Consider the following 288,358-nt stretch of genomic DNA (forward strand, 5'->3'; position numbering starts at 1 on the left):
AGGCACCGCCTCTTGAAGATGTCCTCGATGGTGGGGAGGGTTGTGCCCATGATGGAGCTAGCTGAGTCTACAACCCTCTGTAGCCTCTGACGGCAGGCACGGTGGTGAAGCGGTTAGCGTAACGCCATTACAGCGCCAGCGACCCGGGTTCAATTCCCGCCGCTGTCTGTAAGGAGTTTGTACGTTCTCCCCATGTCTGCATGGGTTTCCTCCGGGTCCTCCGGTTTCCTCCCCTATGCCAAAGACGTACTGGTTAGGAAGTTGTGGGCATGATATGTTGGCGCCGGAAGCCTGGTGACACTTGCGGGCTGCCTCAGAACAGTCTACGCAAAAGATGGATTTTACTGTGTGTTTCGATGTACATATGACTAATAAAGATATCTTATCTCTCGCAATCCTGTGCATTGGAACCTCCATACCAGGCTGTGATGCAACCAGTCAGAATGCTCTCCGCCGTACATTTATAGAAATTTGTAAGAGTCCCATTAGCCACATCCCCCCTTTCCTATTTCCCTGTACCCCTACAACTTAATCTCGCTCACTGATGTCCATTGGTTCCCTTTTGATTCTTCACGCCATTAACCTGGACCACAGGCTAATTTACACAGAGCACAGGAGACATACAGCATGGGAAATGTACCCTATGGCTCCCTCATGTCCATACTGGCCATCCATTCCATTTTCATTAATGAATTCCATTTTCCAGCACTTGGTACGTGGCCTTCTATACTTTGGTGTTTCAAATGTTCATCTAAATACTTCTTAAATGTTGTGGGAGCTCCTACATCCAGGTCCCCCTCAGGCACTTCACTCCAGAATTCAACCACCCTCTGGGTGAAAAAATTCTTCCTCAAATTCCCTTTAAATGTCCTACCCCTTAACTTAAACCCCTGCCCTCTGGTGTGGACACCTCTCCTAAGTCGAGGTTAATCACTATCTATCCTATCTATCTCGCTCAGTCAGGTCCTCCTCAGCCTCCTCTGCTCCAAGGGAAACAAATCCAACCCATTCAGTCATTACTGGGACGCTCCCTCCCAGGAAACATCCTTCTGAATCTCCTTTGCACTCTCTCCAGTTCATTCCCGTCCTTCCTATAGTGTGGTGACTAGAACTGCACATAGTGCTCCATCTGTGGCCTGACTAATGTCTTACGTAGTTGTTCCATAACCTCCCTGCTCTTAGAGTCACAGAGTCATACAGCACAGACACGGCCCAACTTGTCCATGCCAACCAAGATTCCCATCTAAGCAGGTCCCATTTGCCCGTGTTTAATCCATATCCGTCTCTACCATTCCTACCAATGTACCTGTACAAATGTCTTGTAAATGTTGTTACTGTACCTGCCTCAACCATTTCCTCTGGCACCTCATTCTATATACGTACCTCCTGGGGGATGTACTATAGACCTCCCAATGGCCACCAGGACATTGAGGAATGAATATGCAAACGGATTAGGGAAATGTGTAAAAATTACAGGGTTGTGGTCATGGGAGACTTCAACTTCCCAAATATAGACTGGGACCTTTTTACTGCAAGGGGGTTAGATGGGGCAGAATTCATTAGCTGTATCCAGGAGGGGTTCTTAAATCAATATGTTGACAGTCCAACAAGGGGAGAGGCTATTCTGGACCTGATATTGGGTAATGAGCCTGGCCAGGTGACTCACTTGTCAGTGGGTGAGCAACTGGGGAACAGTGACCACAGCTCATTAACTTTCAGGATAGCTATAGATAAGAACAGGTATGGGGCTAGCAGGAGAGTTTTAAATTGGAGCAGGGCTAATTATGAAGGCATACGGCAGGAACTAGGTAGAGTAAACTGGGAAAACCTTTTTGTTGGCAAGTCCACGTCGAACATGTGGAAAGTGTTTAAGGATCAAATACATAGGATACAGGATAAGTATGTTCCAATTAGAAGGAGGGACATGAATAGCAAACTAAGGGAACCTTAGCTGTCCAGAGAAGTGATGAACTTGGTCAGGAAGAAAAAGGAAAAGTATGTAGAGCTTCAGAAATTAGGATCAGACAGAGCACGTGACGACTATAAAGAAGCTAGAAATGTACTCAAGAAAGGAATTAGGAAAGCCAGGAGGGGCCATGAAAAGTCCATAGCAAGTAGGATTAAGGAGAATGCAAAGACATTCTATATCTACATAAGGAATAACGAGGGAGAGGGTAGGACCACTTAAGGATAAAGAAGGGAATCTATGTTTGGATGCTGAGGATGTGGGTGATGTTCTGAATGACTATTTCTCTTCAGTACATACCCAGGAAAGGGACATGCAGGACGCAGAAATTGGAACTGAGGGTGTAAACATGTTGGGGCATTTAGAGGTCAAGGAGGAGGTAGCGTTAGGTCTCCTAAACAGTATTAACCATAGAACCATAGAACAATACAGCACAATACAGGCCTTTCGGCCCATCATGTTGTGCCGCCCTTCAAACCACGCCTAAAACTATCTAACCCCTTCCTCCCACATATCCCTCTATCTTAAATTCCTCCATATGCTTATCTAACAACCTCTTGAACTTGTCCAATGTATCAGCCTCCACCACCACCCCAGGCAGCGCATTCCATGCACCAACCACTCTCTGTGTGAAAAACCTCCCCCTGACATCTCCCCTGAACTTCCCACCCATTACCTTAAAGCCATGTCCTCTTGTTTTGAGCATTGGTGCCCTGGGAAAGAGGTGCTGGCTGTCCGCTCTATTTATTCCTCTCAATATCTTGTACACCTTAAGGTGGATAAGTCCCCAGGATCCGATGGGATATACCCCAGGTTACTGAGGGAGGCGAGAGAGGAAATTGCTGGGGCCTTGACCTGTATCTTTGTATCCTCTTTGATCACAGGTGAGGTCCCGGAGGACTGGCGAGTGGCTAATGTTGTCCCTCTATTTAAGAAAGGAACAAGGGAAAATCTGGGGAACTATAGACCGGTGAGTTTCACGTCAGTTGTAGGGAAATTTCTGGAGAAAATTCTTAGAGATAGGATATATGAGCATCTGGAATCCAATGGCTTGATTAGGGAAAGCCAGCATGGCTTTGTGCGGGGCAAGTCGTGTCTTACTAACCTGGCTGAGTTTTTTGACAAGGTGACGAAAGAGACTGATAAAGGTAGAGCTGTGGATGTCATCTATCTGGACTTCAGTAAGGCAGTTGACAAGGTACCACATCATCGGTTAATCAAGAAAGTTCGAATGCATGCGGTCAGTGGAGAGTTGGCTGTGTGGATCCAGAACTGGCTTGCCCATAGAAGACAGAGGGTGGTGGTTGAAGGAACTTATTCGGGCTCGAGGCCTGTGAGTGGTGGGATCTGTGCTGGGACTTCTGCTGTTTGTGATGTACACAAAATGACCTGGATGAGTATGTTGATGGATGGGTTACTAAGTTTGCAGACGATACCAAGATTGGTGGAGTTGTGAATAGTGTAGAAGACTGACGATGGATACAGCATGATATAGATCAGTTGCAGATGTGGGCAGAGAAATGGCAGATGGAGTTTAACCCGGAAAAATATGAGGTGTTACACCTTGGTGAGACGAATGTCAAGAGGCAGTACACTCTAAAGGGTAAGTCCCTTAACTGTGTTAAAGAGCAGAGGGACCTTGGGGTGCAAATCCATGCTCACTGAAAGTGGCTACACAGGTAGATAGGGTGGTAAAGAAGGCTTATGGAATGCTTGCTTTCATTAATCGAGGTATTGAGTACAGGAGTCAAGAAGGTATGATGCATCTCTATGGAACTCTGGTTAGGCCACCTTTAGATTATTGTGTACAATTCTGGTCACCTCACTACAGGAAGGATGTTGAGGCTTTAGAGAGGGTGCAGAGGAGGTTTACTAGGATGCTGCCTGGATTAGAGGGCATGTGCTATCAGGAGAAACTGGACAAACTTGGGCTCTTTTCTCTGGAGCGGCAGAGGCTGAGGGGTGATCTGTTGGAAGTGTATAAAATTATGAGGGGCATAGATAGGGTGGACAAGCAATATCTTTTTCCCATTATTGAGTGATCCAATACCCAAGGGCGTGCACTAAAGGTGAGAGGGGGTAGGATCAGAATGGACATCAGGGGTGCGTTTTTCACTCAGAGAGTGGTGGATACCTGGAATGCATTGCCTGATGGGGTGGTGGAGGCAAATTCATTGGGGGCTTTTAATAGGGGCTTGGATGAACACATGAATGAGAGGAAAATGGAGGGAGATGGGCATTCTGTAGGTAGGAGGGATTAGCTATGTCAGTACAACATTGTGGGCTGAAGGACCTGTTCTGTGCTGTACTGTTCTATGTTCTATGTTCTCCTGTGTGAAAAAGTTGCCCTCAGGTTCCTATTAAATCTCTCCCCTCTCATCTTAAACCTATGCCCTCTAGTTCTTGATTCCCCAACCCCAGGGAAAAGACTATGTGTATTCACCCTATCTATGCCCCTCATGATATTATATACCTCTATCAGGCCACCCCTCAGTCTCTTACGCTCCAATGAATAGAATCCTGGCCTTCTCAACCTCTCCCTATAATCCAGTCCCTCAAGTCCTGGCAATATCCTCATAAATCTTTTTTGCACTCTTTCCAGCTTAATAGCATCTTTCCTATAGCAGGTTGACCAAAACTGAACACAATACTCCAAGTGTGGCCATACCAACGTCTTACATAACTGCAACATAACATCCCAACTTCTATACTCAATGCCCTGACTGCTCTTAAATTCTATGCCCCAGATAATGAAGGATGGTATCTCATATGCCTTCTTAACCACTTCACCTACCTGTGCTGCAGCTTGCTGGGATCCTTGGACAATGTACATCAAGGTTCTTCCATTCCTTAGTGCTTCCAAGGGGCCTACCATTTCATTCTGTCGCCCATCAGCATGTCTTTGGGGTGTGGGAGGAAACCAGGGCATTCGGAGGAAACTCACGTGGTCGCAGAAAGAACATGCAAACTCTATGCAGACGGCACCAGAGATCAGGGTCAAACCTAAGTGGCTGACGCTGTGGACGACAGCACTGACTGCTGCACCACTTGTCCATTACTTATGGAGACGGAGAACCTGAGAATGGAGAGGGCAGTGGTTTCAAATTAAAATTGGAACAGGTTTGAGTAAAACGGTGAAGAATTCTTGCATTGCTTTGGCTCCTCCACAACCTCAGCATGTCCCAAGTTGCTTTACCGCCAATGAAGTGTAATATGGGTGCCGTGCCCGTTGTTTCTGTTACTGCTGCTACAAGCTCTTATCATTTGAGTTAGACGAAGCTATCAGCGCACCATCCTGTATTGAAGGCGGTCATTCACAAACTGAAGGGTGAGTCTGGTATAATGATCTGTCAAGTTTATACCACATGATTCAGTCGTACAAAGCACACTTGCATTCAGATATACTTCAGTTGGAACTAATTAAAATGGTGACTTAACCTGAAGGTGCTGGAATCTGAAACAAAATGCAGAACGCTGGAAGAACTCAGCAGGTCAATCAGCATCTGTGGAGGCAAAAGGTGTAAGTTAGCACTTCGGGTCGAGACCCTGCATGCGGACTGAGAGGGAAGAGGAAAGGTTGCCAGTGTATAGCAGTATGAGGGGAGGGGGTTGGGATAGAGGCTGGTAGGTGATAGGTGGAACCAGATGGGGAGGGGATGTGGACAGAGAGAACCGTGGGGTTGAGGGAGTTGGAGATGTTAGGTAGCTTACAACCCAGTGGTATGAACATTGAATTTTCCAGCTTCAGCAAAACAAAAGAGCTGGTCATTGACTTCAGGAAGGGGGCAGTTCACATGCCCCTGCCTACGTCCATGGTGCTGAGGTCAAGAGGTACAAGTTCCCAGAAGTGAACATCACCAATAGCCTGTCCTGGTCCAACCACATAAACACAACGGCCAAGGAAGCTCACCAGCGCTTCTACTTCCTCAGAAGGCTAGAGAAATTCTGTATGTCCCCTTTAACTCCCACCAATTTTTATCGATGCACCATAGAAAGCATGCTATCTGGCAACTGTGACAACTATGACAACTGGTCTGCCCGTGACAGCAAGAAACTGCAGAGAGTTGTGGACACAGCCCAGCACATCACGGAAACCAGCCTCCCCTCCATGGACTGTCTACACTTATCACTGCCTCGGTAAACCAACCAACATAATCAAAGACGCCTCCCACCCTGGACATTCTCTCTTCTCCCCCCTCTCCCATCAGGCAGAAGATACAAAATCCTGACAGCACATACCACCAGGCTCAAGGACAGCTTCTATCCCGCTGTTATAAGACTATTGAACAGTTCCCTAGCACGATAAGATGGACTCCTGATTTCACAATCTACCTCATTATGACCTTGCACCTTATTGTCTGCCTACACTGCACTTTCTCTGTAGCTGTTGCACTTTATTCTGTTTTACCTTGTACTAACTCGTAGCACTGTTGTAATGGATTGACCTGTACGATTGGTATGCAAGACAAGTTTTTCACTGTACCTCGGTACATGTGACAATAATAAACCAATTGCAATTCAGGTAACCCACACCCCCCAACCCCCTGCACCCCCCCTCCCCGTTCTCCTCCCACACTCAACTCACCTGTCCACCTGGTTCCACCTATCACCTATCACCCTCCATCCAACTCATCTCATTCTCCCCCAGCCAGAACTGCTATATATACTAGCAATATAATGGCATGTATCAACTCCAGCCTCCCAAACAATCTCGACCCACTGCAATTCGCCTATCGTCAAAACAGGTCTACAGCGGATGCCTTCTCCCTGGCCCTACACTCAGCTCTGGAGCATCTGGACAGTAAAGACATCTACATTAGGCTATTGTTTATTGACTACAGCTCTGCCTTCAATAGAATAATTCCAAGCAAACTTGTCAGCAAACTCCGAGACCTGGGACTCAACACCTCTCTCTAACTGGATCCTTGATTTTCTAACAAACAGACTGCAATCAGTGAGGATAGGCAGCAATACCTCCGGTACAATCATTCCCAAACCTGGTGCCCCACAAGACTGCGTCCTCAGCCCTCTACTCCCTATACACTCATGACTGTGTGGCCAGATTCTGCTCTAACTCCATCTACACGTTTGCAGATGATACCACCGTTGTAGGCCATATCTCAAACAGCGATGAGTCGGAGTACAGGAAGGAGATAGAGAGCTTAGTGGAATGGTGTCATGACAACAACCTTTCCCTCAATGTCAACAAAACAAAAGAGCTGGTCACTGACTTCAGGAAAGGGGGCAGTGTACATGCACCTGTCTACATCAATGGTGCTGAGGTCGAGAGAGTTGAGAGCTTCAAGTTCCTAGGAGTGAACATCACCAACAGCCTGTGCTGGTCAAATCACGTAGATGCCATGGCCAAGAAAGCTCACCAGTGCCTCTACTTCCTCAGGAGGCTAAAGAAATTCTGTTTAACCCCTTTGACACTCACCAGCTTTTATCGATGCACGATAGAAAGCATCCTATCTGGATGCATCACGGCTTGGTATGGCAACTGCTCTGCCCAGGACTGCAAGAAACTGCAGAGAGTTGTGGACACAGCCCAGTGCGTCACAGAAACTAGCCTCCCCTCCTTGGACTCTGTCTTTACCTCTCGTTTCCTTGGTGAAGCAGCCAGCATAATCAAAGACCCCACCCACCCGGGTCATTCTCTCTTCTCTCCTCTTCCATCAGGTAGAAGATACAGGAGCCTGAGGGCACGTACCACCAGGCTTAAGGACAGCTTCTACCCCGCTGTGATAAGACTATTGAACAGTTCCCTTATACAATGAGATGGACTCTGACTTTATGATCTACCTTTTGTGACCTTGCACCTTATTGCACTGCACTTCCTCTGTAGCTGTGACACTTTACTCTGTACTGTTATTGTATTTACCTGTACTACCTCAATGCACTCTGTACTAACCCAATGTAACTTCACTGTGTAATGAATTGACCTGTACGATCAGTATGCAAGACAAGTTTTTCACTGTACCTTGGTACAAGTGACAATAATAAACCAATTCCAATACCAATATATTTTTCAAGTGCTGTGTTTTTTTGTGGTGACTTTCTACTCATTACTCGGCAGCTTCACTGACTTCAGGAACTACTGTCTACGGTGATGCATCTATTAGGGATGGTGGAGAAGGGATTTGGAGCTCTGGAGACAACTATTTGTCAGGCCACTGGGTGAGAAAAAGAGCCTGTGCCCTTTATGTGGAGATGTGTTTTTTCCTCTTCCAGCCTTTTAACTTTGCTTTGCTTTGCTACCTTTTGCTTATTCAGCTTAAATATAATTTAGCACTTCCTGCCTCAACAATTTACATGATGATTGGTGCAACACTCTGTGTTCGCCTTTGTGTGGTGCCACAGGAGATAGGCAGGTCTTAAATGAATACTTCTTGTCTTTGTTTATCTAAATACTTCTTAAATGTTGTGGGAGTACCTATAGCGATTTCAGGGTGCAGAAGTGTCATGTCCAAAGTATATTGACATAACAAAAGAGGTGTTAGTGGTCTTGAAGCACATAAGGTAGATAAGTACCCAGGGCCTGACCAAGTGTATGCTAGGACATTGTGGGAAGCCAGGGAAGAAATAGCTGGAGCCCTGGCAGAGATGTTTGTATCTTCAGAGACACAGAAATTCTGCAGATGCTTGAATCTGGAGCAATACACAAAAAGTGCTGGAGGAACTCAGCGGGTCAGGCAGCATCCATGGAGGGAAATAAACAGTTGACGTTTTGGGCTGAGACCCTTCATCGGGACTGGAAAGGAAGAGGGCAGAAGCCAGAATAAGAAGGTGGGGGGAGGGGGAGGAGCGCACGCAGGCAGGGGACAGGTGAGATCAGGTGATAGGTGAGTCCAGGTGAGAGGAGAAAGGTGGGTGAGTGGGGGAGGGAGGGGGGAAGATATAATAAGCTGAGAGGTGATGGGTAGAAGAGGCAAAGAGCTGAAGAAGAAAGAATCCGGTAGGAGAGGGCGGCGGACCATGGAATAAAGGATGGAGGAGGGGAGGGGAGGAGATGGGCAGGTCATCAAGGAGGGGGAAGGGAGCCACAGGAATAAGGGAAGACAAAGGAGTTGGGGGGGGGGGGGGGGGGAAGAAAAAAAAAGGGGAGGGGTTACCGGAAGTTGGAGAAATCGATGTTGAGGCCATCAGGTTGGAGACTCCCAAAGTAGAATATGAGGTGTCGTTCCCCCAACCTGCGTCTTTGGGTGAGGTACTGTGGCAAATGTGCCTTTGATGGGCTACAAGGACAAGCCAAGGAACTACAGGCTGGTGAGCCTAACGTCAGTGGTGGGAAAGTTACCGAAGGTGATTCTCGGAACAGGATCTATCTGCATTTGGAATGGCAAGAATGGATTAGGGATAGTCAGCTTGGCTTCGTGCACGGGAAATCATGTCTCATGAATTTGATTAAGTTTTTTCGAAACGTTGACCAGGAGGATTGATGAGGGCAGGGCACTAGATGTTGTCACCGTGGACTTTAGCAAAGCCTTTGACAAGGTCCTGCATGGTAGGCTGATCCGTAAGGTTAGATCACATGGCATCCAGGGTCAGCTAGCCAAATGGATACAAAATTGGCTTGGTGGTAGGAGGTGGAAGGTGGCAGTGGAGGGTTTCTTTTCAGATTGGAGGCTTGAGACCAGTGGTGTGTCTCAGGGATTGGTGCTGTTTCCTCTGTTATTTGTCATCTATGTTAATGATTTGGATGAGAATATATTGGTATTGGTATTGGTTTATTATTGTCACTTGTACCGAGGTACAGTGAAAAATTTGTCTTGCATATGGATCGTACAGGTCAATTCATTACGCAATGCAGTTATGTTGAGATATAACAGAGTCCATTGATGTAGTACAGGTAAAAATAATAACAGTACAGAGTAAAGTGTCACAGCTACAGAGAAAGTGCAGTGCAATAAGGTGCAAGGTCACAACAAGGTAGATCATGAGGTCATAGACCATCTCATTGTATAAGGGAACCGTACAATAGTCTTATCACAGTGGGGTAGAAGCTGTCCTTAAGTCTGGTGGTACGTGCCCTCAGGCTCCTGTATCTTCTACCTGATGGAAGAGGAGAGAAGAGAGAATGTCCCGGGTGGGTGGGGCCTTTGATTATGCTGGCTGCTTCACCAAGACAACGAGAGGTAAAGACAGAGTCCAAGGAGGGGAGGCTGGTTTCCGTGACGTGCTGGGCTGTGTCCACAACTCTCTGCAGTTTCTTGCGGTCCTGGGCAGAGCAGTTGCCGTACCAAGCCGTGATGCATCCAGATAGGATGCTTTCTATGGTGCATCGGTAAAAGTTGGTTAGAATCAAAAGGGACAAACCCCTTTGTAGATGGTATGATTAGTAAGTTTGCAGATGACACCAAAATTGTTGGTATAGTGGACAGTGAAGAAGGTTGTCTAAGGTTACAACAGGATTGGGATCAACTGGGGAAGTAGGCAAAGGAATACAGATGGAATTTAACTCAGATAAGTGCAAAGTGATGCATGTTGCAAATTTAAGCCAGACCAGGACTTACACAGTAAGTGGCAGGGCCCTGGGGAGTGCTGTAGAACAGAGGGACCTAGGGGTACAGGTACATAGTTCCCTGAAACACAGATAGGCAGGGTGGTCAAGAAAGCATATGGCACTCTTGCCTTCATCGGTCAAGGCACTGAGTACAAGAGTTGGGACGTCAAGTTACAGCTGTACAAGACATTGGTGAGACCGCACCTGGAGTATTGTGTGCTGTTCTGGTCACCCTGCGATGGGAAGGATATGATTAAGCTAGAAAGGGTGCAGCAAAGGTTCACAAGGATGTTGCCAGGACTGGAGGGCTTGAAGAGACTGGAACTGTTTTCCCTGGACTTAATATTGAATTCTACATCTTCAGGTAACTTGATTTCTCTGTCCGCCTCAAGTCATGCATTGGTGATATTTTCTCAACTTATTTATTTTTCCGGGAAAAATGAAGGAAAAAAAATCAAGCTGGGCTGATATCAACCAATTTCCTTTTATAACTGATTACTTATACCTTTCTGATGATGCAGGAAAACTCTGCAGTAAAATTGGACCCAGAGCTGGGAGATGTTTCTGGGTGTCTCTTTCTCAACTGACATGAACACAGTGAGTCAAAGGGTTTCCATCTGTGATCTAAATGTCTTTACAGAGATTGTGATTCATGTTGACACAGAAACAACAATTGGAAACAACCCTGCAGATGCTGGAAAACCTGAAATAATAAAGAAAAAGAGAAAACACTGGAGACACTCAGCAGGTCAGCCAGCATCTGTGGAAAAACAAGAGTTAAATTTTCAGGTTGAAGACTTCAAGGGCAGAGAAAGACAGTAACAATTTCACGTCACATGCCTCTGCAAAAATAAAATCACTTGTTTTTCACTTTGCATCCAATCACCTCCATTACTTTTGATGCAAATTCCTTTCTTCCCAAGGTATGCAGCTCACCCTGAGTTTCATTGATTGACGAGATCTACCGGCACCGTATCATTGGCTAATCACATCAGCAGGCTATCTGTTTAAGTGTGAGCAGCGTCTGCCTTGTAACGAGTTCAAATGATTCCCCGAAGCAGTATTTGTTTTACTTTGCTGTCATGGGTCAGGTGTGGCCAGCCTTACGAAGAGTTTCAAAGCATAGATCCAAGCGCATCAATTTGGAAAAGTTAATGTGCCAGTTTCGGGTTATTTTGGTGGGTGAATCGCGTGTTGGCAAAACATCCATTGTGCTCCGTTTAACAGAGGGAAAGTTCAGTGATGGTCTTCAGAAAACCATTGGTGTGGATTACTTTGTTCACATGCTAGAAACGCCTTCAATACTGAGAGTGAAACTTCAAGTGTGGGATACAGCTGGACAAAAGGAACTCAGGTTTGTATATTGGTTTAATTAAAGGAGGTAAAATCAGTCTTTAATGTTTTGACTGGTGCTGTGGATTAACACCACCCGCTGTTCAAACTTCAAGTCGGTCTGCATTGGCCTGTGTGAGTAACTCTGTCGGTGATCTGTCTGTTTCTCACCAAGGTACGAAGGATTTCATGTATATCCAGTAAATTGATGAGGGGGTGGGTTGGGGGCAGGGAATTGGATTCTAGGGGTGGGGCAGGTGTGTGGAGGCGAGGTGGGAGGGCTGGGAGGGGGGCTTGGGTAGGGAGGGGGGGGTGTTGGTGTCATCATTTACCACTGACTGTCCATGGTGGGTGGTGGATCTCTGGGTTAGAGGGTGCCTTGGGGGCAGGAGTGTTGGGGGAGAGGGGTCCCTGCTGCAGAGAAGGAAAGGGGTCAAACAGTAGTATGGTGCAATGGTCAGAGGAGGTTAAAGAGGAGCTAGGGTCGTTGAATGAGAGGAGGTTCAAGGATGGGGGTGGGGATTGAGTGGATTGAGGAGACAGAGGTGTGTGGGAAGTAAGGAGATGGCTGAGGGCATCTGTGTGTTAATGTCCACACAGAGCCCGCCCTGCAATGGTCTTGGATCCCCTTGCAATGGAACAAGAACTCACTATGAAGTCTTCACGTAGCTGGTGTTTGGCAGCCTCCTCACTGGTATCTCCCACTCCTCAGTATCTGGAATTCTAATCACCACAGTTTAACAACACTATGACCACGTTGTATTAAAATGGATTTTTTTTTCTATAGAACACTACAGCACAGTACTGGCCCTTCGGCCCACAGTGTTGTGCCAACATTTTATCCTGCTCTAATATCTATCTAACCCTCCCCCCCCCTCCCCCCACACATAGACTCCCATTTCTCTATCATTCATCTGTCTATCTAAGAGTCTCTTAAATGTCTCTAATGTGTCTGCCCCCACAACCTCTGCCGGCAGTGTGTTCCACACACCCACCATTCTCTGTGTCAATAAAAAAAAATTACACCCTTATACCTTTCTCCAATCACCTTAAAATTATGTCCCCTCGTGTTAGCCATTGTCGCCCTAGGGAAAATGTCTCTGACTGTCCACTCGATCTATGCCTCTTATCTCGTACACCTCTATCGAGTCACCTCTCCTTCTCTCCAAAGAGAAAAGCCCTAGCTCACTCAACCTATCCTCATTAGACATGCTCTCCAATCCAGGCAGCATCCTGGTAAATCTCCTCTGCATCCTCTCTAAAGCTTCCACATCCTTCCTATAATGAGATGACCAGAACTGAACACAATACTCCATGTGGTCTAACCAGAGTTCTATAGAGCTGCAACATCACCTTGTGGCTCTTGAACTCAGTACCCCGACTAATGAAGGCCAACACTCCATACGCCTTCTTAACAACCCTATCGACCTGCACAGCAACCTTGAGGGATCTATGGATGTGGACCCCAAGATCCCTCTGTTCCTCCACACTGCTAAGAGTCCTGCCATTAACCTTGTATTCTGCCTTCAAATTCGATCTCCTGAAGTGTATTACTTCACATTTATCTGGGTTGAACTCCATCTGCCACTTCTCAGCCCAGGTCTGCATCCTATCAATGTCCTATTGTAACCTACAGCAACCTTCTACACTATCCACAACACCACCAACCATCATATCATCTGCAAACTTACTAACCCACCCTTCCACATCCTCATCCAAGTCATTTATAAAAATCACAAAGAGCAGGGGTCTCAGAACAGATCCCTGCCGAACACCACTGGTCACCGACCTCCAGGCAGAATACGCTCCATCTACCACCACCCTCTTCTATGGGCGAGCCAATTCTAAATCCACACAGCCAAGTTTCCCTGGATCCCATGCCTCCTGACTTTCTGAATAAGCCTTCCATGAGGAACCTTATCAAACGCCTCACTAAAATCCGTGTACACCACATCCACTGCTCTACCTTCATCAATGTGTTTTGTCACATCCTCAAAGAATTGAATCAGGCTCATGAGGCACGACCTGCCCCTCACAAAGCCATGCTGACTGTCCCTAATCAGCCTATGCTTCTCTAAATGCCCATAAATCCTGTCTCTAAGAATCTTCTCCAGTAATTTGCCCACCAGTGAAGTAAGAGTCACTGGTCTGTAATTCCCAGGGTTATCCCTACTCCCTTTCTTAAACAAAGGAACAAGATTTGCCACCCTCCAATCATCTGGCATTACTCCTGTGGACAGTGAGGATGCAAAGATCATCGCCAAAGGCGCAGCAATCTCTTCCCTTGCTTCCCGTAATAACCTTGGATATATCCCATCCAGCCCCAGTGACTTATCTATCCTAATGCTTTTCAAAAGTTCCAGCACATCCGCTTTCCTTACTTCGACATGCCCTAGCATATCAGCCTGCCGTACACTATCCTCACAAACATCAACGTCTCTGTCCCTCTGGTGAATACTGAAGCAAATTATTCATTAAGGACCTCCCCTATCTCTTCCGACTCCAGGCACATGTACCTCTTTTATCCCTGATTGGTCCTACCCTCACTCTAGTCATCCACTTATTCTTCACGTATGTGTGGAACGCCTTGGGGTTTTCCTTGATCCTACTCGCTAAGGACTTCTCATGCCCCCTTCTACTCCTAAGTCCATTCTTAAGCTACCTCCTGGCTACCTTGTAACTCTCCAGAGCCCTGTCTGATCCATGCTTTCTAAACTTCAGGTAAGCTTCTTCCTTCCTCTTAACAAGACATTCTACATCTCGTGTCAACCACGGTTCCTTCACTCTACCATCCTTACCCTGCCTCAATGGGACAAACCTATCCAGAGCCCCATGCAAGTATTCCTTAACCTCCACATTTCTACTGTGCACTTCTCCAAGAACATCTGTTCCCAGTTTATGCTCCCAAGTTCCTGCCTAATGGCATCATAATTCCTCCTCCCCCAGTTAAATACTTTCCCATATCGTCTGCTCCTATCCCTCTCCAAGGCTATGGTAAAGGTCAAGGAGTTATGGTCACTATCTCCAAAATGCTCTCCCACCGAGAGATCTGAAAACTGATCAGGCTCATTGCCTAGTACCAGGTACAGTACGGCCTCTCCTCTAGTTGGCCTGTCCACATACTGTGTCAGGAATCCTTCCCGTACACAGCTAACAAACTTTGCCCCATCTATCCCCTTTACAGTAAGGAAGTGCCAATCAATATTAGGGAAGTTGAAATCACCCATGACAACAACCCTGTTATTTTTGCACCTCTCTAAAATCTGTCTCCCGATCTGCTCCTCAGTGTCTCTGCTGCTACTGGGTGGTCTGTAGAATACTCCCAATAGAGTGATCGCTCCCTTCCTGTTTCTGACTTCCACCCACACTGACTCAGTGGACGATCCCTCCAGGACATCCTCCCTTTCTACAGCTGTGATACTGTCTCTGATCAGCAAAGCCACTCCCCCACGTCTTTTACCTCTGCCCCTGTCCATTTTGAAACATCTAAACCCTGGAATATCCAGCAGCCATTCCTGCCCTTGCGACAGCCAAGTCTCTGTAATGGCCACCACGTCGTAGTTCCACGTAGTTACCCACGCTCTGTTCATCAGCCTTGTTCCTGATACTTTTCACATTAAAGTAGACGCAGTTCTAACCATGATTTTCCTTGTAAAAATTGTGTATAATTTATGTTTTTCTTGTGAATGCTGCTTATATGCCATGTGCCTGTAATGCTGCTGCAAGTAAGTTTTTCACTGCACCTGTGCACACACGTACTTGTGCATATGATAATGAACTCGACTTTGACCTTGTGAACAGCCCCAGTGGCAACAGACCTGAATGTTGCCCCAATGACCTTCTCACCGTGAGTGAGACATGACCAGCTCAACAAACGAGATGGTGGATGCACCATCTTCTGTTGAGGCAAACAGCAAAAATGATGCTGGAGGGAACTAATCTGTCATCTCACAACTTCCCCTGCGGGATAACCGAACCCTGGAAGTTACAGATGGAGTCGAGGAGGATTTCTACTCCTACCTTGGACAGTTGCTGGCCCATATGCCAGAGGGAGTTCCTTTTAGACAACTTCAATGTCAAGTTTGGAAAATATGCTATCCTCTGGTAAGGCATGATGCCCAGATCATGAGGGATACCAGTGACTACTCGACTAATCTTGGCACTATAATCACGATAAGAAATCTGACTATGATTACTACAGATGGGTCTCCCTGCCATCTGCCACCAGGAAATTCATCATCAGGGTCTTCCTCAACTGTCTTCTCCCATTGGCTGAAGAGTTGCTCTCTGAATTCCAGAGTGGTTTCTGTTCTTCTAAAAGCACAGTGGGCATGAGGGACAGCTCCAAGAGAAACGTCTTTTGTTTTCTAAAGACCCCACAAAGGCCTTGTGATCAACGTTAAGAGACCGTTGAGCATCCATCTCAAATTAATGATGAAATTTGCAGTTGCTCTCTGAGGAAGTGTTTGAAGGAACACCTGCATTCCCCACAAGCATATCCTTCCTCACCTGTACAGTCCACAGGTCCTGCAGTGAGCCATCTTGATCCACAAAACTGGAGTAGATGCAAGTCAGCCTCATTCCCAAGGGACTGCCGAAAAAAAAGATCTGTTATGAAGTTCCTTGTTGCCCTTTCCTTGTTGCCGATTCACCCCCTCCCCTGCAGATTGAAAAATGTCCAATTCCTGACCACTTTTAGTTTGAAGATTGTACAAGACTTTGTGTATCTGTGAAGCAAAATTATTATGTAAAGTATTATGTAAAGCAAAGTTGCATACATTTAATATTGGATTGTTTAAGTTATCATTTGGAAGGACCTCTTCAGCCACAAGGCAAAGTTAGGAACATTATTATTAAAATTTAATATCACAAGTTCCCTTGGGGGCAGGTGGGGGATCAGAAAGGTAGGTTTGATAGTGCCAGTTACTAAAGGAAAATGGTTTTCATTGTAGGACACTTAACTAAAGTGCACTACTGGGTCAAAACAAACAAGATCTGATTAAGCCCTAGATAAATCAGGAACTTAACAACCTCCTTGCCTTGGAATGGATTCTCAACCCAATTTAAAATGGCTTCCTTTATACTTTGTTTTGCTTCCTCTCAGGTATGCATGAAATGTAGAATGTTTTTTTTAGAATGGAATTTGTAGTCAAAAGAAAGAAACTGAATGTACTTAAATGTACAAAGCCTTTTTTTAAACCCAAACTGTTCTGTTTTTCCTTGCAAGTGCTGTCCTAATTCATCTCTCTATAATTGACCTTCCTCCTGTTACCTTTATTATTTCCTTTTTTTACATTAAAATCTTCCTTTTTTTTAATCAAGCTTTTGCCATCTGTCCAAAATCTCTTTGTTTGATAATGCTCCTTAATGTTTCATTAAGTTAAAAGTGCTATATCAATGCAAGTTGTTGTTGCTGGATTCCTTTCTGCTGATGGGCTTTCTCTGACCATAGAACTGTATTCAGTTGCGGAGTACGGTTAGTTGTTGTTTTTACCTATCTCTACTTATTGCTGGGTAGGAGGAAATTGTGGCTTAATCATTTTTATATGGGTCCTCCCCAGGTTACGAATGCCTGACTTGTGTACATCCCGTACAGTTGGGGAACCGGTGGGATGGATTTGCCAGTTGTTGTGGGGCTGCAGGCATCTTCTGCTGGGTGGGAACTCTGAGTCCACATTTCCAAGCTGTGAACTGCTGGGGTTACGGACGGTTCACAGGGACGGAGCCCTGCTGTAACCTGGGGAGGACCTGTATAAAGCTGATGACAGCGAGTTGTGAAGAGGATTAGGAAGCTTCAAGTTAATATAGATGGGTTAAGTGAATGGCTGAGGATGTGACAGAATAAAAGGTGGAAAGATGTGAAATCTGGCATTTTGCCAGAAAGGTTTTAAATGGTGAAAGTCAAGTTTATTGTCATGTGCATAAGTACGGTGAGGTACAGGTACAATGAAAAACTTGCTTGCAGCAGCATAACAGGCACATGGGTGCAGACAACACACAGAACATAAGTTAAATTATGTAAGGCTGTGAAGGAATAAAAATTTTTCTTTGCACTGATGTCTTGTTTTGGACAATCAGAGACAAATCCATGGTAATTTAAGAGGTGGTCTGTAATGTCCTGTTGCCGAGGTAGGATTAGGGTTGTGCAGTTCGGTTCAAGAGCCTGATGGTTGTAGGAAAGTAGCTGTTCCTGAACCTGGTGGTGTGGGACTTCAGGCTTCTGTACCTCCTGCCCGACAGTGGTAACGAGAAGAGGCCTTGACTGAGATGGTGGGGATCCTTAATGATGGATGCTGCCGCCTTGAGGCAGTGCCTCTTGTAGATGCTTTCAACAGTGGGGAGGGCTGTGCCTGTGATGGACCGGGCTGCGTCCATCGCTCTCTGCAGCCTCTTGCATTCCTGTGCATTGGAATTGCTGTACCAGGCCGTGATGCAACCAGTCAGGATAATTTCAACAGTCCATCTGTAAGTTTGTTAGAGAGTTTGGTGACATGTCGAATCTCCCTAAGTTTCTTAGAAAGGTGCTAATGTGCCTGCTTGGTGATTGCATCTATGGGCTGGGCCCAGGACAGGTCATCCAAGATGTTAACACCAATGAAAACTGGCACATGGTCTCCTGATTTTTTTTTTCCCCTTTTCTCAAGTCAACGATTAGTTCCTTGGTTTTGTTGATGTTGATTGAGGAGATGTTATTGAGGCACCACTCAACCAGGTGTTCTATCTTACTCCTGTACACTGAGTCATCATCACCCTTGATTTAGCCAACAACAGTGGTGTCGTCGGTGACTTTACAGATGGTGGTAGAGCTGTGATTCGCCACATAATGTAAAGAGAGTAGAGCAGGGGATTAAGAGAACTCTTTGGAAAAATATATTAACAAAAAACTTTGCAGATGCTACAAATCTGCAAACCTAATTGGTAATACTCATAAGGTCAGGCAGCATCTGTGGAGGGAAGGAGTCCATGTTTCAGCCCTATGACTGGGAGAGAGTGCTGGTGTTTGGAGGTACCTGGATGTTCTTGTGCCCAAATAAGCTGGGATGGAGACATTTTTGTTTGGATATCGAGGTATATGAGATTAGGGCAGGAAAGTGGAGCTGACATAGACACCTTATTAAACAGTGAGCAAGTACAAGGGCCTGAATAGCTTTCTCCCATGTCACTTTCTTTGGTCTTGCACTTTTGATTTTCTAAACCCCATCTGGTTCATGAATGTACTTCAGTGACAGAAATTTGACATTGTTGGGTTGTTTCTATGTCATTAATTAGGAAGATAATGAGATGTTTACCTGTAAGATCACTGTTAATTCTTGCAATGGGTTATATTGTGTTTATTGAATTATTGAGGGTAGCTGGAAAAGATGAGGGAGACTGTTTTGTACTGAGAGAGGTTGGGGCTTTTCTCTTTGGAGAGAAGGAGGATGAGAGGTGACTTGATAGAGGTGTACAAGATGATAAGAGGCATAGATCGAGTGGACAGTCAGAGACATTTTCCCAGGGTGACAATGGCTAACATGAGGGGACATAATTTTAAGGTGATTGGAGGAAGGTATAAGGGGGATGTAAGGGGTAAGTTTTTTTCACAGAGTGGTGGGAGCGTGGAACGCACTGCCGGCAGAGGTTGTGGGGGCAGATACATTAGGGACATTTAAGAGATGGACACATGAATGATAGAGAAATGGAGGGCTATGTGGGAGGGAAGGGTTAGATAGATCTTAGAGCAGGATAAAATGTCAGCACAACATCGTGGGCCGAAGGGCCTGTACTGTGCTTTAATGTTCTATGAGAGTAATCTTCCATGCTCTCTGCAGAATTAGGAATACAGGTTACAAATCTCCAACTTTGGTACAGTCTGTACGTATGTTTGGGAGTTGGGTGGAATGGATTTGCCGGGTGCTGCAGAGCTGCAGTCATCTTCTGCCGTGTGGGAACTCTGTTCATGGCAATATCTGAATGGTTGAGTTAAATTCCCTGGTTTAGCTACACATTGCCCTTGGTTAGCTTGTGTTTTTAAATATATTGCTGGGCGCCCGCATTTCTGACTTGAAAACTGTTCGGGTTTCAAATAGTTCTTGGGAACAGAACCCTGTTGTAACCTGGGGAGGATCCGTACTTCTTTCACAGCCACTTGGTCATATTATTAGAACACTTGATTTGATCCTATTATTTGTTACTTATTTTTAGGGCAATGACACAATCTTGTCTCCAAATCATGCTTGGTGGTCTGCTAGTATTTGACATAACAAATCGGCCTTCTCTTGACTATATTAGAAACTGGTTGGACGAAACTGGTGACATGTTTGACCAGTGCAAGTGCACCTTCATTCTTGTGGGCCACAAGAGTGACCTGTCAGCTGAAAGGAAAGTCTCGAAAGAGGAAGCTGAGCAAGTTGCGGAAAATTTGGGCATGAGATATATTGAGACTTCTGCCAAAGACAACATTAACATACAAGAAGTGTTTCATATGCTGGCATCGTCAATTGCTGAGTTAGTGAAATTGAAAGTAGATGGAGGAATTGCTGAAACCCGTCTTGTCATCTTCGACTGATGACGTTCGGCTTTGTGCTAACCAGTTTTTGATGTTGGTTGAATGCATTGACTGATAATTCAACCGTACTATTTTATACAGGGGTGGAAGTTGATAAACTCGATCTACCACAATCTTTTTGCGACCAGCAGATGATAATGTGACCTTGACAGAGATTGAGGTGAAGCTCTTATGACCACCAAATAATGGAGATGACAGCCTATACTGTTCATGTGTGTGTTTTACTGGTACATTTTGTAACCAGGACTTCTGCATATTACTGGTAAATGAAAATCAAAAGATTGCAGACGTTGGAAATCTGAAATAAAAACAGAAGACGCTGAAGAGATTTGGGTAAGGCAGCAACTGTGGAAAGACAAATGGTTATTTCACCCTGAAATGTTAACTGATTCTCTTTCCACAAATGCTGGGTGATCTGAGTTTTTTCTCAGCATTTTGGTTTTTATTCTGGATATCACCATTTAAATACCTGCAAAGGTTTATAATGAAAAAGTAGAACTGTGGTGGGAGAGTATTAAATATGTGTTGGTGCACCCTTGGCCCAGTTCTTGAACAGAAAAATGGGAGAAAATTCTGTTTAATTAAAAAAATTCAGAATTTCAGGTATATACAGTTCTGATTCTTTTAGATATTGAAAAATCAAGCTTTATAAAACCCTTTTATTTAACTTTTAAATGTTTGTAAACTGTATAGTGGTATTTAAGTGGAACAGAAATCCTTATTTGCTCATTATTATGCAAGTTAATTCATTAATTTTAATAATTATTTGTACATTGTTAATTGTTAGTTTGGAAATAAAATGGATCTGAACAGGTCTCAGCATGTCGATTTCCCTATGTTAAATATTAGGACTCAGTGATCAATTTAAGTTTCAATTCTACCCCACCTCAATCTTGTAGTGCAATAGGAAGTCATTTAAACAATTTATGGGAACTCTGATTAGTTCTAATCCCCCACTTTCCACATTGTGCTGAAATTTTATTCTTTATCCAATTGCCTTTGTGAAAGTGACTTGCACTGCTGCCAATCTACTATTTCAAACATTGTGTTCTAATACCTAACTTGCAAGGAATATTTCTTCTACCTTTCTTACAATTATCTTGAATGCTTGTCCTGATCAAATACCCATTGGGTAACTCTTGATGTAAAACTCGTGTGGTAGGAAAGGGTAATGGGTGATATAAGAGGAAAAGTGGTAAACAAGTCTGCACAGCGGAGAGTTTTGTTATCATTCTGATCTTCTGCATGTTTGTGGGGGCCCTGGCAATTGTTCTGGACCACAGCAGCCCAGAATTTACCACAATATGCCACAGTCCAATCACTGATTAACAAAGTTTGGGGAATTGTCTTTATTTTTGTAGATTATATCTCTACTCGCACAAGTTTAAATTTAATTTTAAACAGCTTACCACCTTCAGATTCTGAATGAAAGCCCTTTCACTGAATAGGATCTTCTCAAGGTGAGAACTTAAAAACATTCAGATTAGAAGCATTCGTGAGTTTTGTAATTTCTGACATTCCTAGTGCCTATACATTACTGCTGAAGTGCCTCAAAAGCCTCTTACATTTAATGTCTTTATACTATTGTGAAAATAACTGATTAAATATTTTATAAGAAATAGTATGTTAAAGTTGATAGTCTATTTCTTGCTTTTGGAAAGTTTTATAACAAATCATTTATCGTGACTTTTTATGACTATTTCTCAAAGTACACAGTAAGTTGTTCTGCATGTAAAGTGACTCGCTTAAATGTTGTAAAGTCATATTCGTGGCTGGAATAATTCAAGAAGCCCCAGCCTGCTGTGTCTTCAGTGAAGACTTTCCTCTTTATTTATCTCAGCTTCAATTAAACTCTGGGGTAGAGAATTCTAAAGCTTTACACCCTTGAGTGAAGAACTCCTTATCCTGAGCCTGGGAAGCCTTGGTTTTAGGTAGTGTCTTTCTCCAAGCCTGTTCAGGGACCATGTTTTCAGTGAGATTATCTTGCTCTTCTAAAACCCAAGAACACCGACCAGCCTAATCACTTTAATTTTTACCTTCTCTGCTAGTAGTTGTGATGTCTATACACTTAATCTAGATTCAGTGATGATGAGCATGAAGAGAAAACTTGACTTTGCCCAATCTAGTGCTTCTACTGTTGGAGAAATTGATAACGAACCATTTTATAAATGAGGCAAAATAATTATTTTCAATACAAAATGGTGTAGGGCTGAGAGAGAGCAATTGCAGCAAACTATCAAAGACACCATGGGTTGGATGACCTCATTCTGTGCAGTGAAATAGAGTACATGAAGGAAAATGTATAAATTGAATAATCAGTCATAAGTGTAGACTGTACAGGTGAACTTACGGTGGAAAAGTCAACAGTATCTTTGTCAAACAATGTTATATGGCAAAGGGATTTGTTTTACGCAGATGATTCCCAGTTCTTATTCCCCCAGCACAAATCTCCACAAAGTGCATGTTATTCAAAACTTGGGATTTAAAAGTGCAAGTTTTTCATCAGTCATACAATTCCTTATCACAACATCAGTCACCAGCACTCACGCGTTGTCAGTTAGTGAAAAACAAGTTTATAATAAGACCGTGTGCCTTTTGTGTGCGTGGGGGAACCCACCCTGTGTTTGTGGCAGCTGTTCTCTGCATCAACCTTGAAATCCTAAATGATACTTATCTTGCCAATGTTTGGTATTGTTCAATAATATAAAAAAATTGAGTAATCACCTGTTCAAAAATGATGCAAATGTAGTAGTATTCTGCACAATTTCATCATCACAGGCTAAAGTAGATAAAAACAATTTGTATTAAGCAACAGTGGTGCAGCAGGGACTGTGTAGTTTTCAGTGTAGGTGGGTATAATGGATGTAGTGGGCCAAAGGGCCTGTTTCTGTGCTATCCAACTCTATTACTGGTGCCTCCCAACTCCAGGGAGCCAGGTTCAATCCCGACCTCAGCTGCTGCACATGTGGAGTTTGCACATTCTCCATGACCTTGTGGGCTTCCTCCAGTGGTTCCAGTCTCCTCCCATTGTGTAACTTGTATGGTATCTATGTGCCTGTGATGCTGCTCCAAGATTTCACTGTATTTGTGCACATGGCAATAAACTATTTGACTTCCATTTCCCAAAGACCTACTGTTCAGTAAGTTAGCTGGTTATAATAAATTACCCCTGCAGTAGGAGAAGCTGGGTGGTTTATGGGCATTTGAGAAAGAACAAGGAAATTGGGAGGAGGGGAGGAAGTTGCTGTGAGAGTCAGCATTGACTTGACAGGTCAAATGGCTGTCTCCTATGATGTGCAAAGTAGCTAATCGGTAATTAATTTTAAAAAGGTGATGTTGTGCTTTACAAGTGGTAGTTCTACTCCTGCACTACTGTTATTTTGGGTACTGTTATTTTGGGTAGTTCTACTCCTGCACTACTGTTATTTTGAAGCAGAAATCTGTAGGGCCAGGAGAAAAAGAGCAATTCAAGCAAACTGTCAAAGACCCTTAAATACACCATGGGTTGAACAACATCGTTCTGTGCAGTACAATAGAGTATGTGAAGAAAAATATATAAATAGCTCAATCACAGTAATAAGTGTAGCTTCAGCACTGCACAGGGGAACTTACGGTGGGAAAGTCAACATAGCCTTTGCAAAACAATGTTATATGGTGAAAGGATTCTGTTGTATAATTCTAAGGTTCTTGGGATGGTTTTGAGCAGTTTGGTGTGTGCTGTGGTCATTAACCTTCCCGCCCCTAAGCCAAACTGTGGGAAAAGATTCTGGAGAAAGCCAGTAGCTGTCTATGATCTAGCCCATGAAAAAAAGCTGGAGGGGAAATCAGTTAAGAACATGTGGCCTAAATGACAACCAGTTAGCCTTAGATCAATGACACTGAGCACAGCAATTCAGGGAAGTGTAATCATTGCAGGTGGTGATATCAGGACTGAAAATTATATGCATAGGGTACATCCAAGATTAGAAAATCCAGCTGGACTAGGAATCATACCATGTACCTCATCAAGGACAACCTATTTAGCAATTAGAGAGACAGATTTTTAAAACTACAAAGAAAAAATGTCATGCCTAGTCCTCCAAGCAATATTGGAGAGTTTTACACAATTACTCTGGCAGTACTATCATTTTAACAGCATGGGTTATAAATATACTAAATTGCACTCAAGTTGAGTAATATTTTATTGGCAAAAATGGTCAACATTACCTCTATACAAAGATATGAAAACCAACTACTTAACACTCCACCAAGTCCCAATAGATCACACTACCATTAATCAACAAAGAAACGGCACAGTTTCACACACACGCACACATACCATTCACTTTGTACAAGTCCTTAAAGTTTGTATTCGGGAAGGAGAATCAAGCACCAAACATGTAGCTACAGTGTGTTGGTACGAGTACAAAGTTATGTCATTAGTCCATTTTCACAAAAAACACACATCAGCCATTACAGGTTCCTCTGCAGAACTGGAGGTTAAGCCTGAGAATGTGTTGTGATGTTCAGAACTTTGTTGTAGAAATGATCTCTTCTTCAAAGCTTTATTTTTTGGTTGTTTTGCGTATTAGTGCCATTCTCTGCAAGAAAGAAAGTTCATGGTCATGCAAAGATATGATCTAATTTACATTTTTTTTACAGGAAACCACTAGAATCTAAAACATGCTATCTAGAAGTATAAACTCAGCTACCAAAATGGAATGCAGTTAGATGTAGGTATTAAGAATATGGTCATTCTCAAAAAAGAAACAAAGTATTGTGTCATATTTCCTGTCAATTAAAAGTTTATATGAAATTATTGTTTGAAATAAGTCACCCAAGGTCTAAGTATTGTGAGGAATCAGCAAGAATTGCTGCCAACAATACACTTTCAGTCACTTAGCAAATTTAATTGATCATGGGTATATGGAACAAGCTGTCAGGAAGTGATAGAGGCGGGTACAATTACAATGCTTTGTAGAGGTACATGAAGAGGAAAGGTTTAGAGGCATATGGGCCAAATGCAAGCAAATGGAACTAGCTCAGGAAGACACCTTGGTCAGCATGGACGAGCTGGGCTGAAGGGCCTGTTTCCATGCTGTATATTCTATGACTAAATTTATCCCCATCTTTCCTCCCTGTCCAAGAAAGGATTAAGTGAACTACTCTACCAAAGGGACATAACTGTCAGCCACACATCACTCACTATTACCTCAATTGCAAAACTAGAGTGAGGAAGTATACTCACACCAGTTGGTCTCTTCTAATAACAAAATATCTCTGGAGTTATGCTCTGATTGAAATTCTACTGCTGAATAGTTTCTGTATATTTTTTTTGGATGTGGCAAGGCCAGCATTCATTGCCCATTCCTAACTGCCCTTGAGAAGGTGGAAAGCAGTCGTCAAGTCAGGTAGTCCCTCTGTTGAAGGTGCTTCCACAATGGCATTGTGTCGGGGGCTCCTGGAATTAGATCCAGTGACAGTGAAGAAATGGCGACATATTTCCAAGTCAGAGAGGTGTGTAATTTGGAGGGAAAACTGCTGGTGGTGGTGGTGGTGGTTCCATGCATCTGCTGCCCTGTCCTTATTGGTGCCTCAGATCATGGATTTGGCAGCTGCCCGAGTAGCTTTGGTGCCACTTTGTAGGTGATACACACTACAGCCACTGTGTTCCAGTGGCAGAGGGAATGAATGTTTGGGGTGGCTGATGGGGTACAAATCAAGCATGCTGCCTTGTCCTGGTTGAACTTCAAGTGCTGTTGGAGTTACATCCGCCTGAGGCAAGTATTCCTTTACACTCTTGACATGCATTGTAAGTGGTAGAATGGTACTGGCATGTCAAGGGACGAGCTACTTCCCAGAGGATATCCAGCTTCCGACCTTCACTGTAGCTGAAGTATTTATGCCACTGATCCACTTCTTCAAAGGGGTTGGGCCAGGGCCTGCTGAGTATTTTCTGGTTTTGTTTTGCTTTTGCATTTTTTCCTCTTCTCCCTCACTCGCGACAACATACTTAGAAGTAGGTGATCAGCCATACTGAATGGTCCAGCAGGTTCAAAGGCTGAATGGCCTAGTCCTGCTCCTATTTTCTATGTTTCCATTTAAAAAAAAAATTCTATGTATGAACCATTTCAATGCTTAGTGGTCCGAAATTAGCATAAGATTAATAAAATTAAGTCCTAGGCTTACAGAACAGAGATAGTCAGAGACTTTTTCCCAGTGCGACAATGGCTAACATGAGGGGACATAATTTTAAGGTGATTGGAGGAAGGTATAGGGGGGCTGCCAGAGGTAAGTATTTTTTTACACAGAGAGCGGTGGGTGTGTGGAACGCACTGCCGGCAGAGGTTGTGGGGGCAGATACATTAGGGATATTTAAGAGACTCTTAGATAGACACATGAATGATAGAGAAATAGGGGGCTATGTGGGAGGGAAGGGTTAGATAGATCTTAGAGCAGGATAAGATGTCGGCACAACATTGTGGGCTGAAGGGCCTGTACTGTGCTGTAATGTTCTTATAATTGTTGGCACTAACTCAATAGTTAGAATTAACGGAACGCAAATTTTCAAAGAAACTATATTAACAGTGCCTATAATTTCCAAACAAATTCAAAAACTAAAAGGATCTTACAACAGCTTTAACGGTTATTAAAACTGATTAGTTTATTTGACTGTTACATTGATTATGGAGCAGGGCATACATGCTCTATAAAATGGCAAGATCTGTTCTATCTTCACGTATATTGAATATAATAATCACTGGAATGAAGAAATTCAGCAAAAGATCGTAAGATATAGGAACAGAATTAGGCCACTTGGACCATTGTCTTCTCTGCCATTCAGTCATGGCTGATACTTTTTTATCCCCATTCTCCTGCCTACTCCTTGTAACCCTTAACCCTCTTACCAATCAAGAACCTATCAATCTCTGCCTTAATGCCTTGGCCTCCACAGCCCTCTGTGGCAACGAATTCCACAGGTTCAGCACCCTCTGGCTGAAGAAATTCCTCATCTCAGTTTTCAAGGGATGTCCCTTTATTCCGAGGCTGTGCCCTTGGATCCTAGATTCTCCTACTGATGAAAATGTCCTCTCCATGTCCAGTCTATTCAGGCCTTTCAGTATTCGCATGACATGCGGCTTATGAGAAAGTTCAAGTGCTTATATATTTCAATTTTTATTAGATTTTTAATATTTTTATTACATTTTTTAACTCCTTAGTTTTAAAATATAATTTTAAAGAAACTAAATATCTGACCTGTTTATGAGCTTCTGTTGTGCAGGCCTTCTTATAGGGCCTAATTTCATCTGAACCAAATCCTGGTATCCACATATTCCACTGGCGTTCTGTACAAAGGAGAGTGCACGTACATTCAAATATCAACAATGATACCGGCATGCAAACTGAGTGCCATTAAAAAAAAATTCTGGACGAAAAGTAAAATCGTATCTTTCATTAATCAATACCTCCTGAAAATAGCATTGGCTAACAACTCCTGAGAGATCAGTATAACAATAACTAAATGGTCACTTAACAAAGGTACAGTTTAATTATTTTATCCATAACAACATTACGGTTTTGCATTGATTTAGCATCACCAAATGTACTGTTTAAACATCAATGACTGCAAGAAGTCTACACGACATTAATGCATCACCCCAAATACCAAACTATTAATGATTCTAAAGGGTCACAACTGAGAACTCATCAGGGGTCTTGACATAAGTGCTTAGGTGGTCTGGATTGTAGAGTCACCACAACAGATGTGGAATTTAAATTAAAGTAATTAAATGAACTTGTAATTAAATAAAAACAATCGTAAATGGTGGTTTTGAAATAATTGCTCATCTGGTTGCTTTGTGGAATGAAGTTTGCACTCTTTTTCCCTCTTTGGCCCCTGACTCCAGACACAAAGGAATGCATTTTAGACTTAACCACTCCTGAAATGGTCAGCAGTCGTTAAGGATGGACCAAAAATGTGGCCTTGCCAGCAAAATTCACATCATGTCCCCAATAAAAATAGAATTCTCCACTTAATGCTGACCAACCTAGTGCCAATTTTCAGCATTCTATCTTTATTCCTTCCAGAGATTCATGAATAAAATTCCAATTTTACTTAAATGCTCAGTGTTTGTGATTTTTCAATAAAAATGATAGATATTATTCTCAAATGGAATTGCTGAGACTAAACACTAAACTTACATCCAAACATTACCATCCCAATGGTTACTATGTTTGATGAAGAGATAACTATTCACATTGGAAGTTATGATTCAGGTAACTATAAATAAGAATTTACTTCTCAATTAAAATGTGCCAAAGTAAATTATCTGGTCATTATTGCATTAATATTCTTGCAAATAAATGGCTCACTATATTTCCTACATTGCAGCAGTGACAATTGCAGAATTGGGATGTCTCAAGTCAAAGATTTTATTAAGGCTTTTCCTTCATGTGCAACTATCTGCATGTGATGGTGTGCTTAGGACAGTGCTTTATAAAATAAAAATACATTTTGAAAACATACCAAGATGCAACTGAACATCCTTTACTTCCAGTGTGTTTGACTTCCGGTGACGTGCTAGTTGACAAGCTGCACTCACTACGCTTTCAATAAAATCATCAGCAATCTGCAAAAGCATCTGCATGCAAGAGAGAAAAAAGTATTGATTAAAGGCCCTTCAATTAGAGGTATAATACAAGCATAATCATTTTGGGCTTTATTTAGATAGCTCATGTTCAGAATTAAGTATCTTTTGCAATGAACCATTTTGCTTAAAAGTTTCCTGACACTCTGGAGGATCAAAACTTACATGTCAGGATCAAAAACCATTCTTATTTTATACTTGATTTACAGAATGTAAAGCGTTACTCTTCCTTTCTTGAGAGAAAATTAAACAGGCATGCAATAGTATTACAGCACCCCTCCACTGCAGTGCTCAAACTAAAACAGTGAAAAGTTAGTATAGCAACAAACAATCTGCTGGAAGAACTCAGCGGGTTGAGCAGCATTTGTGGGAGGAAGGGAACTGTCAACATTTCACATCAAAACCCTGCATCAGATTCAACCCATTGAGTTCTTCCAGCAGATTGTTTCTTGCTCCATATGCCAGCATCTGCAGTCTCTCATGTCTCCAAGAGTTAGTGTAGCTTTTACTTAAAAGATCAACAAGAATTGGATTCACTCTAACATGCTCTGTGTGGGTGGAAGATGCTCTGCATGGGTGGAAGATGCTCTGCACAATGCTTTGGGATAGGGATGACTGACAGCTCTTTGCATAACATGTTGTCCATGTTTTATCAGTACATTTCCTTTGCCATGGCAACGAATGATGCTTACTCTTGATAAAACTTTGCTTGTCCATTTAATGGGATATATGACTCTTCTGGTCCAAGATGCTCCCTACTGCCTTCCTCACTTTCCAACTATAAATGAACACATCCAAAGCTCTGCTGCCAATGTCCTAATTATCACCGTTCCGTTCACCCATCCCCTCCATGCTTGCTGAAACACATTGATCCCCAGGCAGACAATGCCCCGACTTTAAAGCTCTCACCTTTGTTTTCAGTTCAATCCGCAACTTGCCTTATCACATTCATCTCATCCAGCCCTAAGTCTAAATCATAAGGGCAAAAACAAAAGGAAAAAGTAGGGCCCTTTAGGAACAACAGGGCTAATCTGTGTGTGGAGCTAAAAGGTCCTAAATGAATATTTTTCATCAGTATTCTCGAAGGAAACAGATTTTGTAGTTAGAAAGCTATGGGCCAAGTGCTGGGTGATGGGGTTAATACGAAAGAGTGACATTGGGCCGAATGATCTGTCTCCATGCTGCACAATCCCATGAATCCAAATCCTACCCCCACCCCAATATATGTGCTCTCTTCCAATTTGATTCTGCCTCATCCTGAACTGCTCAGTCATTGCCAACTTTGCCTTTAGCTATCAAGAGCTCAAGTCCTGGAATTCCCTTCCCAAAAATCTCTCCTTCTCCCCTTGAACTTGGGTAAAATGCGGCAACCCCTACAAGGCACGTGAATAGGACAAGCAACAGCACCACTCCTTAACCAGTCACAGTAAAGCAATAGGAGAAAATGTAAATGCAAGGTGTGAATCCAATGTCACACCAGAAAGAGAAATAAAAAGATGGAAAGCCTGGATTAAATAGAACAGGGGAAGGAAAGATTGGATGAAGTAAGAGAGCTAGTGGGAGGAAAGGGAGAAGGACAAATAGTAGGTTAATTGGTGACTGTAAATTACATTCAGTGTAGGTCAATGACAAATAAAAACAATCAAGAGGGAGTCGATGGGCATGTGAGAGAAGGGGCGAGACGTAGGAGAACAGGGAACTAAGGAGAGGGACGAACGGGACTGCTCTCCTGAGAGTCTGCACGGACCCGATTGGCTGAACTCTGTGTTACGGGGATAAGACTTTGCAAAATGCCAAAAGTTAAACATCTAAAACTTGAAGGAATGCTTTTGCAATCATTCACTTTCAGGGTTAGAAGGCTTGACTGGCAGTAATTGACACTTAGAATTGAAATGTCTCTACAGAATGTTGTGGCACATCTACTTAGTATCCACCATGCAGTTCAAGCACTTGAAAGGGGTTTTCATGTAACTAACAGCAGAGGATGGATCTCTGACAGTGACTTTGAGTTGCTGACTTAATTACGTTTTCAGCCTTGCTATTACTTTGATGATGCACTTCCAGCTAATGTGTATTAGAGCATTGCCATCCTGCCTCTCCCTGGCAAACAACGTGGTTTGTGAATTAATACAGGGTTTTGCTGTCTGCGATCAGGTTTAGGCCAACAATTCAATATCAACATCCTGCTGTCATTTCCAAATAAAATAAATCTGATTTTGTCCACGCTCTCAATGAAAGTGTATTCTTCAAGTAGATTAAGAAGAATCTCAGTGAACTCCCTTTCTTCAAGGTATGGAAGAGTAATTGCACAGCAACAAACTGCAGAGGCAGGAAATCTAAAAGAAAGACAGAAAATGCTTGAGATTGTCATCAGGTCAGGCAGCATCTGTGGAGGGAGAAATAGAATTAATGATTCAGATTGATCATCAGAACATTCTGATGAAAATTCACCGACTTGAAAAGTGAACTGTTCCCTTTCTCTCTCGAGACGGGCAGAAGGGCCTGTTTCCGTGCTGTACTACTCTATGACTCTAAATACAAAACACATTAATATGGGATAATAAAAAAGAGAAAAAAAACGTTTAAGGCTCCAACTGATTATAACAAAGGTGACTGACTTCTGTCTTCTGAAATCGGGGAACAAGAGTTCTTAAGAATAAAAAAAATAACAGATTTCTCCTGAGCATTTGGTAACAAGGCCTCAATGGTATGATCAGTTGGAGCCCAGTTGTCAGCAACCCTTCTGTACTGTGTTCTGTAACCCACAAGGCTATGGACTGAGAGGAAAAGATCTAAGTAGCTCTATTTTTGACTGTAGCTCTTCCTCATGTTTGTCTGAGGTACTAAGACCAATTAAAGTTACACATCACCATCCCAAGTAAGAGCAGAGAACTTGGTGGAGATTGGTGGTCTGAAAGGGAAATTGTGTTTGATAAATTACTGGAGTTCATTGAAGATATAACACACTGGATGGATAAAGGGGAACCAATGTCCATTATTGGATTTCAAAAGGAAAGACATTTGACAAGGATGTCACATAATAGGTTACTGCACAGGAAAAGAACGCAAGGGGATGGGGGCATGGACATAGGTTTGGCTAACTAACGAAAACCAGAGAGCAGGGATAAGAGGGTCATTTTCAGTTTGGCAATCTACAGCAGGGTCAGTGCCTCAACTACCTATATTCATGACATGGATGAAGGGACTAAATGCACCGCTGCCAAATTTGGTGATGCAAAAACTGGTGGGTTAACAAGCAGTGGAGAAGGACACAAACAGCCTGCAAATGCATATCGACAGTCGAGTAAGTGGGCAAGAAGTTTGAAGATGGAATACAATGTTGGAAAGTGTAAAGTTATCAACTTTGGAAGGAAGGATGAGGCAGCAAATTAACATTTAAATGGAATGAGACTACCAAATGTTGTGGCGGCAAGGGATCCGGGGTCCTCCTGCATGAAACACAAACCTTTGGCGTCTTGGCAGAACAAGTAATTAGGAAGGGTAATAGAAGAGGCACGGAGAATAAGAGAAGTCTGATGAAGCTTTGGGGGGGATGATCTGCTTGCACTGGAGGGAGTACAAAGAAGGTTCACTAGTTTGATTTCTGGGATGGAGAACTTGACTTATGAAGAATGGCTGAACAAGTTAGATTTATACTCATTGGAATTTAGGAGAATGAAAGGTGATCTTATTCAAAGAATCATGATTCTGAGGTGCCTTGACAGTGTGGATGATGACAGGATGTTTCCCCTAGTGGGGTTATCTGGAACCAAGGGGCATAGCTTCAGAATATGGGGCCACCCATTTAAGATGTTGATAAGGAATTTGTCCTCTCAGAGGATCGAGTCTTTGGAATTCTCTACACAAGGAGTCACTTAGAGTAGAGCCTGACAAACATTTAAAATTCAAGGGGCCTGGGGAGAGTGTGGAAAGGTGGTGTTTAGGCCAAGATTAGATCAACCATGTACTTAGTGAATGGTGCAGCAGGCTGGAGGGGCTGATGGTCCACTCCTGTTCCTGTTCCTTATATTCTTAGATTGGGAATTGAACCTTTTGATCTGCAGGGTTGGTTACATGCCAATTTTACCAATAAACCTGAACGAGAAAAACCTTTATATAACAGCAATTCACTCAATTATTACCAAATGTTTTCAGCAAGATTACATAGTTAATCCATTCAAATAACAGCAAGGACAAATAAAAATCACTTCTTAATCCTACAATACACATTGGCATCACTCTGCTATAATACAAACATACCTACTGTTGTACTGTAGGTATCAGCTCCCTCTAGTGTGGAAGTTTTTAAAAAGAGAAACATTTTTCAATCTAACACTGTCAGACCACATCACACCAGAACAGTTTTGTGGATATTGTAGGGTTCTTATGTCTAACTGTCTTTTATCAACTGATAATGACAGATAATACAGCTGAACTTGATTAGGTTCTCAACATTCATACTTTGGTTCCCAGCAAGGGTTTCCGGATTGTTCAGGAACAGCAACCATAGTATTTCCTTCAGTACTGTTCCATTAGCTAAGTACACAAGCGGGGGACTGAACCTTCATGATTTGTACGGCTTAACACTGTAAAGTGCATTCAAGCACTGTTCTACTAAAATAACCAAATGGTAGTTTTCTGACCCCAAATATCTTCTCATTGTGTATATATTCTCCACCTCCCTCTTTAATACACCGGTGGAAAATCTGCTGCTCAATTTGACATAAGTAGGGATTATACAACAGTCAAAAAAATGGAGAAATGACAGTTCTTTATAAATTACTGATCAGAAAACCTAGGTGAAGAGTTAAAGGGTGACAATGCAAGATTATCAGTAAGGGAAAGGACAAAGTGGGTGAAGACGTAGGGATCAAGTAACGTTCCATTTTTAACGCTTTTTAAGTAATGGATAGAAGGGAGAAGAGTTCTGCAACATTCCTGCTAGGCAAAGATACGATGGGAAAAACAGCTCTTGTGACAGAGTGATTGAGTAGGAAAGAATATTTCTCCCAGAATTGGCCATCCAAGGAACAAAAGGTTTCAATTTTTGTAAAAAAAAGCAATCTGTACAATGAATCAGTGCTTTGTATTTTTGAAATTAAGAGCTTGTATAAAGCTTACTTCCTCAACATCTTCATCAAGTTGTTCATTCGGATCAATTTCCCGTACCAGATCCTGGAGTTTCTTCTTGCTCAGGACCTGAAGAAGGAATTAAAACAAACAACATGCAGATATATGATGCCAAAATGATGGACAGTAAACTGTATCTGGTGTACCTTCTAGAAGTAATGTCTACAAGAGAGGCCTCTCCCTTGTTTACAAAGTACGCAATATCTACAAAGGAGATAACTTGTTCCAATATCTTCCTGAATCTGCAACTCACAACTGATCTACAATAATAAATGTACAAATCCATCTATTACAAGCCAGTAGAATTTATCAGTGAACCCACTGGCATGTTGCTAATAACCCCAAATTCACAAATCTGTTTGTGACTTAAGTTTTCATTAACAGGATCTGTGACTAAAGACATCTCCTCCTCCCCATCCCCAAACACTCCTTCCCCCTGGGGATTCAAAACAATCCAAATGATCAGATATCTAAGCATTGAGCACTTCACGGTGTAAATGCTGTGTCAAGAATTCTAGATTTTTGCTCGAAGTTTTTGTTTTTTAATTAGCATGGCACTTGTGCTGCTCACCACTGATATTTTTGCTGCAATAGTTCTGATTCTCTTTGAGTAACTGAACAGTTTTTTTGCCAGATAAGGGCAGTGGATCCTCAAGGGGATTCCTTATCTCAACTGGCAAAATTTAGTGGAATCAATTGTTAATCCACGGCTCTCACAGGTAGATGCAAGTTTTTTCTCATCTCTAGTTTGAATAAAGCAAGGATGCATCTCCTGGCATCCTAGCTGATGTTTTTCTCTCTCACTCAACATCATTAAAGCAGGTTATTTGTCAACATGACATTGCTTTTATGTGGGAGCTTCCTCTGCAAACAGGCTGCCCCATTTTCCCATATTACAAGAGCGACCACACTTTACAAGTACTTCATTCCCCCCACGGGACACACTGAAAGGGAAGTGAAAATCATTATATAAATACAAGCCATTTTTACAAGACAGGATGAATTTAACTAAGTAAATACAGCTCCATGGGATAAGATTTATCATTTCATCATTTCCCATTTTGTTTACTTTCACTCTTCAGCTTAATTCATTCCATTTGTTTCTTGCTAGTGCATATCACGCACATTTGACCAAGCATAAGTCAATAACTAACTTAAAGCAAGTGTTCCATGTAGATAATCAGGGTTTTGCATCTGTATCAATGTAATAGATGAGATGATAACCCCTCTGCTTAATTAGAGACAAATTTCTTTGGTTTAGCATATATTACAAATGAACAAGAGTGTCTCTGGTCTACTCCTTCATTCAAAGTATTTTTTCACAGAAAAGAATCATGGTGATTTCCAGTACAATAGATGAGGCTAGATTTGCTCAATTTATTGCTTTCATCTTTGGAGGTATACCTAGCAAAATCAAAATTACACAGTAAAATACTGGTCCAAGAGTTCTTGGCATGCAGTGTCACAGATTTAATAGACTGTTGCTTAATTGGGAGACCTTTCCCAAGTTCTTCGACAGACAAGTGAAAATGTGATATCTCCTGTTCTTGCACCTCTACCACCACCAGTATAAACATACCCTCCCAACATACCCTTGTAAATTCATTTTTACAAAATATTATTTGTTCACATGATGCAGGTACTTCTGGTGAAGTCGGCATTTATTGCCTATCTCCAATTATTCCCAAAACTAACTCCTTGCTAGGGTAAGGCGGAGGACATCGTGGAGTCTGGAGTTGTGTTTGGCAGACCGATTAAGACTGGCAGATTCAAATTAGCGTAGCCAATGTGTTTTCATGACAACTTTGTTCCCTCACCATTACTATATTTTAAAAACTTCTAGATTTATTAAAATCAAATTCAGATCTCCACATTGTTAACTTAGGCATGTAAATGCCAGTCTGCTAATTTATCCACTACATTACTATACAAGTTCATCCTTATATCAGAATTCAATTCTAAGACAAAATACTATAAAATTTAAACTAAAAGGGATGCCAAATAATAATCAAATGTTAAAATTACTGTACCTGGTTGCCTTCTGGGCTCATACGTCCTCCTGAGCCTGGTGTTCCAGGTATCTTCACCACAGCAGTACTATTAGCCATTGTATTTGGTGGCGGTGTACTGGATGGATCAGGCTTTATTGAGGGAAAGTTTGTCAAGTTTATTAGAGTTGCAGGTCCAAACTGGTTCATAATCTGTTGGGCTTTGGCCTTTAAATCATTAAGTTTCTCCAAATCCTGTTTCTGTTTTGGGGTGTGTGGGCCAGGACCAATTAGCTGTTCGAAACATAAAAAGTAAGATGTTATTTATGGGGTGTAGCATTTTGATAAGTGTTAAATGTAGCAAGCTCCAAATCTATGTTTTGAGATGTTAAGATAGTCAAGGTCCTCGACAATTAAAAAAAGTTATTTTTGGCATATACCTTCTGCTCAAAATCACATATCTCTAAATATAAATCAATATTATATCTATTTAATATTCTAAGAAGCTTTTGTTCTCAAAGGCCTGCTTTCAGATTGAATTTTATAGTAATTTTAAACCAGTAGCACATTGCTGTGTATTATCCTGTCACTTAGCAGATCTTGTATACAGGCCTTTACCTATGGTAACATAATTTATAATTTCTGCATGCATTATATTATGCAAAATATAAACACAGAGAGGGGTAGATGCCTGGAACTTGTAGCCGGGGCGGTGGTGGAAGTAGACACAACAGTGGCATTTACAAGGCATTTAGAACATGCAGGAAATGGAGGGATCTGGGTCACGTGCAAGCAGATAGGTTTAGTTCAATTTGGCATCATGGTCAGCACAGACATTGTGGGCCAAAGGGTCTGTTCCTGTACTGTACTGTTTTATGTTCTAAAACACATCACTTCACAGGAGGCATTCAGCCACACCGGCTCCCAGCAGAGCAATCTAATCAGTCCCATTCCCCCACCCCTTTCCCTGCATGCCTGCCACTATTCTCTCCCAAATGCCCATCAGCTCCTTTTTGCCACTTACATAAGGAGTAACTTATAGCAGCCATTTAACCAACGGGTACGTCGTTGCGTTGTGGGGAAAAACTGGAGCACCTGGGGGAACCTCACATGGTAACAGCGAGAACTTCACATAGACAGCAGTAAGGTCAAAACTGAATCCAGGTTGCCGGGACAGCGAGGCAGCACTACCTCCTGCACCACTCTGCCACTCACATATTAAACCCTTCTTTGCAGGTCGGCGAGGATAAAGGGAGAATTATTTGCAGGAGTGCTATTTCAGGATTGCTTAACAATTCATTACCAAAATAGTGTGTGAATGAATACACAAATTATGAGATTTTTATCTCATAATTGTATTCCTTGTGTGTTTCAGACCACGGAGGTGGTTAACTGACAACTTGCTGCAAGCACAGAAATCAATCAGATAACAGCAAAGGGCAATTCCATTGCAAAGCATTCCAGTACAAAGCAGCAAAGCTTCTGATAATCAATTCACTCTCTGGACAAACAAACCAAGTTCATCCAAGGCAACTTATCATTTCTTTAACCCAATTTTCACCATGTAATTGTGCATTAATTAACTTTCATCTACTGTCACCCAAGAATATTTTTGTTTAGTTTCCTGAATGGCTTGCTGACTTTAAGCAGAGGTGCAAAAGTGATGTGATATTAAAAATACATCTAGTACAACTATTAACCTGAGCATCTCGGTATTCGGAATGAGAGGAAAGGGGTGGGCCAGTGGGTGAAACCAAACCTTCAAAAGTCTGTTGCTCATTTGCAATTTGCAAACATGCTGGATTTATGTGGAGAGGGTACTCATGTCAAGGATAGAACTGTCTTTAGTTAATATATTGAAAACATTCTTCAGCATTGTTCACAGACAAAAGGATGAGGAAGTGAAGGACACTGGAATAAATGATATGCACAACAGAAAGGTCTCAGCACCTGTCAATCAAAGAATAATTAGCAAGCAATCAATGATGTCTATGTCCAACCATTATAGGCAAGACAATACATAAACAAAAGTTAAAAGTATGCTTGTCAGAACCCAAAGCCTTAATGGAATACCACTGCAACACATTCTGTTAGATGAAGGTTTGTTTAGCACGAGCAGATTAAACAAAAACTAATTAAAGAATGTACTGGGAGACAGCTGACAGATCCATGGTTTGGGCCATTTGTTAGTATCTATGTCATCAGCAGTGAAGCCTAATTGGAAAATACTTAAACAGAATAATTTGGAATTATCGAATTAACATAGGTTTTACAATTAGAACAGTGAGAAGTCAGCCAAACAGCTCAAGGCTGCTTTGCCATTCATTTAAGACCATATATAATTGAGCAAAGGTGCCATGTGCTTTATATTTCTGATAGCATGGCATCTTAACATATTGGGAGATCATAAGCTCCAGGTTAATTTTTTTTGCTTTGTCCTGTAGATACTGTAGATGGTTTTTGGATCTCTTCAGTAGAGCCTGCGCTCAGCTATAATATCAGCAGAGATACATTAGTAAAATACTTGAATTGCTGAGTTATGTCTAAATCATACATTATGCAAAACGCCAATTTATTGGCTTTTTCTTCCAAACCCAAGGAATCTTTAACTTCTAATTTCTCCCACATAAATTTAAATGAATTTTAATTAATTCTGAAGCTGATCAAATCCAATTATCCTGACAGACTGCAAGGAACTGTTCCTTTAAGTCAGGCTTTTGTACGTTCTTGCACAAGCACAAATCCAACTGGTAAAAATATATTTTCATGTTCAGAAATAAATAAATTAACTCCACCCTATTTTGTTCAGCAGCTATAATAAACCTTTTAATTTTGTTGAGAACAAGTGTTATGTAAGAGTTGCCAACACCAATGAATGGAACACTTTGCAACTTTTTGGACTTGGTATCAAACCACCCTTTGGTTAGAAAGATAAAAAAGTAAAACTTCCATGATTCTGATCCCTTCAATATACTTTCATTCAGAAGTGCCCAAGCTGTTGTTGTCATGGGTCACATCAGTGATTACATAGAATTCATGTATAAAGTTCAAATTCACATTCTCATCACTGTGTATACATCTCAAGTCTAAGTACACTACGATTTATTGATCAATAGAAGTCAATCAACAGGCCAACAGAATATATAAGGGGCAAACTAAACAGGAAGCAGAAGTATAACTGGAATAAAATTAATCGGCTCTATGGGCTGAAATGTCAGAGCTCAAGTTACCCATGATTCTGGGACATCAGGTTGGACAAGTCACTTTAATACATCTTAAGACTACTTCATAATGAAAATACATTTTTTCAACAAGAAAGATATTTGTTGACAACACTTCACTGACCAATAGGACGGAGATGGGGTGATGTCTTTAAGTCACAACAACTGGGTCTCTTGTGTAGCAAAAATAAGTTAATTTTCTCAGAAAACAGAGTATACTTAAAAGTACAGAGGATGCAGCTACTACTTCTGATAAAAGCAGAATAATTTATCCAGAAAAATAAAGTGAGTGGAGGATGATTACATACAAATTATGTGCATAACTTCAGACAGGGGAACTATCCAATCATCTCCACTTCTCTGGGCCCGTCACTTTACTGTCACTAATATTTTATAAAAATCCCAATTCTGCTCCTCTACTCTAGATGACATTTCAAAAAAAAACCCTAAATGGGGTAATTTTCTGTTGTGAATGTTGTCCAAAAAAGTGGATTTGAAACTGCTCAAACTCATTACAATTGCCAGATGGTAACATCATGTCACCAGTCCAGGCTGGATTCAAGCTAGGTGAAGAGAGTGCTAGTTAGTGATTGAATGATTCAGTGTTTTATTTAGGCTAGGTAGGTAAAATTTCACTTTAAGATCACTGATTAATGCACAATTGTCTATAAAGGTCACTATGTTTCTGATTAATATTGTGAACTCCACTATATGGATTTGCATTAAACTATTCGCAAGCCTCATGTTGAGGAAAATTGTCTCTAGTTTAAAAGATTTAATTAATGCTCCACTTTCTGTATTCTCAAAAAACATACACGTCCCTTACCCAACCAAAGAATATTTCAAGTCCAAATGACTCCTCATCAGTCAACATAATCCAGATTTTAAACTGAGGTTACCAGTAACAAACCCAGATGTTAGTTTACCTTCTTTATGTTCACTCATTTCACCGCATAAAAAAACAAAAATTAAAGAAAACAATTTAGGGAAAATTCAACACACTCGACAATATTTCATTTTAATTTTGTTTAAATATTACTCTTCCCACTTCAATAACGAACTTCAATAACCCACTTGTTGGTATTCTATTTCAAATACAGAAAAATACTCATCCGATATTAGTACATTAAAAATAGAACAATTTTCAAATGCAATAACTTAGCATTTAAAACAATCAATAAACTATTTTGGATTTCACTCCTTCAGCATTGTTACTTTATTTCAAGTTCTTGCAAATGTCAAGTTCTGTGCAGTTTTAAAATCACATCAGTTTTCCAAAAATGTACTCATTGGATGAAAATCTAATTATTTTTTGATGCTGGGATTCAGGGCTCATTTTCCAGTCGGAGAAAAGAAGCCAAGTAGTTTACCACACTGTAATGTTCTGCTGTGCCCAGGATATATCATTGGGTAAAAAAAACATGCCATTTAATATTTAATTCACTATTATTCTTCACAGCAAAGAACAAAAAAAAAGGTACAGTTCTTCAGCATAGCTCATGACTGCTGCTGTTATAAATGCTAGCACTTCAGGCAAATTCCACCACTGATCGTAAAGACAATGGTACAGTTTTCATTTTGAATGTAATTGGGAAATTGGGCATAAAGTGCACACAAATGGGGGCTGGTTTGGCAGCACTTCAGACAGATTCCACCAAAATAAGGAAAATACATGTGCAGCTGATTGTAAAGACTATGGTATAGTTTTCATTTTGAAAGTAATTGGGAAATTGGGCATAAAGTGCACATAAACATGGGCTGACTAGGTTGCAATTCAGGTTTTCCATTTAATTTTTCCGCAATCAAAAATGCAATATCAGTTTATGAATTTGCTAAATCAGGCAGCATACTAGGACACAACTGCCTTTCTATTTAAAAGGAACTCATTGATGTATTTAAGTGCGGTATCTAAGTCCACTTATATTAATACAAATGGAAATTGACTTTTACAAAAATAAGCATTTAAGAGTCTTCAGGCATCCACATGTGAGTAACCAGATTTAACAATTATTGGAAAGGACTTATTGAACACTTACTATTGTGGCTCTGTGACCAAGTACATCAGCACAATTTGAAGAGCTTTCTTTAACCAGCATAATTTAAATTGCTGTGGCTGAAATGATCTTGAACTTGCATAAAAGATGGAAAGCTAGCAAATTTAACTCCTTTATTCAAAATAGGAGGAAGACAGAAAGCTGAAAATTACTGGCCAGTCTTCCTCGTAGTTTGAATAATGCAGTTATATTTGCCAGCTTCTGATGTAATGGAACCTTCGCCAAATCTAGTGAATTTTGGAAACCAGAAATAACACATCAACTATCTATCTCATTCGACGCTTCTTTGAAAGCCCTAGGATGAAGTCTCTTATGCTAATTCAAGATCAGACAGACAGGCAATTTCAGTTGTGCTGATCAGAGAAAACTCCTCAATTTGTGCTGATCTAAGTAGGCATATAACCACAATTACGCATATTTATAAGATTTTATATCTCAAATAGTATTTACTTTACTATAAAATGGATGGGTGTGTAGCAAAGAAAATAGTAAATGTTCCTTATATTTGCTAGAGTTTAAAAGAATGAGAAGGGACCTCACTGAATTTCATAAAATCACAATGGATCCTGACAAACCAGATGTAGGAAAGATGTTCACAATGGTGGGGAAATCCAGAACTAGAGCTCACAGCCCAAGGACAGGGTTTAGGATTTTTTTTAGGATTAGGATTGAGCTGGAGAAATTTCTTTCACTTAAGGAGTGGTTAACTTGTAGAATTCTCTACCACAGAAGGCAGTGCAGGGAAAAGAAAAGCAGGAAACCAATACCAAATTAGGATGATCAGCCATGAGTTTACTGAACGGCAGAGCAAGTTCAAAGGGCCGAATGGCCGACTCCTAACTTTACATTTCTATGTATCCTCTTGTAGGAGAATCTAGAACTAAAGGTCATTCTATAAACATAAGGATTGTCCATTTAAGACAGAGATGAGGAGTAATTTTTATCTCTCATAGGGTTGGGAGTCTTTGGAACTCATTTCCTTAAAGGCAGTAGAAGCAAAGTTTTTGAATAGTTTTAATACGGAGGTAGATGAGACTTGATAAGCAAGAGGGAAAAGTTAATGCATGAATGCACAGTTTAGGTTACGACCAAATGATCAATGGTTTTATTAGGGGCAGATTGTTAACTTTATAATGTTGACACTGACATTATTTAATTTGGATGTATTTCAAGTAATAATAATTTTAATCACCAACGGCAGGTATAACATCATTTGCTGTTGGTCTTAGCTCTCTGTGCTGGCATCGAAAACAAAAACATTTAGTGTACTGATGTACAAATAATTTTTATTGCAATTGGACGGAGACGATTCATTTTTTTTGTTGAATCTAGATATTAGAGCAATGTGCAACATATTCACTGAACTTGCTTGCAACATGTGGCTGGTTAACCATACACTTCAACTTCTAAACTTCAGGATGCCCCAAGATCTTGAGATGGAATCAAAATGGAGTTGTCTTCAATATGTAAGTTAATATCAATTTGCAGCCATACCTAACCTGATAAAACATCTTTGGGAAAATGAACAGCACATTAGAGCATGCCAAATTAAACCTCCATTTAGGTTCTAAATGGGTCAGTTATTTTACTGAACTGTCCCATGATTTAAATGTGCTAGTGTCAGTCATTGCTTTAAAATCAATGTTTTTAAAATTGTGCTTGTGTTTTAATACTTCATCAAATAACTTAAACTTTGCAAAGAATGGATCAAGGTGATAGAGATATGGTATGTTAAGACCCCAAATTGCAACTATCTGTTGTTTAAACAGTGGTAACAACTGACAATCAATCCAAGAAAGTTGTACTGAACCACACATTAGAGCAAAAAGGTGGATGTGCATTGTTGCTTTTAAGGAAGCAGTTTACAACTGTCCCAAGTGTCATACTTAATTTGCTGAAACCATGGAAGTACCCACTGCCAAGAAAAAAAGTACAACTCTGTTCTGGATGGGTTATTGGTCAATACTTCTACTTTTTACTTTATACCATTATTAAGAAATAACTTTGCCTTAAAACAGCAGCAAATTCCATCACCATGTGTGGAGCCCAGGAGATGGGTGAGGTCTTAAATGAATATTTCTCATCTGTATTTACCGTGAAGAAAATCATGGAAACCAGGGAATTCAGGGAAGAGAACAGTGATGTCCTGATACATATCCACATTACAAAAGAGGTGCTGGCAGTCTCAAAACGTTTAAAATTGGATAAAAATCCAAGGGCTAAGTGTTTCCTAGAACACTGGGGGAAAGTAGGGAAGAAATTGCCAGGGTCCTGACAGAGGTACTTATATCTTAGTAAGGGTAAGGTACTGGAAGACTGGAGGGCGGCCAGTGTTGAGCCTTTATTTAAGGGCTGCAAGGACAAGCCAAGAAGCTACAGGCCAATGAGCTTAACATTAGTGGTGGGAAAGTTACTGGAGAGGATTCTGAGAGACAGGATCTACCTGCCTTTGGAAAGGCAAGGAATGATTAGGGATAGCCAGCATGGTTTTGTGCATGGGAAAGCATGCATCATGAATTTAATTATGGAGGCTAGTAACCAGCTGTGTGCTGCAGGGATCGGTGCTGGGTCCACTGTTGTTCGTCATCTATATTAACGACGTGAAGTTGGCATGGTTAGTAAGTTTGTGGATGTCACTAAAGTTGGGGGTATAGTGGACAGTGAAGGTAGTTATCTAAGATTACAACAGGATCTGAATCAACTGGGAAACTGGGCCAATTAATGGCAGATGGAATTTAACTTGGACAAGTGCAAAGTGTTGCACTTTGGCAAGTTAAACCAGGCCAGGACTTACATAGTAAGTGGCAGGGCCCTGGAGAATGTTGTAGAACAGAGTGACCTAGGGGTACAAGTACATCATTCTGTGAAAGTGGCAACACAGATAAACAGAGTGGTGGAGTAGGTGGTCGGCATGCTTGCCTTCATTGATCAGGGCATTGAGTACAAGAGTTGGAACATCATGTTACATCTGTATAAGAAGTTAATGAGACCATACTTGGAGTATAGTGTCCAGTTCTGGTCACCCAGCTATAGGAAGGATGTCACTAAACTGGAAAGGGTGCAGAAAAGTTTCACAAGCATGTTACCCGGACTGAGTTATAAGGAGAGACTGAATAGGCTGGGCCTTTTTTTTCCTGGAACACAGGAGGCTGAGGGTGACCTTATAAAGGTATGTAAGGTCTTAGACAAGGTCAATGGTCACTGTCTTTTTTCCAGGGTAGGGGAGTCTAAAACCAGAGGGTATAGACAAGGTAAGAGAGGTAGGATTTAAAGGGGACAAGAGGCAACATTTTCCACAAAGAGGGCGGTGGATATGTGGAACAAGCTGCCAGAGGAAGCTGTAGAGGCGGGTACAATTACAACATTTAAGCAGGTACATGGTAAGAAAAGTTTAGAGGGGAATGGCCTAAATATAGGCAAATGGGACGAGCTCAGGAAATCACCTTAGTCGGCATGGAGGACTTGGACCAAAGGGCTTGTTTCTGTGCTGTATAACTCTATGACTATTATTGGTCCTGTTTTCTGAAAGTAGGCAGTACAACGCTGTATAGCAGTGGTGCTGCAGTGTAAATGCAGTTTATTAATACTGGATTCTGGATTATGGGGCTGTTCAATATAACACAACTCATTATCAGTACTGCACAGATTTTACAGTATAGAAACATTATTCTTATTGATCAAAAAGATCTCCCTCTACTCCCACAGGTACTTCAAATCATTTTTATATTTGCCAATGTTGTGTATTTTAATGGTTAATTTGTAACATGCCCGTTTCTCTTGTTCAGTGTTTGAAGGAATGAGTGTCTGAACAATGTAGACCAGAAAGTCTAAACTTGAATTTCAGAGTTGGCTGAATTTATTAACCTCAATCCGAATGCTAGTGGTGTACTAGCAAGAGGAATGTGGTCAGCTTTTCTTCATTACCCATTAATCCAAATGATGATTCTCATGGGGGAATTTCAGAAGAACAAGGTCAGTTTCGGTATGCAACACTCCGTGGTGAAATAACCTGCTGACACTCACATTAACAGTGGTTACTACTTTTTCCATTTCTAAGGCAAGAAAAAAAATTGCAAAAATAGGAATGCTAGTTTATGACCAACTTAATTAAAACCTGAAAATCCCTCCTACAAATACCATATTGGGTTCACAAAACATTTGCAAGAAAATCATAATTCCAATTGTCTGAACCAGAAAGCAAACTCTAAAGCGAAAGCCCTGACCGTGTTTTAATGCTGCATTCTATCATGCCAGTCAAGGCCAACTCAGGCACTACTTACTGCTATCTGAGTGTCTAGATCTTTAATCACATCAGCTACTGCTGTAGGCCCAGATAATGAAGAGTTCATTGTGACATGCTGCCTAGAAACAAACAGCAAGGATTAGGCCACAGTAGGATTAAATAAACTTCTACACTGTGAAAACTTAAAAATGTCTATGTACAACAAATTAAATATCCTCCGTTATTGCTGCAGGTTAATATTGATAATGCAGGATTAGTTCATTAACAAATATACTTGATTACATTTTCTAGATTACAAAATTAATCAGTTTACAATGACTATGATGAAGAAGGAATTTATTTAAAAAATAGACTAAAGTGATTTTGGAGAGATGCAGCTATCCAAGCCCTTTTTCACATTTCTTATCTCTCCAGTAGAGGGAATGAATTACCTCTGCTGAAAGAGTTAAGTGTAAACTTTAAGAAACTGCAAATCAAGAGCAGAGAAGTTTAATAACCTAAGTCTAAGGTTTAATTCTTGTCTGTGTTGCATTAGCGATGTTAACAACATTATAACCCCCAAGCTTCAGGGGTGGGGAGAGGGGGGAGGAAAAAGGGGGCAGTGGTTTGGACCATAAGCCAACAACTTATGTTGGACCACAAGCTAACAACTGTTAAGACACTACTTGCCAGATCCCAATTCTCATGGACAAATAGCTTTTTAGCAATAAAGGGATGAACGCCAACCAGGTGAGATAACCATAGACTACTGGTGCCCAAGATACTAATGGGGTTGGGGGAAAATACAGATCCGAAGTACCTAAACTTAAAAACTAACCTCCAGTATTTAGCATACATAATATATTTAGTACTATTTTTGTGACACTCTCATATTATTCCCCCTATATCTAGTCACTTGGTTAGGGGGTGTGATTCATACACTGGTCTGTATAACTAGGCATTTGTCAGTTTCCAGCAAAGTACTAAAATAGGAAGTTTAATCTGTTTGATACAGCCCACTTTCCTCATGCTCATTTCCATTTCACTGACTGGGCATCTTGTGGTTCTGAGTCAACAATTAGTTTTTGAAGATAATTTGTAACGAGCTAATACTGTGGAGTCAGATTTTGTCAGTAAATTCCCACTCTTAACAGTATTTATCTACAATCCATTTTTAATAGAAAAGCAAAATGAAGTTATGCTTCCATCTGACCACAGACTTTTTTTCTCTCATCCTCTACTCCCTTCTCTGCATCTTAAAGCTTGTTTTATCTCCATTTCCAATTCTGGCTATTGACCTAAAATGTCAACTGTCTCTCCACTGGTGCTACCTCATCTGCCAAATATTGTCACCACGTTCTGTTTTTATTCTGATTATACTAACTGTTCATTAAATTTGTAATGAATAGATATGTACTCAAATACTAAGTCATTACTAATGTTTGATGGATTGTCACCATCCTTTTTTTGTTAGCATTTCTCCTTTTGAAATGAGCAGGTTATTATAAAACCATTTATAGTAATGAACAACACAAACCCAAAGTGACTAAAGTTTAGGGAAAGATTTTGCTCAAACAAGTTGATAACCTTAAGTGACTTGCTAACAAGAGGGATATATGTAGCTCTGTCTTGCACATTATACCAGAACTCATCCAAACTATAGCACTTTTAACAAAAAAAAAGCTGCTGGAGAAACTCAGCGGGACAGGCAGTATCTCGGAGGCAGAGGGATAGTTGACGTTTCAGGTTCAGACCCCGCATCCAATCCCAATTGTTAATAAAATTTACACTCAGAAAGGAGCATCAGTGCTTAGCAACTCGAGTTCAATGTTAAAACTGACCAGTGCAAAGCAAGATCTGTTTAAGAAAGAAAATCGTGTGACTTTGATGTGACAGTAATAGCAGTCTCAACTATCAAACCGATACTGTCTTGAGGAGCTGGCAAGCCTGATTTCAGATCTTACATTCATCAAATCTCTCAGAAAATAAAAATATCAAAATATGAAATTTCTTCTTTAAACCTTACTTTATTTCTAAATATTCCAAACTTATGCTTTTATTTCAGATTTCCAGCAACCACAGTGTTTTGCTTTTGCAAAGAAACTGATACCTTGGATCAGTATGACCCTTAAACTCAGACATGCTTAATTAGCAACTGCCTCCATAATTGCTCAGGATTTAGAAAACTGCAGGGTTTCCAAGTTTGATAGCACCTTATATTGCTGACACTGTCAATTCTAAAGAGGAAAATTACGTTAAAATTGCAGATTTTTGAAACAAATATGAATACTGTTTTCAATGAAATTCATATCACAAAATTCCTAATTTTACATTTTGAACCCCATTTTTTTTATCAGCACTTGCATGGATAATATTACTCAACTAAAGTCTTAAAGAATTTAAGAGAGATTTAAAATTATTCTAATGCCTAACTGACCCTTCAGTAGTTATAATAGGATAAAATGTTCGGCAATAAAGATTTTATAATTTACCAATACTGAGATAAGATGATGGCCCTCTTTCATTTATTTCATTGTCTGTCTGAATTAAAGCAACTTTGGCTTGGGTCTAAAATAAATACTATGTCCTATTACCAATGTTGTCTTACTAGAAGCTAAAACTATTCTATTCAGTTTAAAGTTTAGTTAGAAAGTGAACTGTGCATGGAACTAGTCTTATCTTTGATTCAGGTGTTATTAGCTGACCTGAACTAAAATCTCATGGTCACAATCTTTATTCCCAGGGTGGGACTGGAGAGAGAAACATTCAAAGTTCAATGACATTTACTACAGGGTGAATTTAAGTGTTGAGTATGGGCAGAAATGGACTTTTCTATGGTGAACACATTGGATGTGATAATAGGACAAGGATGTGATAACAGGACAGAGATTATAATAGATTATATAACAAATATCAATAGATTTATGAAAGACAAATTGTATTTGACAACTCCACTGTAGTTTTTTTTTTGAGGATGTAGTTGGTAGAATAAATAAGGGAGAACTAGTGGACATGCTGTATTTGGATTTTAAGGTGCATTTTGATAAAGTCCCACAAGAGATTAGTTTTCTAAATTAAAGCATGAGATTGAGGGCAATATACTGATACGAAATTTAAATTGGTTGATAGATTAAAAAAAAACAGCGATTAGGAATAAAAGGGACTTTTTTTTGGGAGGCAGAGGGTAACTAACAGGGTATTGTAGGAGTCGGTGCACTGGCCCCAGCTATTCACAACACACATCAATGTTTTTGATGAGGACCAGATGTAATATTTCTGAGTTTGCTCATGACAAAGTTGGGTGGGATTGTGAGGTGGGAGAAAAATGCAAAGTAGTTTAGGTAAATTGAACGAATAGGTAAATACACAGCAGATGCAGTATAACATGGATAAATGTTAAGCTTTCAACACTGGTAAAAGAAACAGGAAGGCAGAGTATTATTTGAATGGTGACAGATTGGAAAATGTTGGTGTACAAAAGGAACCTGGATGTCCTTGTACATCAGTCACTGAAAGCAAACATTTAGGTGAATCGTGGAGTTAAGACAACAAGTGTTAAGTCAGCCTTCACTGAAAGAGATGCTGACTACAGGAGCAAAGATGTCTTGATGCAATTATACAAGGCTTTGGTAAGACTATACCTGAAGTATTGTGTGCACTCTTGGTTTTCTTATCTAAGAAGGGGTATACTCACCATCGAGAGGTTCAAGACAGATTCCTGAATTGGCAGGATTTCTGTGAGTGACTGGGTTGACCAGGCCTGGCTTCACTAGAGTTTAGAAGAATGAGAGAATCTCATTGAAACTTAAAAATTCTTTGAGGGCTAGATGGATGGGATGTGAGAATGTTTCCCCTTGCTGGACAGTCTAGAGAAAGTTGTCACAATCTCAGGATTTCTGGAACTGAGATGAGGAGAAACTTCAGGGTGGTGAACCTACAGAATTCTCCACCACTGAAAGGAGTGGAGGTCGAGACACTGAATATATTTAAGGAAATGGTGGATCAACTTGTAGACACAAAGGCATCAAGGGTTACAAGGAGAGAGCAAGAAATAGAGATTAGAGCTGTGATTATATTACAAGGCAGAGCAGGCTTGAAGCCTTTTAGGATTAAAATTTAGAGAGTAACAGTGCAAATAACTTTAATCTTATAGATATTTTCTATGTCTGTATACATGGTAAAATTCTAATCTTCATAATATTAGTTCAGATTTGAATAATATGTCTGGGTTTCTTGAACCTATGAAAGAGAAAGAAAAGGAAAAAAATTACATCCTATTGGTCAGGGCTGGAAGAGAAAGAAAATATAAACAAAAAAACTCCCACAAATAACAAAGGTCACAGGGACTGAAACCGATAATTTTATTCAAACTACCATGGCACATTGTGTATATTGCATGTTCTTCTGATCGGTAAAACTACTGGAATGATTCTTAACTGTCCAAAACAAATATAGAGACAATTATATAAACCAGCAATCCATATTAATCCGAGTATTAGCTATAGCTAAATGAAAGACTGCACACAGATTTCATACAATTTTGTCCAAAAAATAAGGATTCTTTAACTCCTAATACAACTTCAATTAAGAAATAAGCTGCATCCATAATAAAGCAGTCACTCAGATAACTGCAAAATACTATTTTTGTATCAGTGGTGGGATACACAGGGTACCTTAGTTATCCGTTTGGGTGGCATGGTGGTGCAGCAGATAATGTTGCTGCCTAAGAGCTCCAGCAATCGGAGTTCAATCCTGACCTCCGGTGCTGTTTGTGTGGAGTTTGCATGCTCTCCCTGTGGCCTCGTGGGTTTTCCCTGGGTTCTTCCCACATCCCAAAGATTTGCAAGCTGGTAGGTTAATTGGCTACTGTAAATTATCCTTGGAGTAGGTGGGTAGGGAATTGATGGGCATGCAAAAGAGAATAGGTTACAGGAAAGTAAGGGAGCTGGGGGCGGGGCGGGGCGGGGTGGAAGGATCCTGGCTGTGACAGCTGGCAGAAACTCAATGGGCTGAATAGCCTCCTCTGGCATAGAGAAGTAAATATGAAATAAACCCTTTAGGATTAAAATTTATAGAGAAACAGGGCAAAGAAATTTGATGCTAAGGATACGTCAAGCGGTTTGCACTCCAGGGACTATGCTGCAAAAGTGAAAGAAAATGCAAAGAGCCCATCTATCAACAATATTACATGGGCTTAAAATAGGTCAGGAGAATAAGATAAATGAAATGGCATGTGTTCAAATGCATTAGACGCTACTCACAACAGTTATTAGAACTTTGAAGTCATTGCTTTGCTACTTGCCTACAATAAACATCCGGTTAAGTAGATCCAAAAAGTGATTCACACTAGAGGAAGGTTTTTTCAATTCTCTCATGGCATAGAGGAGTTCTAATTGTTCTTGGAAAAGTTTTACCAGTATTTCTATGTGGGTGCTTTATGGACCAGACTGCATGCAAAAGTTTGTATCTTTAGCTTCACTAATTCTGATTCCAGTAATCAAATATACTGAAAGATTTGGACTGCTGTATGCAGTTCTGGTCTCCATACTACATAAAGGAATTATTGAACCAATGAAAAATGTGCAGAAAAGATTTATAGTGTTATTACTGGAATTGAACAGTTACACCGCTCAATAAAGACTTAACAGGTTGGAACATTGTGCTTCAGAAAAGAGAAGGCCAAGCAGCATGAAGACACAAGAAAGAATGCAGATGCTGGGAGCAACACATAAAATGCTGAAAGAATTCAGCAGGTCAGGCAGCATCCATGGAGGGAAATGGATAGTCGATGTTTTGGGTCGAGACCCTTCATAAGCATGAAGAATTTGATTGGACAGATGTGAAGATATTATTTCCACTGTAGGTGAGGAAAACTAGGGTTTATCATAATAACCGGGGCAATCACAAGAAAACTAGGGGTCATCATAATAATCCAATAAGGAATTCAAGAGAAACTTCACCCAGAGTAATGAGAATGCAGAACTTGCCTACACATGGAGCAGTTCAGCCAAATAATATAGATGCATTCAATAGGAAGCTAGAGAGAAATACAAGGAGATACTGGTAGAATTAGCAGAGTGGGAGGAGGATCATGTGGAGTATAAACACCAGCATAGATATGTTAGGATAAAAAGGCTGATTCTGTGGTGGAGATACTATTGACAGCAACGAAAGGGATCCATGGTGACATATTTGGTGGGATGGACTGAATATAAAATTAAAATTCAATTACAATTTGAAACTCTAAGTGGCAAGATAAGTGGAATTATAAGGCCATCTTTAGAAAATAGTTCACATCATAGGGGTTATTTTTAGTGACCAAGGATCCACACCTGAAGTGTTAAATTCTCTTTTCTGTCCACAGATGTTCAATGGCCTCTGGGTACTAGCAACATGCTGCTTTTGTTTCAGATTTCTAGCATCTGCAGTCATTTTCTCTGAACATTCAATTACGGGATATGGGCATTGTTGGGAAGGTTACCATTTAATGGTCAAACCTAACTAGGCTCAATGAGCCACCTTCTTGCACCACTGTAATCTATGTTCTAGTGTCTTTTTGATATAATTGAGTGTGGGCCATTTTCGAAACCTGTTAAGAATGATTAGGATGTCATGGATCTGAAGTTACAAAGACCAGACCTGCAGGAGGGTATCTTTCTTTCTTGAAAGGACATTAGTGATAAGGTGTTTTTTAAAATGAAAATCCGTAAGTTTTCAAAGTCACCACAACTATATTCCAGTTATTTAACTAACTAAACCTCAATTCACCAGGTTGCCAGTGGATTTAAATTCCTGTCCAAAGAACAATTGTCTACACCTCTGTATTACTATTCCAGTAATACACAGCCTCTACTGCTGAACATCCTGATGTTTTAAAAAAATGAATTTTAAATTATGCAATGTTAAGACAGAGCAGATGCAGAGGCAAAAAGATTCCATGGAGAAAAATATATCATTTCACCCAATGTGATCGTATCCCTTCTACAGCCCAACAATACTTTGAGATATCTGCAGTCCACCAATCCAGGCCTTTTAATAATCCCCAAATTTACCTGCTCCATCACTGACAGCTGACAAGTCCCTATGCTTTGGAACACCCACCTTGAAAACTTTCTATCTGCTATGACGTTTCCCAATCTAATCACAGCGTACAGTGCCGTGCACAGTTGTGCAGCCCAGTGGAGCTGCTGCCTCACAGTGCCAGAGACCCGGGTTCAATCCTGATACTAGAACTCTAATACCAAAATTTATAATGTTGTTACTGGAAGTGAAAGGTTATAAGACTTTACAGGCTGGAGCACTGTTCTTCAGAAAGAGAAGCCAAGAGGTGATCTACTGTTTCTGCCGTGGGTGAGCCCGAAAACAGGGTTCATCATAAGAAGGCCATCACCCAGGGTTCATTATATTAACCAAGGATTCACAATCCAGAGAGTTAAAATTCCATTTCCTGTCCACAGATGTTCACTGGGCTCTGGGTACTTGCAACATGCTGCTTTTGTTTCAGATTTCGACTATCTGCAGTTTTTCCCCTGAACATTCATTTATGTGATATGGATGATGTTGGCAAGGTTATAATTTCATGGTCAAACCTCAGTGGTCTAATGAGCCATCCTTTTGCCCCACTGTAATCTAAATGGCTAGTATCTCTCTGTGACAAGATCAATTATAAGACTATTGAACGGTTCCCTAGTACGATAAGATGGATTCTTGACCTCACAATCTACCTTGCACCTTATTGTCTACCTGCACTGCACTCTCTCTGTAGCTGTTAAATTTTATTCTGTATTCTGTTATTGTTTTATCTCGTACTACCTCGATACACTGTGTAATGAATTTGATCTGTATGATGGCATGCAAGACAATTTTTCACTGTACTGAGGTGCGGTATGTATTACATAGTAAAGCCCAATTCCTATTCTTTTGTTTGATACACTCCTATTTGCTTATTTAAACAAAATCTGAATAAAAACAGAAAATAATGGATATACTTAGTAGGACAGGCAGCATCTGTGCAGATAGAAAGGTCAATGATCTTTTATCCCAAGTGGGATAAGGTTAAGAGGTACAAGTTTTGATCCTGAAAAACAGTAGCCTCTGCAGGACATTCACATCTCTCCTAAAGAGTAGCGACCAGAATAGGGCACAAAGGATGTGAAGATCCTGGGAACATAGAACAGTACAGCACAGGAACAGGCTGTTTGGCCCACAATGTCTATGCAGAGCACAATGCCAAATTAAACTAAATCTCTTCTGCCCGCACATGATCCATATCCCTCCATTCCCTGCATATTTGTGTGCCTATCAGAGCCTCATAAACATCTGTCATATCTGACCTCCACCAACCACCCCTGGCAGTGCATTCCAGGCACCCACCGCTCTGTGTGTAAAAAACACTTGCCCCGCACATCTCCTTTGACTATTCCCCGTCACCGTCAAAGTGCGCGCCCTTAGCATTGGACATTCGACCCTGCGGAAGAAGAAGCCGGCTGTCTACTCCATCTGTGCCTCTCATAATTTCATAAACTTCTATCAGGTCTCCCCTCAGCCTCCGACGCTCCAGAGAAAACAACCCAAGTTTGTCCAACCTCTCCTTATGGCTCATAACCCTCTAATCCAGGCAGCAGCCTGGGTGAAACCTCTTCTGAACCCTCTCCAAAGCCTCCACATCCTTCCTGTAGTTAACTGGGGCCTCCAAGGAGGAACAGTTCAGGTAGTTGAGGGAAACAGGGCAGGTGAAATTGTCTTCACTGGGACCTAGCAGGGACTGGATGGGCTGAATGGTCTCCTGCCGTCGCCACCACCACCATTTCATTAGATAGAGAACCTTTAGGAGAAGAAAACGCTGGAAATCCGAAATAAAAGCGCAAGGAGCTGTCGTGGGAGGTGAAGCCGGCCGGACTGCCGGTGCCCGGGGGGCGGCCGGGCTGCGGGGTCCCGGGGCCCAGGGCCAGGAGCCCGCGGGCTGCCCACCCCACACCCGGAGCCCGGCCTACACACATACACACGCCCAACCGACCGCACTCACCCAGCCCAGCCGCTACTCGCCCATGCCGGTCCAGCCGCTCAGCGGCGCAACCCGCAGCCCGCCGAAAGCCTGAGGCCTGCGCGCCGAAGCCCAGCATCGCCGGCCGGAAGCGGAAGCGGCCGCCGCGTTCACCGCGCTCCTCACCTCCCGCGCGCCGCCGCGTTCCCGCGCTCCCGCCTCCCGCGCGCGCCGCCGCGTTCCCGCGCTCAGAATCAAACGACGCCGCTGTCCCGGGCCGGTCCTGAGGGACACCCTGGGCCCTGGTGAGTGCGGATTAGTCCGGCGGCGGGAGGGTCTGTCTGAGGGGGAGGAGACCCCGCCGCCCGCTTTCCTCCCTGGGAGTGTCCACCTGAAGCGTCCACTGTTCCTGCCACCTCCCTCCTCCCCTCCCCCCTCATCCCCCCTCCTCCCCCCTCCCCCCTCCCCCTCCCCCTCCCCCCTCCCCCTCCCCCTCCCCCTCCCCCCTCCCCCCTCCCCCTCCCCCCTCCCCCTCCCCCTCCCCTCCTCCCTCCCCACTCCCCCTCCCCCTCCCCCTCCCCCCCTCCCTCCCCCCTCATCCCCCCCTCCTCCCCCCTCCCCCTCCCCCTCCCCCCTCCCCCCCCTCCCCCCTCCCCCTCCCCCTCCCCCTCCCCCCTCCCCCTCCCCCTCCCCCCTCCCCCTCCCCCTCCCCCCTCCCTCCCCCCTCCCCCCTCCCTCCCCCCTCCCCCCCTCCCCCTCCCTCCCCCCTCCCCCTCCCCCCTCCCCCTCCCCCCTCCCTCCCCCCTCCCCCTCCCCCCTCCCTCCCCCTCCCCCTCCCCCCTCCCTCCCCCCTCCCCCTCCCTCCCCCCTCCCCCTCCCCCTCCCTCCCCCCTCCCCTCCCCCCTCCTCCCTCCCCTCCTCCCCCCTCCTCCCTCCCCTCCTCCCCCCTCATCCCCCCTCCTCCCCCCTCATCCCCCCTCCTCCCCCTCCTCCCTCCCCCCTCATCCCCCCTCCCCCTCCCCCCTCCCCCTCCCCCTCCCCTCCCCCCTCCCCCCTCCCCCTCCCCTCCCTCCCCTCCTCCCTCCCCCCTCCCCTCCCCCTCCCCTCCTCCCTCCCCTCCTCCCTCCCCTCCTCCCCCCTCCCCCCCCTCTCCTCCCCCCTCCCCCCCCTCTCCTCCCCCCTCCCCCCCTCTCCTCCCCCTCCCCCCCTCTCCTCCCCCTCCCCCCCTCTCCTCCCCCCCCTCTCCTCCCCCCATCCTTTCCCCCTCCCCCCTCCTCCCCCTCCTCCCCCTCCCCCCCTCCTCCCCCTCCCCCCCTCCCCCCCCTCACCCCCTCCCCCCCCTCCCCCCCCTCCCCCCCTCCTCCCCTCCTCCCCCCTCCTCCCCTCCTCCCCCCCCCTCCCCCCTCCTCCCCTCCCCTCCTCCCCCCTCCTCCCTCCCCTCCTCCCCCCTCCTCCCCCCTCCTCCCTCCCCTCCTCCCCCCTCATCCCCCCTCATCCCCCCTCCTCCCCCTCCTCCTCCCCTCCTCCCCCCTCTCCTCCCCCCCCTCCTCCCCCCCACCTCCTCCCCCCCTCTCCTCCCCCCCCTCTCCTCCCCCCCTCCCCTCCCCCCCTCCCTCCCCCCCTCCCCTCCCCCTCCCCCTCCCCCTCCCCCCTCCCCTCCCCTCCCCCCTCCCCCTCCCCCCTCCCCCTCCCCCTCCCCCTCCCCCTCCCCACTCCCCCTCCCCCTCCCCCCTCCCCCTCCCCCCTCCCCCTCCCCCCTCCCCCCTCCCCCTCCCCCTCCCCCTCCCCCCTCCCCCCCCTCCCCCTCCCTCTCCTCCCTCTCCTCCCTCTCCTCCCCCCTCCCCCTCTCCTCCCTCTCCTCACCCCTCCCCTCCCCTCCCCCCTCTCCTCACCCCCTCCCCCCTCCCCCCTCTCCTCCCCCTCCCCCCTCTCCTCCCCCCTCCCCCCTCGCCTCCCCCCTCTCCTCCCCCCTCCCCCCTCTCCTCCTCCCTCCCCCCTCTCCTCCCCCCTCCCCCTCTCCTCCCCCTCCCCTCCCCCCTCCCCTCCCCTCCCCCCCCCTCTCCTCCCTCCCCCCTCCCCCTCCCCTCTCGTCCTCCCCCTCCCCTCTCTCCTCCCCCTCCCCCCTCTCCTCCCCCATCCCCCCTCTCCTCCCCCCTCCCCCCCTCTCCTCCCCCCTCCCCCCCTCTCCTCCCCCCTCCCCCCCTCTCCTCCCCCCTCCCCCCCCTCTCCTCCTCCCCTCCCCCCTCCCCCCCCTCCTCCCCCTCCACCCCCTCCTCCCCCTCCCCCCCCCTCCTCCCCCTCCCCCCCCTCCTCCCCTCCCCCATCTTCTCCCCCTCCCCCTCTCCTCCCCTCCCCACCCTCCCCTCCCCAATCCTCCTCCTCCCTTCCCCCCATCCTCCTCCTCCCTTTCCCACCAACCCTCTTCCTTCCACTCCTCCTTCCCCCAACCCTCCTCCCTTTTCCCCCTCCCCCCAACCCTCCCCCCCTCCCCCCCTCCCCCAACCCTCCTCCCTTCCCCCAAACCCTCCTCCCTTCCCCCCACCCTCCCCCCTTCCCCCCCACCCTTCTCCCTTCCCCCCACCTTCCTCCCTTCCCCCTCACCCTCCTCCCTTCCCCAGCCTCCCTCCTCACCACCAACGAACCCCTTCTCCCCCACCACCCTCACACCCTTCCCCTCGATCCTCAACCCCTCCCTCCCTACTCCCTCCTCCCTCCCTCCTTCTGTCCTCACTACCCCTCTCTCCTCACCACCATCAACCCCTTCTCCCCCCACCACCCTCACCCCTTCCCTTGATCCTCACCCCCTCCCTCCCTACCCCCTCCCTCCCCCCACTCCCTCCCTCCTCCCTCTGTCCTCACCACCCCTCTGTCCTCACCACCCCTCTCTCCTCACCACCACCCCGCCTTCTCCCCCACACCACCACCCCGCCTTCTCCCCCCACAGCCACCAACCCCGCCTTCTCCCCCCACACCACCACCCCCTTCTCCCCCACCATCACCACCCCCCTTCTCCCACACCAACCCACACCACCACCGTCCCACCCCTTCTCCCACCCACACCAGATGCTACTCGAGTTGTCCCAGCAGGCTGTTTGTTGCCAGATGATACAGAATGTAATGTTTACATCAAAGTAGAGTTTATTGCAATATGCACAAGTACGTGTGTGCACAGGTGCAATGAAAAGCTTACTTTCAGCACAGCATCACAGCAGCATAGCATCAGATACAGAACAGTCACAGTAAAACATAAATTATACAAGAAAGAAAATGATTAGAACAAAAAAAAACATCCATTGTAGTGCAATGTGGTCATAGTGTTGCTACACTGTAGTGATTAGAGTGGTGCAGATTGGTTCAAGAACCAAATGGTTGAAGGGAAGTAGCTGTTCCTGAACCTGGTGGTGTGGGACTTCACGCTTCTGTACCTCCTGCCCGATGGTAGCTGTGAGAAGATGGCAAGGCTTGGATGGTGGAGATCTTTGATGATGGATGTTGCCTTCTTGAGGCAGCACCTCCTGTAGATACTCCCTATGGTGGGGAGGGATGTGCCTGTGATGTATTGGGCTGAGTCCACTACTCTCTCTCTAGCTTCTTGCGTTCCTGTACCAGACCATGATGCAACCAGTCAGGATTCTTTCAACGGTACATCTGTAGAAGTTTGTCAGAGTGTTCGGTGACATGCTGAACCTCCTTAACCTTCTAAAACATTAAAGACGCTGGCAACACCTTCCTTATGATTGCATCTATGGTGCTGGGCCCAGGACAGGTCATACAGATATTTAAATTTTATTCATACAGCACGGTAACAGCCCTTCCGGCCCAGTGAGCCCGCGCCACCCAATTACAACCCATGTAACCTACTAACCCTTACATCTTTGGAATGTGGGAGGAAACCCATGCAGTCACGGGGAGAACTTACAAACTCTTTACAGACGGCGGTGGGAATTAAAACCCCGATTGCTGGCGCTGTAATAGCGTTACACTAACTGCTACGCTACTGTGCCACCCTGTTACGGCCAGGAATTTAAAGTGCTCACCCGCTCCACTGCTGATCCACCAATGTGGACGGGTGCATGTTAGCCAATGATCAGTTGAGCAAGAGGTTGTTGTTGCGGCAACCAGGTGGCCCATCTCACTCCTGTGTGCTGACGCATCAACCGCCTGTGATTTGTCCAACAACAGTGGCGACGCCTCCATCCAAAACATTGACAATTCCACTCCCCCCACAAGATGCTGCTCAACCCGCTGAGTTCCTCCAGCAGATTGTCTATTGCTCCAGATTCCAGAATCTGCAGTCTCTTGTGTCTCCCACCTACACTGTCCCCTTGATTCCTTTAATACAGGCTGTCCCTGGGTTATGAATGTACCTACATACAAACGAGCTCCCATAATGTGATTAAATTCAAAAGTCTGACACGTGCACATGTTGGTTCCTATGAAGGGCAAAAACAGTCCTGATACAGGATCTCAACACGAAATATTGACAGTTCCAGTCATATAGCATGGAAACATGCTTTAAGCCCAACTTGTCCATGATGACCAAGGTGCCACCTACACTAGTCCCATTTGCCTGCATTTGGCCCATATCCCTCTAAATCTTTGTACTTATCACATGCACGGTACAGCAGGCATGGTAGCATAGTGGTTAGCATAACGCTTTACAGCGCCAGCGACCCGGGTTCAAATCTGGCCACTGTAAGGAGTTTGTATGTTCTCTCCGTGTCCTGTGTGGGTTTCCTCGGGGTGCTCTGGTTTCCTCCCACGTTCCAAAGACGTACAGGTTAGGAAGTTATGGGCATGCTATGTTGGCGCTGGAAGCATGACGACACTTGAGGGCTGCCCCCCAAAATCACTATGCAAAAGATGTATTTCACTGTGTTTCGATGTACATGTGACTAATAAAGATAGTATCCAAATGTCTTTTAAATGTTGTTATTGTACCTGCCTCAACCACATCCTCTGGCAGCTCGTTCCATATACGCACCACCCTCTGGTTCTTTTCAAATTTTCACCGCTCATTTTAAACCTCTGTCCTCTAGTTTTGGGGTTTCCTTTCACACCACAGATGCTGCTTGACTCACCAAGTTCCTAAAGCAGATTGTTTGTTGCTCCAATTTCCTCCCCCTACTCTCTCTCTCTCTCTCTCTCTCTCTCTCTCTCTCTGCTTTTAGTAATTGTTCTTTCTTATCAGTCTTGTGTCCTTTTAATGCCATTCACTACAATACTGTAGAGGTGATTTTGTGTATTTTCTGACTTATGGACAAAGTCAATTGATGGTCGTCTGCATAAATGGAAGCTGCTTGTTACCCAGGGACGAACTGTGTTCTGAAATCTGTGGTTTTGAAAACTGGTTTTGAGTGAACTGGGGGAGTGAGGGGATAGAAAGTTCCACAGAGACACACAAGACCGAAGATGCTGGAATCTGGAGCACTGTTCCTATCCTCCCACCATCCCTCCTTTATCTAGTTTCACTCTTCACCTTCCTTTCCTGTCAGATTCCATCATCTGCAGCCTTTTGTTGTCTCCACCTATCACCTCCCAGCTACTGTCATTATTTCCACCCTTCCCTCCCCCACCCAACTCCTGCCCATCAACCCCTCCTCACCTGGATCCACCTACTGCTTGCCCCATCCTTCACCCTCATCTCTTTATACTGGCCATCTCCCCTCCACTCTTTCAGTCCAGATGAAGGGTCTCGACCCAAAACGTTGACTGTCCGTTTCCCTCCACAGATGCTGCCTGACCTGCTGAGTTCCTCTAGCAGTTTGTTTTTTTGCTCCAGATTCCAGAATCTGCAGTCTCTTGTGTCTCTTCATCTCTGCCCTGAACTACCTCCCTTTTATTCTGAGACTGTAACCCCTGGTTCTGGACTCCTAAGTGGGGGAAACAACCTCCCAGCACCCAGCCTGTCTAGTCCTGTGAGAACATTGTATGTTTCAAGAAGATCTCCTCTCATTCTTCTAAACTCTAGAGACTACGGGGCTGGTCTACTTGATCTCTCTTCATACAACAAACTTGCCATCCCAGGAACTAACGAACCTTTGCTGCACTTCCTCTCTAGCAAGTAAAGGCTGAAGGGTGACCTTATGGAGGTTTATAAAATTATGAAGGGCATAGATAGGATAGACAGTCACAGTATTTTTTGCAGGGTAGTGGAGTCTAAAACTAAAGTCTAAAACCAGGTTTAAGGTGACGGGAAAGATTTAAGTGGGATCTGAGGGGCAAATTTTTCACACTGATGGTGGTGGGTATATGGAATGCGCTGCCACAGGCAAGTACAGTATAATTACGGTGTTTAAAAAAAACATTTGGACAGGTACATGAAAAGTTTAGAGGGATGTGGGCCAAATGCAGGCAAGTGGGATTAGCTTAGATGGACATCTTGGTCGGCATGGACAAGTTGGGCCAAAGGGCGTGTTTTCTGCTGTAAATCTATGAATCAATTATATCCTTTTTTAAGAAAGACGTAAACTGTACATAATACTCCTCTGGTTTCATCAAGAGCCTGGATAACTGTAGCAAAATATCTTTACTCTTATAAGATATCTTTATTAGTCACATGTACATCGAAACACACAGTGAAATGCATCTTTTGTGTAGAGTGTTCTGGGGGCAGCCCGCAAGTCTCGCCGCGCTTCCGCCGCCAACATAGCATGCCCACAACTTCCTAACCTGTACATCTTTGGAATGTGGGAGGAAACCGGAGCACCCGGAGGAAACCCACGCAGACACAGGGAGAACGTACAAACTCCTTACAGACAGCGGCCGGATTTGAACCCAGGTCGCTGGCGCTGTAAAGCGTTATGTTAACCGCTACATTGGAATACTACCAACTGCGAAGCTGAGGGCACTCATAGAGCCTTTGCAGCTAGTGTAGAACGTGTTGTAATGAAGTGTGGCAAAGAAAGCAGCCATTTATTCACAGGATATTCTGACAGGCAGCACTGTGATGACGAGCAGATCCTCTGTTTATGAAGGTTGGCCTTGAAACATCTCCCCAGCTCATCCTAGAGACTGCAATCAAGTCCACCCAAGAAACCAGATAGGAGCCTTGGTGTAACGGCTTGGCTTCTAACAGTGCTCCCCTAGTGTTGTACCAAGAGCCCAGAGCAGCCTTTTGAAAAAGAGAGTTCATATTGGTGGCCATGGCTAGTGTCAGATGACTAACAAGTGAGTGTTTTGGCCTTGCTGAGTAGACAGTAGATGTCATGTATCATGCTTAACAGAAAAACTTTACATTAAAATATTAAAATACTTCAGGGACATTGGTTCAATGTAGGGTGTTTACCAGCCATATCCTTTGGGTGTTGAAAGACTGACTTCCTATATCACCTGTCACACTTAATGATCCCAAAAGTCTTTCACAGTTAAATGAGTACTGTATTGTGAGAAATAACCACAGTGTGCACAGTAAGATTCCACAGAGATCATGGCTGAAATTTACATCAGTCCCACTTTCCCGCACTAATCCCATATCCCTTCAAGGTCCAAAAAAAGGTATCAATCTCAACCTTGAACATATTCAGTGACTGAACCTCCACAGTTCTCTTTAGTCCAAAAGGTCCACCACCCTGAACATGACACGCCTTCTCATCTGTCCTAAATGGCCCAATGCCTAATTTGAGATTGCGACCCCCTGGTTCTAGACCGCTCCCCCCGCACCCCCCCCCCCCAATCCTGTGGAAATGTTATCCCTGCATCTACCCTGTTAATCCCTGTAAGAATGTTGTAGGTTTCAATGAAATCACCTCTCATTCTTCTGAACTACTTAATCTCACCTCAGGACAAATTCCCTATCCCAGGAATCAATCTGGTGAACTTCCATTGCTCTCTCTATAACAAGTATATCTGTACTTAAGTAGGGAAACTAGACCTGTACACAATATTCCAGGTGCAGTCAAGCCTGGGCTTCATAAGTGCAGAGCAGAAGCATCAGTGTTGGGACCACTGCCGTTGACAATTTAACAAGTTAGACTTTGCTATCAAAAACACAATTGAATGATACCAAATTTTGGGAAGGAATTTGGAGAAGATAGTCAACATTGAGAAGAACTGTAGTAATTACAGGAGAAAATTACTAACTGGAAGAACAGTCAAATAAGATGGCAGATAGTGTTGTAGTGTTGAATGGCAGGTAGCACATTTTATTAGGAAGAATAAGGAAAATACAGGTGGGGTAGTGTAACAAGGGGATCTTGGGAGTACAAATACGTGTTAGCCAGGCCATGAAAGAAAACAAACTAAGCACTCGGGTTTATTTCTAGACAAAGAAAGTTAGGAAAGTTAGGCTTAGCTTTTATTGAACTTTAAAATAATATCCATTTTTCAGGTTCTGGCATCACTGGCATTTATTGTCATCCCTACTTGATTTTGAGGTACCGTTCCAGAAGGCATGAGTCAATCACATGGGTGGGTCTAGAGTAACAAATAGGCTAGATGAGGTAAGATTGGCAGACTTGCATCCTTGAAGGACACTGATGAAGCAAGTGAGTTGTTATGACAAACTAGTAGTTTTGTGGTTATCACTAATTAAGACTAGTTGTTTTCCAATATAGGTCTTAACATTTAAAAGTGCATTTTGTATCATTTAATAGAGATGGAAAATAATAGTCTTGCCATACACTCCTTTCTATATGACCTCTATATGAGTCATTAAGAAAGAATGAGTAGTGATATTACATAGGATCAGAGGCCATTGAGCCCAACCAGTCAGTGACAACATTTTTGCTTGATTTGACCCTCTTCCTGTCTTCCCTCATCTAAATTTATTGGCACTATTCCCTTCTTCCTCTTATGCTCACCCAGACTCTTAAACAGCCTCCAACCTCTTATTCACCTCAACCACTCTCTGTGGATCAAGTTCCATATTCTCATCGCTCTAAGTACAACTTCTCTACTAGATTTCTTGGTTGTATCCCTTATATCAATAGTTGAGTTTTATTTCTCTTCCCTGCAGGTGGAAACATTCTCTTGTATTCACTCTACTATGATTTTAAAGACCTTGTTAGTGTTGTAGAGTAGAGGGACCAAGGAGTACAAGGAGTGGTGAAGAAGGCTTTTGGCATTCTGTCCTTCATCAGTCAGGGCATTGAGTAGAGAAGTCAGGATGTCATGTTGCAGTTTTACAAGACATTGGTGAGGCCGCATCTGGAATATTGTGTTCAGTTTTGGTCACCCTTCTATAGGAAAGATCCCATTAAGCTGGAAAGAGTGCAGAGAAGATTTACGAGCACGCTGCTGAGACGCTGTTATAGAGAGAGGTTGACCAGGTTGGGACTTTCTTCATTGGAGCGAAGGAGAATGAGGGGTGATCTTATAGGTGTATAAAATTATGAGGGGCATAGATAGCGTGAATGCACACAGTCTGTTTCCCAGGGTTGGGGAATCAAGAACTAGAGGGCATAGGTTTAAGGTGAGAGGGGAGAGATTTAATAGGGAACCTGAGGGGCAACTTTTTCGCCCAGAGGGTGGTCAGTATATGAAATGAGCTGCCAGAGGAAGTGGTTGAGGGCAGGTACATTAACACATTTAAAAGGTACATGGATAGGAAAGGTTAAGAGGGATATGGGCCAAATGCGGGCAAATGGGACTAGCTTAGTTGGGAATCTTTGGCATGGACTGTATGAGTTGTCAGCCACCTTTTTTCAAAGATAAAGGCCCCAGGCTGTTCATTCTTTCTTGCTATTCGTACTCTCTCATTTCTGATAGTATCCTCATAAATCTTCATTGCACACTCTCCATAGCTTTTGTATCTTTTCTTGTCATCACACTACTGAACAAAATGAACACAGGTAAGTGTGGTCAACTTGACTCTTAAATGCTGACACTGCTGCAAGTAAGTTTTTCATTGCACACGTGCATAGATGTACTTTCGCATATGACAATAAACTTGACTTTGAAAATGGACTATCAAACGACTCAGTGATACTACAATGACTGCATTTGGATAGCAGCAGTTCAAGAAGATGATTCACCATCATCTTCTTGGGAGCAATTAGCAATAGGCAACCAATGCTGTCCTTGTTAGCGATGCCCAGATCCCTAAAAAAAAATTGGCAGGCGGCTCTGGCATTTCACACTCAAGCAGAAAGTAACAAGGTTATGCTTAAATTCAGGGTGGAGTAGAAATGCAGAGACCCAAGTTTGAATTCCACAAGACCAGCTATGGAATTTAAATTTAATTAATGACCTGGAATTTCCAGTTATTAACGCAATGCTTTATCTGCCCTTGGAAGAAAGTCATTACATACAAATTACATGTTTGTATTGCGCTGAATCAAGACGTTTTCAATTCATATACTGAACCCACTGGACAAAAAGTAATATAAAAAAAGTTGGAAAATTTATTTAGTCTCTAATAATAAGCTGATTGTTATTATTTGAAAAGATCAATGGTCCTTGCCAATTGAGTTTTACTTTTACAGAGTGTCTACAAGCGGACCGAACCTCGCTCTATTGTGGCATATGACAATAAACTTGACGACTTGAAGTCAATGAGGACACCTTTGTACCAAAATAATGAATATGGCTAAGAAAAAAAGCATTTCCCTCTTGGTTTTCTTCTCTGCCGATATATTAAGCATAATATAGGACTACAATAATTATTACACAATTATATATTAGAATATCAAAGAAATCAGCATGGGAGGCTCCAACAATGGAGCTTATTTATTAGCGAAGGACAATGAAGGTCTCAATGGAACAAAAAACAATGTCCTGAGGCAAATAGCTCATTACCAATCCAACGGAACCAATATCTGGGTTAGGCCTTCCACACAATTGCACCTTATTGCACCTTATTATCTCCCTGCACTACATTTTCTTGGTAACTGTAACACTATATTCTGCATTCTGTTATTGTTTTTCCCTTGTACTACCTTAACGTACTTATATTTTGAAATGATCTGTATAGATGGGCATGGTTTTTTCACTGTATCTCGGTACATGTGATAATAATGAACCTGTTCCAATTCTGTTACCACATCGCGTGGTTTTGTGTATTTTTCGACTCGCAGACAAAATCGACTTATGAACGTCTTAAAAACGGAACCCGTTCTTCACCCTAGGACAACGTGTAGACACTTCCTGACCACATTTACAGCCTAACAGATGGGAGAATTAATGGATAATGACTGGGGATAGAAACCTTCCCTAATTTTCTCCTCATTACCCAGGTGTATCAAGACCACAGCATCTGAGGGCATTAACTTAGGAACTGAGCCCAGTTACACATTTCTCTGCAAATGCCAGTGTACAGTTAGTATGAAAACTTGCGGGCTGAATATTGGTCAATAAGTAGATATAATGCTTGAATTAAAAATAGTTAACATTAGAAGAGTAGCAAGTAATGCTTGATGACCTTCGGATGCTGCTCAACTAGAAATATGAAGTCGCTTCATTGCTACAAAAAAAAAGCAATAATAAAAAAATAGAAGTAGCTACCACGTACATTCTCATTGTTCTTTTCACCCCTCTCCTTCTCTATTACTTGCTTTCTCACTTACCTACTTCATTGACCTGAAACCTCAACTCATTTTCTCTACAGAATGCTGCTCGACCTACTACGTATTTCCAGCAATTTCAATTTTTATTCCAGATTTCCTACATCTGTATTTTTTGACTTTCAGTAAAAAAACAAACCTGAAATGTTGTTATTGGAAATACTGGCTAAATACAAAAGCTGTTTCTATAACCAGTGAAACATGTAATGACTAACTTGAAAGGTGGTGAGTAAACAGTTCATAATTTGCCTTCACATTGCTCCCAGCTTTGTTTTCAGTTTTGGAAACAGATTGCTGTAGGAGTAGAGTTCAGCTCACAGCTGCAGAACCTGGCTTCCTGGCTCTAGGACCATAACCTTTGGGTTTGGGTAAGATACAGAAAATGAGACCTATCAAATATGAGCTTGGCAGGCGGAGAGGACATTATACAAAGGAAAGAGGGAGGGATGAAGGATGATCGTGGGAGGAAGGCATGCAGAGATAGTTGGGTTGTGATATGGTTTACACACAACTCAAGAAAACATCAACACACAATCTGCTGGAGAAACTCAGCGAGTCGAGCAGCATCTGTGGGAGGAAAGGAATGGTCAACGTTTCAGGTCAAAACCCTGCATCAGGACTGAGAGTGGAGAAGCAAGATGGCCAGTACAAAGAGAAGGGGAGTGGTGAGAAAGGAGTTCAAAGTGATTGGTGGACTGAAGTGGGGTGTAAGATGACAGGCAGGTTGTGCCAGGTCGGGGAGGGGAGCAGGGGTCAGCTGGGAGACAGTGGCAGGCGAGTGACAGGTGGATGGAAACGGAGAGAGAAAAACATATATTGATAGGCAGATGGAGCAAGGGAGGGGGAGGGTTAGAGACGGCTGCTGGAGGGAGGTAAGCAGGAACACAAAGGGCTCCCAGTGCTGCACTCTGATAAGTAGAGGGGTGAGAATGGGAACCTTGGAGCCACAAGAGACAACAGATGCTGGAATCTGGAGCAACAAACTTTGGGTCGAGCAGCATCTGGGAATGCATCGAGCCAACTGACATACCAGGGTTATTTCAGAGTCAACCCCATAGCTCTGTGTCTGGAGTCAGAAGTTAGGCCAACTAGGTAAACACAGCAGATTTCAACCCAAACCTGATACCTACACTTAGATTCTGTCGGTCTCAAATCAGTTGACCAGGCTCTGCCAGTGAATGGATAAATAAAGAAAACACTCTCCCCAGTGCAGGTTGGCCAGCTTTTCTTATAGTGTACTTCTCATTAGTTTGGATAAATCTCAAGATAATTTTGACGCCTGGCATTCTGATTCAGGACTTACTCTCAGTATAGCAACGGTGCTATAAAGAGAGTGCTCCAGACCCCAAGGCCAATAACATGAAAAGATAACAAAGCAAAAAATAACATATGAGAGGTATTCAGACTCAATATCCAAAGATCAAGTTCCAGCAGACAAGTTGTAGAATTGAATTTAAAAAAAAGAGCAACTTGCAAGTTAGCGTAATGGAAGATGACAATGAAAGCTGACGTTGTTCTGTAAGTCTGACATATTGTCATCCAAGGAAGGGAATCTGTCACCACAAATGGTACATAAATCTAATTGTTTAGTGGTTGACCCATAATACTCTCTGATGGGGTTCTGACCCTTACTAGTAAAAGGGAATAAGACTATGAAGACATAAGACGCACGGATGCAATTTTATCACAATTTCTTCTTAAAATTTGGAAGGTGACTTAAAGTTTTATCTTTAAGAAGGCTTATTTAAAATCTCGATCATGTATTCTAGATTTAAGTTGCAGTGTAAAATCAATGAACAATGGTGAATGAGGTGATCACATTGGGACCTTCAAGATTCTGAGAGGGATTGGCAGGATTGCTGTCACTTCCACGCATTGGAGAATCTGGAACTCCGTCTCAGAATAAGGGCTTGGTCATTTAGGACAGGGAATTGGTTAGTCACTTGATGGAGAATAATTTGCAGGGGTACAAAGAAAGATCTACAAACTGCCTACATGGACTCAATGAGCCAAGTGGTATTCTCCTGTGCGATTAGGATTCCACAAGATGAGAAGTTTCTTAGAGTCAGAGTTCTACAGCATGGAAACGGGCTCTTCAGCCCAACTCATCCATGCCGACCAAGTTGCCTACCTCAGCCAGTTTCCTTTGCCTGCATGTAGACCTCTAAACCTTTAAGCCTTTCCTATCCATGTACCTGTCCAAATGTTGTAATTGTACCTGTGTCTACCACTTGCTCCAGCTCGTTCCACACACCTACCAACCTCTGTATTTAAAAATTGCCCCTCAGGTCCCTCTTAAACTACCCCTCTCACCTTATATCTATGCCCTCTAGTTTTAGATTTCCCTACCTTGGGAAAAAGATTGTGAACATTCACTTCATTTATACCCCTCATGACTTTATTTACTTCTGAAAGGTCACCCCTCAACTTCCCACAATCCATGGAAGTAAGGCCCCAGCCTCTCCTTAGAATGAGCCCTCCAGTCCTGGTAACATCCTCATGAATCCTTTCTGTACCCTTTCCAGATTAATAACATCCCTCCTATAGCATGTTGACCAGAATTACACAGTGTGGTCTTATCAATCTCTTGATTTAGAGGGCTGTAAATGTTTAGCATTCCTCACGCGAGGGCTGTGAATAATCAGTCAATCAGTATAATTCAAGGCTAATATCAATACATTATCAATGGATATGTGGATCAGGTAGAAAGGTAGACCTACTAAACAGAATCAATCACAGTTACACTGAATTGCAGAATGGGTCAGGAGGCCAAGTATACTACTTCTGCTTTTATTCCTTGTTTCTTATTCTGAGATTAAACATGGTATACTTTTCAGGCTTTAAGAGTTCCAAATACCATCACTTTGAGCAATAGAAAGAGTCTAAACAGAAACCTAGATATCACATTTTATTAATACAAATCTATTTAATTACCAATTAGATAATCCAGCAGTTTTTTTGTAGCAAAAAATATTCTGTAACAAAGATGGATAGCAATTAATGCAATGTAACTATCCAATCCTATTTTATGAAGTGCTTTTATATAATATTTTTATATTTAAAAAATACATTAAATAGAGGTTCTAAAAACTTTTCTTGTTGGAGACAGCATTGCATTTGTCGAGTTCAATGCTTTCACAGTGGTTCGAATGTAATCATGCAGTCTGCTTGCTCTGGGTCTACTCCGAGAGACAACTTTTTCCCCCAATTCATGTCTTTTAAACCTGATGACATAAATAGTGCTGTAGTGTCAACTTCCTTCATTACTCAGGAATGTGATGTAGGTTTTAAAACCTACACATGATTATTGTTCACAAGTCATAGTGCTTAATGGTACACCAGCATTACAGAATCACCAGGCATTGATGACATTCTTTCAGTGTAATTTGCTTTCCATTTCGTCCTTCCTGGTTACTGCTTTTGGCTGGGTTGCTTCATGTCCACATCATTGATGGTTCAGTACATGACAATAGATCAGTTTAATGGTCGAGTAGGTGTTGCAACACACTGAATATACTATGGCTTTTAAAGTGTTTCTTGCACAGATGGGATAACTTTTACTATACAGACATTTTTCTTGTGGATGCTTCTGACTCTGCACTTGGTTCAACAAATGGAGTAGCATATTCTGGTTCCTGGTTGGGAAATGGTTCAGCATATTCATGGTTCTTGCCCGAGAATGGAACGTCGTAGTGACTCACAACAAGTGGTATGGTGTAACCATCGTCAATTGGAGGTTTGAATGTTGATGAGGCTTTCTGGGCTGTAATGCCACCTTGAATAATGTCAGGTTCTGCATATTCTAATGGAAGAATGGTACAAAGACAGTCATATTTTAAACATAAACAAGAAATACATAGTGTTTATACATTAATCTACAACAGTAAATCACAGGAAGTAGCCATTTGACCCCTTGTGTCCAAACTGGCATTCAAGTAATCCTCAAAATGAAGCAGTATCTGCGGGCCAAAGGTAGAAGTGATATGAGCAATCTGAAGCATCAATCAGTAAGAATATGTTCTGTGCTTTTGATACAAACAAATGTCTCTTCCTGAATTACTTGTTAGCTGACTTATTTGCTCTCAGGATGTAGATGTTGCTGGCAGGGCCAGTACTTACTATCCATCCTGAATTGCTCCCAAAACGGGCAGGCAGTTATTAGTCCATCACACTACAAGGTCTGGAATCTCATTTAGACCAAATTGGGGAAGAACAGCAGATTTCCTTCCATGAAGCCGATTAGTGAACCAGTGAGTTATCCCAACAATCCTGTTGTTTTGTGCTCATCATTACTGAGACCAACAGATTTACTTCTTAATGTTCAGATTAATTTAATAACTTTAAATTAAATACCCCAGCTGCTATGGTGAGGTTCAAACTCATGTCTTTGGTTCAACGGTCCAGGCGCTGTATTCTAGACTTAACCATGATGTCACCCTGCTCTTCATGAAGGGTAAATGCTGACTGGCTGACCCGGGAATGCAGATTATGTGCTGCTAATCACATTGGGGTAGAATTTCTCTTCAGTCATGTGATATATGTAATATAGGAATTTGGTTGCATTGATTTTAATGAAACCAAATTTAATTAAATGGAGTTCAATGTGGGTTTAGTGCAGTTAACTGAAGATGAACTTCTGCCTTGTCATCTCTTAACACTGTCCACCTTTTTTCTACAGAAAGAAGCACATTTATGTTGCATTATAATGGACCATTGCATGTGTAAAAGTGTGCTATAACCAGTGAAGTTCTCTTGAAACGTGGTCATTAAAAAACAAAGAAACCCAGCAGCCAGTTTGTATAAAGTTAGTTCTCACAACCAGCCCACATAATAACTGAAGGGTAAAAGATGGCCATGATATACTGAGGGTAACTCCAATGCCCTTAAGTAATGAAAATATAAACTGTAGCTAGATTCTTCTAAATAATGCTGTGAGATCCTGCACCTCTACTTGAGAGTACAGATGGAACCTTGGTTTAATATGTGGTACCTCTGACACTGCAGCACTCCTTTGGTATTGCAGTAGTACGATGGGCTCAAGTCTCTGGAGTAGGAAATAGTTGTAACTCTACACTACATGTCCCACCAACTCAATCCCAGCTAACATAGATTTAAAGATTCATGGTGATTTTCTCTTCTTCACTCCTCACTTTGTTATCCAATACAAGCAAGGTAGTATGATGCATGTCCACAGTAACACTGTTTGAAATGGTGAGGGTTATTAGTGATTGGATAGTAGTCAATATCCCATCTCTAATTGTTCATGAAGTGAATCATTTACTGGGCCATTGTAGAAGGGATGTAGGGAGTCAACAATGGGTCTGGAGTCACAAAAAGTCCAGAAAGACAGACTCTGGACTTTTGTGACTCCTTGAAGACCATTAGAAGTCACATGACCACACTAGTTTTATCTAGATTTATTTAATTAATTGAATGTAAATTCTTCAGCTGCAATAGTGGATTTGAACTGGTCTCTCAGGAACATGAGACAGACCTTTGGTTTATTAGTCCAGCTATTTCACTGCTGTACAACACTACACGAGATCAGCCTATCAAATAGCACAAGAAAATAGTCTGTTGCACTCCTGGTGCAATATCATTAATTTAAATTTGCTGTGATAGTCTACATTTATTCTAAACATTTCCAATTAATTTCAATTATAAGGATGATTATTTTCAAAGAAGCATTTTTCAAAAGTGAAATTCCACGTTGCCATAAAAAGGATTGTCCAAGTTGCTGTTAAGGATTGTTCACAGAATCAGAGTGGGCAACATAGTAGACCTTCTGCTCATCATGTTTGTGAAGGAGATCTCCAATCATCTCCATTCTACTGCCGTTCTCTGGACCTTTGCAAGTTTTCCACCTTTTGAAAGTCATTTTTGACTCTGCTTCAGTTGGTTGTGCTGGCTGTCCACTCTATCTATGCCCCTCATAATCTTATACACCTCTATCAAGTTGCCTCTCATCCTGCGTCGCTCCAAAGAGAAAAGCTTTAGCTTGTTCAACCTTTCCTCATAAGACATGTTCTCTAATCCAGGCAGCATCCTGGTAAATCTCCTCTGCACCCTCTATAAAGCTTCCACATTCTTCCTGTAATGAGGTGACCAGAACTGAGCACAGTACTCTAAGTGTGGCCTAACCAGAGTTCTATTGAGCTGCAACATTACCTTACGGGTACATTTCTGGATATTAAAGGAATCAAAGAATATGGGGAAATGGCAGTTAAGGTATAAGATCAGCCATGAGGATCAAGGGGTTGAATGGTCTACTGCTCCTATATTCTAATTCAAAGGGCGAATTAAGACGTGCAGATTCTTGCGCTGCAATTACTTGCCTGAAATACCAGATGGCGCTGCTGTCCTTCCAGCAACATTAAGCATCCTGGAGCTCAGGAACAGGAGGCCTTTTGGCTCCTTGAGCCTCTTCTACCAATCAATGTCCTTCCTCCATTCAAACACTCTTACCCCTTAAATTTTTGGTTAATGAAAATCTATCACTCAGATTTAAACTATCAACTGGTGTTTATGGAAGTGAGTTCCAGAATTATGCCACAATCTACATGTAAAAGTGTTACCTAACATGTTCCTTTAAGGCCTGGCTCCAATCTTTAGACCATGCCCTCTGGTTCTAAATTCCTCAACAGTTTCTTATAAATATTGCTCAGAACACTAGGGATCTTCCTTAAGATGGCAGCCATTGGATCTTCTATGAACATCTGGGCACAGAAAGGACTTTGTTTTAACATCCATTCAAAGGACAGCATCTCAATTCATGCAGAAAGCTTTCCCTCAGTACTGCACTTGACAATCTGCCCACATGGCTGGAGTGGCATTTGAAGCCACAGCATCCTGACTTGGAGACATGTGCTTTCATTTGAGCCACAACTGACCTGTAAGCTACTTGAAAATATTTGAAAACCGATCTGAGTATAAAATGGCAAGATAAGGGAGACTTAAGTTTACGGTAGCCGCTCTCTGCATTTTTTGGACTCAGAAAATTCAACGCAAAGTGGTCAATTTTGCAATAATTCCCAATGATGGTGGAATTGGAACAGACTGCTTAGAAGCTTTTAAAAAAATGCGAGATAAAATGCTTCTAACTCCATTAGGGGCACAACACTGCAGATGGAATGTTTCACAGAAATCAGTGATGTGATTCAGGTGATAAATAAAAGTGAAAAAACACAATGTAAGCATGGCATTCAAAAAACTCTCAGCCAACTCAAAGCAGTGGTCAATAAAACCATCACAAGGATTATCTGCACAGTTAAATCAGGGGATACAAGTCAGAGGAAGAAATGACCAAACTGTATGGTGGTCAGGGTAATCATACCTTCCGGGCATATCAAACAACAGCAGGAGGATATTCAGCCCTTTGAACATTCTATGGGTTGATCCCTGGTCTCAACTCCACTTTTCCATTCAAGCTCTGTATTCACTAATTCCCCAAATGTCTAAAAATCCATTGATCTGAGCCTCCAATAGAGAATTCCAAAGGTTCACAACCCCCTGACTGATGAAATTTCTCCTCAAAAAGCTGTTTAAGCTTCAGAGTAGTGGACTCTGCCCATTACATCTTGGGCACATCCCTCCAAGCCATCGGTAGTACCTACAAGAGGTGCTGCCTCAAAAAGGCAACATCTATCATCAAAGATCCCCACCATTCAGGCCATGCCATTTTCTCACAGCTACCATCAGGCAGGATGGAGACTGAAGTCTAAAGACTGAAGTCCCACACCACCAGGTTCAGGAACAGCTACTTCCCTTCAACCATTCAGTTCTTGAATCAACCAGCACAACCCCAATCACTACAGTTTAGCAACACCATGGTCACTTTGCACTAAAATTGACCTTTTATTGTTCTGTGTTCTTTCTTGTAAAAATTGTGTATAATTTATGTTTAAATTATGTTTTTCTTGTGAATCCTGCTTATACGATGCTATGTGGCTGTGATGCTGCTGTAAGTTTTTCACTGCACCTGTGCACACATGGACTTGTGCATGTGACAATAAACTCGACTTTGACTTTCCTTATCTTGAGAGTGTCCCCCGATCCCTGATCTCTCCACAGCTGAGGAAACAACCTCTCTGCATCAACCTGGTCAATCCCTTAAACCCATCCTCCCCAATCTCCATGACAGGACCTCTGCCCCTTCCCTGCAATCAATCCAGCAAGTCTACACAGCACTGCTCCAAGGCAGGTATGTGTTTCCTTTGGTATGGAAGTGAGAACCATCGACACCACTTCAACTTTAGTCTGACAGGAGCCCTGTGAGCTTGCCTTTATTCTTTGAGAGGATGTGAGTGTCAGTTATTCCCTTACCCCTAATTTCCCCTGGACTAAATGACTTGTTTTTAAGAGGACAGTTAAGAGCCAATCACATTGTTCTGGGACTGGAGTCACATATGATCACCAAAGTGGGTGAAGATAGTGGGTAGTGAACTGTGAACGTTTACTCTTTACCTTTGGTTCTGCCATAATTTCAAAAATCAGATAACTCAAAAGGTAAGGATTAATTATAATTTATGTCCAAAAGGGATGCTGGAAAAAAAAATCCCCTTTGGGACATAAATGGCTTTTTTTCCCCCAGCATCCAGTAGTTTCACGGTTGCCCTTAATGACGATAACTTTTTATTTCATGTTTAGTTAAGTAACTGATCACTAAATGCAACTTTATCAATTAGAACTCTCCCCCAACATAGAACAGTACAGCACAAGAACAGGCCCTTTTGCTGACGATGTCTGTACTGAACATGATACCAAATTGAACTAAATCTCTTCTGCCTGCACATGATCCATATCCCTCCATATTCAACTGTCCTGTGACATTTCTCCACCACTTGCCTAAATGTGGGGATTAGTGCTGAAATCAAGTAAAGAGCTGCAATAATCATAACTACGCATCACCCCTTCCTGCAAAAAGGTGCCATGGTGGTCATGTTACTGGGTTTATAATGCAGAGCTCTGGTCAAGTATCTACAGGTAGTGCTCCACTGGCCCAAGTGGCTATCTCCTGTGTCGATATAAATACAAGGTAAGACAAGAGTTCAAATCATAGTGCAGCAGTGGGGATTTAAGTTCAGTTACTTAACGAAACACAAAATAAAAAGTTACAAACCAGCAAGATGGATCCATTACCTGACAAGGTGTTTCCAGTGATGCTCCTGCACGATCCCTCCTCACTGGTGTAAGTGATGATATCTGATTCAGTTGGCTGCAGCTGACTCCTCTGACAGTTCTGCCTTTTCACTGATTTATCACAAACTGAAGATAGAGCAAAGGAAATTGTAAACAATCTTGCTGGTTTGTCACCTTTATGCAGTTCGAACCGATGAGTGACACTTCAAAACTACTCCAGTGGCTGTGAAACACAAAGATGCCAAAAGCACTATACTGAGGTGTCAGTGAGGAACAGCATCTCATCGTTCATCTGGGCACCTTACAATCACTAGACACAGTTCAACTATGTCAAATAATGTCCGTGTTTCCATTGATTTGTACCATCATTGGAAATTTTAAAGGTTACCATTAATGCCATCTCGTTATGTTTCATTCCATTCCCATGTATGAACAGTGATAACAAACAGATTGGAGACAGGAGACCACAGATGCTGGTTATTTGTTTTATAATAGACTGTTACCCAAGGGTTTTGCAGGAAATCAGCCAGATGCAGTACCTGTTCCAAATCATTCCTGATTTCCATGTCTGTGTGTTGTAGTCTGGAATGAGCCAGAGGTCAGATGGTGGCACATCTAACCTCCTGCTCTGCCCCTTGACCTACGGATAATTCCCTGATCATATTACACTGAGGGTCACATACACTTTGCATCTGGCCCCTCAGCTTCATGCTGATGTACTCAGCATAGCTCCATTTGAACAGGATCCCCAGCCTTTGTTAAGAAGGCAAATGAAGATCATAGGTTTGCTTCCTTCCCATTTGTTAACATTAATATGTGCAAAGCCAAGCATTTGTAAATCATTTTTTTCTCCAAAATTACCTTTGATTTGTTAAATTACTCAAACATATTTGAACTATTTCTAAGTGTTTCCAAGCATCAGAGATGTTTGAAAATGGTGGAAGGGGCCTTGACAGCACAATCTCATCCCCATTATGCACAGAAACCCGACTGGAAAAATGGTCCAATCGTGGTTAACTTGAGAAGGTAGACAAAGAAAAGGAAAAGGTTTATCATGTTCCCAAGAAGAGCAGAAAACCTGAGGATAGGGAAAATTTTAGAATTCATCAATGGGGACCATGACAAAGGAGTGATCTGGTGAGAAGTGTAAACAGGCCGTAAAATCTTCCAGAGGCATGCAAAAAGGAAAAGAGTACCAAAAGTTAATGTGGGTGCTTTACAGACCAACAGAAATTATATCGGGAATAAGAAAACAACAGAGAAACCAATATTTTGTGACAGTTAGCAAATGAAGACACAAAAAGATCTCCCCAAAATAGTGGAGAACAACATGTACTGAGCGGGTAAGAAGCTGAGAGAAATAAGTATTAGTAAAGCAAAACAGAATGCAGATATTAATGGGACTGAAAGCCAATAAATCCTCAGAACCTGAATATATTTTGGGACAGATTGATAAAATTTGGGTGGGGGAGGGTGTACAGATTACTCAAAGTATGAAAAATTATCCAATGTTTTCATACTTGTTGAAGTTAAGAACACAATAACTTACCTTTTAGTGATGAACAGTGCATCCTTTTTCCAGACTTCCTACATAGAATAAAATGTCAATAATAAATATTTCTATATAACAAAAAACATCATATATTTTAGACAAATCAATATTTGGAATAATGGGAAGCAGTTTAAACAAAACAGTTCCAATACATCCTCACATTTCAGAGTTCATACACTTCAAATAAATACTGATTCAATTCAATTTCTTTTCATTCATTTACAGAATATCGGTATTTCTGGCAAGGCCAACATTTATTGCCTCCCTAATTACATTCGAGGTGGTGTTGAGCTGCCTTCTTGAACTACTCTTAGCCCGTATAGTGAAGCTACTCTCACTGTTAAGTGGGGAATTCCAGGATTGAGACCCAGTGATGATAAACAAGGAACAACACATTTCCAAATCCAGATGTGAAGACACTTAAGGGTCTGTTAGAATTTTTCACATATTACTGTGTCATTACCATACATTCATTCATTGACATGCACAAATTCAACTGCAATAAAAACAAATTTGCATAACGTGATTGCATACAAAGCAACGGATTAGAGGAGGATTATTGCACATTCCCTTTGAACTAACATTTTGTAACCTCAATTCAAGTGATTCATGATGAAGTTGCAATGAACTGCAAACATTAACTCTTTACATGTGGCTTCCACACGTAATTCCGAAAATCAGCTAAAGCAAAAGACAAGGATTCACTGTAATTTCCTGGACATAAGTCAATGCAATTTTTACTAGCTGCTTCCTCAGCCTAATACTTTCTCACCTAGCTTTGAATATCCTTACAATTCACTTTGCTCACCTTGCACTAAAATTGACTTTTTTTTGGTTCTAATTGTGTTCTTCCTTGTAAAAATTGTGTATAATTTATGTTTATGTTTTTCTTGTAAATGCTGCTTATCTGGTGCTATGTGCCTGTGATGCTGCTGCAAGTAATTTTTTCATTGCACCTGTGCATACATGTACTTGTGCATATGACAATAAGCTCGACTTTGACTTTGAAATCCTATTTGAATCCAAGTTTTGTCTTAAGACACTCCCAGACAAATCTCAATTCCAAAGTGTCAAGGTCAACAAGGAAAACACTTCTGAATGAGCTTGAACTTTGTTTCACTTATTGAATATTAGGTTTCAACTGTATGCCAGAGTGACCCACCTTCTTCTGCAGAACAGACACAGTAATAGGACAGCTGATGATATTATTACCAGGAAACTAACCACAGTAAGTACGATAATCAAATTAAAATCTGCAAAAGAAAAGAAAATGAATTAGTGTCCATTTTAGTTATAATGTAATGTGTAGTTCACAAAAGAAATATGATTTAGATAGTCACAGCCATGCAGCACAGAAACAGGCCCTTTGGCCCAACTGGTCCATGCCAACCAAGATGTCCACCCAAGCTAGTCCCATTTGCTTGCGTTTGGCGCATAACCTTCGAAACCTTTCCTATCTAAACCTGCCCAACTGTCTTTTAAAAGTTGTTTTTGTCACTGCCTCAACCACTTTTTCTGGCAGCTCATTCCACACACGTACCACCCTCTGTGTAAAAAAAGAGTTGCCCCTCAAGCTCCTATTAAATCTTGATGAAAAACACTATGATGCTGGAGGAACTCAGCAAGCCAGGCAGCATCTGTGGAGAAAAGCAGGCGGTCAACGTTTCGGGTCAGGACGGGTCAAAGGTAAGGAGGAAAAAAGGAGGGGGGGGTTAGAAAGAAGAGATAGGCTAGGAAAGGGAAGAAGAGGCATGGTTAGGGACAGGGGTTTGGGGTGGGGATTACTTAAAGTGGGAGAATTCAACGTTCACGCCATTAGGCTGCAAGGTTCCTATTAAATCTTTCCCCTCTCATATTAAACCTATGCCTTTTAGTTCTTGATTCCCCAACCCTAGGGAAAAGACAGTGCATTCACCCTTTCTATGCTCCAAATGATTTTATACACCTGTATAAGATCACCTCTCAGTCTCCTACGCTCCAAGGAAAAAAGTCCCAGCCTGTCCAACCTCTCCCTATAACTCAGGCCCCTGCGTCCTGGCAACATCCTTGGAAATCTTTTCTGCACTTTCCCAATTTGATAACATCTTTCCTACTGCAGGGTGACCAAAACTGAACACAATATTCCAAGTGCGGCCTCACCATCGTCTTGTGCAAATGCACCATGACCTCCCAACTTCTATATTCAATGGCCTGACTGATGAAGACCAGCGGGCCAAAAGCTTCTTCACCACCCTGTCTACCCGTGCCTCCACTTTCAGGGAACCATGTACCTGAACTCTAAGGTCCCTCTGTTCTACAACACCCCCCAGGGCCCTACAACAGGCTTTCACGTGAAAGTCCTACCTTGATTTGACTTTCCAGAATGCAACATCTCGTACTTATCTGAATTAAACTCCATTTGCCATTCCTCTTCTCAACTGATCAAGATCCCCCTTAATTTTTGTTAACCTTCTTCACTGTCCACTATACCACCTATTTTAGAGTCATCTGCAAACTTACTAACCATGTACATTCTCGTCCAAATCATTGATATACCTGACAAATAACAATGGGCCCAGCACCGACCCAAGGCACACCACTGGTCACAGGCCAACAGTCCGAGAATCAACCTTCCACCATCACCCTCTGCTTTCTACCATCGAGCCAATTGTATATCCAATTAGCCAGCTCTCCCTGGATTCCATGCGATCTAACCTTCCAGGGCAGCCTGCCATGTGGAACCTTATTAAAGGCCTTACTGAAGTCCATATAAACAACATCTGCAGACCTTCCAAACACTTACATGATGACAACTTTCATCCTTACTTCCCTTTTCATGTTGGCTGTTAGAATCCTGGATGCACAGATAATTGCAAACAGTTTTATCCCTTCATGGTGTGGGGTTGTTAGGCCATCATCAAGGATCCCCACCATCCGGGCCATGCCTTCTTTTCACAGCTACCATCGGGCAGGAGGTACAGAAGCCTGCAGTCCCACTTTCCCCTCACCTATCAGATTTTCTGGTCATTTACTTTGCTGTTTGTGGGAGCTTGCTGTGTGCATTTTGGCTACATTTCATTGGCAGTAAAGTGGGGATTTCCTGAGGATGTGAAAGCTGCTATAGAAGCAACCTACAACTAGTTTTTTTAAAGGTGCTAGATAAATCTGAATCTCAATCTCTTTTCCCCCCAAATGTTAGCAAATTGAATCAGTGTTCAGGCAAGAGAAACAACTGAATAGCAATCAGCAACAAAATTCCTTGTTAAATTTCTGCCAACATAAAGGCCACCAAGACTTGCTATAATATGGCACTGCCATGCCACTGATTAGTTAATTTACACAGAGCTGGGATTGAATTTAAGGTCACTTGGTCCATAAAGCTCATTATTATAGCATACCTATATTGCGCCGTTGAAAACAAAAGATGTATTGAACCTTTCACATTTTGTGCTTCTGTCATTTTCATTTGGTTGCTAAACTGAGTTTAGTTTTTCCGTCTCTTCAAAGCAAGCACTTTCAGTAGCAAACAAGACTGCGCCATAGAAAATAAATGACATAAAAACAGGATAGTGTATTCTTCCCAAGGGACCAGATGTTTATGCTGTAAAAGTTGTCAGAATACCTGCTCTAAGTGTCAATTATCAATTCAAATTTTAGTTATGGATGCAACTTGTTTGTTCCAGAATCATTCTCAAAATTGGAAGCTCAATGGGAGCATACAAGGGAAAGAACACAGAACATAGAACAGTACAGCACAGAACAGGCCCTTCGGCCCACAATGTTGTGCCAACATAGCTAATCCCTCCTACCTACAGAATGTCCATATCCCTCCATTTTCCTCTCATTCATGTGCCCATCCAAGCCCCTCTTAAAAGCCCCCAATGAATTTGCCTCCACCACTCTATCAGGTAACGCATTCCAGGCATCCACCACTCTCTCAGTAAAAAACGTACCCCTCATGTCTCTTCTGAACCTACCCCCTCAACTTAAATGCATGCCCCCTGGTATTTGATCGCTCAATAATGGGAAAGAAAAGGTTTCTCAGTATTTCACCTAGCCAATAGATGGTGCAATCTCATGCTTTGCCCTTTCTGGCTGGGAGTGCTCTCAGGAGAATGAAAACAGAGGAGATTCATGATTAATTTCAACAAGAACTCTGGAAAGTTGTCCTCCTGCAGAGTTAACTATTCTAAATCATCATTTTACACAGGGATGGGCCTCAGTCTTTACACAGATAACAAAATAACATGGATACGATTGAGGCCCTCTCCTTTGACCCCCAAATAAACATAAACCTGCCTCAAAGCATTAATGAGCATTAATAAACATATTAAAATGTTTAAATGTCCAAAAGGAAATGATATAACTAACAAACTACTGCCACTGAAACTTACCAACAATGATGGCTTTTGAAATCACAAGATGCAGCTGTGTAAATGAAGAACTGCACACAGCAGGGAGCCATTTGACACAAGTGGTCTGGAAACTGATCATCATATTTAGACAGACAATGATTGGTTTGTCAAAGTGTACAGTTATATAGATAGATTTATTCGAAAAAGTTCAAGATGGGCTTGGGGCCAACCTCACATGCACACGGATCCGTGGATAGCAAATCAGTGGATAACGAGAACTGAATATAGATCACAAGATCACAAGACAAGGGAGCAGAAGCAGGCCATTCGGCCCATCAAGTCTGCTCCAAGGAAAAGGGAAAAGAAATGGGGTGGGGAAAAAAAACTATTCTAATCCCATTTTCCAGCCTTATCCCCATATCCCTTGATACCCTGACTATTTAGATATCTGTCTATCTCCTCCTTGAACACCCCCACTGATCTGGCCTCCACTGCTGTGCGTGGCAAGGAGTTCCACAATTTCACCACCCTCTGGGTAAAGAAATTTCTCCTCATTTCTGTCTTGAAACTGTACCCTCTAATTCTAAGATTGTGCCCTCTGGTCCTGGACTCGCCCACCAAGGGAAACAGCCTAGCCACATCTACTCTATCCTTTCCTGTCAACATTTTAAATGTCGCTACGAGGTCCCCTCTCATCCTTCTGTACTCCAGTGAGTACAGTCCAAGAGCCGACAAACGCTCATCATACGTAAGCCCTTTCATTCCCGGAATCATTCTCGTAAATCTCCTCTGAACCCTCTCCAACGTCAGCACATCCTTCCTAAGATGTGGGGCCCAAAACTGCGCACAGTATTCCAAATGAGGCCTCACTAGTGCCCCGTAGAGCCTCATCAACACTTCCTTACTTTTATACACTATACCTCTCGAGATGAATGCCAACATAGCATTCGCTTTCTTAACCACCGATCCAACCTGGTGGTTAACTTTTAAGGTATCTTGTACGAGTACCCCCAAGTCCCTTTGTACTACCGTACTTTCAATCTTCTCTCCTTCTAGATAATAATCTACCCGCTTATTTCTGCTTCCAAAGTGTACAACTGCACATTTCTCAACATTGAATCTCATCTGCCATTTCCTTGCCCATTCTCCTAAACTGTCTAGGTCCCTCTGCATCCTTTCTATTTCCTCTATGCTCCCTACTCCTCCACTTATCTTGGTGTCATCCGCAAACTTAGCCACACAACCATTTATTCCATCATCCAAATCATTGATGTACAAGGTAAAAAGGAGCAGCCCCAACACCGACCCCTGCGGCACACCACTAGTAACCGGTAACCAACCAGAACGAGATCCTTTTATTTCCACCCTTTGCTTCCTGCCAACCAGCCAATGCTCCACCCATTCTGCTATCCTACCCATAATTCCATGACCTCTCAGCTTATTAATCAGTCTCTTGTGAGGCACCTTATCGAAGGCCTTTTGAAAGTCTAAATACACAACGTCTACCGCCTCTCCCTTATCCACCCTACCTGTGATTTCTTCAAAAAACTCCAATAGGTTGGTCAGACAGGACCTCCCCTTCACAAAACCATGTTGACTAGGTCCAATCTTGCCTTGTGCCTCTAGGTATTTGGTAACCTCCTCCTTGAGGATAGATTCCAATAATTTTCCCACCACTGATGTCAGACTAATAGGTCTGTAATTTCCTTTGTGCTGCCTCCCACCTTTCTTATACAACGGAACTACATTTGCTACCCTCCAGTCCTCCGGAACCATGCCAGAATCTATCGATTCCTGGAAAATAATCACCAATGCCTCCGCTATCTCTACAGCCACCTCCTTCAGAACCCGGGGATGCACCTCATCCGGTCCGGGAGACTTATCAGTCTTAAGCCCCTTTAGTTTTCCTAGCACCTTCTCCCTAGTAATCTCAACTGAACTCAGTTCCAATTCGTGAGACTCCTGACTAACCGGCACATTGCTTATGTCCTCCACGGTGAAGACTGATGCAAAATATTCATTCAATTCCCTTGCCATCTCACTATCGTCCATTATAATACCTCCTGCACCGTTATCAATTGGTCCTATGTCAACCCATGTCTCTCTTTTATTCCTTATGTATTTAAAAAAGCTCTTAGAATCCTTCCAAATGTTGTCCGCCAGCTTCCTTTCATAACTCATCTTTGCTTTCCTAATGACCTTCTTAGTTTCTCTCTGCAGATTTTTAAAAACTTTCCAATCTTCTGTTTTCCCACTAATTTTTGCTACTTTGTACACCGCCCCTTTTGCTTTTATTTTATCCTTCACCTCCCTCGTTATCCACATCTGTGCCTTTTTTCCATTCAAAACCTTCTTTTTTCTTGGAATATATCTATCCTGCATTTTCCTTATTTCCTGTAGAAATTTCTTCCATTTCTCCTCCGCCGTCCCTCCAACTAACTTACTCCTCCAATCAATTTGGGCCAACTCTTCTCTCATACCTTTGTAATTTCCCTTATTCCACTGAAATATCGATACACCAGTTATCAGCTTCTCCTTCTCAAACTTGAAACTAAACTCAATCATATTGTGATCACTTGTTCCCAGTGGTTCCTTTACCTTTAGTTCCCTAATCACCTCGGGTTCACTACACAGCACCCAATCCAAAACAGCCGATCCCCTGGTGCGCTCCTCAATAAGTTGCTCCAGAAAAACATCCCTTAGACATTCCATAAACTCACTCTCCTGAGTTCTACCGCCTTGCTGGATTTCCCAGTCCACCTTCATGTAACCCCACACTCCTGATTGGTACTAAAGTTTTCCTGAATGAGACATACCCATATTCCTTCTTAAGACCTGACAGTACAGCCACACTAATTAGGGTGTGCATTAAGCTGTTTGAGACGATAAAAAAATTCCACAACATCTTTCAAGATTTGCCCACGAATTTTACGTTTTTTAAGTGCTTGTCCTTACTGCTTTTTGCTTAGACCACTTTATCCATATCTAACATATAGAACCCTTAGGGACTCAAAATCCTCAATCATTCCCTCTGGCCTTAACCTCTCCAAAATGAATAACTCCTAGTCTATCTTCTTAAATATGGACTTTATTCCTTGGAATGTCCGAGATTGAGGGCTGACCTTATAGATGTGTATAAAATCATGAGGGGTATAGACAGGGTGAACACACACAATCCTTTTCCCAGGGAAGGGGAACCAAAAACTAGTGGGCATAGGTCGAAGGAGAGAAGGGAAAGATTTCAAAGGGACCTGAGGGGCAACTTCTTCACACAGAGGGTGGTGCGTATCTGGAATGAGCTGCCAGAGTAAGTGGTTGACGCAGGTACTATGACAGCATTTAGAAGATATTTGGATAAGTACGTTGAGAGGAAAGGTTTGGAGGAATATAGGCCAAACATGGGCAAATGGGACTAACTTGGTGGGCACCATGGTCAGCATAGACGAGCTGGGCTGAAGGGCCTGTTTCCGTGCTGAAGGGCCTGTTTCCGTGCTGTATGACTCAATGACTCTATGAAGATCTAAAGTGAGATATCATTGTTGTTGTGTTCCTTTGCACTCTCTGGAACCTCTCTATATAACTGTTACCAGATGCTGGGTCCTAATTAGGGCATAATTAAGCATGAGGTTTGTTAGTTAAGTGTAATTATTTGAATTTGTTGACCTTGCAATATTCTCTGGGACTTCCATCTTCCTGCATTTTTCCTCAATTTTTAGTAACCTGTCAGTGTTGGTTCCTTCTCTATTCTGTATGATTGATATCTATGCATGGCACACACATGGAGGATCAGAAGGATCTTGGGGTCTGAGTCCATAGGACGCTCAAAGCGTTTGCGCAGGTTGACACTGTGGTTAAGAAGGCATATGGTGTATTGTCCTTCATCAATCAGGGAATCGAATTTAGGAGCCGAGAGGTCTTGTTGCAGCTATATAGGTCCCTGGTCAGACCCCACTTGGAGTACTGTGCTCAGTTCTGGTCACCTCACTACAGGAAGGATGTAGAAGCCATAGAAAGGGTGCAGAGGAGATTTACTAGGATGCTGCCTGGAATGTGGAGCATGCCTTATGAAAGTAGGTTGAGGGAACTCGGCCTTTTCTCCTTGGAGCGACGGAGGATGAGGGGGGACCTGATAGAGGTATACAAGATGATGAGAGGTATTGATCGGGTAGATAGTCAGAGGCTTTTCCCCAGGGCTGAAATGGTGGCGACAAGAGGACATAGGTTTAAGGTGCTGGGGAGTAGGTATAGGGGAGATGTCAGGGGTAAGTTTTTTACTCAGAGAGTGGTGAGTGCGTGGAATGGGCTGCCGGCAACTGTGGTGGAGGCGGATACGATAGGGTCTTTTAAGAGATTGTTAGATAGGTACATGGAGCTGAGAAAAATAGAGGGCTATGGGTAAGCCTAGTAATTTCTAGGGTAGGGACATGTTTGGCACAGCTTTGTGGGCTGAAGGGCCTGAATTGTGCTGTAGTTTTTCTATGTTTCTATGTACCTTAAGGCCTTGGTGTATAACACAGGACGTCTGTGCATGAATTGACACCTACGTTTATGTTTTTTTCTAAAAGCCCGAAAAGTCTTGTATTTCCGTCAGAACTTTACCATCTCTTTCAGAACATCCCAACATACTTTGCATCTGATGAAGCAATTTTTGAAGTGTAGTCATTGCTGTAATACAGGAAATATGTCCCACAGACAGCAATTTGACAATGACCAAATAATGCGTCATTGACCAAGGATGAATATTGGCCAGGTAGCCAGGATGCTATGGAGAACACCACTGCTTCTCTTCAAAACAGTGGCATCTTTTATATCCACACGAGAGGGGGCTGTGAGGGGGAGGGTGGAAATCAGACCTTTAATCTACTGGTCTCCAACCCGCATAACAAAAATGTGCACATATTTTTGGTTTAATTGGTGATTTCACTACTTCCTCAAAATCATTACAGAATTAATGACCCGGCAGAGTCACTGAAAACAAGTTTGACCCCCTCCCACTGATTGCTTGCTGCAGAGTCTGTCACGTTCTGAAGTTTCTACACCAAGTTACTGAGATATCCTTGAAGACCAAGTTCTCATTTAGAGTGTTCTCTACAAACAGAGACACAATCAGTTCACCTAAATCCAGAGAGGTTAAGTTAAGTGCAGGTTGGCTTTATCAATGTTTAGGACCCTTGGGTTGTGCAGGACTTTTGGAATTTATTCCATATTTTCTTCACGAGTTCAGAGGAGGTAATTTCAGTTTTTGCTGGCTCACAGAGCAATCTCATTCCTGCACTAATTTCCCCTGTAACCCATTTCCCCTATATTCTACAACTCACCGGCATGCTATGGATAATTTACAGAGGCCAATTAACTTACCAACTCACACACTTTTGTATGTGGGAGAAAATTGGAACACCCAGAGGAAACCTGTCTGGTCAAGGAAAAGGTGTGCAAACTCCACACAGACAGCAGCAGAGGCCAGGATTGAACCTGGGTCTCAGGAGCTTTGAGGCAGCAGCAACCCAGGTTCGATCCTGATCCCTGAAGCTGTCTACTGATGTACCCCACCATCCCATCTGACTAATACTTTGAATTAGAACCCACCTGAGAAAGAGAGGTGTGGATCTCTCTCGTACCTTTCACCTCCCACTGCATTTTATAGTCAACAAAGTACTTTGGATGTGTATCCAAGGTCTTAATGTGACCTGCACTGGTAAAGATCCCACTGCGTATCCAGGAAGAACAAGTGTCAAGTAAGGACTTGGGGTTCTCTAGAGATGTGTGCAGACTATGCTGCTAGTTAATCAGCCTGTCAATGGTAACAGATTACCAAGCCCATCTGAGAGTATCGACCTGGTTCTCTGACTGTGTGTCATCTTAAAGCCACTGATTCCCAGAGAGATCCTGCTAAGCTCTCAACTAGTTGGCCAGTTGTTACCTGATAAATTTGACACAGAACCATTGATTTTTAAATATCAAAAGAACCATGAGTTCTACGGTAAGTGCAAGAAAGCAGCACTGAGGTAAAAGATCAGCCACCATTGTACTGAATGGTGGCACAGACACAAGGGGGCGGATAGACTCCTGTTTCCTGTGACTACTTTTGTTGCCTACGTATACCATTGATATGGGTGACCACACTATCCCCTTCCAACCACCTTCCAGTTGGGTGGTTGCTTGGTTGGTTCCTTTGTTATGTCGTAAGTTGCAACTGGAGGATCCCTTGCAATGATTTCTCCATCCCCCCTCCTGCACCCTTCCCTCTAGTCTCTCCTAAAGATAAGCTCCTGGCCACCTCTTGCACCTCCTCCACATGTTGTTGCTGAGCACCCGTGCATTTCCACGCACGCTGACGGCGCAATCCTTGCTCTACTCTCTACAAACTGTGTCGTAACTTGCACTGAGCCCTGTTCACTCACTACCCTGAGCTCACTGACTGACACTCACTTCCCTCTCAAATTCCACAATGTTAAAGTCCTCATCCTCACTTTTAAACACCTCCACAATTTCCTCTCTTCCCATCTCTGTAATCGCATCAACCCTATACTCTGAGCTCTCTGTGCCCACCCCCAATTCTGGCTTCTTCACCAGCCCTGAACTGAGTCCCTTCACCAACGGCAGTTGTGCCCTCATCTGTCAAGACCCTAAACTCTGGAATTCTCTCCCTAACCTTTCCACCTCAAAATCAACCTCAATGGTCAAACTATCCACATGCCTCCTTTAAAGTGCATTTGCTTTGTTAACGGCAATGTGGAAGTATAAGCTGCAGCTGTTCAGGAGCTGACATGGTAAACTGTGCATTTCCAGAATTTTTTCTGTTTCAGTTTCTGATATTAATAACATATAATTATTTCTGGCTTTTGCAACCCACACATTACCTGGCAGAGGCTCCTCTACAACTACCGGATCTGGCGGAGTGCTGCTTTCTGTGGGAACATAGGTTGGCTTTGGCAAAGGCCTTGGACTTCGCGGAACAGCTAGAAAGAAGCAGACACAGTCTGAGCATCAAACACTATTTGCAAATTAGCATTATAATGTCGCAGCATTCCCAAGGAAGCCATGTTGTATCAGAAGACAATTTCAAGACTTTGTTCAGTAGTTACTAAACCTCTTTTTTGGAATTAGCCTTCTCAATCTAACATTGTAGTAGGACAAACTTATGCCACTTCTTGTAATAATAATTTTTCTAACTTTCCTTTGAGATAAGACTTTATGAAAAACAAATCATAAAATCCTTTTCAACTTGTGCCTTCCTCCTGCCTCTACTTTTTGCTGGTTATTTTCAGCCCTGTGATTAGTCATGCAGCCTTTTCCCAAGCCTCTACAAAAACCTCAGCTCTTAATCTAGCCTCTAAGTAGCACTGTTGGCACTGATTTGCCCCTCCTACTGACAAAGTCCCATGCTGAAGTCATGTAGAGGAGACGAGCTAGATCCATGACCTTCCCTTTCAGATTAGGAACACTTACAAAACTCTTTGGCATTGAACTTCTTGTTTGTGAGTTCTGACAAACCTGAAACTTTAGCTCTGTTTCTCTTTCCACAAATGCCGAGTGTTTCCAACATTCCGTGTCCAAATTTCAGATTTCCAGAATCTGTAGTCTTTAAAAAAATTTTCATTTACATTTTAAGTTCCTCCAGGTTATGTACTATTTCAGAAGTTTGGTTAAAACCTAATTTTAAATCTCAGAGGATCTATCTTGGGACCAACACATTGATGCAATCACGAAGAAGGCATGCCAGCGGCTCTACTTTGTTAGGAGTTTGAGGAGATTTGGTGTGTCACCAAAGACTCTTGCAAGTTTCTACAGATGTTCGGTGGAGAGCATTCTGACTGGTTGCATCACTGCCTGGTATGGAGGCTCCAATGTGCAAGATTGAAAGAGGCAGCAGAGGGTTGTAGACTCAGCCAGCTCCATCACGGGCACAACCCTCCCTGCCATTAAGGACATCTTCTAGAGGTGGTGCCTCAAGAAGATGGCATCCATCATTAAGGACCGTCACCAGCTGGGACATGCTCTCTTCACGTTACTACCATCGGGGAGGAGGTACAGGAGCCTGAAGACCACACTCAATGATTCAGGAACAGCTTCTTCCCCTCCACCATCAGATTTCTGAATGGTCCATGAACCCATGAACACTACCTCGTTATTCCTCTTTTGCACTATTTGTTTATTTTTGTAACTTATAGCAATTTTTATGTCTTGCACTGTACTGCTGCTGCCAAACAACACATTTCACAACATAGATCAATGATAATAAACCTGATTCTGAATTGTTCAGTTAATGCTTCAACTGACTTATTTTAAGGGAAGGATGTGGTTTGGGAACAAAACACATTCCATATCATTTATTCATTTATTATTCATCCACAGGGTGCGGTTGTCATTGGCAGGGACAGTATTTATTGCTCATCCTTAATTGCCCTTTAGGAAGATGATGGTGTGCCACCTTTTTGAACCGCTGAAGCCTGTGTGGTGAAGATGCTCCCTCAGTGCTGTTGCGGAGGGAACTGCATGATTTGGACTCAGTGATAGAAGGGGGCCAGTGATCGATTTGCCGAGATGGGCTTTCGTTGTGCTTGCTGCACTTGTGGGTAGAGAGGAGGGAGTGCCTGTTATGGAGGCTCCAAAAAAGTGGCGCGAGGGAGGGAGTGGTGAAGAATTTCACACCTTTAGTAAAGCATTTAAACACTTGCTGATGTGGACTAAAGATCCTTCTGCAAAATGTTTCAGCCTTTACTTCAGGAAGTCATCACCCTTGTGTTAATACCACCCTACCCCCATCCATTTTTCTGTATCAATCATCAGTATTATCCAGATAATGCCAAGGGTGAGCAGCTTCATTCCTTCCACCGGGAACAGTATTCAGGAAGAACATGCTCATTTCACATCAGTCGCTAGGAGATGGATGGTTTCATAACCATCCATCTGAACCAGAGTTACATCGAGCTTTCCCAAGTTGGCAGCCAGGGACCATAAGATATATGAGCAGTATTAGGCCATTCGGCCCATCGAGACTGCTCTGCCATTCAACCATGACTGTTTTTTTTACAACCCCATTCTCGTGTCTTCTCCCTGTAACCATTACCCCTCTCACCAATCAAGAACCTAGCAATCTTAAGTACACTCAAAGACGTGGCCTCCACAGCCCTCTGTAGCAACAAATTCCACAGATTCATCACCCTCTGGCTGAAGAAATTCCTCCTCATCTCAGTTTTGAAGGGACATCCCTTTACTCTGAGGCTGTGCCCTCGGATTCTTGACTCTCCTACTTACTGAAACACCCTTTCTACATCTACTCTATCCAGGCCTTTCAGTATCCAGTGGGTTTCAATGAGATCCCCCCATCATCCTTCTGAACTCCATCGAGTACAGGCCCAGAGACATCAAACGCTCCTCATATGTTAAGCCTTTCATTCCCGGGATCATTCTTGTGAACCTCCTCTGGACCCTCTCCAGGGCCAGCACATCCTCCCTTAGATATGGGGCCCAAAATTGCTTACTATATTCCAAATGTGGTCTGACTAATGACTTATAAAGCCTCAGCAGTACATCCCTGCTTTTATGTTCTAGTCCTCGCAAAATGAATGCTAACATTGGATTTGCCTTCTTTACTACCAACTCAACCTGCACGTTAACCTTAAGGGAATCCTGAACTAGGACTCCCAAGTCCCTTTGCACATCCGATTTCTGAATTCTCTATCACACCACACAGACCCAGGGTTCATTCATAACTTCATCTAAACTTAAATAAAGTTTCCTTAAGAGGAAAGGAGACCTTCTTTTGTGATGAGTCCGTCCCCACAGGAAGGAAGTGGGATGGATTCTCAGAGACAATAACATCATCCCTGAAGCCACACCCTGTCCGTAACTGTTCATCAGTGGGTCAGTTGAGAACTTAAAGCCTTGCAGGATATCTGTTATATTATCTCACATTTGTATTTTGGAAACTAAAGACGTAATTCTCCCCCATGAACTAATGAGATGATTCTGAATTCGGGTTTCAATTGCTCAATGTGTTAGTGCAGTCTTTCCTCTGTACAGCTTTGGACCCTCCAGACCGCAACCACCCAGCTTCATGGACCCCACCCTCCCAACTTCTGACTGATTCTCCCAGCTCACTCAAAGGCTCACCTCTTGTCTGGTTCCCTCTGACTCCCTCCTTGCCACGTGATGCTAATTCCACACACCAGGCTCACCAGCGCCTCTAGCCTTTGAATGAGCTGGGAGAATCAGTCAGAAGTTCAATGACTCCTTTAGTTACCAACAAGTGTATTTTTTTTCAGAACTAGATCTTTCACCCATTAGGAATCTGGAAAACATTCAGGAAAGTAAATCCAAAACCGCTGCCTTTGATTTGCAGGATATGTATGAAATTCTTAGTCTGAAAGCTTTTAAACTGTTTATTGGCATGGGAACAAAAATAAGCAAATACATTCTTTCCAAGAATAATCAGCTTCTTCAGGTATGTCTAATTTCATTTGCTTCACTTCTTTATGGGATCTACATTACTACTGCACCCCTGCACTTTATTGTTGACCAAACTAGGCAGCTGTAGCATGGTTATATAGGATTGCAAAACAGGATTAAATCAACTGAAATCCAACCAGTTTATGTCCTTTGGAAGAGGGAATTATGGAGGTTTACAGCACAGAGCCAGGCCATTCAGTTGATTGAGTCCATGCACACATTAGATTAATCCCACTTCCCCGCTCCTGAATAGCAGCCCTGCAGGTTATGTCTGAAAGTGCTCACCCAGGAGCGTTTTTCAAGGTGGCGAGTCTTTCTGCCTTGAGTCTATTGGTGGAAGAAATGAATACAACAGCAGGTAGGTTCTGCGAGAATGTATAAAAAAACTGGTTAGGGCACAGTTAGTGTACTGTATACATTTCTGGTCAGCACAGAACATGTGTGCAGTTCTGGTCCCTAGAGGAAGGATGGATTAAGCCGGAAAGGGGGCATAAAAGATTCAGAAGGACGTTACCGGGACTGGAGGGCTTGAGTTATAAGGCGAGACTGGATTGGCTGGAGCTGTTTTCCCTGGAACGTAGGAGACTGAAGGGTGACCTTATAGAGATGTACAATATCATGAGGGGCATAGACAAGGTGAATGCACTACTATCTTTTGCACCTTTCTGTTGTTTTGCACTAATCATTGTATTTATTATTACCATGTATACTGTTCACTCATGAACTTCGTGTGAGCAAGGAATTTCAGTGTGCTCTGATGTATAAGACAATAAACTAACCTGATCTGAATGGTCAGTCTTTTCCCCAGGTAGGGGAGTCTAAAACTAGAGGGCATAGATTTAAGGTGAGAGGGGAAAAATTTAAAGGGGACATGAGGGGCAACTTTTTCCACACAGAAGGTGGTGGGTATATGGAACGAGCTGCCAGAGGTAGTGCTTGAGTGGGTATTATTACAATGTTTAAAAGACAGTTGGACAGATACATGGATAGGAAAGGTTTAGAGGGATATGGGCCAAACGCGGGCAAATGGGACTAGCTCAGGTAGGCAACTCAATGAGTATGGACGAGTTGGGTGGAAGGTCCTGTTTCCGTGCTGTATATGACTCTCTGAGGAAGTACTAGAGAAGATGCAGCCTTACAGGGACGCTGCCAAGGTTAGAGATGTACATTTATAAGGACAGGCTGTCTCAGCTGAGGTAGGTTTTTGTTTGGAGACCGAAGGGGAGAAATCAGCTGTGTAAAATAATGGGAAGGCGAGAGAAGGTGAATAATGACTTATGAAATTTCCTTAAACAAAGAGCACAATAACCAGGGAGCACAGAGTTGCGTCAATTGGTAGAAGAGAGAAAAGTTGAATGAAAATTATTCCACTCACTGAGCGGTGGGATCTGGAACTCACGGAAAGGGTAGTGGAGACAGAAACTCCTGCTACCTTTAAGCGGCACCTGGACGAGCAGTTGAAGAGCTGAAGCTTGCAGGACTCCGTTCCAAGAACAGGGAAGAGGCATTAACTTAACATTTGTTCTTGGCTGGCACAGACCCAATGACTGAATATCCTCATGGTGTAAACGTCCATGATTTCCTCTTCTGAAGGAAATAAAGGAACCGGTTGGGTTTTTCAACATTCTGGAGAGTTTTATCCTACTTTTCTTTCCTCTATCCCACCCCAAGACCCTTTGCCATTGCTGGCTCATAAACTGAAAGATTTAATTGAGACAGTGAGATTCGAACTTATGACTCATGTGTTACAGGCACAGGAGCAAAGCCTCTCCCCCTGCCAAACCCGGCTATCTGGAATAATAATCACCGGCATTCCCAGCCCTAAGCCCACAGAGTAGAAAAGGTTGAAACTTTACCAGCTTTGCGGCTCTTCTGCGACACTTTGCAGCCAATCACCTCTGCTTTCAGAGCTATTCTTTGGTGCCATCGCTGTGGAGTGATCCGAACATACCGTGCCACAAATGATGGGATAAAATTATTGCGGACGAGTTGATAGTTGTTCGCGTTTCCTTCAAAGATCTTGATATGAACAAAAGGAAAATAATAACAGGGAAGCAAGTTAGGTGTCCTAGCATTGGAAAGAGTATAAATATTTTTAATAGGTATTGAGACAGACACTTGAATAGGCAAGGCACAGAAGGATACGGTCCTACTGCAGTCAATGGGATTAGTGCAGAAGGGCAAAAAGGCTGGCATGGGCATGATGGGCCGAAGGGCCTATTTCTGTGCTGTACATCCCTATGAACATTCAGTTCCACGTCTCAGCACTCTATATTGACTCTCACCTGAGAGCAAAGGAACAGTCACCCTGTCCAGCCTAGGTTCCGCTGTTCAATGAACTGGCTGACTCATGCCCCCACTGCACATGCACACCCTTCCCCATTATCCCCACCTCTGACGAATAAAACTTCACCCGTCTCAGATTTGAAATTACCTGTTGAGCTACCAGAGGAAATGTTACATTTCTAGCAAACTTTATACACAGAATTCTTTTGTTAAAAGACATCTGTACAGCTACATGGATAGGAGAGGTTTAGAGGGATAAGGGCCAAATGCAGGCAAATGGGACTAGCTCAGGTAGACACATTGGTTGGCATGGATGAGTTGGGCCGAAGGGGCTGTTTCTGTGCTGGATAACTCTATGACTCTATGTTATTTCACACTGAATGGCTAGGCTCTAATGTTTGGACAATGGCCCCAATCTAGTTCTGAATTCTTTAACCTACAAGAATAGTGCAGGCACGGTAGTGTAGCGGTTAACGTGACGCTATTACAGCGCCGGTGACTCGGGTTCAATTCCGGCCGCTGTCTGTAAGGAGTTTGTACGTTCTCCCCGTGTCTGCGTGGGTTTCCTCCCACATTCCAAAGACGTACAGGTTAGGAAGTTGTGGGCATGCTATGTTGTCGCCGGAAGTGTGGCGACACTTGCGGGCTGCTCCCAGAGCACACTATGCAAAAGATGCATTTCACTGTGTGTTTTGATGTACATGTGACTAATAAAGAAATCTTATCTTATAAAGGAGCCCTAACCTCCCAAGTTACAGTGACACAATGCTGGTTCCCACAGCCTCACAATGCAGGCATCGTTCTGCACAACAAGGCACAGTGGTGCATCTGGTGGGGCTGCTGCCTCACAGTTCCAGTGACCCAGGTTGGATCCTGATCTTCGCTACTATCTGTGCGGAGTTTTCACGCTCTCCCTGTGACTGTGTGGGATTCCCCCAGGTGCTCCAGTTTCCTCGAAAATGTGTTTGTCGGCTAGTGAAGTGGCTGTTGTAAATTGCCCCTATTGTGTAGGTGGGGGGTAGAATTTAGGTGGGAGCATGGGAATGCGGGGAGAATAAATGGCATAAGATAGAATTAGTGTAAAATTTGGTAGTTGATGGTTGGCATAGACTCAGTGGGCCGAAGGGCCTGTTTTGATGCTGTATCTCTCTATGACTGTATCCATCTTAAATTACTACATTTTAAATTAAGCAAGATGCACCTGGTCTTCCCTGCTGTTCTTTCTCTTGTAGAATCTCCAGGATTTTCCATCCTTACTGTGGGAGATCTTGTATGTCTTCACATAAAAGTTATATCCATTGTGGGTGCTGCCTTTGGTCACAATTCCTGAAAGTAGAGATGTAAAGAACTGCTCAGTCACATGGATGACACAACAGGTGGAGAGAGCAAATCCATTGAAGAGGGTTTCACTGTAGAATGAGTTGGTGCGGGGTAGCAATATGCATTGAGCCAATGTGGAAATAGATTGTGTCAACTGGGGTCTAGGTCGAAAATGGCACTGAGGCCAGAAGGGTTGGCAGAAGGTATGGGTGAGGAAAGAATGAAGCTGGGTGGGTTCTGGGGTGGAATCCATGAGGAGGGAGAGCAGCTTTTGGGAAGTGGGATGAGGACAAATTCAGAGACACAGGAGACTGCGGACGCTGGAGGTACTCAGTTGGTCAGGCAGCATCTGTGGAGGGAAGTGGACAGTTGACACTTTGAGTCAAGACCCATCCCCTCCATGGACTCTGTCTACACTTCCCACTGCCTCGGTAAAGCAGCCAACGTAATCAAAGACCCCACCCACCCACCCCGGACATTCGCTCTTCTCCCCCCTCCCATCAGGCAGAAGATACAAAAGCCTGAAAGCACGTACCACCAGGCTCAAGGACAGCTTCTATCCTGTGTTATAAGACTATTGAATGGTCCCCTTGTATGATAAGATGGGCTCTTGACCTCACAATCTACCTCATCATGACCTTGCATCTTATTGTCTGCCTGCGCTACACATTCTCTGTAGCTGTTACACTTTATTTTGCACCTTGTACTACCTCAATGCACTGTGTAATGAATTGATCTGCATGAACGCTATGCAAGACAAGTTTTTCACTGTACCTCAGCACAAGTGACAATAATAATTTACCAATTTGGACTGAGAGATAGAAGGGAGATAGTCAGTATAAAAAGGTGGAGGGGAGGGATGGAGCAAGAGCCGGCAGGTGATAGGGTGATCCAGGTGGGGAGGGGTGAGAGGCAGGTGGAGGAGGGGAGAGTGGGGACAGTGACGGAAGCTGGGAGGTGGAAGCGACAATGGGCTGAAGATAATGGAATCTGATATGAGAGGAGGGCAGATTCATCCTTGGCTGTAAGCATTAAATGTACAATGCATAGTCTCGTCTCGGCAGCCTGCTTTGCCTCTGAAATTTGAAGGGCATAGATAGGGTCCATGGTCACAGTCTTTTTCGCAGAGTAGTGGAGTCATGGTAGCATAGCGGTAAGTGTAACATTTTACAGCGCCAGCGACCGGGGTTCAATTCCGGCCACTGTCTGTCAGGAGTTTGTATATTCTCCCCGTGTCCGCGTGGGTTTCCTCTGGGTGCTCCGGTTTCCTCCCACATTTCAAAAAAACGTGTGGGTTAGGAAAGTTGTGGGCATGCTACGTTGGCGCCAGAAGTGTGGCGACACTTGTGGGCTGACCCCAGAACACTCTACGCAAAAAGATGCATTTCACTGTGTGTTTCGACGTACATGTGACCAATAAAGATACCTTATCAAACTGAAGTCTAAAACTAGGTTTAAGGTGAGAGGGGAAAGGGGATCTGAGGGTGGTGGGTATGTGGAACGAGCTGCCAGAGGAGGTGGCAGAAGCAAGAATAACTAATAGACATTTGGACAGGTACATGAATAAGAAAGGTGTGGAAGGATGTGGGCTGAACACAGGCAAACGGGAGTAGGTTAGATGGGCATCTTGGTCAGCATGGATGAGTTGGGCCAAAGGGCCAAGCTTTTGCTTCACATGTCAGTGAGTTCCACATTCTCACCACCCTGTTGATTTCTCCAGAAGTCCACACCAGGTTTACTTGTGACCATATAACACGCGTTTCCCAGAAGCTGAATTACGTACATCCAGCCCGTCACAGAAAACTTCCTCAACTCCGACACTGTCAGTGGATCAAGTCAGCTCAGAACCCCAAGAGGAAGTTCAAGGCAGTCACTTTGTTGAAACTACTGTCAGCTGCAGCCACCTGGCAACACTCCAGTAAGTCTGGCTATCTTTTTGACCTTAGCCTGCATAATGCTGCAACATCTCACAGTAAACATTTATGAAAGCTTTGTCCCAGACAGCAGAATGCTGGGAAAGGGGAAACTGTGCAACAGCTGATCAGTTCTTTGCATCTGATGTAATGTGGAGACATCTGAGCGTCTGTCTTACTGCCCAGAAACTGCTGTGGCAGGAAGCATGAACCCTTGGCTAGGTCCAGCTAACATGTACTCGGCTCAGTGCATGTGTGCTCAGCTCTCATTGTGCTGAAAACACAGAACACAGAAGTGTAGCACAAGAACAAGCCCTTCAGCCCACAATGTTGGCACAGAACATGATGCTGAATTGAACTAAATCTCTTCTGCCTGCGAATGATCCATATCCCTCCATCCCCTGCGTATTCATGTGTCTAACAGCTGCTTAAATGCCACTGTTGTATTGGCTTCAACCACTCTCTCCGGCACCTACCGCCCTCTGTGTGAAAAAACTTGCCCCGCACATCTCCTTTAAACTTTCCCCCTCTCACCTTAAATACATGGCCTCTAGTATTAGACGTTCCTGCCCTGGGAAAAGGATTCTGACTGTCTACCCTATCTCTGCCTCTCATAATTTTATAAACCTCTATCAGGTCTCCCCTCTGCCTCCGATGCTCCAGAGAAAACAATCCAAGTTTGTCCAACCTTTCCTTGTAGCGCATACTCTCCAATCCAGGCAGAATCCTGGTAAACCTCTTCTGCCACCTCTCCAACGCCTTCACATCCTTCCTGTAGTGCGGTGACCAGAATTGCACTAAATACAGACAACGTGGATGCACTTGGAGCAGGGAAGACTGAGGGGTGATCTGACAGAGGAATACCAAATTAAGAAGGGCACAGATAAGGCGGAGAGTAGTAAATGCTTCCTCATAAGCAGAGGTGTCTAAAATCAGGGGATATAAGGAAGGACCTTCTCACCCAGAGGGTTGTTAGAATATGGGACACACTGGCCGAGGTGGTGGTGAAGGTAGGTACTCCTGCAACACTTAGGCAGTATCTACAGTAGATGAACACTTGAATCACCAAGGCATAGAAAGCTATGGACCAAGTTCTGGTAAATGGGATATGTAGGTGGGTACTTGATGACTTGTTTCTGTGCTGTGTGACTCTGAGTCAGCAGGCGAGGCAGCATTCTGTGGAAAAAGAAACAGAGTCAATGCTTCAAGTTTTCCCCAGACGTTAACTTGGATTCACTTTCCACGGATGCTGTCTGAGTGTTTCCTGCATTGTCTGTTTTTTGCTTCAGGTTGACCTTTCATCCAAACTACAAAGTGTAAGAAATAAAATGATAAAAGATATCTTTATTAGTCACATGTGCATCAGAACACGCAGTGAGATGCATCTTTTTGCGTAGAGTGTTCTGGGGGCAGCCCGCGAGTGTCGCCGCGCTTCCGGCGCCAACATAGCACGCCCACAACTTCCTAACCCGTACGTCTTAGGCATGTGGGAGGAAACCGGAGCACCCGGAGGAAACCCACGCAGACACGGGGAGAACGTACAAACTCCTTACAGGCAGCGGCGGGAATTGAACCCGGGTCGCTGGTGCTGTAAAGCGTTACGCTAACTGCTACACTACCGTGCCTGCCCTAGTTGTAGGGCGTGAAGAATAGGGGGAAGATAAAAGGGTGAAAAGGAAAGTCTGCGGCGGGAAAGACGAAGTGACTAAAGCAATGGTGCAAGATGATGGTAGAAGGTGTTGCAAATGGAACTATTCTCTGAAATCATTGAGCTCGTTGACTCCAGAAGACAGTAATGTGCCTAGTCAGAAAATGAGAGAGTCATCGAGAGATACAGCAAGGAAACAAGCCCTTCAGCCCACTGAGTCTGTGCTGACCAGCAACCACCCATTTAGACTAATCCTACATTTACCCCCCCCATTCTTATTCTCCCCCCGTTCTCATCAACTCTACCCCAGATTTTTCCACTCAGCTGCACACTAGGGGCAATTTACAGCGGCCAATTACCTTACCAACCCGCACGTCTTTGGGATGTGGGAGGGAACTGCAGCACTGGGAGGATACCCTACACGGTCACAGGGAGAACGGGCAGACTGCACAGGAGGTCAGAGTTGAACCCCGGCCGCTGGAGCTGTGAGAGAGCGGTCCTATTAACTGCACCACTGTGCAGACTCAAAGTGTTCCTCTGGCTTATGTTGCGGTTGGTTCGACCACCACAAGAGACCGAGAACAGAGGCCAGACTGAGAGAGGGGTGGAGAATTAAAGAACTTATCTTAAATTTATGGCCCTCATTTTAATTCTCTGATACACTTCCACTTCAACCTTTACCAGCTTCCTACATTGTCACACTGAAGCTTCGAGGAACACCTACTTCACCACCTCATGGATGTAACAATGAGTTAAGCAGAGTGGTGCAGCTAGCAGTGCATTTAATGTTAATTTACATTTTATGCTTGAGGAGACACAGGGGCGCAGTTCGTAGAGCTGCTGTCCCAAAGCATAAAGCAGTACAGCACAGGAACAGGCCCACAATGTTGTGTCGAACTAATTAAACGTCTAACTAAAGGTCACCTCATTATAGGACGGATGTGGAAGCTTTAGAGAGGGTGCAGAGGAAACTTACCAGGATGCTGCCTGGATTAGAGAACACGTCTTATGAGGAAAGGTTGAGAGAGCTAGGGCTTTTCTCTTTGGGGCAACGGAGGATGATACAGCTGTGTAAGATTATGAGGGGTGTAGATAGAGTGGACAGCCAGCACCTTTTCCCCAGGGCGGCAATGGCCAATACCAGAGGACATCTGTTTAAGGTGAGTGGAGGAAAGTTTAGGGGAGTCATCAGAGGTAGGTTTTTTTACACAGAGAATGGTGGGTGCCTGGAACGCACTGGCGGGGGTGGTGGTAGAGGCTGATACAATAGGGACAATTAAAAGATTCTTAGACAGGCACATAGGTGTAAGAAGAATGGCGGGTTATGGGCTGGGGGGGAAGGGTTGGATTGATAATGGAGTAGGTTTATGTAGGTTGGCACAACATTGTGGGCCGAAGGGCCTGTACTGTGCATTCTATTCTAAGTTCCAAGCTAATCCCTTCTGCCTACACAAAGTCCATATCCCTCCATTCCCTGCACAGCCGTGTGCCTATCCAAGAGCCTCTTAAACCCCTCTATCATATCTGCCTCCACCACCAACCCTGGCAGCGCATTCCAGGCACCCACCGCTCTCTGTGTAAAAAAACTTACCCCACACATCTCCTTTGAACTTTCCCCTCTCACCTTAAATGCATGTCCTCTAGCATTAGACATTTTGACCTTGGGAAAATGATACCGATTGTCCACTCTACCTATCCATCTCATAGTCTTATAATCTTCTCCCCGCTGTCTCTCCAGAATAAACAACCCAAATTTTTCCAACCTCTCCTGAAAGCACAATCCCTCTAATCTCGGCAGCATCCCGGTAAACCTCTTCTGCACCCTCTCCAAAGCCTCCACACCCTTCCAATAATGGGGCAACCAGAGTTGAACGCAATACTTCAGATATGGCCTAACCAGAGTTTTATAAAGCAGAGGTTCGATCCTGGCCTCGGGTGCTGTCTGTGTGGAATTTTCACGTACTCCCTGTGACCGCATGGGTTTCCCCCCAGGTGCTCCGCTTTTCTGTCACGTCCCAAAGACGTGCGGGTTGGCAGGTTAATTGGCTGCTGTAAATTGCTCCTACCAACCCCCCCTCCCCCCCGCCCTGTGTGTAGCTGAGTGGTAAAATCTGGGGGTGGCGTTGATGGGAACGTGGCAGGAATAAAATAGCTTTAGGGTAGAATTACTGTGGGTGGTTGCTTGATGGTGGCATGGACCTGGTGGGATGAAGGCCTGCTTCTGTGGTGTATGATCCATGGCTCTATCAGCACGGATAGAGAGGACACTGGGTCGTGCAGTGAATGGGCACACCTCTGAATCGAACTGAAATTTAGTTACGCGAAAACTCTTCTCAATGCTGATTGTAAATGTCCTTGGAGAATTTTGATCAGACTGTTCTGAATCAAGGAGTATGGGGCACACCACAGTATTTCCCATCTTTTAGGGCAAAATTTGTCCTATTAGGATCAGTGTCTTCCCCTCTACCATCAGATTCCCGAATGGTCCATGAACCCATGAACACTACCTTGTTATTCCTTTTGTTTCGTACTATTTACTTATTTTGTACTGCTGCTGCAAAACGACAAATTTCATGACACACAAGTCAGTGATAATAAACCTGATTCTGATCAAGGGGATTTCTGTTGTGAAAAGTGAGGTAAATCATTTTCCATAAAACAATTCTCCAGTGAAATTTACCCTGCATTGACTCGCGCCACGTGACCAGGGAGGCACGTGTTAATTTGAAATCCAAGGCACCTTTCACAAACTTGTACATCCTGGAAGGCTCAGCAGCCAAAGAAATATTTTTGAAGTTGTAATATAGAAAACGTGGCAAGAAAATTGCATACAGTAAGCTCCCACAGATGCCAATATCTGTATTTACACTGTTGATTGATGGATAAATATTGGCTAGTGATAACTCTCCTCTTGGGAAAAACTGCCTTGGGATCTTTTGCATATTTATTAAAACTCTCATCATCCACTATACAACCATTCAGAAATCCCGATGGCTCATGAGGTGATGTTTACAGTGCTCCCTATCCACTTGCTGGGGCCTCTGTCCCTGTGCTTCTTTTAAACTCACCTGGTTCTGTTGGCAGTGCTCTGTTGAAATTTACCAAGGCCTTGTTTCCTGTGCTCTGTTTAAGCTTACTAGGTTCTCTGGAAAATTATTGCATGACATCTTAAAAATGAAGTGAAGTAAAGGTGTGTTGGAGTACTAATAAAACAACATCCGACTGTCCGGAAAACTTGCTGCACCACCAATATCCCAAGGATTTACAGAGTTTAACTGTGTCTGGGAGGGCTGTGGTTTAACAATCTAGCATCATAAATAGGGCATTCAACAGTGTACCCCATTTTGTGCTCAAATATGGAAGAAGACAAGTTTCTGACTCAGGAAGTCGGAATGTTGCAGCTAAATCTAATGCGGGCAATAATTTGCTCTTAAAGAAACGACAGCTATCAATTGACTAACCTGTGACGTTCTTCCGTTCCCCCAGGTCTATCTGCAGCCATTCCTTGTCGCTGGGAAAACTGGCGGCCCAAGCCCACGGAGGTCCTTTACTGCTGGTCTGAGCTTTGTCAGGGGACCAGATGGTCAACTCTCCAATGTTGTTCTTCTCTGTCCAGGAGGACGAGGCAGTGAAGTGCCTGCCGTCCAGAACATTACTGCAGTCTAAGGAGAGGAAAAGAGATGACAAATTGGTAACACTGAGATGTTACGTTTGAGTGCTTCCCACCTGAGCAGCATCGCTCAGTGTTGGATCATTAGCAGGGCTGTTCTACTTTCAAGCTTGCTCCCAGTTAGTGTATATTTTTATTCTCAGCTGCCCCCAGATTCGACCACTCACCTACACTAGGGGCAACTTACAGCGGGCAATTATCCGACCAACTCACGTCTTTGGAATGTGGGAGGAAACTGGAGCATTTGGAGGAAACCCTCGTGGGCACATGAAGGACATCAAAGTCAAAAAAGTCAAAGTGGAGTTTATTGTCACATGCACAAGTATGTGTGTGCACAGGTGCAATGAAAAACTAGCAGCAGCATCACAGGCACATAGAATCATATAAGCAGCATTCACAAGAAAAACATAAATTAAACACAATTTTTACAAGTAAGAACACAATTAGAACAAATAAAAAAAACAAAGTCCATTTTAGTGCAAAGTGATCAATGTGCAAGCTCCACACAGACAGAACCAGAGGTCAGGATTGAACCCGGGTCTCTGGCGCTGTGAGGCAGTGGCTCTACCAGCTGCTCCACTGTGCTACCCATTTACTATCCATTGCATTGACCACTTTCTCAGCAGGTCACTCTACTGGCTTACTGTCACCTCTGGTTCAATATTATTGGTTAAATTTTATGAATTAATAATGGCTCAATGACAGATATCATTGTACTTCCAGAGCTACTTAGGACTACTTTTCCATAGGCACCAATGACTGATGTTCTGTACACATCAACATCATGCAAGAGACTATAATTTGCTCTTCCTGATTTGCATTGCTTGCTGCCTGGAAGCACTCCAAGCAACAAATGCCGATTATATTTGTATAGTAAGTGTAGGAGGTCACTGTGCATCTGAACAATGAGCAGCCAATAGCTGTAGATCGATGGGCACCCTGATCCCTCCTATAAAACCCAAGACCCAAATGATGCTGCTGTGTTATCGCTGCAAAGTGGTGCTTTATCCCTTAAAGTATCATTTGGGTTTTGTAAGATTGAGCGAGATGTTTGGGAGTAATCAAATGGAGATTTGAGTTCCAATCCCACCACAGCAGCTGGGTATCTTTAATTTTTAAGAAATAAATCTGGAACTGATTGCTATTATCAGTAATGGTGACCGTGAAACTACTAGATCGTCATAAAAACCCATATGGTTCACAAATGTTCTTTAGGAAAGGAATTCCTCTGTTCTTACCCAGTGTGTCATATTAACTGTAGACTGTAGACCCACAGCATTGACTGTAGACCCACAGCAGTGTGGGAGTCTCATTCATACCCAGCCACCAGTCAGTTCAAGGGCAACTTGAGGTGAACAATTGTCGAGGGATAATTGAGAATCCCCCCACCCCATCAACGTGACAGATGGGAAGAAAATCTGAATCAAAAACGCTGCAAAAAATTTAAGAGGTTTCTAAAATCCCTGACAGTAAATAACTCTACATCATTCCAAAATAAACTTATTTTATGTTGAAAACTGTTCTAAACTGAAGCTAGCTTGAATTTTGTATGTGAATATTGCTAAATCTTTTCACGTCTATCCTCAAACAATACACCAAGTTTGTGTTTAAAAAGAGAAACAAAATAACTCCACCCCGTCTTCTCCTGCCGCCGAATCTGGAATTAACAACAAGGTAATAGGAAGTAACTTCTAGTTACTTAGGTATATACTTGTCTCCTTAAAAAGGTACAAATCCCATCGAACTCAGTTGAACTAGAAGCAATGAAATAACACTCCATGTGTCATCAGTTCCTATTATTATCCAACACGCAGAAACGCAAGAGGCTGCAGAGAGCAGTGGACACAGTCCAGTACATCACGGGCACAGCCCTCTCCACCACTGAAAGCATCTCCAGCAGGCGCTGCCTCAAGAAGTTGGCATCTATCATCATCCGGGCCGTGCCATCTTCTCGCAGCTCCCATCGGGCAGGAGGTACAGAAGCCTGAAGTCCCACACCACCAGGTTCAGGAACGGCTGCTTTTCTACAACCCTAACTCTATCTTAGCAATGGAACACTATGGACTGCCTCTTGCACTACCACAGACCTGTTTCTGATTGTGTTATTTTTCACTAATGTCTCGTTTTTGCAGTCTTCACTTTCTTCACTGTCAGGTATAATTTATATTCTGTGTGTTGTCTGAACCCACGTGCCTGTGATGCTGCAGCAAGCAAGTTTTTCATTGTACCTGTACCTCACCGTACTTGTGCACATGACAATACGCTTGACTTGACTTGATGCAGGGTGAGATCTGACTCACTGTGAGTATCAGCAGGAGAGGCCATGATCAGAAGCCATCTGGGATGTGGGGATCAGATGGGAAATTGGACTTGTGATGCAGGGTCTGCCATGATGTCACTGATGGTGGAATAGGCTCAAGTATCCTAATGCTCTGCTCCAGCTTCTACATTTATATCTCAAGATATCACAGACTTTTCACTGAAGAATAAACAGCATTTCTTCATTCTAGAGGACAAAAGTGCATTGCTGTTTCAAGACACAAATAGAGAAATGGCATAGTCTGAGGTTTGGTAGGACATTACACTCCCACAACGTCTTGAACAAGCATTTTGTCTTCTTTAGTTTTGATATGCGTCTTATTACAGAGATCGTAAGTGATGTGACTCCCTTTAGTCAGGAGGATTCAAAGTTTATCAACAGGATCCAGCTGCTAATATATTTGCCTATTTCTATTAATAAGCCCTGTAGACAGTATTTGGTAATGACATCTAATCCAAGAGCCCAAAGATAACCATGAATATACAATGCTACAGAGGAGAATTTTAATGTGGTTTAATATCCTTGTGTCATAGCAACCTGATCTATCATAGTAATCTCCTACAATTACTTTACAAATATAATCAGCATTTATTGCTTGGAGTGCTTCTAGCAGCAAGCAGTGCAAATCAGGAATGAGAAATTATAGTCTGTTACATAACGTGACAAGATCCGGCTGCATACAAAGTGCCAGTCACGCCTGCCTGCAGAAAGGCATTCAGAACTGTTAACCGTACATGAAAAGATTTTGCTTTACTCCTCAGCAACATTAAAAACACCCTGTAAAACACCCTCTGCTCTTTCTACAAAGTCAGATGGTGGGATTGGTATGACTTTCCTCTCTACCACTAAACCCAGAAATGAGATGCCCACAGTAGCTAATGTACATCTAGTACACAACATGCTCAGTCATCCACTTGAAGATCTGTCTGATTATATTTGAGTATTAACACACTCGGCTCATTCATGCCTGTACCTTCCTACTGCCTTGAATTTTGTGGTCAGTAGTTAAATAATGCACCTGTTACGGATGTTGTTGAGAAGTACCCACAAAGATTTAAACATCTCTGTGGTGTGAACACTCCCCAACTGTTTGATAGCTGTCTGCAGATATGGGGCATCCAACATTAACAATGCGATCATGTTAATAAGCGGGTTGTATTGCTGAATTACCATGCTCATCAAATCAAAGTTAAAAACCTCCAAGTTATAACTTTCCCCAGCATTTCACAGAGAACAAATACCAGAAGGTGCAGCAGACTACGCCGAAATAGGGTGACATTCAAAAAAGGGTTACCCACCATCCTGACTGCACGCTATACCTTCCACAGGGTGGAACCATTCCCTGACTCATTTATTTCCCAAGATTGATGAAGCATGCGCTCGCCTGCAGGTAGCACTTATCGAGCTCATTTACCCATCTCTGTGAAAATATCTCTGCTCTTTCTACAAATTCAGATGGTGGGATTGCAAGGTGATTAAATTACTGGCTGGCAGGCAGAGATCGGGGACTCTTGAATTTGCTTTTGGGATCTGGGCATTGCTGGTATGGACAACATTTATTGCTCATCCCCAAGTGTTCTTGAGAAGTTGGTGATGAGCTGACTTCCTGAAGTCACTGCAGTCCTACTGGTGAAGGTGCTCTCACAGTGCTGTTGGGAAGGGAGTTCCAGGATTTAGACCCATCAATGATGAGCCCAAGTGATAGATTTCTAGGTCAGAATGGTGATCTGCAGTGCTGGCTGCCCTTGGTCTTCTTGAGGCTGTGGGTTTAGGAGGTATTGTTCCTAGTAACTGCAGTGCATTTTGTAGATGGTACAAACTGCAGATATGGAGCTCTGGTAGCTGAGGGAATGCTTAGGATGGTTATGAGGTGCTAATCAAGCAGGCTGCTTTGATTTGTACGTTATTGAGCTTTTTGAGAGTTGTTGGCACTGCACTCATCCGGGTAAGCAGAGAGTGTTCCATCACATTCCCAGCATGTGCCTTGTAGAGGATGGAAATATCTTAGGGTGTCAGGAGGTGACTCACTCACCGTTGGATACCCAGGCTCTGACCTGCTCTTGTAACCAGGGTATTTGTGTGGCTAACTCCAGTTCAGTATGGTAAATGGTGATCCCCACAGTGGGGGACATTGAATGTCCTGGGTAGGTGGTTAGATTCTGTCTTGTTGGATGGAGATGGTCATTGACTGGGACTTCTGAGGCACCAATGTTACTTGCCACTTATCCGCCCATGCCTGAATGCTGTGTAAGCCATGTAGCATGCAGGCATGGGCAGCTTCATTTGCTTTGGAGTTGTGAATGGAATTGAGTATTGTGCAACTCATCAGTAAACTTATGATGGACAGAAGGTCATTGATGAGCAGCTGAAGGTGAATAGCCCGACGGACTCCTGCAGTGATGTTGGGGCAAAGATCTGGACCTTTGTTGCAATTGCAATGCAGCAGTGAGAAATTTAACTTCAAATAATTAAATAAACCTAGAAGTTCCAAGAAAGTTAGAGTTGGGAAGGGTAACTATGAACACCAGATTGGTCCATCTCGTTCACTAACGCCCTCAGTCCAGCCACGATACCACTTCAGTTCCTCTACAACCTGGAATGAGCAATAAATGGCAGGTTTGCCAGCACCTTCCTCAGCCTGTGAGAAATAAATCCGAGTAAAACCAAGTCTGTTCACTTGCCTTTTCTAATCTTGATGCGTTTTTCAGACAAGGAACCCCTGGAAGAAAACAGACATGCCACAGATTAACAATGGAAAACAAAGCTGATAGCAAGAACAACATTTACATGTATACTAATTCGGAGGTCATTTTCATTCACATTACTAAATTCCGCTGTGGAAGTGTCCTCTAACCTCCAATACTTGGATTAGACTCAGAACTGCGCCGTAACAAATCTTACTACTCTGTCAACTGTATCCTACGTTTGCCCCAATCAAGATTGCCTATCGCTCTCCGGGTTTGCTGATACACACTGACTCCTGCCTGGGGCAAAGCCTCCACTTTAAAATTCTCTTTCTTGTTTTCAGCTATTCCAAGGTCTCACCCCTCCCTACATCTGTAACCTCCTCCAGCTGCATCACGCTGAGAGATCAGTGTTCCTTTAGTTTTTGGCCTCTTCATCATTGGATTGCTCTGCCCAATGCTGGTAGTACACTTGGTTGTCCTCAAACTTTGGAACTCACTCCCTAAGTTTCTTTCTCCCTCTACCACTCACTCCTTCCTGTGAGAAGAGAAGAAATATGAGATCATTAGATCACAAGACAAAGGAGCAGAAGTAGGCCATTCGGCCCATCGAGTCTGCTCCGTCACTTCACCATGAACTAAACTATTCTCCCATCTAACCCCAATTCCTGGCCTTTTCCCCATATCCCTTGATACCCTGACTAACTGGATACCTATCAATCTCTTCCTTAAACACCCCCAATGATCGGGCCACCACAGCTGTATGTGGTAACGAATTCCATAAATCCACAACCCTCTGGCTAAAGAAATTTCTCCAGTGTAAGCCCCTTGTCCTTCTCCACCATTAAGTTCATGGTTGATAACTACCCTCACCTCTACTTTCTCCCTGAAACCCTCAACACTCCCAGGGACGAAAATTCCATCTCAGCTTTGTAATCACAAAATAATCGGCATTCCCAACTCTCTGCTGAAAGAAGGATTCCCCCTCCATCTAAAGCAGATAGCCCTTTATCCTGAGACCATGCCCCCTTGCTCTGGGTTCCATCACCAAACTTCTGGTTAGATGACACTTAGAGTATTGTGTTTATTCTGGTCGCCTCATCATAGGAAGGATGTGGAAGCTTTAGAGAGGGTGCAGAGGAGATTTACCAGGATGCTGCCTGGATTGGGGAGCATGTCTTATGAGGATAGGTTGAGAGAGCTGGGGCTTTCCTCTTTGGAGAGAAGGAGGATGAGAGGTCTACAAGATGATAAGAGGCACAGATCGAGTGGACAGTCAGAGACTTCTTCCCAGGGTGAAAATGGCTAACACGAGGGGGCATAATTTTAAGGTGATTGGAGGAAGGTATAAGGGGGGATGTCAGAGGTAAGTTTTGTTTTACACAGAGAGTGGTGGGTGCGTGGAACGCACTGTTGGCAGAGGTTGTGGGGGCAGATACAATAGGGTCATTTAAGAGACTCTTAGATAGACACATGAATGATAGAGAAATGGGAGGGAAAGGATAACATTTGGGAGGGAAGGGTTAGATAGGTATTAGAGCAGGATAAATGTCGGCACAACATTGTGGGCCGAAGGGCCTGTACTGTGCTGTAGAGTTCTATGTTATGTAAAGAAGGCAGATAATGTGATTAAACCATCATGATGTTAGAAGTTCTAAGGGTACCTTCCAGCCACAACTTTGTGACCAGTTACACCACCCCACGACCTTGGTAGAGCCAAACAGTCGCAGAGTCAAAGAGGCCCTTCAGCTCAACTCATCCATGCTGACTAAGTTGTCTGCTGAGCTGGTCCCATTTGCCTGTGTTTGGCCCATATTCCTCTAGACCTTTCCTATCCATGTAACTGTCCAAGTACCTTTTAAATGTTACTATACCTGCTTTGACCACTTCTCTGGCAGCTCGTTCCAGAAACCCACCACTCTACGGGTGAAAAAGTTGCCCCTCAGATCCCTTTTAAATCTGTCCCCTCTCACCTTAAACCTGTGTCCTCTAGTTTGGACCCTTCTCTCCCGGGTAAAAGACCATGGCCATCCACCTTACCTATCCCCCTCATGATTTTATAAACCTCTATAAGGTCACCCCTCAGCCTCCTCCACTCCAGGGAAAACAGACCCAGCCTGTCCAGTCTCTCCTTATAACTCAAGCCCTCCAGTCCCGGTAACATCCTTGTGAATCGTTTCTGCACCATCTCCAGAATGACATCCTTCCTATAGCTGGGCGGCCAGAACTATGTACAATACTCCAAGTGTGGTTTCACCAACAATCTTTACGTTCAGTGATACACTTCCTTACTCACCTTCTGGTTATAATTCCATTTGCAGAGGCAGCTTCATACAGAGTAATGCCTTTCTTCAGAGTCACTGACACCTGGCCTCCCAGCTCATCTGCTATTGCTCCAGCATGAACGGCTGCCTTACACAGAACTGACGTCTAGGGAGCAGAAAGTAAGTCATTACCTACAAATTAATCAATAAAAATTCCCAGGTTCAATCCTGGCCGCTGTCTGTAAGGAGTTTGTATGTTCTCCCCGTGTCTGCGTGGGTTTCCTCCGGGTGCTCCGGTTTCGTCCCACATTCCAAAGGCGTACGGGTTAGGAAGTTGTGGGCGTGCTATGTTGGCGCCGGAAGCGTGGCGACACTTGCGGGCTGCCCCCAGAACACTCTATGCAGAAGATATATTTCACTGTGTGTTTTGATGTACATGTGACTAATAAAGTTATCTTATCTTAGGTTTCTTATGCCCTAGAGTCTTATCAGTTTCAACTGGTGGCCTCCTGAATTATTCTGCCAGAATTTTCAGCAATGAAAGCCTTAAAAGTGCATCATATTTTCTCTGTATTATTCGTTCAGCCTCTTCTCCCTCTGTCCTAACTCATCCCAAGTCCCATTCACTTAGCTCCCTGTGCCTGTTGACTGATATTGTCTCCCAGTTAAATAATGCCCCCAGTATAAAATGCACAACCTTGTTCTCAAATCCCTCCTTGGTCTAACAACACCAACACCTCACTTCATCTCCTCCAGCTCACAATCCTCCGAGATCTCCTCCAATTCCGAGTGTAATCGTTCCGCCCCATTGGTGGCTGTGCCTTCACCTACAATGACCTGAACCTCTGGAATATTCTGAATTCTTTGTAAACATTCCCATTTCCCTTAAAACCAATCTCTTTGAGCAACCCTTTGGTCACATGCACCTGTATCTTCCTATGTGGATCAGCATCCAAATTTGCAACACTTTGGGATGCTTTGCTCTAACTAAAACTGCTATAGAAATGCAAATTATTGTTGCATTGTTTTCACACAGCAAGAAACACAGTTGCCTTCTGACATTTATATTTCCATCTGACTGGGTATAACTTGGCAACACAAATTAATATACGGTATTGCCACTTTCAGAGGTTTTACAAGGAATGACCTCTGTCTTTTATTTCTTCCTTCTACAGGAGCATCAACTGTAATAAACCTTAACATTTAGAATGCAAACTGCCTGTGCAAACCAACACTTGTGTAATCTTATAGTTAAAATCATTGACGGATTTTTGTATCACTTTAAATTGATACATTGATTATACAATTCCAATTCATTTAATCCCTATCTACGACTCATTAAAAGTATAAAAAAAAACTCAGCCTGCCTAGTTTGATCGATTTAAGATGACAGGCTCAAAATTCAACAAGACGGGAATAAACCCAAAGCATTTTGTTATCCATACTGCTCATCATTAATTTTGTGTGACAAAATTCTTCCAAATTTCCTTCACTTTCTTCTGCATATTCTCTAAGTGTCTGCAGAGTTACCTGACAAGGATTAAATACAACTGCGCACAGTATTATAACTGAAGCAAGCGGAGAAGTAAAACACATCTAATGCAAACTATCCCAGTTGGAGATATGAAGCAATGATCAACAGAGATTGGAAATTGTTCTTCAATTTCTGCATTAATGCTGATTCATATATTCCAGGTCAATGAGCAGGGAATGGGAATTCTGTATTGGGATTTAGTGAAAAGTCTTATAATTTTATTCAGTTTCTAACTGAAGTGTGTATTTTGGTGAAACTTGTATGCTTGTCACAGTAGTTTACATAGGATTGGCCTATAATCACTGATCTCAAAGGATGAGAAGTGATCTCATGAAAGATTCTGAGAGATAGTGACAGGGTGAATGTTGAGAGGCCGCTTCCTCTGACTGGAGAGTTCAGAAACAAGGACCCCAGTCTCGGGGTAAGGAATCGGCTGTTTAATGAGCTGAGGATAAACCTTCACACAGCAGCTTTGGAGTTCTCTCCCCTAGAGAGCTGTGGATGCTCAGTCACAGAGTATATTCCAGGCTTGGGATCGGTATAGGGGAATCATGGAATATGGAGATCAAACTGGAATCTGGACAAGGTAGAGAGACAGCCACGATCTTATTTAATGGCAAAGCAGGCTGCAAGATGGAACCCTGCTTCTATTTCCTATTGGAATGAATGAGACTTACAAACACTTATCTTGGTTTCTGTGATTCCTCCCATGGTGAGTGGATGGATCATTCAGACATGCGGGCAAGGACCCGTGTGATGTCCTGATACTACAGTAATCAGTTACAAGTTAAACTCTACTCGGGAATAGCTTACCAAACCATTGCAAGTGGTGGTCAGCCCTAGATGAGGAAGATTCTAGCTATCAGCATGCACCACTCTCCTCGAAGGCCAACAATGACCTGATGCCGCTCTCTATACACTTGTTACGAGTACCCATGTTCTCGTTCAGAGCTACACCAAACACCTCTGCAGACAGCAGTTTTTAATTCTCCACTTCTGTCAAATCACCTAAATTGGCAGTGCAAATCAGAAATTAAGACTAATCAAATTAAGGAGAAAACAAAAGTTTGATTGGCATTAATACCCAGAATATACCAAGAAAACTTTGATCTGTCATTTGTTTTTTTGACTTGATTTAATACTTACATCACGATAGCCCTCCTGATGGTTTCCCCAGACTTCACCACTAATGCCTTTACAGCCCGCTGGGCAATACTTACTGTAATGAAAACAACAAATAGTGACCACAATCAATGGACAGTCTGCATAAATGTATCTATTCCAGATGTGCTCCAGAGGTGCTTTCATTCTGCTGCTTTGCAAGCATTGTGTAAATGTTGTTAGAGAACAACTCAGGAAGTCCAAGCTTGTTCCTTCATTACCAACGTGCCTGTCTCAAGGAGACAAATTTGTACCTTTTCCAACAGGAAATCGCTTGCCATTGGCTGACATAGCTAATAGTTTCATGGCCTAATACAGTGCATCCCAATCCCAAACTACTTTCACACTGTGACCACATTTTAAGACTTGAAATTTCACACAGTCCCAGAAGCTGAGCAAAACAAAGTAGCAAGCAAGCAACATAATAGCCCTGTAATAAGATCCAACAAATAATAATCTGATGGACATCACATGGTTTATTGTAGTGATGTTGATTAATGGGATAAATATTAGTCAGGATAATAAAAAGAACTGCTGGGTATTCTCTCTCTCTCAACCTTTCTCTACTTTTCCCTATTTTTCTCTCTCTTTGAGCTTCTCATTACCAAGGGCTCTTGCTGTCCTGCGGATCATAAAGCATCAGAAGATGAAATAAGTGCAGCAGATGCAATCCAAGGATGCTAGGAGAGAAGGCAGGCAGTGTTTATCCCCACGTAGTTCCAACTGAAGCAGCGGGAGTGGGGAGGAGGCTTCAGATAATGCGGGGGAAGTTGGCGCAGTCCACAGTAGTGTCAGTGGGGCAGCTGATTGTGTGTGTGTGTGTGTGTGTGTGTGTGTGTGTGTGTGTGTGTGTGTGTGTGTGTGTGTATGTGTGGGGGCATGCACACTTCAGTGTGCGTGTGCCCAACACATGCAACAACATGATGGACCAGATGTAGCTCACTGACTGCAGTTGCATCAGCTGATTCTGAGACCTCACTTTTGGGGTTACAATGCGCTGTGTGTGAAGCCCTGGTCTGGTGGATCTGTAACCACAAGCCCTGTAAATTCCATGCACGCGGTGCCCAACTGCACCCAGAGTGAGATCACCTCACTCAAATACAAGTGCTCAGTCCCTGGGACATGCATGTGAACTGCACCTTTCCACAGCAGGACTGATTACAGACATCACACGTCTGACGCAGTGCTGGTATGCTGTCAGTAAAAGCATCATTCACACCCTCAAACTCAACCCAAGTACAGAAAACATTGTCCATCTCCTGAATGTCCCTGCCAGCTTCCAATTGCGAGGGTGTTACAATGTTTGATAGAAACATGACAGTTTAACCTCAGACAGTGAATACATGCCTCACTCTGACAGAAGGTACAATTGGTCTCCATTGCTCTGTGCACGCCAACCACTGTTTTAATATTTACTCAGCTTATGATTCAGTTTGGGTGAATTGAGTGGAACCTAGTCTATTTTTACCACTGTACCTTAGTACTTGGTATATTCTGTAATATCCAAGCTGTATATTATGTGCGAATCATGTTTACTTTCAAATGTTTACTTTCAAGTACCACATGCAAAGCACAAGGAAAGGGACAAAAGTATTGCTGGGAATTTGAAATAAAACGTTGCTCTGTAGGTCAGATAGCGTTTTTTGGAGTACGGGAAGGAATTAGGGAGCTTAGTGGAATGGTGTCATGACAACAACCTTTCCCTCTATGTCAACAAAACGATAGAGCTGGTCATTGACTTCAGGAAAGGGGGCAGTGTACATGCACCTGTCTACATCAATGGTGCTGAGGTCGAGAGGGTTGAGAGCTTCAAGTTCCTAGGAGTGAACATCACCAACGGCCCATCCTGGTCAAATCACGTAGATGCCACGGCCAAGAAAGCTCACCAGCACCTCTACTTCCTCAGGAGGCTACAGAAATTCAGTTTGTCCCCTCTGACTCTCACCAACTTTCATCGATGCACGATAGAAAGCATCCTATCTGGATGTATCACGACTTGGTACGGCAACTGCTCTGCCCAGGACTGCAAGAAACTGCAGAGAGTTGTGGATACAGCCCAGTGCATCACGGACACCAGCCTCCCCTCCTTGGACTCTGTCTTTACCTCTCGTTGTCTTGGTGAAGCAGCCAGCATAATCAAAGACCCCACCCACCTGGATCATTCTCTCTTCTCTCCTCTTCCATCGGGTAGAAGATGCAGGAGCCTGAAGGCACGTACCACCAGACTTAAGGACAGCTTCTACCCCACTGTGATAAGACTATTGAACAGTTCCCTTATACAATGAGATGGTATCTTGACCTCACGATCTACCTTGTTGTGATCTTGCACCTTATTGCACTGCACTTTCTCTGTAGCTGTGACACTTCACTCTGTACTGTCATTGTTTTTACCTGTACTACATCAATGCACTCTGTACTAACCCAATGTAACTGCACTGTGTAATGGACTGATCTGTACGAATGGTATGCAAGACAAGTTTTTCACTGTACCTCGGTACAAGTGACAATAATAAACCAATACCAAGACCAGAAAGAGTTGATGAGGAAGAGGCTGCAGAAGGAGAAACAGAGTTAACGTTTCAGGTGGCAGACCCTTCGTCATAGAGCAATACAGCACAGATACAGGCCCTTCTGCCCAACCAGTCCATGCCGACCCCGCTACCCACCCAGCTAGTCCTAATTTCCCGCATTCAGTCCATCCCTCTAAGCCCCGCCCCTCCATGTGGCCTATCCAAGTGCTTCTTGAGTTATACTATTGTACCTGCCTCAACCACTTCCTCTGGCAGCTCGTTCCATAATCAACTGTTAGAACTGTTAGCTCAGATCAGAACTGTCAGCTGCTTTCTGCCTTCCTCTCTCTGATAAATGCGCTTGAAAACATTAACTCTGTTGCTCTTTCCACAGGTGCTGCCTGGTTTGCTGAGCATTTTTAACATGTTCCATTTTTATTTCAGATTTCCAGCATCTGCAGTTTTTGCTTTTCATTTAACGAGGTCAAGATTTGTCCTTGGACTCTCGTATTATTATTTACGTGTAGTACTTTATTTCTGAAATTTGACACAATGGAGATTAATAGACCTGAATTTTGGAAGCAGGGTATGCAGATTTATTTGCTTTCAGTACATGTGATGAACTCAAACATTTCTGATGAAAGGTCACCAACTCGAAATGCAAACAGAAAGAGAGACCGACATGGACTGTGGCTTTTGTACAATAGTGCAAAATAGGTGCTAGCAAGTCTGCAGCCCATCTTACCTCCCTGATTTTTTTTTTACTGGCTTCAAACCAAGTTTACTCAGCCTTGCTCTGCAGCAAGACAAAAAAATTAAAAATTAGCTGGTGCACAAAACTGGTTTAAACTGGGACCACTGTACACAAGAAGTTCTGCTAATTCAATGTAAGAAGGGGATTTCAGTTGATTTGGGGATCTGATATAAATGGCAATGTTTTGGAACACCGTCACTACAGGAGGTGCTGCCTCAAGAAGGCAATATCCATCATCAAAGATCCCCACCATCCGGGCCATGCCATCTTCTCGCAACTACCATCGGGCAGGAGGTACAGAAGCCTGAAGTCCCACACCACCAGGTTCAGGAACAGCTACCTCCCTTCAACCATTTGGTTCTTGAACCAACCATCTCAACCCTAATCACTGCAGTTTAGCAACACTATGACCATTTTGCACTTCAATGGACTTCTTTTTTGTTCTAATTGTGTTCTTGTAAAAATTGTATATAATTTATGTTTAATTTATGTTTTCTTCTTGATGTTATGTGCCTGTGATGCTGCTGCAAGTAAGTTTTTCATTGCACCTGTGCACACATGTACTTGTGCATGTGACAATAAACTCGACTTTGACTTTGACATAAAACATTACATTTTATCTCATCTGACACTATTCTGCATTTCATTTATCTTCAAGCATTGAACATAGATGCTTTTGGCACAATTATAAATGCTCTGTCCCTGAGATGTAGAATGTGTAGAATGACTGATGGTGCAGAGCAGACTCAAGGGGCCGAATGGCCTAATTCTGCTCCTATGTCTTATGGGCTGATGTTAAGTGACTGTTACTTTATGATTTTATTCTGGCTGCAAACACATCACTTGCTTCCTAATGCTCCATCCTCAATACTGGAAGCATTTCATATCTCTAGTGCACTCGGCTAGTTTTGAGCTGTTAGGGTGTTGCAGAGTTCGAGAGGACATTAATTGTTTCAGTTATCTGAGCCTTCCATCATACTTCCTCTGGTTTATTTAGCTGTTATTAGTGGCAGCGTATGACCGAAGCACACACACAGTGGCAGTGAATCGGAGGTCTCACTAACTAAACGTGGTGTCGGTAATATTCTGTTACAGAAGCATATTTAGAATGGGTTACTAGAAGCTATTTATAAAAGCCTTAAGCATATGTCAGCACCCAAGTCCTGACGGCAGCCCATATCCCCTTTATCTATCCTCTGCAATGTGTATGCAGTTGAAAGGTAAAGTCATGGTAGATACTAATATTAATCTGACAAAAATAAACTCATCATATCTCCAGCTAAATTATCTTACAAGAAGCGGGAGGCCAAACTTAGTGCTTGCAAACGTAACTAAAATTCTGACGAAAGATTCAGTGTCATACGGCACAGGAGAGAAGCCTGCCTTCCATGCCTATGTTGGTTCATTGAAAGAGAACTCCAACCTGAACCTTCTATTCTTTCCTCAAAACCATGTGCAAATTTCTCTACATTAGCAGCACCAACGTTGCTAATCACAGGTTAAGTTTTTTGCACGTCATTGGAGGCTCATTTGTTGATCTAAGCAGGAAGATCAGAACAAGAACGACTTGGCAAAGGAAATATTCCTGAAAGAGGAATTTTGGCTGACTTGCTTTCCTCTTACTAAACGTCATCCTGCAGAATCCCAAACCAATCCCTTTCTTGACAGCTGCCAGTTAGCAATGGGATAAGAGCCTTGCTGCTCTCCAGTCCCACTTCCGTTTCACTAAATTAACACATGTACAATTCTGCTTTCAAATCTACGTGAAACTCTGGATCAAGGCTCAGTTTAACACGTACAGCAAATAAGAACAAGGTCAAGGAGATTCCAACTTACGTGAAATGCTGCTGAGAATAATGGATACCTTTATCCAAACAGGAAATCATTTCTGCACAAAGCAAAGCATTGAAACATTAGTAAATTGAACTCGATGCAATACAACACTGCAACCCAACCCCCAATGGATAATCCAGTCCAAATTATTTTGGCAACTACAGAATTCATAACTTGGGGTGCTATATTTGGCAATCAGTAACAAAACAGATTGAACAAGACACATCAATTCCAATAAAATCATCAATCTTTTACTTATAGATGTGGACTAAAAGGTGGATGCAAAATGGTACATTCTGTACAGGACATGGCAACTGGGCTTCACACCAATTAACAGAGTGAAAGGTGTAATTGAAATAATTTATTTTCAGCCAGTGGGTTTTTAAAGGTTTCACCACAAGAAGCAGGAGAACATACAAAAGTGAGTGTGACATGAAAGAGGGCCAAACAAATGAGATAAGTTCAGTTGCTTGAATAGAAGAACCAGCCCTGGGATGGGGGTATTGGGTAGATAAACCCCCTTCTACAACTCCTATTGTTCAATGAACTACTACAGCTACACAGCTACACACCTAAGAACAATAACAATTAGATCATTATACAAAAGACAAACCAGTTTCCAAACTTAATGTAAACAAAAATCAAGCAGATTGCATGTGTAGCCTTTTACAGTTCTGCTTTTTCAGGACAGTTGATGAATCTCACTTAATAAAAACAGAAAATGCTGGAAAAACTCAGCAGGTCAGGTGGTATCTGTGAAAAGCACTGACTGTTTCTCTTTCCACAAATGCTGCCTGACCTACTGAGTTTTTCCAGCATTTTCCTACTTTATTTCAGATTTCCAGCATCTATAATTTTGTTTTGATTTTCATGAATCTCACGGTAGTGTAGCGGTTAGCATAATGCTTTACAGCGCCAGCGACCCACGTTCAATTCCAGCCGCTGTCTGTAAGGAGTTTGTAAGTTCTCCCCGTGTCTGCGTGGGTTTCCTCTGGGTGCTCCGGTTTCCTCCCTCTTTCCAAAGACGTAAGGGTTAGGAAGTTGCGGGCGTGCTCTGTTGGCGCCAGAATCGTGGCGACACTTGCGGGCTGCCCCAAGAACAGTCTACGCAAAAAATGCATTTCACTGTGTGTTTCGATGTACATGTGCCTAATAAAGATCTCATCTTATCTCTGGTGGATGTATTGTCCAGAGACGAGATTGTGAGTGTCAGGGGAACCCTCCCTGCTCCCTGGGACCAGTATTGATCCCTTGACCAACATTACAACAAGGGAATATCTGGTCATTACCACATTGCTGTTTACTGGATTTTACTGTGACTGCTACATTTTCTACATTGCAACAGTAAGCACACTGCTAAGTTCGTAAAGTGTTTGATACCAGCAGACATGGATGTAAAAGGAGGCACAATGAAAGTAATATTTTATAATAATAGAACAACAGAACCGACCTCTCGGCCCACGATGTCTGTGCTGAGCATGATGCCAAATGAAACTAATTCCTTCTGCCTGCACATGATCCACATCCCTCCATATTCATTTACCTATCTAAAAGCCTTCTGAACGCCACTATTGTATCTCCTTCCACTACCACCCTTGGCAGTGCGTTCCAGGCACCTAGCACTCTAAATTTGCCCCATACATCCCCCTTAATGGGCAGGCACGGTAGTGTAGCAGTTAGTATAACGCTAATACAGCGCCAGCGACCCGGGTTCAATTCCGGCCACTGCCTGTAAGGAGTTTGTACATTCTCCCCGTGTCAGCGTGGGTTTCCTCCGGGTGCTCCGGTTTCCTCCCACATTCCAAAGACGTACGGGTTAGGAAGTTGTGGGCGTGCTAAGTTGGCGCGGGAAGCGTGGCGACACTTGTGGGCTGGCCCCAGAACTGTAAAAGATGCATTTCACTGTGTGTTTCGATGTACATGTGACTAATAAAGATATCTTATCTTCTTATCTTCTAAACTCTCCCCCTCTCACCTTAAAGCTAAGCCCTCTACATTCCTCCCCTGGGAAAAAGACTTTGGCTGGCTACCCGAGAGGGTACCCTGTGCCATTCACTTCTTTGCTCCACTCTCTTTCCCATCTCAAAGACCCTGAAAACCACTCTCCTTGACAAAGCCTTTGGGCATCCGCCCCGACATCTCCTCACATGCACGGAGGTCAGATTTCATTCAGCCACACTCTCGTGAAGAGTTGAAGGACTATTGTTGTTCTGGACAAGTGGTGGTTGGAATGAACGGTCACCCTCCTTCATCCGTCACCTATACAGAATTTAACAGCAGGGAGTCTAAATAGGCCGGAGTTTATCTTCAGTCAGGAATCATTCACAGGATGTTGATGAAAACTAAAAACTTAAAATGAAGCTGCACATGGCCAGGTTCGTTTCCCACGGAGATCAGCGGCAAGGTTCACTTCCTCTGCCATCAAAGTGGAAATATTGCTGGTAACCTCGAGTTTTAATGGTTTGATCTTCGCAGCCAAAACAATCCTACTATTTCCGGATGTTCTAGCTGGACAGCAGGCAACCTGTACTGTTTGTGAGAGGGCGCTGCGGGAGGCTGTAAAATATCATCGCCTGCGTTGGAACGGGAACAAGGCAAGTACAGATTAGAGCAATGCCAATCCCAGAAGAAGAATGCAGCAATTAAACCGATGTACAGCTCATGGATACCACAGCACAGAAGTCTGATGGTGTATAGTATCACAACACCACCAGAACCGAGCCCAGCCAGAGAAAATCCAACTTGTCTGTGAATAAGATACCGAACCTTGATTGAAAACATAGGGCTGTGACAAAGCAAATCAAATCACACTGACCTGTGTAAAGTACTGAGCTAACCTAACCCAACCCAATTGCTTTATCAGAATTTATACCCATCGTAGCACTCCCTGACCTGACACACGTGGTTGGGACTTGTTCTGCTCAGACCAAGTAGCTTGGCTCCACAACAGCAGTCTGTTTTACATACTGGCAGGGCATCAGAATCTAAGGTGACACCCCTGATGTGGTACTGTGGGAGCGCTGCACAGTCTGAGGTGCCATCTTTCAATCGAGATGTTAAACAGAGGATCCATCTGCCCTCTCAGGCGAACATAAAAAAACTCTCACCGCCACTTTGAAAAAGAGTAAGTGGGAAAAATATTCACCCTGGCCCTGGACAATACTTTTCCCTTAATATCCCAAAAAAAATCTGATTATGATTATCTGGTCATTTGTTGGACTGAGTTGCTCACTCTTGCTGTGTTTGTGTGATTTTTCTTATAATAGTGACCACATTTAAAGAAGTACTTTGGGATGTTCCGGGGGGATGTGATAGGAACTACATAAATGCAATATTCTTTTATTTGCAAAGCAGGTTTGTGGGATTTGGAGCACTTTGAGAGCCCCAGCTATTATGATGGAATTTCTTTCAATGCAGCAACGATAAGCAACTCTTTTGGTAGGCTTGTGGTAAATAATGGGACTGGGTTATATTGTCACAGAGCATGAAAACAGGGCCTTCAGCCCAACTCATCCATGCCAACCAAGGTGCCCACCTAAGCTCGTCTAATTTGCCCACATTTGGCCCATATCCCTCTAAACCTTTCCTATCTGCGTACTTATCCAAATCTCTTTTCAATGTTGTGATTGTTCCTGCCTCAACCACTTCCACTGGCAGCTTGTTCCATGTTCGCACCACCCTCTGTGTGAAGAAGTCGCCCCTTAGGTCCCTTTTAAATCTTTCCCCTGCCACCTTAAACCTATGCCCTCGAGTTTTTGGTTCCCTTTCCCTGGGGAAAAATATCATGTGCATTCACCCGATCTCTTCTTCCCCCTCTCATCGGGCAGAAGATACAAAAGCCTGACAGCACGTACCACCAGGCTCAAGGACAGCCTCTATCCCGACTATTGAATGGTCCCCTTGTGCAATAAGATGGGCTCTTGACCTCACAATCTACGTCGTCATGGCCTTGCACCTTATTGTCTGCCTGCACTGCACTTTCTCTGTAACTGTAACACTTTATTCTGCATTCTGTTACTGCTTCCCCTTGTACTACCTCAGTGTACTGACGTGATAAAATGATCTGTACAGATGGCATGCAAAACAAAGTTTTTCATTGTACATCGGTACATGTGACAATAATAAACCGATTTTACCAATCTATACCCCTCATGATTTTATACACGTCTATAAGGTCACCTCCTAATCTCCTTTGAGCCTGCCCAACCTCTCCCTATAACTCAGGCCCTCAAGTTCTGGCAACCTTTTTCTGAATATCTGACAGAGTCGTTCAGATCTTTGATATAGTGAGGTCAAGGCTGATGTTTTATCCATTTCACCCTTCCTGCATCTCAAAGCTAACTTGTTTTGTCCTTTCCCAGTTCTGACGAAGGGTCTCAGACCTGAAACATGAACTCAGTTTCTCCCTCCACAGATGCTGCCTGACCTGCTGAGTGTCTCCAGTGTTTATCTGTTTTCACATTAAGATTACGGGTTCTTACAGTCAACTCTGATTCTCCCCAGAGATCTCCTCGGTTTCGATCCGGCATATCAGTAAGTGTAAGAGGATTTACATTTCTGTTCGATGATACTATTTAAGAAAAAGTGGTATGGGAAGGGGGTCATTTGAGGGCAGAGGGGAGGAGGAGAGGGTAAAGATTGCAGGACCTTTGTGAATTGGATGGTTCTAGGCAAAGCCTTTTGAAGCTCGTTAAAACAGCTTCATCCAACAGAAACATAAATCCTCTTCTCCTTTCTAGCCAGCTCCCCTCTGTTGGATCTAACAGGAGTCATCTGGAAAGTCTGCGAGGCGTAAATGTAATGAGGCTGCGGAATATGTTGACGAGCACTGGGGAGTGAAGTTTTACAGGGCGGTTATGTTACAGTGGACCAAGGCTCTCCATCTCCCATTGCCCGAACTGTGGCACGATCAGCTTGGACCTTCACCAAGTTACGGAACAAACACCTGAGCCAAAGGATGTCAATGGTAATAATTGGGAACTGGAGCAAGCCATTTGGGTCTTCAAACCTGCTCTGCCATTCTTCAAGCTCAGGGTTAGTTTTTTTACCTCTGCCATTTTCCTGGCCTGTCCTCTCTCCATCTCCCTCGAGTCCCTTCATATCCAGAAACCTATTGACTTGTCCTGAAGTGACGCAGCCTCCACAACCCTCCAGGAGAGAGAATTCCAAACATTCAGTATGCTTTGTGAAGGACCTTCTTCCCACCTCAGTCCTAAATGACCTCCCCTTATTTTCACTGCATCGAGCAAGTCAAGTCCCGTCAGAATATAATATGTTTCAATGAAATCACTTCTCATTCTTCTAAACTAATTCTGATATTATTTCCTTAGAACAAGGCCATTCACCCCACTGAAAATATGCTGTGTCTCAGAGCAATCCCATAAATACCAATCCCCCAAATTAATTCCCTGCAACCTATTCTCTCTCTGATGTCCATCACTTCCCCCTCCCTGATTTTCCTATCACCCGCCTACACAAGGGAGAATTTAGAGCAGCCGACTAACCTACCAACCCACGTCATTGGGATGTGGAAGGAAGCTAAAGCATCCAGAGGAAGCCCCCATGGTCAAAGGAAGATGTACAAACTCCTCATAGACAGCAGAGGTCAGAATCAAACCTGGGTCGCTGAAGCTGCGAAGCAGCAGCAAAACCAGCAATGCAATTGTATCTCACCTATTCAAAGACTTTACTGACCATCCACTTCCTGAGAATGCATTGGGTATCCGACCACACGCCATTAAAACCGGAATTATTTCTCACTTTTCTTTGTTGAGAAAAGAGTCCCAGTCTATTCAGCTTCTCTTCATCCCTGGAACCACTCTAATGAATCTTTGCTGCAGGGGTTCTCATGGTTACGAATAACCTGATTTACAGAAATCCGACTTTACGCAAATTCTCCCACTTATTTTTAAATCATTTTTCTAGATAGTAATAGTATAATAATGTTTTGTGTCTAAAGCAGGATATACAGGCAGCCCCTGGGTTATGTAAGGACTCCGTCCCTGAGAACTGTCTGTAAACCGATTTCTCTGGAAGTCAGAAACGTCCATTTTCTACAGCCACCCAGATTGTATCGTTCTACGTACACCTGCTATAATTCTCTCCTTTCATTGAATAATCGCCCTAACACTATCCTTAATTAAACTAATGGAATATACACTTTTTGTTTTTGCTTTAGATTTCCAGAATTTGCAGTTTCGTTTTTGGTTTCCATTTTCTGCCTGGTGAACACAGAACTGTTGCCACTACAGCACACACAGGTCTCATAATGTAATTGTGTGTGTGTGTGTGTGTGTGTGTGTGTGTGTGTGTGTGTGTGTGTGTGTGTGTGCGTGCACGCGCAAGTGTCTGTGTGAGTGCTTGTCCACAGTGAACATACATTTTTGGGTTTGAATACAGGTAGACTGTGCCCCCATACCTTTGCTTGCCCGTACATTGTATGCACCCCATCACCATTCAAAATATTCAGTCCCTTGAATAACTCTTTGCAGTTTCAATGCCATCTTGTGATTAATGCAAACAGAAATTAATTTAAACAGATTTTACTAGTACTTGAGAGATGATTAGATGCTTTACCTACAAAATTTCCAATTGTCTCCAAAAATCAAACGTGGTCTGGTAGCTTCATGGTCACTGTTACAGATGCTCCCATTTCATTCCAGAAGTCAATGCATTTTACTGACTTAAAAATGTATTAATTTTCTCAGCTGTCATGGTGAGATCTGATTTCAAGCCTCTGGATACCTGGATCATTAGTCAAGTAATTTGACCACTATGCTTAGTCATTAAAACTTTGCATCGCGCCTGGTCAAAGAGTTGGGTTTTAAGAAGAATCTTGAAGGAGGACAAAAGTGGAGGAGTTTAGGGGAGGAATTGCACAGCTCGTGGACAGGAGAGCTGAAGACAAGGTTGCCGAGGGTGCAGCAAATGAATCTGGGGATGCTCAAGAGGCCAGGGTTGGAGGAGTGCAGAGATTATGCAGTGTTGGAGAGAAAGAGTAGGTGAGGTCACAGAGGGAATGAATAAACTAAAAGTTCGAACCTCATTCTAATGTTGACTGGAGACCCGACTCCTTTCCCATCTTTTAAGCTAAAGCTGTTTCACATTCTGTGTGTAGTTAAATCTCACTACTAGCAGCACACGGTAGTGTAGCGGTTAGCGTAACGCTATTACAGCGCCAGCGACCCGGGTTCAATTCCGGCCACTGTCTGTAAGGAGTTTGTACGTTCTCCCCGTGTCTGCGTGGGTTTCCTCCGGGTGCTCCGGTTTCCTCCCACGTTCTCAAAAAAGAAGTACGGGTTAGGAAGTTGTGGGCGTGCTACATTGGCGCCGGAAGCGCGGCGACACTTGCGGGCTGCCCCCAGAACACTCTACGCAAAAGGTGCATTTCACTGTGTGTTTCGATGTACATGTGACTAATAAACATATCTTATCTTACATGGGATGTATACAGGGCCCGGTTTACTTTGACCCGGCAACAGTGGAGACCCAACAGGTTCCTGTGCTCAGTGAACCACTGCCTCGTTCATCAGGTCCATCCCGATCCGCCATTTGGTTGACAGCAGAACCAGGTGCGTATGCTGTATGGACTCCACCTGTGGGAGCCTATGTTGCTATTTTCAGAAGCCTGAGGAGTAACACAATTGCATCAATTTACAGAGTGCCTTTAGCAAAACCATCAAGGAGCTTCACAGGGGCACGAAATTAATACTGAGCCACACAAGGGGGATATTGGGCTAGTTGACCAAAAGGCAGACAGAAGTGGAGAGGCTTATAAACTCATTAGGGGCATAGGTAAGGTGGATGGTATTTTTCCCAGGATATGGGAGTCTAAAACTAGAGGGCATAAGGTGAGAAGGGAAAGATTTAAAACGGACCTGAGGAGCAACTTCTTCATGCAGTGGGTGGTGCGTGTATGGAACAAGCTACCAGAGGATGTGGTTGAGGTGGGTACAGTAATGACATTTAGACAGGGACATGGATAGGAAAGGTTTAGATGGATATGGGCCAAATATGGGCAAATGGGACTAGCTTGGTGGGCACCATGGTCAGCATGGATGAGTTGGGCCAAAGGGCCTGTTTCCACGCTGTATTACTCTCTCTATGCCTCAAGGTTTTTAGGGAAGGAAATTCAGAGCTTCGGGACTGGAGAGTTGAAGGATGAGGCCACCCATGGTGGAGCAATTGGATTTGGGGATACTCTATGGGTAAGACTTAGTGGAGCATAGAGATGGTGCAGGGGTGGAGTACCAGAGAGGTACAGAGGGGCTAGACCAGGGGGTGTCTGCAACTTTAAAATGGAGACTTTTGTTAAAATCGGGAGTTATCGTAGATCAGAAAACACAGCGATGATGGGGGATGGGACCTGACGTTAGCAGAGATTTACATCACCTCAAGTTCACGTAGAGTTGTATATAAAAGGACCTGAAGGGAAAATATTTAGAAAAATATATTATAGGTTTTCCCCAGCTTAAGAATGCCAAACTTATGTACATTCCATACATAAGAACAGTTCACAGGAACGAAACCCTGCCGTAACCCGGGGTAGACTTGTATACTCCAAATGTTTTGGGCAAATACTAATGATATTAAGAACTCACAAAAAGAGGCCCCAGCATAGGAGGGAGCTCTGTGACACAAAATACGATACTAATATTGGTGGGTGGTATGTAATCTCCTGTTCAGTGTGAATAGGAAGGCCACATAGGACTTTAATATAACTGGCTGACAAAAAGCCAGATGTTGCTTTATAATGCTAACAGATGTAAGCAAAAAGAAGCAAGACGTTATTACATGTTGTATTCCTACCAAGAAACTTAAAAGAATTCTCCCTTTAAAACATGACAATAATGAATTATATAGAATAACCTAAGCAACAGGCTTGCACAGTTCAATAACATGTAAAAGCAGTTCAACTCAGAAGCAAAAGACTTGCATTTCTATAACACCTACCATAACCTCAGGATGTCCCAAAGCACTTTAGAGCTTAATAATGTTGCAGCTCAGGAGACCCAGCAGCTAATTCGTGCACAGAAAGCTCACAGCTCTGTGATAACGACCAAGTAATGTGTTTTTAGAAAAATCGGCACCTCTTCGAAATCGTACTTTGGGACCTTTCCTATGAGCATGTTAAAAGGCAGCACAATTAAATGTTAGTCCCACAGAAGCCAAAGCAGGATAATAATGAGTAAGAAAATGGCAAAAATGTTAAACAAATATTTTGCATTCATCTTCATAGTGGAAGACCCCAGAAGCGTAGAAAAATGGTACAATCTAAAGGAATATCAGGAGGGAAAGAAGTACTGAGCAACCAATAGAAATTGGTTTGGTAAATTGGTTTATTATTGTCACAGTGAAAAACGTTTTGCATGCCATCCATACAGATCATTTCATTACACAGTGCATTGAGGTAGTACAAGGGAAAACAATACAGAATGCAGAATAAAGTGTAACAGCTATAGAGAAAGTGCAGTGCAAGCTGACAATAAGGTGCAAGGTCATAATGAGGTAGATTGTAAGGTCAAGAGTTCATCTTATTGTACAAGGGGACCATTCAATAGCCTTATAATAGCGGGATTGAAGCTGCCCTTGGGCCTGGTGGTGCCTGTTTTCAAGCTCTTGTTTCTTTTCCCCAATGGGAGTGGGGAGAAGAGAGAATGTCCAGGGTGGGTGGGGTCTTTGATTATGCGGGCTGCTTTACCAAGGCAGAAAGAAGTGTAGGCAGAGTCCATGGAGGGGAAGCTGGTTTCTGTGATGTGCTGAGCTGTGTCCACAACTCTCTGCAGTTTCTTGCGGCCTCAGGCAGACCAGTTGCCATACCAAGCTGTGATGGATCCGGATAGGATGCTTTCTGTGGTGCATCAATAATTTATACCATTGACTGGTGGGCAGTACAGTGGCACAGCTAGTAGAGGCGCTACCTCCCACTGCCAGAGACCCGGGTTCAATACTGACCTCGGGTGCTGTCTGTGTGGAGTTTGCACATTCTCCCTGTGACCACGTGGGTCTTCTCCAGGTGCTCTAGTTTCCTCCCTCATCCCAAAGGAGTGTGGGTTGGTAGGTTAGTTGGCCATTATAGATCGCCCTGAGTGGTAGAATCTGGGGGTAGTTGATGGGAATGTGGGGAGAATGGGATTAATGTAGGATTAGTGTAGATGGATGGTTGGTGGATTCGGAGGGCTGTAGGGATTGTATGCCTCTAGGAGTATAACCTACATGAAGGAGGAGTGTGTAAATCATCCAAGTTTGGTCATGATGTAAAGATAGTTGGAAAATACTTGTGGGCAGGACACAAAAAGTCTAATAAAGTCAGTGGACATAAAGATGACAGATTAGGTAAAATATGAAAAAAAAATCAGATTACCGATGGTTAAGGTAAATAAAAAAAAGAAAATATTATTTATATAGCGTGAGATTAAGAATGTGGTGAGCAGACTTATTGCAATGCATTTGAACAAGAAGCAGGGATCTATCATTACTGCAAATAATTCTGAATGCAAATTGAATGATGGTCTTTATTGCAAGGTGGGGGGGGGGGGAAGACTCACTACAACTGCACAAGGCAAAGCTGAGACCCTAATTCAAGTTCCGCAGCCCGTCTGGGTCTTCTTACCCAAGGATGCATACACTTGCATTAGAACCTGTTCAAATGAGTTTGCTAGATTGACTTTTTCAGTGAAGGGGCTGTTGCATGAGGAATTATTGAGTAGACTCGGTCCATACTCATTGGGGTTTAGAAGATTTAATGTTTGGTGAAAGAATCTAGAACTTGGGGTCATGGTGTCGGGATAACGAGGACCACTTTATTGTGGAGATGAGGAGGAAGGTGGAATTCTTTGCCCCAGAGAGCAGTGGAGGCTGAGTTATCAGATGTTTTTAAGGCTGATACAGACAGCACTTTTTAGACCAAAGTTGAATCAAAGGTCACGGGGATCAGGGCAGGAAGTGTTGAAGAGCTGCTCGGTCATAATTTCATTGAACAGGCACAAAGGATCTTCTGCTACTCATAGAGTCCTAGAGTCACACAGCACGGAGATAGGCCCTTTGGCCCAACTGGTCCATGGCAACCAAGATGCCGATCTGAGCTAGTCCCATTTACCAGTGTTCGGACCATAACCTTCTAAACCTTTCTCCATGTATCTGTCCAACTGTCTTTAAAAGTTGTTTAATGTACCTGCTTCAACCACTTCCCCTGGCAGCTCGTTCCATATATGTACCCCCCCTTTGTGTAAAAGAAGTTTCCCCGCAGGTCCCTATTAAATCATTCCCCTCTCACCTTAAACCTATGCCCTCTAATTCTTGATTCCCACCCCTGGGGAAAAAAGACTGAGTGCATTCACCCTCTCTGTGCCCCCTCATTATTTTATACACCTCTATAAATCACCTCTTAGTTTCCTGTGCTCCAAGGAAAAAAATCTTAGCCTGTCCAAGCTCTCCCTATAACTCATTCCCTTGAGTCCCGGCAACATCCTCGTAAATCTTTTCTGTACTCTTCCCAGTTTACTGATATTTTTCCTATAGTAGGGTGACCAAAACTGAAAACAATACTCCAGATGCAGCCTCACCCACCAGCACCTTGTACTCCCATTTCTGTCTTATGTTATTTCCCTCAGAGAGAGGAGACAGATCCTCAGATATTGCTTCATCTGGAAGACTGTAGCTTTGCAGTAAAGCTGGTGCATCTGAATTTCTCTATCTTGATCCTTACATCACCAAAATCCAGTGTTCCCTTTCTACTGTCTTTCCAACTAACCCTTTATGATGCCAAAAGAATTCCCAATGCCAAGAGAATTCCCAATGCCAAGAGAATTTCCAAAGCCAGAAGCATGCTGGTGTGGGAATTGCTAGGAAGGGAATGAATCAGAGGAAGACTGCACCCTGGGGTGCTCTTATGAACCTTCCAGCAGATGAGATGGATTGACAGGGGTAGAGGCTTGGGAACAGGTCTACAGCCCACACTCTGCACCACAGCTGGTGCATGGCTTCCGGAAACACTATCCCTTTACATAATGTATGGAATGGGATCCCTTGAGACATTTAGCATGGATACTAACCAGCTGTCCATTTTTTTCTTATCCCCAAACCCAGAGAGCCAAAACAGTCAATCCGAACTTTGACTTTCATTTGCCACTGTAAACAATCTGGAGCATTCATTTTCAAATCAATTGACTCAAATGTGCAGAGATTCCATTCAGCTGGCTCACGGCTGCAGTGGAGTGATTTTAAAAAGGCAATTTCTGGGAATGCGGCCTTATTAATATCGGTTACATTCCAACTTAAGTTGTCAGCAGCTGGATGCAATTGTTTCTTCATCAAAACAGACATCAAAACAAGCCACAGAAATCATCCTCTGTTTATGTATTAAACACGCAAGGTAATAACGAATGCTACACATTGAAATCTGCTCTGAAAATCAGTTTGCTGACTTCGAGCACATTACTTAGTTAATAGAGGGTGAATTTATACACTAAAGACTTCAGAGGAATTACTTGAACGTGGAAGAGGTATGAATATGGGCCACTCAGTCCCTGTGTGACTTATCAACCATTAAAATGAGACCATGGCTGGTCTGTACTTGGACTCCACCAAGTCCCATTTTTCATAGACATACTGAGTCACTGCAATGCAGAAGGCAGCTATTTGGACTTTCAGGTCTATGCCCACTCTCTGTAGAACCAGTCTCATCCCCTCGCTCTGCCCTCGAAGCCCTGCAAGTTTACTTCCCTCAAGCACCTTCCCAATTTTACATTCACCGACCGTCTCTGCTTCCGCCGCTCTTGCGGGCAGGGTTCCTCCATGAACGATACACTTGCCCAACAAAAATCACTGTGTGATGTAAACAGGCAAATGTCCAGGAATGGATAGGATGAACCTTCCTGCAGGGACATCCCCTGAAATAACAAACCCTACTACACCAGCGATCGATGATCTGTTCCATTCCTTCACCAGTTCCGTCCCAATTTTTCCCCCCAAATATTTGCCTCCTTTCATTTTAAAAACCATTTTAATAGATTCTGCTTCCATTATTTCAGATGGTGGATGTCATTGCATAATCTAAAGAAAATTTAAAGAGAAGTTCCATTCACTTTTGGGGAAGGCAAAGAGCAAGGATGAAAGGTATACGAGCCGTGCATTGGCTTCAATGAGTTTCAGGAGCACAGTGCAGCCACAGTTGTTACTTGACTCTGTGTCTGACTCAAACAACCGAGGAAGAATTGCTGTCTCAGGCTGTTCAATGGAATCTCATTGTCATTGGGCAAATTATAAGCGAATGCCAATGTACCTCTCTGTTTTCTACATTAAACTTTTGCCTTTGTTTCTCCATCCAGATCGTTCTACGACTTGTCTCAGGCACCAGCTCCGAGATGTGACAAGCAACACAAGGTGAATGTGGGCTCCTGTGTCGGCTGAAACACAAGGCCCTCCTGCAGTTATGTTAGTGGACAATTGAGACTGCTGAACTACTGTTTGGTAACTGATGCCAATTACCAAATCCCACTCCTCCTGAGAGTGGCTTCAACGGCCAAAAACCCAACTGGGACCAGCCCACATGCAGCAGCAGGCCAGAGGGTGAGCACCCTGTGGTGACTGACTCCATAAGACAAAGGAGCAGAAGTCGGCCATTCGGCCCATCAAGTCTGCTCCGCCATTCTATCATGAGCTGATCCATTCCCCCATTTAGCCCCACTCCCCCGCCTTCTCACTATAACCTTGGCTACTCAGATACCTATCAATCTCTGCCTTAAATACACCCAATGACTTTGCCTCCACAGCCGCCCGTGGCAACAAATTCCACAGACTCATCTCCTGGCTCCTCAAACCCATTCCACCATCCACAAATTTGGAGTGCTGTGGAATACCCTCCACTTGCCTGGAAGAGTGTGGGATGCAGCAACACTTGAAGCAGCTCAACAGGCACAGCTTGGAAGAACCCACTCGAATGGCACCCCACTCATCACCCTAATCAGTCCTACCCTCCGCCAAGGCTGCCGAGTGTGCCACCTGCAATACACAGCAGCAACTCAGAGATTTCTTCAACCAAAGCCTCTCAGAAGATCAAGTGCAGTAGGTGCCTTGTAACATTACAAGCTAGGAACGGACATCTAACTCCCACATCATCCACATTTGGAAATACTGCTGCCTCTTTGTTGCTGTTGGACCAAAATCCTGGAGTGTACCTGCCACCACCGAGGGAACACCCTCACACAAGAACTGCAGCTGTCCCAGAAGGCTGCTCATCCCTGCCACGATGGGCAATAAATACCGACCTTGCCAGTGGCGCTTACATTCCGTGAATTAATTTCCTTACAATTCTATCAAAACCCTGCATGATGCAGCCAATATGCAGGGAGGCCTGAGATGGGGGCCGGCAGGTGGTTGGTGGAACCAGATGAGGAGAGGATGATGGACAGACGGAGCCAGGAGGGGTGGAATTGGGAAACAGTGATCCTTCCTTACCTATCCTTTCTTACATACCCTTTCTTAACTTCCTAAACAGAATCCTTCCTTACCTATCCTTACAACAAATCCAGAGGTCAAATTCTGGCCCATGATCATTAATAGATGTAATTTTTCAATGACTGGCAGCTGTGCCTCCAGCTGCCAAAGCTCCAACATCTGGAATTCCCTCCCCAAGTCTCTCAGCCACACTACCTCTCTTTCACACGTGCAGTAGCAGGAGTAGGTCATCAGGCACTCAAGTCCCCGGCCTTTAACATGATCATGGCTTGTCTTTCCTCTCAAGATTAACTCTCTTAACATGGCTTTGGTCACCCGCCCTAATATCTCCCTCTGTAGAGTGAAATCAATTGCTCACGTCCTTGAGACTTGGGACACTGTGCAATGCTGAAGATAAGAGGTAAATGGATGTTGCTGATTGGAGGAAATGAAACCTTGAACATCCTGCTCTATATTCTTCCGTCCAGGCTGTGACTAATGTCAGGTCACCATTCTGAAACATTAATTCATTCCTCTCTCCACAGATGCTGCCTAACCTACTGAGCATCTCTTGCAATTAGTATTTATTTCAGAGTTTCAGCATCTGCAGTATGTTGCCTTTTGATCATTCAGAGTCAAAGTCGAGTTTATTGTCATATCCACAAGTAGATGTACGCACAGGTGCAATGAAAAACTTACTTCCAGCAGCATCATATAAGCAGCATTCACAAGAAAAACATGAATTAAACATAAATTATATGCAATTTTTACAAGAAAGAACACAATGAGAACAAAAAATCTATTTAAGTGCAAAGTGATCAAAGTGGTCATAGTGCTGCTAAACTGTACTGATTAGGGTTGTGCCGGTTGGTTCAAGAACCGAATGGTTGAAGGGAAGTAGCTGTTCCTGAACCTGGTGGTGTGGGACTTCAGGCTTCTGTACCTCCCGCCCGATGGCAGCCGCGAGAAGATGGCACGGCCCAGATGGTGATAGATGTTGCTTTCTTGAGGCAGCACCTTCAAAGATGTGTTCAAAGCTGCCTTATGTTCACTGTTTAAGCCTAAGGCATTTAAGAATGAACCACAGTGTTGTGGGTCTGGAGTTACAGCCAGAGCAGACAGATACTCTTCCCTTAACGTTTGACTATCCAGCACTTTCATGCTCACCAGCTTTTTACTGAAGATTCCCTTAACTGAATTCAAATTCCCCAGCTGTCCCCCTGCCCCCAGCCTGCTCATCATGCCTCAAGATTACTAAACCAGAAACTAAACCACTTTACTACTTTTAGGGGCATGAGTAATCCAGCTGGAACCACCAGAAGATGATGAGAGATAGCAAAGCTTGCTCAGCTCTTTGCTTGCAAGCCCCCAAGTCAGAAAAGTGAATTGAATTCCTTCTGTAAGTAAGCGGTTTTCAGTTTGGGTTAGGATACTTCAAGAAATTTCTACTTTTACATCCAACTTCTCAATTCTACCCGCTACTCACCATTTGAATGCATTACAGAAATCCAGAAATCCTCAAGTTTCCCCTCACAGAGGACTTTCATTTCTGTGTGTGTGTGTGTGTGTGTGTGTGTGTGTGTGTGTGTGTGTGTGTGTGTGTGTGTGTGTGTGTGTGTGTGTGTGTGTGTGTGTGTGTGTGTGTGTGTGTGTGTGTGTGTGTGTGTGTGTGTGTGTGTGTGTGTGTGTTACAGTAATCTTCCAATCCAAATGCAAACTGGAAGACCACCTCATAGTCCAGCTGGGTGGTCAACAGCCCAACGGTATGAACATTGGATTTTCCAGTCTCAAGTAAACTACACTTTTTCTCTCTCCTGATCCACCCAGGCACCCTCCTCCATCAACTAGTTCCACCTGCCCTGCACCCCCACACTTAACCCATGGGTCTCCTATCCCCTCCACCAAAGGGTCCCAGCTGCCCATCAACCCTTCCTTATTTGGTTCCACTTATGCTCTTCCTTACTTATCAGCTGATGACCTCTCTCCTTATCTGTACCCATCACTCTCCAGCCACTTCTCTCCCAGTTCCACCCCTCCCTGCTCCATCTGTCCATCATCGCCTCCACACCTGGCTCCACCAACCACCTGCCGGCCCCCATCTCACCCCTCTCTCCATACTGGCTGCGTCACGCAGGGTTTCGGCCATGAACGTTGACAATTCCTTCCCTCCCCCGCCGCTGCTGCTCGACGCGCTGAGTTCCTTCAGCAGGTCGTGTGTGGGTAGGAGACGTGATGGATGTGTTCACCCAGAGTAGATAGAGAGAAAATGTCTTTATTGGTGGAACGACCAAGAACCACAAGAGACAGAATGTAGGTGACTGGCTTAAGAATCAAAGATAACCTCCATCTTTACAATGCAGGTGAGTTGTAAATGGAATTGGTTTATTATTATCACATGTACCGAGGTACACTGAAAAACTTACCTTGCATACCGTTCATACAGATCAATTCATTACACAGTGCATTGAGGTAGTATAAGGGAAAACAATAACAGAGTGCAGAATAAAGTGTTACAGTTACATTGAAAATGTAGTGCAGGCAGACAATAAAGTGCAAGGTCATAACAAGGTAGACTGTGAGGTCAAGAATCCACCTTATTGTACTAGGGGACTGTTCGATAGTCTTATAACAGTGGGATAGAAGCTGTCCTTGAGCCTGGTGGTACGTTCTTTCAGGCTTTTCTATCTTCTGCCCAATGGGAGGAGGGAGAAGAGAGAATGTCCGGGTTGGGTGGGGTCTTTGATAATGTTGGCTGCTTTACTGAGGCAGTGAGAAGTGTAGACAGCGTCCATGGAGAGGAGGCTGGTTTTCGTGATGTGCTGGGCTGTGTCCACAACTCTCTGCAGTTTCTTGCGGTCACGGGCAGAGCAGTTGCCGTACCAAGCCGTGATGCATCCGGATAGGATGCTTGCTATGGTGCGTCAATAAAAATTGGTGAATGTCAAAGGAGGCATGCCAAATTTCTTTCGCCTGCTGAGGAAGTAGAGGCGCTGGTGAGCTTTCTTGGCCGTGGCGAGTTGCGTCTGGAATGCATTGGCTGACAGGAAGTTGGGGGCAGATTCAGAAGGGAGTTGGGTCAGCACTTGAAAGAAATGGGAAAAGGGAAAAGGCAGGAGGCTGGGACTAGCTACATGCATCAGCAAGGATCCAACACATACTGTAAGGTCCAAACAGTCTCCTCCAACTTACGGTTCAATGGCCAGAATTCACCATAAGTAAATTCCATTCTATTTCCTTGAAGTGGTGTAGTGGCCAAACTGCAGACTTACTTCGATGGCGACTGCTTACATCTTTGTAACAGAGCAGTTGAATGGAAAGGAAGTACAGTTGATATGGGCCAGTACAAAAGGTCTCACTGTGGCTGTGTCTCACATCTGATTACTTTAGTGGGAGTCCAATGTAAACTGCAGCTGTTTCATCAGGACTCGGGGAAGATGTCTGTTGCCAAAAGTCTCTCTGCTTGTGGCCACATGGAGAGGAGCCAAAAGATCCTCACTGGACAAAGGCCCTAACATTTTTTTATATAAGAAAAGGGAAAAGGCTGTTTTAACTCCAACACAAAGTCGTTCTGTACCAAAGGATTTTAATTTGACCCTTAATTCTCAAATGGAAATGGCATATGATTTAGAACATCTTGGATGTGAAATTAAGCTGTCTGATTTGAATGAGTCATACACAGAGAAAACATTCCAGTGTTTGTGATTTACTTAACGATGGCTGATTAGCCAATCAAATTGTTCTTTGTGATCAGGTCAGCAGGCGGCAGAGAGGGTTCGATGACTCATTAAAAACACGGCCCAGGACCGATAATGAAAGATCAGATCATTGTTTAACAACCATCACAGTGAATCTCTGACCAACGATTGGTGCTTATTTCAATAGTTACTCATGACCTCAGTAAGTTCTAATGGACTTTGTTTCCTATAAAGTGCAGTCACTGTTGGGCAGAGCGTTGTGTACAGCAAGCTCCCACTAACACCAAGTTACAATGACCACATAACGTTTGGTGATATTAGTTGAAGCATATACATCAGCCAGGACACTTGGGTACCTATTGGATGGTGAACGTCACCAATAGCCTATCCTGGTCCAACCACGTAGACACCATGGCCAAGAAAGTGCACTGGCACCTCTACTTCCTCAGGAGGCTAAAGAAATTTGACACGTCCCCATTGACTCCAACCAATTTTTATAGATGCACCGTAGAAAGCATCCTATCCAGATACATCACAGCCTGATTTCACAAGAAACTCTAGAGTGTTGTGGACACAGCTCAGCACATCATGAAAACCAGCCTCCCCTCCAGAGACTCTGTCTACACTTCTCGCTGCCTCAGTAAAGCAGCCAATATAATTAAAGACTCCTCCCACCCCCGACATTCTCTCTTGTCCCCCCTCCCATCGGGCAGAAGATAAAAAGCCTGAAAGCATGTACCAGCAGGCTCAAGGACAGCTTCTATCCTGCTGTTATGAGACTATTGAACGGTCCCCTAGTACAATAAGATGGACTCTTAACCTCACAATTTACTGTCATGGCCTTGCACCTTATTGTCTGCCTGCACTGCACTTTCTTTGTAACTGTAACACTTTATTCTGCATTCTGTTATTGCTTTTCCTTTGTACTATCTCAATGTACTGATGTGATGAAGTGATCTGTATAGATGGCATGCAAAACAAAGTTTTTCACTGGACCTCGGTACATGTGACAATAATAACCAAATTACCTGTTTTTATATATTCATTCAAGGGATGTGGGCTTCGCAGGCTGAGCCAGCATTTAATTGCCCATTCTTAATTGCCCTTGAGAAGGTGGTGATCTTGAACCACTACAGTCCTTGAGGTGTGGGTACGCCCTTTGGAATGGGGCACTGAGGAAGTCTGATACCAAAACCCTTCCAGAAATATTGGGACAGATTTTCCATGGCCCCAAGATCACCAGCCATTTATGGTTTGTTCCAGCGAGACTCTAGCCACAATCTAGGGCTGGTTTCATGCCTCCCAACACATTGGAATGGCCCAGCGCAGTCTAGAGACAGGGTCAGGATAGTCAGCCAGCTACACTCAGAATGGCTCTGACAGCCAGCAAGGTTTGACCTCCCGACCCCCTGGCTTTCAAACTGTCAATGTTATCAGTCTTCAGACATTCACAGACTTCAATAACATTTAGGACCAATTCTTAAGATAAAAAAAACTGAAGTGCTAAAATTCAATTTAAAACATTTTTGTTTCGAAAGGCAATGGCTTTTGTACAGGGTTTGCCATGTTAGCCCCAGGTTTAACCTTACGCAGACTCAGGCTCAAATTCCCAGCTGCTAGAAGATCACACTGCCACAGCCAGTGTCCTAGTCCTAACCAGCCATGGTAACCAGGACCTCTGCAGGGATACTGGGCTAAGAGCTGACAATGCAGTGGGGAGTGGCTCATAAATGATGTTCAACTTAAATTTATTGGAATATCTACCAGACGTTGGGGCTGGATGTGTCCAACAATCCCCCTCCCCACACACATACTTTTGCTTTGTCAGGCATTTCCACATTGGAACGGGGTCAAGTAAAGGGATTTGACGGGAAGTGCTCGAACCACTTTCACATAACTTCCTGCAGCTCATTACAGAAGTGCAGGCAGCAGCTCGGGAGCATAGAGCTTGACCCCTCAGCTGGGCAGTGCTGTGCCGGGAACTTAAAAGAAAATAAAGACGTGGACAGGCATGAACTGCTGCAAGGCCCACATCCCGAGACTGAATAAAAGACTGCAATTAATGATACAAAGCAAAAGAATTCTGTTCAGTCTGTCCTGGGGTACCACTGAGGCCCCACAATGGAAGTTGCTCTGGACCCTCACAGTCTCCGAGCAGTTCACTCCCCATAAATCTCCCAAAATGCTGCCTCTGTTATAATAATCAAAATATTGAAAATATCCTGAATCGCTTTTAAACTTTTTGAAACTCGTGTACCTCCAAAGCACACCGGACATTTTCTCTTCTCCCTCCTCCCATCGGGCAGAAGATACAAAAGCCTGAAAGCACGTACCACCAGGCTCAATTACAGAGAAGCTGTTATAAGAATATTGAACAGACCCCTTGTACAATAAAATGAACCCTTGACCTGACAATCTACCTTGTCAGGGCCCTTGCACTTTATTGTCTGCCTGCACTGCACTTTCTCTGTAACTGTAACACTATATTCTGCACTCTGTTATTGTTTTCCCTTGTACTACCTCAATGTACTGATGTGATACAATGATCTGTATGCATGGCATGCAAAACAAAGTTTATTATCAATACATGTGACAATAATAAACCAATTTACCTTCTCTAATTTACCAGTGACACACGGGTCCTGAAAGATAAATACGTCTTTAATTGCGATGGAGTGCAGGGTTAATGAACACTGGATCATATAAAAGTGAGGCAATCATCGGCCATCGTCTCCTCGAACTTGCTCAGCCATTCAGTAATATCCTGGATGACTAGTGTCTTCATGTTCACATTCCCAGACACTCCCCGCATCCTGGGCTCCCAGTGGTGTCCAAGTATGTCAGATTCAGCCTTAAACATTCCCAATCACACAGCCAATTCCTCCTCGTAGAACACATTGTTATCCCAGGAATAATTTAATGGAATCACCCTGCACTGTCTCCAAGGCAAACATATCCTTTCACAAGGCAAGAGCTACATACAATACTCCAGGAGTGATCTCCCCAAGGCCCTGTATGACTGCAGTAAGATTTCATTAACCCTGCACTCCATCGCAATTAAAGACGTATTTATCTTTCAGGACCTGTGTGTCACTGGTAAGTCCAGCAATTGTACAAGACGTCAGTGAGACCGCACTTGGAGTATGGTGCACAGTTTTGGTCACCCTGTTATGGGCAAGACATCATTAAACTGGAAAGGGTGCAGAGATGATTTACGAGGATGCTGCCAGGACTCGAGGGACTGACTTTATGGAGAGAGGTTGGGCAAGCATGTATATGGTGAATGCACATAGACTTTTTCCCCAGGGAAGGAGAATTAAAAACTATAGGGCATACGTTTAAAGTGAGAGGGGAAAGATTTAAAAGGGACCTCAGGGGCAACTTCTTCACGCAGAGGGTGGTGAGTATATGGAACGAGCTGCCGGAGGAAGTGGTTGAGGCAAGTACAGTACCAACAGTTAAAAGACAAGATATGGATAGGAGGGGTTTAGAGGGATATGGGCCAAATGTGGGCAAATGGGACTAGCTTGGTGGGCACCATGGTTGGCATGGATGAGTTGGGCCGAAGGGCCTGTTTCCGTGCTGTATTACTCCAAGACTCTATTTATTGCCCATCCACTAACTGCCCTGAACTGACCACCTCAGGGACCATTAAAGAGTCAACAACATTGGTGGCCTGGAGTCACTTACAGGTCAATCCAGTCAGCACAGGGATATCCCCAAAGGATATCAGTGAAGCAGATGTGTTTTTACGACAATCTGGTAGTATTATGGTTATTAATACTAGCAACTAGTTTTTATCAATGAATTCCACATCTGCTGTGGTGGGATTTGAACTTGTGGTTCTTTGTATCGACAGTCCAAGCCTCTGGATTGGCAGTCCACTAATTTAACACCATGCCATCACTGCAGCCCATCACAGATAATCTGCCCACTTGTTAACTCACTGCATTCCCTCTGTACAACATCTCAGCATTTATGAACTATTCTGTTTTTCCCTGTTCTTCCTACCAGAATGAATAACCTCACATTTCTTCTATTAACCACGTTTAGTCCTGTCCATATCCCCTCACATTCCCACCACACTTGGAAAAGTTACACTGTACTCTGTGCTTTCATCAAAAACATCAACATTGATTGCAAATACAGATTGCTCCCTGGTTAGAGCAGGGTTCCGTTCCTGTGAACGGTTTGTAACCCAAACAGTTCACAAGTTGGAAATGCGGCTTTCAACAGAGTTCCCACACGGCAGAAGATGTCCATAGTCCTGCAGGAGCCGGCAAATCTGTCCTGCCAGTCTCCCAAATGCTCATTCATGTGGACGGACTGTACATAAGTCAGGCTTCTTAAATTGGAGAGGACCTGGAAGGGGTACCAGCACTGATCCTCACGAATCCCAAACAGTTGCAAAAATAGGATCTCCATGGAAATAAGACACAAACCCAAATTATAACATGTGGCTTTCAAGTTCCGTGATCAAATTAATCGTTGTTGTCTTAGCCCAAATTTAAGATTGTGTTTAAAATTTAAATTTGCATTTAAATTTTAATTAAATTTAAAATTTAATGCACTCGGTCTTTTTCCCCCAGGGTTGGGGAATCAAGAACTAGAGGGCATAAGTTTAAGGTGAGAGGGGAGAGATTTAATATGAACTTGAGGGGCAACTTATTTTGTTTTACACAGAGGGTAGTATGTATTGTGGAATGAGCTGCCAGAGGAAGTGGTTGAGGCAGGTACAATAACAACTTTTAAAAGACAGTTGGACAGGTACATGGATTGGAAAGGTTTATAAGGATATGGGCCAGACTCTGGCAAATGGGACTAGTTTGGATTGGGCCTCTTGGTCAGCTTGGACCAGTTGGGCCGAAGGGCCTGTTTCCGTGCTGTATGACCCTATGAATTTGCATCTAAAATGGTGCATAAACTAAAATGCATTCCACAGGGTCACTGGGTAAATACGAGAGCTTAAATTACAAAGCTAAGTTGCATAAACTTGTTTTACGTTGGCTTGAGTTTAGAAAACTGACGCTCAGAGGTGCTTCAGTTGATAGGGCGGATGCAGAGAAATTATTTCCTTCCTTATTGGAACAGAGGAGGCCATTCAACCCATTGAGTCCTGATGGCTCTCCGCAGAGCAATTCCTTCAGTTTCAATGTGCTTATAATTACATTCATTTTCTAAAAAAATTGAAATATATTTTTTAATTAAGATTTTAAAAAATTATTTTTAAAAGAATTATCTTTGAATGCCAAAGATACTTAACACATTTAATAATTCCTTACAATGAAGGAGATAGCCATTAAGCTCATCAAGTCCATGCCAGCTCCCAGAGCAATCCCAATCCCATACTTATGTCTCTATATTTTATTCCTTCTCACATGCCCATCAGCTTCACCCTAGTTTTTCTGCCACCCACCTACACCAAGGGCAAGTTACAGTGGCCAATTAACCTACCGACCTGGGACATGGTCACAGGGAGAACATGCAAACTCCACACGTAACACTAGAGGTCATGATCAAACCAGGTCACTGAAGCTGTGAAGCGCTTCCTGATGCACCACCATGCCACCCTTCGAGTTCCTTAGCTGGCATCATCCAGAACAAAGATGGTTAATACTAAAATTAGTGCTGGTACATTCAGGACTGAATTCGGGAAGTACTTTTCCCACACAAAATTTGGAACTCTTTCCACCAACTGTCTGGGGACAATCAGTCAATTAAAGTAAATGAGTGATAGATTTTTCTTAAGCAGGGGTACAGATAGATATAGAGCAAAGACGTGTAAATGGCATTGCAAGCACTGTCCACAAAATGCAGGAAAATCCAAAGCTCCCAACTATCTACCAATATGATGGATGGAGCCACAGGATCAGAAATCTATGGCACAGAAGGCCATTTGGCCCATCTTTTCCATACCAGCCTAAATAGAATTCAGGTCAATCCCACTTCCCAGTTCTTGCCCACAGCCTTGCAGCTTATGCTGTCCACAGTGGTTTGAGACAGGACTCAACTAACCGAGGTGCTACTAAACACATCGATGAAGGGAGAGCAGTAGATGTAGTGTATATGGATTTCAGCAAGGCGCTTGATAAGGTACCCCATGCAAGGCTTATGGAGAAGGTGAGGAGACATGGGATCCAAGGGGACATTGCGGTGTGGATCCAGAACTGGCTGGCCCACAGAAGGCAAAGAGTGGTTGTTGAAGGGTCGTATTCTAAGTGGAGGTCGGTGACCAGTGGTGTACCTCAGGGGTCTGTACTGGGACCCTTACTCTTTGTGATTTTTATAAATGATCTGGACGAGGAAGTGGAGGGGTGGGTTAGTAAGTTTGCAGATGACACGAAGGTTGGGTGTGTTGTGGATAGTTTGCAGGGCTGTCAGAGGTTACAGAGGGACATAGATAGGATGCAAAGTTGGGCTGAGAAGTGGCAGATGCAGTTCAACCCAGATAGGTGTGAAGTAGTTCATTTTGGTAGGTCAAATATGTTGGCGGAATATAGTATTAATGGTAGGACTCTTGGCAGTGTGGAGGAGCAGAGGGATCTTGGGGTCCGAGTCCATAGGATGCTCAAAGCGGCTGCGCAGATTGACTCTGTGGTTAAGAAGGCATATGGTATATTGTCCTTCATCAATCAGGGAATTGAATTTAGGAGTCGAGAGGTATTGTTGCAGCTATATAGGTTGCTGGTTAGACCCCACTTGAAGTATTGTGCTCAGTTCTGGTCGCCTCACTGCAGGAAAGATGTGGAAGCCATAGAGAGGGTACAGAGGAGATTTACAAGGATGCTGCCTGGAATGCGGAGCATGCCTTATGAAAGCAGGCTGAGGGAACTCGGCCTTTTCTCCTTGGAGAGACGGAGGATTAGGGACCTGATAGAGGTGTATAAGATGATGAGAGGTATTGATCGGGTAGATAGTCAGAGGCTTTTCCCCAGGGCTGAAATGGTGGCCACAAGAGGACATAGGTTTAAGGTGCTGGGGAGTAGATATAGAGGAGATGTCAGGGGTAAGTTTTTTACTCAGAGGGTGGTGAGTGTGTGAAATGGGCTGCCGGCAACGGTGGTGGAGGCGGATACGATAGGGTCTTTCAAGAGACTGTTAGATAGGTACATGGAGCTGAATAAAATAGAGGGCTATGGGTAAGCCTAGTAATTTCTAGGGCAGGGACATGTTCGGCACAGCTTTGTAGGCCGAAGGGCCTGAATTGTGCTGTAGTTTTTCTATGTTTCTACTCATTGCTGCAGTTTGGATTTGGCCAAGAACAAATCATTTACATCCTTGGTCCCAACAGGGGCAGAAAGGCTAAACCGGAGAGGCAAGATGAGAGCAAGTCCCCTTGACATCAGGGCTACTGCAGGAACTCTGTTCAACAGCACTGCCCAAACTGCTCCTCTACCACAAAGGACAAGGCCAGAAGGCATGTAGGTAACACCATCAGCTCCAGGTTACCTTCCAAGCCACACACTCTCCTGATTTGAGCACTAATTGGCTTCCTGTCAAAGAAGCTTGATCAAAAACCCTCTCACTCTCTCTGGGGCGTTGATTCACTACATGGACGGCAGTAAAAAAAAATCACTGCAACCTCAAAAGGCAAAAATTGTCAGCCAGGATGACCTTGGTAGCAATATAAATGCCCCAGAATGTTATTTTTCTTTTGGACTGGTGGTACAATCTATCTGAATGGTGAACAGGCTTGTAAAATCCAAACTATTATCGCAGAACACAGTTGAATTATTCTTAGCAAATGTAAAGCTCCCCACTGTTTAAGAAAAAGTTATAGAAATAATCAATCTGACAGGAAGGTTTAGTGGAATTTTCCTTTTTTTTCTTGGCAAAGATTCCCTGAGGAGTAAAAGAGCAGTATATTCCAAAACATGTAGTCTGCAGCTTCGGGAAGGCTAACTCACACATTTTGTTCATCTTCAAATGAATGAATCAGAGACAAAACTGCTCTCCCTTTATTCTCAACCACACTGTTTCCAATAAGTTCAAAATTTGACCCCACGAAGCGCCTCAGAGGAGTAATCAGTGCAGGATGACTGATTTTAGTTTCCAAACCACATTATTTTCCACGTTACTCTGCAGCAAATGCAAACTGCCTGGAGCCCTCAAACAGGCAATTTTATATTCACGGCAGCATCTGCTAAATTGCTGCAATTTCATATCTGCAGCTCCTGAAATAAACCTAGATGCAAAATCTAATTTGGAGCACAATAGCTGTGAAATTCTGTAACGGTTGGCAAAGATTGTGCTTGCTATGTTAGAGAATTTATTTTAAGAAATTGATCACCAAATGTCTGCAGTTGGGCCTTCAAATCCAATTGTTAATAATTGCCCACTCCCTTAGACACCCAGACTTATGCCTTTATTCCCAAACAACTAACCCCTCCTCCCACCACAGAAAGAAACATTCAGCCCTTGAGACTGTGCCAGCTCTCAGTACATTCCCATCAGTGCCATCCCCTTCCCCCACCACCCCCATTCTGAGTCATTTCCTGGTAACACATTCTCTCTCTCTCTCACACCCACTAAACCTCCCTGCTGATTCTCCTACCCCATCTCCGTATATTGGGCCACTAATGGCCAATTAACCCACTCGCCTGCTCGTCCTTGGAATGTGGGAGGAAGCTGGAGAATTCACCTGGTCACAGGGAGGATATGGAAACTCAATACAGACAGCACCGGAGACCAGTATCGAACCTGGGTCACAGGAGACAGCTGTACTACCTACCGTATCTCTGTGCTGTCACTGTGACAGCCATGTAGCTGGAATTAATGGCATATGCTCAGACAGAAGATGAGGTGCCACTCCTCAAGTTTGTGTTGGGCCTCATTATAACAGTGCAGGAGGTCACAGACTGACAGGTCTGCTTAGTAGAACTAAGATTGTTACTCTGCGGTCCTCCTCCAAAAGAGACATGGCTAGTTGTGTGAAATAAACAAGTCTTCCTTGTCTTCAGCAGCTCCTTGGGATTGAGGGCGACTTGCTTCCCACTCTGGTACCGTGGGTTCTGAGCTGGCTGATAAGGCTGGTAGAATGGCACACTCTTTCATGGATGGGGCAGGAGGTTCCTGATGGGGCAGGCATCCGCAGGGTGGTGTTCTCCCGATGCACGGACTTGAGGCTCTCAACATCATCCCAAATTCTCCTTGTGGGATTAGCAGGTGTGGAGCAAGGAATCATAAAGTGACTAGATGCTCATTTCACTGCAAAGGTTGTACGGGCACCTGGGGCTCTATGTAGCAGACTGACTTTGCATGGTTCAATTCTACCGAATTCTCGTTATGAATCCACAGGTACTTGTTTCTTCATTTTACCGTGACTTTAATGAAACAGATGGGCCAGCACATTTTTACAGAGATTGGGGAACAAGTGTTCATCTTAGAAGATCCTGCATTTCCGTAGGGCCTCAGGATGTCCCAAGTCACTTTATAGCCAATGAAGTTCATCTTGGTGTAGTCACTGTTGTAGTTCAGGGAGCACTGCATCCAATTAGTGCTCAGAAATATCCCACTATAAGCAGATAATCTGTGATCCAAGGATAAAATTGGTGAGGACACAGGGTTTCCATCCTTCCCAACTACTAATAGACAAAACTTCTTCTCAGGATTGAGGATGTCTCGCTTCCAGTCCAGTCCTGTGGGTTGGTCAGACCGTGGAGGCCAATGTGAATCTGTAGACTCTGCCAGGGGCGAGCCAGGAGGTGTTGGACAGTGCAGGCAAGTGCGTTGTTGGGAGTTTCTGTGCTGATTCCACTGTTTTTGGTCTGCCTCTTTATGGTCCCAAAGAGATCCAAACTTCTCATCGCTTTCCCGGATGCTCCTTCGCCAGGAGATCGGTGAAGGTGTTGCTTTTCCTCTCTGGGTGACTTTGGGAACATCCTTTGTCTCCTGGTTAAATCTTGCTGTGACAGAGCCGGTTTATAGTCGAATGTTGTTTGCCCACTGGAGCTGCCCAAGTTTAATGAGAGCCTCAATGCTGGGAATGTTGGCCTGCCAGGAGATCTCGGTGTCTATTCACATGTCCTCCCAATGGATTTGGAGAATTTTGCGAGGATGGTGGGTATGTGGCGGAAAAATCTTAACAACGTCCAATTTTAAAGGGAGAAAGTTAAGATAAGAGCCCATGGTGGTGGGTAACATACTGACATCGATAGAAGATTGGCTAACAGTCAGGAAGCAGTTAGAAGGGAAACAGGGATCATTTTAAGGGTGGAAAGTTGTGACTGGGTGGGGCACCATAGAGATCGGTGCTGGGACAGTGAGTATTTGCAATACTTATTAATCACTTGGAGGAAGGAAGCAAATGTACGGTCACCATATTTGCAGAAGACAGAGAAATATATGTTCGAAATCTAAAATAAAACAGAAAATGCTGGAAAAAGTCAGCAGATCAGGCAGCATCTGTGGAGAGAGAAAAACAGTCGACATTTCAGGTTGAAGACCCTTCGTCAGAACTGAGCGAGAACAGGTTGGAGAGAAGTAAGTGGAAGGAGTCATGTGAGAGCTGGCATAAACTGGATGGGCCAAATGGCCTCCTTTACATCATGAGAGAGTATGAAGGATAAATAACATGGAAACAATCCCCACTGTGCAAAATGACTTAATCCGACAGACGCAGCCAAGATACGTTCCTGACAAGCTTCCGAGTGTATACCAGAACAATTTACTTCATGTTAGCGCAAGCCAAATAGGTTTTGAAATTTCTAGTTGTAGGTTAAGATGAAAGAACCAAAGTTGCCTGGTTTTGTGGCAGCTCCTCATTAGCCTGGTAAGGAATGGTAACTCACTGGCTGCTCCAAGCACTCCTGGGTCACCGAGTATACCACCTTCCTGAGGCAAACTGGAGATACTTGTTCGTTGGTTTCAATAATGGGACTTGCTATCAACTTAAGGACATAGAACACAAAACAGTACAGCACAGGAACAGGCCCTTCTGTCCACCATGTCCATGATGCCACTTTCACTAAATTCCATCTGCCTGTATGTGGTCTGCATCTCTCCATTCCCTGCCTGTTCATGTGTCCGTCTAAACTTCTCTTAAACATTGCTATCGTATCTGCCTCCACCACCTCCCCTGGCAGCATGTTCCAGGCACCCACCACTCTCTGTGTAAAAAAACCTGCCTCACACATCTCCTTTAAACTTTCCTCCTCTCTCCTTAAACCTATACCCTCTAGTATTTGGTATCTCCACCCTGGGAAAAAGACTCTGGCTGTCTACCCTATCTCTGCCTCTCGTAATTTTATATACTTCCATCAGGTCTCCCGTCAGTCTCCGACGGAGGAAACAATCCAAGTTTGTTTAACCTCTGCTTATAGCTCATACTCTCCAATCCAGGCAACACCCTGGTGAACCTCTTCTGCACCCTCTTCAAAGCTTCCACATCCTTCCTGTAACGGGGTGACCAGAACTGCACATAATACTCAATGAGGCTTGACAAAAGTTTTACACAGCTGCAACATGACTTCCAGCTTTTATATTCAATGCCCAACTGATTAAGGCAAGCATGCCGTACACCTCCTTTACAATCCTATCCACTTGTGATGCCACTTTCAGGGAACTATGAACTTGCACTCCAAGATCCCTCTGTTCATCAATGCTCCTAAGGGTTCTGCCATTTACTGTCTACTTTCCTCTCGCATCTGACCTCCCAGGGATAAAGAAATCCCCCAGGCCTTACCCGACTGGTCGGTCGTAGCATAGGAGAGCAGAAATCCTCTTCCCGTTCGATGAGTGATGCTTTGGAACTCCACAGTCACGGCACTGGACGTTAGTTGTATTCTTGGCAGGTCTCCATTCAATTTTCCACAATAAGGGCCTATCAAAAGATGAACACATTCAGACACTGTAGGAAGTAGCCTCATTAAGACAGAAGAGAGAAAAAGCAGAAGTATAAGCTAAATATAAAAATAGTGCCTTTATAACGGGAGGACATTCCAAAACAATGTATAACCAATGGTCACCGTTGTAATCTAGGAAACATGGCTGCTGATTCGTACACAGCAAGCTCCCACCAACAACAACGTGATAGTGAGAAGATATTGTGTTTTTAGCGCTGTTGCTTGTGGAGTAGATATTGGTCCAGATAACAAATAATCTGCTGGAGGAACTCAGCGGGTTGAACATTGTCTGTGGGTGGGGGGGGGGGGGGGGGGGGGGGGGAAATGTCCTTTCCTCCCACAGATGCTGCTCGACCCGCTGAGTTCCTCCAGCAGATTATTTGTTGCTTCAGATTCCAGCGTCTTTGGTCTCTTGTCTCCACTTGGCTCAGTTAACTCTTCCCCACTTCTTTGGAATAGCAGTGTATGAGCTTTTATTGCCATCTAAGAGGGCAGACTGTCCTGATTTAGTGTCTCATCCAGAATATTAGCCTCAGAGTTGATTTACGAGAATGATTCCAGGAATGAAAGGGCTTAAGTACGATGAGCGTTTGTCGGCTCTTGGACTGTACTCGCTGGAGTACAGAAGGATGAGAGGGGACCTCGTAGCGACATTTAAAATGTTGACAGGTAAGGATAGAGTAGATGTGGCTAGGCTGTTTCCCTTGGTGGGCGTGTCCAGGACCAGAGGGCACAATCTTAGAATTAGAGGGTACAGTTTCAAGACAGAGATGAGGAGAAGTTTCTTTACCCAGAGGGTGGTGAAATTGTGGAACTCCTTGCCACGCACAGCAGTGGAGGCCAGATCAGTGGGGGTGTTCAAGGAGGAGATAGACAGATATCTAAATAGTCAGGGTATCAAGGGATATGGGGATAAGGCTGGCAAATGGGATTAGAATAGTTTTTTTTTTCTCTCTCTTTTTTTCCCACCCCATTTCTTTTTCCCTTTTCCTTGGAGCAGACTCGATGGGCCGAATGGCCTGCTTCTGCTCCCTTATCTTGTGATCTTGTGATTATTTAGTTCCCTCTCTCCTTGCATGGGGATAAACTGACTTTTGTTAGGGTTCAGCTTCACAGGTCAGCTAACTCTCCACTACCATCAAATACCTTTGCAAGTACTTTTCCAAGGACAGAGAGGTTGTTAAGCTGTAATTATCAACTGGTTCACTGTTAACAACCATATTATGCTTCATGCAAAAAAAAATATTTTCAGGGTTTTTACTGTTCATAACTACCTGAAATATTTGTCAATTCATTAATTTCTGTAGGTTACCAGAATGATTGCAAAACGGTGCATATTCTATGGAGGGAAATGGTATCACTGACTGCAGCTTCCAGATGTGTGTGCTTCACAGGGCAGAAGTAGACTCTAGAAGATGCTGTTACCTTTCCCCCTTTATATCAGTGTTATCAACCTCACCATCACTTCTCGGTGAAGAAGGCGCCTGGCATGCTTGACTTCATTGGATGAGGCAATGAGTACAAGAGTTGGCTCGCCATGTTACAGCTGGATAGGACATTGATGGAATATTGTGCGCAGCTGTGGTCGCCTTACTAATAGGAAGGGTGTGATTAAGCTCGAGAAGGTGCAGAAAAGGATCCCAAGGATGTTGCCAAGACTGGAGGGCTTGAGTTATAAGGAGATACTGGATAGGCTGGAGTGAAGGAGGCTGAGGGGGTGACGTTATAGAGATTTATAAAGTCATGAGGGACATGGATAAAGTGGATGGTCACTGTCTTTTCCCCCAAGTCTAAAACTAGAGGGCATAGGTTTAAGGTGAGAAGGGGAAAGATTTAAAAGGGATCTGAGGGGCAGGTTTTCCCACACAGAGGGTGGTGGGTATATGGAACAAGCTGTCAGAGGAAGTGGTAGAGGCAGGTACAACTACAATGTTTAAAAGACATTTGGACAGGTACATGGATAGGAAAGGTTTAGAAGGATATGGGCCAAATGGGATTAGCTTAAGAAGACAGCTTGGTAAGAATGGGCGAGTGGGGTCACAGAGCCTATTTGCCTGCTGTATAATCTACAGCTCCATGACAAATTCCAGGCCCCAGGTGAGCAAAGAATGCAAATTTTATCACGTTAGTATTTAATTGCATGAAATTTCAGTGTGGCAGAACTGCCTCGTGTGCCATATTATTGTACGTTACCGCATCAGTTTCAATTAAAATATGCAATTGCCCGCGCATGTAACAAACAGCCCTTGTCGCAGGAAATGCTTCTCCTCTGTATGCCTGAAATGGACCAGGTACGTTTGACAAACAAAAATGATCTTCTGAGATCGTTATTGGTTTATTATTGTCACATGTACCGAGATCCAGTGAAAAACTTTGTTTTGCGGGCCATGCAGGCAGATCATTCCGTACACAAGTACATCATGGGAGTACAAAAGCAATAACAGAATGCAGACTAGTGTTACAGTTACAGAGAAAGTGCAGTGCAGGCAGACAATAAGGTGCAAGGGCCATGAAGAGGTAGATTGAAATTTCAAGAGTTCATCTTTATTGTATAAGGGGTCCATTCGAGAGTCTTACCACAGCGAGATAGAAGCCAGTGGTATGCGTTTTCAAGCTTTTGAAAGGGTGGGGAGGGGGGGGAGAAGAAGAGAGAATGACCGGGGTGGGAGGGGTCATTGATTATGTTGGGTGCTTTCCCAAGGCACCGGGAAAGGTAGACAGGGTCAATGGAGAGGAGGCTGGTTTTGTGGCCTGTGCCCACAACTCCCTGAAAATTCTTAGTCTTGGGCAGAGCAATTGCCGTACCAAGCTGTGGTGCATCCGGATAGGATGCCTTCTTTGGTGCATTTGTAAAAATTGGTGAGGGTTATAAGGGACATGTACGGAGATAGTGGAACTTAGAGACCTGAAAAGGGGATCATAATGGATTAGAATTACTTGTTACAACACACAATGAGGCCATTTGGCCCATCAAGTCCATGCCAACCCCTTCAAGCGAGCAATTCCATTTATCCCATGCAACAAACAGTCTGCTGGAGGAACTCAGTGGGTCGAGCAGCACCTGCAGGGCAAAGGAAATTGTCGACATTCTCGGTCCTGATCAGGAGTCCCGATGCAGGGTTTCGACCAGAAATATCGATAATTCCTTTTCCTCCCTGCAGATTGCCTTTGTTGGTCGGGGTGTTGAGTATAAGAGTAAGGAAGGCATACTGCAGCTGTATAACACTTTAGTCAGAACGCACTTGGAGTATTGTGTGCATTTCTGGTCACCCCATTATAGGAAGGATGTGGAGACAGTGGAGAACTGCAGAAGAGGTTCACCAGGACGCTGCCCAGATTAGAGGCTCTGAGCTATAAGGAAAGGTTGGATAAACTTGGGTAGTTCTCCCTAGAGCATCGGAGGCTGAGGGGAGACCTGATGGAGGTTTTTAAAATTATAAAAGGCACAGATAGGATAGACAGTCAGAATCTTTTCCCCAGGGTAGAAATGGCAAACACCAGAGGACGTGCTTTTAAGGTTCAGGGGGGAGGAAAGTTTAAAGGCGACGTAAGGGGAATTTTTTTTTTACACAGAGAGTGGCAGGTGCCTAGAGTGGGTTACCAGGGGTAGTAGTGGAAGCAGGTAGTTTGGTGGAGTTTAAGAGGCTTTTAGATAGACACATGAATATGAAGGGAATGGAGGGATGTGGATGATACACAGGAGGAGGACATTTAGTATAAATTGGCATCAAGATCGACACAGCATCATGGGCCGAATGGCTTGTCCAGTGCTGTACTGTTCTGTATCCTATGTAGATGCTGTCGACCTGCTGTGTTCTTTCAGCAGTTTGTTTGTTCTCCAGATTCCAGTCTCATGTCTCCATCAGTCTCATTCTTTTTATTTCCCTGTTCCCCCCCCTTTCTCCCCAATGACCAATAATTGCCCTTTGATTCTTTTTGTCACTTATCTATCTGGTCATAACTTAAAAACCTACCAGCACAACTTTGGGATGTGGGAGGAAACTGGAGCACCCAGAGGAAAGAAGGAGAATGTGTAAACTCCACACAGACAACGCCGGAAGTCAGGATTGAACCCACGACCCTGGAGCAGTGAGGCAGCAGCTCTATCTGCCTTGCAACTGGCCATGGGAGCAGTCATGACAGACCCCAGAATGAGAACAGATTTAACTAACAACAGATTGACTTTACAAACCGCTCACAGAAACAAGGTATTTGCAGACCTCAACTTGTAAAGTAAAACAGATTCAGAAACGTAGGTTTACAGAATGACTATTTTATAAAACGGTTTCCTTCAATCATTTAAGCAAAGACTGGCAAACTAGGAGTTTAAATGACCTCAATACACATTAAACATTCAAGTGCCAAAGCAAGTCTGACATGCCTGAAAGTAAAGATATTTCATTCCCTCACCCAGAATGGTAAAAAAAAATAGACTCTGATGTCAGCAGTGTAGCTCTTTATTTTAGCATTCTTTCTTATCCTGCATCAGCTACATGACAAACGGCTGACAATACACTCAATTTCAATGCAGACGTGTCAAGTCACCCCAACTCTTTCCTTAATCGCTCTTGCTTCTGTGCTGCAACCCACCTCTGAGAAGCTTCCCACTGTTGTAGAGGTAATATACAGGAAATATGGTTTGACCCACATTGCCTCCACCCCGGAACCAAGGTCATTTCATCCTCAATGATCGAGCTGCAGAAAGCAGACAATGCTTGCGAATGTGTGTGTTTGGAGGCTGAACACCAAGCAATAAAAGCACGAGACCCGAATGTTAAACAGCGCAACAGAAAGGTCTTCTACCAGCCTGCACCTGCTGCACTACACTGTCCCCAGTAAAAGGTTCATGGCCAGGCCCTGGAAAACATAGACCACTTTCCATTTTTCAGGAGCCACCTCTCAACAAAGGCAGATACCGGTAATGAAATTCATCATCGTCCCAGTGAACTAACCATTTGTGGAAAAGGGTACCTGAAGATTGAGACCTCAAGCACAACGTAAGAACTCATGGCTTAACAGGCAGTCGTGATCCCTGCCCACCTGTAAATACCAGAGCCATGGCTTCTTACAGCAGGCATTTCAAAGCACTGGAAGAGTACCACCAATGTTGTCTCCACAAAATCCTCCAGATCCACTGGCAGAAGAAGCACACTGACATTAGCGTTCTCTCCTAGGCCAACATCCCCAGCACTGAGCCCCCAAAAACACTCCATCAGCTCCGATAGGTAAACCACGTCACCTCCATGTCCGTCACTGGACTCCCAAAATGGACACTCTATTCTGAGCTCCATCAAGCAGAGGAAACCATTCCAGGGCGCTCTCAGAATCTCCTTGTGAGAGTGGAACATTCCCACCGATTCATGGGAATCTCCGGCACCCCTGTCAATCAGAGCAGAGGAGAAACATCTGGCGTGGCCTGTCGAAACTCGGGCCCATTTGTTGAGAGCTTGTGGTTTAAATGACGGAGGCAGGACACTACCTCCCAAGCCCTGCGTGCCCCGTTGAACACCTCCTGTCCTACCTGTAGGAGAGTTGGTGACTCCCACCTTGGCCTCATTAGCTATTTCAGAACCCACAGGTAGTCAGCCATCCTCATTTTTATGGACTGCTGAAGATAATAAAAAGTAATGGGGTTCTGGTGAAACATTCAGGGGAATGCAGAACAGGGTTGCTGAGGTAAAAGATCTCATTGAATGACGGAGCTGGCACAAGGCTGAATTGAAAATTTATAGTCATCGAGTCAAACAACATGAAACAGGCCCTCAGCCCCTGACTCAGTGCCAATCATCCAGCACCCATTTACACTAATCCTACTTATATGATTAAGATGAACTCTTGATCTCTCAGTCTACCTCGTCATGGCCTTGCACCTGATTGTCTGCCTGCACTGTACTTTCTCTGTAACTGTAACACTATATTCTTTTTCCTTTTGTACTACATCGATGTACTTATGCATGGAATTATCTGTCTGGATGGCACGCAAAATAAGGCAGCACAGTAGTGTAGCAGTTAGCGTAACGCTGTTACAGCGCCCACAACCCAGGTTCAATTCTGGCCGCTGTCTTTAAGGAGTCTGTACGTTTTCCCTGTGTCTGTGTGGGTTTCCTCCGAGTGCTCCGGTTTCCTCCTACATTCCAAAGACGTACGGGTTAGGAGCTGTGGGCATGCTATGTTGGCGCCGGAAGAGCGGCGACACTTGCGGGCTGCCCCCCAGCACATTCTCAGTAACGCAAAAAGACGCATTTCACTGTGTGTTTCCATGTACATGTGGCTAATAAATATCTTATCTTAGAAAGCTTTTCATTGGATCTCGGTACATGTGACAATAATCAACCAATTATCAATTACTTTATTCTCCCCACATTCCCATCAATTCACCAGTTTCTACCCCTCACCTACACACTAAGGTCAATTTACAGCGGCCAATTACCAAATCACATATTTTTGATGTGGGAGGAAACTGGATCATCCAGAGGAAACCCTCACAGTCACATGGAGAATCTGCACAGACAGCACTCGAGGTCAGGATTGAACCCAGGTCTCTGGAGCTGTGAGGCCATGGCTCTAACAGATCTCAACGATACCAGAGTCACTTGGTAGCATGAAAAATTTGCCACGTAGAGCCAATGCTACAGCACAACTTTAACAGCTGCTGCGTGGGCAGATTTAATTTGTGTGACCTTTCAAAGCTGTTAGCTTTGGAGCCCGACAAGCTGGAAGCTGATAATGTATTGTATTTTGCTGGAGAAATGAATAAAGTGGGCGACCAGATTACATTTAAATAAAGCCAGGGAGAACAAATCTTCTAAACTCAGGGCATCCTGAGCACTTGAGAACTGATAATGGGCAATCACATTTATTATGTACAAAACATAGCAGTCAATTTGTGCACAGCAAGGTCCCACAAACATCAATGACCAAATAATTGTTTCTTAGTGATGTCGATTACAGGCCTGAATACTGGGACCGACTCACCAACACTCCTTCAAAATAATACCATGGGATGTTTGCAACACCGAATGTGAATTGAGAATACAATCTCCTGGGAATCGGAGCCATATACCAGGTTTTTGTATGCTACACAATCCAATTTCTATGGAAGATAAAGTTGCATAGTAACAGCGAGGATTTGCTATGCAGATCTAAGTATTTCGAGTTCCAGTTTGGGTCTAACACATGGATGACCTCAGACATGTGTTGTGCTGACCAGCATCATGTAATGCACATCTGGATGTCTCTTTGCAGTGGTGTTAGAGTGGCCACATGTAAAAGCAGCTTTCAATGATTTTGTGAAGCTCGCTTCTGCATGGTTTCAGATATCTCCCTGAAAAGATCCCAGACTAGTTTTTGTCATCTAACTTGAGCACATCCTCTCAGTTGACTACCGACCTACGTCTCCTTCTAGCCTCCACTTCCTCCCTACACCCACCTCAGAGCAGTCACCATCAACAGCTCCCCAAGCTCCAACTCACAGCTGACCCTCACCTCAACCCCACCAACCAAACCGACCTGGCCAATTTTCCACTGGTGGCATCCCCATGAACTAAGTGTTTGTTGGCCCATCACACAACCCCTGCAATTTCTAGGCTAAAACTCGTGGTTGCTACTGCATGTCCTGTTATCCAAACTCCCTGGCCTACTCTTCTCCCACTTCTTCGTCTCTCGGGCAACGTATTACCTGGGGACAAAGTGGCAGTCAAATGCAAGCATGGCCTCTGTCAGTGATGTCCATTCCTCAGCCTAGAGGTGCATGGATTGACTAAACACCTTCTGATACTGAGTGAAAGCCGTTGCAACCCAATGCTGGCGCGACTTGACTGTGCATCTGCCAACTGTCTAATGAGACAGTTTCTGCCAGTGGGATTCCTCCTCCACTCATTGTGGGTAGTTTGAGATTGTGCAAGGATCTAATTAAAGAAAGATTGGACAGGAAAGCAATTGCAATGCAAGGTGCATTTCCAGTATGCCAACACGCGATCCAGAATATCCTATCCATCAGAACATGCCACTTAAAACATTTTTTATTGGCAAGATAAAAAATCCCGCAACAATGCCCATCTATCACAACACCAAACTGACAGACACGCCCTTCCTCCTCATTAGAAGACTGGCTGCTGACCAAGGCCACATCATAACTTGGAGTGAGGCAATGGCTTTGTAAGTTCCTACAAGAACATTAACAAAACATGCAATGCACAATGATAAAATCATTAGGCTCCACAGCCCAGGGAGTGACTGCTCAGCCCAACGTATCTGTGGATGCTCCCTGGAGGAGCCGTCTGCTTCGTCCCATTTCCCTACCCACTTGCTGCGGCTTTTTTAAATCACTTTTAGGGGTTGGATTTCTTTGTTGTTTTATACTTGGTTCAGTTCCAGCCAGTCTGGGAGTTATTTATTGCAACAACTTTATATATCCATAATAAATTGACTAAATTGGTGGCAATGACTATCTTCTCTGGCAGTCACACAAAGCCTTGGAAGATATTGAGGAATGGAGAATCTCTGTCCTTATTCACTGATTCCACCTCAGTCCCCTCCCTCACCCACCCTCTCTAAGCCTCGATCTTCCCATCCCATGAATCTGCTCTCCACTTGACCCATTCGCCACTGCTACACCCTGTAACCTGCTGCCACCCTCTCTCCACAACCCTGCCCCAACCTTACTCTCCTACGTCAAGGCTCCTTCTGTTCTGCCACCAGACTCCTCTCGTTCTTATTTTTTCCCTGACCCTCTGTTCTCCCTCCCCACCCGATAACTGGCAATAAATATTTTTTATTGTTGCCCTGATTTTTAATAATCCAGCTTCTCCTCCCTGGAGTTGTCTTGTAACAGAATATACAAACACACGTTCGTTCAGTCACTTATGCAAGATGTCTTCATTTAAAAAGCCAAATATTGAAAGCATAGTTATAACTGGGAGATAACACATGCAGCCAACCTAGTATTTAAAAAAATATATACTTTTTAAGTCTTTGGGGTACTTTTTATTCATTTTTTGGGGATCTGAACATTAGCAGCAAAGGAACATTTATTGCCCCTGAACCAAATGGCTCATGGCTTCAGAGGACTTTTGTGATCCGACTGCATTGGTGGGTTCTGGAGACAATAATGGGCCAGAATAGTACATCTTAAGAGAAAGAAAGGACTACAGATGCTGGAGTCCAGATAAAAACACGATGACGCTGGAGGAACTCAGCAGGCCAGGCAGCATCCGTGGAGAAAAGCAGGCGGTCAATGTTTTGGGTCAGGACCCTTCTTCAGGACTGAAGATAGGAAAAGGGGAAGCCCAATATATAGGAGGGAAAAGCAGGGCAGTGATAGGTGGACAATAGTGGAGGCAGGGTGGGCACAAGGTGGTGCTAGGTAGATGCAGGTAAGAGACAGTGATGGGCAGGTGCAGGGGAGGAGGGGAGAGCAGATCCGCCAGGGGATGGGTCAAAGGTAAGAAGAGAGAAAAAAAGAAAGGGCTACGAAAGGGAAGAAGAGAAGCATGGTGGGGGGGGTGGGTTTGTGGGGAAAGTGGGATTACTTAAAGTGGGAGAATTCAATGTTCATGCCATTAGGCTGCAAGGTTCCAGGACGGAAAATGAGGTGCTGTTCCTCCAGTTTGCGCTTGGAATTCTCCTGGCAGTGGAGGAGGCTGAGGACGGTCATATCAGGAGGGGGAGCTGAAGTGACTGGCAATGGGAAGATGCAGGTCGCGGTTACAGACAGAGCGCAGGTGTTCTGCGAAACGGTCACCTCAGCTGAGTTTGGTCTCGCCAATGTAGAGGCTACACTTGGAGCACCGAATGCAGTAGATCCCTACATTTTAGTAGCACATTTTAAATTTCATATTAACTGAATTTAAATGACAAGGTTGCCATGGTGGGATTCAAACTCAGGCCTCTGGATTGTTTGTCCTAGTGTCTGGTTTTCCATTCTGGTAACAACTGCTGCACTAGTGTTGTTGGTCATTATCTGTTAAACCCAAAAAATTCAAGCCCTGATTATCCCTCGTCAAATTTTTATCCAATTGCTGTTCAACTCTAGGCTGGGAATTCATGGTTGTGAATTTTCGATGCAATGGTGGCAAAAGCTTATTCCCAAACTCTGGGGCGAGAATTGTCTAAGACCACCTTTTAGCTCCCCATTTGCAGGCTCCCAGTGAGATGTGGGGGCACTTTGCATCTCCATTAGCAATGGGCTCATTTGAAGCACTGAATTTCCAATCAACTTTGTCAATAGCAGCCTCAGGTATGCCTAGAGAGCTGTGGGGGGGGGGGGGGGGGGGGTGGAGTGTGGTAATGTGGCAGCTCAATTGATGCTGGTAGTGTTATGTATTAGTGCACCTTCAAGAAACGAGTGTACCAGCCATTGCTGTTGAGTTACTGCCTTCAATAAAGGATGTGTATTGACAGCTCATCCTCTGTTGTATGCCCTTGCAAGCAACAACACTAAACAGCCTACGGACACCACAGCCAAGGGTGTCAGGATCTCCTTGGAGCTCCAAGGAACTTGAGAAAACTATCCTAATGCATTTTAGGTGGCAGGCACTGGTCAAGCAGAAGTGGGTTAGAGGTGAGACGCAGCCAGTTCATCACAGCTGTGAAAAAAGCTTAAACAGCCTCCTTGTTTACGGGGCCTTACTACTGTTTGCCAGGAATACTCGAGGAAGGGGGAGATCTAAATGTGGGATGGGCATTTTTCTGCTATTTACGTAGAACAGTACAGCGCAGATCAGGTCCTTCAGTCCACAATGTTGTGCCGCCATAGCTAATCGCTCCTACCTACAGAAGTCCCATATCCCTCCATGTTCCTCTCATTCATGTGCCCATCCAAGCCCCTTTTAAAAGCTCCCAATGAATTTGCCTCCACCACCCTATCAGGCAACACATTCCAGGCATCCACCACTCTCTCAGTAAAAAACTTACCCCTCACATCTGTTCTGAACCTACACCCTCTCACCTTTAAATGCATGCCCTCTGGTATTGGATCGCTCAATAATGGAAAAAAAGATATTGCTTGTCTAGCCTATTCCCCTCATAATTTTATACACTTCCAACAGATCACCCCTCAGCCTCTGCCGCTCCAGAGAAAAAGAGCCCAAGTTTGTCCAGCCTCTCCTGATAAGCACATGGCCTCTCATCCAGGCAGCATCCCGGTAAACCTCCTCTGCACCCTTTCTAAAGCCTCAACATCATTCTTGTCTTCACAGTCGCATCGGATGCAAAGTGTCAAGAAGAAAGTTGGACCAATTTCCACACCATTAAATTCTGCTGTTACTGCCGTTCCTGCTCAAAGATATTGGGTCATGGCTATACTTTTAGCTCCATCCCATCTGTTCCCTCAGTGGACAAAGGGAAAATTAACAGTTCAGCATTGCTCACGTTTGTGAATTTGTCTGGCAGTTGATGCTGATTTAAACATCATTTCAGATTACATGCCCTTGAGAGGCCAATAATTTACTAGCATGGATGATCATGATTTGATTTTCCACAGTCACAGAATTATCTATTCTGTGTAAAACAGTTGTTAATTGCATATTTTATGAATGAGTGTTGTTTTTTAATATAGAAACAGCAATTAATCCTCTTGTTTCTCATTTTCTTTTGAGATTTACATAGCCTCCCACACAAAACTTACTTGGAATAAATTGTTCCGGCAAAAATATGAATAAAAGTTGCAAATTATGCAGTAACAGCATTTCCTTAAATTCTGTTCAGCTAGAGTTGTGATTCTTGGAATGAGTAGGGTTCCCTGCGAAGGAAAGATGGAGGACACAGTACCCATATTCTCTGGCAATAAGTAGAACTAGAGGATCCTATTGAAACAAACACAGTTCCCTTGAAGGTGAGAGGGGAAAGGTTTAAAAGGGACCCAAGGGGTAACTTCTTCATGCAGAGGGTGGTGTGTATAAGGAACGAGCTGCCAGAGGAAGTAGTTGTGGCAGGTACAATAACACCATTTAAAAAACATTGGGATAGGTACATGTGGTTGAGAGGGATATGGGCCAAATGGGGGCAAATGGGGTTAGCTTAGATGGGCATCTTGGTCGACATGGACGAGTTGGGCCGAAGGGCCTGTTACCATGCTGTATGACTCTATGACTAAAATCCTCAGAGAAGCTGACAGGCTCAGCAACAAGAAGCTCTTTTGTCTGATCGCAGATTCAAGAATTATGGAACAGAAGAAAAGTCACAGGATAAGGGAATGACCATTTAGAAGAGGCGAGGAGAAAATCCTTCACAGGTTTACAACTCTTTGGAATTCTCCTCCCCAGAGGGTCATCGATGCTCTGTGTTGGAGTATATTTAGGACTAATATTGATGGATATTTGGGGGCACAGGGAACAGGAGAAGTGAGGATAGATTCAGGGCAAGCACTGAGGTAGAAGATAAATGAACCAATAAAAATTACTTATGCTTTGCTTTAGTAGTTCTCCCTTTTTCAAAAACAATACATTTGCAAACTTGAATACTCCTTTAAAAGAAATGCAGTTTATTAAACAGCAGATGATGCAGCATTCGACAAACCTACTGGTTTAGATGTTTGCTTTCTGGCCTTTAGTTGATTGTGCCATTAATGCCTGTACACTGAACAATGCTGTTATGCAATGTGTGTGTCACAATGTATTTCAGACAGAGCCACCCACTGATGTGTGCGTTTGTCCACATTTTATGTTGGCATCTGGATGCAATACTCTGCAGACTAAATAGTTTCATACTGTGGGTTTGTCTGGTATCTGATGTTGATTTTTAGACTATCCATTTAACTGATGGAATCCAAGACTCACATTCTCAGTATATTAGCAATCACAATTAATTACTTAGTGTTCTGATGCAACACAAGCGTTTACTTTAGATTGTGCTGATTTATTTATCAATTGGATATAGCCATTTGCTGCAATGTCAACATTTATTGTTCACCCATCATTGTCCCTGACCCCTGAAGGCACATTGGTCTGGAGTCACATATAGACCAGACTGGATAAAAACAGCAGGTCTCTTCTCCAGAAGGGGACTTGTGAACTAGATGGGGTTCTGTAACCGCATGGATTTTTTATACAGGTTTCCCGTTCTAATTCAGGATATTTAAATTATTTGATTTTAAATTCACAGCTGCCATGGTGTGACCCAGGCTTGTCTCTCAAGATTAGTGGCCCAGAACTTGGTCCAAGTGCTGGTAAATGGGTTTAGTGCAGAGAAATCCATAATGGTCAGCATAGACATGCCCTGTTTCTGTATGACTTTATGACTCTATGCTTCTGGTTTCCAGTTCATTAACTTAACCACTATGTCACCATATCCAAGGGATCGGTGGCTAAGTCTCAGAGATCAGATTGTGAATCACCTTTGACAGTATTCCCTGGATAATCAACTCTTCTGTTTGCCAGGACACCATCCCCTCCTAATTCCCTGACCAATCTCACATCCCGACCTGGAACTATATATCGCCAGTCCTTTACTGGCGCAGGAACTCCCTTTCTGATGGCCCTGTGGGAGCACCTTCACCAGGACTACAGCTCAACTACCACCTTCCCTAGGATGTACTGCCGAAGCTTTATAAGGCATTGGTGAGGCCACATTTGGAATATTGTGAGCAATTTTGTGTCCTGTCTCCGAGGAAGGATGTGCTGGCTCTGGAGAGGGTCCAGAGAAGGTTTGCAAGAATGATCCTGGAAATGAAAGGCTTAAAGTATGAGGAGCATTTGATAGCTCTGGGCCTGTACTTGGAGTTCAGAAGGACAAGGGGGAGGTGGTGGGTGCTCACAGTGAAACTGACCACATACTGGAAGGCCAGGATAGAGTGAACATGGAGAGGATGTTTCCATTAGGAGGAGAGTTGAGAATCTGAGGGCACAGCCTCAGAATAAGAGACGTCCCTTTAAAGCTGAGATGAGAAGGAATTTCTTCAGCCAGAGGGACTGACCGGAAGGTTCTCGACCCAAAATGTTGACTGTCCATTTCCCTCCATACACACCACCTGACCCGTTGAGCTCCTCCAGCATCTCGTGTGTTGCTCCCGACTGCAGCATCTGCAGTCTCTTGTGTAACCAAATGCAATAGCCTAGATATGTCAGATAGGAACCAAGGGGATAAAGAAACCAAAAAAGTGTGTAGTGTAAGGGTAATTGAAATGTTTAGAGACTGCAGGGTACTTAGGTCCACCAGTAGCTAGTCACTGAATCCAGGGAAGACTTCAGAGATCAATCACTTACACATGAATGGAATCTGACCACAATAAATATGCCTGATATTAGAGCAGGATGACTTGTGGAAACATTCAGGAAAAAGGCTGTTTGAAAATTCCAATCTGCTGTTGGATTATACAACTACAATTCCAGGCTTCACCTGAATTCAGTTATGGAGCTGCATACAACACAGAACAAATGTGGGCATGACTGAACACTGAAATGTGCACACAAGCCGATGACATTCACCACATCTGTATATAACCAATTTTTAGTTTAACAGAAGTAATATATTTAACTGCAAGTTACCTTTAAATGCTCAACAAAATCTGAGGATTTTCTGTATAATCACCCTTCAATCTCCATGTGCCATAATTTAAAACTAGCTTAAAGTGGCTAAGCAATAAATCTGTTACTCAATTGTGTAGTTCATGCAAATTCAGAGAGTATAATTATTCATTTCACTTTAGCATTCACATTTAACACACTTGCGGCTCTGTGGAGTTTCTGTTGGTATATTGGTATGGCCGATATTTCTTGCAGAACATTGCAAGACTACATTTGTGGCACTAATATTTGCTTGGCATGTGCTTGAAGTGGACTTAAAGAGGAAGGAGTTATGAACAGGAAGCTCAGTGGGCTTCCCCCCCCCCGAGTACCCTGCAGTGCTAACTGGAGGCTAAAGTTTAATTACTTTCTCTGGAACACTTGCCCAAGCAGTTAGGTCCAAGGGTTAGGATAGGGATGGAGGTGGTTGGCTGGCAGAGAGATTGAGGAAGGTGCAGGGAGATTGCTGGGAGCTAGAAAGAGCAGTCAATTTATGGAGTAAAAGCTCTTGGTGTGGGGATATGTGGTTGGTGATCATGGAGATGAGGCAGGGTGGTTTACAGGCAAGTTTGTTGTACCCGAGTCACAAACAGTGCTGTAAAGGATGGATCCAGCCTTTCTCACTTGCTTTAAGTTCTGGCCACAGAACCCTTCTAACAGTAGTTGCATTGAAAATGTGAACAAGCTGCTTTAAAGTCAAAGTCAACTTTATTGTCCTATGCATAAGTCCATGTGTGCACAGGTGCAAGGAAAAACTTACTTGCAGCAGCATCACAAGCACGTAGCATAAGATAAGCAGCAATAGAAAAACATAAACAATACACAATTTTTATAAGAAAGAACACAAATAGAACAAAGTCCATTTTAGTGCAAAGTGATCATAATGTTGCTAAACTGTAGTGATTAGGGATCAAGAACCAAATGGTTGAAGGGAAGTAACTGTTCCTGAACCTGGTGGAGTGGGACTTCGGGCTTCTGTACCTCCAAAGGTTTTGACTGAACGAAAATCCTTCAGGGAACAAGACTGACCACTTGCCCCCTTCCCACCTCTGTGGGACATTCCAAGCCTGGTTTCAGTTGGGTGTCACCCGACCTATCCCACTTTGTGGGTTAAAGTTATCCAGCAACCCAGTCTCCGGGAATGACTTGAACCTGTATCAAGGTGGAGCTGTCCAAATAAAACAAAATAAACCTCAACACAAGCACCAAAGTCAAAATTGTTAAATGTTCCAACAAAAGGCTGCAGGCCCTTTAAGACTGTGTTTACCAAATACCCAGGTGCTTTAATAGTGTATTCCATCCCATCTGATGCAGGGTGTTGACCTGAAACATCAACTGTCCCTTTGCCCAAGCCACTGAGTTCCTTCTGTAGTTTGTTTTTTTGCTCCAGGTTCCAGCATCTGCAGTCACTTGTGTATCCCTATTCCACCTTTTTAATTGTCTATTAGGATATGCAACTTCCCCAAACTTCCTATGCACCTTTAGAGAAGAATTCACTGACCCACTCTCCTGCCTCTGCTCAGCACATTGGGTCAGAACAAGCCCCACCCACAACACTGCTCTGAGAACTTTGACAGCTTTGTCTTCTGTCAAAGGTGTCAAACTTCTACACGTCTCTGGAAGTCTCTGACATTTGAAGGATTAAATCAAAAATTAACAATTAAAAATACCCCACATACTTATAAATAATTAAAAAGTCTTGGACTTTATTCCCTGGAACATAGGAGATTGAGGGGTGACCTGATAGTGGTATATAAGATCATGAGGGGCATAGGCAGGGTGAAAGCACAGTCTTTTTCCTGAGGGAGGGGGTGCTAAAAACAAGAGGGCATAGGTTTAAGATCAGAGGCAAGAGATTTATGAGGGACATCAGGGGCATTTTCTTCACACAAAGGGTGGTGCATCTTTGGAATGAACTGCCAGAAATAGTGGTTGAGGCAGGTACATAATCAACATTTAAAAGCCATCTAGATAAGTACATGGATAGGTGAGGTTTAGAGGGCTATGGGCCAAACGCGGGCAGATGGGACTAGCTCACAGGGCAACACAGTCGGCATGGACGAGTTGGGCTGAAGGGCCTGTTTCCATGCTGTATGACTCTAAGTGTTGCTATAAAGAATTAAAGAAAGAATGCAACTTATCTTATTCCTACCTTTCACAGAATCATCTAATTCAACTGTATAGTTAGAATGTGTGACACAGGAGGTCATCATTTGGCCCATTGTGACTGTGATGGTCAAAAAAGAACCTCCAAGACAGATCCCACTTTCCAGCATCTGATCCGTAGCCCTTCCTCACAGATGCAAAATCTCTACTGCCAGGTTGCACGGATCTCAGCTGGTGCCTCGTCACAAAGCAGATTCCTTAGCTGAGAAATTCCAGCAAGCTCCGGCTCCTCTGTTGGACTCCATGTGAGAATGGAGATTTAATGAAGACAACTCCATGTGAGAATGGAGATTTAATGAAGACAACTCCATGTGGAGCTGTTGGGAAGACCCGGGAATTCCAGGTCATTATTTTCCGAGACATGAACGTGTTACACTCGTTCTACTGCGTGTTCGAAACTGTCTCCCAGCCTGCTTCAGTCATGGACAAAGGGGCTCATCTTAGCCTGGCCATTACAGGAATGTCAGTGTTCCTCCCAGGTGGGTTACTCCTGTAACATTTTGTTTATAAAAATCCTGCCCTGCCTCTGTGCTGGTGTCCCAGCTCATCCATGTACTGAAAATCACACACACACCCTGCCACCAGATCAGCTTCCTGACCCACATCCCTCCCTTGCAATCTTGAAATTCTCTCTATTTCCACAACTGATTTCTAACAAACTTCTACAGATGCACTGTTGAAAGTATCCTGACTGGTTGCATCATGGTCTGGTACAGCAATTCCAATGTACAGGAATGCAAGAGGCTGCAGAGAGTAGTGGACACAGCCCGATCCATCACGGGCACAGCCCTCCCCACCACTGACAGCATCTACAGGAGACGCTGCTTCAAGGAGGCGACATCTATCATCAAGGATCCCCACCATCTGGGCCATGCCATCTTCTTGCTGCTACCATCGGGCATGAGGTACAGAAGCCTGAAGTCCCACACCACCAGGTTCAGGAACAGCTACTATCCTACAAGCATCAGGTTCTTGAACTGACCTGCACAACACTCATCGTACCTCAGCAACAGAACACAATGGACTACCTCTTGCATTACCATGGACTTGTCTGTGCTTTTTTTGCATTGATGTCTCGTTTTGCAGTCTTTTTTTTCTCTTCACTGTCTTGTATAATTTATGTTCTGTGTGTCGTCTGTACCTACGTGCCTGCGATGCTGCTGCAAGTTTTTCCACTGTACCTGTACCTCACTGTACTTGTGCACATGACAATAAACTAGTCTTTACTGGACTTGAACCATCTGCCCTTTTGCCCAGTGCCCCTTTCTCCGATCTCCTCCAGGTCTCTCCCCCTTTTAGTCCTGGTGTAGCTCTATGTCCGGCCAATCCTCACCCCACTCCCCACATCATTTCCTGATCCCTACTTTCTGCACTGGTAGGACTCAAAGGAGGAAAGCCCTCGGGTGTAAAGTTTGTGCATGTGGAACCATCCTACCCCAACTGATGCAAAGGTCCCCTTGCACAACAGGCAAGCGGCCTCACAAAAAAAAAACACACATGGCAGTGATTTAAGGTGCCTTTTCATGTGCAGAAGTGTTTCTGGGCTGATTTCATACACAATGCTTCAAGCTGCTACTGCGAGGTGTCTGGAAGATTTCAATGTTTTTCACATTATGTCAGCAGTATCAGAGTGGCTGACTCTATGCGTTACCTTTTTAAATGGAACAGCAATGAGGGTGGGGACACCGGAAGGAACAGAAAATACCAGAATTAAACACAAATGTCAGAGATAGTTTGGCACTTTCACCTCTGAGTCAGAAGGCTGCAAAGTTCAAGTCCCTCTCCGGAAGCTTGAACTCGATAATCTAGGCTGACACACTGAAGTGCTACACTGTTGGAGGTGCCAGCTTCTCGGACGAAGTGTTAAACCAAGGCATTGACTGCTCTCTCGAATGTTGTGAAAGATTGCATGGTGTTCTTTAGCAGAAGAGCAACGAAGATATCCCTGGTATCCTGGCCATTATTTCCTCACACAGCCACTTAGAAACAGGTTATCCAAATGCTGATCGTGGAGCTTAGTGCGTGTAGACTAGCTGTTATGTTTTCTACAAAAGTAATATTTTGCTGGGCACTACACACTTCGAGACACGATAAGGTATGAAAGGCTCTGTGGAAAAAAAAAGTAAATCTTTGCTTTTTATAAGGCAGTAACCTTGGAATTTGTACCAGAGGACTCAAAGAAACAGCTCAAGAAATCAGCCACAACTTCCCCACCACCTCAGCGTATCAGTACTCAATCCACTGAAGAATTGAACATTAGCTAACATAACACTGTCTCTTCAAAACACTCAAGCAGCAATGAGGCGATTCATTATTTCTTCTTAGCGTGTTCAAATTCACACGTACACAGGAAAAGACACCAATAATCATCATAGATATAGGAAATGCTGCAATTCTTTTAAAGAAAGGCTGACTATAATTACTGAAATCATTGAGCAAAAATGTCTTGGCAACCCAGGTAGCCTAAATACAGTCCGTTACTAAAAATATTTATCTTGACTCACCAAATACCACAGAGTTTCATAAATATAGATGGCTTGCAGCCCTCTTGGTTATACTGGGAATGCTCATCATGTAGATAAATTAAATTACCACTTATTGAGTATGAATCTTGAGAATGAAATTAAAGTGCAGTTTCGAAGAGTAAACCAATTAGATACCCGGCTCTCAAATATTCTGGTTCATTTACTTTCTTAAAGCACTTGTCATGCATTTTAGGTTCTGCCATGGAATCGCAGAATTGTTATGGCACAGGAGAAGGCTGCTCAGCCCATTTAATCTGTGCTAGCATGGACAGTTTCTCCTTGATGTTGAGCAGGCTGAAAGAACAGTGCCTGCATCACTGTGAAACCAAGACACCGACTGCACTCTCAGATGATGTGAAAGATTACATAAGGCTCTTTTGCAGATTCCTTCCCCCCCACAGATGCTGCTCGACCCACTGAGTTCCTCCAGCAGATTGTTTGCTGCTCCAGATTCCAACATCTGAAGTCTCTTGTTTCTCCTACATCACTGTTATTCACTGAGTCACATAGTCATACAGCACGGAAACAGGCCCTTCAGCCCAACTGGTCCATGCTGACCAAGGCACCCATCCAACCTAGTCCCATTTGCCTGTGTTTGACCCATATCCTTCTCAACCCTTCCAATCCATGTACCTGTCCAACTATCTTTCAAAAGTTGTTATTGTATGTGGCTCAACCACTTCCTCTGGCAGCTCATTCCACACAGATACCACCCTCTATATAAAAAGGTTGCCCCTTAAGTCCTAATAACCTTTTCCCTCTCACCATAAACCTATGTTTAAACCTAGTTCTTGAAACCCCCTCCCCAACCCTGGGAAAAAGACTGAATGCATTCACCCTGTTATTTCTTGTCCTGAAACTTTACGCTGAGGTCTAGTCCCACAAGCGAGTTTTCCCTCTTGAATCCACTCGACAGATGCTCCTTGTACATCAAATTAAACCCCCATAAAGTAGTCAATGATGTGCCGACTGATATCTTTAAGAAGCAGATGACTACCTAGTTAAAGTCAGGAATGCAGACAAGGATAAGCACAGGGTTGCAAGCAAGCATAAAGTACTTCATATTTCCATTCAATGACCTTTCCATGGTATAATGCCAGTGGTAGCAGCGTGCTCTGGAAGAGTTATATTAGCCAGTGAGTTGTGGAGATTTGCTCATTTACTTTGGGAGTGGGATAAATCAAGGAGGAATCTTAGTACCTTTCTCAGCCAACATCCAAGGAAGGTTGGACTATCTCTTAGCTGGGAATCTGAGAAAAGTCCAGACCAAAATTATTAAATAGTTGCGACAGCACAAGGCTCTTCTGCCACAGGGGCTGGTTGTCGTCTGTGACAGCTTGCAGATCAGCGTTGAATAATGAAGGCGAGAGAATTTAGGGAATGGGAAGTATTTAAACAGAACTTTCCCCTGGGATATTAAACAGACAGCAATGTTCATAACATAGTCAGTTGTGACGATATATTCTTTTTTACAAGCATTACTCATATTATGATTTGTGTTTTGAATATATCATTATAGTAGCACTTGCTACTTGCCAGTGGGAAGCATTTCTTGTAGTTAACACCATAGTTCAGCTACAGTTGAAAGCTCAAGCAAAAGACAAAGATTTTATCCATTATGCAAGAAAATAGACCTGCATTTTTATAGCTCCCTTCACAACCTTGGAATGTCCTAAACTGCTTTACAACATGAAACTTATTTCCTTATTACAGCACAGGAGGCCATTCAGCCCATCAAGTTCATACCAGCTTCCAGAACAATCCCATCAATCCAATTCCACCTCTCGACTGCACTATTCTCTCTGCAACTTACGCAAGATGCTGGAGGAACTCAGCAGGTCAGGCAGCATCCATGGAGGGAAATGGACAGTCGACGTTTCGTACTGAGACCCTCCATTAGGATTGCAGTCCAGATGAAGGATCTCCACCCAAAACGTCGACAGTCCGTTCCCCTCCATAGATGCTGCCCGACCTGCTGAGTTCCTTCAGCATTTTGTGCTCGTTGCTCCAGATTTCCAGCATCTGTAGTCTCCCTCCTGTCTCCCTGCAATTTATTCTCTCTGACATATCCATCAACTCCCCTTTGATCCTTTTGCCAGACCTACACTAACTGACCATTTACAGCAGATAATTAACCGACCAGCACTTCCTTCACAAGCTTCAATCTGCTTAATTCACTTGCAACTTCTAAGTACACAGTCAGCAGTCAGGTAACCTACTGGCTGAGGGAGAAACATTGGCCAGGATACCGTAGATGTTGCCTGGGATGAAACATTACTGTTGTGATGAGAGACAAGGGAGGTTGGGTTTGTTTTCCTTGGAGCGGGGGCTGGGGTGGGAAACACCAGCAGAGGCATACAAAATTATGAGGGGCATAGACAGGGCAGACAGAAGGAAACATTTGGAGGCAAGAGACTGCAGATACTGGAAGCTAGTGCAAAAATACAAACCGCTGGAGGAACTCAGTGGGTCAAGCAGCATTTGGGAGGGGGTGGGGGGGGGGGGGGGAGATGGTGCGAAGGAATTGTTGATGGTTCGGGTCGAGACCCTGCATCAGGGCTCAGAGTGGAGAGGGCAGACAGCTGATAGAAAGAGGAGAGGGGGGGGAAAGAGGATGAGACAGAGGCCGGTAGGTGATTGGTGGATTGAGGAGGGGGGGGGTGAGAGAAGATGGAGCCAGGTGGGGGCAGGGGAGGATGAAGGTGGAGACAGAGGCTAGAGGGCGATAAGCAGGAACACAAAGACTGCCCGTGCTGGAACCTGATGAGTAAGGTGATCATGGGAATCGTTAGGAGAGAGACGAAAGGCAGAGGGAACCAGATTTTTGGGGTGGGGGGAGGGACGATCCAGTGGGTAAAGTGTGTGAGTAGTCGGTGGATGCAACCAGAGGGGGGACAGGCATGGGGGGGGGGGGGGGGACAGGCGCAAAAGAGGGGGAATGGGCGCAAGAGAGCAAAACACGGCATGCAAGTGTTACCTGAAGTTAGAAAATTCAGCATTCATGCCATTGTGCTGTGGACCACCAAGGCGGAATAAAATTGTTCTTCCAGGAAACAGTTCCCCATCAGAGAAAGCATAGGTTTAAGGTGAGGAGTATGAGGTTTAGAAGGCATCTGAGGAAGAACTTTTCCCCACACAGAAGATGTTTAGAATCTGAATTCCTTGGTTCAATGGAAATTAGCCATGGACCAAGCACCGGCATGGCTGGTGATGGCCACATAGTCTGAGAGGGAGAAGCAGATCCCTCATCCCACCAAGGCTGTGCCAATCCTCAAGAACCTATTTTTACATTAATCCTACCCCAACTTATTCTCTCCACAGTCCCAGCAACTCCCTTGGGATTCTGCTACTCATCTAGGGACCTGGGGCAATTTACAGTGGTCAATTATTTTACTGATCTGCATGCTTTTGGAACAAGGGAGGAAACCCACCTGGTCTCAGGGAGAACGTGCAAACTCCACACTGACAATATCGGAAGTCGGGACTGAACCTGGGTCACTGGAGCTGAAAGAGAGCAGCTCGACTAACTGCACCACCGTGTCGCTCCAAGCGTAAAGAAATAGGTAAAAAAAACAAAAAAAAAGCCAGAACTTGGTTGCACTCGTTGGTATTTCCCTGGAAAATCAAAGTCACTTTGAGACCAAATTTAATTCAACTGGTAAGCTGAAAGTCTTCTATCCCTGCCAGTCGTAATCATCTAAAAGAAAAGGGGGAGGCTTCAGTTCACTGGATTCCCTCAGTTTACAACCCTCCAGTAATTTTCTTCTGGTTTTCCTTTAAGACAAAAAAAAATTTCTGCTGCCTTTGGCACATTGGTCAAAGACCTTCCATTGCTGACAGGAAAGTCTTGTGGTTCATGACCATTAAACAAGATCGCACACAAAATACAGATACAGGAGCCTGAGGGCACGTACCATCAGACTTGAGGACAGCTTCTACCCCACTGTGATAAGACTATTGAACGGTTCCCTTATATGATGAGATGGACTCTGACCTCACGATCTACCTTGTTGTGACCTTGCACCTTATTGCACTGCACTTTCTCTGTAGCTGTGACACTTCACTCTGTACTGTTATTGTTTTTACTTGTACTACATCAATGCACTCTGCACTAACCCAATGCAACTGCACTGTGTAATGAATTGATCTGTACGATCGGTATGCAGGACAAGTTTTTCACTGTACCTTGGTACGTGACAATAATAAACCAATACCAAAATATACGTCCTTTAATGTTGCTGCTGTTTCATTTACAAAGTCCCAAGCACTTTTGAGAAGGGGCAGAAGTCATTTAAAATCTCTACAGACATAACCCAAGCACTTTTCTTAAGTGATCTTCCAAATGCATGGCAACCTAACTGCAAAATCTGCCTCATATATAAACTCTTGACCTGCAATTATGTATAATCTTATTAATGAACCATTGATGCCAAATATCCAACGCTATCAGAGAGAGATCCCCTCTCACTGGGAATTTGACTTTCTGGAAGCAGTAAAATATCTAAAGACAGTCGGTCACCAAGCCAAACAAGGAGATATTAAGGATAAAAGGTTTTAAATATGTTGAGGGTTGCAGAGATTTAGGATGGGAACTTCATAACTAAGCAGTCAAAGGTGCAAGCACTAGTGATTAAAACAAGTGATTGCAAAATCTCAAAAAAAAAGTTGAAGGAGTGCAGATATGTCAAAAAGTTATCGGAGTGGAGGAGATCCTGAAGAAAGTGAGGGATGAAACACAGAATTGTATGAACAGGAACCAATGTATCACAGAAGGGAACATGATGATTTTTTGCTCTCTACATAGAAATATAGAAAAGTAGGACTAGGAGCCTGCTCTGTCACACTACAATGTCATGACTGATGCCATATCTCAGTACCATTTTCCTGCTCTCTCTCCATACCCCCTGATATCTTGTGTCTATAAATCTACCTCCTCCTTATAATAATTAGCATGGCCTCCACAGCTTGAGGGAGTGAACTCCTCAGGTACACCACTCTCTGAGCAAAGAAATTTCCCCTCACCTTAGTCCTAAATCTCTTGTCCTGGATCCAGAAGAAGCAACTCGCTAGAACAGTCTGACGATAACTCAGGAAAATATTAACACAGAAGTAAGAATCCTTGGATAAAATATGGGCCAATTAGGTAAGAAACTAATATTATTGCAGCTGATACACTCCACTAAGAAGCAAACCTCCATCTGCTGATTATATTGCTGTATGACTTTGAATCTGGTCAGTTTTGTCTTTTGATTAAACCATATTTGTTAGCTAAAGGCAAAAAAAAGCTACAAACCACAATTGTTTATATACTGGTTATCTCCCCTCTACCCTCCAGATGGAGGGTCTCAACCAAAACATCAACTGTCCATTTCCCTCCACAGATGCTGCCCGACCCGCTGAGTTCCTCCAGCATCTTGTGTGTTACTCCAGATTCCAGCATCTGCAGTCTCTCGTGTCTCCATGGTTATAAGCATGTTCAGTTAGTGGGCTATCATCAAGAGGCAAAGGGCTGAAGAAGATGGAATCTGATAGGAGGGGACAGTAGACCCGCACCTTCCTCCCTTTGGCTCCCCACCTCTCTCCTTTTATTCGATGGTCCACCGCCCCCTCCTATGAGATCCCATCTTCTTCAGCCCTTTGCCTCTTCTACCTACCACCTCCCAGCTTCTCGCATCATTCCCACCCCTCCCTCCCCCCCCCCCTCACCTGGATTCACTAATCACTCGCCAGCTCATGGTCCTCCCCCTCCCCTTTTATTCTGGCTTCTGCCCTCTTTCTTTCCAGTCCTGATGAAGGGACTCGACCCAAAATGTTGACTGTTCATTTCCCTCCACAGATGCTGCCTGCCCCATAGAACAATACGGCACAATACAGGCCCTTCGGTCCACCATGTTGTGCCGCCCTTCAAACCACACCCAAGACTATCTAACCCCTTCCTCCCACATATCCCTCTAACTTAAATTCCTCCATATGCTTACCTAACAATCTCTTGAACTTGTCCAATGTATCAGCCTCCACCACCACCCCAGGCAGCGCATTCCATGCATCAACCACCCTCTGGGTGAAAAACCTCCCTCTGACATCTCCCTTGAACTTCCTACCCATTACCTTAAAGCCATGTCCTCTTGTTCTGAGCATTGGCGCCCTGGGAAAGAGGTGCTGGCTGTCCACTCTATCCATTCCTCTCAATATCTTGTACACCTCTATCATGCCTCCCCTCATCCTCCTTCTCTCCAATGAGAACAGCCCTAGCTCCTTTAGCCTCTCCTCATAATCCATACTCTCTAATCCAGGCAGCAACCTGGTAAATCTCCTCTGCATCCTTTCCAACGCCTCCACATCCTTCCTATAATGAGGCGACCAGAACTGGACACAGTACTCTAAGCAACCCACTGAGTTCCTCCAGGACTTTTTGCGCGTTGCTCCAGATTTCCAGCATCCACAGTCTCTCTCAGGTCTCCAAATCTACAGGATTTTGTCTTGCTTGCCATAGTGGCGCTGTGCCTGATGAAGAGAGCATCTCTGAGGTCGTGTGATCTTGCTGCACCAGACCTGTGTATTCAAAGTGAGGGCAGGTCCCCTTTCTCAAGCCTCACTTGGTAGAGCATAAACATCCCTTGAAAACAATTGTGAAGAAAATAAACTCAAAGAATTTTTAAGAACAAATATTATTTTGGAATTATTCTATTGAACAGGAGTGCAACACGTGAAACACTTCCTAATAAATGCACGGAAGTCATTAGTGGAAGTAAACTCACATTCAAACACACAAAATTGTTCGAGACTTGTCACCAGTTTTGACATACTCGATCACACCTACTCCAAAGACAAAAATATCAAGGGTGAGGTCTTTGAAATGTATGTCCCTCCCTACCCTGAAAGTGCTCATTAAATTTCGTCAAAAGGAATGAGTCTGTTCCTGCCCACTCGGCACAGATAAATGACTCCAAAAGGGAAAAGAAAGATATTAGCAGCCTCAAGGCTTTCCCTAGCAGACAGGTTTCCCATTTGAGACATTTAAACAATGTGGGAGGAGGCCATTCAACCCCTTGAGTCTGTTCCATCAATCAACAAGATCATGACTGATCTTCTGCCTCTGACACCAACGACTTGTCCTATGTCCCCTGATTCCTCTAATATCCAGAAATCTATCAATCTCAGTCTAAGGTAGAGAATTCCAAAGATTCACCATCCTTTGAGTGAATAAATTTTTTCCTTATTCGGTACCCCTTATTGTGTGATTGTAATACCAAGGTCCAGATTCCTCAGCTGGGGGGAGCATCCTCCTTGCACCAATCCTGTCAACCCTCTGTACATTTCGATGAGGTGAGCTCTCACTCTAAATTCCAGAGAATAGTGGCCCAGCCTACTCAATCTCCCACTTGCCATCTCAGGAATCAGGCTGGCCAATCTTTGCTGTTCTTCCTGTTCTGCAAATATATCCTCTCTTTGATAAGGAGACCAAACAGTTCACATCACTCCTATTACGCTCCCCACCTGGTCCTATTCTTTACCTTTGCATTCAAATCCTCTTGCAATAAAGGTCTACCTACCAAGTTGACTTCCTAATTATTTGTTGCACTTGCATTTAGCTCAGTGACTAGGGGCAAAGATCTCACAGGTCCCTTTCAATATCAACATTTCTCAACTTTAAAAATATTCTTGCAAGATATCTTCCAAGGCAGATATCCTCACTTCTCCACATGCTCCACTCACTTAAATTATCTATAAGTTAGATATAGATCATTACAGCACAGTACAGGCCCTTCAGCCCACAATGTCGTGCCAACATTTTATCCCGCTCTAAGGATCTATCTAACCCTTCCCTCCCACATAGCCCCCTATTTTTCTATCATTCTTGTGTCTATCTAAGAGTCTCTTAAATGTCCCTAATGTATCTGCCCCCACAACCTCTGCCGGCAGTGTGTGTTACTCTGTGTAAAAAAAATATACCCCTGACAGCCCCCTTATACCTTCCTCCAGTCACCTTAAAATTACACCCCTTCGTGTTAGCCATTGTCGCCCTGGGAAGAAGTCTCTGACTGTCCACTCAATCTATGCCTCTTATCATCTTGTACACCTCTATCAAGTCACCTTTCATCCTTCTCTCCAAAGAGAAAAGTCCTAACTCACTCAACCTATCCTCATAAGACATGCTCTCCAATCCAGGCAACATCCTGGTAAATTTCCTCTGCACCCTCTCTAAAGTTTCCACATCCTTTCTATAATGAGACAACCAGAACTGAACACAATACTCCTAGTGTGGTCTGACCAGAGTTCTACAGAGCTGCAACATCATCTTGCGACTCTTGAACTCGATACCCCGACTAATGAAGGCCAACACTCCATATGCCTTTTTAACAACCCTATCAACCTGCGTGGCAACCTCGAGGGATCTATGGATGTGAACCCCAAGATCCTCTGTTCCTCCACACTGCTAAGAGTCCTGCCATTAACCTTGTATTCTGCCTTCAAATTCAATCTCCTGAAGTATATCACTTCACACTTATCCGGGTTGAACTCCTTGTTGAATCAGTTCTTGAACCGTTTTTACATACTCATCACTACTGGCATTCTACAGCAGCAATAAACTCGGAAATATGACTTCTCATTCAAATCATTGGAATAGATTGTGATAATTTCTCTTTGATAAATATTACTCATCTCAATTGGACTTGTGTAGGTCTAAAAAATGTAATATCGTTTAAGAATAGCATTGGAAAAATGTAATACCTTTAAGAATTGTGCTCACCAAAATACATTTAATTCCACACTGCTGACAGTAAACCCAAAAAAACTGGAAACAATTCTTGCTCAAATTTTCTTAACATGATCTGTTAAATCCACAGAATCGTTTCACAGAACCCAGAATGTTAACTCCTTACCATAGCTGTCATTGGCAGATGAAGCATAGACCTTCACAGAACTAGATGAACAGTTCTCTGTGTACTCAATATCCAAGTCACCAAACATCAACATTATTCTCTTCCCCAGTCCCACATGCAGCTGCCATCTGCACAATGTGTGATTCGGGTAGGTGCCAGGGTAGTCCTTGGAAGTCAAAGTGCCACTTTCAGGGCCAATGACTGTATGCCCACATCCGTCACCTGAAACAGGAGGAACAAAGGACAATAAATCTCCAGGAAAAGTCCCATTGAGTATTGCATTAAAACGATTAGACAAGGTGACATTTCTTTACTCACTGAGTTAAACTGCTTAAATGGGAAACAGCTGTCTAAACAGCAATTAAGAATTTCACCTGAATATTGGGAGACAGACACAGAGTGATGAGGTCACCAGACACTGGCCAGAGCTCTGATCGATCTAGACACAAGTTCAAACCTCACCAAGACAGCTGGGGAATTCAAATAATTAAGTCCAATTTCTTTTTTTTAAAAAAAGAGCTTGTCTCGTGATGGTAAGCATGAAACTGCTGGATTGTCAGAAAAACCACATGATTCACTAACATCCTTCAGGGAATGACATAGATCGGAAAGGTTTAGAGGGATATGGGCCAAATGGGACTGGCTTAGATGCGAATCTTGGTTGGCATAGACCAGATGGGCCGAAAGGGCCTGTTTCTATGCTGTGTTACTCTATGACTCCATCTGTCTGCCTTACCACGTCTTTCAAACATGTGACTCCAGACCCACCAATGTGGTTGGCTCTCAACAATCCCCTCAGTTCAGGGGCAATTCAGGATTGACAATAAATGCCAGCATCACCAGTGATGTCCTAATCCTGCGAATCAATGTTTGAATAAAAATATATACTTCTAAAAATGTAAAAGTTGCGAATTTCAAGGGGAGAAAAAAATTGAAAGGGCTCGACAGGAAATACTTGAAGGTTTAATCAGGACTGGTAGATGAAACAGACAAATTAATTGTTTCCAAAGGGTGTCGTGTTCTCTCCAATGGGTTTGTGCTGACAACTGTTTATAAGATATCTTTATTAGTCACATATACATCGAATCACACAGTGAAATGCATCTTGTGCGTAGTGTGTTCTGGGGGCAGCCCTCAAGTGTCGCCAACATAGCATGCCCACAACTTCCTAACCTGTACGTCTTTGGAACGTGGGAGGAAACCAGAGCACCCGGAGGAAACCCACGCAGACACAGGGAGAATGTACAAACTCCTTACAGACAGTGGCCGGAATTGAACCCGGGTTGCTGGCGCTGTAAAGCGTAACACTAAGCGCTACACTACCATGCCAATCTTAAGGAGCTAAAACTTGCTTCAACCATGCATTAATGTGCAGTAATATGGTTTGTCACAGTAATAAGGCTTCAGCAGATATTGCCTGCACTCTCAAATGCAGCTGAAATCAAATCAGATCCATGCACACCAGTATACAAATTCTACCCTTTAAAACCCAACTGAAACTTAAGGCACTAATTTAACTGTGCTTGACTTCTTACACTTTCACCATGTGGGCTGCAGTGTTTCAAGAGGGTTGCAGCTCAGCATCACATCCTTAATGGCAAGTACCGATGGGTGATTAATCACAAGAGTCTGGTGGCAAGTATTAGATGAGTTTCCCGGAGAATGCTATTGTGCACAACTCAGACTAAACTTGTACTTGCTGCAACACCTTCATGCAATCTACTGGGATATGTAAATCTTTAATAAACCCAGACCTACCCTCTCTAAACTGGCTTCTAGTTTCTCGCGGGGCACATTTAAGGATGACAAATAAATGCAGGACCTGGCCTGTTCTGTGAATGAAAACATTTAAAGCTCTTCCTTTATGATCCAAGAAGGAAAATAGTTTCACGTCTGTAACTTGTTTTTGTCATTGAAGAGATAACCTGATCAGCTGGTGCTAAAAAATGGATGTAAAATTTTGGTCAAAATACAAATGGAATACAAGGAAAAACCTTTCCTTTTTTTTAAAACTCAGGGAGCAGGTAGTATCTAGATCTCATTGCCTGTGGGGATGGTGGAAAATGAATCAACCAGGGCCTTTAAAATGGAGACACAAGAGACTGCAGATGCTGGAATCTGGAGCAACACACAATCTGCTGGAGGAACTCAGCAGGTCAGGCAGCATCCGTGGGGGGAATGGACAGTCGACGTTTCGGGTCGAGACTCTTCATCTGGACTCCAGCAGTTTGTTGTCTTCTTCAAAAGGGAACTGGATAGGCAAATCTTTGATATGTCCAGCTTATTCTGGTTGCCCTCACTGGCTTTGGACAGTCCAACTCAATTCCCTTCATTATTTTTGCAGATTTCTTCAAGACTGACACCGATTGCAATGTGACCTCTGGTGCATAGACCCCTAAACAACCACGATCCCCCAAAACTGGCTACATGTTCGCTCTGCTACACTGATCTGTAAATATGACTCTCAAACCTCGTCTTGCTTGTTCTGTGCTCAGGCCTCCAATTCTTGGAAACAGTGGCCAAGAAGCTAGGACGTTCCAGTGTCCTGTTTACATTGGCTTAGTTCTGCTTAGCTGGGTGAGTTGTAACAGCATGTGTGCTGTCTAATTGGCCACTCAAGTGCTCTTTAAATGTATCTGAACACATCCAAGCTCTCTGAAAATGCACAGTGCAGTTTGATGTATCAGCTGATCAGGCTGAAGTGAGCCACAAGCTCACACGTTAGTTCCCTCCATTGCTAGAGTTCCCATGTGTTCTGAAGGTGTGGCCCAGTCTTGCTGGGATTCCCCTGTATTAGTCAGGAGGAAATAAATGGTCTCAGATCCTGGGCCAAGTCAGATCTGGCCCAGTCTCCAAAATTTCACTGAATTCAATGAGGATTCCAGGCATAATCCTGCACTGACCTTGCTTTATTCTCTCCACATTGCCAACAACTCCCCCCCTAGGTTCAACTACTCACATACATACTAGGGATAACTTACAATGGCCAATTAACCTACCAAGCTTAATGTCTCAGGGATATGGGAGGAAACAGCAGCACTGGGAAGAAACCCATGTGGCCTCAGGGAGAACGTGCAAACTCCACATAGACAGTACCCAAGGTCAGGCCACGTCAACACCTGAGACAGTAGCTCTACTAGCTGTACCATGGTGCCTGTCCACAAACAACAGTCCCACCATCACTAGAATCAGTATGGTGAAACTCTGTTGCACTCCTTCTATGGAGAGTACAGGCAGTCCCAGGGTTACATTAGGGTTCCGTTTCTGAGAATTGTCCGCGAACCAATTGATGGCCTTAAAGTATCAATGGATGTTACATTGTTTGATAAAGTATTTTACAAGTGTCAATAGAAGAGATTGCCTTGTCAGTTTCCAAAGCAAATCTCTTCAGTGGCCTCCCACTGTGAACCAGCAGCCTTCATTCTGGTGTCTGATTGCTGTGGGGAGATTACATGTAAGCAGGTTATTTGAAGACTGGTTGTCTTTTGAATTAACTTGCTGGGTGCACCAGCTCACAAACTACCCACCTGCACAAACTACCCTATCAGTGACCTCCTGCCTTATCTGCAAGAGTTTGTAGTTCCCACAACGGCCTTATTAGCCCATTGGACTAGAAGCAGTCACCTTTGATGTCAAAGGACTGCCCAAGAGAAAGAGGTATAATTGTAGCAAGACACCTTTGCTCCTGTCCTCTTGAAGGTGAACATAGCATCTGCCTTTTAAAACCACTTTCTGCATCTGTAACAAGACAATCCCTAGTCTGGTCACACAAATCTTTTTAAAATCTTATTGCACATGTCCAAGGCCTATTCACAAGTACTCTTCCTCTCTCAAAATGTTAGAGTCATGGAACACAGAAACAGGCCCTTTGGCCCAACTGATTCATGCCAACCAATATGCCTTCCTGAGCTCGTCCCATTTGCCTGCATTTGGCCCCTATCCCTCTAAACTTTTCCTATCCATGTATCTGTCCAAACATCTTCTAAACGTTGTTGTTGTACCTGCCTCAACCACTTCCTCTGGCAGCTCGTTCCATACACGCACCACCCTCTGCGTGAAGAAGTTGCCCCTCAGGTCCCTTTTAAATCTTTCCCCTCACACCTTAAACTTATGCCCTCTAGGTTTTCATTCCCTTGCCCTAGGGAAAAAAAAAGTTGCAACAAATTTGGCTGAATCAAGCAAACTGACTGGGCAAATGTGCCTAATCCCCTCTTAGATACCACAGTGGGCTCTAGCACCAGTTTCTACACAGATTAGTGAACTCCACCCCAACCTTGCCAGTGTCTTTCCTTGGGTTAGGAGGGAAAAAAAACAGTACTGGCAAACACTGCTAATATCACGTCACTGTTGGTTCAACAGTTATGTCGTAATACTCCGCCCTGAACATCACAGAGGCCACACCAATTATATTGCAAAATATTACACAACTCTCATGCTACCTAAACAACCTCAACAGGAATCTAGAAGTTATTAGTGGTAAAATTAAGACTCGATATTGTGAAACTACGTATAAACTATTCTTCACAGCCAAGGGAGTATGAATGATTATATTTTAATTGGTCTTAGACAAAGACGCAGCATGAAGTGCTGGTTTATGGTTCACATCTTTGTGAATGTTTGAAATGAAAGAGGAGGCAAAATCTATGTGTCGCAATTGGATTTTATCCACAGGCTTATTTCAGGGATATAATCAGGGAGAAGGCGGCGAATTGGGTAACCGGTCAACAGCCAAATTCATTTCTATGGCGAGGTTTTCAACAACATCTTGGATGCACCTTCCCCACTTGGGGCAGAGATTCCCAGAAGTCAGTGGGGATGCTGCATTTCTTCCAAGGAGATTTTCATCACATCCTTGAATCTTCTTCTCTGTTCAAGTGGTAATCTCTTCAGATGACAGAGCTCAGAGCAGAATGCAAGTTTCTGGACTCTGGTTGGGCATGCCACAGGCACGGCCTTGAGTCTAACCAGAGCCTCAATACTAGGAATATTGGCCTGGGAGAGAACACTAAAGTTGACCTCCCTGCTTTTCTACTGATTTTGGAGGACGTTTTGGAGACGGATGATGGTATTTTTCCACTGCCTAGACATGTCTGTAACTTAACTTGAGGTTTGGGTAACCTTGATAGTTGCTGTGGTTTGAACAGCTTCCCATTAGTTCTGAAGATTAGCTCCACTCCCATGGAAAATTGGTCGGAGGCAAGATGTAACATTGCTGCAAGAAGCATGGGAAACATGCAAAGGCAATGACAGAACCTTGTTTGATATCAGTCTTCACCGAGATCCCTTGTAGATCCATTGCGGCTTGCATGTTGTCAGGGAACAAGGGTAAGATGGGAATGAATTTCTGTGGACAGCCAAATTTGTGAAATGTGTCCCACACAAATGACAGAGTTAAAAACTTTAGTAAGGTCAAGAAAGGCCTTGTAAATTGGTTTATTATTGCCACACGTACCAAGGTACAGTGAAAAACTGTTTTGTATGCCATCCATACAGATCATTTCATTACAACAGTGCATTGAGGTAGTACAAGGGAAAATAACAGAATGCAGAATATAGTGTAACAGCTACAGAGAAAGTGCAGTGCAGGTAGACAATAAACTGCAAGGCCATAACGAGGTAAATTGTGAGGTCAAGAGTTCATCTTATAGTACAAGGGGACCATTCAATAGTCTTATAACAGCAGGATAGAAGCTGTCCTTGAGCCTGGTGGTACGTGCTTTCAGGCTTTTGTATCTTCTGCCTGATAGGAGGGGGGAGAAGAGAGAATGACTGGGGTCGTATTGCGGCTGGTGCTGCTTCCTGCATTTCTCTTGGGGTTGCTGTGTGGTGAAGGTCACACCCACCGTGTCCCTGGATGGACAGAGTCTACACTGTGATTCATGAAGCAGCTCTTCAGTTCAGTTCCAGTTTAGAAGGATGGGGAGGGGGGGGCGTGGGAAGAGATCTCATTGAAACCTACTGAATATTGAAAGGCCTGGATAGAGTGGACTTGGGAGAGTCTACGACCAGACGCACAGCCTCAGAATAGAAGGGCGTCCCTTTAGAAGAGAGATGAGGAGCAATTTTTTGAGCCAGAGGGTGGCGAATCTGTGGAATTCATTGCCACAGACGGCTGTGGAGGTCAAGTCATTGGGTATATTTAAAGCAGAGGTTGATACGTTCTTGATTAGTAAGGGTGTCAAAGGTTACGTGGAGAAGGCAGGAGAATGGGGTTGAGAGGGAAAAGTAAAACAGCCATGATCGAATGGCAGAGCAGACTCAATGGGCTACATGGTCTAATTCTGCTCTTAGATCTTCAGTCACTGGGAGGAGGCACTTGAGGAAGATTCTGGCGATGACGTTCCCTGTAGCAAACAGCAGGGGATTTGTGACTCAAGTTCTTCATAAGATAAGATACCTCTATTAATCACATGTACATCAAAACACACAGTGAAATACATCTTTTTTTGCATAGTTTTCTGGGGGCAGCCCGCAAGTGTCGCCACACTTCCGGTGCCGACATAGTATGCCCATCATGGAGTTTTAGGAGTTCAGCGGGGTTACCCTCTGCTCTCAAGACAGGCAGAGCCAGAGACCCATGTGGTTAGATGTGCAGTTGGAATGGGGTCAGAGACCATCATGGTGATGGGCGTGTCTGGAACCAGGGACAGGGTCCAATATGCATTTGGGTTCAGAACCACACCTACATTCACCTGGACCACACTGATTCAAGAAAACAGTTCATCACCACCTTGTCAAGGGCAATAAGGGATGGACAATAAATGTTGACCAAGTCACGTAGCTCAGGAGATCCAAGTTTCAAAGCCCAGTCCTTGGTTTGACACCTCATCTTAGGCAAAGCAGCCACTGAGATGCTGCAATTAACTTCGGTGGCCTTAGGCTAGGGAGGAGAGATGTGAAGCCAGGATTCTGGCTTGTGGTGGCTAATTAGCTACTTCTGCTGAAGAGGGTGAAAGTTAGCCCCGGACCAGAGTTAACACCAGGCAAGGACACAAATAAGCCATTAAGACGCCCATTGTGTTTGAATAAAAGATTTGCACAGGCAACCCCCTGCGTTACGGGTTATGGAAATTTGCCCCTACAGAATTCACGAATCACCATCAAGAATCCAAGGTATGGAATAAAATCTGTTCTTTTGGGGGGAGGTGGTGGTGCGTGTAAAAATAAATAAACCCAACAAACTGTCTGCTAGTTTTCAACTCGCATTTCTAGACGCATATGCAGACGAGACCACGCGGACCATCTTATTCTACCAACTGCAATCCCATTTTATTCTGCTTACATTCCCATTAACCCCTCTAGATTCCACCCCTCACCTACACACTAGGGACAATTTACAGGTCCAATTAGCCTACAGACCCGTACGTCTGTGAGAGGTGGGAGGGAACCGGAGCATCTGGGGGAAAACCCACACAACGGGAGAATGTACAAACTCCACACGGACAGCACCAAAGGTCAGGATCGAAGCCGGGTTATTGCAGCTGAGAGGTTACAACTCTACTAGCTGTGCCACTGTGTTCTCTCTCTCTCTCGGGTGGAGCCACAGCCAATCAGTAGCTACACTCATCAGCCAAACTCTGTGTGGGCACCACAATGGCAGTCATTTGAATTGAATTGGTTTATTATTGTCACATGTACTGAGGTACAGTGAAAAACAATTCATTACACAGTGCATTGAGGTAGTACAAGGTAAAATAACAGAGTGCAGAATAAAGTGTCACAGTTACAGAGAAAGTGCAGTGGAGGCAGACAATAAGGTGCACAGTTAAAGCGAGGTAGATTGTGAAGTCGACTGTGTCCCTGGTGGAGTCAAACAGCCCACCGAGTCCATGCCATCAAACATCCATTCATACTTATTCTACATAAACCCATTTTGTTCTCCCCATCAACAACCCTCCCACCCCTGCCAGTTCTACAACTTGCCGACACACTGGGGGTAATTTACACTGGCCAATTAACCTACAAACCTGCATGTCTGGGATGTGGGAAGAAACCGGAGCACCCAGAGGAAAGTCATGCAGTCGCAGGAAGAACGTGTAGACTCCACACAGACAGTACTGGAGGTCTGGACTGAATGTGGGTCAGTGGAGCTGAGAGGCAGCAGCTCGACCAGCTGTGCCACTAGACTGCTCCCAGTGGTTTGTGCTGACATAATGGATATTGGAACTTCCCTGGTAGCCACGTGGTATTGTTGACCATCCTTCCTCAATCCAGAGGCACTGAGGCCAATTACAGAAATCCAAGAGAGGGAAGAATTCAGCCTGGAAGCTTTGATACCATGGCTCAATGGTTTACTGGCTGGAATTCTATGTTCAGCCAAGCCCACAATCATTTTCCCTTGATGTTTACAATACACAAGGAGCACACTGACTTCATTACCAACAGTGTCTGATCAGAATGAAATTAACTGGATTTGAATTTAATTTTATTCACCCTTCACTGCCAATAGTGCAAGAGTTTGAATTCCTGCAAGTACAGAGGAGTTGGGGGAAAGGCAAGGGAGGGGAGTGGGTTATTTGGTTAAGATGCTTCCAGGCACTAAACGACTCATTCATTTACATTTTGTCTGTGGATCCTTGTTGAAAGAATAATACATAGTGTGATGCCGGCTTGCTAAACAGAACTGAACACTGGACTCCTTGTTAAATTGGGAAATGTACCGAATTATTAATCAATGCAAACACAGAGCTATTTACAGTTTATCAGCAGGCAGATAGCCCTGCATTATACACTCAATAAATCTTTGAAGGTGGCAGGATAAGGCTTTCACAAAAGTGTACAAGATCCCGGGATTATCAATGGAACCACAGAGTAGAAGCGCAGGAAGTGATGAGAGGATGGGGGTGGGGGACTGACTGGATTTAACCCAAAAATCAGAAGTTGGCCATTCGGCCCCTTGTGCCAGCCCCTTCACCCAATAACTTCATGGCCCACCCTTCACCTCAGAGACACTTTCATGCACTAACCAGATCTTTCCCGATTACCTTAACAAAACATATATTCATCTCTAGATAGGAAAGGTTTAGATGTATATGGGCCAAATGCAGGAAAATGGGACTAGCTTGGTGGGCATCATGGTTAGCATGGATGAGTTGGGCCGAAGGGCCTGTTTCCATGCTGTATTACTCTAGGACTCTGGCTTGAATATACTCAAAGACAGCTTCCACTGCCACAGAGTTCCAAAGCTCATCGAGTTTATTGTTATGTGCACATGTGTGCACAGGTGCAATGAAAAACTTACCTGCAGCAGCATCACAGGCACATACCATTAGAGACACAACGCTCACAAGAAAAGCATATTAAACATAAATTATATAAGAAAGAACACAATTAGAGCAAAAAAAAAGAAAGTCTATTGTAATGCAAAGTGGTCATAGTGTTGCTATACTGAGGTGTACCATACAGGGGTGACGATATTTCTCCACATCTCTGTACTGAATAAACTACCCTCTATTTTGAGGGTGTCCCCTTACTGAATGGCAGAGTGGATACGAGGAGCCAAATGGTCCACTCCTGCTTCTGTTCCTTACGTTCTCATACGACTCCTGATTCCAAACATCCCTGCCATGGGCGCCGTCAACTCTGCATCTACCCTATTGAGCCCCCCTAAGAATTCTGTACGTTTCAATGAGGTCACCTCTCATTCTTTTAAACCCCAGAGAGTATAGACCCAGTTGGATTAATCTCACCTCATATGATAAATCCCTCCCTTCAGGAATCAATCTGGTAAACATTCACTATGCTTCCTTTATCTAAAGTACCTCTTGTGTAGGGAGACGAGGCTTGTACACAGTTGCACTGGGGCCCTATATAATTGGAACAAGATGTCTATGGTGTTGTGCTCAAATCCTCTTGCAATAAAGACCAACATACCATTTGCCTTCCCAATTGCTTGCTGAGCCTGCACATTAACTTTCAGTGATTCATGCACAAGGACACCCAGGTCACGCTGAACAATAACAAATCTGTCACCATTTGAAAAATATTTTTTCTACCAAAAATGGATTCCCTCAAATTTTCTATACAAATTCGGAGTAGATCACTGGGCCCAAAGCCTTCTTCACCATTTAATAAGAACATAGTCGATCTGATTAGGTAATTGGTTTATTATTGTCACACATTCCGAGGTATAGTGAAAAACTGTTTTGCATGCCATCCGTACAGGTCATTTCATCACATCAGTGCATTGAGGTAGTACAAGGAAAAGCAATAACAGAATGAAGAATAAAGTGTTACAGCTACAGAGAAAGTGCAGTGCAGGCAGACAATAAGGTGCAAGGCCACGATGAGCTAGATTGTGAGGTCAAGAGTCCATTGTAACCTCAACTCCCCATTCTTGTCAGCCTGCAGTAACATTATATTCCATCTACCATGCTCATGTCCATTCATTTAACTTGTCTATATCCTCTAGAAGCTTCTCTGCACCCTTCTCATATATCACACTGATAGCTGGCTTTGTATCAACAGCAAATTTGGAGATATTACTCTTGGTCTCTTCAACCAAGTCATTGATAAACATAGTGAAAAGCTGAGAGATCCCTGTGGCGCTCCACTTGTCAGAGAGTCTTGCAACCAGAAAATGACCCATTTATCCACACTCTTTGTTGTTTGCTTACTAACCAAGTGTCAAAGCACATTACACCGAGACATTACCCTCAAAATCATGCACTTTTAATAACCTCTTGGAGCACACGTAAATAAAATCTCGAAGTCCAAATATGGCACATCAACTGATTTGCGCTCATCAATTCTGCCAGTTAAAATCTCAACATATTCCAACTGTTTCATCAGACATAATTTCCCTTTCATAAATCCACATTGTAATAGATTTGGGTAGAGTCAATTTTCCCAAGTAGCCTGATATGACTTCCTTAATGATGGATTCCAGCACTGTTCCTACTACTGATGTCAAGTTAGCTGATCAAAAGTTCCCTGTTTTCTCTCTCGATCCTTTCTTATGTAATGAGTGTAGACAGAGTCCTTGGAGGGGAGGCTGGTTTTAATAATAAAGTAATTCCTTATTTAAGGCAAATAAACCAGACAGGAAAAGTTGTCCAGCTATGGCTATCCAAGAGAAGTCGGAGATATTAGATTAAAGGTAAAGACATAAATTTGCATACGCTCACCTCAAATCAGTGGGAATCACTATAGAACCTACAGAATTTTAGAAGGTACAATCAACACATCCACCATCTTCCTCCAAAACACAAGGATGCATGACATCAAGTCCTGGGGATTTATCACCTTTAGGTTCCATTTATTTCTCCAGTATTAGGTTTCTGTTTAAACTGATGCTAATTTCTTTGAGCTCATTGACTCCAGACTTGTAGATCTCTATTGTTCCAGTGGATTTCTTGTGTCTACTCCCAAGGAGAAAGACAAAATATTTCTTTAACTGTCTGCCATTCCTCTATTCCCCAACATAATTTCCCCCAGTTTCAGCCTCTGAATAACTCTTGTTAATTTTTTCCTTTTTATATCAGTAAAGAAGCTCCTGCGAACTGCTTTTGTTTCTCACTGGTTTACTCTCATTTTCTACTTTCCTTCTACTGTTCTGGTCCTCATTTGCTGAATTCTGAAACTATCCTAATCCAATTGCACTTTTTCGCAAATGTAAGTTTTTTCCTTTAACCTAATATCTCCAAATTCTCTTGGACAGCCATAGCTAGACAACCTTTCTTGTTGGGTTTATTTGCCTTAAATATGGGAAGGGTTTATTATTAAACCCAGCATCCCCTCCACAAATTCTGTCTACACTTCTCACTGCCTTGGTAAAACAGCCAACATAGTCAAGATCCCTCCCACCCCAGACATTCTCTCTTCTCCCCTCCCATCGGGCAGAAGATACAAAAGCCTGAAAGCACGTATCACCAGGCTCAAGGACAGCTTCTATCCCACTGTTATAAGACTACTGAATGGTTCCCTAGTACAATAAGATGGACTGTTGAGCTCACAATCTAGCTCATCGTGGCCTTGCACCTTATTGTCTGCCTGCACTTTCTGTAACTGTAACACTTTATTCTGTATTCTGTTATTGATTTTCCCTTGTATTACCTGAATGCACCATTGTAATGAAATGATCTGTATGGATGGCATGCAAAACAAAGTTTTTCCACTGTACCTCAGTACCTGTGACAATAATAAACCTATCTAAACAATTTTTATATATTGCCACTGCTCATTTCATACATTTTAATGTAATTTCCCAATCTACATCATTAACACACACCTTTTGCCTCTGTAGGCTCTTACATAGAGCTGGGACGGACTAGATGGGCTGAATGCCCTCCTTTGATACTGAAATCATTCCTACCCTTGATAAATTCGTGCGTATGATTAGATTTGCATCTGCTTCTGGATGTCACATCTCAAAAATATCTCTTTAAGAGCATGCAGAGGAGACTTAATGATCCCAGTACGAGTTCCATTAAGTAGGGAAACTGGAAAATCTCTCTCGGGAAAAATAGGTCAAGGGGTAGGTTAATAGAGATGTGCAAAATTATTAAGATCTTTGACGGATTATACCTGGAATCACTCCCCCCTGCCACCCCCGACAAGAAGGAGAATGTGGATTTAATCTATTGGTGAAAGAACCAGAGACAACAGAATCAATAGAAACTTTTAGAAGGGAAATTGGGATAAATATTTAAAGAAGAGAATCTGGGCAGACTGATGATTGGGACTGGCCAGAGTCGTCGTACACAGTACACCATGTGAACTGCAATACTGGCAACATTGTGGATTCCATAATGGGTGGCCTTCACCACAAGGGTCTGGATCATCCAACCCACCCCCTGGTCCTGTGGTCTCCCTCTTGGCTGCTCGTCTCACTCTAGTGCAATACCAAGGGAGCGATGGAGAAGCTGTGGTAAAGATGAGACGTGTCCCTGGCTGTTATCTGCCCTCTCGAAAGATCCCAGCACACCATATTGAATAAGAGTGCTGATTGTATTGACCTTAAAACAAAACTGAATTTTGGAAGCACAACCACTGTTATTTTGTTGTGCATTTACCATAAACTACTGAGGTTAATTTTTTTTTGTTTTACACTGTTATGTGTCATTATCAAATGGGAGCTTAATGTGCATAAATTCACTGGCTTTTATTCTTGTTTCACTACTTTGCTAAAGGAAATGGTTCACGCAGGTACAATAACAACACTTAAAAGACATTTGGACAAACAGATGGATAGAGAAGGTTTAGAGGAATATGGGCCAAACGTGGGCAAATGGGAGTAGCTTAGACAGGCACCATAGTCAGCATGGACGAGTTGGGCCAAAGGGCCTGCTTCCCTGCTGTATTACTCTATGACTTCAACAGAAAGTACTTAATTAACCGTAAAGCCCTTGGCGTCATCAAGATTGTGAAAGGTGTCATTTAAATGAAAGTCTTTCCCCTTTCCCATGACAAGTTCACCGCAATGAATGAAATAATGTCTTCAATTCAAAATTTGAAAGTGGTAAAAATCACAAAGCAAATTCAAAGCTCCCAAATTAACAGTGGCTGACAATGATTCAAACAAATGCTGTGGAACAATACATTAAAATAATCTTTCCATAGTACTGCTTTACAAATATGCACTTTACATGTAATTAACAGATTTTCTGCTTGCATTCTTATAGCAACTGCATTGATGTTGCTAAGCAAATCCAAAACCTGAAATTAAAACCCTAGTAACAAACATTCTTTCAAAGTCTCTTTGTCTGTACCTTCAAAGGTAATTGGCCCTCCAACATTTTAGTTATGTACAAGGTTAGATCAACCTTCCCATTTTGTTTCATTAAAGAAAGTTTAAGTGATAGTGTAAACAGTGTGAGTACACAACTTGCAGCAGCACATGCTAGTCAGGACCTCCACCATGCAGAAGCCAAATGATCTTTCTTTGCTTGAAGCTTTGACGATTCTTGTACTTGAAGATTTTAAACAAATCGTACAGCAACTTTCACACTGCACTTTCCATTTGCTTGGACGTTGTTCCTGCTTGTAACACTTCAGAAAAGATAACTACTTGCTTTAAACCCATCATGTAACTGGGGTTTAAAATGTAGATGAACAGATGCTATGGTGGCACTACTTACGAGGATCAGGGAGGGATATCAGGACAGCTCTACCCAGCAGAGCTTCAGGACTGTACTTAACACTCAGGCTTCATTAAGTGATTGCCAGGAAGCAATGGATCAGCTTCCATGATGCCCTTCTTGTGAACACTCAGTTAAGCAGAGCCAGACCCAGTCTGTATGGGGATGGGGACCCCCACATCCTCTGCCCCACCTCCACACCACCACCCCCAATCCCCATGGTAGTAGCAGATGCAATTGTCTGGGGGCAACAAGTGATCCAGGCAGCAAACTGAATTCAGAGAAGGATCTCAAATCACATGGCAAGCACTATTGTGAAGTGATTGCCAGTGTCATGGCTTTATTGGCAATCATACCACTGTGTAATTTTAGAAACAGTGAGAGGTGTTGCATCAAAGTACCAGTGTATAGCATGAATTGTGTTCCTACATTCACGTAGGCAACTCCCAGCAATGATAGATGTTGCCAACAGTGTATGTGCAGGAGAGGTTTACCAGGATGCTGCCTGAATGAGAGGGCATGTGCTAAGGGGAGAGGTTAGATAGACTTAGGTTGTTTTCTCTGGAGCGGCAGAGGCCGAGGGGAGACCTGATAGAAGTTTAGAAGATTATGTGAGGCATGGATAGAGTAGACAGCCAGTATCATTTCTCCCCCAGGGTCGAAATGTCTAATACTAGAGGGCATGCATTTAAGGGGAGAGGGGATAAATTCAAAGGAGGTGTGTGGGGCAAGTTTTTTTTAAAAAAAAGTGATAGGTGTCTGGAATGTGCTGCCAGGAGTGCTAGTGGAGGCAGATGTGATAGAGATGCTTAAGAGGCTCTTAGATAGGCACATGAAGAGAATGGAAGGATAGGGACACTGTAGGCAAGAAGGCATTAGTTTAGTTAGGTGTTTAATTACTAGTTTAATTAGTTTGGCACCACACCCTGAACTGAAGGGCCTGTTCCTGTGCAGTACTGTTTTAAGTACGTGCACGCATTGATACAGGACGATAATCTGGACTCAAAATTAGTCTTCAATGCATGCCAGACTTAATGCAAACAATACTATTTAGCTAGGAACTGTGACGCCACAACTGAGTTCATGTTCCACACCACAGCTGACGTACAAACAAGGCCTTGACTCCGGTGCAATGTTCCCTCGGTACTGTACTGTCAGAAGTGCCGTTTTGAAGATCAGATGTTAAACATGGTTGTGGAAGATACCACAGCCAGCATTTTGAAGACAAGCAAGAGTGTTTTCTGATGTCATGATCAATTCCTCAATCAAAAAAAAATCAAAACAGGACTATCTGGGCATTTGGCACATTGTGGGATCTTGCTGTGCACCAGTGAGCTGCCACTCTTTTTGCATCACAACAAAAGTACCTCCTGGGTTACAGAACGTTGTGTGTAGGGTGCTACAAGGAATCCAAGGTCCTCTTTCGAAAGCAGGCAGCTTCAAGCAGATGTTAAGTGCAGATGTTATCGTTCTGGGATTAGTAATTAAGGGAATAGGCAGTAGACCTTTTCTAGTATAGCCAGGGGCTGACTGTCACTTAATGAAACTGTAGTGATCGTGTATCACCATCATTAATCTTGCAAAGTCTGGTTTACTCCAGCTGCCTAACGCCCACGCACAGCAATGAATAAACCCACTGGGTTGAACGGGAGGGTACAGATTGCAAAAAGTAATGAATACAGGAAGTAATTTCAAGTCCGTCATTGCAACTTTGTTTATGAGAACACACACCAAAGCTACTGCCTGCCCATATTACCAAATAATCCATTAAAATGCTCATGGCAAGTAAAATTCTATTTCTTACTACTTATGTCAAACATGGTTTAATTCCATGATCCACTCTCTCTTCATAGCTCCCAGTTTATTTGGAAATAAACAGCTTTCCAGGTTAAAATGATACAGCTCATTCTTCAAAACTGTATTTGCCATTTCAGTTAGTCAGCAAGGGAAATAACAGGCGCTACATAAATGGAGGTTATATTTATTGGTATATTGAGAGCAGGATACAGTTGTTTTTTGTAAAGAATTCCTTTAGGTACAGCAAAGCAACTCTTTGCTAAATAGAACTTAGAGTCTAGTTAGGAGAGAGGACAATTATTTTTATATTTACATTCACCTCAACTTTGCGCTGTTTGCAAATTCCCCATCAACTCCTGACGGTTGCATGCATAAATGCATTCCAAGGCATATAATGGAATTTTGATGCAACATTTCCTGAATAAATGAAAATAATTTGTGATATTAAATCCAATGCCAGCTCCTTATCTGGTCAATACACTAATAAAAAAAATAACTTCAATTTATATAGCACCTATCACATCCTTTGCTGAATGACTCAATGTACCTCACAACCAATTAAGTGTAATCATAATATGTAATATAGGGAACACTATGCAAGAGATGCATTTCACTGTGTTTCAACATACATGTGACTAATAAAGAAATATTATGGCTTTAGGGTGAAAGGGGAAAGGTTTGGGGGAACTTCTTCACTCGAAGAGTGGTGGGGGTACGGAACGGGCTGCCATCTGATGTAGTAAATGCGGGCTCACTCTTGAGTTTTAAGAATAAATTGGATAGATACATGGACAGCAGTGGTCTGGAGGGTTATGGACTGGGTGCAGGTAAATGGGACTAACGGGATAACGTTTTGGCACAGACTAGAAGGGTCGAATGGCCTGTTTTTTTTCTGTGCTGTAGTGTTCTATTATCTAGTATGCAGGACAAGTTTTTCACTGTACCTCAGTATATGTGACAATAATAAACCAATTTACCAATGGTCATTTTACTTCCATTGTCCTTTTATTTTTTTTTACTGAAAGCGAGTACCTAACCTCAAATGGAACTCCCAAATTCCAGATGCTGGATAGACTAGGATATTTCCCCCTGGCGCATAGGAGGCTGAGGGGCGACCTTACAGAGGTATATAAAATCAGAGGGGCATAGATAGGGTGAATGGTCACTGTGTTTCACCCAGCTTAAGGGAGTCTAAAATTAAAGGGCACAGATTTAAGGTGGCAGAGGAAAGATTTAAAATGGACCTGAGGGGCAAGTTTTTCCCCCACACAGAGGGTGGTGGGTATATGGAACGAGCTGCCAGAGGTGGTGGTGTGGGCAGGTACAATTACGACCTTTAAAAGATATTTGGACAGGTACATGGATAGAAAGGGTTTAGAGGGACATGGGCCAAGTGGGACTAGCTCAGTTAGACAACTTGATCAGCACAGATGAGTTGGGCCAAAGGGCCTGGTTCTATGCTGTGCTATGACTCTATAGGATTATGAGAGGTATAGACAGGGTAGATCATCAGAATCTCTTCCCCGAGGTAAGAGAATCAAAAACCAGAGGGCAGAATTTTAAGGTGAGAGGTAGGAGTTTCAACGGGGATCCGAGGAGTGAGCTTGAGAGCAGCTGATATCTGGAACTCACTGCCAGAGGTGGCAGCGGAATCAGATACAATTACTGCACTTAAGAGGCATTTATGCAGGTAGGAATAAGCACATGGACCTCGGAGGATAGGGACCATGCAGGCAAAAAGGATTAGTGTAGATGGGCAAAAAGGTCAGCATGGATATGATAGACCGAAGGGCCTGTTTCTATGCTGTATGACTATGACCCGAGTGGTTTGTTGGATCATTTCAGGAGAAAGCAAATGAGTCAGAGTCATACAGCACAGAAACAGGCCCTTCGGCCCAACTGGTCTATGCTGACCAAGATGCCCCATTTGCCAGCATTTGGCCCGTAACCTTCTAAACCTTGCCTGTCCATGTACCTGTCCAACTGTCTTTTAAACGTTCTTACTGTACCTGCCTCAACCACTTCCTCTGGCAGCTCGTTCCACATGGGCAGGCACGGTAGTGTAGCAGTTAGTGTAACGCTCTACAGCGCCAGTGACCAGGGTTCAATTCCTGCCGCTGTCTGTAAGGAGTTTGTACGTTCTCCCCGTGTCTGTGTGGGTTTCCTCCGGGTGCTCCGGTTTCCTCCCACATTCCAAAGATGTACAGGTTAGGAAGTTGTGGGCATGCTACGTTGGTGCCGGAAGCGTGGCGACACTTGTGGGCTGCCCCCAGAACACTCTACGCAAAAGATGCATTTCACTGTGTGTTTCGATGTACATGCGACTAGTAAAGATATCCTAATCCTTTGTGTAAGAGAGTTGCCCTTCAGGTTCATATTACTGTATCATTCTGGTCACCTCATTAGAGGATGTAGAAGCGTTGGAAAGGGTGCAGAGGAGATTTACCAGGGTGCTGCCTGGTTTAGAGAGTATGCATTATGAGGAGAGACTGAGGAGCCAGGGCTTTACTCTTTGGAGAGGAGGAAGATGAGGGGAGACATGATAGAGGTATACAAAATATTAAGAGGAATAGATAGAGTAGACAGCAGTGGCTGTTTCCCAGGGCACCAATGTTCAATACAAGAGGGCACAGCTTTAAAGTTCATGGGAGATATCAGAGGAAGGTTTTTTACCCAGAGTGTGGTTGGGGCACAGAATGCACTGCCTGGGGCAGTGGTGGGGGCAGGTACATTGGTCAAATTCAAGAGATTACTAGATAAGCATATGGAGGAATTTAAGATAGAGGGATATGTAAGGGGAAGGGGTTAGATCATCTTAGGAGAGGTTTTAAAGGTCGGCACAACATTGTGGGCAGAAGGGCCTGTTTTGTGCTGTTCTGTTCTATGATAAATCTCTTTCCCCCCCCCCCCCCTCCCCAACCTTAAACCTATGCCCTCTAGTTCTTGATTCCCCAACCCTGGGAAAAAGACTGAGTGCATTCACCCTATCTGTGCCCTTCATGATTTTACACACCTCTATAAGATCACCCCTCATTCTCCTACGTTCCAAGGAATGAAGTCATAGTCTGCCCAACCTCTGTATGAAATATTTTTTCTTAAAATTTAAGAAATCTTGGTGACTGACAGGTTTCCATGATGAACCGGCGGCTGAGATGAATCAGGGATCCAAGTTCTGAAACTCCTGAAGTGAGCAAAAGCCACTTAAGAGCAGCGTTTAAGAGAGTAATGTTGAGATATATATATATATATATATATATAGTATAACGACGGGAGAGCTCCCTCAAAGCAACGCTTGTCCCCCTCCCAGTACGAGAGATAATCGCCTCCTTCAAGGACGGAATTTCCTAAACTAAAACTCTTGCAAATGGTAACCCGCAATAATAAGACCAACGGAACAATTAACAAGGAATGGATTAATACAACCGACTGACGAAATGAGTCCAAAATCAGCTGTGGCCATAACACACGAAGTTTTTCCAAAGCCAAAGGAATCTGCAAATTTGTAGAACCGATAGGCACGGTTTGAGCCTGATGTTTACACTGTGCTGTGGTCCAGCCTGAAATAACTTTGACGGCACAGCTCGCAGTTGCCGCTCCTTCGCCCGGCTTTAAGCTGCCGAATTCACAACTTTTCCACACACCTTTGCCTGAAAGTGCTGGTTAATTATTAATCGCCTTAAAGTTGTTTTGACCGTCCTTCGAACAGCAGAGCGCAATATTCTTACTAAACTTAAAAAATCCAAGAAAAGGCAATGCTTCTACGTGAATCACGTTGGAAACAGTGATTTGTAAGTATGCTTGCGTGAGAAACAAACTATTTCTCTCTCTCTGTTGTAACTTCTGAATGTCCACACACACAGTACACACACTCACCTTGCTGCCCTCGCACAAGGCTCCTCTTTAAACCTGGGAGACTGAGTGCAGCTAAAAGGACGAGGAACCTCTGCAAGTTCAATGCCACAGACATGTTATCCAAGGGCAGGAGAAACATCCGTCTGATATTCGCCTGCCACACCAACTTCAGGCAACATCAAGCCCTGGAGGTCCCGCCTCTCCACCTGATTGGTCGCCCTCTGCAAGCGGCGGCTCACCGCGTCAATCATTTCGAAAAGTATTCCCCCAAACTTTCCTGCTCCAAATTAGGCAAAGCCACGATTTTAGATTTGGTTGTTTCAGATTTACAGCATCTGCAGTTGTTTATTTTTCGACTTTAGTGTTGGTGATATCAGGTTGTAATAACTTTTTAGTGACTGTGCTGATTACTGCACAGGTCAAGCTGCGAGGGTTCAGGGAATTTCAGAATCAGGTTTATTATCACTGACGTATGTTGTGAAATTTGTTGTTTGACGGCAGGAGAACAGTGCAAGACATAAAGGCATAAAAATTACTATAAGTCACAAAAATAAATAAATAGTGCAAAAGAGGAATGAGGAGGTAGTGTTCATGGGTTCATGGACTGTTCAGAAATCTGATGACGGAGGGGAAGAAGCTGTTCCTGAAAGGTTGAGTGTAGGTCTTCAGGCTCCTTTACCTCCCCCTAGATGGTAGTAACGAGAAGAGGGCATGTCCCGGGTGGTGAGGGTCCTTAATGATGGATGCCGCCTTCTTGAGGCACCGCCTCTTGAAGATGTCCTCGATGGTGGGGAGGGTTGTGCCCGTGATGGAGCTGGCTGAGTCTACAACCCTCTGCAGCCTCTTTCGATCCTGCACATTGGAGCTTCCATACCAGGCAGTGATGCAACCAGTCAGAATGCTCTCCACCGTACATTTGTAGAATTTGCAAGAGTCTTTGCTGACATACCAAATCTCCTCAAACTCCTTACAAAGTTGAGCCGCTGGCGTGCCTTCTCTGCGATTGCATCAACGTGTTGGGCCCAAGATAAATCCTCTGAGATGTTGATGCCCAGGAACTTGGAGCTGCTCACCCTTTCCACCACTGACCCCTCAATGAAGCTCGGTGTGTGTTCTCCCGACTTCCCCTTCCTGAAGTCCACAGTCAATTCCTTGGTCTTGCTGACATTAAGTGCCAGGTGGTTATTGTGATACCACAGAACCAGCCGATCTGTCTCACTCCTGTACATCTCCTCATCGCCATCTGAGATTCTGCCGACAAACAGCAAATTAATAGATGGCGTTAAACTGTGCCTAGACGCATAGTCATGAGTGTAGAGAGAGTGGAGCAGTGGGCTAAGCACGCATCCTTGAGGTGCGCCTGTGTTGATTGTCAGCGAGGAGGAGATGTTCCTACCGATCCGCACTGACTGTGGTCTCCCAATAAGGAAGTCGAGGATCCATTTGCAGAGGGAGGTACAGATGCCCATGTTTTGAAGCTTGTTGATTGGTACCGAGGGGATGATGATGTTGAACGTCGAGCTGTAATTGATAAACAGCAGTCTGACATACGTTTTGCTGTTGTCTAGGTGCTCCAAATCTTAGTGGAGAGCCAGTGAGATTGCATCCTTTGTAGATCTGTTGTGATGGTAGGCAAATTGCAGTGGGTTCAGGTCCTTGCTCAGACAGGAGTTAATTCTAGCCATGACCAACCTCTCAAAGCACTTCATCACAGTAGATGTGAGTGTTACTGGGCGATAGTCGTTGAGGCAGCTCACCCTGCTCTTCTTGCGCACCGGTATGATTGATGCCCTTTTGAAGCAGGTGGGAACCTCCGACTGCAGCAGTGAGAGTTTGAAGTCGTCCTTGAACACTCCAGCCAGTTGGTCAGCACAGATTTTCAGTACCCAGCCAGGTACACCGTTGGGGCCTGATGCCTTGCGAGGGTTCACCCTCTTCAAGGATGTTCTGACATCGGACTCCGAGAACTTACCTGATTACAAACTAAGATAAAAGAGTTTGGAAGCATCTCTAATGTCATTTTTGTTTCATAAATGCAGCAAGTGTCCCAGGACATCTCAAAGCACCAACCATCAATGGAATGATTTTAAAGAGTTGCAAGAAATAGCCAACTAGTTTCAGGAGCTGAAGTATGGTGATCTCAGTTGCTTTGCGACACCGGTCGAATTGGAGGCAGTGGGAGAATGTCTCCGGTTATCAGGAGTGCCACGGGATCCTTCACATTTAGCTGAGAGGACAGATGAGGCCTTACCTGCCCGTCACCTGGTTTGGACCACCCTTTCCTCATCAATCTCCTTGAATGAGTCCAAAAGAAAAATGAGCTGCTGGAGGAACTCAGCAGGTCAGACAGCGTCTGTAGAGGGACATGGATACTCAACATTTTGGGTCAAGACCCTCCATCTGGACTGAGTTGGACTTCATATCCATCATCATGGCTACCTATTTCTACCTCTGTGATTTCATTCAACGCTTGCTCTGCCGCATGTTGTCAGGGTATTGAGTTCAAGAGCTGCGAGGTAATGTTGCAGCTCTATAGAGCTCTGGTTAGACCACACTTGGAGTATTGTGTCCAGTTCTGGTTCCCTCATTATAGGGAGGATGTGGAAGCTTTAGAGAGGGTGCAGAGGAGATTTACCAGGATGTTGCCTGGATTGCAGAGCGTGTCTAATGAGGATAGGTTGAGTGAGCTAGGGCTTTTCTCTTTGGAGGGAAGGGGGATGAGAGGTGACTTGATAGAGGTGTACAAGAGGATAAGAGGCATAGACTGAGTGGACAGTCAGAGACTTTTTCCCAGGGCGAAAATGGCTAACACGAGGGGGCATAATTTTAAGGTGATTGGAGGAAGGTATAAGGGGGAAGTCAGGGCTAAGTTTTTTATGCAGAGAGTGGTGGGTGCGTGGAACGCACTGCCGGCAGAGGTTGTGGGGGCAGATACATTAGGGACATTTAAGAGACTCCTAGTCACACATGAATGATAGAGAAATGGAGGGCTATGTGGGAGGGAAGGGTTAGATAGATCTTAGGGCAGGATAAAATGTCGGCACAACATTGTGGGCTGAAGGGCCTGTACTGTGCTGTAATGTTCTATGTTCTAAAGCAACTTCTTTGGCATCTACCTTAATATCTCCATACAGGCCACAGCATTAATTCAGTTTTATTTGGTATCTCTTCTGTGAAGTGCTTTGGAACATTTTTGCTATGTTGAGGGTTGCTGTTGGAAGGAGGATATAACTGTATGTTTGCTTACAGCCAGTTTCCATTCCAAAGGATCACTTTGATCACTTTGCACTTTTTGTTCTAATTGTGTTCTTTCATGTAAAAAATGTATAATTTATGTTTTTCTTGTGAATGCTGCTTATATGATGCTGTGTGTCTGTGATGCTGCTGTAAGTTTTTCATTGCACCTGTGCATACATGTACTTGTGTAGATGACAATAAACTCGACTTTAACTTTGAAGGTGGGCATAGAGATTTAAAATACTTAGATAAAAGGTATGCAAGAGTTAATTTGAAAAGTAGATTAACTTCTCCTGCTGAATGGTTCTGGCATCCTCTAAGTAGGATAATAGCAACATACATATTGCTAAGTCCAGATGAAGGGTCTCAACCCAAACATCAACTGTCCACTTCCCTCCACAGATGCTGCCTGATCCACTGAGTTCCTCCAGCATTTAGATTTTTGCTCCAGATTCCAGTCTCTTGTGTCTCCACACTGCAAGAATAAAATAGTGTACTGACACAAAATACACAGAAGATTTATGTTATATTTTAATCATCTTGTAAGTATGCACTTAAATTGAGCTATTATCCTTATCTTGCACATTAAAGTTATAAAATACCTTTCTCAGGAACAATAACCATTGTGTCGTAAAGAACTTGTGGTTATCCAGATTTCAACACCATAACCTCAAAGGCATAAACAACTCCATTGACTAAAGAAAGTATCTACACCGAGAAAAGAATCTACACACACAAATTTAATGAAAAATGTGAACAGTGGGCAGGCATGGTAGTGTAGCAGTTGGCGTAACGCTATTACAGTGCCAGCGACCTGGGTTCAAATCCTGCCGCTGTCTGTAGGGAGTTTGTACGTTCTCCCCGTATCTGCGTGGGTTTCCTCCGGGTGCTCCGGTTTCCTCCCACATTCCAAAGAGGTACGGGTTAGGAAGTTGTGGGCATGCTATGTTGGCGCCGGAAGCGTGGCGACACCTGAGGGCTGCCCCCAAAACACTCTACGCAAAAGATGCATTTCACTGTGTGTTTTGATGTACATGTGACTAATAAAGATATCTGTCGGAGGAAATCAGAGCTTTAGTTCTGTTGGTTGTTCACAGAATGAAGAGGGACCCCACCTGCTGGTGGCAAGCAAAATTACGCCTTTATTTCATATTTTCTATAAAGAACTCAAGTTAAATTTTGAAAAAAAACTCAGCAGGTCAGGCAGCATCTAAGGAAAGGGAAACCCAAATTAGCGTTTTACATCAAAGACCCTCTGCTATACCCATGATCTCTACTGATTCGAACTTTATTTGTCAATATCAGCCTTGCTAGAAAAGGTATATGAAAGAATTTCCTGAAGTCTTGAGTGTACCGATCCATACGTTGGAAAAAATGTTCCTTCAGTAATGGTCTGGTTTGTCCTGGACTATTCTCTGGACTGATTGCCCACACTCCCTGCATCCCTGCATTTGTTTTTTTTCTGGATGTGAAGGCTCTGACATTCTGGCTCTTTCTGGCTGATGAAAGTATCCTGACTGGTTGCATCACGGTCTGGTACTGCAATTTGAATGTGCAGGAACGTAAAAAGCTGCAGAGAGTAGTGGCCTCTGCCCAATACATCATGGGCACATCCCTCTCCAGTAATGTCTACAGGAGGTGCTGCCTCAAGAAGGCAGCATCTATCATCAAAGATCCCCACCATCCGAACCATGCCATCTTCTCACAGCTCCCATCGGGCAGGACGTACAGAAGCCTGAAGTCCCACACCCCCGGGTTTAGGAACAGCTACTTCCCTTCAACCATTCGGTTCTTGAACCAATCAGAATAACCACGATCACTAGAGTTTCGCAACATTATGACCACTTGGCACTAAAATGGACTTTTTTTTGATATAATTGTATTCTTTCTTGTAAAAATTGTATAATGTATGTTTAATTTATGTTTTTCTTGTGAATGTTGCTTATATCATGCTATGTGCCTGTGGTGCTATTGCAAGTAAGTTTTTGATTGCACCTGTGTATATGTTTGAACAATTTATTAGATTACATTGAAGAAGTTGTAGAGATGATCTCTATATTGATCTTATAGAAGTGTATAAACTCATGAAGGGCACAGATAGGGTGAATGCACACAGTCTTTTTCCCAGGGTTGGGGAATCAAGAACTAGTGGGCATAGGTTTAAAGTGAGAGGGAAAAGATTTAATAGGATCCTGAGGAGCAACTTTTTTACACAAAGGGTGGTATTATGTGGAATGAGCTGCCAGGGGAAGTGGTTGAGGCAGGTACAATAACAACTTTTGAAAGACAGTTGCATGGGTACATGGATAGGAAAGGTTTAGAAGGTTACGGGCTAAATGTGGGCAAATGGGACTAGCTTGGATGGGTACCTTGGTCGGCATGGACCTGTTGGGCCGAAGGGCCTGTTTCCGTGCTGTTTTGCTCAATGAACTCTATGAAGTAACTTGTGAATAAAGGAGGTCCAATGGATTTACTCTACTTTGACTTCCAGAAGACATCTACATTGCACGAGACAAATAAATAAAAAATAAATGCTGGTTCTACTTCTGTTATTGTGGCAAACAAAATGAAATCACTTATCTCCGTGCACACCAATCCTACAAATCCTGTTTATACAGCCCACATTCCCACCCACCCCCCCGTGATTTGGAATATTGGGAGCAATTTTGGGCCCCGTATCTAAGGAAAGATGTGCTGGCCCTGGAGATGGTCCAGAGGAGGTTCACAAGAATGATCCCAGGAATGAAAGGGTTAACATATGAGGAGCATTTGATGGCTCTGGGCCTGTACTCGGTGGAGTTCAGAAGGATGAGAGGTGATCTCGTTGAAACCTATACTGGAAGGCCTGGATAGAGTGGACGTGGAGAGGATGTTTCCATCAGTGGAAGAGTCCAGGATCTGAGGGCACAGCCTCAGAATAGAAGGACGTCCCTTTAGAACTGAGATGAGGAGGAATTTCTTCAGCCAGATGGTGGGGAATCTGTGGAATTCGTTGCCACAGAGGGCTGTGGAGGCCAAGTCATTGGGTGTATTTAAGGCAGAGATTGATAGGTTCTTGATTGGTCAGGTGGTTAAGGGTTATGGGGAAAAGGCGGGAGAATGCAGTTGAGAAAAAATATCAGCCATGATTGAATGGTGGAGCAGACTCAATGGGCTGAATGGCCTTATCCTGCTCCTGTATCTTATGATTCTACTGGTCACCTGCACACCAGTGGCAATTTCTAATGACTCATTAACCTGCCATCCCACATGTCTTTGGGATGTGGGAGGTAACCCACACGATCACAGGGAGAATGTGGAATCTCCACACTGACAGACCTGGAGGTCAGGATTGAACCTACTCCTCCACTGTGCCACTTGTGAGGATATTAATTACTGTTCAGCTTGAACAGCAGATGCTGGGAATCTGAAATAAAAATGGACAATGACGGAAAAATCCAGCAGGTCAGGCAGCATCTGTGGAGAGAGAAACAGAGTTAATGCTTTCGGTCAAAGAACTGAAATGGTTAACCAATTGTACCCAGAGATTAGTGTAACAGGAATTTTAACAGGGGGTTTAACGGCGAGGCCTGTTTTGGGACCTCCTGGTTGGTTCCTGAGAAGGAAGGTCAAAGGGAACATAGGATGTGGGCAGGGATGAGTGATTTCATTGTGTTTACCACAGTAACAGAAATAGAACTAGCATTTATTTTTGTTTATTTGTCTTGTGGGATGTGTATTCCACTGGCAGAGTCAGCATTTATTGTCCATTCCTAACCGTCCCTGAACTAAGGAGGCAGTTATGAGTCAACTCTACTGAATTGTCTCCTCTGTTAAGGAGTAATTAGGATGGGTATTAGATGCTGGCACTGCCATTGATGTCTATATTCCATGAAGAAAATAACATTGGCTACGTCTTCTGATCCTGTTCACTTAAAAGGAAAAAGACCAATAATTCTCACCTGGAGTGCATCATATCAAGAAAACTGAACATACTCAGTGAGATCAGATAACTGGTGAGTTGAACCTTCAGGTGTCTGGACCATGTTCAGCATGGTGTTACACACAATGACCCCATGCACAATGCCAGTGGACGGTTTCCTCTGCAAATGGGACATCTCCAAGGGTGAAGATGCGAGAGGGACACATTGATTCATTCAAAAGGGAATTTTATAGGTTCCCTTCAGGAAATAACATTTTAGGGTATTGTGCGGATTAAATTGAAATATGGCACATGATAAATACAGCATGCTGCAAATATTGCGCACATTGAAATGACATTTAAATTCATATAATTAATTAAATCTGAACTAAAAAACAGCATTAATATTGGTGCCCATGAAATTATTGGATTGTGGAACAAACCCATCAGATTCATTCAGTTTAGCCTGTGTGTGACTCCAAACCAAACGCAATCTGTCTGACTGTTAACTGCCCTCTAACAGTTGGAAACTTCCCATAGAGGACGATCAAGCATCATTTCCCTATCTTCTTTCGTTGTTCACTGTTAGATATCCACCATGCACCAGAGTCACGGAGACACAAGGGACTGCAGATGCTGGAATTTGGAGCAGAAAAATGTGCTGAGTTCCTCCAGCAGTTTGTTTTATGCACCAGAGTCAGTCACATCACAGAACCACAGAAAGATTAAAGAATGGATTGAGGCTTTTCGACCCATCAGATAGATACTGAATTGATGTGAGAACAATCCAAATAATCCCACTGCCCTGTTCTCTCCCAATGACCTGGTATCTTCTTTCCTTTCAAGTACATGCCCTGTACCCTTCTGAGAACTACGGTGGAATCTACCTCTGCTACCCTGCCCAGGCAGAGATTTCCAGATGCTAGCCGCTCTTAATACATGCCAGAGAGTTGAAACGCATGGAGAAAGTGCTGAAGCTCTCAACATATCAAGCAGCATTTGATGAGAGAACAGTTGGATTGGCATTGTGTATGGGGACCTTGTGGATTAGCGCTGTGACAAAACATGGTCCACACCCAAAGTGTTAGCTCACCAGTCACCTGATCCTGGTGAGTATGTTCAGCATTTTCCTGATAAGATATACTCCAGATAAGAATCATTGGTCCTTTGCCTTTTTATTAATGAGGTTTCACAGCTTGCCAGAGAGTAATATGGGCTATAACTCAGTATAGATATTTAAGTGTCCTTTCAGCTACCGTTTTGATGTTACAAATTGTAGATTGCAGTTTTCTACATTTCAAAAAAAAACTCAAATATTTTCCTTGACATAGATACTTCATACTTACTGTAGTTCAAGATTGAGGGATCACTAACGAGGTTGGGGCTTACAGTCCCTAGCTGACCTGGATAATGTAGCGGTCAATTGCCCTCTTAGAGTCAGGGAGCCGTAGAGCTATACAGCACAGAAACAGACCCTTCGGCCCAACCTGTCCGTACTGACCAAGTTGCCGAACTGAGCTGGTCCCCTTTGCCTGCGTTTGGCCCGTATGCTTCTAAATCTTTCCTATCCGTGTAACTCTCCAAAAGTCTTTTAAATGTTGCAACTGTACCTGCCCCAACCACTACCTCTGGCAGCGCATTCCACACATCCATCACCTTCTGGGTGGAAAAGTTGATTAGCTCCAATGTATAAGGTGAAGGTCCTCTGACTTTACTGCTTGTTAGATTGATTTGTAGAACCAGATGGTTGAGTAGATTGGCCCATATTCATTGGAGCATGGAAGAATGAGAGAGGTGAAACCCTGGGAGGAATTGATGGGGTGCGTGATGAGAGATTGTTCCATCCCAGAGAAGAGCCCTGACTAGGGGGCAGAATATTAGGGCAAAGATTAGGCCATTTAGGACTTTGATGAGGGGGACATTTCTTCAATCAGAGGATTGTAAACCTTTGGACCTTTCTATCTCACAGAGCCTTGAGTGCACAGTCTTTGGTTTTTTTTGCTACTGAGGCCGAAAGATTTCTGGAAGAAAAAGGTGATCGGGCAGTGAAGCTGGCACGGTGGTGGATTAGCCACCACCTTACTTAATGGTGGAGCAGATTCGAGGGGCTGTGTGATCGCTTCTGGTCCTACTCCTTCTGTTCCTATGTTAGTAAAAGAATTCCAGGCTCTTAACTTGAACTCTGTATATCCAGCTGCATTTGATGCCTTTATCCTGGAAGAGATTACTGACTTGGGAGAGTAGATGTACAGGACCTGAGGCAGGAAAATTATAGGTAAATGTTCAGGAAAGAATGTAGAGAGTTGTAGAGGGGTATGAGAGATATTGAGGGACTCAATACCTCCTCTAAATCAGGTCCAGTGCACTTTGGGAGGTCAAATGAAAGGAGAAAGTATACAGTTAATGGTAGGCCCCTTAATAGCATTGAGGTACAGAGGGATCTTGGGGTCCAGGTCTATAGGTCACTGAAAGTGGCTATGCTAGTGGATAAGGTGGTAAAGAAGGCATATGGCATGCTGCCTTCATTGGTAGGGGTGTTGATATAAGAGTAAGAAAGTCACACTACAGCTAAATAAAATTTTAGTCAGACCGCACTTGGAGTATTGTGTCAGTTCTGGTCACCCCATTATAGGAAAGATGTGGAGACTGTGGAGAGGGTGCAGAAGAGATTTACCAGGACGCTGCCTGGATTAGAGGGTACGAGTTGTAAGGAAAGGTCGGCCAAACTTGGGTTGTTCTCCCTAGAGCATCGGAGGGTGAAGGGAGACCTGATAGAGGTTTTTAAAATTATGAGAGGCATAGATAGGGTAGACAGTCAGAATCTTTTCCCCAGGGTAGAAATGTCAAACACCAGAGGTTGTGCTTTTAAGGTTTGGGGGGGGGGTAGTTTAAAGGTGACATGAGGGGCAAGTTTTTTAAGCAGAGAGGGGTAGGTGCCTGGAATGGGTTACCAGGGGTAGTAGTGGAAGCAGGCAGTTTGGTGGAGTTTAAGAGGCTTTTACATAGACACATGAATATGAAGGGAATGGAGGGATATGGATGATACACAGGAGGAGGACATTTAGTATAAATCGGCATCAAGATCAGCAGAACATCATGGGCCGAATGACCTGTCCAGTGCTGTACTATGTCCATGTTCTATGTACATCCATTTCAGGTCACCACTTCTTAGAAAGCATGTGAAGGTCCTTGAGATGTAGAGGAGAGAGAGTCATAGAGTCATACAGCACGGAAACAGGCCCTTCGGCCCAACTGGTCCATGACGACCAAGTTGCCCATCCAAGCCAGTCCCATTTGCTAGAATTTGGCCCATATCCTTCTGAACCTTTCCTATCCATGTACCTGTCCAACTGAATTTGGCAGAGATTTAGCAGAATGGTTAGAGGGATGAAGAATTTTAGCTACAAGGAGTGATTGTTCTCCTTGGAGCAAAGGAGGTTGAGGGGAAGTTTGATAGGATGGACAAGATTAGGTAGGTAGATCAAGAAATTCTGATCCCATTGACTGATGGTACAAGGACGACAGGAAACAAACTGATTGGTTTATTGGTTTATTAAGGACAAGATGTGCATCACATACCCTCTTTGTTCACCATATTCTCTATCCTTCTCACCATCCAAGCAGCCTGGGCTTTTCTCCTTTCTTGTGGAAATGCATCTTGCCTGTATACGAAGCATTGCTTCAAGATATCACTCACTGTTGTATTACAGAGTCTGCTGCCAATCTTTGGTTCCATTTTACCTTGACTGACACTGCTCATGTCCCATTGAAGCATCCTGCTTTAGATTGCTCCTTGGTCTCTCCATTATTAATCTAAACTAACCATGCAGCAATCACTCTTCATCAAATATTCCACACTGATCTCTAGTCCAGTTGGTCCACTACTTGCCCAATTGCAGTTCCAACAACTATTCTTCTTTGATGAACTATTATTAGAGTTCTCTGAAGAAATGAAGTGATCTGTGTATAAACGAGAACCAGAGGCGTAACATACATAGACCCCGAGTGATGTGCCGCAGGGATCAGATGACATTTAATAAAGTATGGCATCATAGCTTATCACAAAAGAAAACACCTCATATTGGCACAGATGACATTTAATAAAGTATGGCATCATAGCTTATCACAAAAGAAAACACCTCATATTGGCACAGATAGAAGAACGACTGCCTGCCAGGAAACAGAGGAGGTATAAATGTCTCTTTATGCAGTTGGCAAAAAGTGACGAGTGATGTGCCGCGGGGATCAGTGCTGGGGCCTCAAACTATTAAATGAGTCAGGTGAAGTCAATAAAGGCATGGTTGCTAAGTTTGCTGATGACACAAAGATAAAAACTTAGAAACGTGCAAAATAGGAACAGGATATGGACTGGTTAAATGAACAGGCAAAGATGCACAGATTGTGGTAAACTGGATCAGCAAATTTGCGGATGACACCAAGATTGGGGGCGTAGTGGACAGCGAGGAGGGCTGGGAAAATGGGCTGAAAAATGGCAGGTGGAATTTAATGCAGACAAGTGTGAGAAGTGCATCCGGCTGCAGCTCCTTACAGACCGTGTTAGGGAACTGGAGCTGGAGCTGGATGAACTCTGGATCATTCAGGAGACTGAGGAGATGATAGACAGGAGTTACAGGGAAGCAGTCACACCTAAGTTGCAGGAGGCAGGTAGCTGGGTAACTGTAAGGTGTGGGAAAGGGTACCCCACGGCTATTCCCCTCAATAACAAGTATATTGTTTTAGATAGTGTTGGGGGTGACGAACTACCAGGGGAAAGCCACAGCAGTCAGGTCTCAGGCACTGAGTCTGGCCCTTTGGCTCGTGGGGTCAGAGGTGTCTTGGATTAAGTCCATAGCTTTCATAAGGGGGAGGGTGAGCAGCCAGAGGTCATGGTACATGTTGGTACCAATGACATAGGCAGGAAAAGTGACGAAGTCCTGCAAAGTGAATTCAGGGAGTTAGGTGCTAAGTTAAAAGGACCTCCAGGGTGGTGATCTCAGGATTGCTACCTGTGCCACGTGCCAGTGAGGCAAGAAATAGGAATACAGTGCAGTTTAACACGTGGCTAAGGAGATGGTGCAGGAGGGAGGGCTTCAGATTTTTAGATCATTGGGCTCTCTTCCAGGGCAGGTGGGACCTGTACAAATGGGACAGTTTGCACCTGAAATGGAGGGGGACCAATTTCCTTGGGGTGGGTGGGGGTTTAGACGAGAGTTGCAGGGGGGTGGGAACCAGAGCGGCAGGACAGTAAGTGGAGGGGCTGCGGGGAAAGTAGATGTTAAGACTACAAGCAAAGATGGAAACCGAAAGGTTGAGTTTGGTGGGACTAATGTTCTGAGTTGCATTTATTTCAATGCAAGGAGTATTGTAGGTAAAGCAGATGAACTTAGAGCACAGATCCGTATGTGTAATTATGATGCTGTAGCCATTAGTGAGACTTGGTTGCAGGAGGGACAGGACTGGCAGCTCAATGTTCTGGGGTTCCGATGTTTTAGACATGATAGAGGGGGAAGTATTAAAGGGAGAGGGGTGGCATTACTCATCAGGGAAAATGTCACCGCAGTGCTCAGAGAGGACATACTGGAGGGCTCGACTACTGAGGCAATTTGGGTGAACTGAGGAATAAGCGAGGGATGACCACATTGATGGGACTATATTATAGATGTCCCAATAGTCAGCAGGATTTAGAGGAGCTAATTTGCAAACAGATAGCAGACAGTTGTAGAAAATGTAAAGTTGTGATAGTAGGTAATTTTAACTTTCCACATATTGACTGGGACTCCCATACTGTAAAAGACTGGGTGTTTTAAAAGATCTGAGTGTTGAAGGGCACAATTCACAAAAGGCTAGTATAATGGTACAGCAAGTAATTAGGAATGTTATTGTTTATTGCCGGGGGAATTAAATGCAATTAAGGAAGTAATGCATCAGTTATTTAAGGCATTAGTGAAACCAGATTTGGAATACTTTGTACAATAATGGTCTCCTTTCTTAAAGAAGTTTATGAAGCAGTTTGGTTGAGATTTAATAGACTAGTACCTGGAAGAGCAGGTTGCCTTGTGAGGAAAGGTTGGGCTGACTAGCAGCAGAAGGTTAGAGGAGTGAGAAGGGATTGAAATGTATAAGATTCTGAGAGGACTTGATAGGGTGGATTTGGGGAGGATGTTTCCTTTTGCAGGAGCATGTTGAACCAGGGGTCACTGTTTAAACGTAAGTGGTAGTCCATTTAAAATCAGAATCAGATCAGATTTATTACCACTGACTTGGATGACATGAAATTTTGTTGTTTTGCAGCAGCAGCACAGTGCAAAGACATAAAATTACTATAACTTACAGAAATAAATAAATAGTGCAAAATGGGAATAACGAGGTAGTGTTCATGGGTTGATGGACCGTTCGCCTCATCAGAGATAAAGGCGATTTCTTTTCTCTCAGAGCTCTGTGAGTCTGTGGTGAAAGCAGAGTCTTTAAATATTTTTGAAGGTAGGTAGATTCTTGGTTAGCAATGGGGTGAACGGTTACTGTGAAGACGGGAATTCAGAATTGAGGTTACAATAAGCCATGATCTTATTGTATGGCAGAACAGTCTTAAGAGTCTGACTGCTCTCTACTCCTATGTTTGAATGAATGCTGTGTCACAAACCAGCAACAAAAGAAACACACTGAGCATGATTCAGTGTTAAAAACTATTTTATTAATCACTACTTATGGTAATACGTAAAATAAAAGTAAAAAAAAATGTTAGTATGTTAGAATTCAAGAATGTTAAACCTCGAACGTTAACCCCAAAACTAAACTCTTCGTGTGTGTGTGTGACAAAGTCCAAAACTCCCAGTTCCTGAATGGTTCTTAAAGTTCAGTTCCGCAAGCCATAAGGTGAAACATGAGCAAGGGCTTCTTCAACAACCACCGTTGTCTGAAGATAAGATGTAGATGTAGAAAAACATAGAGAGAGTACATACAAAATCCAAATGTTCCACGATGGAACCCAAAAGACACTTCAGTGTTTACTCGGTAGTGACTTCCTCACCCCGAAAAGCATCCGAACCGTGGTCGTCCACACACAAATACCTGTTTCCTTCTACAGGTCAGCAACAAAGTGAACTCCACCGGATTACTTCCAACTTCCATACATGGATTTCAGTAGCAAACACAGTTATTGTTTCTCATCCATCGATAGAGAAAACAAGCAGGCTGGTGTCTCTCTCCCTTCTCTCTCTCTCTTTCTTCTTCTTCTAACTTCTTCAACAACGTCATTACGTCCTTTATCTTCTATTGACGTAAGCACGCCCCACACACACATACACACACACTCTCTATCTTAAAGAGACTTTCACTGAGTCCATAACACCTCCCACCTAAAAAAAAATTTTCCCAAGAAAATTTTAACCGCGCATAGAGTTAGTAATGTTAATAATTATCACGCTACACAACTACAGACTATCAGATTAGTACAGATACATGTTTCCCATTTAACATCGGGAAAGACAATCAGCAATCACATTATCTTTGCCTTTAATGTGAGTTATCATGAGATCAAACTCTTGCAAAATTAAACTCCAGTTTAACAGCCTTCTGTTCTTGTTTTTGACTCGGCTCAGAAACACCAATGGGTTATGATCTGTATACACAGTCAATGGTTTCTGAGCGGTGCAAACATATACACTGAAATGTTGCAAGGCTAAAACAAGCGACAGTAATTCTTTCTCTATGGTGGAATAATTCTTTTGATGCTCATTAAATTTCTTTGAAAAGTAAGCTACAGGATGGTCAATATCATCAAGGTCACCCTTCTGCAACAACACAGCTCCTGCAGCTTCATCACTGGCATCTACTGCTAATGAAAATGGCTTTTCAAAGTCAGGTGTTCTGAGCACAGGATGGTAGCATAAAATGGCTTTCAGCTTCTCAAATGCTTCTTGACAAGAATCTGTCCAAACAAACTTTACTCCCTTCTTCTGAAGATTAGTTAGGGGAAGAGCAATATCAGCAAAATTTTTACAAAATTTTCGATAATATCCAACCATTCCCAAAAATCTTCTAACAGTCCTCGTACCTGTGGGAATAGGGAACTCAGATATTGCTTGAACTTTTGCCTGAACAGGAGCTTGCTTGCCTTGACCTACAACATAACCAAGATACGTCACAGTGGCATGGCCAAATTCACTTTTAGCCAAGTTAACTGTAAGGTTAGCCTTGGAAAGTCTTTCAAACAACCTTTCTAACGCAGAGATGTGATCCTCCCATGTATCATTCCCAGTCACTAAGTCGTCAATGTAGGCATCTGTATGTTTTAACCCATGAATCACTGAATTAATCATTCTTTGAAATGTTGCCGGAGCATTTTTCATTCCAAATGGCAAAACATTGTATTCATACAATCCAGAAGGGGTTACAAAGGCTGAAATCTCCCTTCCTCTATCTGTTAATGGAACACACCAGTACCCTTTTAACAGGTCAATCTTTGTAAGAAATTTTGCCTTTCCCACTCTGTCTATGCAATCATCCACCCTAGGAATAGGGTAAGCATCTGACTTTGTTACAGCATTCACTTTCCTGTAATCTGTGCAAAATCTAACAGTTCCATCAGGTTTAGGTACAATAACACAGGGCGAACTCCAATTTGAAGTAGAATGTCTAATAATATCATTTTCCAACATGTACTTTATTTCCTGATCAACAAGTTTACTTTTTTCCACATTCATTCGATATGGGTGTTGTTTGATTGGTTTTGCATCCCCAACATCAACATCATGGGTAATTATCGATGTTCTGTTTGGAACATCTGGGAACAGATTTTTAAATTTTAAAATTAATTCTCTCATCTGTTGTTTTTGTGAAACTTGTAAATGGTCCAACTTCGTTTCAAGGTTCTCCAGGATATTTTGGTTTTTCAGTTTCGATGGAACAATATTTGGTCTAAATTGGCCTTCCTCAACATCAACATCAGGCATTCTAGAAACAACCTTTTCACCATCCACCAAGGCCACAACTGAATCCCTCTCATAATAAGGTTTTAGCATGTTTACGTGACAGAGTTGTGTTTTCTTGCGTCTATCTGGTGTTTTGATTATATATGTTATATCAGTCACTCGAGATTCAATAACATAGGGTCCAGAAAAACGAGCTTGCAAGGGATTATTTTGGCTAGGGAAAAATACCAATACCTTTTGCCCCACTGCGAATGTCCTAGGCCGAGCACGTCTATCAAAATATGTCTTCATTCTTATCTGGCTTGTTTTCAAATTCTCTCTCGCTAGCTGGCAGACTCTCTCCAACCGAGTTTTAAATTTTTGGACATAGTCCAACAGACTCAAGTGAACTTCCTCATTAACCCATTGCTCTCTTAACAACTCCAAAGGTCCTCTCACCCTATGTCCAAATACAAGCTCAAACGGACTAAATCCTATTGACTCCTGGATCGATTCTCTAACGGCAAACAAAAGTAAATGGATACCTTCGTCCCAATCCTTGGTGTTTTCAAAGCAATAAGTCTTCAGCATATTTTTGAGAGTAGAATGAAATCTCTCCAGAGCTCCTTGAGATTCTGGGTGATACGCAGATGATACAATCTGCTTTGCTCCCAGCTCATAGACTATTTGTTGAAAAATTTTTGACATAAAATTACTACCTTGATCAGATTGGATTTCTTTTGGCAAACCAAACAAGGTAAAAAATTTTACAAGAGCCTTTGACACCGTCTTGGCCTTAATATTTCTAAGGGGTATTGCCTCTGGAAATCTAGAAGTGGCACACATGATGGTTAACAAATACTGATTTCCAGTCTTAGACTTTGGTAAGGGGCCAACACAGTCCACAATCACCTTCGAAAAGGGTTCACCAAAAGCAGGAATTGGTTTCAAAGGAGCCACAGGGGGTTTTTGCTTTGGTTTACCTACCATCTGACATGTGTGGCAGGTTCGACAAAACATCACCACATCTTTTCTCAAACCAGGCCAATAGAATTGTTTCAAGATCTTCCCTACAGTTTTATTCACCCCAAAATGACCACCCAAAGGCATACTATGGGCCAGGTTTAAAATCTCATCCCTATAAACTTTTGGAACAACAACCTGATGAATAACTTCCCATTCCTCAGTAACAGGAACATGAGGAGGTCTCCATTTCCTCATTAACACTCCATTTTTGACATAGTATCCAGTTGGCACTTTTTCAATCTCCTCACATGAGAGAGCTTTTTCTTTCAATTCTGTCAACTCAGGGTCCTTTGTCTGTTCCACCATAAAATCCTTCCTTGACAAAGACAAATCTTTAAATTCAGGCTCACTGTAAGGATGTTGATCCTCCAGTGAAGACAGAAAAGTCTCAGATAAGGCATCAAAATTTTCTTCCTGTTTAGGACTGTCACAAGGAACTACATCAGACTGCACCGGACTGTCTGTCTTGGCTAATTCTTTAGCTCTAGCTCGAGTCACCGCACATGATGGGTAAACATCTGAATCATCCTCAGACTCATCAATCCTTGGTTTGGTTGTTAACCGTACCACAGGATCACTTTCTCCATTTGCAAGGTCATTTCCCAATAACAAAGAAACTCCTTCCACTGGCAAACTAGGTCTTATCCCTATCTCGACTGGTCCTTCTACGAACTTTGACTTTAAAATCACCCTGTGAAAAGGGACAGACATGGTCTCACCTGTAACACCTCGTACTAGATTTACTTCACCAGTGTCACTTTCTTCACCAAAATTTAAAACACTGTCCAGCAAGAGAGATTGACTAGCCCCAGTATCTCTAAGAATTTTCACTGGCACCTGGGGTGACTCATCATTCAGTGAAACAAAACCCTCTGATACATACGAACGGAATTCTTTTCTCACCTCCTCCAACTTTTCCGCTTTTCCCTCTTGCAAGGACTGATCTTTAACAGCATGTCCTAAACCTTCTTGATTTTTAATTGCCTGAAAGCAAGCATTGGGCCCAGCTTCCTTCTTTTTCTTCAAAAGGGCACAATTAGATATCACGTGGCCAGGTTTCCTACAGTAATAACAAGTACGCTCAACAGGTTTCTCCAGCCCTGGCTTCTTTTCATCTTTTCCTTTTTGATTACTTCCCAATTTAATCTCTGGTTTCCCTGGATTGTCTTTGTAACTCTTTTGAAAGGTTTTAGGTTGTCCCCATTTGGATTTATGGGTTAAAGCATAATCATCTGCCAACCTAGCAGTTTCTTGTAAAGTTTCCACTGCCTTTTCATTTAAATATGTTGTTAATTCAGCTGGAACACATCTTTTAAAGTCTTCCACCAGTATCAATTCTGTCAATTTATCGTAATCCCCATCTACATTTTTAGCCAGGCACCATCGTTCAAAACATATTCTCTTTCCATTGGCAAATTCCATATAAGTCTGATCTGCAGATTTCCTCAAGTCTCTGAATTTTTGTCTATAAGCCTCAGGGACCAATTCATAGGCCTTCAATATAGCTTGTTTTACCTTGGTATAATCAGCTGCATCCTCAACAGACAAAGCAGAATAAGCTTTTTGAGCTTTACCTTTAATCACACTCTGTACCATAAGAGCCCATCCTTTCCTTGGCCAGTTTGAACTCACAGCAACCTTTTCAAAATGTTGGAAATACTGATCAACCTGATCTTCTTCAAAAGGAGGGACTAATCGAACCTCCCTGCTGGCTGAAAAACCATCATCAGAATCAGATTCCGAACTCCTACGCTTCATTTGTAACTCATGCTGCCTCTGTTTTTCCTTCTCCTCACTATCCAGCTCCATCCTCTTCAATTCCATCTGCTTCATTGCTAGATCAGCCTCTATCTTCATCTGAGTTAGCTTTTGTTCAGCCTCTAATCTCTTTTGTTCTCGTTCAGCTTCTAATTTATTTTGCTCTCGTTCAGCCTCTATCTTTGCCAGCCGCACCTGTGCCTCAGAAATTGCTATTTCACTGCCAGGAAACTGTTTTAACACTTCCTTCTCAAACACCTTCTTTTCCACATAATGGCCAGCTATCAATCTCTGAATATCTGCCTTTCTCATAGACTGCTTTACTTCTGTAAGGTTTAGCCTTGTAGCAATCTTTATCAAATCATCCTTTTTCGCCACCTCCAATCCCTTTTGGGTTGGTGACTCCAAAAATGCCTTAATATCCATTGCTGCTGGTTTCCACACACACAAGCCAATTAAAAAGAATTTATCAGACCTCCCTCAAAAATCTTTGGATTGAATCTCGAACAAATCTCATCAATCTGGGGAACAATCCCAGACGACACTCGTTAACCTTGGGAACTATCCCGGACGAGCCCCCAATTTTGTCACAAACCAGCAACAAAAGAAACACACTGAGCATGATTCAGTGTTAAAAACTATTTTATTAATCACTACTTATGGTAATACGTAAAATAAAAGTAAAAAAAAATGTTAGTATGTTAGAATTCAAGAATGTTAAACCTCGAACGTTAACCCCAAAACTAAACTCTTCGTGTGTGTGTGTGACAAAGTCCAAAACTCCCAGTTCCTGAATGGTTCTTAAAGTTCAGTTCCGCAAGCCATAAGGTGAAACATGAGCAAGGGCTTCTTCAACAACCACCGTTGTCTGAAGATAAGATGTAGATGTAGAAAAACATAGAGAGAGTACATACAAAATCCAAATGTTCCACGATGGAACCCAAAAGACACTTCAGTGTTTACTCGGTAGTGACTTCCTCACCCCGAAAAGCATCCGAACCGTGGTCGTCCACACACAAATACCTGTTTCCTTCTACAGGTCAGCAACAAAGTGAACTCCACCGGATTACTTCCAACTTCCATACATGGATTTCAGTAGCAAACACAGTTATTGTTTCTCATCCATCGATAGAGAAAACAAGCAGGCTGGTGTCTCTCTCCCTTCTCTCTCTCTCTTTCTTCTTCTTCTAACTTCTTCAACAACGTCATTACGTCCTTTATCTTCTATTGACGTAAGCACGCCCCACACACACATACACACACACTCTCTATCTTAAAGAGACTTTCACTGAGTCCATAACAGCTGCGTGTTTAAAGCTGGAACCACCAACTCAACAGCACTGTTGAAGCACCTTCACTAGAGGGTCTGCTGCAGTTCAGATGGCCACTTCTGCCTTCTCAAGGGCTACTGGAGATGGACACAACTTGCCAGCAATGATTTCGTCCCATGAAAGAGCAGAAATGGCTGTGCATAAGGAAATATTAAATGCACATTACACACATTCATCTTGAGAGAATTGATTCTTTGAAGGTACATTGCAATTCATTTACGGTGGTAATGTCAGGATGAGCCATGGTTAGTGATGCCCGATGCATTACATTCGATCAATCAGATTCTGTTGTCAGACCTCCTTGAATTTCTACAGCAATACTCATCTGCCTGACCAGATGATAAATCAATGCTACCATTGAGCAAAGAATTTGCATATCTGTTATGACAAGCTTTTCAAAGAAAACCTTTTGTTTGCTCAGAGTAAAACAATTTGCCTAGATCTGTATGACTTGTTTGCTTTCTGGATTTCTGACTGAATGTGCTTCCCATTTTTGTGTAGTACTGAGATATTAGCCTGCACCCACTCCCTATTCAGGTATGAGTGACGGCCAATATGTTTTGCATTGGCAATTGCTTGAAGAGTTTACTTTCAGCGTTGCACTGAGGTTGTTGAGAGTTTTCACTGCTTGGTGGAGGAGTGAAATCTGAATCAAAGACCATAGAACGTAGAAGATTGCAGCACAGTACAGGCCCTTTGGCTCACAATGTTGTGCTGACATTTTATCCTGCTCTAATATCTATCTAACCCTTCCGCCTACGTAGCCCTCCATTTTTCTATCATTCATGTGGCTATCTTTGAGTCTCTTAAATGCCCCTAATGCATCTGCCCCCACAACTTCTGCCGGCAGTGGGTTCCACGCACCCACCACTCTCTGTGTAAAAAAACTTGCCTCTGACATTGCCCCTAGACCTTCCTCCAATCACCCTCGTGTTAGCCATTTTCACTCTGGGAAAAAGTCTCTGACTGTCCACTCGCTGTATGCCTCTTATTATCTTGTACACCTTTATCAAGTCATCTCTCATCCTCCTTCTCTCCAAAGAGAAAAGCCCAAGCTTGCTCAACCTATCCTCATAATATATGCTCTCCAATCCAGGCAGCATCCTGGTAAATCTTCTCCTTCCTGTAATGAGGTGACCAGAACTGAACACAATACTCCATGTGGTCTAACCAGAGTTTTATAGAGCTGCAACATTACCTGGCAGGTCTTGAACTCAATACCCCGACTAATGAAGGCCAACACACCGTACACCTTCTTAACAACCCTATCGACCTGAGTCGCAACCTTGAGGGATCTATGGATGTGGACCTCAAGATCCCTCTGTTCCTCCACACTGCTAAGAGTCCTGCCATTAACCTTGTATTCTGCCTTCAAATTCGATCTTCCAAAGTGCATCACTTTACACTTTTCCGGGTTGAACTCCATCTGCCACTTCTCAGCCTAGTTCTGCATCCTATCAATGCCCTGTTGTAACCTACAGCAACCTTCTACACTACTCACACCACCAACCTTCATGTTATCTGCAAACTTACTAGCCCACCCTTCCACATACACATCCAAGTCATTTATAAAAATCACAAAGAGCAGGGAATCCGGAACAGATCCCTGCGGAACACCACTGGTCACCGACCTCCAGTCAGAATACGCTCCATCTACAACCCACTGACTTCTATGGGCGAGCCAATGCTGAATCCGCACAGCCAAGTTTCCCTGGATCCCATGCCTCCTGACTTTCTAAAAGAGCCTTCCATGAGGAACCTTATCAGATGCCTTACTGAAATCCATGCACACCACATCCACTGCTCTACCTTCATCAATGTGCTTTGTCACTCGGGTTTAATTTTGTTCTGTTAAAGAAAGCTGACTCAAATGAAACAAGTGATACTGGCGATCCAGTCTATGAAAGGGAGCTTGTGTCAGGGGAAGAGGGAAGGACGTTAGAGTGTAGCAGCGACCACTTCCAAAGCATTAAATACTCCCTTGGAAGATGTAATTTCCCTTTCACAGGTAACAGCCTTTGACACAACTGAAGTTTGCCGCTATCACCTCCGTTCTCTGCAATGGGAAGAACATGAAGAGGCAATCAATTCGAGGATATCCCATGAAAGAATAATCTGGTGAAGGTCCACATTTCGTATATTGCAATCAAACATGACTGTACTTGATAAGGTGAGAGCTACCACAGCTTTAATCCAAATCAAACATTTCTAATCAGTTCCTGTTAACAAGAAAGGGTTTGGACTCTTACCCTGTAATGACTAAATGGCACCTTATAGTCATGGACATGGTTTATTTACTCAGTATGAGGGTGTATACTGTTTGCCTGTAGGTTCTTCCCACTATGACACAAAATGCTTTTGTGTGAGACAGGATGAATGAGCAGACGACATGGAGCCCAGGAACAGCCCAATGAAGATCGGCTGCTGAATTTTCCATTCCTATGTCAGGGACTTGCACAGCTTTTTCCCTATCCCTCAGCAGCAGCTGACATTGGTGGGTGGAGATTGAACTCGGATGCCCTGCTCTACGGAACAATTCAGCATTGGACTTTTTTAAAGCACCCTCCACGCTTTTTCATGGCAATTGACTGAGACGGAAGCTGATTGTTGGTGATTCTATTTAACCATTTAAGCCTTGGATCCATCCGTGCCATCACGAAGACCACCGACTCCCAGATCTGTCACCTTCAGCTTCTGGCTAGATTATGTGCTGCTGAAAGAACTCAACAGGGACTTTTCCCCACACACTCCAGTCAGTCTCCCTCATTCTACCTTCCACAAACTTAAGGTGGGAGGGGAAAGATTTAAAGGGGACCCTGAGCGGCAAGTTTCTCCCACAGAGGGTGGTGGGTCTATGGAACGAGCTGCCAGAGGAAGTGGTAGAGGTGGATACAATTACAATGTTTAAAAGACATTTGGGCAGGTACATGGATAGGAAAGGTTTAGAGGGATATGGGCCAAAGGCAGGCAAAAGGGACCAGCTCAGGAAGGCAACTTGGTCAGCCTGGATGAGTTGGGCTGAGAGGTCTGTTTCCATGCTGTATAACTCAGACTCTAAACTTGAGGTCGTCCAAAACTCTGCTGAACTATGCCCTAAATGAGCCCAAAACCTATTCCCCCATCAGCCCTGTGCTCACTGACTCCTGATTAATTGATGGCACATTTTCAAGTCTCTCTGTGGTCTTGCCCATCACTACCTCTGTAATCTCCTCCAACTCTGTCCTTCCAAAATTTCTGTCCTCTTCCATTTCTTTTGTTTGTTGCTGAATTTTAGGGCTCACCATTGGAGGACCTGCCTTCAGCTGTCTGGGGCCAAACTCTGGAACACTCTCCCTAGACCCTTTTGCTTCTCCATGTCTCTCTCTTCCTTTAAAATGCCCTCTGAAATCTATTCTTTGATCAAGCCTTTGGCTTCCTGCTCCATGAACATCTAACGAACTGCAGATGCTGGAAATTCGAAACAAGAAAACAGAAAATACTGGAAACACTCAGCAGGTCAGGCAGCATCTGTGGAAAGTGACACACACCAGTCCTCATTGAGGGGTCAGCAGTGGAAAGGGTGAGCAGCTTCAAGTTCCTGGGTGTCAACATCTCTGAGGATCTGTCCTGGGCCCAAAACATTGGTGCAATCACGAAGAAGGCACGCCAGCATCTCTACTTCGTAAGGAGTTTGAGGAGATTTGGTCTGTCACCAAAGACTCTTGAAAATTTCTATAGGTGTACGGTGGAGACCATTCTGACTGGTTGCATCACTGCCTGGTATGGAGCTCCAATGCGCAGGATGGCAAGAGGCTGTAGAGGGTTATAGACTCAGCCAGCTCCATCACAGGCACAACCCTCCCCACCATCGAGGACATCTTTAAGAGGTGGTGCCTCGAGGCGGCATCCATCACTGAGGACCCTCACCATCTGGGACATGCCCTCTTTACGTTACTGCCATCGGGGAGGAGGTACAGGAGCCTGAAGACCCACACTTAATGCTTCAGAAACAGCTTCTTCCCTTCTGCCATCAGATTTCTGAACGGTCCATGAACCCATGAACACTACCTCATTATTCCTTTTTTTTGCACTATTTATTTATTTTTGTAATTTTATGTCTTTGGTCTGTACTGCTGCCGCAAAACAAGAAATTTCACATCATATAAGGCAGTGATAATAAACCTGATTCTGAAGTGAAACCAAGTTACTGTTTCAGGTTGAAGATCCTTCATCAGAACGCTTATCTCCCTGTACAGTATTCTGCTATCTGATTCAGATGATTCAGAAATCCCCGTGGTTTGCATCTGGCTACTGGGTACTGATTCCTGTATTTCCTTTAACACTCCAGGACCACAGTTTCAGTGCTCCCATTAACACACTGGGGCCCTAATTCCTTCATTCCCTTTAACACACCAGCACCACAGTTTCTGTGCCCCCAGTAACAGACCAGGGCCCTGATTCCTGCATGTCTCACTGTCTCAGTAAAGCAGCCAACATAATCAAAGATCCCACCCACCCCAAGCGTTCTCTCTTCCCCTCACCCCCATTCGGCAGAAGATGCAAAAGTCTGAAAACATGTACCACCAGGTTCAAGGACGGCTTCTATGCTGCTGTTATAAGACTATTGAATGTTTCCCTAACATGATAAGATGGACTCTTGACAATCTTGTTAGGATCTTGCACCTTATTGTCTGCCTGCTCTGCACTTCCTCTGTAAGTGTAACACTTTATTGTGCATTCTGTTATTGTTTTACCTTGTACTACCTCAATGCACTGTTGTAATGAAATGATCTGTATGGATGGCATTCAAAACAAAGTTTTTCATTGTATCTCAGTACATGTGACAATAATAAACTAATTTACCAATTTATCCTTTTCGCACATGGGACCTTGATTCCCACGCTCCCGTTAAACTCACCAGGACATGATTTCCCAGTTCCCTTGAAACTCACCTGGTTCTGTTTCCCTCACTCCCTTGAAACTTATTGATGCCTTGTTTCTCTACACAACCGTTAAAAACACAATAACCCACTCAAAGTGTGTTATTCTCATGTGTAACATCAAAAAAAAGGAATTAAAAGTCTGTTGGAGGATCTGCTAGTCTACTTAATACTACAATCCTGAGCATGCTGCATTATGGAATTTTACTGTATAACGTGATTCAATTTTTCGATTAGTGATGCCTTTCTTATCTTTACTGGCAGAGGACCACGGGTTGGTAAGCAGTATCCAGGAAAGCTAACCTGACCAATTGCTTCATTCTCTAATAAAAACTGGGGTACTGACTCTAATTGTAGCACCAGGAACCAGCAGAACTAGGTGTACCCTGGGACCACCCTGAACTTTTGGGTCACATTTGTCCTCTTAACCAGAGTGTTCTGTCTCTCACATGATTAGGAAACAGGAATCCCTTGACTCAGTTAAGATCTCAGGACAATCTCACACCGAACAGCACCAAGAAGTTTGGGAACAGGTCACTGTGATGTTACTGGATCAATAATCCAGAATCCTGGAATGTTGATTCGGAAACTTGACTCTGAGTACTGACCACAGGCAGTGGAGAATTTAAATTTAATTAATAAAGTAAAGCTGCAGTGAAAAGCTGGTACTGGCATCAATGTCTATGAAACTACAGGATTGTCATTAGATCTATCAGGTTCACTGGTGTTTCTCAGGGAAGGAAATCAGTTGTGAAAACAGAAATTGTTGGAAATCCTCAAAAAGTCAGGGAGTATCTGCAGAGAGGGAGGGAGAGATAAAGTTAATATTTCAGGTCAATGGATTGCAGTGTCAATTTTTTTCTCTCTCCACATCTGCTGACTGACCTGCTGAGTGTTTCAGATTTCCTGCATCTGCTGTTTGAAGGACGCCTGTCATCTTTACCTGGTGGTCGATTCTTAATGGCTTTCTGAAATGGTCCAGCAGTTCACTCACTTGGTTGTCCTACCAAATAGTTTGGACCTGTATTCTTTGGAGTTTCGAAGAATGAAGGGTGACTTTATTCAAACATATAAGACTCCAAGGGGCCTTGACAGGGCAAATGTTGGGATGTTTCACCAGTGGGAGAGTCTCGAACAAGGGGCAAAACTACAAGGTAGGATACCAGTCACTTAAAAGAGAGGTATGTAGAAATTTCTTCTCACAGAGGGTGGTAAATCTCTGGAATTCGCTGCCCCAGCAGGTGTTGGAAGCTGGATTACTAGAAGTATTTACAGCGGGGGTGGATAAATATTTGATAGATTGAGGGTTAGAGGGGTATGGAGAAGTGGCACAGAAGAGGAACCGAGGCCAGCATAGATCAGCCAGGAACATATTAAATGGTGGGGCAGGCTTGAAGGGGCTGACGGCCTATTGCTGCTCCTATTTTTCTTGTGTTCTTGTGTAAAATTTCTACTTTTATTTCACTTTTTGCATTTAGTTGGTGAAAGGGTATTATGTTTTTGCTTCCAGTTATGGAACTGATGTTACTGTAGCTTTCGTAACAGCATTTGAAAGCTCTTTATTAAGCTGTGTCTCTGTTGGCAGCATGCTTGTTCCTTCACCCCTCCCCATCTCCGAGTCTGAAGGTTTCAGATTCAATCACCTCTCCAGAAAATTAAGTATAAAAATCTCTATGTGGTACTGGGGCAGTATATCACACTTGAAGAACCAGCCTCTTTAAGTGCCAGTCCCCAGCTGCACTCTCAGGTGCTATAAAGGATCCCATGGTGATATTTTAAGTTAGAAGTTTCCTGCCTAGTGTTTACCCTCCAGACAACACTTTGAAATGAACCAACAGAGGAGCTGACAGGGAGAGAATAGGTTGCAGGGAAAATAAAAGGGGGAATGGGAATGCTCTTATAGCCAGCATAAACTTGATGGGGGAATGGCCTCCTTCTAGATGCATAGAATCAGACAGGCCTACTGCAATATAACAGGCCCTTCAGCCCACCAAGTCTGTGCTGAGCACCAAACTCCACTGTACCCAACTATTACTATCTGGTTGCTTACACATTGCTGTTTGTAAAAGCTTGCTGTGTGCAATTTGGCTGCCTTAATTCCTACATTGCAAATGTGAGCACATCATAAAGTACCTCACCGGCTGTAAAGCATGCTGGGATATTCTGAGAGGTGCTATATGAATGCAAGTCCTTCTTGTTTCTCTACGACAGGTGCTGGAGCATGACATGACAACCCTCCCACTCAGTGATCACTATCCAGTACTGGGAGTAGGAGCAATTTTGGTCTCACTTGACTCCACTTGGGAGAAAGAAAGTGAGTTAAGACCAAACTAGTTCTTTGACAGATGAAAATTAAATTAAAAAAAACCTCTTACTGTGCAGCAATTGTTTTTTAACGTTATTTGCTGGATGAAGGTTAGTCCAATTTCCTTTGGAACATTTTTCAAATACTTAAAAGCAGTGGTACAAAAGTATTGATGTTCGGTTAGAAAATAAAAAATGAAAATGCAGTTCATCATGTGGCTGAAGTAATTGTTGTTCATCATAAGAAAGTAATGTTTGTCCATTATTAAATCTTCACTTTTCCTCTCAGCACTTTCTGTCACTCATTTGTCATAAATACCATGGCTACATTTGGCATGTCCTCGTCGACCCTCACCAATTTTTATCGATGCACCATAGAAACCATCCTATGCGGATGCATCACAGCTTGGTACGGCAACTGCTCTGCCTGTGACCGCAAGAAATTGCAGAGAGTTGTGGACATAGTTTGGCACATCACAGACACCAGCCTCCCTTCCATGGACTCTGTCTATACTTCTCGCTGCCTCGGTAAAGCAGCCAACATAATCAAAGACCCCATCCACCCTGGACATTCTCTCTTCTCTTCCTCTCCCCTTGGGCAGAAGATACAAAAGCCTGAAAGCATGTACCACCAAGCTCAAGGACAGCTTCTATCCCGCTGTTATAAGACTATTGAACAGTTCCCTGGACTCTTGACCTCACAATCTACTTTGTTATGGTCTTGCATCTTATTATCTGCCTGCACTGCACTTTCTCTGGAACTATAACACGTTATTCTGCATTCTGTTATTGCTTTTCCCTTGTACTACCTCAATGTACCGATATGATGAAATGATCTGTATGGATAGCATGCAAAACAAAGCTTTTCACTGTACCTCAGTGCATGTGACAAATAAAAATTTACCAATTTACCAATTTACTAATTTACAAGGGCCAGGTATCCTACAGTAAGTGACTCATCTGTTGATCCTCCAAGGCCTTTTCATGGTCTACAAGGTACAAGTCAGGAGAGTGACGTAGTACTGTTCACTTCCCTGGATGAGTGAAGCTTCAATTGCGTCAAGAAGATTAACACCATTCAGGATAAAGCAGCCTGCTTGACTGTACCTCACTTAAGTATCTGCTCTCCATACCACTGAAGCACGTTGGCTGCTGTATGCACCAGCTGAGAATGCACTGCAGTTACTCAGTCTATTCCAACAGCATCTCCCAAAACTCCCCACCTCCACCACCAAGAATGTCAGGTGGCACAGGGGAACACTACCACCTGCAGGTTCCCTTCTAAGTTACACTCCATTCTGACATAGAAATATGTTGCTTCTTTCTCAATGGTAATGAGAGATGGGTAATAATGCTGGCCATCCAGAGGTACTCACATCCACAAATTGAATCATAAAATTACAAGAGGCATAGATAGGGTGGAGAGTCAGAATCCTTATCCCGGGGTAGTAATGTCAAATACTAGAGGGCATGCATTTAATGTAAGAGGTGGAAAGTTTAAGCGAGATGTGTGGGGCAAGCTTTTTACACAGAGAGTGGTGGGTGTCTGAAACAAGCCACCAGGGGTAGTGGTGGATGTCGATACAACAGTGATGTTTAAGAGGTTGTTAGCTAGACACATGAATATGCAGGGAATGGAAGGATATGGATCATGTGCGGGCAAAAAGAGATCTGGTTTAATTTGGCATCATGTTCAGCACAGACATTGTGGGCTGAAGGGCCTGTTCCTGTGCTGTACTGTTCTATGTTCTCTGTTTGATGTGAATTTAAAAAATAATTTAAAGGTTCCTTCAGTGATAGCAAAGAGTAAAAATGTCCAGAGGTGAAATCTAGCTGACTTCACTCGTTCTTATGTCTAAGGCAGAAGGTTGTGGGATTTAGTTTCAGAGCTGGTTCATAGAGGACAGAGATCTCCTTGAGTCTGGACATCAACACAACATAAGACCATAAGATATGGGCCATTCAGCCCATCGAGTCTGCCCTGCCATTCAATCATGGCTTATTTCTTTTTTCAGCCCCATTCTCCTTCCTTCTCTCCGCAACCCTTACCGATCAAGAATCTTATCAATCTCTGCTTTAAATGCACCCAATGACTTGCCTCCCACAGCCCTCTGTGGCAACGAATTCCACAGATTCATCACCCTCTGGCTGAAGAAATTCCTCCTCAACGGTTAGGTGTACTTTGTTATTTGTGGGATCTCGCATTGCACAAAATGGCAGTGGCATTTGCCTGTAAAGCAGCAACAGCAACTAAAACAAAATTAGAGTACTATAGTAACCTAGGCACAGGAGGATCCCATCAGCCGATTGAGAAGTTAACCAGTGCAAAATGGGCTTAGATCCACCCCACTTCCCATTCTTGGTGTGTAGTCCTGAGGGCTACAGCTCTTCATGTTCTTATCCATGTAACTTTTAAAACATTTCTGCCTCCAAGGGATTGAATAAAGACAGAAAACTGGTTAGACCACACTTGCAGTACTGTGTCCAGTTCTATTCGCCTCATTATAGGAAGGATGTGGAAGCATTGGAAAGGGTGCAGAGGACATTTACCAGGATGCTGCCTAGTTTAGAGAGTATGCATTATGAGGAGACACTAAGGGAGCTCGGGCTTTACTCTTTGGAGAGAAGGAGGATAAGAGGAGACATGATACAGGTGTACAAAATATTAAGAGGAATAGATAGAGTGGACAGCCAGCGCCTCTTTCCAAGGGCACCAATGCTCAATACAAGCTGGCATGGCTTTAAAGTAGTGGGTGGGAAGTTCAATGGAGATATCAGAGGAAGGTGTTTTACCCAGAGAGTGGTTGGGGCATGGAATGCGCTGCCTGGGACGGTGGTGGAGGCAGGTACATTGGTCAAATTCAAGAGATTACTGGATAAGCATATGGAGGAATTTAAAATAGAGGGATATGTGGGAGGAAGGGGTTAGATAGTCTTAGGTGAGGTTTAAAGGTCGGCACGACATTGTGGGCTGAAAGGCCTGTATTGTGCTGTACCATTCTTTGTTAAAATAATTTAAGTAATGATAACGCTGAGAGGTGACTGACTGGTCAGTCCTCAAGAAGGATCTCGGCCCGAAATTCGACTGTTTATTTCCCTCCATGGATGCTGCCTGACCTGCTGAGTTCCTCCAGCACTTTTTGTGTATTGCTCCAGATAGATCCAGCATGTGCAAAATTTCTTGTGTCCCTGGTGAGTATTATTGATTTTCCTTCTGAGTTCAGACCATTAAAAAGGCAAAGGGTGAGAACTGAAATCAGTAATATAGACATGATTAAGTAGGTTCAGCATCTAATGCTTATTAGATTCTAATGCTGTGTGCCTGTGATGCTGCTGCAAGTAAGTTTTTCATTGCACCTGTGCACACATGGACTTGTGCATCTGACAATAAACTCCGCTTTGACTGTAAATAGGTAATTGAATGATAAAATTTTAAAACTAAGAGAAATGAATTAACTAAATAAAATAGTAAAATGGGAGGGAGATTGCCGGGCAGGTGGTAGCACTGCGGTTAGTGTTACGCTATTACAGCGCCAGCGACCCAGTTTCAATTCCCGTTGCTGCCTGTAAGGAGTTTGTACGTTCTCCCTGTGTCTGCGTGGGTTTCCTCCGGGTGCTCCGGTTTCCTCCCACATTCCAAAGACGTACAGGATAGGAGTAGTGGGCATGCTACACTGGCACCGGAAGCATGGCGACACTTGCAGGCTGCCCCCAGCACATTCTTAGCAAAACAAAAGGACATATTTCACTGTGTGTTTCAATGTACATGTGACTAATAAATAAATATCTTATGGCTGCAACATAGAACATAGAACTTAAAGCAGTACAGTGAAGGAACAGGCCCTTCAGCCCACCATGATGCCAATCCAACTAATCCCATTTGCCTGCACATGATCTATATCCCTCTATTCCCCATTATTCATGTGTCCGTCTAAATGCCTCTTAAATGTATTGCTTCTATCATGTTCCAGTCATCGACCAATCTCCGAAAAACTTCCTATAGACTTTGCCCCTTTCAACTTAAAAGCTGTGCCCTCTAGTATTTGACATCTCTACCCTGGAAAAAAGACTCTGACTCTCTACCCTCTCTACGCCTCTCATAATTTTATATACTTGTATCAGGTCGCCTCTCAGCCTCTGATGCTCCGGAGAATACAATCCCAGTTTGTCCAACCTTTCCTTATAGCTGCGTGGGAATCTGTGGAGGCCAGTGAGATCCTGAACAAACACATCGGCAGGCAGTGTCTACCATAGCTCGGAATTCATGGGGAGATACAGCTCAGAAACAGGCCGACTGTTGCCCTCCACTACACTGCCTTTAACCATGAAGAGATCCCCCTTTAACTCCTTTCACTTGAGTGGCCCCTGTGCCACACCACTGTGGCCAATTTTCTGACCATTCCTGCAACCCATTCTCTCATCCATTCAACCTCAGGCCCCTCCAAAGCTCCCTCATCTAACTTATTCAGAATCATCCCACGCTGTCCCAACCACTGACAAAGTCTGAAGTACTTAACCCAACTTCCTTCTGGAAGAAAATACCTTCGGCCCACTTAAGTCTGTGTTGAATATTTTCATCCTAACTCTTTTTATTCTCCCCACGTTCCCATCAACTCCATCTTGGATTTCACCGCTTGCCTCCATACTGCGGGCAATTTATAGCGGTCGACCAACCCGCACATTTTTGGGATGTGGGAGGAAACCGGAGCACCTGGAGGAGGGTGAACTAGCAAACTCACACAGGCAGCACCGGAGGTCAGGATTGAACCTGGGTTGCAGCTGGGGGAGGATGAATTTCTACCCCATTATCTGATCATTAACCTTGTTGGTGATTGTTGGTCTTTGTGGATCTCACACAGCGTACAGTGAAGTTATTTCTAAAATACTTCATTGGGTGTGTTGTCCTTTGCATTGCCCTTCGACTGTGAAAGGCGCAATAAAAATACAAATACTTTAGCACTGCAGAAAGAAAAGAGAAGCCACTGCGTTTATTTGATTACCTATTGCCTTCTGCAAACATGACAACTACATTTACAGAGACCGCACACCAGAGGTCCCTGTATCCTATCACATTGCATTGGAACAACAGCAGTGTGGGAGTATCTCCACTAGCAGGACTGTAGCATTTCGAGGAGGCTCACCATGCCTCCTCAAGTGCGATTAGCAATAAGTGCCAGCCCACATCCTATAAATGCAAATCAAAAGTATTCACTTGTGACTCCCACTCAAAATGTGAACCCAAATCCAATAAAAACAGTGCTCCATAGACTGTGCCTGCAGCCAATATCTTTATGTCCCCTCAATATCTTTATGTCCGCTGAAAGGGGGGAAGAGGCCTTAATTTAATATCCTGAGAGGGATATTAAATCACTGCTGACCTGCATCGCTGCTCTGATAAGATAAGATAAGATAAGATCTTTATTAGTCACATGTACATCGAAACACACAGTGAAATATATCTTTTGTGTAGTGATTTTGGGGAGCAGCCCAGCAAGCGTTGCCAGGCTAATAAACTGGAGATTGACATCACAGCAGAACCTGATCCCGTGCTCACCTAACATGCGAATGTACACACTGTGTGTCAGGACCTGCAGAGCACCACCCAGGCCTACTGGGTATACATCAAATGCATCAACTTATCACTGTCAGTGTATCAGTTTTGCTTGAACTGCCTCACTTCCAAGATTTACAACCTTTGCTGCATTTAATGAGGGTGCAGAGGTCTGCCCAGACACAGTCTGGAAACAGAAAATCTCTTGACTGCAGCAGGGAAACATGCTAGAGCAAGACCTTGTGCTCCCAGGACTCCAACTCTGAAATGGATAAGCACGATGATAGGAAAGAAACACCCAGATAATTAACTTAGGAAATATTTTCATTGGCGTCTTTATCTTGAAGCATTGTCAGGGATCAGTAAAGATGTAATTCCATGGAAAAGAACACAATAAAAGGCAACTCATCTAACGGGGCCAGACTCTGCTTTAACTGAAGTTGCATCTATGAGTGAAAATATTTTTAAACACATTTAAATAAGAAAGTCACTGGAAATGTTCCACACATATTTGTTCATGGATAGGAAAGGTTTAGATGGATATGGGTCAAACATAGGCCATTGGGACTAGCTTAGATGGGCATCTTGGTCAGCATGGTGGAGTTGGGCCGAAGGGCCTGTTTCTGCGCTGTATGACTCTATAGGGTTACACAGGAAAAACGGCACAGAAACAGACCAGTTGCCAGCTTTTATGCTCCATTTGACCTCCCTCCTGTCTTTTCTCATCTAAATCTATCAGTCTGATGCTCTTTTCCCTTGTCCCTCAGCTGCTTGTCCAGCCTCTCCTTAGTGCACCGATACTGTTCACTTCAGCCCTCCCTGTGGGAGCCGCTTCCACTTTCTCACTGCTCTTTGGGTAAAGAAGCTTCTTCTGAATTCCTCATTGGATTTCTTAGTGACTGTCTTATATTGATGGCCTTTTGTTATACTCTGCCCCATGGGTTGATTTGAGTGGTTATAGTTGACAGAAGGAAGCCACTTGCTCAGTAGCTCCATGCCAGAGCCTAGGAGAGCGATTCCATCAGTCCCATTCGATTTCCGCTTATTCCCTGTAACCCTGCAACTTGCTCTCTCACACACCACATGTTTGTCAGCTTCTCTTTGATTCTTCTTGCCAAGTTTATCCTACCAATTAATCTACCAGCACATCTTAGGGATGTGGAAGAAAACTGGAGCACCCCGAGGAAACTCACGTGGTCACAGGGAGAACATACAAACTCCACACTGACACTTGTGGGCTGCCCCCAGAACACTCTACGCAAAAGATGCATTTCATTGTGTGTTTCGATGTACACGCGACTGATAAAGATCTATTATCTTATATTATCTTACCTTATTCTCGACAGTACCTCTGTGGTGCACTTCAAAAAAGAGCCCCTTGGCTGTAAGGTGGTTTGAGATATCCTAAAGGAGATGTAAAAGGTGCTATAGAAATGCTTCACCCTTTCCTTATTGAGTGCAGCACTTTCCATTTCAGATGTTCTACATTAACACAAACCACTCACATGGAATGACAGGCTGGAGAATGAAGCTCCCTCTGTGTCTTCTCCATGAAGCAGAACCTCCGCTGGGTGTGTCTGACAGCACTGGAGGTCAGGATCCAACCTTGATCCCTGGAGCTGTAGGGTAACACCTCCGCCTGCTACCCTTATAGACCAGTAACATTGTCAAAGCCAGACGATTGTGTTCCCAGCTTCACTTGCAGTGGTGTTGATGGGATATGAGCTCTTATAGAACATACAACGCTACAGCATAGTACAGGCCCTTTGGCCCACAATGTTGTGCCGACATTTTATCCTGCTCTAAGATCTATCTAACCCTTCCCTCCCACATAGCCCTCCATTTCTCTATCATTCATGTGGCTGTCTAAGAGTCTCTTAAATGTCCCTAATGTATCTGTCACCACAACCTCTGCTGGCAGTGCGTTCCACGCACCCACCACTCTCTGTGTAAAAAACTTACCCCTGACATCCCCCTTATACCTTCCTCCAATCACCTTAAAATTATGCCCCCTCGTGTTAGCCATTTTTACCGTGGGGAAAAAGTCTCTGACTGTCCACTCGACCTATGCCTCTCATCATTTTGTACACCTCTATCAAGTCACCTCTCATCTTTCTTCTCTCCAAAGAGAAAAGCCCTAGCTCACTCAACCTGTTCTCATAAATACCTACCCCTGCTCACTCAGTGTACCCCCATGTCCGAAGCTGCTTGGTTTCTCAATAGTCACTGTAACTCAGACACACCCAGTGGAGGTTCTGCTTCATGGAGAAGACACAGAGGGAGCTTCATTCTCCAGCCTGTCATTCCATGTGAGTGGTTTATGTTAATATAGAACATCTGAAATGGAAAGTGCTGCACTCAATAAGGAAAGGGTGAAGCATTTTTATAGCACCTTTTACATCTCCTTTAGGATATCTCAAACCACCTTACAGCCAATGGGCTCTTTTTTTGAAGTGCACCACAGAGGTACTGTCGAGAATAAGATGAGATAATATAAGATAATATAAGGTAAGATAAGATATCTTTATTCGTCACATGTACATTGAAACACACGATGAAATGCATCTTTTGCGTAGAGTGTTCTGGGGGCAGCCTGCAAGTGTCGCCATGTTTCTGGTGCCAACGTAGTATGCCCACAACTTCCTAACCCGTACGTCTTTTGGAATGTGGCAGGAAACCGGAGCACCTGGAGGAAACCCACGCAGACACGGGCAGAATGTAAAAATTCCTTACAGACAGTGGCCGGCATTGAACCCAGGTCGCTGGTGCCTACACAGGACAAGAGTGGGGAAGTGGAGTTGAGGCCAAGGTTAGCTCAGCTTATTGAATGCTTGAGCAAACTCAAAGGGCAGATTGGCTGACTCCTGCTCCTTTTATTTATGCTCTTATGTTCTTATCGTTCATCGATCCAGAATGCTAGTCTAGTAACTTAACTGCTAGTTTACCATATCCTCATTATTACGGCAAGGGAAATCTTAAATGTACAGCACAGCAACTTCCTGGGACAACATCACTCTTCAGGACACAGAGAGGTGTGGGAGAACAGAGGGACCTAGGGGTGTATGTTTACAGATCCTTAAAAGTATCAGGACAGGTTAGTAGGATGGGTAAAGAGGTATACTGGATGTTTTCCTTTACTAGATAAAGCATAGAGCAGGGAGGTTGTGTACAACCTGGTTAGTCCACAGCTTTTAAGTACTGATCACCACATCATGGGAGAGATGTGATTGCACTGGATGGGTACAGAAGAGGTTTACAAGGATGGAACTTTAATCTGAGGTGTCACTGGGATGGTACAGCTACCATTGCCACTTTTGGCATCATACCGTCCTGTTAGCACCATTCAAAGTGTGTGTAAGATGATTCCATGGCCCGTGTTGAAGCTCCAGGTGGCAAAGACATTAGTGAGGTCATTTAAAGCAGGACTGCCGAACAACGTTGCAGTGGAACGCTCACTTGTTGAAAACTTTGATGGGAAGCAAAGTTAAAATGTGTGGAAGTTACAAGGTTAAAATTGAAAGGGAGAACATTTGCAAAACAGGTAAAGAACAAGGGCAGCTCATGGCTGATACCCAGCAAACAAAATAAGAATGGTCAATTCCCCAACTGAAATGTTTAAGGTTCTGAACTGGAATGATTTTGAACTGTAAGATTCTAAGTCATGTAGAGTGAAATCATAGAAAATCTATAATATAGGAGGAGGTCATTCGGCCCATTGTATCTGTGCTGGTTAAGAAAGATCTATTCAATCTTATCCCACTTTCCAGCACTTGATCCCTATGTCATGGTTCTTCAAGTTCACAGCCAGGTACAGCTTAAATGTGATGAGAGGTTTCTACCTCCAGCACCCTTTCAGGAAGTGATTCAGACACTCTGGGTGTGAGAGATTTCTCTCTCCCCTCTAATCCTTCCACGGATCTGCTGGTCTTTGACCCCACCGCTCAGGGAAATAAGTCCATTCTGTTGAATCTATGTCAGTCTCCCATAATTGTTTAAGTCGCTCCTCAGCTCCTTCCATTCCAAAGAAAACAACCCCAGCCTTTCCTCATAGTTAAAGTTTTCCAGTCCTGCTAACATCTTTGTAAACCTCTTCTGTACCCATCCAGTGCGATCACATCTCTCCCATGATGTGGTGATCAGTACTTAAAAGCTGTGGACTAACCAGATTGTACACAACCTCCCTGCTCCATGCTTTATCTAGTAAAGGAAAGCATCCAGTATACCTCTTTACCCATCCTACTAACCTGTCCTGATACTTTTAAGGATCTGTAAACATACACCCCTAGGTCCCTCTGTTCTCCCAAACCTGCCTGCGTCCTCCCATTATTTGTATTCCTTTGCCTTGTTGCACCTCCCCACATGCATTGCTTCACGATTCTGTGGATAAAATTCCACTTGCCATTTTTCTGAGTAACTGTCCGGGCCATCTGCACCTTTCATCAATCTCAAATCTCCCTTTTCACTCTGTATTTCATGGCCATCTACCTCCTTCTTCATTATGCCCCTGCATTGAAGTGCAATTTATACTACAGGTCATTGAGTTATACTACAGAGTACTGAGCCCTGTTGAATCCCAAGGGTAACGTACTTCCATTCACAAAAACACCTGTCAAGGAATACCCTTTGCTTCCTGCCACTCAGACTATTTTGGACCCAATTTGCCCCTCTTCCTTCGATTCCATGGGTTCCCGTGGGCGTTTACCTTTTGACCAGCTGCATTCTGGGACCTTGTCCAAAGGCTCGCTAAAGTTGACTTCAACTATTTCAAACTATGAACCTCATCAACCATTCACATTCATCAGATTCTGAGAGGAATTGATCGGGTGCTGTGGAGAGGATGTATCTCTTCTTTTTTCCCCTTTACTTAGAGAACAGAAGCAGGCCCTTCGGCCCAACTCATCCATGCTGACCAAGATGCCCACCTAAGCTAGTCCCATTTGCTCCCATTTGTCCCATGTCCATCTAAACCTTTTCTATTCATGTACCTGTCTGAATGTCTTTTAAACACTGCAATTGTACCTGCCTCTACCACTTCCTCTGACAGCTCCTTCCATATACCCACCACTTGTGAAAAAGCTGCCCCTCAGATCCCCTTTAAATCTTTCCCCTCTCACTTTAAACCTCTGCCCTCTAGTTTTAGATTCCCCTACCCCAGGAAAAAGACTGAGTCCAACTACCCTATCTATGCCCCCCATGATTGCATAAACCACTATGACGTCATCTCTTGGCCTCCTTTGCTCCCAGGAAAACAGTCCCAGCCTATCCCATCTCTCCTTATACCAATACCAATACCAATACCAATATCAATACCAACACCAATACCAATACCAACACCAATACCAACACCAATACCAATACCAACACCAATACCAACACCAATACCAACACCAATACCAATACCAACACCAATACCAACACCAATACCAATACCAACACCAATACCAATACCAATTATAACTCAAGTCCTTCAGTCCAGGCAACTTCTTTGCAAATCTTTTCTGCATCCTCTCTGGCTTATTCACATCCTTCCTATAGTGTGGTGACCAGAACTGCACACAATAGTCCAAGTTTTCTAGAACAAGGGGATTCAGTTTCAGAATAAGAGCACAAATCCTATCAATTTCTCTCAGAATCTGATGAACCTAATTGAGATGACATTGAAAGCTGATGAGTTCATAGTTTGAAATAATTTAAATGAACTTTAGCGAGCCTTTGGACAAGGTCCCAGAAGACCTGATGTCTGGTAGTAGAGATCACTGGGTTTAGAGTCATACAGCACAGAAACAGGCCCTTCAGCCCAACTGGTCCATGCTGACCAAAATGCCCACTTAAGCTCATCCCATTTGCCCACATTTGGCCCATATTCCTCTAAACCTTCCCTATCCATGTAACTGTCTAAGTGCCTTTTAAATGTTGTTAATGTACCTGCCTCAACCACTTCCTCTGGCAGCTCGTTCCACATACAGACCGGCCTCTGGGTAAAAAGTTGCCCCTCAGGTTCCTATTAAATCTCTCCCCTCTCACCTTCAACCTATGCCCTCTAGTTTTTGTTTCCCCAATCCTGGGAAAAAGACTGAGTGCATTCACTGTATCTATGCCTTTCATGATTTTATGCACCTTTATAGGATCACCCCTCATTCTCTTACGCTCCAGTGAATAAAGTGCCAGCCTGCTCAACCCCTCTCTATAACTCGAGTCCTGGCAATATCCTAGTAAATCTTTTCCACACTCAAAGTAACTTGGATGAATAATTGCATGGCGTTTTGTAGATGGTACACACTGCAGCCATGTGTGCCAGAGGTATTCAGGGTGTCAATCGAGTGGCTGCTTGTAGATGGTACACACTGCAGCCATGTGTGCCAGAGGTATTCAGGGTGTCAATCGAGTGGCTGCTTTGTCCTGAATAATGCTAACATTTTTGAGTGTTGTTGGAACTGCATTCATACAGGCAAGTGGAGAGTATTCCGTCACACTCTTGACTTGTGCCTTGCCAACGGAGGAAAGGCCTTGGGGTGTCAGATGGTGAGTCACTCACAGGATAACCACTCATGAAGCCACAATATTTATGTAGCTAGTCCAGTTGAGTTCAGTGGTGAACCCCAGGATATTGATGATGTGGGGGGGGGGGGGGGGGGGGGGCGGGGGGAACTTGATGAATCTGGTATCATCAACAAGAAAACGTCACGTGGATGCCCTTTCCAGGTGTACTCAGTGGTATGACTCCATTTTTAGAATAAGAGCTCACCTTTTCAGGAAATGCTGATTTAAACATCACCAGAAAACACTTTGACCATTTCCTGTGCTCAAGATAAGCTCCTGTCAACTGGGGAAAACCCTGCCACTGTCATCCAGCTCTCACTCTTAGTATTACCAGTGTTTCAAACTATGCAAGTGCCTCATTGTACTTCTCTGTAGTTATGACGCAATTTGGAACAAGTAAAAATAGCGCCTTTACATTCTTCTAGAATGCCTAAAGGAATTTTACAGCCCATAAAATATATTTTGTAATCTTATCACTGTTGTAAAGTAGGAGATTCAGCAGGCAATTTAAGTACAGTGAGATCCCACAAGAAGTAATGTGATAATTACTAGATTATGGCTTGTTTCAGTAGGGTTGGGTGATGGCTATATATTGTTTAGGACACACTATAACTTACTTTGAAATAGTGCCATGGATTTTTTGCATGTACTTAGGAGAGCAGATTTATATGAATGGCAACCAAGCATTCAAACTTAATATCTCCAGACTTGTACACATCCCACCAAATACAGAAGTCAGGGACATATTGACATATTCGGAAGGCCAAATCATTAAGTCATTCCACTACAGGACTCCACAGGGGGGCAGTAGTGGAGTTAAATCTTGCTGGGATTTCCCAGCATCGAAGTCAGGGACCCTTATGAATCCAACAGGGGTTGTGCATTATAACTGATCGGGAGACAAAGGGCAAGGAAGTTATATTTCTTGAAATAATTTCACTTTGGCTGAATATTTTCAGACCTTTGAATCAACCATTATTTTTTTATAATTTAATAACATAATTTTATTATTTTCTTCAATCTTAATAGTCCTTAGATATCTCTGAATGTCAGAAACTTTTGAAGGCAGTGGCTACTGTGAATTAATGTCTCATCCAAATATTGATACTGCACCTAAACTTTTGACCTCAAGTTTTGGAGTCAGAAAATGTACCAGAACTCAAGAAAAAGTGGAAACTTCGTTGAGTATAATTTTAAGAGAATTCCATCACTTCCATTTTAGAAAACAGAGCATTTATTGGCAAGGCTGCGATTGCCAATGAGTTAAAGAACGGGCAGGCATTTAACCCATAACAAACAATGTCTATGCCAACCAATTTATTCTTAAAACTGTATCTATATAAGGAGTAGAGGAACCAGAAACTATAGCAGGTTCTCCCACTATAAGCAGGGTAGCTTCTCCAGGAGGATGCAATGGGTGGAGGATGTTTGTGCATAAGTTATGTGTATAAACTCAAACTTAGTCACCACAACAGCGTGGTCATGAGCTTGATAAACAGGTGATTACCCAATCGTCATTTCCTGTCTGTTTATAAAGTTGCCACCACATGCCACTGGAAGGGAAAGCGAGATAGCTCATTCAGGAAAACAGACAGAACGTTTTTATTGATGGGTTGAAATGAAGGGGGGTGAGAGGACCCTGTGGAATTCACTACCATTGAGGGATGAAGAGACTAAGTTACTGAGCGACTGTGCCAGGCACGGTAGTGTAGCCGTTAGTGTAATACTATTACAGCGCCAGTGACCCGGGTTCAGTTCCTGCCGCTGTCTGTAAGGAGTTTGTACGTTCTCCCTGTGTCTGTGTGGGTTTCCTCTGGTTTCCTCCCACATTCCAAAGATGTATGGGTTAGGAAGTTCTGGAAGCATGGCGACACTTGCGGGCTGCCCCCAGAACACTCTACGCAAAAGATGCATTTCACTGTGTGCTTCAATGTACGTGTGAGTAATAAAGATCTTATCTTATCTTGGTAAATTTCAAGACAGATAAGGCATCAAGGGATATGGGGAGAGAGTGTATTGAGATCTCGAAATAATTAAAAAAATGTAACTTGCTTGCTATTTGCTTCCTTTGTTTGGAAGATCAGATGTGATCATTATGAATGGTGAGGCAGGCTTGAATGGCCTGTTTCTAAGCTGTAAATTTTATATGTACAGAATCACATTGTCCCCACATATTCCATATTCAAGCCCAAGCCAAATTAGATGGATTTTTTTTGCTTAAATCTGATAATTCTTTCATAAGATTACATGAGAGAACAACAATCAAAGACCTGTATAGAGCTTTTCCAGCAAGCTCTTCCTTCAGACACACTGACTGAAATGTTAATTAGCAGCAATTTGCCACTGAACAGTGGAACTTGCACGGAATGCATTTGGTGTTTGATCTACATTGCCAACCAGATGCTGGTTGAGCAAGGCTTATTAAAAATAATCTATGCTCCTGATAAAATTGAAGTCTTTCATTAACTACATCAGCCCATGTGTATAAAATAAATTGATTTCTTCTAAAATATTATGGACTACCAACAGAATTTACTGGCATTGATTCACATTTTGTAGTTCATCTCAGTATATATAGGAGATAGATTACTTGACGAAAATGAAAAAAAAAATTTTTATTGATGGTGAAAGCATATGCTCAAGGTGTGCAATTAATTCAGAGAGAAGACTTCCACTGTGAAGTCACAGTGGCACAATCACACAAATCTTTCTTTTTTGTAAAGATCGTGTATATTTTATGTTTAATTTATGTTTTTGTTGTGAATGCTGCTCATCTGATGTTATGTGCCTACAATGCAGCTGAAACTAGAAAGAGTGTAGAAAAGATCTACCAGGATGTTGCCCGGACGTGGGGGCCTGAGCCATAAGGAGAGGTTGTGCAGACTAGGACTTTATTCCCTGGAACGTAGGAGATTGAGGGGTGACCATGGAGGTATATAAAATCATGAGGGGCATAGACAGGTGGAAAGCACATAGTCTTTTTCCAAGGGAGGGGGTGCTAAAAATAAGAGGGCATAGGTTTAAGTTCAGAGGTGAGGTTTAAAAGGGACATCAGGGGCAGCTTCTTCATGCAGAGAGTGATGCGTATTTGGTATGGGTTGCCAGAAATAGTGGTTGAGGTGGGCACATTATCAACATTTAAAAACCATCTAGATAAGTACATGGATAGGAGAGGTTTAGAGGGCTATGGGCCAAATGAGGGCAGATGGGACTAGCTCACTGGGCAACACAGTCAACATGGACGAGTTGGGCTGAAGGGCCTGTTCCCATGCTGTGTGACTTTATGACTCTGATTAAGTTTTTCATTGCACTTGTGCATACGTGTACTTGTGCATATGACAATAAACTTAACTTTGACAAATAAACTTTTGCAATGACCAACACGTTGAATTTCCCTGCTTTAAAACACATGCATGCAATTGAATCTTGTAAAGTGGGTGTGAAGTTAAACATATAGCAGACACATGGATTACAGCAAATTGCCAGGAGTTTAGAACACGGGGAAAACTTGGTGCTTTAATCGAATGGGCCTCAGAATTTGCTGGGTGCACCTTAAAGGGTTATTCTGAAATACTAACAGATAACAGCCTGCCTCTAATTGGACCCCAAACAGAGGATGAGTTTGTGGGCTGCCTTGACAATTTGATTGGGAATGGAAGTTCAAATCGCATCACGGGAGCTGTGAAATGTAGATGGCGCCCAGAGCGTGGCAACTCGTAGCAAGCTGCTCTCTACAGATCTACTCATTACCCTTACTTTAATCATTCTACACTTTTAAACTTAAATTCTATGTCACTTCTGTACTGTTATTGTCTTCACCTGTACTACCTCAATGCACTCTGTACTAACTCAATGTAACTGCACCGTGTAATGAATTGACCTTTACGATCGGTATGCAAGACAAGTTTTTCACTGTACCTCGGTACAAGTGATAATAATAAACCAATACCAACTGAGGTAAGCAAGTAAATCTGAGATTGTGAACCTTAGCCCCCATGACTGTCATATTTGACTTTAAGAAAAAACAAACTACTGAAGGAACTCAACTGGTCAGGCAACATCTATAGAGGGAAATGGACAGTTGATATTCTGGTCAAGACCTTTCATCTGTACTGAAAGTGTAGAGCGGAGGTAGCCAGTATAAAGAGCAAGAGGGCTGAGGCAAGAACTGGCAAGCAGTAGGTAGCTCTTGCCAGCTCTCACCCCACTCCTTCCCCTCACCTGACCAGCTTAATTCCTCCAGCAGGTTGCTTTTTGCTCCAGACTCCACCATCTGCAGTTTCTTGTGTCTCCGTGTTTGACTCTGAGACGAGCTTAAGACCAGATCCAAAGCATCGAGAACACCTGCCTTTTCCATCCCTCTCAAGTTTAACAGGTTCCCATATTTCTAAAGGGCTTTTTTTATGGTTTGGCCATAAAAGTCTTATCAGCAATCACGATGGAGCAAAGTCCCAGTTCCTGGTTCTGGGACCTCTAAATATCTCCCACATTTAGGGACATTTAAGAATTATTAAAATTGAAAAAAAAAGTTTAATTAAAAAATAAAACAAATAAAGTAATTAAGTTGTGTAAAAACATTAAGCTGAAGTGAAATAATTTTGAAAGGTGTAACTTTCTTGTTCTTCACCTCCTTGGAATCTCCACTGAAACCTCTAGGGTTCCTGGATTGGATGCCGGGGAATCCTTAGCAAGCCTGGGCCCCACTGCTGCCTCTTGTGGAGTTCAGCGGCGGTGTGACTTAAAGATTGGCATGTGATGGGAGACGTGTGGACGTTTGGGAGTTATTCAGTCAGATCTCACTGGCCAATGGGAGGAAGAAAATAGAACATAGAACAGTGCAGCTCAGGGACAGGCTCTTCGGCCCACAATATCTGTGCTGAACACGATACCAAATTAAACTAAATCTCTTCTGCCTGCACGTGGTCCATATCCCTCCATTCCCTGCATATTTGTCTGTCCATCTAACAGCATCTTAAACACCACTCTTCTATCTGCTTCCACTGCTACCCCTGGCAGTCTGTTCCAGGCAAGGCTTTCATCTTGCTTGAATATGATATTGCAAAGATCCCTAAATCACCGATTCATTTATCAGACTGATCAAACTCTTGTCTGGAAGTTTATCCACATCTCAAAAAACCTTTTGTAGGTCATAAAAGATGAAAAGTTTAAAAGTGACCATTTGCTTACTATATGAAATTTTACATTCTACAGATGCACTGCAGGAGTTCCCCAAGATTCCCCACCATCTCTACCCGCAGGAAGGACAAGGCAGCAAAAGCACGGGGACACCACCGCCTGGAACTTGCCCTTCAAGCCACACACCATCCTGACTTGGAAATATAATGCCGTTCCTTCACCGTCGCTGGGTCAAAATCCTGGAAATCCCTAACAGCATTGTGGGTGTACCCACACCTCAAGGACTGAAGCTGTTCAAGAAGGCAGCTCACCACCTTCTCAAGGGCAACTAGGGATGGGCAATTAAATGTTGGCTTAGCCTACAAAGCCCACATCTGTCAAATAAATAAAACCATGTGAACTGTGGGTTCAGTAGTGTAGTGATTAAGTTACTAACCCAGCATCCAGTGTCTTGGACTAATGATAAGTTTGAAGCCCAAGTAACTCAATCAATCTGGAATTAAGTAGACGGTCTCAGTAACAGCAACCATAGATGATGCTGAATTGTTCTAAAAACTTATCTGGTTCAGTGACAATCTCTGGAAAAGAACTGGTGAATTGGTTTATTATTGTCACATGTACTGAAGTATGGCGAAAAACTTTGTTTTGCATGCCGTCCATACAGATCATTTTATCACATCAGTGCATTGAGGTAGTACAAGGAAAAGCAATAACAGAATGCAGAATAAAGTGTTACAGTTACAGAGAAAGCGCAGTGCAGGCAGACAATAAGGTGCAAGGTCAGAACAAGGCAGATTGTGAGGTTATTCTTATTGTACTAGGGGACCGTTCAATAGTCTTATAACAGCAGGACAGAAGCTGTCCTTGAGCCTGGTGTTATTTGCTTTCAGGCTTTTGTATCTTCTGCCCGATAAGAGGGGGGAGAAGGGAGAATGTCCTGGAATCTCCATTCTGAACTGGTCTGACCAAAATGTGACTCCAAACCGACAACAATGTGGTTGATTTGTGATTGTCCTCTCTTCAGGTTCAGTTTGTGATGGGTGTTCCATGTTGGCCTGGCTGGGAATGTCCATGTCTCGTGAATGAAGAAATTAAAAATACTTAGTGAAATCTGGAGAAATCCTTTCTAAATTGTAGATCCATAGATGACGTGATCCAGATGAATCGATTATAGATTGAGAGCACAAGCCTTTGCCGTGGTTTGGACGGCAAAAAAGACATATCTGGAAATGCGATATAAAGACAGAAAATGCTGGGGATATTCGGCAGGTGAGGCAGCATCCATGGAGAGAGAAACAGAGTGTTCAGTAACCCAAGCGTTTTCTGTTTTTATTTCCTATAGTTGACCACTTTTCATCTATATATCAAATGTCTCAATTACTAAATGTTCTTAACCACATTAATTACAATGGAGCCAATTGGAGTTCCTTCCTCTGGTCTTCCTTCCTCTGTGTGTGGTCTGATTACCATAGGAAAGTTACTGAGGATGGAACTCCTGATCTGACAAATGACTTACCAACTGAAGCTACAATACAGCAGAGGCGGATTAGGATCAACTCATTAGGATCATTTGGAATATTGTGAGCAATTTTGGGCCCCGTATCTAAGGAAAGATGTGCTGGTCCTGGAGAAGGTCCAGAGGAGGTTCACAGGAATAATCCCAGGAATGAAAGGCTTAATGTATGAGGAGTATTTGATGTCTCTGGGCCTGTACTCGATGGAGTTCAAAAGGATGAGGGGAAACCTATTGGATACCGAAAGCTGAAAGGCCTGGATAGAGTGTATGTGGAGAGGAAGTTTCCATCAGTGGGAGAGCCTAGGATCTGAGGGCACAGCCTCAGAATGAAGGGATATTCCTTTAGAACTGAGATGAGGAGGAATTTCTTCACCCAGAGGGTGGTGAATCTGTGGAATTCGTTGCCACAGAGGGCTGTGGCAGTCAAGTCATTGAGTGTATTTAAGGCAGAGGTTGATAGGTTCTTGATTGGCGAGGGGTTTAAGGGTTACAGGGAGAAGGTGGGAGAATGGGGTTGGAGAAAAATCAGCCATGAGTGAATGGTGGAGCAGACTCGATGTCCTGAGTGGCCTAATTCTGCTCCTATATCTTCTGGTCTTATGGTCTAACTCAGCCATCTGTTTTGGAAGAGGATAATGCTGTAGATAGCAAAGGGTTTTCACTGTGCTGTCCAGAAACTGTTAAGAGAAGTTGTTGGTAACCAACTAGTTTTTCACAAATTACAGGTATTTCCTGCTTATTTTGTTATCTGTTAATGTGATGCTTCTAGTTATTCAGATTGTTGAGACTTTCAATTACAATATGAAGGGAGTATTGCACTGTCATCTTTTGCAGGGGAAATTAAGTGAGGCCTCCCTCTTCTCCCCTGGGTGGGTGTTAAAGATCACATAACACAATTCTGAAGAGCGGGCAACATTATCCTTGTCATTCTGAGCAATATTTCATCACTCGGCATTTCCAAAATGAACAACCTTGTCATTAGGGCATGGTTGCTTGAGGGAGCTCCCTGTGCACAAATTGCTGCTGTGTGCCCCACGTTGCAACAGTGACTACACTTTAAAAGTAATTCATTGAGCTTAAAGAGGTTCGTGCCATCCAGAGGCCATGAAAGGCGCTTTAGAAATGCAAATCCTCCTTTTACCCCAAAAGAAAGAACATAGAACACTGCAGCACAGTACAGGCCCTTTGACCCCCAATGTTGTGCAGACATTCTATCCTGCTCTGAGATATATCTAAACCTTCCCTCCCACATAGTCCTTATTTTTCTGTCATTCATGTTTATTGCCATGTTCAGTTCTCAAAGCCAGCTAAATCCATAAGGCACATGACATATCTGTAATAGGTAGTACCATCCATCTCCCTCTGTACCTTCCATAGTGAGGAGGAATTTTTTCACTCATAGAGTGGTGAACTTAAGAACTTCTTCACTTGGATGGCCCTCAGAGCTCCCTCGTTGTGTTCATTTAAAATAAGGATCAACAGATTTCGGGACATGAAGAGAATTAAAGGATATAGGGATAGTGTTGGAAAGTGGTGCCGAGGTTGAAAGATTAGCCATGATCTTAATGACTGACAGAGCAGGCTTGAAGGATTGGACTCCTGCTCCTACTTCTTGTCTTCTTATGTAAGGAAATGTTATATTAGTTTAGTACAAACCTGTAGAATTAAAAACCTTCTCGAAGTCACGTGATGAGAGCATATGGTATAATGGGAAGGCAGTTTGGGGCTGTTGCATCCTTTCACCAGAAATGCTTGCCATATGTAGCTAATAAATGACACAACATATGTGCTCAGTGATTCAGTGTATTTATTGTCTTTTAAACAGACCCACTCTTGCGCGCCTATGTGAAATACAATGTGTGTATTTGTAGACTTTTATGGACCATCCTGTCTGTGAACATTAAGCGTATTTTGAAGAGTAAATTGTGGTTAATTAGCATTAATGACCATGCAATAAATTGCAATTGAACTTATTTTAATGCCTTGCCAGGTTTAAATGCAATTGGAATGTTTGATGGGCCAGTGCAATTAACAAGCTTAACAACTGGAAGTGAATCACGTGAGCTTTGGCCGCGATTCCAAGTTAACAAACAACACCCTCCAACGTTTATTCAGCACCTTTAAGGTATAACAATGTCTTGAAGCAGTTCCTGTGGCATTGACGAACAAAGGAGAAAGCCAGTGCCAAGACGCGTATTGGGACAGGTTGCTAAAGCCTTGGTTGGTAGAGTAAGTGTCTGAAAAGAGGACGGAAATGGACAACATTATAGTTACATGGCAGTGAGTATGAGCCTTAAATTTCAGTGTTGGAAACTCGTGGGCGGAATTACAACCACATAAATAGTTCTCATGTTCTTACAAATTTTATCTTTAAGATTGGCTGTCCTGTTGTCTTCTAACTAGAATAATTCTCCATTTCACTGCTACTCCAGCATCTATTTCTTGGGCTCCCTGCACCATTATAATGCAACTGAAGATAAGAAGTAGGAAAAGGCTTTTGAGCTCCGCCATTATGGCTGATCTAGTAGCTCAGTTCCATCTTCCTGCACTATCCCAACATCTACTTAATTTCCTTAATATCCACCAGTCTATCGATCTGAATTTTGAACTAACTTATGACTGAGTCTCGGCAGCCCGCTAGGGTGGAGAATTCCAAAGATTGGTGCAAATTTTCCTCATCGCAGTCCTGGATGGCCTGCTTATTCTGAGTCTGGTGTTTCCTGAGTTGCAGCGGTGGTCTTGGCGTCAATTTTCTTTCCCCATTTCACTCAAGGACAAAATATAATTTTTATAGAATCCCTGCTATTCTGGATTCCCGTTGCAGAGGAACTAGTCTTTCTGTGTTTTCATTGTGAAATCTTACTTATCAATATTCTAATGAGATCACTCCTCTGAAAGATTCGAATGCAAAGAAATATCAAATTTAGACAAGGCACCTGCTTAAACAGCCAACGCCATGAATGATTGTTCTGCACTAAGCATCACCAATTGCTTGAGCTGGTCCAACCACGTAGGTGCTATGGCCAAGAAAGCACACTAGTGCCTCTGCTTCCTCAGAAGGCTTAAGACAGTTCAGCATGTCCCTGTTGACCCTCACCAAACTTTATAGATGCACCGCAGAAAGCATCCTATCCGGATGTATCCCAGCTTGGTATGGCAACCGCTCTGCCCAAGACTGCAAGAAATTGCAGAGAGGTGTGGACACAGGTCAGTCCATCATGAAAACCATTCTCTCTCCCTACACTTCCCACTGCCTCAGGAAAGCAGCCAACATAATCAAAATCTCCCTCCCACCCCCAACCCCGGACATTCTCTCTTCTCCACCCTCCTGCCGGGAGGAAGATACATAAACTTGAAAACATGCACCACCAGTTTCAAAGACAGGTTTTTTCACCATTGTAAGACTTTTGAACGGACCTTAAGTACGATAAAGATGAACTCTTGATCACAATCTACCTCGTCATGGCCCTTGCACCTTATTGTCTACCTTTCTATGTAACTGTAACTGTAACACTATATTCTGCATTATGTTATTGCTTTTCCTTGGTACTACCTCGATGTACTTATGTTTTGAAATGATCTGTCTGGATGGCATGCAACCAAAACCTTTCACTGTATCTCGGTACTTTTGACAATAATAAACCAATTACCAAAGTCCGGGGATTCCCAGGTGCCACCGGGGATGTAGCAATTTTTAAAGGAGAACTTGAGAACTTCCTTTAAATTTTCCACTGTCGGCCTGGTAATCTCTTCCTGTGACCAGAGTTCGGAATAGTGTATCTGTTTTCGAGAGTCTGGTGTCAGGCTTGGGAATGTCATCTCCTGCTCAATGGAGCCAATGGACTGTAACTAAGGACTTGACCCTGGGGACATTGACTGGGAGAGGACATTGACATTGCTTTGCTTATCCTTTCAGTGAATTTGGTGGATTTTATACGGTGGTATCTTTCCAGTGCTTACATGCATGGAATAGACATGTACAGGCAAACTCATATGTGTTCATGCACTCTTACATATGTAAGAGATATTTACATATTTACATTATTTATTAAACTTACATATTTCAAGAAAAAGAAGGAAGCATACTATGTGTTTAGGAGGTCAGGGATGAGTGAATCCCTTGTTGACTATAAAAAGATTAAGAATACTCTGAAGAGGGAAATCAGGAGGGCAAAGAGAAGGTATGAGATGGATCTGGCAGGTAAGGTTAAGGAAAATCACAAGAGGTTCTATACCTATATTAAGAGTAAAAGGGTGGCCAGGGAGAGAGTAGGTCCCCTTAGAGATCAGCAGGCCCACCTATGTCTCGAGCTGCAGTAGGTGGGTGGGATTTTTAATGAATATTCCTCTTCAATGTTAACTGAGGAGAAAATCATGGTTGCTCAAGAGATAAGGGAAACTAGAAGAGATGTTTTGGAGAACATTCATATTACCAGGGAGGAGGTATTTGCAGTCTTGCAGTGCATCTAGGTGGATAAATCCCCAGGGCCTGACCGAGCGCATCCTTGGACTTTGTGGGAGGCTCAAGGAGAAATTGTGGAGGCCCTTGCGGAAATTTTTGCTTCATCGTTAGTCACTGGTGAAGTCCCCAAAGACTGGAAGTTGGCTAATGTTGTCCTGTTGCTTAAGAAAGGTAACAAGGACAAGCCAGGGAACTACAGGCCGGTCAGCCTGACATCAGTAGTGAGGAAGTTACTGGAGGAAATTCTGAGGGACAGGATCTACCAGCACTTGGATAGACAGAATCTGATTAGGAGGAGTTAGCATGGCTTTGTGCATGGAAAGTTGTGCTTGACGTACCTTTTAGAGTTTTTTGAAGAGGTAACCTAAAAGATAGATGAGGGTAGGGCAGTGGATGTTGTCTGTTTGGCAAGGCCTTCAACAAGGTCCCACATGGTAGTCTGGTCTGGGAGGTGAGGTCCCATGGAATCCAGGGAGAGCTAGTTAGGTGGATTCAAAATTGGCTCGGAGGTAGGAAGCAGAGGGTGGTGGTTGAAGGTTGTTTCTCAGAATGGAGGCTGGTGACCAGTGGTGTGCCGCAGGGATCGGTGTTGGGACCCTTGTTATTCGTTATTTGTATAAGTGATTTGGATGCGCTTGCACAAGGCTTGATCAGTGAGTTTGCAGATGACATGAAATTAGGAGGTGTTGTTGATAGTGAAGAAGGTTATTGTAGATTACAGGGGGATCTTGATCAGTTCGGGAAGTGGGCCGAGGAGTGGGAAATGGATTTCAATACTGATAAGTGTGAGGCATTTTGAAAAGTCAAACCAGTGTAGGACTTACACTATGAATTGTAGGGAACTAAGGAGTGTAATGGAACAGAGGGACCCAGGAGTACAAATGCATAGTTCGTTGAAAGCGGCATCACAAGTAGACAGGGTGGTGAAAAGGGTGTTTAGCACGCTGGCCTTTATCAATCAGGGGATTGAGTATAGGAGTAGGGACATTATGTTGCAGTTGTATAAGTCGTTGGTGAGGCTGCACTTGGAGTACTGTGTAGAGTTTTGGTCACCCTGTTATAGGAAGGACGTGGTTAAACTGGAAAGAGTGCGGAGAAGATTTATGAGGATGTTGCCAGGACTAGAGGGCCTGAGTTATAGGGAGAGGTTGGCCAGGCTGGGTCTTCGTTCCTTGGAACATAGGAGAATGAGGGGTGATTTTAAAGAGGTTTATAAAATCATGAGGGGCATAGACATGGTGGATGGTCACAGTCTTTTCTCCAGGTTAGGGAAGTCCAAAACTAGGGGACATAGATTTAAGGTGAAAGATTTAAAAGGAACTTGAGGGGCAATTTTTTCACACAGAGGGTGGTGAGTATATGGAACGAGCTGCCAAAGGAAGTGGTTGAGGCAGGTACAATTGTATCATTTAAGAAGCACTTGAATAGGTACATGCAAGGGTGGGGCTTAGAGGGATATGGGCTGAATACAGGAAATTGGGAATAGTTGAGTGGGCATCATGGTTGGCATAGACTGGTTGGGCCGAAGGGCCTATATCCATGCTGTATGACTCTATGTACCCTTGCACACACAAGTGCTGATATACACAGGTACACACTCTTATGCACACATGAGCATAGATCTCGCACAAGATTTTTCAGATCGTGCTATTTTATGGATAGAAATTCATCATCAGTCAATTGCATTTGACTTGAAGTATATTCAACAGCTATGTTCTGGGTTCTGTCTTCAAAATTCAGTGAGAGTAACATCATCGAGATTTATTTTTATAGAAGCATACAATGTGCAGCTGCGGCTATGTACATGTATGAAATGCACGTGACCATTGACAAAAAACCCTACAAATTTATTAGTCTTCTGTTAAAGCGCAGCTGCGTCTAAGGTGACCAGTTCCTTTATGGTCACAAGGTCTAACTGTTGTAAATAAGCATATGCCTAAGGTCAGATAGTGTTTAATTGATGTTGGTGCAGGAGGTTCACAGATTGGAATGTTCTTGTAAAGTTCCAGCTCTGAAGAAATCACCATGAAGCAGTAACATGCACCAACGATCTTGCAGGAACTTACAGAGCTCCAGACCTAGCAAGAAGTGATGTGTTTCTCTTTCAAGATATTCTTTCGCTTTTGGCTCTTACCATGTAAAATATGACAAATGTTCTCAAAACTCTTGAACAGATGTCCTGATATGGGAATAAAATTTAGTCAAAGCATGAAGTTGGGTAAAGGATACTTCTTTTATCTTTGCTGCTTTTTTTTAGTGTAATAGGCTTTATGCATTCACTAAGGTGAAGTTCCATTTTCTTCCAACATTGACTTTGCTTTCTTGACTCTGGGGATTAGAACTACAGTTTGAACTACAGAGGAATTGAGGGTTATAGGGATTAGGAAGGAAATTACATTAATTTCTAACACACTGATGCAAAGGCAAAGAAGGCATGCCAGTGGCTCTGTTTCATTAGGAGTTTGAGGAGATTTAGTCTGTCACCAAAGACTCTTACAAATTTCTATAGATGTACGGCAGAGAGCATTCTGACTGGTTGCATCACAGCCTGGTATGGAGGCTCCAATGCAAGAGGCTGCAGAGGGTTGTAGACTCAGCCAGCTCCATCATGGGCACAACCCTCCCCACCATCGAGGACATCTTCAGGAGGCGGTGCCTCAAGAAGGTGGCATCCATCACTAAGGACCCTCACCACCCGGGACGTGCTCTCTTCTCATTACTACCACTGGGGAGGAATGAAGCCCCACACTCAATGATTCAGGAACTGCTTTTTCCGCTCTGCCATCAGATTTCTGAAGGGTCCATGAACCCGTTACTACCTCATTATTCCTTTTTATTTTGCACTACCATTTCTTTTTACATTTTATAGTTATTTTATGTCTTTGAACTGTACTGTTGCTGCAAATCAACAAATTTCACATCATCTAAGTCAGTGGTAATAACTCTGATTCTGAAATTGGAGCTGAGGCCAATAATTAGATAGCCATCTGATTAAATGAAGGAACAGACACAAGGGGCCAATTGGCCTTCTCCTATTGCTTATGCTTCTTGTTTCTTGACACATGAACAAGATTCCGACAAGTTGGAACATTGGAAGGGTATTTCTTCATGCTGGGCATTCTAGAACCAGGGATCACAACCACAGGATATGGGGTAAGACATTTAGGACTGAGATAAGGAGGACTGTCTTCACTCAGAGGGCTGTGGAGCCAAGTCACTGAAAGTAGATTTCCAGACTCCAAAGGGAATGGGAAAAGAGTGGGAATATTGCATTGAGATCGAGGGTCAGCCATGATCATATTGGATGGTGGAGCAGGCTTGAAGGGGTGAAGGTCTTGCTATTGCCTCTATTATTCTATATTTCTATAACAAATAAAATAGCAGGGCTCATTCCAGACTTCCACTTCAATCCCATGTTTATTTGTCTGAAGCAAGTCTTGAAAAGATCCCTCCTGTCCACTACCTGTTGGGCATAGATAAGACCTGGGTGTAGTCAGGATATAGAGTTTGCTCATAGCCAAGAGATCAAAGTAAGAGGGTTGAACATTCCATTTCGTTTCTACAAGTGTTAACTCTCCCGTAAGAAAGATCTTGAGTAATACAACGGGATGGAACGTGGTCAGAAATGCCCTAAGAGAAGAAAAGAATGACTCAGAGCACGGGAGGGTAACATCTGCGCCTTTGCTGTAAAGGGTTAGTGAAATGGCTAATAGAACTTGTGGATCCATTAGCAACAGCAATACATTTCAAATCAGACATCAAAGCTGCCTTCACTGCACTCTACGTGGTATCTGATAAGAATTGTTTGAAGTTTTACGGTTAATCCTATATCATGTGCATCAACATCAGTATGAGGTCTCTTATCTGTCAGAGGTTAGACATTTGTAAACACAGATTGTAGAGATCAGGTAATCAGCAATCAAAATATCAGAGGAGTGCATGGCATGCAACCTTCTGCTCTCACTGAAGATGGACGTTACATTTCCTTTCACTATCCCAAAGGTGCTTTGATGGCTTAATGTAGGAATATTTTTATCCGATGAACACTTACCAAAATGCCATTCCAGCCTTTTTGTGACTACTCTTGTAATTAAGAAATCCTGGTGAAGCCTTTGTAAATAATTATTTAACAATGGCAAAGGATGGAAATGGGGACTAACTGCGCTCACTTTAAAATATTCAAACCTTGGAAGAGGTGTGTGCAATGTAGCTCTAGTTGAGGGTGAAATAAAGCCAAGTTAAGAAGGAATCTGGCCGGGTACTGGGATCTTCACCTGCAGGCAGGGCCTACCAGCTCTTGCCAAGCCGTAATACAGAGGGTTGCTGAACTGTGGGAGTTGGGCACTGAGATACAGTGAGGTACCAGTGATGACCAGCATATTGCTGAAGCCCTGAACAGCTTTTCCAGTTTTATCAAATGTGACTTCAGCCCTACCTGATGTCACACTTTTTACATTTCATCAGTATCCACACCTCCGAGGTACTTCACTGACTGTGGAGAGGCTTGAGACATCCCTAGCTGTGAAAGGTGCCAATAGAAATACAAGTTCCTTCTGCTTGGTAAGTACAACCTTTGCACAGCAATTGCAGAAAGCCAATAAATAGGTTCTTGTTGGTGCCACACATAATCTGAGAACAAACATTAAAAAGAATATAAATTTTTAAACATAAGTGGCAAGACCTTTCCTCCATGATAGGGCAGATATTCAACTTGTTTAAATTATTCTCCCTCTCTCTCTCCCACACACACACAGAAGCAAACACACTCACAAATACACACATACTCAGACACTAACATTCACACCCACACACAAACACAGTATGGCAGACACAGTCCCTCACAGACATTCATAGGCAAGAAAATACAAACACTCCCACAACATACAGACACATACAAAAACATTCCCACAGCACACACACATACTTGTACAATAACAGAACACAAATCAAACCATAATTGACAGATGTTAAGAAGCCATAAATATAGTTGAACTACAATTAATAGCAGCATAACATCCCATTAAAAGCTGGGCCCTCAGAGCTGATGTAACAAGGATCCAGCCTATTATCTGGTGTATATTAGTTCCACCACTTAGCTTTGAATAAAATACAGTTTTGGTGCTTTTGTCATCGAGTCACACAGCACAGAAACAGGCCCTTCGGCCCACCATATCCGTGTTGACCATCATGTACCTTGCTAAATTAATCCCATTTCCAGCTTATGGTCTGTCGTCTCCTATTACTGATGATTCAAGTGATTGTCCAGATGCTTCTTAAACATTATGAGAGTACCTGCCTCCATCACCTACACAGTGCTGCTGTTTGTTTCTTCAAATTTCTCATCCCTATTTGAGCTGCATTAATATCTTAATACTAGTACTTAATTAATGAGATGAGGTTATTTTATTTTAATGAATTAATATACATATATACACAAACACAATTTCCTTTTCATCCTTCACCCCTCCCTTCTCATGCAAAGGGGAGCATTTAAGTGATGCAGTAAAAGGCTTTCTACCTTATATGAAATCTCAAAGAGAAACAGAAATCTCTGGTAATGGCAGATCATTGCCTACTTCATTGCTGACGTCCTCTCATTTGGGAAGCAAGCTGTACTGATTTTCAGCTACAGGAATCCAGTTTAGTGCATCTGACCTCACTTTTCTCGGTATGTTACGATTGCAGCTGCCATGATAACATTGTGTTAAGAAGTAGCCATTCCACTATCATACAAGGTGGATTCACCTTAACCTACCTTCTGGGATACAGTACCTTCAACAGTGTTGTGCTCCCTTTGTACTGTATCTAGATTTTTGTTCTTAAGATTCTGGGATGGGACTTGACCCAAAAACCTTCTGACTGAGTTTAGTGGATATATATTTTCTGGTTCTGATGTAATTCGCTTATTGAATCAGCAAAAAGAAAAGAATTTACAACCCTTTATCAGGAAAATACAATCAAATAGAAGACAGTATGACCTAAAAATCCAGTCTTTAATACTAAATCCATCCATAGTCTTATAAAATCAACACACACACCAAGATTGATATTTTGTAAGTAATACGATAAACAGGAATATGACCTTGATAGCCTAAATTTCGGGGGGTATTGTCAAGTTTCAACTGTATTTGATATTGCCGTTGGTTAAGAAGTGAAAACGTATTTCACACAGTGTTAACGATTAACACTCGATATTCAATCACCAGTACATACATGCAGGCAAGCAACTCACCACAGGAATATTACATTCATTTTTAAAAAAATAATGCATAGAAAGTTTAACAAAATAAATCACCAAACAAAATCTTTCTTGAAAAGATTGTTGGGATCTATATACAATGCCAATTTTTATATAAATTTATCAAGCAGAATCCTCCTTCAGGATATTCAAGTTCAGTGGCATGTTCCATGGAACCACTAAACATACAGCTGCAGTTTCAGTTTAGTCATCAGTAAAAAATTGGCTTAAAAAATAACAACGGAAGAGGCCACTTGCTCTTTCCAGCAATATATGTTTTGCCTTGTTTCTCGATGTATTGCAATTTCCTGAAGCAATTCATTAATTGTAGGTAAAGTAACTTTCCTTATTTGTTTTGAGCTGTGTGTGCGATTGACAAGGGCAGCATTTATTGCCCATCCCCGAAGGTTCTTCAGAGGGTGGTGGCAAATTAACTCTTTGAAATGCTGAAGTCTGTTTGGTGGACGTGTCTTTGAGTAAGGAGTTCCAGGATTTAGACAAGCAACAAGAAAGCAACTGCTATAAATTTCCAAATCAGCATGATATATGACACAGAAGAGAACCTGTAGATAGTAATGTTCCCATGCACCTGTTCTTTTGCCCTTCTCAGTGACAGAAGTTGTGCACTTGGAAGGGTCCACAACCTCTGCGAGCACGGCAGTACATTTTGGAGATGGTACACACTGCAGCCATAGATGGTGGAGGGAATGGGTCGCCAGTCGAGTGAATTGCTTTGTCCTAGATTGTGTGGTTGGACCCACATTCTTCCTAACTTATACCTAATAGTGATATTATTCAAAAGCGTATGACATGTTCTTCCAAAGCAAAAACAAAGAATGGGAAAATGTAACAGAGTGTCTACAGATATCACTTCAGCTACAAGGCTCACCATTTTTTTTATATGCCTTTGCACCATTCATGCTAGTAGGGAAACTGGTTGATTTCCAAGAGGAAGAACACAACACCTTTAAATAGTGGAATAAAGTTCAAAGACAGGAATGCCTAGAAGAAGTTACATCAACTCCCATTGGGTTGTCTTTAAAATTATGCACCCGATTCAGACATTGACCTTACTTGGGGTCCTGACACTGCTTATTATACTAGTTGTTGTGCTTTTGTTTTTAAACTTCATTGTGAATTCAATTTGTTTTCATTCAGAGTAAACTGGTGTTAACTCATTTCTACTTTTTTTTCCCCCATTTACTGACCCAAGAAACCCGTTAGTAATTTTGTGCATCACATACTTCACCATCTTTTAATTTGGTTCATTGTTATTAAAAGTGGTGACAAAGCTAAAAGAGCTTTGTCAATTTGGAGCAGGGCCTTTTTTTTGATATTCCTTGTGGTTTGATAACGTTGTTACGTACAAGAAGTTTGATACCTTCTTATGCCCCCAGTTCTTTATCAATTGATAGCTTTGCAGTAGCTCTCAACTCATATAATTAAGGAAAGAAGTTATCAAATAATGGCCATTATGTTTCTGTTAAGCTGCTTGAGGTTCATTATCCATCGTCTCCTTTAATCACAATGAAATTAAAAGCTTTGTTCATGTGATTTCAGAAAGCAAGAAATTTGCCTGAGAGTTGATTGGACCATGACAAGATTGTTGTACTCCTTTTCATTAACAAACATTTGGCTGCCGTTTGGGTATTGTTGAGTGGCCATTTGCACTGCTTTGCAGATCTCTGCTTTGTTCAGTTAGAAGTTGAGAGAGAACAAGCAGCATAACTTGGGATCGTTGGAACCCTATTGCTGAAACAAGTACAAATTGACATCATCCAGAAAATTCAAGTTGCCCAAACCTGACTGGCATTCAGTGTAGCATTCCAAACATTCCCTCTTTCCATCCCCATCATCCTAATGTACTTACTCTGTACTGTTATTGTTTTTACCTGTACTACATCAATGCACTCTGTACTAACTCAATGTAACTGCACTATGTAATGAATTGACCTGTACAATCGGTATGAAAGACAAGTTTTTCACTGTACGTCAGTACAAGTGACAATAATAAACCGACACCAATACTGTAATATAAACCATTGGTTCTGATATAAAAACATGAACTGTTTCTCTCCTCTGCTGGCCTGTTGGATGTTTCCAGCATCTTTGTGTTTCAGGTACAAGCTGATCACCATCAGCTCACGCTCTAGTCAGTTTCTGACAGGAAACTCCTCCTCAAAATGTCGGCACAGCATTGTGGGCCGTAGGTCCTGTACTACGCTGTAGTCTTCTATGTTCTAAGGAAAATACCTGCATTTGCACAGTACACTTCCATGATGACAAAATGACTTAACATGCTTTATAGCCAAGGCAGTTACTGTCATAATTCAGGGAAAGATTGTGAATGGCAAAGTCAAACACACACATGGCCAGGCAAATCCCTACAAATCCATCCCCGCTGGCCCTAAATACTGAAATTCAGTTTAGATCTCATGGCCTCCATGCAGCATGTAGGACTGTCAGTTTGCAGGCAGGAGAGTAATTACCCCTCTGGTGATATTCTTTACACCCAAAATGATTGGAGTCATGTCCAGGGATGGAGCTCAAGGGTGATATGTTTTATACAGTTATATTGGTCATACTGAGACAACTTTTAATCAGTACTCCAACAGTAACCTTCCTTGGAGGGTGAAATGAAATCTTTCATGTCCAGATAATCACAATGACAGGGTTTTGGTTTAACATTTGGTTTGAAACCTGAGCACAGTTGTTCATGCTAATGTGGCATAGAGGCATTTCAACACACTGCACTCTGCCTTTCAAATTCATTCAATTGAAGTCAATGGGATGAATTTCAGAGGCAAAATACAACACACCATCACTACCACAGGGCACATTTAGCATTACTGACAGGGCGTGAAATTTTAAGTGGACGTCTCTATCAGTGCCCAGTAGAACAGTGAAGGGTTTGCCTGAATTAAGTACTGAAGTGGGACTTGAACACACAAAAACTCCAAGCATTGCAGTGTGCATCCTGCCACAAGTCAGTGCTCTGACTGAATGAATAACACCTGATTGAGAACATGTGCCATGCCATTTTCTGAAAGTGCTCTCTCTTTTGAGGACTGGATTGGAAAAGCAACATGTCACCTGCAACCCCCAAAGCTAAGGGCTTGGGGCTGAACTGATTTTCTTGACACATGGTGCTGTGACAGGGAGAAAATTTACATTAATCCATGAAGATGTCAGGTAACTGGGAATCATTCCGCGCAAACAAGGGGAAACAAGTGAGTTGGAGGCTGCAAATATCAAGAGCTCAGAGTTAACCTTCAGCACCTCATTGTGAGCAGTTTCCATGTGAGACGAGGCTGCACCAGTTGCATTTATGCCCAATAGTTAGAGCAGCAAAAGAATTAAAACCTTTCATTTCAACAGCATCTTTCATTTCCTTTATCGAATGTTCCAAAGTGCTCTACAGCCAATGAAATGCAGTTATAGTGTAGAACTACTAATGCAGTGACTATGGTAACCAATTTACAAGCATCCAGCTCCAAAAGCAGCATCATGATAATTTATTTTTGCAATTTTGATTGCGAGATGAACATTGACCAGGATACTAGGCTTTTCTTCAAACTAACACCATTGCTGCTTGCATGGATGGAATAGACCTAGTGTTTGCTTAAACATCTCAAATCACTTTTAACAGCGCAGCCCTCTCAGTACTGCACTGGAGCTTCAGTATGGATTCTTGTGCTCAAGCTGTTTGCTGGGACTAAATTTCAGACTGCTGATATTCAGGGTGATAAGCACAATCATAGCCGATACTGGGAAACACAACTTGGGTTGCAAGAACAAAATCGACCTGGAACTCACTGACAGCACTCTGCTAAGCTGGCCTCTGGACAGGTAGAAATGGGACCCAAACGGTGCATTCACAACCAGTCAACTTTGATCAGAGTGCACCTTTGATGGTTCCTAGGGAATTGTGGATCTGGCTGTTCATTCACATAATTCCTCACACATCTTGACCTGTAAAGCCTGAAGATTTCCCCAAACTGCACCAGTGTTATCCACACTTTTCAACATGCAGACTGAATCAGTGCTGGCAATTTTTATTTTTGGACACCCTCCCTGCCTTGGGGGAAATGGATCTACAGTGCCCAGTAGAACAGTGAAGAGTTTGCTGGAATTTAGTACTGAAGTGGGACTTGAACACATCAGAAATGGATAGACTCAACACCTTCAGTGCCGGAGTTACACATTTCGTTTGCTTATTCTGACATTCCTGCTCTTCCAAAACTCCTTTAGACAACTCAAGTTTAGGCACTGGGGTTGACTGCCCTGCCCTGCCCGTGTACTCAAACTTGCATACTTCTCAAAGAAAAATATCCTTTAATAAGTCTGAGCTGAGGGAGGTGTCGGTGCTGGTTGTGAGTGACGCACTGCGAGAACATTTGAATTTGGTTTAATCATAGAATTAGTCATTAAGACAGTAAGAGGCTATGCTGGCTGAAGTGTTATTCAGCCCATTCCCACTCCCCAGCTCTTGGTTTGTTGCCATGTAAGACTACAACATTTCAGGAGCTTATCCTAGTGCAGACCCTCGCCAGGTCACGTACACTCGACTTACGGATCATGGACACCCCGTACATACAAACAAGTGTTTGGGAGACCGGCAGGATGGATGGGGATGGATTTGCCAGCTGCTATGTGCCTGCAGGCTTCTTCTGCTGGGTGAGAATGAGACATTTCCCAGCGCCTTCTCTCCTCACCCACCCTGGGTCATAGCAGTCGGGGGCTGGGTGGAGCCGAGAGCGCTGAACAGACCCACTCACTGAGCCAGTGAGGCTGGTTAGCGGCTGCTCTTCCCGTGCCTGCTCACTCTCTCGTCACCGCTGTTTCTGTGATCCTCTTCCACACACTGCTTTCGTTCATTTCCGACTTACAAACAGTTCAGGTTACGAACAGTTCTCACGAATGGAGCCCTGTTAATAACGTGCGGACTGTCTCACTTCTACCAGCCAGTCTCAGCTGTACATCACCCTCTGGATGATAGATACAACCCTCCATCTTTCACACAAATTAGCTTCATGTGAGAGACCCTCCCTAAAGGGAAACGAGTCTTTCCTGAAATCTGTATCCTTCCCCCTGGATTTTACGCAGGTTAGTCCACTGCGGATGGCTTTGTGGGGGAAGATTTCCTCTTTAGGGCTGGTAACTGCACACAAAGTCCAAGTCCAAACCAGTTTGGAGTGTAATGGGATGTGTTAATGTTGCTGGACCACACTGTGCAATGCAGACAAACTGACTGTAGTTACAGGATGAATATAAACTGATTATAGGATTCCTACCAGAAAATTAGAGCACTGTACCCATCACTCCAAGACAAATATCTGAATGTTGTCAATATTAGCTGATTATATTGTAATTTGAGTTACTATTAGATACTGGTGGAATTAAAGTTCCTGTCTCTCCAATTTCTACGCATCTCCTCTGGTTGTTGCCACTAACTGCTGGTAAAACACACTAAAGAGGACCTCGCGGCTAAGTAGGCAATGAAATAACATTGGTAGAGATCATGTGATCAAACATCCAGGAACATCTTCAACCTGAGCAGGCAACCCTACCTGCACTCTGGGCTTGGTTGACCACATGGTCTGATCTGATACACCAGTGCATTACTGAGAGAGTGCTGTAGTGTCAGTTCTATCAACTTTTGAATGAGATGTTAAGGCAAGATCCTGACCTCAGGTGAGTGCAAAAAGATTCCATGCCACTGTTTTGATGATGGATTGCAGGAGTTAAACCAAATGTTCCAACCAATATATAATCCCCAAACCAATCACGAGAGCACTTGCCATACACAGACTGATTTCTGACATTACCACATTGATTGCACTTTTAAAAAAAGTATTTCACTGGCTGTAAAACTGAAGTGCTAGAGAAATGCAAGTATTTTCTTTATTGGACATAATCAATTTGCCAAGCTGACTTTGCAACATCCTTGTGAGAGGGAATCTTGCATCTTGACCATCTGACATTGACAATGAAATAACAGACATCCATGGCAAGGCGGTAACTTTTCCCCCTTAATGTACAGTTATGGAGCATTTAAAATAAAATGAAGTCCTTTCTGTTTTACCATTTGCTCAACCGTGTAACAAATGCAATAGCTCCAGATCTTGTGGGTGTGAAATTGATGAAAGAAACTTCAAAAGAATAAAGTCTTCCAATGATCCAGCATTCATTTTCCCCCTTTAATCACTGCGAGATCCTTCACGTCACAAAAACAAACATAACAAAAAAAGGGCAAAACCAAAATTGAATCAAGATAAAAATTGCAAACTTTTAACGTTGGAGTCCTGATTCTTGGTTAAGGAATCAGTAGGAGAGGAAAATAAATGGGTGTCTGAGCTGCACAAATCTTCCCTTGGAATATCCAAATGATCGATCTTCCGTACAGCTTTACTTTTTACGAGTCCCTCACTGATCACTTGAGCTAACCTTGCCCCACGTCCGTATATACAAACAGATCTAAATGACCGCTTCCCCTGCGTCTTTCAGCTGAAGAATGATCCTCCAGGTAAGCAGTAGTGTCGAGCTGTAACTGAGATCACAGTACATTATTACAGCTTGAACACTTAAGCCACACATGTCTAAAACCAGAACACATCCTTGGCTTTGTCGTGATTCTGAAGACCTGATAAGAAAGAAGGGTAGAATGGGTGTGCGGTGGGGAATAAAAGGAAGCAGATAAAGATTTAAAAAATACAACTGGCACACGAGCCAGGAGCCACATTATGATATGATAATCAATGTAAAGAATTTACCCACAGAAATCAGATCCATTTCCTTTATCGCAAATGAGCTTCTTGCAAAAGGGGAATAATTTATAGCCCTAGGTTAAACTAAAAGTGCCCCTCAAAGGACACATTATTAGTTGCCAAGTTATCAGGATTAAGCTTTGATGATAGGTCACGGACTTGAAATGTCAAGTTTGTTTCATTCACTTTGTGCTCTCTGACCTGTTGAATATCCAAGATTCTTTGAAGAAGTGCAGTACATAAAAGGAATCTGGAGCAACAAACAGAGGAACTCAGTGGGTTGAGCATCCTCTGTAGGAGGAAAGGAATTGTCAATGATTTGGACTGAACACTGATGCAGTGATTTGACCCAAAATGTCGACAATTCCTTCCCCGCCTACAGATGCTGCTCGACCCGCTGAGTTCCTCTTTGTTTCTCCAGATTCCAGCATCTGCAATCTCTTATGTCTACATCAAGGGAACTGGTGGATATATCATAGTTAGATTTCCAAAAGGCAATTGATAATGTGCCACATTAAAGCTTATTGTGGAAAGTTAAAGCTCATGGTGCAGGAGGTAACATATTAACACGAATTGAAGATTGGATTGTGGACAGGAAACAGAAAATTGGTACAAGTGGTTGCAAGATGTAACAAGTGGTTTGCTGCAAGAGTCAGTGCAAGGACCTCAATTTATTATAAGTTATACTGATGGCATGGATGAAGACACTAAAGATAGCCGAATTTGCTGATGATACAGAGATAAATAGGAAAGCAAGTTGTGAAGACGTCATAAGCTATCTACCAAAAGGGATATATTGTATACATGCGAGATGAGCAAGCAAAAATGCGATAAACGGAATATAATGTTAAAAAAATGTGAAATTTTCTATTTGGGCAAGAAAAATGAAAAAGGCAGATTATCTAAATGGTGAGAGATTGCAAGCTCCAAGATGCAGAGTGAAACACAAGAGACTGCAGAGGCTGGAACCTGGAGCAACACACAATCTGCTGGAGGAACTCAGTGGGTCGAGCAGCAAATGTTGTGGGGCGGTGGGGGGGCGGTATTGACGAGGTGGAAATGGACAGGATACCTCCTGTAGTTGGGGAATCTAGAATGAGGAATTGTTTAGAGATAAGGAATCACCTATTTAAAATCAGAAACGAGGTGAAACTATTTTTCTCAGAGGGTCATGGGTCTCTTCCTCCAAGGGTCATGGAAACAAAGTCTTTAAGACTTTTTGACAGAGGTAGATCAAGCTTTGATAAGAAAGGTGAGAAGTTACCATAGCAGATGGGTCTGCATGGCTGAGATTAACAATTAGAACAGTCATGACCTTCCCAAATGGCAAAGCAGACTCAAAAAGGGCTGAACACGCTATGCTCACTCCTGATTCATGTTTTCATATGTTCCAGCATCAGTAGTGTTTTGATTACAACATTGTCATCTTTGTGCCAAAAATACCAGGAAATGGGGGCGAACAGATAGACATTACTCTAGTGCTACAGACCAAAGACTAAACTTTTTTTTTTGAGTCATTGAACGAAAAAAGTCAGAATTAATTGTTGGCAATTTTGTAAATTTAATCTGTGACAATTCGTCGATCATTTATGAAGGAACTGCTGGAAAAAAGAATGCAGTTTGCTATGCAAACACTCCCCACGATAAACGTTGTTAAGAACATCAGATTAAATGGCAAAATGGCAAGTGTTAGATTTTTAAGAAGAGTTCTATAAAATTTAGTTTGAGAATAATTTGTAGAGCAGAGTTCCTACAATTTTAAACTGAAGATTTAGAACAAGAGGGTTTCACAAATTATCTTGCTTTTATGCTTGTGGGATCCAATAATGATACAAGTTCAATGGAGGAGGTACAGGAGCCTGAAGACCTACACCTCAAGGTTCAACAACAGCTTCTTCCCCACTGCCATCAGGTTCTTGAATGCACCTGAACATCCCTTACAGTACCTCTGACAATATTTCTTTCTCTCTCTCAACTTGCACTAGTGTTTATTTTGTCATGTTAGTTATGCATAATTTATGTTAACTTGAGTTTATGTTATTCAATGTTTGTAACGTACTCTGCTGCGGCTGCAAAAATTTTCATGGCATTTATGCCCTATGTATGCTTGCGACAATAAACTCGGAACATGACCCAATCAGAACCCACGTCTGCACTGCCGACTTTCTTCAAGTTGAGGTACATAAAGGGTCTTACCTGCATCGACGTTCAAGTTTAAAGTCTGTGCCACTTCAGCCGTAGGGAAGACCCCCGACCAAGGGGAGGTGGACTCCTGACCACTGACGGTTGGTTGCAGTCTGCTGGAGCGGAGGGTGGGCATCAGCAAGGAGCTGTAGCGGGGGTCAAGGTTGGGGCTGACGGGGTAGAGTTCGTGTATAGTCCTGGGCTGGTGGTACGCTGGGCTCTGTGGGCTGAGGGGTCCGGCCAGTGGGTAGTGCCAGTGTTCTGGGGGCTGAGCCAGGTGAGGATGTAGGACAGCTGGATAGGGCTCCGTGGAGGGCAGGTGGAGCTCCGAGTGCGGAGAGCCGATGCTGCTACTACTGGCTGCCGAGCTGGAGGAGGGTGCCTGGTAATTACTGTCCCAGAAAGAGGCAGGGAAGTTACGCTGGTTCAGGGAGCCCTCTGGAAAAATAACATCAGGAGTTACATGGGTAAATTGGTTTATTATTGTCACACATACCAAGGTATAGTGAAAACTGTTTTGCATGCAATCCATACAGATCATGTCTTTACATCTATACATTGAGGTGGTAGAAGAGAAAAGCAATAACAGAATGCGGGATATAGTGTTACAGAGAAAGTGCGGTGCAGGCAGACAATAAGTTGCAAGGCCATGGCGAAGTAGATTGTGAGATCAAGAGTCCATCTTATCGTACAGGAGGTCCGTTCAATAGTCTTATAACGGCAGGATAGAAGCTGTCCTTGGGCCTGGTGGTATGTGCTTTCAGGCTTTTTTATCTTCTGCCCAATGGGAGGGGGAGAAAGAGAGAATGTCTGGGGTCCTGGGTGGGGGGGGGGGGGGGGGGTTCTTTGATTAGTTTGGCTGTCTTACCGAGGCAGCGAGAAGTACAGACAGAGTCCATGGAGGGGAGGCTGGTTACCATGTGTGCCGAGCTGTGTCCACAACTCTCTGCAGTTTCTTGCCGTCTCAGGGAGAGCAACAATGAAAACCTTGTGTTATAATTTTAAATAATTATGCCAATAACTCTGGCTTGGAATTAGTTTAACTATTTATGTCCTGCACGTGCTGGAAATCAAAACAGGTTGATTCCTGGGACTGAGTGTTTGTCGTATGAGAGATTAAACAGAAAAGGCCTGCATTCAAGTTAAGAAGGATGAGAGATAATCGAATTGACACACACACAAAATTCTTGACAGGATGGATGTGGACGTTGCACCTAGTTGGGCCTCTAGAACCAGGGGTCACAGTCTCAAGATAAGGGATAAAAACAGAAAATGCTGGATAGACTCAGCAGGTCAGGAAGCATCTGTGGAAAGAGAAACAGAGTTAACATTTCAGGCTAAATGTCTGGCCTGAATGTGACCCCAAATTCCATCAATCAGTTTAACATATTAATCAGGAGTAACAGGAAGCCACTCGATCCGGCTTGGCCATTCAGTGAGAATATTGCCGATCGAGGATCTATCTTTGCCTTAACAATATTCCATTTACTTCCACTGCCCTCAAGGAAAAGAATTTCAAAGACTCACAGCCCTCAGGAAAAAAAATGATTGCTGCCTTGACTTGCACAGGTGACCCCTTACTTTGAAACAGTGACTGCTACAAGAAGGAACATGCTCGGCACATCTGTCCTATCAAGACTTCTCAGGAATGTAGATGTTTCAATCCAATTACTTCTAAACTCCAGTGGATACAAGCCTAGCCAGTTTAACTTCTCTTCATACGACAACCCATCTTTTCCAGACATCTGTCTGTTAAACCTTCTGTAAATTGTTTCAGGAAGCATTGGAAACATTCTTCCTTAAAGAGACCAATACTATACATGGTATTCCATACCCGGTCTAACTAATGCCCTATATACTACCACTAGTTTTTTTATTTGCATTTTCCCTCACAATAAATAACAAAGGACCCTCGCCATCTAGGGCATGCTATCTTCTCATCACTATCACTGGGGAGGAGGTATAGGACCTTGAAGACCCACACTCAATGATTTAGGAACAGCTTCTTCCCGAGTGGTCCATGAACACTACCTCGTTATTCCTTCTTTCTGCACTATTTATTTATTTTTGTATTTACAATAATTGTCTTTGCACTGTACTGCTGCTGCAAAACAACAAATTATGTCATACAAGTCAGTGATGATAAGTGCCATAGCATTGTAGCAGCCCTTAGCGAACCATGCACTAGCACACCCAAATCCCTTGGCATCTCAGAGTTCTATCATCTCCCACCACTTAAATGTATTATTTAAAAATTTTTTCTTGTCAAAATCAACAATTTCACATTTGCCCACATTATATTCCATTTGCCAGACCCTTGTCCAGTCAATGTACTGTATACTTTGAAACCTCCTTTTTTCCTCTTTTATAACTTGCTTTTCTACCCACATAAATGTGAACACCGTAACTTCTGTGACTTCATCCAAATCACTAGCCAGAACCGGCCCCTTGGGCACACCACCCATTACACCAGATTAAAAAAAAGTTATCCCTAGTTTCTTGTTTGCCATGAAAGCTACTAAGCTTGCCGATAGGTCACCATGAGCTGCTAAATTCCACAATAACCTTTGATGCAACACTTCAAATGCCTCTGGAAATCTAGGTAATGTATATTGCCTCCATCAGTTCCCCTTTATCTGTAGCATGTATTACATCTTCAAAGAATTTCAGTAAATTGGCCAAATATGATCCCTCTTTCTCAAAACCACATTGGATTTGCCCGTTTACCTTGACCTTTTTTTTCCCCTTGTCTCCTGCTATAATGTTTTTAATAATAGCTTCAAGCATTTTCTCTATGATACACATCAGGCTAATTGGCATGTAGTTTTGCTTCATTTCTCTTTCCTTTTGAATAAAGGAATTACATTTGTTATTTTCCCATGCAATGGACCCTTCCTCCAATCTAGAGAATTTTGGAATATTGAAATCAACACATCAACTGTCCCATTGGCCACTTCGGACCATTAGATGAAGTCCATCAGGACCTTAGGATTCATCAGCCAACAACTCTTACAATTTGCTCAGTCCCACTTTCCCAGTGATGGTAATTTTCCAGAGTTCTTCCCTTCTTTCCAATTCCAGATTTAGTTATTTCTGAAACATTATGTGTCCTTTCAAATGATGCAAAATACCTATTTGATTTTCCTTATTTTCCATTATTAATTCCCCAAACTCACTTTCCTCGGTCATCTATTAAGATGTAAATATCAATAGATTGAAATATCCCCGCCATCGAAGACATCTTCAAGAGGTGGTGCATCAAGAAGGCTACATCCATCACCAAGGACCCTCACCACCCGGGACATGCCCTCTTCTCATTACTACCATCGGGAGGAGGTACAGGAGCCTGAAGACCCACACTCAATGATTCAGAAACAGCTTCTTCCCCTCCGCCATCGGATTTCTGAACGATCCATGTTTACTACCTTGTTATTCTGGTTTTTCTTAGCACTATTTATTGTTGTAATATATAGTAATTTTATGTCTTTGCACTGTACTGCTGCAAAAACAAATTTCACATCATGCAAGTCAGTGATAATAAGTCTGATTCTTACTACCTCCTTTTAGATTTTAGCTAGGTTTGTTTCATTCTGTTTCTTTCCTTTATCAATCTTTTTGTCTTCTTATTTTGCTTTTTAGCAAACTGCCACTCATCTAGGGACAACTATATGATTTTTTCCTCAAATCTGATGCTATCTTAACTTTTTGTTTTGAACTACCACTCCACCTTGTAATTCTTCCATTTTGGTGGAATGTGCCTCCTGTGTATTCTGAGAGATTCCCATAAATGCCGACTCTTAAGTGCTCCCTCGGTCCAGAGGCAACCACGGATGGACAGCAAGTCCAGCAAATAAACAAAACCAACCAACCCTTCCCAGCCATAAACTGCTGATGTGACCCCAGCCTCCCAAAGGACACCATCTCCCACCTGTTTCAAACTCCCAGTGAGCGCAGCATCAACGTGCGTTCTGACAATTTATCCAGCTGTTGCATCTGAAGCAGCTCCCAACAACTTTATTTTGACACAAATGCTTTGAGAGGGCAGGGAAGAAATGGTGGGAGATGCAAAGAGGCCAAAGTGAATAGAGGAAAGGATGCAAAGAGGCTTCCTACACTATGTCTGGGCTGTCGCTTTCTGGAAGAATGATCTTCACATTATTACTCCTCAATGAGAGATTTGGTGCATGGACATCAGGTATGTAGCAAATCATTGTTTAAAAAAAAAAGGAAATAAAAACTAAGTGCTGGAAATTCTCAGCATTGTAACACTGTGTTTTACATTCCACTGGTACTCGAATCCCATTAACACAGCAGAAAATCCCAGAGGCGGCACATCACTTTCAGGGAATCCTAGAAAATATATGACGTGGGGAGGCATTCAGTCATTGTATGAACGTACAAATTAGGAACAGGTGGGGGCCTTCTCCAGTCTTCTGATCCACATGTTAAACACAACGTGAATACACACCGACCAGAGTGGATGTTCCTCCTTTGCAGTAGAGAAGTTGAAGGAGATTTATGAGGATTGGAAAACTGTAATGATGAAGAGAGATCAGATTAGCTAGGATTGTTTCCTTTGGAACAGATGGGGCTGAGAAGAGACGTAATTGAGATGTGTAAAATTACGAGGAGCTTAGTTAAAGGGAAAGGACCCACTTCCCTTAGCAGTCAAAAAAAATGAGGGGGGGCGGGTAGAGGTTGTAAGTAATTCATAGGGAGGGTTGGAGGGGTGATGAGAAAAGTTGTTTTCACCCAGAGGGTGGCATTTCTGGAACTCATTGCCCAGAAGGGTGGCAGAGGCAGACACCCTCAACGTATTTAAGCGGTGGGCAGGCATGGTAGTGTAGCAGTTAGCTCGACGCTTCAATTCCGGCTGCTGTCTGTAAGGAGTTTGTACGTTCTCCCCGTGTCTGTGTGGGTTTCCTCCGGGTGCTCCGGTTTCCTCCCAATTCCAAAGACATATGGGTTAGGAAGTTGTGGGCGTGCTATGTTGGTTCTGGAAGCGTGGCGACACTTGCGGGCTGCCCCCAGAACACTCTACGCAAAAGATACATTTCACTGTTTCGATGTACATGTGACTAATAAAGAAATCTCATCTTCCTTGGAGCTACGACCTGTACGGCAACAGACTATGTGCTGAAGGCAAGATACAACCAGGTCCTTTCCATCGGGCATGGGAGCATACAAGTTCCTGAAGGATCTTGTGAAGGATGGTTGCAGAAAAGATGTTTCCATTTAAAAATAAGGTGTCATAGAGGAGGTGAAATTTTTGCTCTTGGGAGGGTCATGAGGTGCTCCCACCTCCCTTGGAGGAATTGAGCATGTGAATAATTTTAGTGGATTTGTGATAAGCAAAGTGGTGAAAGGTTACCAGTGATAGGCAGGAACGTGAAGTTTACAACTGATCATAATCTTATTGAAGGTTGGACCAGGTTCAAGGAGCCAAGTGGCCTCTGCTTGCTCCTAACTTGCATGTTCAAACAATAGCTGAATTGCCTCCATTTGTCATATAGTTTCTAAGATTCCCTGACAGCCATGTACCACCTTTGGGATTTCCTGCCACATTAAGACTCGAGTACCAATGGAATGTAAAACACTAAAAGTGTTAACCAGTTTAATGACCAAAATAGATCTAGTGAGCGAGGATCCTATTATTAGTTAGTATCCGGCAGCCACTGCAAGGTCAAGCAAGTTTCAAGATAAATTCATTTCTGGAAACATGCGTTATATTTAGAGGGGTGTATTATTGAAAATAACTATCTCATTAGGGATGTCGATAAATCAAATCTGATGACCAGATATTTCTCACCATTAAATGACACAAAGAAACACATAAATGGGGAGAGTTTCTTCATTGCTGTTTAAACCATTACGTCCCTCATATGGAAATACCAAAGTCGAGTTTATTGTCGTATGCACTAGTCCATGTGTGCACAGGTGCAATGAAAAACTTACTTGCAGCAGCATCACAGGCACATAGCATCAGATAAGCAGCATTCATGAGAAAAACAAATTATACACAATTTTTACAAGAAAACACAATTAAAACAAAAAAAAAGTCCACTTTAGTGCAAAGTGATCAAAGTGGTCATAGTGTTGCTAAACTGTAGTAATTAGGGTTGTCAGTTGGTTCAAGAACGGAATATGTCCTTGGTGTTTTTATATAATCATTTCATGATTTTCTTTGGGCACTGATATCAAACTTAAAGAGGAATACCAAACTTCCAGTAAGGACTGCTTGTTGAGTAACCATTGTAAGGAAAGTAGATATCAACAGCATTCCTGGATGTATGAAAATCGCAACAATCTCAAGGCTGTCAAACAATTATAATATACGGATGTGTACTTTTCCTGAAAGTACTAATCTAGGGGATGAGAATTATCTTTTGAATACCCATGTGGGTCAAAATCCTCACTTTTGTCGTGGAAACAAAGCATTTACAAGAACCCTGCATTCCAGTAGCACCTTTCAGTCTTACATCATCGCAAAGCACTTCATAGCCAGTGAAGTATTGACATAGTTGCAAACTAGGAGGCCTTAACAGCCAATTTGAGCACAACAAACTCTCAAAAAGGCAACGTAGTAACAACCAAATAACTTGGAGCAACAAATAATCTGCTGGAAGAACCTAGCAAGTCGAGCAGCATTTGTGGGAGCAAAGGAATTGTTGACATTTTGAGTTAAAACATTGGTCCTGATGCAGGGTTTCGACCCGAAATGTTGACAGTTCATCTCCCCCTACAGATGTCGCTTGACTTGAGTTCCTCCAGCAGATTTTGTTGCTCCAGATTCTAGCGCTGCAGTCTCTTATCTCTCCAACCAAATAATCTGTTTCAGGTGATATTGATTGAGGGATAAATGTTGGCCAGGAGACAAGGGAGAATGGCCCTGATCTTCTTTGAAACAGAGTCCTGGGATCCTTTATATCCAGCTAAGGGCTGACTTGGATTAAAATCCCATATAAAAGGCTGCACTTGACACTGGAGAACTCTCTCAACACAGCATCGGAGCAGAGATTTCTGAGCACAAAGGAGACCATTCAACCTGCAATGTCTGCGTTACTTTTCTGAAACAACTATTCAGTTTCTTCACACCCATTCTATTATTGTGACAAGTTCTAATTTTAAAATAGTACATCTCAATAAAAAAAAGCCAAGCACCATTTTTTTGGTTTTAGCTTAATTATCCTTCAGACAACACAATGAAAGATGGCTTTCACGTTGATGTTGCTGGGGGCACAAACTGGACACTGCTCTTCCTACATTACGCGCATCATGCAAATATGTTCCATTGGCAGTAAAATGCTTTTGAGGTTCCTGATCTCATGGAAAGTGCTGCAGCATGACTTTACCAACACGGTTTAACTTTCCAATCCATTCCTACCCAGGTCAGGACACATCCTGGCAACACCCACAGGAAGAAGAATTGAGTCATCGAGAGACACAGCATAGAAACAGGCCCTTCGGCCCACCGAGTCTATGCTGACCATCAACCACTTTATACATAGATAGGAAAAGTTTAGGGGGATGTGGGCCAAACACTATGGGCAAATGGGACTAGCTTAGCTGGGCACTGTGGTTAGCATGGATGAGTTGGGCCAAAGGGCCTGTTTCCATGCTACATTATTCCACAACTGCATGATTAATCTTACATTAATCCCATTCTCCTTACATTCTATCAATTCCCCTCAGGGGCAGGCACGGTTACTGTAGTGGTTAGCATAACGCTATTACTGCGCCAGCATCCCGGGTTCAATTCTGGCCACTGTCTGTAAGGAATTTGTACATTCTCCCCGTGTCTGTTTCCTCCAGATTCCAAAGGGTTGGTAGGTTACTTGGCCATTATTGCCGAGTGGTAGAATCTGGGGGGGTTTGCGGGCATGTTATGTTGGCGACACATGCGGGCTGCCCCCAGAACACTCTATGCAAAAGGTGCATTTCACTGTGTTTCGATGTACATGTGACTAACTTATCTTGGATTCTACCACTCACCTACATACTGGAGCAATTTACAGTGGCCAATTAACCTACTGGCCCATGTGTTTGGTACGAGGGAGGAAACCCACACTTTCAACGTGCAAACTCCAGACAAGCACCTGAGGTCAGGATTGAACCCGGGTCTCCAGCACTGTGAGGCAGTGGCTCTACCAGCTGCACCACCCGGAGATGCAATGAGTGAAGCAGCAGTGGAACAAAATGGTGTGGTCATCATGAGGCAAACAGATTGACTTTCCCTTCCTGTCTTCTTTTGCTCTGCATCAGAAAACTTGCTTCATTTCTAATTTTTCCTTGGTCTTGCTGCAAGGCCCAAATTTAACTCTGCTTCTCTCACTCACTCAGATGCTGCTCGACATGTTTTTATTCCCTTCTCAGATACGCAACATCTGCACTTCGCAATAATTTAAGTTTTCAAGAAAACCTTTTAATTGACTGCAGTCAAAATGCTTTCCTGAACTTGTGGTAACTGGAGTCTCTCACACCCACCCCTTGTAAGTGACGTTTAGATTGATCGCCTTAGCTGGCAGCAAAGTTGTCTGTGACGTCAGACTTTGGGACAAAAGAAAAAACAAGGGGAAGATCCGTGCTAAAAGCAGGAAATGCTCAGCAGGTCAGGCAGCATCTGGAGAGAAAGACACAGAACCCATGCAGACACACGAGGAGTTTGTACGTCCTCCCTGTGTTTGCGCGGGTTTCCTCCGGGTGCTCTGGTTTCCTCCCACATTCCAAAGACATACATGTTAGGAAGTTGTGGACATGCTATGTTGGTGCCAGAAGAGTGGCGACATGTGTGGGCTGCCCCCAGAACACGCTACTCAACATTTCACTGTGTTCCCATGTACCTGTGACTAAATATCTAACGTTTCAGATGAATGGCCTTTGATCAGAAAAGTGGTGGTTTCCAGGTGAAGACACAAGAGACTTCAGATGCTGGAATCTGGAGCAACACAATCTGCTGGAGGAACTCAGCGGGCCAGTCAGCATCTGTGGAGGGGGAAGCAATGGTTTCCAGGTAACTTACCCTGTTGGTACACCTACAGGGCGCCACAGTTAGTGCTGTTACCTCCCGCCTCCGGAGACCCGGGTTCAATGCCGACCTCCGGCGCTGTCTGCGTGGAGTTTGCACGTTCTCCCTCTGACCGCCTGGGTTTCCTCCTACGCCCCCAAAGACCTGCGGGCTGGCGGGTTAACTGACCGCTGTAAAATGCCCCCGCAGTATAGGCGAGCGGGTAGAATTTGAGGGCACGTTGATGGGATGGAGACAGTAGTTTGCAGGGGAAACAAGGAATTGCTCTGAGAGCCAGTATGAACTCAATGGGCCGAATGGTCGGGAAAAATACAGGAGACATTTCCCAATGGAAGGGGCGTCTGTGCGGACGGTACCTGATGATCCCGTGCTCCCTTTCCGAACTTCGTTGCTCCTGTTCTCCGGATTGTAGTTACTCAAAGCGCGAGTGAAATGCTCGTCTACCAGAGCGCTAATATCCCCGTTGAGATAGGTGAACAAGACGCATTTGGAGCTAATGTACTCCGCCTCAGGTCTCTCCTTCTCCCTCAGGGCATCCTCTTTACTTGGAGCGGGACTGTGAAGCGCGCTGACTTCCATCGACCCTCCCTGCACTCGCGAGTAAACGGCAGAAGTCTGGAAGAGTTAGACAGCGGGAGGGGTTAGAGGGGGAGAGGCGAGGGGGTCAGACTGCCGCCCCGCACCGTGCGGTGGGTCACCGAGGGATCCCCTGTAGGGCACAGCCAGCGGCAGAATGAAAGGACTAACCTCCGCAAACCCACTTCAGCGAGAGAACACCCGCCAGTCGCAAACCACGGGATATTTAACAAGGAAATTCAGAAGGCAGTGAAAGCGCTTCGTACACATTAAAAACCCAAATTATACCAGTTCACTCAGTCGCTCCCGCGCCTCATTAAGAATTCTACCGGGTTGGAGAAATATTTCCCGGCTGTGTTACTGGTTCCACTCGTTAAATTCCAAGGGGCAGGACTGAATCGCGGAGGGGACATCCCCTCTCCCTTGTGCTGGGGTACAGGGACTGACCACGCCGCTGGGATATATACCGAGAGGTAGAACACTGATCCCAACCCGAAACCGTGCCCTGCACGGGCTGCCCGTACACCCGCCGGGTTTGCAAAATAAAACGGACAAAAGGTTTCGGTACAAAATCTCAAGAAGTCTCTGTCAAACTGCGCACCATTTATACAGGAAAAGGGAGGAGGACGGGGGTTCGAGCGCGGTGACCGGTGTCAACTAACGCGGGGGGGGGGGGGATCTCTCAAACAGCGAAGTTTTTTAAAGAAACTAAACCAGGACTTGAGCCATTTGAAGCAAAAGAAGTTTAACTTCCAGGCGGATGATAGGAACTGGGACAACTTGGGAGCCGGTTGACCGAACAGTCTCGGCCACTCCCGGGATCTGGAACGGTTAAGGGGGTCCGATCCAAAGAGCAGCGGTACCAGGAATTTACCAAAGTTTTCTTTTTAAACTAAAGCTTTGAAACAGAAGAGAGCGGTTAAGGTTACAGATTCCAACTGCTGGACGGCCCGTCCATTGCAACTGCTCAGTTAGTTCAACGATTCAGTCCCGTTGGATCTTACCTAACAAGAATCGAGCATACTCCAATTGTCCCACCTAGTAACTAAATACTCCTGTCCAGAGATTACTGTGGTAAGCATTTCCTTCTAACGGGAATTAGTAGTTGAATAACCCGCTGTCCGAGCTGATGTCCCACCTGTGTATACAGTGCTGGACTGTGCGGGTGTGTGCCATAAGCGTGGAACATAACATCTAGGCAGCTCATGGTGAACACATAGGCTGGAAGGGCTCCACGTTCGGACAGGTGATAACCTCGTGGGCTTCACTCGGTGCTCAACCTCGTCTCGTCCACTGAGAGAAGGCTCGACATGTGAGTGACAGTCAATCCGGCAGTCCAGCAACCGGGAACAGCCAACAACACCCCTCCCCAGGAATCGCAGACCACATCCAGACCTCGGCTCCTCCCAGAAGGAGACCGCGTGCAGCGCCGAAGCCCAATAATCTACGGCAGAGATACACGAACGGGATGATTTTTCTAAGGAGGGGTGAGTGGGTCGTTAATAACAGCCCCGTCGAAAAAAAGTGAGGTCCAATTTGCAATTCATTGTTTAAATTTTGCATAGGAAAATAATCCACAGAAATAAAAGTATTTGTTGTAAAGTACGTTTGCACTTCAATCTTATTCCGTAAATAGTTCTAGGACTTTATGCATCTTGTTTTTACCACGTGAAAATGAAGCATTTTATTTGTGATTAGCGGCATTAAAAAGAAATCTCGCCCCCCCCCCCCAGGGTAAAGGATCAGATGATGAAATGGCGGAAGTAAACATTTTATGTATGCTGAAAGATTTTCTTATAAACTATCGAATTTTCTTCGCCCGAGTTCTTGGGTCTCCGAAATCAAGTGTAAACCACCTTCCATCTCTGGATGGTTTTGACAGTCAAAATGACTTTTTTTTAAAAAAACCTGTTGCGTGATTAAATTAAAACGAACAAAAGCCCAAAATGCATTAAGCTTTCATTTCAAAAGCGCCAGGACTTTGTGAAAATCCACCAGCGAGCGGCAAACATCACCTAATGAAGATGTTAAATGTTGACTGAACTCTGGTTTATAAATACGGCAAAAGTTTGACACCAACAGAAAACGGCAGAGTGACCCTTGACAGCACAACAGCTGAACGTGGTCTGGTTGTCAATTCCAGGTTTGTTTCCGAAACGCACCTAATTATGTAAATTGATGCTTATTAACAAGTAATTAATGTGTTGTTACAAATGCTCATTTAAATGGAGAAACCATTGAAACATTACTTCTGTGGAGCTTTGTACATCATGATTCGACGGTCTGAGCTACAAGGAGAGGTTAGACAAACTTGGGTTCTCCCTAGCGCTTCGGAGGCTGAGGGGAGACCTGATGGAGGTTTTTACAATTACTAGATAGGGTAGACAGTCAGAATCTGTTCCCCAGGGTAGAAATGTCAAACGCCAGAGGATATGCTTTTAAGGTGAGAGGGAAGAAGTTTAACGGTGATGTGAGGGGGCAAGTTTTTTACGCAGAGAGTGGTGGGTGCCTGGTATGGGTTACCGGGGTAGTAGTGGAAACAGGCAGTTTGGTGAAGTTTGAGGCTTTTAGATGACTATGAAGGGAGTGGAGGGATATGGATGATACCCAGGAGGAGGACATTTCTATAAATTGGCATCAAGATCGGCACAACATCGTGGGCCGAATGGCCTGTCCCATGCTGGACTGTTCTATGTTGATTTACAAAAGTATTTCTTCGTTTCTTGTGCAGCTTTATGGTTTTGAAAATGAATAAGGCAATTAAAATATTGTTAAAGTAAAACATTACGTGTAGAAAAAGCAGTGATGGTAGAGAAATAAATGTGTTGATATTTTACAGTTTAGTAAAAATAATTTCAATGTTTGTGAAATTCTTGTCATTTTACAACAGTCTAAAACAGTGCAGGAAGGATGTCTAAATGAGCACAACAATTAGGGTAATGGTGGATAGCTTAATTTTAAAGTCAACTGTGTCAGTGCTTCAAAAGGTTAAAAAGTAACCCCACAGTCGCTGCAGTTAGTCAATAAAATGCAAAACAAACCAAATTATCTTCTGACACCATTCAGTCCATTGTTAATAATTAGCACAACAGTTATCAAATGACACCAAATTAGATCCAATATTTATTAATATAGAAGCATCACTGCCTGAAAAATTAGAATAAAATGTTATTTAAACTTCCAAACAAAATTGTATTGGTTCCAATATTTTGAGGTAGTTGGTTGTATTATAACAACAAAATCCAATTTATTCTAAGGATTTGTCTGCTGAACACAATTCTTGTGAGTTATGTTGTTAGGGAATCAGAAGGAATCTCTTCCACTTGAATGAGGATTTGCAAGATGTGCATGATTTATTTAGGTTAGTCCCAGCATCAAGTTTTTCTGATTTAAGAATTGGAGGAAGGTTGTTCCTTTGTTATTGACAGCCATTAGGATCATAATATACAAGGTCATTTTTAAAACTGTTTCTTGTGGCTATATTTGTTTAGGTACGTGGGTAAACATCACAGATACTGCAATCAAACAACATTACAGAACATAGAACATTACAGCACAGTACAGGCCCTTTGGCTCACGATGTTGTGCCTACATTTTATCCTGCTCTAAGATCTATTTAATCCTTCCCTCCATTTCTTTATCATTCATGTGTCTATCTAAGAGTGTCTTAAATGTCCCTAATGTATCTTCCCCCACAATCTCTGCTGGCAGTGTGTTCCACGCACCCACCACTCTGTGTATATAAAAAAATACTTGCCCCTGACATCCCCCTTATATCTTCCTCCAGTTACCTTAAGATTACACCTCCTCATGTTAGCCATTGTCGCCCTGGGGAAAAAGTCTCTGACTGTCCACTCGATCTATTGCCTCTCATCATCTTGTACACGTCTACTAAGTCACCTCTCATCCTTCTCTCCAAAGAGGAAAGCCCTACCTCACTCAACCTATCCTCATAAGACATGCTCTCCAATCCAGGCAGCATCCTGGTAAATCTCCTCTTCACCCTCTCTAAAGCTTCCACATCCTTCCTATAATGAGGTGACCAGAACTGAACACAATACTCCAAGTGTGGTCTGACCAGAGTTCTATAGAGCTGCCACATTACCTCGCGGCTTTTGAACTCCATACCCCAACTAATGAAGGCCAACACTGGATACGCCTTCTGAACAACCCTGGCAACCTTGAGGGATCTATGGACGTGGACCCCAAGATCTCTCTGTTCCTCCACACTGCTAAGAGTCCTGCTATTAATCTTGTATTCTGCCTTCAAATTTGATCTCCCAAAGTGTGTCACTTCAGGAGGCATTGAAATCAAATCTTCCAGCATTGTTGACCATTTCAACAAATTCTTTCCCACAGTTTGCAATGTGCCAGTTTTGGCTGAGTGAGGAGCTCTCCCACTTCAGAGCGTTCCTAAGTTCCATTCCCGCTCCATAAACAAGCACAAACTGCAGCTGATGCTCCAGTGTAATATTGAAGCAATGATGCATGCTGAAGATGCTGTTGTCTGGATGAGTCATATTATCAGTCACTGTCTTCCCTTGTAGCTCTTAAATGGGCCTGTGTCATCTCCCATTGCCCTTCCATCTTTTCAACTGATCAACATCATCCTGTGGCTAAGTTTATCCTTGTCGTTTTAAACAACTCTACTGAATTTTGTGTAATTTTCAAACTTATTAATCATACCTCTGACAATCATATCCAGATAACTAAAGTAGATAGCAAACAGTAAGGGTTCTAATGCTGATTCCCTGTTGCATATCACTGGTCACAGGCTTCCAAACAAATCTTCACCATCACCCGCTGCCTTCTGTTACCAGGGCAATTTTGGATCCAGTTTGCCAACTTGCCTTGGGTCCCACGGGCTCTAACCTTATGGACCAGTTTCCCATGCAGGACCTTATCAAGTCCTTGCTAGAATCCAACTGTACTGCCCACATCAGTACATTTTGTTAAATTCAGTCGAATTTGATCATACAAGACTTCCCCTGACAAAGCCATGCTAATTTTTCAATTAATCTGCCTTTCCTAGTGTAGATTAATCCTGTCCCTCAGATTTTTTCAATAAATCTCCTCCCACTGACTTTAGACTCACAGGTCTGTAACTATAAGGTTTATCCCCACTGCTCTTATTGAATAAAGTCACTACATTTATTGTCTTCCAGTCAGCTGGTACCTCATGTGTGGCCAGCAGAGATTTAACAATCTCTCAAGGTCCCAGCAACCACTTCCCTTGCTTCCCAGAGCAATCTGGGATGCATTTCATAAGACCCTGAGGTTTTATCTACCTTTCAGTCTGTTTAGACATCTAGTACCTTTTTAATGATAACGTGTTGTCAAATATAACTGCCACCATCCCTGAATTCTCCAGCTACAAAGTCCTTCTCCTTAGTGAATCCGGATGAGAAGTATTTATTTTAGACCTTAGCTATGTCCTCTGACCCCACGCACAGATTGCAGCTTTAGTCTCTATTGGGCCCTACTCTTTTCCTGGTTACCTTCTCGCTCTTAATACACTGAAAAAATGCTTCGGTGCTCCAAGTATAGCCTCCTCTACATTGGTGAGACCAAACGCAGACTAGGTGACTGTTTCGCAGAACGCCTGCACTCTATCTGTAACTGCGATCTATATTTCTCCGTGGCCAGTCACTTCAAATCCCTCTCCCACACTATCACTGATATGTCAGTCCTCGGCCTCCTCTGCTGCTAGGAGAAGTCCTAACTGGAGGAACAGCACCTCATTTTCAGCCTTGGAAGCTTGCAGCCTAACGGCATGAACATTGAATTCTCCCACTTTAAGTAATCCCCACACCCCTTCCCCCCCCCCCCCCCACAACCATGCCTCTTCTAGTCTATCTCTTTTTTTTACCCCCCCCCCTTTTTTCTCTCCTTACCTTTGACCCATCCCCCGGTGGATCTGCTCTCCCCTCCTCCCCCGCACCTGCCCATCACTATCTCTTACCTGCATCTACCTATCACCACCTTGTGCCCACCCCACCTCCCCTCTTCTGTCCACCTATCACTGCTCTGCTTTTCCCCCCTATATATTGGGCTTCCCCTTTTCCTATCTTCAGTCCTGAAGAAGGGTCCTGACCCGAAACGTTGACCGCCTGCTTTTTTCCACGGATGCTGCCTGGCCTGCTGAGTTCTTCTTCTTTTTCTTCTTTGGAATTTTCCTTTATTTTATCTGCCAGTAATATTTTGCTCCCCATCTTTGTCCTCCTAATTTCTTGAAGTACCTCCCCTTCCCACCTTACACTTTCTATAATCCTATGGGGCCTCCCTGTTTTCCCTTCTCTGTACCACATGATTACTTTTATTTCTTAATCCAACCCTCGGTATCCCTTGACATCCAGGGTTCCTTGGAGTTACTTCTTTACCTTGAACCTTATGGAACCTTGAGCTCTCCGATCCGTATCCTCACTCACCTCCATGCCATCTCCGAATGCCTGAAATTAAATTCTCATTCAGGCATTGAAAACTCCTTTATGGTTTTGCAGCTCTACATTGCTGTAGCCTCCTCCAGCTCCACAGTCCTCCCTCCCTCCCTCCATGATCTTTCCATTCATCTGACTTTAGCCGCCAGTGCCTTTGATTTCCTTGGACACGTGATCTGGGCAAAATCCCTTTGCCTTTCCTATCTAAATTTCCTTTGCTTTCCTCCTTAAGAACTTCTGCCTCTCCTCCATCCCCACAACGATGTTACACCCCCTCTGATCAGATTTCTGCACTCCTCTCTTTAATTCAGCACTTATTGGGCAGGCACAATAGTGTAGCGGTTAGCGTAACGCTTTACAGCGCCAGCGACCTGGGTTCAACTCCGGCCAGGTAAAGGAAATAAAGGAAAATTCCAAAGAAGAAAAAGAAGAAGAACTCAGCAGGCCAGGCAGCATCCGTGGAAAAAAGCAGGCGGTCAACTTCTCTGCACTAATTTTATACAAGTGCAAGCAGCTGCTGAATATGGGCCCACAGGTGAAAGTCTCCCCCTCCCCATCCCCCTCCCTCTCCCTCTCCCCCTCCTTCATTAACCAGAGCTTTTCCAGGATTCTGCAAACGTATCCTCCACTGAACCAACCCTATTCACCCGACACCCATCTTCACTAATCTATGCTCATTGCTGATGCCCAATACACGATTGCCAGAGTCTGTACATTCTCCTTGATCACTTCTCCAAGTGAACCAAGGTCATGTGTGACTTTGTTAGAAATTTGTTAAGCTAATAAATTTGTAAATATGCCTATCAGGAAAAAACTCCCTCCCGCCCCTGCCCCCTAGATTTATTCATTACAAAAACATATAAGAATTCAGCACATCTGCTGCTTTGAAAAATGTTAAAGTATCTACTGATTTGCTTCTTCCTTCAAAAGCATCAGCTCTGTTTATTATCTTGTGGAGGAAGAGTTGAATGGTTCAAGCTCGTCACCAGTCTGGTGTGGAAATGTAACCTGGTTCCTTCATTGCTGGATCTGAGCACTCTGGGAGCATCGTCACTCCACCGACTGCGTGGGTACAGGAAGGTTACTCATCACCCCCTTCTCCAAGTTAGTTAGGGATAGGCAATAAATGCTGGTCTTGCCACTCATGCCCATAAAAAAAAATGGTGGTATTCTGATGAAAGGTCATTGACTTGAAACATTAACTCTCTGCACAGATGCTGTCTGACCTGCTGAGTACTTACAGCAGTTTCTGTTTTATTTGCAGCATCTGCAGTTTTTGATTTTCAACACAATGGTTATTGTATTCCAAGTATGTGTAAGCACTTAAGCAGCAGTTAACAGAATAATCCAAAGAGTAATATTACTCACTCTTATCCCTGGCAGCATGAAATAACCCTTTGCCATTTCTCCATCAAGTTGTGTTTGTTCTGTTGCACTTTTATAAGTGTTATCCTAGTTTTGGAGCTGTTAGTTTTAGGCAAGTTATTCACACACGTGATACCAGACTCCGGAGATGGACACTCAATTCTGAGCTCCCCCATGGGAAGAGATTACCAGGCGGGCAGAGGAAAAGATTCAAACGTGTTCGCAAAGCCTCCTTGAAGAAATGCAGCATCCCAACTGACTCCTGGGAATATTTGGTTCATATCTACTCAAAGTGGAAGAGAACTTGGGAGGGTTTAGAGAACTTCAGATCCATGAACTGGGAGCAGAGAGACTCCATGTAAGTGGTGGAAGGAGTGGACCGTGTCACAAATCACCGGCCCATCCCATTGACCACCGTCTGTGGAAGAGTCTGCAGTTTCCACATTCGCCGCAATAGCAGTCTGAGAACCGACAAAACTGAAGTGAAAGTAATTTGTCTTCACTCCAAAGGGCTGCCCACAAAAAAAGAGCTGCAACCTGAACTTCAAACCTGCCCCTGTTATCCAAGCCGAATTCACACCTCACCTTTGTGCTTGCTGATCTGCATTACCTCCTCCTTAAGAAGAAACTTGACTTTTAATGTTCCTTTTCTTTTTAAATTCCTTCTTTATTTCATCTCTCCTTACACCTATAATTTCCTCAAGGCCTGTAATCCAATCACATAACTGCGCTGCACTTTTTCTGACCACTACATCATCCCTGAAATTCACCACTCCACCGCTGGTAGTTGGGCCTTTGATTGATTAAGCTTGGAACTCCTTCGGGAAACCTCTCTGGCTCTCTTTATCCTACTTGAAGATGTTTCCTCAAATCCATCACCTTGGCCAACTTCTTGATGCTTTAAGTGTGCAACATCAACTTTGTTTGGTAATGTTCCTATTAATAGGAACTTGAGGGAGCCTTTTTTACACAAAGGGTGGTATCTATGCGGAATGAGCTTCCAGAGGAAGTGGTTTAGGCAGGTACATTAACAACTTTTAAAAGACAATTGGATGGGTACATGGATTGGAAGAGTTTAGAAGGTTACGGGCCAAATGCTGGCAAATGGGACTAGCTTGGATGGGGCATCTTGGTCTGTATGGACCAGTTAGGCTGAAGGGCCTGTTTCTGTGCTGTATGACTCTATGACTATGCTCCTGTGAAACAACTTGGGAGGCTTATACTACATAAAGGAAAGTTGTTGTCATTGATATTGTATGGCATTATGTTATATTGGATGAGAAATGGATTGATGTCTGGTGTAAACCTGTTCTGGGATGTGTTTTGTTTCCTCAACCTTTGGTGTTGCGTCAGTGCCAAGAATCAATTCCATGCCTTTTGGACCGTTTGCTCAGGGAACAAGCCCAGCATATCCACAGTGTCCCTGTCTCGCAGTGTCTGCAGGACGTTTCATGCTGACCACTGTCTGATGGACTTGTGGTCAAAGTTGAGTACTTGGAAGAACTCTTCCACGAAGGACAGGTAGTACGGCAAGGTCCAGCTGATTGGGGCATTGCGCATTAGAGGGACCAGACCTGTCCTCTGCAACAGCAGGGACAGGTAGAACCTCAGCACGTAGTGACACTTGGTGCCCACGTACTTGGGGTCCACACACCGACTGACACAGCCACACACGAAGGTGGTCATCAGGACGATGGCATAGTGATTACTCTCTGAAAGTACGTCATTGGCTGCAAAACGTTTTGTAAAGGCCAGAGGTCATGAGAGGCACCATCTAAATGCAAGTCTTTTTATCGTTAGCGTGGTTAGCAGGCATGGTAGTGTAGTGGTTAGCGTAACGCTATTACAGCGCCAGCGACCCAGGTTCAGTTCCCGCCACTGTCTGTAAGGAGTTTGTACGTTCTCCCCGTGACTGCTTGGGTTTCCTCTGGGTGCTCTGGTTTCCTCCCACATTCCGGAGACGTACAGGTTAGGAAGTTGTGGGCGCACTATGGTGGCACTGGAAGCATAATGACACTTGCGGGCTGCCCCCAGAACATTCTCAGTTACGCAATAAGACGCATTTTGATGTACATGTGACTAATAAATAAATATCTTATCCTGTATTGGTATTTTATCAGGGTTAGTTGAACTCTGTTTAAGTGTGGAAACATAGCTATGCCAGCTAGCTAATCGATGGGGTCAGTCGTTTGCAAACTTTGCAAAATATGGGCAATTACATTTAACAAATTGGCAGATAATGATTGGCACCATGTGATGTTTTAAAATTTATGTAGCTCCAGGTGTTATCAAATAACATAAGAAATAGAAGCAAGAATCACCATACTGTTCCTCAAGGCTGCTCTGCAATTCCACGAGATCATGACTAATCTGATCTTTGCCTCAACTTCACATTCCTGCATATTCCCTGAAGTCCTTGATTTCCCCTATTGTCCAAATTCTATCTACTCCAGACTTGAGCATATTCATGCCTCTGCCTCTACAGCTCTCTGGGTAGAAGATTTTAAAGATTCATGACCTATTAGTGAAGAAATTCCTTCACATTTGTCTTAAATGACCACTAATTCTAAGACTTAGCCCCCCAGTTCTCACTTCCCCCAATAAATGAAGCATCTTTTCAGCATCCACCCACCCAGCTCCCTTCGAACTTATTATAATAAAATCACCTCTTATTCTTCAAAAATTCACTGAGAGAAGGAGCTAATGTTTGACAATTGGTTTGAAAGCAAAGGAGTCTTACTCCTCAGAACTGGAGTGAGGCTGAAGTTCGACTGTGATTTTTGAATCATCATGAATGAGTTGTTGTGCTCCATGATGTGGATTCTGCAGCAGAAGAGTCACTATCTGATCAAGGAAGCCCTTTGGACCACAGAAGACCTTCTCACACAGTTGGAATTTAAAGCAGTGCTGGAAAAGAGTAGCAAACTGGATTGGAAATTTGTTCTCCTTTAGCTTTCCACGATGCAGAATTGATCTGATGATGGGGTTTGTCCGGTCAACATATTTAATGTTTCATGATCAGAAACAGAGCAGAAGAGTTGTAAAGATGTGAGAAACTCCTCCTTTCAATCCAGTTCAAACCCCATAACCCAAGATGTAATGTCTTTAATAAAACTAAATTCTTGAAATGCTCAGCAGGTTAGGCAGAGAGAGAAAAACAAAATTAATGTTTTAGGGTGAGAACCATTCTAAAGCTGTTTCAAAGATTAAACATGATACCCACATCTACGAGTTGAATGTTAACCGCTGGCTTTTCTCACTTCTACAGTCCTGGATTTAGATGCATGTAGCCCTGGGCCCTACACATTGATGCAATCACGAAGAAGGCATGCCAGCGGCTTTACTTCATTTGGAATTTGAGGAGATTTGGTATGTCACCGAAGACTCATAAATTTATATAGATGCACGGTGGAGAGCATTCTGACTGGTTGCATCACAGCCTGGTATGGAGGCTCCAATGCACAGGATCGCAAGAGGCTGTGGAGGGTTGTAGACTCAACCAGCTCCATCACGGGCACAACCCTCCTCACCATCGAGGACATCTTTAAGAGGCGGTGCCTCAAGGAGGCAGCACCCATCACTAAGGACCCTCACCATCCGGGACATGCCCTCTTCTTGTTACTACCACCAGGAGAGGATGTACAGGAGCCTGAAGACCCACAGTCAACGATTCCGAAACAGCTTCTTCCCCTCCGCCATCATGTTTCTGAGGGGTCCATGAACCCATGAACACGACCTCATTATTCCTTTTTTTTTGCACTATTTATTTATTTTTTGTAATTTATGGTAATTTTATGTCCGTGCACTGTACTGCTGCCGCAAAACAGCAAATTTCATGTGATCTAAGTCGGTGATAATAAACCTGATTCTTATTCTGAGAAGGCCTTTATAAAGGGAGTGCTGCACTGTTGGAACTATTGTACTTTAGGAAGGATGTTAAACTCAAACAGATGCTAAAAATGCTATAGCACCATTTCAAAGATGAACGGGTGAGTTATCACAGGTGTGCTTGCAATATCTCTCCCCCAGTTAGCACCATTAAAACAGTTGATCTATTCATTATTACATTAACATTCAGGGCAGTTTGCTATGAATGGCTTAAATGCATGTTTCTAACATTACAACAATTAATTAATTGGCTCTAAAGCACTTTGGAATATCTTGCAATCATGAAAGGCAGGTGTAAATGCAAGTATTTCTCTCTTTCCTGTGTACAGCGAGTGTGTTTGGCATCTAAATCCAGGCTATAGAAGTTAGCATAGGAGAGCCAGCAGTTAATTTTCACCTCTTAAATGTAGGCATACTGTTTGGACCAAAAATTAATCCTTGACACAATGTCGTGAATTAACAATAATATTAATTCCCCAAATAAGATTACTAGGAAACTTCATGTAATTGGAAAGTCCTGGCAGGACATTAAGCCAAACAGCTGCTCACTGATGAATAACTCTGGGACTGAGGAGTTAGGAGGAGCTCTGATTAGCACTTGACTAGATAAAGCCATTACATGTTGGGTTATGGGGTCTGGCCCCTTGCCACTACCAATTGGCTGTCACTTCAGTCTATTTGCGACAGAGGCTACAGCTGTATGACATTGAGGCACTGCCTTACAGAGTCATGTTCTCTTTCCATTACTAACCAGTACTAACACTAATAATAAATCAAAATGTTGGTCTTAGTCACCCAGGGAAGCAAAGTGGCAAAAATAAACAACGTTTTCTTTCTCATTATAATTCCCTGCTGTAGGGTGAGCACATAGAGATGCTAAACCAAGACTGAATGGAGTTGAGCTGTGATTCTTTTTCAATCGAGCAACTTACTGGCTCATGCCTGAGAGGAAGGCAGAAGGCTAAGGGTGCAGAAGGCTGTTAATGAGGACAGGCTTGGTAGTGTAGTGGTTAGCGTAACACTATTACAGTGCCAGCAACCTGAGTTCAATTCCGGCCGCTGCCTGTAAGGAGTTTGTATGTTCTCCCCGTGTCTGCGTGGGTTTCCTCCAGGTGCTCTGGTTTCCTCCCACATTTCAAAGACATACGGGTTAGGAAGTTGTGGGCACGCTATGTTGGCGCCGGAAAGTGGTGACACTTGCGGGCTGACCCCAGAACACTACGCAAAAGATGCATTTCACTGTGTGTTTTGATAGGCATGTGACTAATAAAGATATCTTAATGCATGTGACATCTTCCACCAATGTGAGTGTGTGAACTCTGGTCAGAAAGCAAGGAAACTGGAAATAAAGAAGATAAATTAGAGTATCCAGAGTGCATTGAAAAAAATTGCTATAAATACTAAGCTAATTTTATGCCTTGAAGGTCATCCATGAATACCAGGGTGCTTCCCTGAGCTAGTCCCATTTGCCTGCATTTGGCCCATATCCCTCTGAACCCTTCTTATCATGTATCTGTCCAAGTGTCTTTTAAAAGTTGTAATTATACCCGCCTCTACCACTTCCTCTGGCAGCTCGTTCCATATACCCACCACCTTCTGTATGAAAAACTTGCCCTGAGGTCCCCTTTAAATCTTTCCCCTCTCACTTTAAACCTATGCCCTCTGGTTTTAGATTCCTGTACCCTGAGAAAAAATACTGGGACCATTCACCTTATCTATGCCATGATTTTATATACCACTGTAAGATCATCCCTCAGTCTCCTACGCTCTTATGTAAACAAAACCGGTCTATTCAGTCACGGGGAGAACATACAAACACCTTACAGACAGCGGTGGGAATTGAACCCCGATCGCTGGCACTGTAATAGCGTTATGCTAACCACTATGCTACCGTGCTGCCCTCAGTATTTAATTTGTGGACAGGTTTGAAGTTGGAACTATGGCTTGGAAGTGTGTGCATGCTGTGCACTTTATGCATAAAACTAAGTCCATATTTCTACCTCAGTTGTTTAAGGTGTATGAATATTTTCTCAGCCTGCCTACTGGTTGAAGCAAAAAAAGGAGCTTGCAAATTCAGTGCTCGAATGTAGGAGGGGTTAATGGTCTTCAGATTTATTCAGGCTCATTTCAATGGAAGTATGTTGCAGCAACAATTAGGGACAGTTGGTTTCAAAGGTGGGATGGGCAGATACAATTTGCCCTCATTCTGGTGAATCTAACTAAACTAGAGGAGCCACTGAATATTGATCTCATTGATGCTCATCGTCTTGAGGTAAGTTCTAATCCTCCTCCGTATCTGACTGAAGAGAGTGCAGACAGGGTTTCAACTGGAAATGTTGACAATTCCTTCCCCCCCAACAGATGCTGCTCGACCTGCTGAGTTCCTCCAGCAGATTGTTTGTTGCTCGGTGTCTGACTCAAGCTGATGAGTTAAGAATGCAGTAGCATATCGGTTATGTTATTGGGCTAGAATTCAATACCTGGACTTAAATTCAAATAATTAATAAACCTGGAATAAAAAGGTAGCATTGACAATGGAAGCCGTAAGTCTTGGATTGTTCATTAATGTCCTTCAGGGAAGGATATCCCTCGTCCTTACCTAGTCTGTACCGAGTCATAGAGTCATGCAGCACAGAAAGAGGTCCTTTGACCCAACATGTCCATGCTGACCTTTTTGCCCATCTACACTGACCCCATTTGCCCGCATTAGGACCATATCTTTTGTGTCCAGTCCCATCAATGGGGAGACATGAGAGACTGCAGATGCTGCAATCCGGTGCAAAAAGCAAACTGCTGGAGGAACTCAGCAGGTCGGGCAGCATCTGTGGGGGGAGAGGAACTGTCGACGTTTCACATTGAGACCCTGCATCAGGACTGAGCGTGGAGAGGGATGATAGCCCTATAAAGGGAAAGGGGGTGGGGGGTTGGGTGAGACGGGCTGGTAGGTGATGGGTGAGTCAAGGAGAGGTGGAGGGGGGTATGGGAAAGTGAACAAAAATGTGAGGATCAGAGGGAGAGAGAGGGGGACACAGGAGGTAAGGATTACCTGAAGTTGGAAAATTCAGTGTTCATTGTTCTATCAATGTGGTTGATTCTTAACTGCCCTCCAGCATCATGTCCTTAGGGATGATCTGTAAATGCCAGCCTTGGTACTGCCATACACATCCCACAAACAAATAAAAAGTAAAACAAGCTCATCTGGGATTAACCAAACTAATGCCAGCTAGCGACGCAGTTCTGTAAATAAATAAAACCACAAACATATTCTACTTTATTGTGCTGAATGAGTTTATCTGCCTTACATTTAATCATGCTGACTTTAAAATAAAGAACCAACAAGGGACTGTAAAATAAACACATTTGGTAGTAACAGGATACACTTCATCTGGAATCAAAAAAAATGTTGCTGCTTGGAGTTTATTGATTATTTACTGGGCTTAAGATGTGCGAGAGGTCAGGAGAATGCAGGAGTGGACAATTAGTTGTGTATTCCATTTCCAAAATCTTACAATAAAAACATTAAACTGCTGGAGAAGCAAGTTGTTAAATATGATTTATTGCTTTAACATTTACTCCCCATTGTTGGTTTAAAAGTGAAAGCATTGCAAGTTGGCTTCCTGCAGTGAAGCAGGTTTTGAGCTATGTTTGTGGTGTTTGGAAGTGATGTTATTCAGTGATTAAGTATTTCAAATACAATACAGAAGTTAAAACAACAAACTGTGGAGGAACTCAGCAGGTCGGGCAGCATCTGTGGAGGGAAATGGACGGTCAATGCTTCGGGTCGAGACCCTTCATCTGGACCCAGACCTAGTCCAGGTGAAGGGTCTCAACCCGAAACGTTGACCGTCCATTTCCTTCCACAGATGCTGCCCGACCTGCTGAGTTCCTCCACAGTTTGTTTTTTGCTTCAGATTCGAGCATCTTCAGTCTCTGTGTCTCCAAAATACAGAAATTGTTGTAATTGCATTGAAATGTGTAAATAAAGTGCCCAGAGAACGATCGTTTAAGCCCCTATTGACACTGCTAGAAATCCACTTGAGGAGCTTATGGTAATGACAATGGGTATCCAGTGATGATACGGGAACTCAGTTGGATTCATCATCAGTGCAGAGGTGACTTGAAGGCTGCAGTGGGTAGGGATGGGCTACCCAGAGATTCTTGTTAAAAATGTGCATATGTGAGTGTTTGCTCGGACATAAATGACTGCAGTGCAGCTTCCCCCACCTCACCTACAGCGCTTGTTGACATTTGTGATTCATTGGGCAGGAGGTACAGAAGCCTGAAGTCCCACAGGTTCAGGAACAGTTACTTTCCTTCAACCATTTGGTTCTTGAAGTTACCTGTACAATCCTAACACTACCTCAGCAACAGAACACCACGGGCCACGTCTTGCATTACCGTGGACTTGTCTTAGATTGTGTCTCTGTTTCTTTTTACTCTGTCTTGCTTTTACCCAGTCTTTTTTCTCACTGTATGGTATAATTTTATGTATAATTTATGTTCTGTGTGTTGTCTGTACCTATGTGCCTGTGATGCTGCTGCAAGCAAGTTTTTCATTGTACCTGTACCTCACCATGCTGGTGCATGTGACTATAAACTCGACTTAACTGGACTTGGTCTGGTTTCACTGGGCTATTTCGAATCAAAACTCAGCAGGGAAGCAAAAGAGAAAAGATGTGGCAAAAGAAATTCACAGTAGGACCAAATAGTCATAGGACAGAAGGAGACCATTCAGCATGTCAAATCAATACTGGCTGTACATAAGGTTGATTCAGCTGGTCCCACTTTGTAAATTCAAAGGTACGGTATGTCCTATTATTAATCAGAGAGAGGTGGAAGCCTGGGAATAGAGCCCTTCCTTGGATCAATAGCGCTAAATTTATAAATGTAATCACGTGCATGAATTGTATTTTACTTCTGAGGTCCACTTTCAGTGAAACCAGTAGAAGCAGATTACAGCACACAACTGCTAACGTATCGCATGTTTAGCTCAGACAACCAAGCAGATATTTGTTCAGATTAGCTGCAGGTAAGTTTACAAAACAACAGCGAATGGAGATAAAAAAAAACTGGGAACCTGTTAGAAATCTGAATCAAGCAGAAAATGCTGGAAATACTCAGCAGGTCAGGCAGCATCAGTGGAGAGAGGAACAGAGTTAAATTTTCAGGTCCATTAAGGATGCATTACCTCACTAATATTTCTCTGCAAACTTTTTCTGCATGTTCTTATCAAATCCTCCTCACAATCTCTCCTCCTAGATTCTACCACACACCAACAAACACAAGGGACAATTTACAGTGGCCAATTAACCTACTAACCTGCGCATCTTTGGGATGTGGGATGAAACTGGAGCACCCGGGGAAAACCCATGTACTCGTAGGGAGAACATGCAAACTCCACAAGGACAGCACTAGAGGTCAGGATTGGTATTGGTTTATTATTGTCACTTGTACCAAGGTACATTGAACGGGTCACTGGTGCTGTGAGACATCAGCTCGACTAGCTGTGCCACAATTCTCTCCTCAGCAAAACCCCACTGACCCTACCAAACACCTGATGGAATTCTTCACAGCACCGAATCCTTTGTTGATGAAGGGACGAATCCCGACAAAATAAGTTCCAGTCTCGCAGGGAAGCTTTGATACCTGATTTCCCCACAATGTTAAGGAATGTGGGACTAAAACTTAAGCAAGACAAGAGTGTAATTTAACCAATGTAGTGTTTGAAACTGATGACCAAAGTAATGTGAAATATATAATAGAGAAATGAAACTTATGTTTTTAAATCAAACAAGCTTTTATTTTCTATTTTATTTTGCTTTAGCTTTTAAGAGGCATCTAATCGTTGTTTAATATTCTGATTAGGCACGGTAGTGTAGGGGTTAGTGTAATGCTATTACAGCGCCATCAACCCGGGTTTAATTCCGGCCGCTGTCTGTAACGAGTTTGTACGTTCTCCCCGTGTCTGCGTGGGTTTCCTCCGGGTGCTCCGGTTTCCTCCCACATTCCAAAGACATACAGGTTAGGAAGTTGTGGGCATGCTATTTTGGCGCCAGAAGAGT

General features: G+C 43.5%; 3 protein-coding genes across 6 annotated transcripts; all 3 read right to left on the bottom strand.

The window, feature by feature from the left end:
- Positions 1 to 24,512: 24,512 nt before the first annotated feature.
- taf12 (TAF12 RNA polymerase II, TATA box binding protein (TBP)-associated factor) lies at positions 24,513 to 54,760 on the bottom strand. 4 transcript variants are annotated; one of them, XM_052036396.1, is made up of 8 exons: positions 54,617 to 54,703; positions 49,286 to 49,360; positions 45,650 to 45,731; positions 36,137 to 36,388; positions 34,098 to 34,175; positions 28,856 to 28,970; positions 27,586 to 27,674; positions 24,513 to 24,929 (listed from the first exon to the last, which is right to left on the bottom strand). In XM_052036396.1, the coding sequence occupies exons 3-8, from the start codon at positions 45,716 to 45,718 to the stop codon at positions 24,894 to 24,896; spliced, it is 639 nt and encodes a 212-aa protein (XP_051892356.1). In that variant the 5' UTR covers positions 45,719 to 45,731; positions 49,286 to 49,360; positions 54,617 to 54,703; the 3' UTR covers positions 24,513 to 24,893. The 4 variants fall into 4 exon arrangements, with proteins under 4 accessions (XP_051892356.1, XP_051892354.1, XP_051892355.1 ...); XM_052036394.1 differs by lacking the exon at positions 49,286 to 49,360 and having other exon boundaries at positions 54,617 to 54,756; XM_052036395.1 differs by lacking the exon at positions 49,286 to 49,360 and having other exon boundaries at positions 45,650 to 45,727; positions 54,617 to 54,723.
- A 14,090-nt stretch (positions 54,761 to 68,850) lies between these two features.
- si:dkey-34d22.1 (discoidin, CUB and LCCL domain-containing protein 1) lies at positions 68,851 to 195,472 on the bottom strand. Its single transcript, XM_052036401.1, has 15 exons — positions 195,248 to 195,472; positions 175,500 to 175,721; positions 147,263 to 147,400; positions 117,452 to 117,503; positions 112,337 to 112,409; positions 109,689 to 109,822; positions 107,390 to 107,427; positions 102,180 to 102,380; positions 95,039 to 95,163; positions 93,408 to 93,570; positions 87,960 to 88,058; positions 77,928 to 78,018; positions 76,763 to 76,800; positions 75,214 to 75,339; positions 68,851 to 69,877 (listed from the first exon to the last, which is right to left on the bottom strand). The coding sequence occupies exons 1-15, from the start codon at positions 195,363 to 195,365 to the stop codon at positions 69,636 to 69,638; spliced, it is 1,860 nt and encodes a 619-aa protein (XP_051892361.1). The 5' UTR covers positions 195,366 to 195,472; the 3' UTR covers positions 68,851 to 69,635.
- A 63,181-nt stretch (positions 195,473 to 258,653) lies between these two features.
- Positions 258,654 to 274,427, bottom strand: LOC127581884 (transcription cofactor vestigial-like protein 2). Its single transcript, XM_052036712.1, has 4 exons — positions 274,398 to 274,427; positions 270,402 to 270,645; positions 261,018 to 261,443; positions 258,654 to 258,697 (listed from the first exon to the last, which is right to left on the bottom strand). The coding sequence occupies exons 1-4, from the start codon at positions 274,425 to 274,427 to the stop codon at positions 258,654 to 258,656; spliced, it is 744 nt and encodes a 247-aa protein (XP_051892672.1).
- Between the last annotated feature and the right edge of the window lie 13,931 nt (positions 274,428 to 288,358).

This window comes from Pristis pectinata, chromosome 22 (genome assembly GCF_009764475.1).
Source record: "Pristis pectinata isolate sPriPec2 chromosome 22, sPriPec2.1.pri, whole genome shotgun sequence".
Lineage (NCBI taxonomy): Eukaryota > Metazoa > Chordata > Chondrichthyes > Rhinopristiformes > Pristidae > Pristis > Pristis pectinata.

Excerpts from the sequence above, each read along its gene's own strand:
- taf12 (XM_052036394.1), bottom strand. The coding sequence starts at position 45,718 with ATGAACTCTTCATTATCTGGGCCTACAGCAGTAGCTGATGTGATTAAA. Across the intron at positions 36,389-45,649 it reads ATCTAGACACTCAGATAGCA|CTAATTGGTCCTGGCCCACA; the intron begins GTAAGTAGTGCC and ends TGTTTCGAACAG. Across the intron at positions 27,675-28,855 it reads GGATGTTCAGTTGCATCTTG|AACGCCAGTGGAATATGTGG; the intron begins GTATGTTTTCAA and ends TCCTTTGTACAG.
- si:dkey-34d22.1 (XM_052036401.1), bottom strand. The coding sequence starts at position 195,365 with ATGTTTCTCCTGCCCTTGGATAACATGTCTGTGGCATTGAACTTGCAG. Across the intron at positions 102,381-107,389 it reads ACGCATCAAGATTAGAAAAG|ACTGCAGTAATGTTCTGGAC; the intron begins GCAAGTGAACAG and ends TCCTCTCCTTAG. Across the intron at positions 76,801-77,927 it reads TGTCTGTTCTGCAGAAGAAG|GAAGTCTGGAAAAAGGATGC; the intron begins GTGGGTCACTCT and ends TATTCTATGTAG.
- LOC127581884 (XM_052036712.1), bottom strand. The coding sequence starts at position 274,427 with ATGGCTAACATGAGGAGGTGTAATCTTAAG. Across the intron at positions 270,646-274,397 it reads TGAGGAGGTGTAATCTTAAG|ACTTCTGCCGTTTACTCGCG; the intron begins GTAACTGGAGGA and ends TAACTCTTCCAG. Across the intron at positions 261,444-270,401 it reads CAACGAAGTTCGGAAAGGGA|AGGGCTCCCTGAACCAGCGT; the intron begins GCACGGGATCAT and ends TTATTTTTCCAG.